The following is a 246,657-nucleotide window of genomic DNA, read 5'->3' on the forward strand; positions in this document are numbered from 1 at the left end:
GTCCTAAGAAGTCAAATTAAATTTTTAAAAAGACTACCAAAATGCTGAAAGAAAATCGAGATGTCTAGTTGGTGGCAGATCTGTGTGGAAGAATCCTTATGGCAACTTTAAAACACAGTATTTTGCAGGTATAACACTAATGAAATATATTGTAAGACAAACCACCTAAAAGTCATTCTAAATTTCTCTCTTTAGCTTTAATTATAGCATTAATATCTTTATTTTAAATATCTGCATATCAAAGATAAAATAATTGTGTTAATGCAGTAGGGTGGAGGTTTTCAATGTAACAAAGAGAGCATATATATGTATGTATACATGTGGTATTGTCTAAATTTTTGTATTTATCCATCTTATCTCCTTAGAATTATTTCTTAGAAGCAAAATTGCTAAATATAGCAATATTGAAGGCCTTGATAAAGTAGTCTGCAAACAAATTTAAATATCAATAGTGACTCATAGCGTGACATGATGGCACATGCTTATAATCCTAGCACACCAGAGGCTGAGGCAGGAGGACTGCTGTGAGTTTGAGGCCAGTCTGGGCTACGTAAGTGAATTCAAGGCCAACCTGCGCTCAATAAAATAAAATAAAATAAAAAATAGTGAGTTATAAAAGTAAACCCTTCCCATAGCTTTCTCAATACTGATAGCTATTTTTTTGTTACTCATTGCCAACATGATATTGAAAAAGTCATTCGTTACAATTTTAGTTGTATTTCTCAGATTGTTGGAGAAACAGAAAGATTTCTACATGCTTTTGATCAATTCAGTATCCTACGTGTATGTGAATTATTCAGGCTTCTGTCCCATTTTCTTCTATATGTTTTGATCTTTATATTTATGTTAACAGCTGTATTATGTACTTGGCCTTTACTGAAAATTCCCCCCCAAAAGCTTCTAAGAAACAGGGAATATATAAATAATAGATGACAGTAACAAATCATTGTGTTAAATAATAAAAAAAAAATTCTTATGCTCAAAGGACTATGACAGGACTTTGGATTCACAAAGATGATCTGATTGGGGTCAGGTCCTCAAGAAAACACTGGTCCTCAAGGGGAGATAGGGCATGAGTATACAAACCAAATCACACACACAAAAAAGAAAGGTCACAAGGAAACAATGACATAGTAAAAAGCTGTGTGAATTCACAGAAGGCAGAAGCTACTTTTCATTGGGAAGATAAAGCACTGGTCACTGTTAGTATGGGTTGTAGCGGACCAGTGAAATTCTGCTCTGTGGATAATGAGGGGAAAGATGTATAAGATGGCATTTATTCATGAATTGAAAAAGGCTCAAACCATAGTCTGTGATTAAATACAGTTTTCTATTTGGCTGCAGTAAAAATGGGGAAAGACAACTTTGGAAATGAAGACCGCAGTTTTCCACAGACCCTTGAAAGCTACTGCATGTGGAATCCGTTCTATACTAACAAATGAACATTGATTTTTTTCATTTTCATTTTTTAATGGGGGAGAACTCCAGCCAAAACTGTCTGCTGGAGGCATAGCATAGCAGCATGGCTAAGAGCTGAGGGTGGAGTACCTGGAGTAGATGGACCCTTCTGGAAAACTATTGAGAAAGCCAGGTGAGAGGGAATGAGGACCAGAACCAGGGTACCAAGGTACCAGTGTTGGATCAGAGATGAAATATACAGGACTCTACAAAAGAAATACAGTTCAGCAAATTCAGCAAAATTTCGTGCCATCAGGGAAAGGACATGTCAGTTTCTGAGGTATGTGGAAGTTAAGTGTTTGTAAAAACATAAAGAAAATGAAGGTGATAGAGGTTGGAGGAACTCAGGTGACCTCAGGTTTCCAGAAGGTGTTTTAGTAAGGTTGGAAGTGTGATATTCTTCTTCAGAAAATGCATCTGCCAGTAGGAGTCTGAGGAGAATGGAACTTGGTTGATGCATTTTCTGTGACCTATGAAACAAGCACTCTAAGAAGGATAATAATGTGTCCCAGCAGCTCTGAGGGTTACCTGAGAGCTAGTCCAGGAATGTGGATGGATAGCAACTGCATGGATGTAGACCTTTCTCAGCCTTGGCAGCAGCAGAGAAAGAACATGAAAATGGATTGATGGGGAAGTGGGATCAAACAGTGCATCCATCCATCACTAACAGTGCTTTAGGAAAGGCATGGGTGAATGCCAACACCATCCTACCAGTTGCATGTGCCAGGGTGACAATCCAGCAATGAATCAGATGGCAATGTTTTACACTCTCCCAGAGTTATGTCTATCAAGGAAGAAACAAGGAGGAAATGGAATCAAAATACCACAGAGAGGATATATAAGACAGGTTGAGTGAGGTACAATGATTGGACCAGCTAGCGAGATACCCAATGGATGGAGAAGAGGACAGCAAAACAGATCCAGCAGGAGCATCAGGACCCCAGCACCCCGTGTGCACTGCACACAGATGCTCAGCTAAGAGACAGAAAGCAAAATCCACTTTGTTCCTCTCCTTCAGCCTCTGAGCACACAGTTCAATCCATGTCCTGGATGCTTTAATAGAACCTCATGGACTGAGTGACTTAAGAATTGTAAGCATTTGTTCCTTCTGATTATGAGAAGTATGAGATCAGGGTGCTGGCAGGGTTGAGGGCTGGGGACGGCCTCACTTCTTGATTCACTGAACGTCATCTACTCACTAACTTTCCATGGTAGTAAGAAGGAACTAGTTATATAAGGCCACTACATCCATTGTGAGGGCGCCACCCTTAAGACTAATCACCCCACCTTCTAATATCTTCACTTTGGAGAGCAGGATTTAAACACATGAATTCAGGGGGACACAAACATTCAGCCCCAAATAATGTGGGCCCCTGATCTTACTGAGGAAGAGCTATTGTCCAATTCACCCATCCTCAAAAGGATACTATTTTTAATTTGTACAAAAGCACTCTGGTGGGCTTCAGGTTACAGTAAGAACCAAGGTAGCAGGGAAACAAACAAAAAGAAGGAATTGTGATGAGACAGTGTCAGCCTTCATGATCCAAGGACAGCATACAGAGTGGAAGTGGAGGGTATTTGAATGGTAAAACAAGGAAAAAAATAAAATGAGGAACAGAGGCATTAGAGGATTAATTAATACATTGGAGAAACTGAAGAAAGACGGAATGAGGGAAGATGGAAAAAGATCCATGAAATCAAGTGATGTTCTTACCCCTTTGGGTGACTATGGACGCTTTCTTTATCTTGTCACACTGAGGAATATTTCCTGACATCATGGATGGTGATTCCAGCACTGTTTATTCCCTCTCCTGAGGGCCCTGGCTCTGTTTTAACTACCTGAGATAAATTTGATTCAGCATTTGGCTCAGCTCACCCTAACAAGTAAAGCAAATAGCTTTCTTGTACTATTTCCATTTTATTTGTGTGTGTGATTAAGTTGAAACACACAATGTTGAAATAAAATATAATTGACAACTTAATGGGTTTAATTTAAACTCAAGTAATATTTCCATTAACCTAAAAGTTATCCCTTAAAAGTTTATAAAATTAATTTATTAAAAGAATTTCAATATAACTCTACTAGGAAACTTCCTCTGAATGATACTACTATGGATTTTCCAGCCTTTTTTTTTCCTGTTTTGATCAGTTTATAGTTTTTTCCTATAGATGTGTTGTCAAAGATGTGACCCTAATACAGGAGCTCTTAGAATATGTATTTCTAAACCCTTGACAGCCCACAGCACTGTCTGAAGAAAAATAGAAGCCAGAAATATCATGCAGAACATAAGATGTTCAATAGAAGAACATCCAAAAAGGAAAGGCATCATGCCTCACTAGCCATGGACTAGAGCCACCGGTACCCAACTGCATGGTACCAGAGGAAATCCATGTGCCTGGAGTGGACGAGGCTACAAAAAGTAACAAGTCACAGTCTTGCTCATTTGAACATTTATGAAGTCATCTTCTAGCCTAGGGCTACTGTCACAAAGTACTATAAATTTGGCTTCTCAAAATAACAGAAATTTATATTTTCATAGTTCTAGAGGCCAAAAAACCAAAATCAAGGTATTAGCAGGGACATGACCCCTCCGAAGGCTCTAAAGGAAAATCCTTCCTGGCATCATCCAGCTCCTGGTGGCTCGAGTGTGCCTTAGTTTGTGGCCACATCACTCCAACTGTACCTGCACCACCAGCTGGCCTCCTCTATTCTATCTTAGTTACTTCTCTTATTGCTAAAACAAAATGTCTGACCCCCAAAGTTAAAAGAGAAAGGTTTATTTAACTCACAGTTTGTAAGGGCTTCAGTCTATAGTCAGCTGGCTTCAAGGCAGAGTGGCATGGAGCAGGGCACCACAGAGAAGAAACAGCAGCATCAGCAGCCCACTTTTCCTCACTTCCTTTATATGTTGTCCAGGCTATAAACCTATGGATCAGTGCCATCCACACCCAGGGTGGGACTTCCATTATCCACACCCAGAACTATGCTAAACCATTTAGTTATTATTCATGGAATGCATAATCTGGATTGGATTCTGGCCTGGAAAAAGAAATATCTAAAAATACAATATCAGAATAATTGAAAATGGACTGCCGCCAAGATAATAAATATTTGTATCCATGTTCTATTCTTAGATTTTGATAATTATACTGTTGTTTGTAGGAGAATGTGATTAGTCTTAAGAAATACACTTTGAAGTTTTTAAGAATGAGGAGGATAAGGTCTGTAATTTACTCTTATTTATGGTTAAGAAAAAAATAGAGAAGGAGAGAAAGGGGACCACAGCAGGGGCAGGAGAGAGAAGGAGAAGCCATGGGTCCCATCTGCACTTCGAAGCAATACTTCTTCATCACAGTCCATCAGCACAATGGCACTGGTTTGGGGAGATGGGCTCTCTGGGAGCCCTCATATCACAAAATATCCTTTATTTAACCTGTCAGAGTCTCTGGACTTGTGGTCTCAGGATCAAGGTCATGAAGGAAGCACACCTAGAATCTCCAATCCTTCACCTCTCTCCAAACACATGTGAGATTGTGTTTGTATCATTCTATATAGTGTCTTAAAATAGGAAGTGTGTTCACAACAAGAAAAGCCCCCTCCTGAGCCCAAATCAAAAGTAAGTAGCGGTCACAGTTACACAGCTTTTGAGAAACCAGGAGTAAATTGAGGTTGACCCCATATGCCCAAAGAAAATGAAACCTAAACAGGTATACCAATCTCAAACCATATAACAATCCAAACAGAGTGTGAAAGAGATGTTTGCATGGGACATATCCATAAAACATGAGCTCCCAAATACAAGGTATAGATGGCATAAGTGAATCCAGTTGATAAACACAGTGGGAAACCAACTAAACAAATGGAACTGGTAATGCTAGGAGACAGTGGAATAACGCTCCTAGAGTGGTTGGAAACTTAGGATACTATGTCCGTCTAATTTATTACTCAAAAGTGAGGGAGCCAGACATACTGGTGCATACCTCTTATAGCAGCCCTCTCAAAGGCTAAGGCAAAAAGATCCTAAATTTGAGCCCTGCCTGGCCAACTGTTATTGCCTGTGTGTAGATATCCCCCCAGAGCCCTGTGTGATCATAGGTAGGATTTTTCATGAGGTGAATCTAAAGTGTGTGATTGATTCTACAATGATAGTATTAAGGGTGAGTGATTATTAAACCAGTCCACTGATTTGTTTGGTACCCACCCTAATCCCAGTAGCCTGCGTACAACATAAGCGACCGAAAGGCTTGTCTGGCACCTTGCTTGCTTTGCTACCTTCTGCCCACCATGAACTGTTTCTCTTCTGAGATTCCTGCCTGTCACACCACCCTATCTTTGAGCCAGTTGATTATGGACTGAAACCTATACATACTGTGAGTTAAGTACACTTTTCTTCTTTAACTTTAGAGGGCAGGTATTTTGTTTTAGCAATGAGAAAAGTAACTAATACAGTAACTTACTTAATGAGACCTTGTCTCAAAATAAAAAAAAAATTAAAAAGGAATGGAAATATAAGTCAATATAAAGACTCTGGTTTCAATCCTTTATAGCAAAAAAAAAAAGTAAAGATGAATTTAAGAAACTTTCAGGCATTCTGTAGACAAGAGAAATTATTCATAGGAACCTTTGCAGAAAGAAATGCTAAAGGATATACCTCAAGAAGAAAACAGCAAACTCAAACAGTGGGTAACAAAAATCAATAAATGTGGGTTAATCTAAGTAATGCTATAGTTAAGATATGACTTGTGCCCTATGGAACTTTTTAAAACTCAGCAGCTGTGGTGGTGGTGGTGTCAGGAGGTGAGACTTGAAGAGATCAGTAGAGAGTGGGCTTGTTATCACTACACCACATAGTTATAATGTGAGACTGCCTTTCATGCTGTGCCTCCTCCACACTCACCTGCTTGCTCATTAACTCTCCCACCATGTTCTGACACTGCATGAGGTCCTTGACAGGTGTGACCAACAGATCTTGGACAGCATCCAGAGTTGTAAGCCAAATAAACATCCTTTGTTTATAAAGTATCTAGTCATCACTTTCCGTTATAGTAACAGAAAACCAACTTAGACAACTGGGAGCTCAAATTTTTATGTGTATTTAAAAACATTTCTCTCTGCATCAATTTGAATCTAAAATTCTAGACCGGCATATGGAAGTGCATTTTAAAAAGGTGTTAAGGAGTATTAAAATTTCTCAGATATACATGCATGTACAAGAAGTAGTCAAATACAGTCAAATAGTAGTCAAAATAGTGAATTTTTAAATTTAAAAATATTTATTAGAGCAAAAGACACATTTCCATTAATCACCTAAAAATATTCTCCTTCCTGTCAAGTACACTTAACCCATTGTTCTTGCCACATTCTGAAGCAGTTCTGGAAGTCCTCTTCCATGTATTTATGAAGTATGATCAAAAATGCAGTGAATGCGGCTGCCCAGTGCCATTCAACAGAAAGGCAATGTTGTAAAAACAACGCTCTGTGTCTTTATCTCCCTTATTCAGTAGCTATGGCACAGTTCAAAATCTGCTTCTTCCCCAAAGTTAAAATAACCAGGAGAGATAAACATCTGGATCGAGTCAGGACCCTGAGGCCGCCATAACAGCACAACAAAAGATAGTCTAGAACTGCTTTGGGAAGCAGCTAGATGGTAAGTGTGTTGGAAGTTGGAATATTTTGATGGGAATTAATGACAATGTGTCTTTTACTGTAATTTTTTTTCTTTGTCTTTTGAAGCACTCATTGTATTTTTTCCTTTACACTTTATACGTATGTTTTCCTATATAGAAGTCCATAACTTCTTTTAGATTCTCAAAGGGGCCTATGACCTTCAGAGTTAAGAGCCATTGTCCTAGTGGCTCTCAGACCAGGTATAACACAGGACAGGCCTGGAATTCTCAGAGACCCCTAACTCCCAGAAGACACACACACACACATACACACACACACACACACATGTGCACACGCACACAACTACACTTTCCTCCCATATTCTGGGCTCAAGGCCATGAAACTGTGGACTAGAGGCCATAGGCCAAGCCACGTAGACAGAGAAAATCCTTACGAGGTCACACTGACATCCTGTACCTGTGACAAAGAAGAATAATGATCCTTTCAATCCATGTAACCACATCCTGAGCCTTAAAAGCAGCTAAAATGAAAAAAAACAGCCCAACACAATGATTTCATCTAATGCTTTTCAAACATGTGATATGGTTTTCTTTTTGGCTGATATCATAGACGTTTTTATCTGAAACATGTCTCAGCTTTTGTATCCTAGAGGCCAAACTGTGCACCTCAGCAATGGTAAAACTAGAGAAGGTAGGCGGAGAGTGAGAGGGCCCTTTGCAGAGTGTTCTGCCTGCTCAAGAATACATTCATTACTGTGCATTTCCATTTAGGAAATCTGTGTAGCAATGGCGTCACCTTGGAGTTAAATTCTTCCAGGAGAAAAACAACTATTAAATAAGATGAAGCTATGCTGAGTACTAGCTTAGTTTACTTTACAATTAGCTGATTGATTTTGTTTTGAATGGGACCACCTCCATTACTGCAGATCATACTTGGCCACGTTCTTCTATCTCTTTCCACAGAGAGGCCACAGAAGTCCTTTCACGTGAGCTGGGTCACCAGCCTCACTTTTCACAGAGAACATCATAGGGATGGCATAGCTGCAGCCTGCTATGTGCCTTGTGGCTGGGCCAGTCTGGAATCTGCATATCAGCCAATCAAAGAGAAGCCTCAAGGCTGCTGCCTTTGACATTCAACCAGCTTAGCCTCACTTCCACCTCACAGACCCCAGATGACATCCTTGCTACTAAGATTTGAGGAGCCTTCTTGTATCTCCTCTTCAAATCTGTCTGACACATGCACACGGCACGTCTTCTGCACATGAAGCAGATGACCCCCCGCCAAGATGCCTCTGCTTCTAAGGGGGCCACAGTGAAGCTGAGCCTACCATTTGGGCTATTTTAAGGGTTATTTCCCTTCAAAGAAACCAAAAGAGACTGTTCTCAGTCTGAAGACCAGACTCAATGTCTGAAAATAAATATTTACCAATAAACAAGTGTTATAGTTTGAGTCTGGATGTCCCTCCAAGGTCTTATGCAACCTAGGAGGTGGGCTTCTAGTGTTCGTGAATGACTCATGATCCAATGCTAGTTTTATGGGTGTGAGAGCCACACCCAGTTGAATGTGACCTGCACACAATATAAAAGACAGTGTCTTCTCTCTGTGCTCTTCCTCTTTGCTCTTGTTGCTTGTGCTGTTTTCCACCACTATGAACTATTTTCCTCCGCCATGTGCCACTCTGCCTTAGAGCCAGCTGATTATGGACTGAAACCTCCACAAACTGTGAACTAAATAAATATTTCCTTCTTTCATTTAAGGTATCAAGTATGTTGTTATATCTCTCAGCAATGAGAGAAAAGTTACAAACACAACAGAATACTTTCATAAATGATGAACACATATTTATAAGGGATGAAAGATGGGCTTGGGACTCCAAGTATAGAATATTCAAATTCTAAGGGGCCCATTCTGCTCACTGATTTTAAAGTTTAAGTTCTCTTCCAGGTGTTTAGAGTTGATGTGGAGGTTCAGTATATTATTCAAGATTTTAAAAATTAAAATATAAGATGCCTAGAATAAAAATTATACCTAATAAAGAATTCAATATTTAAAGTGTTTAGCCTGATTAGTTATTGTGCTCTGAAAACTTGCTTTGTGTGACAGTAGGGAATTGAAGGTATTTGCTTTTGAGAAGAAAATAGAACAGAAATAAAATATAGTGGATTTTCCTTTAATTTCAGCAAAGAGCCCTATCCAAGCCTCTTGCTAGAAAGAGCAGAGATACTCACCATTAGCCAAATTTCCCATTGCTGGACGTGCTACCCAACATCCACAGGTTAAAGAAGGAGAGGTTTATTTAGTCAGTGTTTTAAGGAGTTTTAATAATGGCTATCTGGTTGCAAGGCAGATCTCATGGGAGAAGGGCATGGCAGAGAAAAGATATTTAGTTCATGAGAGCTGGGAAGCAAAACAGGAAAACAGTGCCAGAGAGGAAGGAAGTAGCAATCATATTCTGTAAGAAAGTCAGTTCTCTACGACCCACCCAAGTACACCCAGAAATGTGGTTTATTAGTTCCCTGAGAATTTCTTAAATCAATCACGTTGACACAATCAAAATTAACTGTCACACCTAGGAAACAAGCTTTGTCAAGACTCCCATCTGTTTGGGGGACATGGAGGAGAACCACATGTCTATCAGCTTCACTCAGTCAGACTAGGCTCTGCAAGATGACTTGGGAAACAGTAGATGGTTTCCAGTGTCCGAGAGTGTTCCTGGCAGTGGCGTCTCTAAACCTCATGGGAGCAGGGGCTGGATGCCAATGAGACTTGGCACAGGGTATCTGTGCTAAGCACTTATGTTCTTTGTGTCGTGTAGATCATGGTCACCATCCTAGGATGTAGAAGCCAGTTCACTCCAACTTGAGTAGAGACCAGTCACCTAAAACCTCTGTGCTGGAGCTTTCTTAGCTACAAAGTGGCGATAATTCTGGCCATAAGTGTAAGTGTGGTTGTAAGGATTTATTCATCAGATTAGGGGTTCTCAAAATGTGGTCCCTAAGCCAGTGATACAAGTACTCTCAGGCCCTCCCCCAAAGCCACTGACACTTGAGTTGAACTGGGCAGTATTTGTTCTAGCCATCTCTCCAGATGTCGTGGTTTATGTCTGTGTCCCCCAGGCCTCATGAGTTTGAACTGTGCATTTGTTATTGGTTCATTGTCTAGTGGTTGGATTGATGGTATCAGTGCTCCACCCACATAGAGGTGGAGCCAGGATGTGATGTAGTGGCAGGAAGAATGTGTATCTTGCTCTTTGCCGGTTCCTGTTTGCTGTTGGCGGCCACCTTGAACTGCAGCCCAGACATGCCCGCCTGCCTTGGAGCCAACTGAAAATGGACTGAAACCTCCAAAAACTGTAAGAAATAAACCTTTCCTTTCCCAACTTTGGGCTTCAGGTATTTTGTCTCAGCGATGAGTAAAAAATAACTAAGACACCAGGTGACTGACACACTAACCTTCAGACCACTTGTCAACGAAGCACTGATTCGACTTGTATGAGTACAAACTTCAGGACGCTGAAAAATAGCAGTCTCTGTTTTGGCACTTCTTACCATGTGTGTTCTTATTAATATTATTCTACTTGTTTTTGTTATCACCATGATGATTGTTGTTCTCATACAGCATTGAGCTGGCCTGTATTGCACGGAGCGCAAACGGAGTTACTAAACTGCCCAAGCTGGGATTAAATTTGTGATCATCCAATCTCAGTCTCCAGAGTCCTGGGTTTTGCAGATCTGTACCACCATGCCTGCCTTGTTTCATTTTTATAAGTTTCCATGAAAGAGCCTCTTTCTTCTGATCTCCCGTCTCTCCAGACCCACAACTCCCCTGGGAAGGCTGTAACAAGCATGTCAGCTGGACAAGCATAGCAGAAGAGGACAAGGGTGGCCGTCTGAGAAGCCCACTGCCACATGCAGCAAGAAGGATCCTGCTAATCACCAGTGCTGAGCAGAGCAAGTGCACGAGCAGCATCCTGGGAAGGGAAAGCAAGGTGGTTGTTTACGTGCATAGTTGTTTATGTGGGCATTCTTGCATGACACTGTGTTGATTAAAGATTTTCAGGGCACAGTGTGAAATATGACCAGAGATGTCAATGTCCTACCTGATCACCTCTGCTGCCCAGGCAATGCCCTTTGGCAGAGATGGGGCTATATTTCTCAGATCCAAAATCCACTAGCACTTAGGCCTCCACACCTCTGTCTGTCCTGCCTGTGGCCCACTCCCATATGCATCCTATCTGCATTCAGCGTTTATGCATAACTGTGGCCCACACTCATCTGGGCTGCCTGTTTTCCTCGGGATGCCCCATGTGCAGGCTCAGGTGCAGGAAGTCAGGGGCATGTGTGCTGCCAAGAAACCAATTCTGTATCAGTACATTGCATCTGCATTAAATGTATACATATTTTGTAAAGCAAAGGGATCTTACAGGCAAAATTTGGGAGGAAAGGATTGTTTTTGCTCTGTTTGTCTTTTTTATAAGTGGAAATAACAGGAATGTAATTATAAGCCTCTAAACCAGGCTATATTCTCTCCTGGTGGTTGTTTAAAGTGGCAGAGGTTCTGATCTGAACAAACTTTCTGGGAAACCTGTGCAGACTGGGAGTATAAGGAAAAAACATGAAGAAAGATAGCCACTCTCCTGTATACATGCTGGGCAGCTGGTCTCACTGGAGCCCAAGCTCCCCTTCTGCACCCTCCAACTTCTGTCAGTGTTCACTGCAGACGCACTCTCAGAGAGGAAAAGCTATGTCATCAGAGTTGGGGCTCCTTAGATCAAGAAAAACAGCTCTAAAGGGCAACACATAGCGTATCACGCTAACAAGCACCCAAGTAAGAGGGTGCTGATGAGCCTTCATACAGGGCTAGCACACAGGGAGGATTCAGCCTGTGTAGTGTTTGCTTTCAGGCTTCTTTCCAATAATTTTGCTTTCTAGATTTATCAAAGGGCCAGACAAAGTTGAAGTTGGTAGCAAAAGGAGCATAATTTCTTTGACTCGTCCTAATATTAAGGCAGTGACTCTTACTCTTTTCTCTTTAGTCAAAAAAAATGTAGGTGTAATCATTTGAAGGCTCAAGAGAGCAGAAAAGGGGCTCGGATGAGGCTAACAGCAAGTTGGAAAGGTTCAGTTCTCTACCCTGCCCTACTGTCCTAACTGTGGAAACAATGAGGAGCAATGAAGGGGAGCGAGGAGATAGAAATAGAGAGAAACCTATAAAGATGAGTGAGCTTGTTAAAATAAGAGCTATTAATGGAATAATAGCACCAGCACAAAGTACAAATTGACAACATCTTTCTCAGGTTCCGATAGTTGCTAGAATGATAATTCCACTATCGATTATATTTAATTATTAACATCTTTCCTCCAAATGAAATGCAAACTAGTTTTCTGGATGACAGACTGTTATTAACTAATGCAGCTAAATAATCCTAATGACTACCATGCATGAAAATTGAGAAATTTCTGGCTTTTTATCCCAAAACAATACAAATGAGGCAAAAAAATGACAAAAAGAGAGTTTAAATAAACATGTTAAAATGTAAGATATGGTTTCAAAGTGAGGCTATTTTATGACTGAAGCTTCAAAGTGAAACATTTAACACCTGAGCACCTAAACAAAACCCTGTGGAAGGCAATCAGCTGAGGCTGTGAGGATGAGGCAAGACCCCAGGCTCCACTTCCCACTGTTTCCCTTCCTCAGTTTCTCTTGCCTTTACTTCCAAACTCTGCTCACAGGGGAGATGAATTACACTGTTTACAGGAAGAAGGAGAGTGATAAAGATTAAAATCTGACTTGTCCTGGGGGAATCTGCATTTTAATGGAAGACAAAAGACTTTTATCTTCACACAACTGTAGCATAGAACTAGAGAATTTCAGGAACCAGAAAAACAATGCAGGTGCTGATGGAATAAAAATTGGGGTGCAGAGAAGACCAAGAGAACACTGGGTAACAGTCACCCGGGAGGTCTACCTACCTGCAGCTCACTGTGGGAGTCATGGAGTCACTGTGTGCTCTGGCTCTAGCACAGGAATCCTCATCTTCATCTATACATGCAACTCATACGAGAACATTTGCCTGCACTGGCATTAATGCAACTTGACAGCAAAATGAACATGATGCTATCAAATACAAGCCTTGAAGTCTGAATTTAAAAAGAGAATGGAAAAAGCTGATTGTGATTTTATTATCTCCTGATATATTCTCAAAAATATATTTTAAAACTAATGGTATGTTTTGGTCCAGGACAGTCTCAGAACACTCACATAGGCTAACTAGAACTTTAATTTACAGGAAATTCCTCAAGTCATTTTCATCAAATTAAAGGTGTGATAAAAAGTACAGTGTGTCTCTAAATACAAGAAAAAACAAAATGTAGTACATTGCCACTAATTCCTCTGTGAGGAGCCACTTCGGATTACTTCAAAGCCTGGGGCATTCAGGACCCATAAGGACATAAACTCCACAGTTTAGCACATGCACACAATGAGATACACTCATATAAGGATGACTTAGTACAGACAACTATGCATGCACTACAGTATGACAGTACGCAAGAACGTAAGCTTGATGTCAATATACGTACACTCAACAATAAAGATGCTTGCTGTTGTTGTTGATGCTGGCTCCATGGGTCCTCCCACACACACACTTTGGGATTTTGCCTGTGGAAATAGCTTTCAGTCCCCTACCCCCAATAAGCGACATAATTGGCAGGATGAGATGGGTGTCTCCCTTTGCATCTGTAAAAATCGCAGGTGATGGTGACAGAAAGCCTCAGGGACTGCTTCTGTGCTTCCTCTGGCCTCACCCTGGTTACCTGGAGCCTCCTTTTTAGTGGTTTGGAAGGCCTCCAAAGGGCTGAGAAGCAGTCCATCTGACACCCAGATTGTTTAAAGTCTTAGAGTGATGGACATGCAAATCCCTTCCCCCCACTGTGAGTCAGTGATGTGTGTGGCTTGGCTATTTTTCACTCATTTCTGCCGCGTGGGCAAGAGGCAGAAGACCTCCTTCAGCAGGTAGGCCGCTTCAATGGATTGAGGAGGACCTGGAACAATGGCTGGCTTCCACAGGAGTCATGTTGCAGGGCACAGGAGTACCACTTCCTACTGAAGCTAAGTCCCCATCACTGGGAAAGTCCCCTAGTATTGCAAGTGAGGACTCTTATTTAACAGAAGTTGGAGGTGGAGGAGCTCCTGGCCCAAGGAGGGTGACCAGATAGACTTCCTACCTCTATCCATCATACAATGTATATGATTTACACACCACGGAGTTACAGAAGCTAGCAAAACAACTGAAACAAAAAGTGGGTGAAACCATGCTTTGCGGCTGCTATGGTTATGGGGTAACATTGCTAGTAACATGGAGTTAAGCCTACAAGAAATGTCCCAAACAGCTAGCACAGCCAGTACCCCTACTATAAGTGATGGATTCTACAGAATGTGCAAAGGACAGTCCTATTAACCAGTTACCTAGAATTTGTTAAACTAGTTAATAGCAGCAACCCACCTGAGTTTGACAAATTCCAGTTATTTGCCAGAGCAAGTCATGAAATGGAGAACTACCTAAATTTAATAACTGCTTCAAGAAATGGGCATTCAAAAATTGATGTTCGCCATGCAGTATCATAAACTGTTTATGGCATGCATGAAAGACTTGATCCTGGTATGCATGTCAGCAGGCATGTTCAGGACAGTGGTGATCCTCCTAGATCTCTTCACAGATCAGCTGATCCACAAAGCTGTGGATGCCTTAGCCTAGCTGGGGGATGTGGAAATAATGCAGCAAAGGAAAGGGAGACCTTGAAAGCCTGTACCACTCACTGAAGGAGAAAAAACAAGTGGCCTCCAGCCAAGTGAGGCCAACTCCTCGTGGATAAGATATGGGGCCAGTGAAGCTGGCACCAACTTTTTAAAAAAATTTTATTTAAAGAAGGACTAAAAAAAACAGAAAATGGGTAGAAATAATACATACATTCAGAGAAAAAATAAACAGTGAGAAATCACTAGTTAATGTTTACATACTGTCCTTTTACAAATAGTTGTTCAAGATACAAAAGTGGAACATATAAAGTGGAAATTCAAACAGCGAGACTGTAAACAGTTCTGTTTAACTATCCAACGAAAACTTAGTAATATGATTATCAATCCTATACACTTAAACATACATGCAGTTACCCATATCTTCATTTATGTTGAGATTAAATGAACTAAAGCAGGCTAAAGTCATTCTGAATAAAGAATAATAGTATTGCTGGATTTCACATCATAACACTCCAGGATCAGTGCTATAGTGTCTTTTTTTTTAATTAAAGAAAGACTAAACAAAACAGAAAACAAGTAGAAATAATACATACTTTCAAAGAAAAAAATAAAAAGTAAGAAATAACTGGTTGATGATTACAGATTGTCCTCTTACAAATAGTTATTCAAGATACTAAAGTGGAGCATATAAAGTGGGGATTCAAACAGTGAGACTGCAACCAGTTCTGTTCAACTGTCCAACAAAAACTTAGAAATATGGTTATCAATCATATACACTTAAACATACATGCAGTTATCCATATCTTCAATTATGTTGAGATTGAACAAACCCAAGCAGGCTAATATCACTCTGAACAAAGAATAACACTATTGCTGGGTTTCACATTATGACCCTCCAGGATCAGCACTGGATACTTTAGTGTCTCTTTTTCTTCAACGTATATGTCCATTTCATCATGGGTCATAAGATCAGTTCTCATAAACTGTTTATAGATTCTACACACACACGAGTCTTAACATGTATTTCTATCCTTTCTATATTAGAGGGAGAAACAAAACAAAGCAAAACAAAACATATTCCTATAGACACATGAAATGAAAAAGACATATAAGACCATTGTACAAGGAGTTCTACCATAGTTCCTGTGTTGTCTCTTGTTATCTTCAATAGAATTGTCTATATCATCAGACATAGTATAATTGAATGTATCAGTTCATAACAGTATTTTAAAAACATAACTTTGTATATCATATAAAAATTCAAAAACGGGCAGTTATCAAACCAGAATGTGTACCATAGAATCTTGTCATCTTCAGTGTAGTTGCCTATACTCTCAGACTTGATACTATCAATCACATCAGTTTTGAATAAAATCTGTCGATACCAAACAGCAACCAAACAAACCAGATTTAACTAAAATCAGTCATGATAAAACAGTATAAGTCACAAAGGGCTCCAGATTAAGATAATAGGAAATTAAAGATGATTACTGTGCTCTATCCTGATGTTTTTGGGATAGCTGTCTGTGCCCTCAAATCTAATGCAAGTAGACAAACTGGGACAAAATAAAATCTATCAAAAAGAAAAGAATAAAATCTATCTAAGCAGAGTGGTGCAAGTAATGTGGGTTTTAAATCCTGATACACTATTAACAATATTTTATGCCATCTTTTTTAAGTCTCTCCCTCCGCTTTCACTTCCCCAGGGTACACTGTGCATTTTTGAGTCTGACCAAGACTCTTGGTTTTAAATTGGGGAGGGGGCAACTTGCTATTTACCTAAGTGGTTCTGAACCTTCTCTCTCCTGGACTTGATTCTAATTGTATTCCTTTACCTATTAAAGCCTGTCTTTCCAACCTATTCACAAATACTGGTCTAGTTGCCCCTATTAATCTCTGGTTCTCTATCACATAGAGCATTGTTTTCTCATATTTGATTTTCAGTCCATATACTCTTTCTCATGTTAATTATATTTCCTATAAATAGCATCTCGGTGGACCCTGCCTCCTAATCTACTCCACGTGTTAATTTTTTTTAATTTAGTGTATTAAGGCCTCTATATTAGAGATTATAAGCAACCTTCTCTGCCTCATTTCTGTTACACTCTATTTTTGCCACCAGTTGTCTGCTTTTCTTCTTCATTCTGTTTTCTGCTCCATTCACTGAGGCCTCTCTGCCACTGTTCCTGGAATCCTAGTACTTTTCTCTCTCTCTAGAATGCCCTATAGTATTCTCTGTAGAGTTGGACTGGTGGTTGTGAATTTCCCAAGTTCCTCTTTGTCTTGGAAGCATCTTGTTTCTCCATTAATATCTAAAGACAGTTTTTCAGGGTATATCAATCTGGGTTGCAGGTTATTTTCTTTCAGGGCTTGGAATATTTCACTCCAGACTCTTCTTGATTTGATGGTTTGTGTCAAAAAAGTCTGCTGTTATTCTGATGGGTCTTCCTTTATAGGTTATCTGTTTCTGGTCTCTAACAGCTTTTAATATTCTGTTTTTATATTGAATTTCTGGGATCTTGATTATTATATGCCCGGATGTGGCTCTGTTTTGGTTGTAGGTGGCTGGAGTTCTGTATGCCTCATATCAGAATATCTTTTCCTTTTCCTATGTTTGGGAAGTTTTCCTTAATTATTTTTGTGAATAGCCTTTGTAGTTCCTTTGTTTGTACCCCTGCTTCTTCATTCACATTCTTTATTCTCAATTTATAGATCCTTTTGTTGTCTTCTAGCCTTTGTATTATAACTGCTTGTTTCCTTCTTATTTTTAAAAAGTTTTTCCTTTCATAATCCCACATTGCAAAACTGTCTTCCAGTTTGAATAATCTATCCTTAGTTTCTTTGAAGCAGATTTGCCATCTTTCCACAGAGTTTTTAATTTCCTGGTAATCTCCTTGAATCTGCTTCATGTATTCTATATTTTTTTTTATATTCTTCATCAAATGGTTTTCTCCTTTGTTTGAGTTCCTCCCTTCTTCTATCTGTGTCTGCTTGAGGCGTGCTTAGCATCTCTTTTATCGGTCTTCTTATATCTTGCTTTATTTGGCTCTAAATATTTCCCTTTTGAACTCGCTACAAAGTCCTGAAGATATCTCTTTATGTCCACTGGTGTTGTGTCTGATATTGCATGTTTGCTGTTCTCATTCTCCTTTGTATTTACCTGTCCTGGCTCAACGTTCTCAGGGTTGGGACTGGGGACTTTTTGTTGTTACTTCCTCTTCCCATCATTTTTGTTTCTTCCAGGAAGTCCCAGTTTCTTTCTTTGTTGCTTACAATTCTTCTTAAGCAGCTTCTTGGTTATAATTCTTCTTAAGCAGCTTCTTGGCTAGGTGACCCTTCTCACTGTAGTGCGCTAGTGAGTTGCAAACAGAGGAAGCACATGCTGGCCCCTCCCCTCTAGATCAGTCAAGCTGCTGAGGCCTGCACTGTATTACTGCGTACCGCCTCTCCTCCGGGTCAAGTCAAACTTCTGAGGCTTCAATGCATTAGTGTGCACCGCTGCTGTAGAGAATTGATTGTGGATAATCTATTGGGTCTCAGCTAGATCACATGACCCAGGCTTAGTTCACTGTACCAATCCTGTTCGGGAAGGGAGCAACTGACTGAAGTCACTGCTGTCCCTTGCACTTGCCAGTCCTGCCCAGTCCCAGAATGTCATCCGCCAGAGCCTCCCTTTCTGTGGAATGTCTCCACTCCCGTCACTCACCACAGGTCAATGCAGGCTCCCCGCCAGCTCAGCTCTCCTTTTGGCTGGCCGACCCCCGACCTCAGTGTAACTGCACCTCAGTGAGTCAAAGCAGCAGGACCTCAGATGGCTTGCCAAGACGTCCACTGCTACGGGAGCATTGAACCTTTAGCTGTTCCAATAATAGCACTGGGACTGTATGTTTGATTGGTTCTTCTCACCTTAGTTTCTTCTTGGGATGAGAGACTTTATCTCCCTTTGTTTGGGGCTTTCCATGCTATATTATGTTGAATTCTAAGTTGACTCTCTCAGGGAGCCTCTGTAGCCAGCTGTTATCTATCCTCCATCTTTGCTCTGCCCCACTGGCATCAACTTTACATGGACCTGCTGGCTTCAGGTTTAGCCACAGATACAAGATGAGCAGCCCTCAGACATTTGACTGACTCTGTGATGGCAGTTGTGTCCCAAACAGCAGTACTGGCTAATGGGCCAAAATATGAAAATAGCCCTGTGCAACACAAAGACATGATGTTGCATCCCTTTATCCCAATTAACAAGCAGGTTGTTAATACCAATTAACAACAGGAACCTGGGGAGACCAGAGGCTACACATAGAACTATTTACTGGTCCCCAAAGAACATATAGTGTGTACTACTATTGCTGGACACCAGGGCTGAAGCAACAGAAATACCTGACAGCCTGGACCATTTTACAGGATGTACTGCATGCACAGAAGAGTGTGGAGGTCACTATATTATGATCTGGAAAGCCCAGGTAATGTTGGGTATCAGGCTTTTGACTCCAGGCCCTTATGATGTCTACGTCTCCCCGTTGCTATATACATGCTGGGTGTAGATATACTGACTAGTATTTAGCTCCACACCATGTAGGGTGAGTTCCACTTGCAAATCTATATGGTAAAATCCATAGTATAAGAACATCACACCAAGCACAGCTATCTCTCTCTGTCTCTATCTCTTTCTGTCTCTGTCTCTGTTTCTCTCTGTGTGTCTCTGTCTCTGTCTCTCTCTCTATCTCTTTCTGTCTCTGTCTCTGTTTCTCTCTGTGTGTCTCTGTCTCTGTCTCTCTCTCTCTCTCTCTCTCTCTTTCTCTCTCTCAATGCAGGTTGTGTACATAAAGCAGTATCAACTACCTGGGGGCCATCAGAAAATAGGGAAAATCATTTTGAAAGGAAGAGGTAAGGTTGATATGCCCTGCACATAGCCCTTTCAACTCCCAGGTATGGCCTGTACAGAATCCAGGTGGAGAATGATGGTGGATTACTAGAAATTGCTCAAAGTAACCTCTCCATTGCACAAAGCAGTGCCTAATATTGTAGACTTGATGGATCATTTTACCCTGAAGCTGGGTTGATCCCATTATGTCGTGAATTTGGCCAATGCTTTTTTCTCCTTTGCTATCATGGCTGACAATCAGGACCAATTTGCCTTCTGGAAGGGCAAGCAATGGACCATCCAGGTGTTACCATAAGGTTTTTTGCATAGCTGACTTTGTGTCATGGCTGATGGCCCAGGAATTGGCCACCAGGACCAAGCCATGCTATGAGTTGCTATTCCATTCATATTGTTATATTGTTATGTTAATCTTTGATGGCCTTGCAGATTTGGAAGCTGCTGTACATAGTCTTAAGGAAATCTTGCTGGCCTGGGATGGGCTGTCAATAATGACAAAGTACAGGAACCTGGCTTATCTGTCAAAGTCCTGGGTATTACCTTGTCAGGTGAGACAAAAATAATTCCCAATCCCATTATTGATAAAAATCCAGGCATATCCCTATAACAGTATAGCATTGTAGGCATACATGGGTTAATTGGACTTTTGGTTGACATTCATACCATGCCTAGCTACCATGCTATACCATTTATACCGGATGATCCAAAAGGTTTCCCATGGGACTGGACAGATGCATCAGAGGCTGCCTTTCAGGACTCCAAGGGGGCAGTTGTGCAAGTGCAAGCCCTCTGAGTCATTGAACCTACCCTGCTACATACCCTAACAGTGAACATGTTGGGATTGACTAGGGCCTACAGCAAAAATAGGGGAATTAGAAGCACATTATTAGGTTTTAGTCACCATTGTAGCAATGAGCTGAAAGCCAGCATTCGCTTATTGAGAAACAACAGTGGTATATGTTGCTCTATCTGCCTGTAAGAGGATCACAGAGCAGCAGATGTGAAAATACAGAGCAAGTATCCAATAGAAGACTGGGTCTGTACATGGATATCCTGTCACAGGGGAGGAGTGGCCCAGGTGCCCACTGATGAACTAGAACCCACACAAAACCAAACGAGACACTCCACCATAAGAGAGAAGATTTATTGGGGAGGGGGGCTGCCTTGTGGACCAAGACAGCTGCCATTTGGCTTGGAGAAAGAGTTTTAAGGGTTGTTTGGGTAGGGGGTCCTATGGGTGAACCAGATGTGAGCAGCAGATTGTGACAGTTGTCATTGGGTACTCTCCTGGGCAGGGTTGACTTTTGTGGTTGGAATAGTTCTGGGAAGTTTCTTTTCTTTTAGCCCAAGCATGAACAGGCTCTGAGCGCAGGCTGATCCTTCACCCTCCCTCACATGTTGGGGGACATATTAGCAGCAGTGCCAGCCCATGGGCAGCTGAATTGGCAACAATGAAGTCAGAGACATATAAGGCACAGGACACCGTAAAGGATGATGGAAACAGGTTATGACGCCCAGTGTCCATGCAGAAGAGAAAGAAGGGCCTCTAGCTAACATCTGGTATACTGATGGGTCCAGCCATGGAAGACCCCAAAGGGATGGCTGTTGCTGTGCAGCCAGTATGGAAATTCTCTGATTTGAGACAGAACAGGCAGGCTGAGCCAATAGGTAGAGTTGTGGGCAGTGTGGCTACTTATAATGAAAAGAAGATCCTCTACATGTTTACACAGACAGTCAGGCAGTCTTTAGAGGGCTGACACTTTGGTTGCTGGCTTGGGTGGCCCAGGGTTGACAGATAGAGCACTGATCTTGTGGGGCACTGACCAATGTGAGACTTCTAAAAGCATGGCCAAACAACTAACCATGTTGTGCATCATGTTTCAGAACAGAAGCCTCTCCTCTCTCAGGGAAATGACTTAGCAGATGCCTCAATAAGGATAGCTGCCTTCTGCAGCTAATTTCTACAGTGGCATCTTGGCTCCATAAGAAATTAGGACAGATAGGACTCCACAACTTGAATCCTGCTGAGTCAACTGCTGTGGTAAAGGTGTACTCATAGTGCATCCATTTAGCCCCTTGGAATAGAAAGATGTCCGCACAGCTTGGCACCATATTACAAGCACCCCATGCTCCACAGCAATAGCAGATGGGTTATATGAATCCCTGCCTCTCTTGCAGGGATGTAGACATGCTCTGACTACTGTGGATACAGTCACAGATGGAGACATGGCCTACCCTGTTCCCTTTGCTGACCAAGCCCATACCATGAAGGAGTTACAATGGTTGACTATAACGTATGGAATGCCACTAGGGATAGTGTCTGACTGTGAAACCCATTTCACAGGGGCCAAGGTATGCTGCAATAGTCCAAATACAATGATGTCACATGGCATTTCCATATGATCAAGAGGTACAGTAGGCTCCTGAAAATCAAACTGGCCTATTTGGCCCCAAAGCACAGGCCTTACTTCAGGCAGTCCAACTACTCCATGACCACCCCTATATATAAGTGACAGCCCATTGGCTCACCTCTTGAAAACATAGCCAGCTGTCTGTGTATTTGACTCATAGAGAAAGGTCTTACAGTGATGAAAGGGGCCTTAATCATTCTGGTGTTGGAACCTATGCAACCGAACGGAAGTCCACTATCCTTGGGATTGGCCCACAGACTCCTTGATGAGAAATTGGCTATTCCTCTTGGAGCTCTGGGGGGAAGGACTAAAACATACCTTAGAAGTGTAGTGCCAGACTTGAACACGGCCCTTAAAGGGCATGGTGTGGTCTCCACCTGTAACTGGAGCCACAGTTCTGAAAGACAGAGACAACCACACATGCATGACATGGCTATGCCAGTATACAAGAACGTAAGCTTGATTATGGCCAATATATACAGGCCTACCAATAAAGATGTTTACTCTTGTTGCTGATGCTGGTTCCATGTGCTTTCTTTTCCTTGGGGGCCTTACCCATGAAAATATCCCTGCAGCACCCCCACCCCTGACACCCCCTCAAAATACTCCCTCTTGCTTTGAACACACTCATCATATCATTATTGCCACTCTCTGAAGCAGTTCTGGAAGACCTCTGCGTGTCTTTAGTTGTGCTATTGTGGCTTCCTTGATGTCCTGAATAGATTTAAAATGTTTACATTTCATGGCCATTTTGACTTTAAGGAAGAGCAGAAGTCACATGGTGCCAGATTCAGTGAAGAAAGTGAATGATAACACACTCTATTTTTTTAATCAGCCTGCCTTTCTGTTAGATAACACTGGGAAGTAGCAATCATTGTGTTTTTGCTCACATCTTACAGATACTCACAAAAGAAGACATCCAGAACTGCTTCAGAAAGTAGCAAGAACAATAAAGGAAGTGTGTTTAAAGAAAAGGCGGGTATTTTGTGGGAAATTAATAGCAATGTGTCCTTTACTGTAGTAAATTTTTATTTAAATATTTGCCATAATTTTCATTTGCTCTTTGTGTATGTATAATGACTCCCACAAGACCCCATAATCACTATGAACTTACGATGCCTGTTTCTCAGTTTGGTTCAGTTAACTTCATCAGTGTAAACTTGCTGTCACAGCAACAGTAAGACTGAAGTGAGAGTCAGGTACTGGGTATCAATGGACTACTTCGGGCCTTGATAGGCTACTTTTGCATGGGCACTTTGCAGAAGCAAGTCACTCTTCACGTGCTGACTCTACTCGCCATTAACGCTACTGCTCTAAGTAATGCTCCGTGGAGGGCTGGGTCAGGCCACACTCTCAGTGGACTAAGTCTCTGCGTAATAGATGACTGCCAGCCTTATATAGTGAAATTAGTGAGAAGCAGCATTTTGCTTCTGGCTCCTGCTCACGTAAGAACAAGAGAACTGAAGTGATCAGGGCATAGAAGGTCACTGCAGGAGACACCAGTCCACACACTTGGCCTGCCCTTGCAATCTAGAAGATAGCCCTATAACACCCCTCTGCCTAACACAGCTCCACAGAGCCAAAGCCCTCGCATAAATGTGGTGGTACCAGCCAGGTGAATCTAGTGGCATTGCCACAGGGCACATGCAATGCATGTGCTGCACACGGGAGGGGTAAAGCCACCTGAAGAACATCTCCTCTGGGAGCAGAGCTTTTCTTGCTCGTACTGTCTCGCAAGGAGTGTATGAGTGAGCAGGACGGTGTCATGAGTGATTTCCATGTGAGTGATTCAAACCCACAGCCTGGAAGACTTGCTATGCCCCTGTTCTTATTTGATCTTTTACCAAGAATGGCCAATAGGCAAATTCCTCAAAACACTAAAATTATAAATTCCATTTGACCCAGCTAACCCTATACTATGAGTTAAAGTCATCACATTACAGTGACACATGCCTACCCATGTTTATAGCAGCATAACTCAAAATAGTTAAATTAAAGAAACACCTAAATACCCACCAATAAATGAATGGATCAAGAAAATGGAGTATTACTCAACCATGAAGAATAAATTTGAGTCATCTGTACAATCACGGGTGAATCTTGAGACTACAATATTAAGTGAAATAAATCAGGCATAGAAAGCCACATATTGCATGATTCTCTCACAGAAGAACCTAGAATATAAATAATTTCAAGAACAGAATAAAGGAGAGATTAATAGGAAACAGACTTTTGGGAGATGGAAAAGGTAAGAGAGGGGAGGATAGGAAAGAAAAGTGGATCAAAAATTATCAAGATATGGGGCTGGGGATTTAGCTCAGCAGCATAAGCGCCTGCCTTGCAAGTAGGCAGTCATGAGTTTGATCCCTAGTACCGGTAAAAAGGAAAAAGATAAAAAAAATTATCAAGATAGACATATTTAGGTATTAATCCCCCAAGACAAATGTAATCATTATGCATCACATACACTAACTTAAAGGAGCGGTTTGGGTATATACACCTCCTCACAATTCTGCATCTTCTGAGTGCTAAACCAGGGAACTGTTAGGAGGCTGTCTCCCAGTGGGGAAGATATGTAATAGTAAACAGGATGACCTGGCCTAAAAACAGGTGCTCTGTATGGTGACACAGGCAAAGGAGACCCAAATGCCCTGAAGGCTACTTTGCACCCAGCATCTGGAAGAAGGACATGGTGGATCGAATCTGAAAAACATAAGAACAGGCATTCAACACTTTGACAGAATTTCCTGAGCCAGACTTTGTTTGAAAGGATTGCCTGTGGGAGAGAGCATGGCACAGTAGAGTTATTGCAGTGACCAGGAATGTGGGGCCACAGAGTGAGACACAGAGTGGCCCATTGACAGGGAGGTAGTAAAGGCCCGTCCTGTCCTCAGTATTCCACATGAACAGAGAAACCAGTAGAAGTTAGAAGGCAGGAAGCCTATTGTATTAATCAGCTTTCCCATGGCTGGCACACAATACCCAATACCTATCACTTATAGGAGAGATTTAATTTGGCTCACAGTTTCAGGGACCTCAGTCCACAGCTGACTGGCTTCAAGGGAGGAACATTACGATGGAAGGGTATGGTGGGGCAAAGGTGCTTAGTTCATGGCAACTAGGGAGTGCAGCAGAGGAAGGAGCCAAGGACCTGACCCACAGGCCGTATCTGCCTGAGCCACCCAAACACGCCCAGAAGAATGTCCCACTAATTTCCTGGGATGGCTCCCAAAGCTGATCAAGTTGACACAATCAAGATCAAACATCACATTTGCACACCTGTAACTCAAAACCAAGCACTTATATCTACAACTTCAAGACAGCATAGATGATTCTGATCTGATCCCTCAGAGACCCAGAGCACAGCAGACATCCAGGTGAGCAGGTGAGGAAGCAGACAAGATCACAGCAGTCAAGCTGCCCAGGGAAGAGAACAACAGCAAACGACAAGGACCTAGTTCCTCAGAATCCCTCCCACTCGTCTTGCCTCCTAATCTTGTCCTACCCTCTCACATCCCACTCAAATCCTTAAGGATCAGTAAACAGATGGAGAGCTCAGACTTGCCCACTGCAGCAAGCCCACTGCAGACTAACAAAAATGAAAGAGGAAAATATTCCACTTGTTCATCCCAAGTCCACAGTCACAGGATCCCCCAGACCCAGTCTTCTTAACTTTCATATGACTACCTGAAGCTAGTGTGTCTTCTATGCCCTGAGGAAAGGTTTTTCAGAAAAATGATGTGGGTACAGATAACAATGAATTGGGGAGGCCAGAGGAAGGGACATTCTTATTCTTATATTTCCATTTGAGACAAAGTAACTCCAAGGACAGCCACTCCCCTGACTTTGTGGGAATGTAGAATCAAGTTCCTGCATGCCATCCTGGGGGCTTCCATAGGGCTGCTGCCTAAGACTGACCAGCCAGCATTCACTAGGCTTAGTAGGCAGAGCCAGGGACACTTGACAATGCACACTGGACCGGAGATGGCTTGCACATTTCATTAGAGCAGCATATCCCAGGCTAGACTCAGAATGCATTTCCTGCTGTAGCTCTGTCTCTGGCAGCAGTTTCTTATCAGTGATGCCTTGCCCATCTCTGCATCAGTGACTTGGACAATGAACTGACATATTCCAAGCAGCCTTTGCTCCACCCTTGATTAGAAACTATCTTTAATTAAAACACCACATCAGAATTCTGAACCAATTTCATCTTGGCTCTCCTAAGTGCTTTGTACAAAACATTAACTCTGGAATCTCATTACACATTTGCAACCCCTGTGACAAACATAAATGATAATTCCACTCTAATGCTTTCTTGGGCAAGCCATGACTTTAAAGGCTCATGGATAATAGTAACTTACTGAGGGAAATATGTAAGTGTTGGCTTTATCAGTCTCTACTTTTAACCAAAGACTTGGAGCTGGTGTTGCCATGGGCCAAATAAATCACTTTAGTGAAGGGCTAGAATTCTAATTCTGTGCTGCTCCTGGAAGGTCCACATCTTTAGGTGCCAGCGAGATGTGGGCCAGTGACACCCAGTTGGGCAAGTGAAAAAGGATGAGATTCTGTACTTTGTGACTCATTTGTTCAGGGGAGCAGCCTCCAAATATTTCTATTATAATGCTGGAAAAGATCCCTAAGGGAGGAAATGTATGTGGTATGATTTTTAAAAGTAGTTTGTGCGAGCCCAGCCTGTTTAGCTGCCGCGCCTGGACATAGGTCTGCAGAAGAGGAGCTGGGCAGATCTGGGGTGCCCTCACCGGCCTCTCTGCGTGCCTGGAGGACTCTGGATATCTCCGCCCAGACTGCTGGAGTTCCCCCAGGCTTCCAGGTGCAGTAAAGGGGCGAGGTGGGTTTGAGGCTATCACATCAGCCTCCCCATTCCGGCTCCACTTGGAGACCTGCTGAGCTGCCGACGGATGGGCGGGCCCACACTATCAGCCTAGCCCAGCCTGTTTAGCTGCCGTGCCTGGACATAGGTCTGCAGAAGAGGAGCTGGGCAGATCTGGGGTGCCCTCACCGGCCTCTCTGCGTGCCTGGAGGACTCTGGATATCTCCGCCCAGACTGCTGGAGTTCCCCCAGGCTTCCAGGTGCAGCAAAGGGGCGAGGTGGGTTTGAGGCTATCACATCAGCCTCCCCATTCCGGCTCCACTTGGAGACCTGCTGAGCTGCCGACGGATGGGCGGGCCCACACTATCAGCGTAGCCCAGCCTGTTTAGCTGCCGCGCCTGGACATAGGTCTGCAGAAGAGGAGCTGGGCAGATCTGGGGTGCCCTCACCGGCCTCTCTGCGTGCCTGGAGGACTCTGGATATCTCCGCCCAGACTGCTGGAGTTCCCCCAGGCTTCCAGGTGCAGTAAAGGGGCGAGGTGGGTTTGAGGCTATCACATCAGCCTCCCCATTCCGGCTCCACTTGGAGACCTGCTGAGCTGCCGACGGATGGGCGGGCCCACACTATCAGCCTAGCCCAGCCTGTTTAGCTGCCGTGCCTGGACATAGGTCTGCAGAAGAGGAGCTGGGCAGATCTGGGGTGCCCTCACCGGCCTCTCTGCGTGCCTGGAGGACTCTGGATATCTCCGCCCAGACTGCTGGAGTTCCCCCAGGCTTCCAGGTGCAGCAAAGGGGCGAGGTGGGTTTGAGGCTATCACATCAGCCTCCCCATTCCGGCTCCACTTGGAGACCTGCTGAGCTGCCGACGGATGGGCGGGCCCACACTATCAGCGTAGCCCAGCCTGTTTAGCTGCCGCGCCTGGACATAGGTCTGCAGAAGAGGAGCTGGGCAGATCTGGGGTGCCCTCACAGGCCTCTCTGCGTGTCTGGAGGACTGTGGATATCTCTGCAACCAGGGAGGGTCCACAGGTTCCTGAAGCACTGCGGCCTGTGGTGAGTACCCTAACCCGGCTGCGATTGAAGAACTGTGGAGCTTCCAAGGGGCAGGTGGGCGCACAGTGTCCCTGAGGCCCAGCTTGTCTGGAACTGCGGAGTTCTGAGCAGGCAGAGGAGAGCCACTAGTTCTGTAGGCCCAAAGGCTTGGGGTAGCGTGGTGCCAGAGTCTCAGTAGCTCCAAACATAGAAGGGGATTTTCAACAGATCCTGAGGTAGCTTTCAAATAACACTTGAAACACAGAAATATAGGAAAATGACAAAACGAAAGACTAAATTACAACCTCAAACCTCCAGCCCATCTCAAGAAACCCTAGGAGCGATGTATATAGAAGAAAATATATCCCATCCACCTCATATATCGGACACAATAGCCACTGAAATTGACAAGCAACTCCAGGAAGCTTTAAAGAAATTCAAACTCGAAATAATCTCCCAGATAAAAGAAGAAATGATAAAAGAAATGAAAGAGATTCTAAATATATCTAAAGAAAACACAGATAAAAAATTGGAGGAACTAAACAAAAAGATAGAATCCCTAGATGAGCAATATAAGAAACAAACAGAATACATAATGCAGATGCACAGAGATATACAGGAAATAAAAAACTCCACTGAAAGTTGTAAAAACCGCCTTAATGAAAGTGAAGATAGAATTTCAGACCTTGAAGACAGGATTGCAGCTAGTGAACAGGAAAGGAAAGATCTTTTGAAAATAACAAGGAATCAGGAAACAACAATTCAACAACTGCAGGACGATGCAAAGAAGAATAACATAAGAATGATAGGGATTAATGAAAGAGAGGGAGACAACATGAAGGATGTCAGGAGGATATTTAGAGAAGTAATAGCTGAAAATTTCCCAAGCATGAGATCAGAAACTGACATCAGGATCAGCGAAGCATATAGAACTCCAAACAGTCATAACCAAAATAAAACTACACCCAGACATATAATAATCACCATCCCAGAAATCCAACACAAGAATAGATTATTAAAAGCTGTCAGAGAGAAAAAACAGATCACTTATAAAGGAAAACCTATCAGAATCACAGCAGACTTCTCAGCACAAACAATAAAGTCAAGAAGAGCATGGAGTGAAGTATTCCAGATCCTAAAGCAAAACGATTTCCAACCGAGACTGATATATCCTGCAAAACTATCATTCAAAATAGATGGTGCAATACGATACTTCCATGACAAAGAACAGCTGAAGAACTTCATGAACACCAAACCAATCCTGCAAAAAATATTGAAAGACAGTTTAGAAACACAAAGGAAAAACCCACTAAGCAAAGCAAATAATTAAACAGAACAGAAAGATAAAGATGCAACAGCAAAGAGATAACATTCCTACAATTAATCAGCATTTAACAGTAATAACCATTAATGTAAATGGTCTCAATGCACCAACTAAAAGAAACAGACTAGCAGAATGGATCAAGAAACAAAATCCAACCATATGCTGTTTACAGGAAACCCATCTAACCCAGAAGGATACTCACAGACTGAAAGTCAAAGGATGGAAAACAATTCTCCATGCAGCAGGAATCCAAAAAAAGGCAGGAGTAGCCATCCTGTTTGCAGACAACGTGAACTTTAAACCAACAATGACCATAAAGGACAAAGAAGGTCACTACATACTCGTAAGGGGAAAACTCCAAGAGGAAGAGATAACTATCTTAAATATATATGCACCAAACTCCAGAGCACCCAGTTATATAAAACAATTATTAACAGAAATGAAAACTCAAATTATCAGTAACACAATTGTAACAGGAGACCTTAATACACCACTGACACCAAGGGACAGATCAACCAGACAGAAAATGAGCAAAGAAATAACAGAACTGAATCACACCTGTGAACAAATGGGTTTGATAGACATATACAGAATGTTCCACCCAACAACATCAGAATACACATTCTTCTCAGCAGTACATGGATCATTTTCTAAAATAGACCATATATTAGCTCACAGAACATATTTAAGCAAATGCAAAAAAGTTGAAATCATCCCTTGCATATTATCAGATCATAGCGCTCTGAAATTAGAAATTAATGACAAAAGATACTGCAAAAATTCCACAAACACATGGAAACTAAATAACACACTCTTGAGTAATCAGTGGGTCACAGAAGAAATTAAAGAAGAAATTAAACAATACCTAAAAGAAAATGAAAATGCAGATACAACTTACCGGAATCTGTGGGATGCAATGAAAGCCGTTCTGAGAGGAAAATTTATTGCACTGAGTTCCCACATCAGGAAAACAGAACGAATACAAATAAATAACTTGATGCTACACCTCAAACAGCTAGAAAAAGAAGAGCAAGTCAAGCCCAAAGCCAAAAGAAGAGAGGAAATTATAAAAATCAGAGCAGAAATCAATGCAATAGAGACTAAGAAAACAATCCAAAGAATCAACGAATCAAAGAGTTGGTTCTTTGAAAGAATAAATAAAATTGATAAGCCCCTAGCCAACCTTATTAAAAAAAGGGAAGAAAAAGCTCAAATTCATGCAATAAGAAATGAAAAAGGAGAAATCACTACAGACCCAATAGAAATACAGAGGATCATCAACACCTATTTCGAAAACCTCTACTCTCAAAAGTTTGATAACACAGAAGAAATAGACAGATTCTTAGAAGCATATGAAGTACCAAAGCTAGATCAAGAGGATATAAAACTGTTGAATAACCCAATCTCTGCTAATGAACTTGAAAAAGTAATTAAGGCCTTACCCACCAAGAAAAGCCCAGGCCCAGATGGATTCACTGCAGAATTCTACAAGAAATATAAAGAAGACCTAATGCCGACACTCCTCAAACTATTCAATGAAATTGAAAGGGAAGCAATCCTTCCTAAGTCATTCCTGGAAGCAAATATTACTCTAGTACCAAAACCTGAGAAAGACCCAACTATAAAAGAGAACTATAGACCGATCTCCCTAATGAACACAGATGCAAAAATCCTCAATAAAATATTGGCAAATAGGATCCAGCAAATCATCAAGAAGATTATACACCATGACCAAGTGGGATTCATCCCAGGAATGCAAGGATGGTTCAACATACGCAAATCAATAAATGTAATCCACCATATCAATAAAGCCAAAAATAAGAATCACATGATCATCTCTATAGATGCAGAAAAAGCCTTCGATAAGGTCCAACACTTATTCATGATAAGAACTTTACAGAAAATTGGAATAAATGGTCTTTACCTCAATATAATAAAGGCCATTTATGACAAACCAACAGCCAGCATCATACTAAATGGCCAAAAATTGAAAGCCTTTACTTTAAAATCGGGCACAAGACAAGGATGTCCTTTATCACCACTCCTATTTAATATAGTACTGGAAGTACTAGCCAGAGCAATTAGGCAAGAAAGAGAAATAAAAGGGGTAAAGATAGGAAAAGAAGAAGTTAAATTATCATTGTTTGCAGATGACATGATACTCTACATAGAAGACCCCCTAAACTCCATTGAAATACTCTTAGATACAATAAATAAATTCAGTAATGTGGCTGGATACAAAATCAATACTCAGAAATCAATAGCATTCCTATACACGAACAACAAAATTACAGAGAGGGAAATAAGAGAAACTGGACTATTCACATTAGCAAGCAAAAAAATGAAATATTTAGGAATTACTCTTACGAAAGAAGTCAAAGACTTATACAGTGAAAATTACAATACACTGAAAAAGGAAATTGAAGATGATCTCAGAAAATGGAAAGACATCCCTTGCTCATGGATAGGAAGAACAAACATTGTGAAAATGGCCATTCTCCCAAAACTGTTATACAGATTCAATGCAATCCCAATAGAAATTCCATCAACATACCTTATAGATCTAGAGAAATCACTCCTAAATTTCATCTGGAACCAGAAGAGACCCAGAATCGCAAAGGCAATTCTAAGCAGCAAAGACAAAGCAGGAGGCATCACAATCCCTGACTTGAAGTTATACTACAAAGCAACAGTAGTAAAATCAACATGGTATTGGAATCAAAACAGAGCCGAAGATCAGTGGAATAGATTAGAAGATACAACCACAACTACGAACACACTCAACCACCTTATCTTTGATAAAGGAGCCAAGCAGGTTCACTGGAAGAACGACAGTCTCTTTAATAAATGGTGCTGGAAAAACTGGCTCTCCATTTGCCGAAAACTAAAGCTAGACCCATGTCTATCACCATGTACTAAATTAAAATCTAAATGGGTCAAAGATCTGAATATTAAAACAGAAACACTAAATCTATTGGAAGACAAATTAGGTAGAAACCTTGGAGACATAGGAGTAGGTAAAGAATTCATGAACAGGACTCAAACCGCACGGGAAATACTTCCCAGAATCAATAACTGGGACCACTTCTTATTAAAAAGTTTCTGCATGTCAAAAGAAATCTCCAGCATAGTGAAAAGAAAACCCACAAACTGGGAAAAGATTTTAGTGAACTCTCTCTCAGACAAGGGCCTCTTGTCTAAAACATATAAAGAATTAAAGAAACTCAGACCTCCAAAATTCAAAGATCCAATCCAAAAATGGGCATCTGAGATGAATACGCAATTCTCAGATGAAGAAATGCAAATGGCAAATAAATACATGAAAAAATGCTCATCATCATTGGTCATTAGAGAAATGCAAATTAAAACCACACTGAGATACCATCTCACTCCTGAAAGAATGGCCAGGATCAAGAAAACCGACAACAAATGCTGGAGAGGCTGTGGGGAAAAGGGAACTCTCCTGCACTGCTGGTGGGAGTGTAGACTGGTACAGCCTTTGTGGAGATCTGTCTGGAGATTTCTCAAAAAGTTGGGACTGGAAGTCCCATTTATTCCAGCTATTCCACTTCTAGGCATATTCCCAGAAGAACTGAAAGCATCATACCACAGTGATATATGTGCACCTATGTTTATAGCAGCACAATTTGTAATCGCCAGATCATGGAAACAACCCAAGTGTCCATCAACTGAGGAATGGATAAAAAAGTTGTGGTATTTCTATACAATGGAGTATTATTCAGCTATAAAGAAGGATCACATTGAGATATTTATCAATAAATGGGCGCAGCTTGAGACCATACTCATAAGTGAAATAAATCAATCTCGCATGTGTGAATACCGAATAGTTTCCCTAATGTAAGTAATGATTCAAATATATAAAAATATGTGGTAATCATGATTCCCCATTAGGTGGCCTTGGAGCCTTATAAAGTTTTCACTCATTAATTAGAAAGGCTTTATTCTGGGCTTCTTGATTTGAAAATATTTGAAGCTAGAGTATATGAAGTTTTATCCAAATATTTCAAGGAAAAAGACACTATGGTAACTACTATTAAGTCAGGTTATATGGTGGTGAAGTACTAGGTTGTTGAAACAGTCATGCTGTGACCTCTATTGTTATATTGTTATGTCCTGTTTTATCTCAATCTCCCCCTTATTGTTTTAAAAAAATTAGTCATTTCTTATGTTTGTCTTAATTAAAGAAAAAATTCAAATAATTAGGATATATAAATAATAACTCTTTTTGATTTCCTATTAACTTGTTTTGAAGTCCTGTAGTGCTCCCACGATCTTGTTTTGACTGATTAGACGATTAGACTCTGTTCCATTCTATATGGTAGTATCAAGTTTGAAGACATAGGCAACTACTTTGAAGACAATAAGATTCACTAAGATACCCATTCTGGTTTGACTATTGTCTTCTTTGGAAGTCCTGTAATGTTTACAATGCCTAAGTTGTATTGGTCTTGTTCTCTACTGTTTTGTCCAACTTTATAATATCTAATGAGATAGACAATTCTTTTTAAGGAAACAAGGGACAACGTTGATAACCATAGTTGATAAACTTGTACTGTGTTCTACAACATGTGCTATGTCTATCCTTGGTATTGACTGACAGCTTTGTTTTGCCATATTTGACTGTATTCTCCCCCCCTTCCCCAAAAGTAATAAGCACTAAGGAGTAATGAAATCCAAAGGGTGTGAATTTTGTAGTAAAAAAGAGAGGGGAAGAAAAAAAAAAGAGAGCTCTAACGGATATAACAGCAAGTGTGTTTAGGGGTGTTAAATAGCTGACTGTATCAATGTTTGTGGATCATTGAACACAGATGTTTGCAGTCTACCTGTTTGAATGTCCACCTTGTATTCTTTGATACTGTGATTTGAGGAACTATTTTCAAGATGATAATATGTAATATACTAACAGGTGATTTCTTACTGTTATGGTTTTTTTTTGTTTGTTTGTTTGCTTTGTTTTTGTTTTGCTTTGTTTTGTTTTGTTTATGTAGTTCTGTATTACGTGTACCCTTACACCGCTTTGGTTTGTTTTGTGTTTTTCTCTTTTTCCTCTTAAATAAAAAAAAAAAAAAAAAAAAAAAAAAAAAAAAAAAGTAGTTTGTGCTTAAATTTTTAAAAACTTATTACAGTAAAAGGTGCATTGTCATTAATCCCCTACAAAATGCTGTCCCTTGCTTTGAGCACTTATTTCAGCTTTCTCGCCACTTTCGGAAGCAGTTTTGCAAGTTTTCCTGAGTGTCTTGAGTTGCGCTGTCAGGGCTGCCTTGATATCCTGAATTGATTCTGTCATTGTTTTGAAGGTCGGGCTGATGAAAAGCAAAGATGTGTTGGGTGCTGTGTACAGCCACATCCCCACTTTGTCCACCTCAACTCAGGAACACCTCTCAGGGTGCAAATGTATCAGGAAATGGCTTCCCCAAAGCAATGCCTCCAGCCCTGCGCTGAACCACTCTGTGGCAGGCACTAGACGGTCTCCAGGGCTAAGACTTGCTCAGTGGTGTTATGCTTTCATGCAAATCAACCTCTAAACCTTAGTTTTCTCCATATGAAGATGAGTAAAATAAAGATCCCCTATTTGTTTGCATTAGTGGAAAATCAAAGGGAAATAACAAGAAGAATATGATTTATAAATTGCATAGTACCACAAAACATAAGGGATTTTTTAAATTATTGTAATCTCTTTCGTTGGTTCCCATTTGTTACATACACTCCTAACACTCAAAAGTCCAAGTTTCTAAAATTACAGAAAAAATGGTACTGCGTTAATACCATACCACTAAAGCATGTGACAGATGAGTGATTCCTATTTCCAGGAATGAAACATAGATCTTGTCACATTATAAGTAATCCACTCAGGTAGACATCAGCTTGCCTGTTATCTGGGTCATTTTTTGTTTTACAGTGCAAAATGTGTTGTTTGACCCTTTCCCTGGGGATGAGAAAAATACGACGATTACAAGCATTCGGAGAATATCTGTTAATGCGATCATGATGGGCAATAATTTCTATGTCTCACTGGAGGAGGGCTTGAACCACTGGTGGTGCATCTATGACTGTCCCATTGGATGACTTTTTATTGATCTTATTAGTAAAAAGGCTGATAAAAGTGATTTGATCCATTTGTACTGCCAGTGGTGAAGCTGCCTGAAGGGACAGTTATGCACATATCACTGGTGGTAAAATAAACAGTCAAATTTCAACAGGGTGTAATATAAACCTGAAGAACATTATTGCATCACTATTAGAAAAACACCAGCAGCTTATTATTTATAACACTGTTTTGCAGCTAAAATCAAATACTATGTGTGTTTTTGCTCCTTTTAAGTAGACCAAAGAAATATAGGGCTATATTCAATTGGCATCTACTGGAAAAAAGAAAACGCACTTGTGCAAACAAGGAAGTCTTATTAACCTGTGATTTTTTGAATGGGGATGAGCAGGTAAGCTGGCTGTGAGGAAGAGGCTGAGCCCCAGATATACAGATTTTCTTCAGTGTTGCATGGATACAGTTCCAATGCACTGGGGACAAAGAAATAGTGACTGAAGCAGTGAGTACTGAGCTGTCTTCCTGCAGGTAAGGACATCCATTCTCCAAGGGAGTAGCAACAACTGCTGATTGCTGGGGACTGGTTCATGGTGTCAAGGAGCTGATTAACAATAACTTACTTGTTTAATATTAACATTTTAAACTCCTTGCCTACATCAAATAACACTTCCTTTGGAAAAGTAGTCTACAGTGTGTTGAGGGTCACTGCTGCTCCAGCATGATTTTTTATTTTTACCAATCTCCAGAGAAATTAGAAGAACCAAGACAATACAATAAACTGTCATCAAACTTGATTCAATTCGAAGGATTATTCTTTATTCTGAGAATTTATCTTTTCCTCCTTCCCTATGGGTCCTGGAAATTGCCCTCAGGACCTTCGCAATGAGCAACATCCCCAACGCTTTTTAATTTAATTTAATTTTTTTTATGATCAGGTAGTTGCCTAGACTAAGCTTAAACTTGTGATCCTCCTGTATCAGTCTCCCAGAGTGCTGGGACTACAAATGTATGCCACCATACCCAGATGAGACTTTGTCTTAAAATTTCCTTTATTTCAGTGACATTTTTAAAATATAATTTGAAAAGCTATACAACAGTGAAACAACAGCAATAATATGTTGGTAGGATGGAATTTCAACTATGAGATCCAAGATTCCACGAGCTTTTTCTCTACTTCTGCCCTTCTCCAGAAAACACACAAGAACCCTTCCCTCCCTTCCACAGCCACACCCTCTCCTCCCATCTCATCTAGAACATCTGCCACACCAGTGCTGCATCTGGTTTGTGGACTCTTTGTCCCCTCTCCTTTGAGTTTCTAGCAGGCAGAGAGAGATGAGTGTTGTACCATCGCACCTAAGCAGGAAGAACAGCAAAAAGGGGCCACACCCCATGACAGAGTATGTAGAGATACCCCAGAATGCTGGTTCTAATAATTATTTTTCAAATTTCTCTGAACAAGTGTTATGAATAATTTAAGACGTTTTTTAGGAAGCAGTAAAATTCCTTTCCTGCTCTTTGTTGGTAAAACTTTAGTTCTGAAATATGCTAAATCTTCTAACCTTTTTCAAGTGTCACATGACAATTTCTTGTATTCAAATGTTAGGAATGCCTAAATTCCAAACCAAACTAAAACCTGAGCTATGACATTTGACTTTAAAAATTTCTACCTTTTGAATAATGGTGATGATGTGATGTTCTTATTTAGAAGAAATATGCATGATGCTTTATAAAATTGCTAATCTTCTAAGTCACCTCATTTTTCTAGTTGGTCAATTTTTTAATGTTGTTTCTTAGCCTTTATCTCCCTTTTAATGGGTCTAAATAAGAGCACTCACTTGAATGTAGTCTTCAACTTCCAAGCTTAGATTCAGTATCATTAGTATTATGATTCTTATATGACCTTCTTCATAAAAAAAAGGTAAGAGAAAAAAGGAAATAGGTTTGGCATGTCCTTAGAAGCCAGAATTGAGTGAGTATCGGATGGGATTATTAAGTAGTCTATTTTCCACAAGGCAAAACTTTATTACCACAGTCATTGTGTTCTTCCTCTCACTGGTAGTCTCTGATCCACATGCAACCCATTGCTCACCTCAATTTGATATCTTTCAGCAACTGGCAAATTTATATTTCTCAAAGCATTCCTTGCTTCTGATTTGTTTCTTTTCTACTCATTTTCCAATAACAAAATATCTGCAGTTAAATGCCTTGTAAATTGTATCACACAAATGGTTATTTTGGTAGTTTGTGTTGTGCCTTGATTGTCTTGACCACAACTGCTAAAAGTGAAATCATTACTCATTGAAATGTGATATTTTCATCAATCAAAAATATGACTAGTATATATTACCTGCCATGTAAAATGGGTTTATATCTATTACATATTACACACACACCCTGAGGATGGTTGGCTTGCTAATGAGATTAACAAGCCAAAAGGAAACTCTGTTTCTGGTTCCAATGAACAGATCCCAGGCCAATGGAAGAAGATGAAAAAGGCAGGTTTCAGTGCATATTGAAGAAAGTTTGATGTGTAATTAGTTCTGAAAATATACCAACCGTCGAAAAGGTCCACTCTGATTCACCAGGCAAGCTAAAGAAGAAAGGGAGTAGAGTGAATTGCATTAGATCCACGTGCTTCTTCACTTGCACATAGTGTGGGAGGCAGGGTGGAGATGACCTGTGTTCCAGGCAGCTACACTCCTTCTCTGATACCATCATTCATGCGTGGTACCAAGGGGTCAAGGCAGAGCCCAAGGGTATTTCACTCAGGAATTGTAGCTCTAGGTCTCTATTGACTACATCAGAAATTCTTGAATGGATCAAACCAAGAAGTGGTGAATTGGCAATTCCACCAGGGTAACAAAAGCTTAGCACCAATAACACCAATGTTTTGCACCCAACGGGACACACACACACACACACACTCTTTCACTAATTCTGTTTAGGATGCCAAACAGTAAAAAAAAAATATGAAAGAAAATAAATAACACTAGAGTTCTGACCAACACCTGAAACTCTGACCTAAGCAAGCATTGAAGCAGCTTCAAAACTGCACTTTGATGCCCTCAATCTCATCCTTTTCCCTTTCTTTCTTCCTAGTGCAGTCAGTCTGCAGCCCCCATCTCACACAGCCCTCAGTCTGGCAGTGCCTGCATTTGTCCATCTGCAACATGCCTCCTGCCATGTCCCTGCACCATGGCATTCTCCTATGGCAAGCCACCATCCTATAAAATGGGCACACACTGATCACTGGAGTGTCAGTATCATGGGTGCCTGACAGAATATTTTCATTCTCCAGTGTGAAAAACTTGTTATTCTTAAACTTCTTTATGAATTAAATAAAGAAAAACGTTCACATGGTACATTGCTTAGTTCCAGAAAATTTAAATTTCAAAAAGAGGATAAACATAGGAATTGTGGATTTAATTTTAGTTCATCTCTTTTCAAGGGTTTCTCTAAGAATTTTATTTTAAGTGTCATGTTTGCTCAATATCCTCCTCAAAGAACATACGCTTTCTTAAGGATTTTCCTGCCTCCTATCAGAAAGCAGGTGTCAGAAGAAGGCCAGCATGACTTCAAGCACATCAATTCAAAAGGGAAAAAAAATCATGTCTACAATGAATGGAGAGGAGGTTTTGCTCTCAAGATACATAATCTTGGCAACTTTTACAAAACAAAAATTCCCACCCAAGTGTTTATTTCTCTGTTCCAAACAAGACAACTAAAATTCAACCTATAAGAAAAGAAATATAAATTTGCAAAGCTTCTTGTGGAACATCTTTTCCTGTCCCAAGGGATGAATGGACATACCAGTTTAGGGTTTTCCTCAAAAGCACATCTCCACTTCTTTCTCTCCTCTTGTTCTGCCACCTTCTCTTCTTCCTCTTTACTTCAAGTTTCTTTCTTTGTAAACACTGCTTTTATATATACACACATGCAAAACTTTACATAAGGTACATATGCCTCCTCTCCCTTCTCTCCTTTTCTTTTCCTGTTCTGTGAAACACAGTATAACGTCACCCAAAAATGTCCACATTCTATTACTAGAACTTGGATTGCTACTTGTGGGACAAAATGGACTTTGCAGATGTGAGTAAATGAAGAATTTTGAGGTGGAAGATTATTTTGGATTGCCTGGACAACTCAATGTCACTACCAGGGTCTTAATAAGAAGGAAGGACGAAAGTCAGAATCAGAAAAATAGAGTGCGGGAGACAGAGGAGAGAATCCAAATGATGGCTTCTCCCCTAAAACCTCCAGGAGCGCAGCCCAGCAGGTCTGTTGTAGACTCCTGACCTCCAGAGCTCAAAATACAAGTTTATGTCACTTTACATCACAAAATTTAGAATAATTTGTGGCAACATCCTTAGAAAGGAATACATGCTCTCATAAATCACACCACCTTTCCCCAGTGAGCAATATTAACTGTTAAAGTCACAGCAGGTGTTGTGTCTAAAGCAGCCTATCTTAATCAACCTGGAAGTGCACACTTTTCATTACCAGTTCAGTGCAGATATCCAGGGTGGTTGTCTTCTACATGGATGTCCAGGGACCTGGTGATGGGGGCTCTGTTGCTGTCTACCTAATAACTCAGTATGTAGAAGTTTTACAGGCATGGTGGCACACACCTCAATCCTGTACTCTGGAAGACTGAGGCTAGAGGTTTACAAATTCAAGCCCAGCCTGGGCAAGCTAGTGACTCAATAAGATCCTGGCTCAAAATAGAAAATGTCAGGGGGAAAAAAAAAGGCTGGGGAAGTAGCATACCATGAAGGTCCTGGGTTCAGTACTCAGTACTGCAAAGAAAAAATAATCCAGATAGCAGTATATTTCTTGTTGATATAACTGCACAGGATCAATATGTTGTATTACTCCAGCTAATATGGAAATTGTTACTTTTCTCTCTGTACAAAAACTACAACATGTAGCATGTTTAATGAACAGGTTAAGATGATAAGGAAAACAGTGTAGCAAGTTCTGAGGATTGAGTGACAATAACTTACTTAAATTAGAATATATTTCTCCACGGTCATGTAATCATATTCAGCTGTACATATCACATGCACATACCCATATACATGTAATGAATGACTGTTTTATTAAAGAAAGATAATACAGTTTTCTGACACTTTTCAAATACAACAATACTTTATAAAAATCATTCCAAATCAGATGTGATGATGTATGTGTATAATATTAGCCCTCTGGGAGGCAAAATTTATTTAGCTCACAGTCTGTGGAGGTTTCAGCCCATAATTGGCTATCTCCAAGGCAGGTTTCAATCTGTAATTAGTATGGTACAGGGACAACAGTTCAAGGTGGTAGAGGACAACAAAAGCAGCAAGAGCAAAACAGGGAGGGGAGCAAGCTTCTTTTCCTCCATTATGTTGTAAGTAGGCTACCACCTCCTAGGGTGGATGTAACTCTCACATCATTTTTTTCCACGTTTTAATTAATTAATTATTTTTTTATTTTTATTTAAAGAAAGAAAAAACAAAACAAGAAAAGGGTAGAAATAATACATAATTTCAAAGAAAAACAGTAAGAAATTACCAGTTGATAATTACATATTGTCCTCTTACGAATAGTTGTTTAAATTACAAAAGTGAAGCATACTAAGCGGACATTCAAACAGCGAGACTGCAAACAGTTCTGTTCAACTATCCAACAAAAACTTAGTAACATGGTTATCGATTCTATACACTTAAACATACAAGCAGTTTCCATAACTTCATGTATGTTAAGTTTAAACAAAACAAAGCAGGCTAAAATCACTCTGGACAAAGAATAGTATTGCTGGATTTCACATGATGCTACAGGATCAGCACTGGGTACTGCAGTGTCTCTTTCTTTAAAGCAGTTGTTCATTTCATCATGCGTTGTAAGATCAACTATCATAAACTGTTTATAGGTTCTACGCATGCATGAGTTTCTATATGTATTTCTATCCTTTCTATATTAGAGGAAGAAACAAAACAAAGCAAGACAAAACAAAACATATTCCTATAAAAACATGAAATGAAAAAGTCATATAAAACCACAGTACAAGATGTTTTACAATGGTTACTGTGTCATCTCTTGTTATCTTGTTATAGAATTGTCTATATCATCAAATATAGTATAATTGAATATAGCAGTACATAACAATATTAATAAAAACAGAACATTGTACATACAAAAACAGGTAATAATCAAACCAGAATGGGTATCCTAGTGAATCTTGTTATCTTCAGTGTAGTTGCTTGAAATATCAATAATAACAGTTTTAAATAAAATCTGTCAATAACAAACAGCAATCTAACAAACCAGATTCAGCTACAGTCAATTATGGTAAAACAGTATAAGTTATACAGGGCTTCAGATTAAGTTAAGAGGAAATTAAGGATGATTACCTTAATACATCCTGCTATTTTTAGGATAGCTGTCTGTGCCCTCAGATCTAGTGCAAGTAGACAAACTAGGACAGAATATAACCTATCTAAACAGAGTGGTGTGAGTAATGCGGGATTTAAATTTTGATACACTATTAACAATACCTTCTGCCATATTTTTTTAGGCTATTCCTCCCCTTTCACTCCCACAGGGTGCACTGTGTGTTTATGGGTCCCAACAACTCCCTCAGTTTCTAGATTGGTGGGGTGGGGAGCAACCTGCTATTTACCTAAGTGGTTCTGAACCTTCTCACTCCTGGACTTGATCTCAAGTTGTATTCCTTTACCTGCAAAACCTGTCTTTCCAACCTATCTGCAGGTGCTGGTTGAGTTGCCCCTATTACTCTCTGGTTCCCTGTCACATAGAGCATTGTTTTCTCATATTTGATTTTCGGTCCATAAACCCTTTTTCAGGTTAATTATATTTCCTATATAGAACATCTCAGTGGACCCTACTTCCTGATCTACTCTGCCTGTTTCTTTTTTTTTTTTTTTTTAGTGTATCAAGGCCATCTACGTTAGAGATGGCCAACCTTCTCTGCCTCGTTTCTGCTGTGCTATTTTTCTGCCATTAGTTGTCTACTTTTCTCCTTCATTTCACTGTCTGCCCCATTCACTGAGGCTTCTCTGCCACTGTTCCTGAAATCCTGGTACTTTTTCTCTCACAAGAATGTCCTTCAGTATTCTCTCTAGGGTTGGGTTGGTGGTCGCGAATTGCTCCAGTTCCTCTTTGTCTTGGAAGCATCTTGTTTCTCCATTAATTTCTATAGACAGTTTTTCAGGGTACATCAATCTGGGATGGAGGTTATTTTCTTTCAGGGCTTGGAATACTTTGCTCCAAGCTCTTTTGATTTGATGGTCTGTGTCGAGAAGTTTGCCGTGATTTTGATGGGTTTTCATTTATAGGTGATTCTTTTCTCTGACAGCTTTTAATAGTCTGTTTTTACATTGAATTTCTGGGATCCTGATTATTATATGTCCGGGTATAGCTCTGTTTGGGTTGTAGGTGGCTGGAATTCTGTATGCTTCATACATATGAATATCATTTTTTTTTCTTGTGCTTGGGAAGTTTTCCTTTATTATTTCTGTGAATAGCCTTTATCTTCTAACCTTTGTATTGTTACTGCCTGTTCCCTTGTTATTAAGAAAATTTTCCTTTCATCATCACACATTGCAAACCTGCCTTCAAGTTTTGATAGTCTATCCTTAGTTTCTTTCAAGCAATTTTGTCAGCTTTCAACCGAGTTTTTTATTTCCTGGTATTTTCTTTGAACCTGCTTCATGTACTCTAGGTTTTCTTTATATTCTTCATTGAATGTTTCTCTCCTTTTTTTGTTTTCCTCTGTCCTTATCTGTGTCTTCTTGACAGGTGATTACCATTTCTTTTATTAATCTACTTATATCTTGCTTTACTTGATTAAATATTTCACTTTTGAGCTCATCTATGAGGTCCCTAAAATCTCTTTATGTCCACTGATACCGTGTCTGATATTGCATGTTTGTTGCCCTCAATCTCTTCTATTTACTTCTCCTGGATCAGTGTTCTCAGGGCTGGGGACTGGGGATTTTTTCTTGTTTGTCTTGTCATGTTTTTGGTTTCTTCCATACAGGTGTGTAGAGGTAGTCCCAGCCCCTTTCCTTGTTGGTTATGGTTCTTCTGAAGTGTGCTGTCTAGGGATTTCTGCCCTCTGCAGTTTTCTGTTGGTCACTGAGGTGCAAACAGGGTCAGTCAACCTGTAGGGGCCTTCACTGCATTAGTGTATGCCATGCATATGGAATTGCTTTGGGGCAACTTATTGGATCCTGAGGGGGGTGACTGAGGCCAAACATATCCCACCAGTCTGGTCTGGGAAGGGAACAACTGACTGAAGTCACTGCTGTTCCTTGTTCCTGCCAGTCCTGCCCGATTCCAACATGTTGTCCAGTTGGTCGCACCTTTCCCATGGGAGGGTCTTATCCCCAGCACTCGCCATGGGTCAATGCAGGTCCCTTGCTGGCTGGGTTCTCCATTGGGCTCACCAACCTCCAACTTCAGCGGGACTGCAGTTCCAGCCAGTCGCAGCTGCGGGAGTTCAGGCAGCTTGGAGGAAGCAGCAGGAGATTGGGCGTCTCAGTTGTAGCAGTGGGAATTCGGGTATTTGGCGAGTCACAGCTATGTGAGTTTGCGCACTCCAGCAAGAGCACCGTGGTCACTAATCTTAGCTGCTGCAAAAGTAGCCCTAGGACTGCATGTTTGACTCGTTCTTCTCCCTTTAGTTTCTTCCTGGGTTGAGAGGATCCATCTTTCTCTGTCTGGACCTCTCCACAATGTTTTATTCTGGCATCTGAGTTGTCTGTGTCAGGGAGCCTCTGTATTCTGCTGCTTATCTATCTGCCATCTTTAGCTCCTCCAACTCTCACATCATTTCTGCACCCTCCTCTTGAACAGGATAAAGATATTCAACATGAGGACCCTGGCCACCTGTTGAGTTGCTTCATTAAACTTCTAAACTTTCAAGTTGACACCAATCCACCCCTTGTCAGTTTGGTAAGTAGACACATTTCTTTAAACAAGTTACCAGATAGAAAGACATTCTTATTCATATCATTTCACAACTTGAACATTATAACACAGGTTTAACGATCCTTGAGAACCAATATTAAATATATCAACTCTGGACATTCAGTCTACATCAAGGCATATAATAATCAAGATTCCAGACATTTTGTCTGTTATTATGGAGTCCTCAAAGCTATGTTATTATGGAGTACCTGAAAACTAGGTACATTCCTAGTTTTGTCAATTTTAGGTAAAGCCTTCCCTATTATTTTTCTTGAACATTTTCAGGTGTACTTCCTTTTGCTATGAATATTTGGTTCATTTTATGATCAGTTATCAATTAAATTCTTCTGGAAAGTTTCCCTGAAATATAGTTTTAAAATCTTTTTTAGCTTTTCAGGGTTGTCAGTTACACAAATACTGGTCCTCCTTTTCTTGCATTTAATGTACACTTTCTTCCCTTTAATCTATTTTCCCCATTTTCTAGGTTGTCCATTGTGTGTACTCTGTCTCTTACTTATTTTATTGATTTCTATTTTTTCTTTTATACCTTGCAATATGAAATAATTTCAATTTTGTTAGGAATTTTTCCAGTTATCTCTTTTCTAAAATTTTAAAACTTGCTTTCTATGATTTTGTTTGTTTGATTGATCAATTGAGAAAAGGTTTCACTCTGTGAACCTTGAACTGGTCTTGAACTCATGGCAATTCTCCTGCCTCAGATTCTTGAGTTCTGAGATTTTCTGTTGTGCTATATTTTAAAAATTCACATTGTAATGTTTCAGGTTAATTATTCTCTGCTTTATAAATGTTTTTTGTGTTCATTTTTTTCCTTATCATAAGAATGCTCAAGTTTATTTTGTAGGATCTTTTCTTGTGGATGCAGAATGTTTGCATTTAAACGTCATACTTTTGTGAGTTGGATTTTACTTGGTCAGCTCTTAAAGGAAAATGTCAAATTAGCTATAGGGTTCTTTCTGTTAGTGTCTCAGTTAAAAAACTATTTCATCTGTTACTATAATGACATGAAAGTTTTTTAAATTCAGGGTCTTCTAACTCCATATGCTTCCCATAATTTTTCTTTCCTCTCCTTCAGAACTCTTGAATCAGCCCACAGAATTTACATTCAGGTGAGAGCCCTCTATTTCAGGAAGAAATATTCCCTGGTGTCTTCCTAGTTAAGTTTCCACTGATCCTCTGATAATACCTCTTTCCTGCCACACCATAATGGCTACCTATATTGATTATACAGATATATGGTGGCTTTTCCCCCCCCAAAAAAACTTACTATTTTGGAAATTTCACCTGTGTTCTTATTGTACTGAGAGTTGTCCACAATTAGAGTTTTTATATGTTTTTCTTGTTCTATTTGTGATTTTAGGAAAAGAAACATGAAGATGTGGCTTTCATACTTCTACCAGAACCTATTCTGTTCCGTGGCATTTTTTATCCTGGGACATAAATACTCAAAGTTATCACTTACACTCTATTTGTCTTATTGGCTGTATCGTATGTACTATGATATACATGATTTATGTTATCATTCAGTTCATAGTATGCTTTTCTTTTCATTATTATCCCTTATATAAACCATGACTTCCATGATGTTTCTGAATTTAAAAACACATGAGGGATTTCTAGTCATATTTTTACTACAGATTTCAGGCATAATTTTATTGTGGAGAGAGAATACATGCTATAATAAGATTTCCTTTGCTACAATATCAAGCTAACATAGTATATATTCAGTAGTTGTTGGATATAGTATCCTAAGAAGATACAATAAGTTGATATTTTTAATCATATTGCTAAAATATTCAACATTCTGTATACTTATTTTTGTAAATGTTTTATTGATTTGAACAGATATCCATGAAATTAAAAATGCCATGAAAAGTATATTAATCAATTGAACCAAAATGGGGCAGAATATCAGATTTAGAAGGAAAGGTTACAGTCTGCAATCATGAAACAAATGTCTTAAAAAAAGAAAGGGACATGGAAAAAGCAATCCAACAACTGCAAGATGCAGCTATGAAGAGCAACATAACACTGATCAGAGTCACTAAAAAAAAAAAACCACGAAAAAGTGAAAATGATACTTTTTTAAAAACCCAAAAACTTGTTTAAAGAAGTAATGCCAGAAAAATTCTCAAGCATGGAGAATTTGACATACAGATCCAGAGCCTATAGGACTCCAATTCATCCTTATCCAAATAAATTTACATCAAGGCATATAATAACCAAGATTCCAGAAATTCAGTACAAGAACAGAACGTTGAGAAAAAAATATTGCCTATAAGGGAAAACCCATCAGAATCATAGGAGACTTCTAAACACAAAACCTTAAGTCAAGGACAGCTTGTAGTGTAGTATTTCAAGTCCTAAAAGAAAACAATCTCCAACCTATATGTACCCTGAAAAAGTATCTTTCAAAGTAAATGGAGAAATAAATAAGATACTCTCAAGACAAAGAACAACTGAAGAAATTCATGATCACCAAAACAGCTCTTCAAATGTTCTGAAGAATATTTTAGGAAGGGATGAAGAAGACTACAATCTCAAAAACATCAGTAGAAAGAATCTACCAAGCAGAAAAGCAATTAAACAGAAGAGAAAGACAGGGAAACAACAATAGAGATACAGAATGGCAAGATAAGCCTCTATGTATCAGTTATAGCCATCAATATAAATTATCTCAATTCTCCAATGAAAAGAAACATACTGAAAGAATATAGCAAGAAACAAGACCCAACAATATGTTGCATACAAGAAACATATTAACTCAAAAAGAAATTCACAGACTGAAAATTAAAGGATGAAAAATAATATTTCATGCAACAGGAACCCAGAAAAAAAGCAGAGGAAGCTAGTCTATCTGCAGACAAAATGAACTTCAAGCCAACACTGATCAAAAGAGACAAAGAAGCTCACCATGTACTTGTTAAGGGAAAACTCCAAGAAGAAGAAATAACAATTATAAATATACATATGTATCAAATACTGGCTAACCCAACTATATAAAACAAACATAATGGACATGAAAAATCAAATAAGCCCTAACACAAATGTAATTAGGGACTTCCATATACCACTATCACAAATAGGTCAACTAAACAAAAAGCAACAAAGAAATATCAGAACTGAACCAATCCTGTGAACAAATGGACTTAGGAGATTTCTACAGAGCATTTCACCCCACAACATCAGGACACACATTTTTCTCAGCTGCACATTGATCGTTCCCCAAACTAGACCACATATTAGATTGCAGAACATGCATAAGTAAATGCAAAAGAATTTAAATTATACCATGTATATTATCAGACAATAATGCAATGAAATTGGAAACCAATGACCAAAGAAAGCACAAAAAAAAACTCCACAAATACATAGAAATTGAATGAAAACCTTCTGAACAACCAATGGGTCAAGGATGAAAATAAAGAAATAGACATTTTCTGTAATTAAATGATAATGTCAATACAACACAGTGGAGCTTATGGGACACGATGAAAGCCGTCCTGGGGGAAATTTATAGTGGTAAACTCTCACAGGAAGAAAACAGAACAAGCTAAAACATATAACCTAATGTTGCACCTCAAACTTCTAGAAAACTAAGAACAACTCAAGCCCAAATCTCATACAAGGAAGAAAATAACAAAGATTAGGATACAAATTAATGCAATTGAGACTAAGAAAACAACACAAAGAATCAATGAATCTAAGAATTAGTTCTTTAAAACTTTAAATAAAATTGATAAAACCTTAGCCAACCTTATCAAAGAAAAAAGACTCAAATTCATGCAATTATGTATGAAAAGGGTGAAATCACGATGGACCTTGCAGAAATCCAGAGGATCATCGATACCTACTTTGAGAACTGTTATTCTAATAAGAGGGAAAACACAGACATAATGGACAGAGTCCTAGGTACATATAAATTATCAAAGCAGAATCAAGAAGATATAAAAATTCCAACTAATCCAATATCAATCAATGAAATTGAAGATGTAATTAAAAACCAACAAAGAAAAGCCAACATCTTGACAGATTAACTGCTAAATTCCGTAAGACATTTAGAGATGTCTAATATCATTACCCCTCAAATTCTTTAGTGAAATTGAAAGAGAAGCAGTATTCTCACACTCATTCCTGGAAGCTTACCCTAATATCAGCACCAGAGAAATATCCAACAGAGAAAGAGAGAGAGAGAACGAGAACTACAGGCCAATCACTATAATGAACATCAATACAAAAATCTTCAATAAGACACTGGCACATAGAATGCACCAAATTATCAGATTATACGCCACGATCAAGTAGGAATCATTCTAGGGATGCAGGAATGGTCCCACATGCAAATCAATAAATGTAATATGCCATATCAACAAAATAAAGAACAAAAATGACATGATCATCTCAATAGATGCAGAAAAGCATATGACAAAGTCCAACACCCATTCATGATTTAAAAAAAAAAAACCTTACAGAAAATTAGAAAAGATGGTCTTTATGTCAATCTGATAAAAAACCATCTAAGACAAACCAACACCCACCATCATGATCAATGGTCAAAAACTGAAAGCTTTCACTCTAAAATCAGGAACAAGAAATTGATGTCCATTATCACCACTCCTATTCAAAATAGTTCTGGAAACATTAGCCAGAGCAAATAGACAAAAGAAAAAATAAAAGGAATAGAAATAGGAAAGGAAGAAATCAAATTATCATTATTTGCAGGTGTCATGATACGCTACATAGAAGACCACAAAGACTCCACCAAAAGACTTCTAGATTTAATAACCAAATTCAGGTACATAGCTACATACAAAGTCAACACTCAAAAATCACAGCATTGCTGTACACAAATAATAAACTGACTGAGAAAGAAATTATGAAAACTGTATCTTTCACAATAGCATTGAAAAAAACCCAAATACTTAGGAATCAATCTAACAAAGGAAGTAAAAGACATTTACATTGCAAACTACAGTACTCAAATAAAGACAAAGGTTTTTTTATACAGTGGAGTACTACTCAGCCATAAAGGATACATTTGAGACATTTCTAGGTAAATGGATGTACCTTGAGACCATACTCTTAAATGAAATAAAAGGGACCTACAAGTTTAAACACCACCTTGTCTTTCTGGAGGGAGGGACTGAAAGTGTAAATAAGGACCACAGTGTATAATAGATGTCATGAAACAGGAAAAAATTTGTTCAAATGGGGTCAGAACTGTGTGATAGGATGAAGGCAAAAGGCAAAAATAAGAATGAAAAATGGAAATGAAGCTTTTGTAAATAAGGAGGGTAAGAGGGGTTGAATGGAGAGGAGGGGAAGGGGAAAAATCAAGCTATATTATGTTCAGATATAAATTCCCAGTGATGAATGTGATCATGGTGTATACCAAAATTGTACTGATAAACTTAATTTAAAAAAACAAAACAAACAAAAGGACGAGGGGATAGCACATGGTCGGACATTTGCCTGGCATATTTAGTCCTCATTACTGAAAATGATAAATAATCATGTGGCTAGAACTCTTTAGAATTGAGTGTGAGAAATTTTTAAGAGGTGGTTTTTAGTCCTTTTATGTTTTTATGTACATTATATTTATATCTAACTTATATTTAATTTTTTGTGACCTTTCTTTTTATCTCCTATTTTGTCCTTCTTGGTTAACTGAATTATTTTGCCTAATCTATTTTTCTCTCCTTAAGTTGGAAGCTATATACTTTGTACATTCTATTACTGGTGAGATATCATGTTTCATATTTATAGAAACAAACATTGTCTCTATGAAGAAATTACATTACCAATTCCCTCCAAATATCAGAGTTTTTATTAGAACTGTTGATAGTTCAGTATTCTTTTTATTATTATGGAAGGGATTCCTTCCCTCACTGCTATGATTTGAATTTAGATATAGTAACACGACTTGCTTTGGCCAATAAGAGATGTTAAAAACTTCTCCTTTTGCCATTATGAATTTGGAAAGCTGTGCCAGGATGGCTGATCCATAACCTTGACTTTTTAGTCCTCATGATTAAATGAGCACTGCATCATTCTGCATGAGGACATGTAGGATAAGGGAAAAGGAAGGTTCCTTGTGTTCAGTGATGACATTTCAGGATTGCTAGGTACTGTAGGACCAACCAGACTACTCTGAATGATTCCAGTGATTTAACTCCACTCACGCCTTTCTAATGTATGTTATTGTTGAACATTTAATTTTCTAGTTTTTGATGGACTCCAGATATTACATATGATCAAAAATTATTTATATCTGTTGATAGCATGTATTTCTATCTGCATGTCAGATATTTCATTTGAGGACCACTTCTGCCTGATATACATCACTTATACTAGTAGTATATTACATTTAGTTTATCTGAAAAGGTATCTTGTACTTATTTATGAAATATTATTAAATTTAGAAAGTCTAAGCATGAATTTTTTACTCATAAATCTTCTTAAATCTATGATTTAGTACTTTTCATTAGTTTTGGAAACTTCTGTCATCTCTTATTTGCTTTGTTTAAGGATTCCTCTCTCTCCTCCAGAAACCCTCATTAGATGTATAATGAGTCACTCTATACTTACTTTTAAATTTCTCGTTCATTGTGTACCCATCTACTTGCGCTATGTCTAGGTAACTTCTTAATGCTCTCTTTAGTATCTAGTCCTGTCTCCATTGTAGTCATTGGGCTTTCCTTCAATTCTTACATTTTGATATTTTCCTTTTGATTCTTATAATTTTCAGTAGTAGATATTTTATCTATTTTTTGTACCTTTGGTCATTTAAAAATACTTTCTTGTTCTCTACATCTACTTTGAAGCTCTTCTTCCACTGAATTCATTAACTACTGTAACTCCAGAGTCTGTGTCTGATGTTTTCAAAACCAAAATCTTTGTGACTGGTTCTGCTGGATCTGGATGTCAGCAACTGTATCCTATATATGCCTATATTTATATCCACTTGTATGTTAGTCTCCACTCATGGTGCCTTATTTCCTTGTTTGTCTATGTGTTCATTTTTTAATTTATTCATTCATTTTTAGTGACATGCTTGATTTTATTAGTAGTCTGAGGCAAAGGAAACATTTTCCAGGAAGATTTTGTACTTGTTTTTAATGATGCTAGGAAAGCACATCTTTAAACTAAATTTTCAATTGGAGATTATTTTCAGTCAACAGGGTGGTCTGAATTCTAGCTGCACATTAAGTGAAAGTATCTGTATTAAGTCTCTCTGGGAAGACTTTGTCTTCTCCATCAGTCAAACTCAAGGCTGCCAATGGCACACTGCTGTGTAGCCTTTTGTGTGCCTATGTGAACAGGCAAGTCCTTTCTGATTTGCCCTTCCACTTTAGGAAAACCAGTAATATGAGGGTCCTATTAGTTGACATCTTCAGCTGAACTCAGTTCTTCCCTTCTGTACTTCAAGGAGTGACAAAAATTAAGGCTCAAATTACAAACTTGGAAATACTTCCTTAGCAAACACCAGTCTCAGGACTAGGTACCTCTCTATGTTCAAAGTTTCTTTACCTTCTTTGTTATTTTGTTGATACTTTAATAAAATCTACAATATACTTTATGCAAAGCTTTTTGCTATTTTTAGTGGGACTGTGCTTCTGAAAATGAAGTCTGCCATATTAGCAGAAGTCTCTCATTCACTTTCAGAGCAAAAATGTATTATCTTCTAAACATTAGAACTTGTTATAGGTGCTGAGATTTGAAGAAGAATATACATCATTCCCATCTCAAGAACATTATGACATGGTAGGGTAGACAAGTATGTAGATAACACGATACAAGAGAATGTGAAAAGAGCTACAAATATTAATGGCAGCCATGAAATACTTGAAGGGGGCAACTAACAAATTTGACAATTCAGACCAACTTTCCGGTTTATGTGCAGAGAAACATGTAATTAATTAGTCAGGCAAAAGTAGGAAGCAAATAGAGGTCTTCTGAGGGAACAGCAGGTGAAAAGCTTAACTCTCATTGGTGAGAGAGAGAGTATTTGCTTGGGTAACAACTGTTTAAGTAAGACTTGAGGCTTGAGTATGAGGAACAGAGTAGCTGCGGGAGATGACCGTGGGAAAGCATGCAAGAGTGGGTGAGTGGTGGCTAAGATTCTGCAATCAACTGTATAAGTGGTTGGCTTGAAACCGAGAGTATGTTTTGGGAAAAAGTAGGCATAATTTGTCTCCCCAGAGCACTTCTGTCTTGCAAAAGTGATTTAGAGAAGAATGTACTATTAAGGTGGATGTTTTGTGGAAAGGTGTTAGATTCCTGAAAGTGGAGAGACTGCGGTAGACAGGAAGAGGCCCACTGTATGTAGGTAGATGGGATACAACAGCTGCTGAAGACATACGAATTTGGTGGTAAACAGAGGAAATGTATTCAAGAAGTATTGCTGCTTTGAGGATAACATGACTTTGGTAAAAAGTTTGTTATGACGATAATATCCCCCAAAATAGTTTTTCTAGGCTGTAGACTCCAAAAGAGGAGATGGAGTGAAATAGCCCACCCATGAGTCCTCACTAGTTTGGAAGGGTGTCTGAGTGTGCAGAAGAGTAGCTAGAAGCAGTTGGATAGAGGCAGAGGTGCCACCAGGGTCACAGTGATGCATTATTCCAATCAGAGAGCATCAATATGGCAACAGGTGGTGGAGAGAAGACAGAATGACCACTTACAGGAGGATAATTGGTAGACGATGAGGTAGAAGTATCTGAGGGGGAGCAAGTCTAGATGGGAAGACAGGTACGGTATTGGAGGCTGGGTCTGTAGTGTCTTATTGTATTGATTTGGGGGTACACATTCCACAAGAAAGGGAAGTATATTGAATGTAAGTCTAGATAGTATCAGGAACTTACGAAAACAGTCTTTGGTGCAGGGCCCTGTGACTAATAGTTGTATTCTATTTTCCAGTTTTAAGTTCACACTCAGACTTCAGAACTACCATCCATCCATACCCCCTGAGATTTCTGACAAGATCAGGAGGAGGAAATACTCTTTGCACTTAAGAAAAACTTTTTAAATCCAGATGTCATACAAAAAATTTCCCAACATCCTGAGGAAAAAGTGAGACTCTCTGACATGATCACATAGTTATTTTTCAAATTTTTCTCAATTTATTTCCAACATGGTTTCACTAGTCAGTAGAACTATGGTATTTTTAGTAATTTCCATTAGTATTTTTTTAAAATGAGGTCTGCAACCCTAGCAATTCATTCATTTCAACAATTTCCCCTGCAGTGTCCTATTCATACCAGCATACTTGGGAGACTGAGCAGGAGGATCACTGCTAGTTCAAGGTTAGCATGGGCTAAATAGTGAGCCCCTGTCTCCTTAGACAGATAGATAGATGATAGATAGATAGACAGATAGATAGATAGATAGATAGATAGATGATAGATAGATAGATAGATAGATAGAAGAAAGAAAAAACAAAAAGAGAAAGGTGAGGAGGAAGGAGGGAGGGAGGAAAGGAAAAGTACCTACTAGTTCATACTTTTAGAATCTGGAGTCCAGAACTTTTGTACAATGACAATAAGGATCATGTTTTCTGAGAAACATTCTAACCTACTCAAAGGAAAAAAAAACAATTACCTTTTTATCTTCTGTCTACCTACCTACCTATCTCTCTTAACTATAGAAATGTGCTAGGTAAAACCCAAGGGGGTAAAACTCATCCCACACCTTCCTCCAGCTGCCCAATTCGGATGGTTAGCTTGGTTGGTCTTCTTGCATTTTCCTTCCCATCCCCAAGGACCTAGTCTCAATTCTATTGTCTTCTCCTCCCTCAACCCTTGCTTCTCTGAGTTTCTTAGCAGGAGGTCTGTGTACAATTTTGGCCAATGATATTCTTATTATATTTTCTATCACATTCTTCAAAGGGGCTAGATTCCCTGTCACTGGCAAGAGCTAAGGTCAACTGGGCCATAGCACTGCATCTTTGCCTCTCTAAACCAAGCTGCTAGAATTTTCTGTAGCCATCTTTTGTGTCTGCTCCATGCCCATTCAGATAGTGCAGCCAAGTCTGTACAACAATGAGAACGTAAAGATGAGGCACAGGGAGGTGGCGTGCAGGGGACACTTTCTGTCTTCTGCATTTCTCCAGTGCAAGGGGTGGCTGACCTAGGAAGCTTTCTTCAGTTGTAACATTTGTTTCTCAGGACAAGTTCCTCTGGGCTGCACACTATAATGTAGAAAGGAAGAGCAACGCCAGCTATTTCCTTAGAGAGCAATGACTGTGTTCTTCTGACCTGGGATTTTCTTTGGCCATTGCCTGACCCAGGGTCTTTGAGGGAGTGCAGGCACAGGGAGGGCCAAGAGAGCCTGTGTAAGTATTTGCTCATTCTGTTGCTTTGTTTTGCTAAATGTCTCTTTAACCTTCAGAATAAACTTTACAGTCACTGAAAAAGGCGTAGGATTCCTGGTCATGGCAAGTCAGGCCAGCAGCACTTTGACTACCAGGAGCCACAGATAAAGTCGAGAAAATGAAGACCATTTCTTTGAAAGTTTTTTGCTAATTGGTTGATCAAAGGTCATCAGTACAAGGCTGCCATCTGATGTGACTCCTACGGGTTACCGACTACCTTTTCAGCATGATATATCTCTTCTGAATATTCACACAAGTGCATAAATCGTGGACAAAAAGTGTCAAACAGTTTGATCTCCAGTACCAAAACAAAACAAACAAAACAAAAAATGTCCCAAACATCCTAACACACAGAAGAGGCCTAGGCACTCCTTAAGTTAAGAACAGTCATTTCTTAGGAAAGTATGTAAAATTCACTCAAGTCTGTAATTAAAGTAGGAAATGACTCTCACAGTTCAAAATGGATGTCCTTAACTCATTACCAGAAAATAAGAGAATAATGACAATCACAGACCAGATATGAGCTCTAGGCAATGTGCTAACTGGCTTACATCGCTCATTTAATCCTTTTAGGAATCCTGTGAGGCCAACACTGTACCCCATTTTGGAGATGAGAAATCTGAGGCTTGAAGTGACCTGTCCAATTAGAAAGTACCCATAAACACAGGTGACTTATCTTATGCTGATAAAATATTGTTCTCATGAGGAAAATATTTGTAGAAAACCTTAAGTGTATAGGTTTCTAGTGGGAAATTGCGACTGACAAAGTACATTCCTACTCTTTAAAAAAAAAAAAAACATTGTTTTCTTCTTTTCCAAGCTCACCTCTGTTCTGTTGGGTGGGAGAACTGAACAAAAGAGGAAATCCTCTTCTCTTTGTACATCTGTGTTTAAATAGTACTACACAGCAATTTTGACCTCCAGACAAAATTGTAGCTTACGCACAAAACTAGCCTGCACAGTTGGATAAAACCAGGGATCTTTGTCTATCCTCAGATGCCCTTGGGCAGGTCTGTGTCACAAACATGTTGGCAGCCAAGGTTCTGTTCACTGCTGCCATAGACAAGCCTTTGTTTAGCTGGAAATTCCTTTACAGCAATCATTACAAGAATATAGAAATGCCTCATTCCTTAAAAGCAGTCACCTTATGCCAACATTTGAAAACATTCAAATTGTCAAAAAGGGCATTACCAATGAGTGAAACCCAGGGGCAAAAATGTAGGCAGAGGGCAGGAAACTCAGGTACCTCTTCCATTCTTGTGTTCAAAGGGGAAAGCCAGCCATTACACAAAGCAGCCTAGTTTGTAAATCCTGTGACAACCCCCACCCAAGTAAGTGTGAGAAAAGGCTTTCCCTAAAGGCCTTGTTTGCCCATTTTCTAGTGTTTCTGAGGGCTGACAAAGGATACTTGCCACAAAACCACACACATCAGCTCCTCTCCCGGTACCATGTGTTGGCTGATACACTTTTAATCTGGGCTGCATGTCTGGATAAACTCTGTTAAAATTAGATCATTTCCGTTCAGAGTCCTAACTCTATATTTGCTAAGGCTTTATCAATGAAAGTAGATAAAAATCAATTCATTTTTGTTGTTGCTATTTCTCTGTTGTGAGAAACTGAAGTGTAAATAAGGATCAAAACATATTAGAGACACTGTGAAGTAGGAAGGGCAGAGGGCAGAAAGGGAGAAAGGGAAAAGGAGAAAGAGAAAAGAAGGAAACATGGAAACAAACGTGTTGTAAATCAGAAGGGGGAAAGGGTTGAAGGGAAGGGAAGGGAATGAGAAAAAAAGATGTATCATGTCCAGGTACAAATTCTCAATGATGAAAGTGATGATTATGCATATCTAAAATGTAACAATAAACTTAATTCATTAAACACAACACACATACACACAAAATGGTAGGACTCCCATTCAGGAGCCTTAGGTATTGTTTCAAAAGTAGCAAGATGATTTTTAAAATTTTGTCTTACAGAATAAAGTATTTGTATTCCTTAGTAATTAAATGGAACATAGTCATTTAAAAAAAAGCCTTTTAAATTATATATGCCAGAGATTTAGTGTGGGTCTCAAATTATGCTGTGCTGAGATGGCCAACTACTGGATTTTCAGCAGGCCTGATAGTACATATTTCCTCTGGAAATAAACTATTAGTCTACAAAACATTAAATACTGTGAAAAAGAGTTTTGCTGGTCTCTACACACAGGGTCACATAATCCACAAAGAACTAAATTCTTTGGGAAAGAGAATCAACTCAAACTGAAATTAAATGGTTAATCACAAAATTAAATGGTGAATCTATTTAGTGGAGGGAGAAACTCCCCTGCAAAAAAACCCATCCACAATCTAGTTATCATGAAATAGGTGAAAGCAAGTGGAAATCTTCACCTAAAATCTAAAAGGATTCTATGCTGTATTCTACCGCACACCTGGATTTAGGAATATTTCTGTCTTTCTCTGGGTAGCCAAATTCCTCACCTGTAATCAATAGGATGTTAGCCCTTAGGATCAATGAATTTGCTTTTTCTAATGGCCTTTAGTCAATTTTTGTTTCATACCCTTTAATATGACGCCCCTAAGACATTCATAGTAGCCAGAAATCAAATATTTGACAATAGTTCAAATTGCTGGTAACATGAACATTATCATTACAGGTGAAGAGGAGGTAAGGCTAGTTTTGGTATACTCAGAATTTCCTGTCTTAAGCATTTTAACTTCTTCATCGACACACAAAGTACATGATGTACAGATTTCCTTGAGGTCAACTCTTGTATTACTGCTCTTAGTTATATGAAAGTGAACAATAATTTGACTAGAATCTATGTATTGGACACAAGAAAGATAAATCATAATGTCCTACAGATAGAAATTAAATTTTTAATAAGAAAATCAGCTCCACTGTAGACCAGCAGTGTAATGGATTAACTGTCTTGACTACAGATCCGAACCCTCTATTACCAACAGAACGTGTGAATTTCAAATAGTGACACATAGGATGTTAGTCATATTGTTGTAAACAATGGGTAAGTTCACAATGGTATTTCAATTTCTGTCTGGCTCTGGTCTTCCTCCCTTTTGTGGAGGGCTGTTACACTGGAGAGTGTCTTTCCACAGTGGCATATTCTTCTCTATCCATTTCTCACCCCTGGTAGGGGAGGGAATGGACTACAATTATATCCAAAACCTTGCCCACTCAGCTGTAACCCTAGACACTGTCTCCAGCTATGAGTAACTTCAGTCATCCATTTGAATATCCACCCTTTTCAGTGTACCAGAACTGCAAACGCTTTGAGAATCCCTTGTGTAGGTAACCCATGAGTCCTAGTTTGGGTCGAGGGGTTAGACCTACAACACACTTTTCTAATTTTTGTGGGAAAAATAGGGATGACATTTAGGACAGATCATACAATGATGGGGAAAAATAGTGTCTGCCAGACAGTATGAAAATGAATGAAATGTTTTAAGAGGCAAGAAAAGGTGGTCAGTTGTGAGGAGGTGCAAGTCCAGTAGCCAAGTTCACTTTCCCAGCAGGAAGCACATATTTGAGAAAAAGGAGCACCTGGCGTGCCCAATGCTCATTCAACTCTTCAGGAATTAGACAATCCTGCACATTCCTCAAAACAGAGTGCTGAAGAAACACTCTGGAAACAGAGCCTACTGTTTGCTGGTCTAGTTTTCTTTGTCTGATTACTATGTGGCAGGGGGGTTGAAGGACAGTGGAGTTTGTCTTGATGAAGACACCACCTCAGGAGAAAACTGTTCCTGTTCCATTAGTCTCTTTGTAAGGGTTTGACTTAGGAAAGGATTCTATGCTGTATTCTATCGCACACCTGGATTTAGGAATATTTCTGTCTTTCTCTGGGTAGCCAAATTCCTCACCTGTAATCAATAGGATGTTAGCCCTTAGGATCAATGCTTTCTCTAATGGCCTTTAGTCAATTTTTGTTCCATATCCTTTAATATGACGCCTACAAAAAGATGGGGCAGCTGTCAAATATGGAAACTGGTTTAGTCACTTCAGTCTCTCCAAAAACAATACATGCTCATGCTTCAAATCAGTATTGCAACTGTCCTGAAGACTAATGCAGCTTAGAAGAGCTAATGACAATCCTGTCAGCTCTGTGGGACCTCAGTAGCAGACAAGTGGACCCCGATCTTGGACCCCTGATGCACAACCCCTGATCCTCCCTGAAGCTTCAAGTCTGCTGGCTTCCATGCCAATGCAGGACAAAGGCTATTACTTGAATGAATTTATAACTTTCCAAGGGTAACTTTGAGACAGGGTGTACAAAGGCATTTATTCACTCAACAATTTACTAAGAACTTACATTCCAATTATAATCAGAAGGTGACTGAGGTGAAGACAGTCAGCAACGGTAGCTCCCAGAGCTAGACTGTATTTCTACTCATGGCTGAGGCTGCACTTACAAAGAGAGCTAACAAAAGGATCAACACGATTAAGAAAATGTTGTTCTAAAAATACATAAAGAGTGCTAAGATTAAATGCAAGTCTGTCTTTTTCGGGCAAAATTCCTCATCAGACAATGACAACCAAAGAATTAAAAAACAGCTGTTGTTTTCAGTGCCAGAGTACTACCTTGAGAAAGCACAAAGCACTACTGGAAAGGCTGAGGTCAAGGACTTCTATGCCGAGGCTGGACAAGCAGGCAGAATGGTACCTTAACCCGGAAACCAACCCAGAGGCTTTCCACAGGTAGTACTGGTAAGGAATCAGTAAGGGATGACTTTAGCAAATGACGTCATTTCACATACGGCTATGCCAAGTAAACTTGCACCAAATTTTACTCATTTATCAGAAACAGATCATTCTAAGTTGAACACAGTGAAGACCCTAAGCTCCCTCCTTCACAAAGGGGAATTATACTCACCACTTGCACAAAATAGGGGTTGGGGCCTTGCTGTTTAATAAACAGAAAAATTTTCAGATTGATTTTGTTTTTATTCCTATTCCAGGGCATAGAGCTGTTTGGAGCAGGAACTGTCTTGACAGAGACCATTTGTAGAAATGAAATCATTTGCTTATTTCCCTTTCACTTATATTTGGAATCTTAACGAATCAGCATGCATTTATTGAAAGTACTTGAGTGACAGTCATTCTTAAATCCTCTTAAATTGTGATGTGAAATAATTTAGGTGAAACTCAATTTACTCACATCCAAAATGTGGGTTCACAGCAAAAAGTATTGGATTAATGAGACAATAAAAACGTGACCAGAACCACCAGTTTAAAGAAAAACTTCTAGGAGTTTGTGCTATGCTTTATGTGATGAAAAGAACCATGGACAAGTAACTGACCTGCGGAAAGCAGCATTAAAGGTATCAACATGTTCACAAAAGCACACATTTGTCTCCAATGTGGTATTTGAATGATGGTCAAACATATAGCCACCCACTGATAAATATACCTAAAATCTAGTCTACCAGTTTGCTTTGTGGTGCACTAAGTTTCCAAATATTAGGACACTTTTTACAGTCCAGAGGCACTGAAGCAAGCTTATTGCTCTAAAGCAAAGGATACACAGCATAAGCACGATCCCTTATTTCCAGATTTTAGCCTGTAGCCCTCACAAATACTTTATCTTTGAATTTCATCGGATAGCTGGGGACTGTAACTCAGGGTGGCACTAAAACACCTATACAGGAGGGAAGGGATGGAAAAGGGATTTTAAAAAAGGAAGAAAAATTTGTTATACACCCGTGGTAGCTTCATACAAGGAATATAACCACTAGGTACTACAAACATGTACTAATTTTAAAAAAAGAGGCTAAGATTTTTAGGAATCTTCGATTAAAATGCACTTTTCCTAGTCTACCCAGAAAACTTACCAATCACAGTAGTAACACCAGCAGAATCTCTCATAACAGCACATGGATAGTGTAGACAACTTTTGGGTTTCTGATGACTCTTTTATGACTTTACCATACTTAGTAACATAAACGATATAAAAAGATTTTAATGAATACTAATATACGGCAAAATGTTTTAATTGTAGGTTACTGTTTTTGGTAACATACGGATTACAGTACTTAACACCATCTATCTGGTATAACACTTGAAAAGAACTATGGGAAGTTATCTTAAATCATTTTAGAAACATCAAGTTCTATTAATGATGACTACTTATACATATATCAAATTTTGACGTTTCCTAATTTCTCTTTGAAATCAACTTTACTAGTAGGAGCAAAAAGCTGATGCCTGCCTACTAGTTCAGAGTGAGGTATTTGTGTATTTGATTTCCTAATTTTCTTCCCTGAGAAACCACTTAAATATTACTTTAAATATAGCCAAGGCACTTTTATTTGGTTCCAACCTTGACAGAAGTCTAAGTTAGATGATCTGTAATTATTTTTGTATTAACTCAAACTGCTCTGCAACATTTCCAAGTAGTTTTTATTCGTATTCATTTCTCCCGTAACTTTCAGTATTATCCAGCTAAATAATGAATGTATATAGAAGACCATAAATTAAGAAAACAAAGCTAATGGTAAATTTTCACCCCAAGAAATGTTCTGAAAAATTGGAACTGTTGTACAACACATAAACATAAGCACTATTGATAGGATGCATATGTATGCATATATATAAAATAGCACTTAATTAGAATATTCTCTGAATAGATGTGATCCCAAACTTAACAGACATGTTCTTTTAGATGTATTTATAGTTCAACTCTTTGAAGTGCCATTAGTTTTAATGCTAACAAGACCAGTTACTATTTGCAGCATTACAAAAAAAAAAAAAAAAAAAATTCAAATCTCTTCTAATTCCTTTAATACTTTGCCTTTATTAAAACATGAATTATAGTGATGGGTATTTACCATTAATTTATAAACAATATTCACCTTATTTTTCAAAAACCTATTTACATAATCCTCTTTGAAAAGATACTAGTGTCTACGATTCAAATCATTCTGGATCAGAAGAAACATAGATGTCAATAAGAACGAGCAAGGAGAAAACAGATTAAAGTAAGATAGTAGTACTAAAGCCATCAGCCCAACTGTGACACAAGGGACAGCAAGAGAGGTGAGATAATGACTAAACAAAGTGTACAGCACTTGATCCAAGAACAGCTAAATAATTCAGCATCGATCATACCAATATGAGAATGCATGTCTGTTTTCTATTTTTTAATCTTTTATGAAGAGCACTCTGTAATGAGTTTAATCTTTACTTTTCACGTTAAATAAAGACCACAGCACTGTATACGTCAGTGATGACCAAGTTATCCAGCACTTTTAATAACAGTCCACTGTGACTTGTATGCCATAGGTTTGCCATCACTGGTATAGGTCAAACCAAACACATACTATAGGTCACTTGTCTTTATTTGTTGGTATGGCTGCAAACTTTCTTAGCCCCTTTAGACATATATGAAAAGGACATCCTGAAGGCAAACCAAGGGACCACAGAATGAGGAAAAAAGCATTAAGGACCGAGAAGTAATGGTGCAAGAAGCCATAAACATTTGGGTGTCAAGACAAATCTTAGATATCTCAAGCTACTGGAAACAATTGTTTTACCAATTCTACCTTGTTTAATGCACTGGTGATATGAGAGCTTCCTACATGGAGATGAGATCATAATTTGGTCAGCACTGTTTGCTTATATTTAAAAGCACATAAAAACAGTATCACTTTCTTTACAATAATTAGAAAAGGCTAATACACAGATATACAGCTCAACTAAACAACACTAAAAATGCTGATTTCCTTTATACCACTGAAACGAAAACAAAGATTATATTTTACTTAAATGATGCTGGAACTCTAGATTGTCAAGTTGTTAAATGTTTAGTGTTAAAAGCTTCAATAGAAAGAAGGGCATTTCTGAGCCGAGCATATAGCACAGTGGCAAAGTGCCTGCCTGGCAAGCATGAGGTGGTGAGTTTGATCTCTCTCTCTCTCTCTCTCTCTCACACACACACACACACACACACACACAGACATGCATTTTTGTGGATAATACGCATGAATTTTTTGGGAGAAATAAGCAGTATTGTTGAGAGGATTACGCACATATATACTTTTTCCAGTTGGTTTATTGCACTTCGTGTACAGTCATTTGCAGTTCTCTGTTTACATGTGACCTGGGAACACCTATTCCAATATACATATACACAATGTCCACAATTTCTAAATGTTTTACACATAGCACTATCATACACCACAGAAGCTTTATTTGGTAATCAAAATTTCTCAATAGCACTGTTTAAAAGATATGTTAATTTTAACCCAGAGCCAAGATCTTCCCACAATGTGGTGATGTCTTGTAAAGAAAGGATAGCAAATAAGTAATGTGAAGTCAATATTGGGTAATGCTGCACCTCTTTCATTTCTACCTATCATGAATTAATGCCTTCTTCTCTCCCAAATCCTGGTAATTAGTGCAGCAGAAAACAGAGAAAGGAGAGTACTGTGTTTAGGTTAACCAGTTTGATTCAGCATTGAGTACCAACTGTGCATGTAATTTTGTTAAGGCTTTTCAAAATGTAACAATTTAGATAATTCTACATTAAAGCAACTACAGACAAAATTACATGTATCATGAGTATTTATAAAATAGTACTGTCCATTAAATGTTAAACTATTATCACTTTAAATAAAGATATTAAAGGATTTATGACAATATAGGAAGTTATTTGAGTCTAAGATGTTTTCTGACAGTAATTGTTGTTAAGCAATGGATTATAATTTGGCAATGTTTCATTCTACCAAAAAATGGGGAACAGTGTAACAAACATTGTTATCAAGGAACATGGAAAACCAAACCACCAACCAAACAAAAAACCCCTGAATCTTAAAAATGTCACACATGAGATGTCAGTGTTGGACTTGACTGAAATGATTCAATTTCGCAAAGAGTAATTTCGTTTAAACCTACCTCTTGCATTTTGTGCATTAAGAAATTAAATCTTTTACATTTATGTAGTACTTAGCCTTAACCAAATATCTATCTTGTGTATGAACACACAATCTTTGTTTTATGGACAGGGTGTTTCCCGTCCCCTCAAGTAGACTAATCATGCATTGAGCTAATGCACCAGGATGTGTGCAGATATTTACTTTTATGCTGTTTTACCCTGACATTTTGCCTAAAGGAAAAATACAAAAACAAAACAAAACACTTAACCAAGTACATTAATTTCACTAACTCTGGACTGAACGCTCAATTTTAAATCACTTTATCAAGTAATAGTATCAAACAATAAACTGATTCCAGAATTTTACCATTCCAGGAATTCAGTGGTTCTACATTTAATACTATCCAACCTGTATAAAAGTAAGGTCTATAATACTATTTCACCTTTTAAACTGTTCTGTACAACATTTCCAACATAAAAGGTGACAATATAATGTAATTATACATAAAGTACTTTTCACTAAAAATGAGATGAGACTGCATTCATAGGCTTTAGAAAACAGTAAACTGCATAGAAATTTTCCAATTTAAGTGACAGTACCATGACAATTTGTGTATTAGCAGTCTGACAGACATCTTTACACTTGCACGGAACACACAAACTTGCTATGGCAAAAGGAATTGTTACAGATAGTAGTATATCAAAGATTTGTCTACCTAACAATATTTACTGCCTGTTTCTATCACAGAAATGATTATATTTGCTTACATGGATCTAATAGGGACCAATGAGGATTAAACCAGTTATTGGTATTCTATGAATTTCATAAATGCACATTCATATATGAAATTGAGAATACTTTGATGGTTTGATTGGTTAGGAGCATATTAGTAGTTATGATTTTACTATATATAACTCCGTGCAGCCCAAACTTATAGAACTCTAAATAAATAAAATTTACAAAAATAAACAAATATTTACAAATGTAAAAATTCATCCTGAGAAATTTTTCCATATGCAGAAGTGTTTCACAAAAAGGCAATTATCAGATTGTGACATAAAAACACACACCAAGAGTTAAACTAATTAAGTCATAATTAGAGGTTCATTTGCAGCCAAGAAAAGCATGAGAATAAGAAATCTTAAAACTGATTTACATGCAAGAAATTAATCACATATAAACCCTTCAAATCTCAGCGTTCTTTTCTCCTAAACTTCTTTTATCAATGTTATAGTCTTGTTTGGGAAATGGGTGAGAGAGAAAAACCACCTGAGAAAAACTCCATAATGCACAGGAGGCTTGAGGAGGAAAGAGCTGGAGGATTGCACTGTGGTCATGCATCACTTACTTTGAAATGTCACGAAAAACGGACCCCGTCTGCCTCTGGCCTTACCTATGTTCAGTTTCTTTAGTAAGAGCGGCTGGCTAAACAAGGTGGACACTTCACAACAGGAAAATGTTAAGCTAAAACAGAAACCTAATACAGGTAAAATGTCACCCCATTTTTGCTTTACAACAGGACCATAAAAACACTTACTTACAGAAATAAACCAAATGGTTCAACAACGAATCAAACTGGTATCTCAGAGTACACATCACAATGAATCTCTTTACTCTATATTGCTGTGAGCAGACAGTGATTACTTTGGAGAAGGAAAAATAAAGTGTGCAATTAGTAAGGCAGATGCTGAAAGGCAAGTGGCATGACTAGAAGAGTGCTTTAAACAAATGCTACTTTGTTCCCATGTCTACTGGCACCTATCCCCCAAGGTAAAAGACTAGAATAACCAAAGCCATTTTAACAGTAGTGTGCAGAACTGTCAGCTGACAAACAACATAAAAACGAGTCACGCTATGTTATCTGTGGTCACGTTCTTCAGGGTTAGTCCAGTAACTCAAGACTTTACATTCTTTTGTCTTTGTTTGTTTATTTTAATTAAACATGTAAAGGTTAATAAACAGACATAGTCCAGAGTTAGTAGGTTGGTATTATAACATTTATTAAAATAATGCTATGGGTTAATAGAAACAGCAAAGAACCAAAGAATTAAAATGCAAGCTATGTAAAATCCCAACTAAAACCCAAAGTGTCTAATGTATTCATTCATTAGCTAACTAAAAGCCCAAAAAAGACAAGACACCCAGTATAATAAAGTACTGCAAAACAATTGGCAATTTTCAGTTATCAAAATTGTGAATTTTGCATTTTGTATCCTTTTCTCAATCAAGAAAAAAATTCTTTTTGAATGTTATATAACATACATATAAAACAAGATAGAAAAATACATTATAAACTTGTAACAATGGCTGTAAATACATTATCTTACATGTTTCTCATAGGCAATAGGTTGGTTATGGTACATACAAAGCATGAAACTACTAAGGTAATAAAGAATAGACAAAAAATACATGTCAGCAGTACAATAACATACAAGCGACACTCCCATCTACCCACACTAAAAAATTACATAATACTGTCAGAAAAAAGTCTTAAAAACTACATACTTTAATAAGAAATAAATTCAATAAAGAATGATAATACTGAGAACCAAGGCATTCAGAGATTTCAAAAGTCATGCTTTTTGTTTTGTTAATCCAAAAAATTGTCAACTAAGTTTTCAAAAGTTTGTTCTGAGCCAACATTACTTATAAATGTCACACACTTATTATTTCATACATTTGCTTTCTTTCCCATAAAAGACCTTTGATAAACATCTAAAATGTCCAGGTATTACACAGTTGAGATGAAACTGGATCAAATACTGGTATTATTTTTAACTATCACCTCAAGTGTTTGAGTGTCGCAAATTTATTCAACCAACCAAACACAATAAAATCAAAATGGCACAGCATATATTGTAAATAAATCAAAAACAATTGTATGTGTAACAGAAAGACAAAGCAGTGGCACATTAAACCAAAGCTAGCTGAGTACAAAAGAATGACTGTCTATTGCATAGTAAATAAACTGAAAACGGTTCCAAGTGAAAAACAAGATAATGGAGAGGTCACCATGAAGATGCAAACTGCGCTTCCTGCTGACCTTTACTGTGAAGCTGCGAAGGTATGGGAGAGGGAACGAGTTGATGAGCTGGAAGTTCACTGCCACTTGAGATTTGCCACGTCTGGTACTGAACAGTTAATGATTATTTCCTCAAGTGTTTAGATGTAGGTTTTGCACAAATATTGTTTCAACTACAAAACTGGCTGACCTTCATGAGAAACTGGAAGCTTAAACTGAAACGTAGTTGAGTGTTTACATACACAATGATGCTAGTTTTTCACATTCTTTTAAAGTTAAAAAAGGGGACAAAAAAGGTGTGTATGGAAGGAGGAACAGTTATTAAAGCCAGCAGAAAGATGAACCACACAGTAGGCTGGTATGATATAAAGAAATTTGATTAAATTTGGGTTACTACAAAATACTGTTTTCCAGAATGAAAATCACAAGCTTTATTTTGTGAAAAAGTCTGCTAGGTATACTATTATCTCCAAATTAAGAAAACAGTCAATGTATCCCCCTTCTCCAAATAGAATAAAGCTCTACTTTGTCTGTAATTTCTGATCTGATGTTCAGATCTTACATAATTTCTATCTCAGAATCCTTTGGGCTAACAATGAAGACTGTAATAACCCAAAGTACTCAATGATGATTTTTAAAAGAATGATGTTTTAAAACTAACTAGTCAGACATTAGAAAAGTTATCAAATTTTTTCACAGTATCAGATTTGGCAAATTTGCATCAAAATAATGTGGCACAAATCATAAAATTAAAACCATCAACTCATTTGGCTCCTCTCCTATCTTCATTCACATACTGGGCGACTGAATAACATGCATTAACTTTTATTCCAAGGGAGGAGCTGATCTTACAAGACACTTGACTAAATGACCATGAAGGAAAATAAGGCACTTTCTTTTCTTTAGACTTATTCCAATACTTAAAAAATAAAAAAGAAAGACAAAAAGGCTCTTTTGGTCTTTTGTTTCTTGACAACCACCAGAAAAAATCATTTAATGAAATAAAGGGTTTCTTTGTTCTTTTTCTTTTTTTATAACACTTGAAAGTATAAAATGCTACATTTCCAAAAATATATATTTTTTTTTCTGCACCAGCACCCTTGTATAGTAAAAGTATCTACTTTTTGTTCATTTGTTTCAATGCACTACACTTTATCTACAATTTCATTACATGTATACAGCAAATAGGCAAGCATGGCTTTTACATCCTTAATGATTTTTTTTTTTTCTATACAGGGAGGTTTAAAAAAAATATTTGAACAGTTTGCCCAGTAATGTGACACATAATGCATGTACCTTGTTCTCATATATTTTTTAAGGAGGTGTAAAATAAAGTTTAAGTAATTTTCACTCAGATATTCATCTTTTTAAAAATAGTGTTGCAGTTTTGTTCTTTGCATTACTTTTCAAAACTCCTTGTTAAGTTTTTCTCTCATGGCACACTTTTCTTCTAATACTTCAAATTTTGGCAGGCAATATAAAAAAGGCTGCAACTTTTGCCCTTTGAGGGCACTGTAGTGACTAAACAGCATATCAAATTTTGAATACTTTTTGAAATCACTTCACCATGACATCCCTGACCAAAGGTTCATGCATGATGCATCATCACACAGTACATTCAGAGAGCTTTGACTTCACTATAAGAAGAAAAAGATTCCTAGAAGTCTCTCACAGTAACTGCCTCTGTCATCAAGTAGTTGAGGGCTATGTCTCCCTTCTTAAAGAGAGGCCTTCTTACCGTTCGCTTAGGGTGGGATACTGAGAGATGATCAGTGCTGTGGGATGAGTTGGGCCTTATTGCTTTACTACTATTCAGTGCAGGTGCTAGAACCACTTTCACCCAAATGGGGGGGGGGGGCCGAGTTGGAGAACAACAATTTCTTTGTCTTTTGTTTGGTTAGATGGTAAGACGAACGGACAAGTGCCTCAGCTCGCTGCACTGACGACAGGCAAGCAAAGGCGATTACCAGTTAACTGATCAGCAGGCAGGCATGGTCAGGTCATCATTGGGTGAAGAGTTCAGAGGTCAGAAGGTCATAGGTTAGTTGCCGGTGGCGGCTGGGTGGTTAGAAACAAAAAACAAAACAAAAAAAAGAAAAGAAAAGATAGAGAAGAGATTAGTTTCAGCTAGTGACGGCTTAATGACAACATGAAAAACTAATCACAACTAATAAAAAAAGCATGTTTAATTCTGACAAACTGATTGACACCATCTACAGAATACAATTAAAATCATGACAATTTCATATCATGATTTGAACAAATGAAGAAGAGCCCACTCCCACAAAAAAATAAAAAAATAAAAAAAACTGGTTAACGGGGAAAAAAATAGAAATAAAATACAACTAACAACTAATAGTTAGTAGCAGTCAATGAAGGAAATTGGAAAACAATGAATAGATTTCATATACAGAATTTTGAACAGTCAGTGCAGTTATCAGTATCTGACTGCTATTAAGCATTAGTATTCTCTCAGATGCAAGCATTAAAGCAGCTATTAATGATGATGTGATTATTAATAACTGATGATTAACAGAAATGGAATCTAAAGAAATTTGAATTTCTATGAACAATTTGGTTTGACATAAACTCTGGGCCAAAGTTTCTTTTGTTCAATAAATGTTTATTGCTTTTTCAATTATTCTATTTACAAACAACACAGAGTTTCTTGGCCTCATGATACAAAGCAATACTGTAGTCTAGCAGTGTAGGCAACATCATGGGAACTAGAAAAAGGCCAGGGCTTTTTGCACTGACCAACACTTTCCAGTTGAAAATACTATTTTACACATATAGAACACTTATAAAATGTACTTGCATGTAAACACTGTAAAATCCTGCCATTTAAAATTCTATACCTCAAAAGAGCTCTAAGTACATCAAAAAATAGAAGAAATTTCTAATTGATACCAAAAGGCATTTTAAAACTACAAACAGCTTTCTTTATTCAATTTCAAAGCTAATACTCTGCAAATACAATATAATCTGACATTTCATATACATTCCTGCTTTATATTTTATAGTTTAAAAGAAGCCACCTGTAAAATACTATTTTCTTTTGCAAAATAACAAAAAAAAACTTTTAAAAATTACAGTAAAACATAAAGTAGTTCTCAAGTGGAAAAGTTATCATTTCCAACGTCCTTGACTTGTTCGTTCCTTAATCAACCCTTGTCACACTCTGCTTCACCAAACTTGGTCCACTTAACAGTAGTATAATTTTTAAGACTCATTCAACAGCTTTAATAATTTCTACTATATTCTGAGGTTTGATAGAATTTTCTGTACTGTTGCCATTGTGACTAAGGCAGAGGAGATGTGAATGAAAAGATATTCAGTGCAAAGTCAGATTCTGTGCCATTTCATAAGTCAAAACTCAGTAGGTGTAAAGTTCAGAGTTTAAATGATCTACCTGATGGCCTGATTTATTATCTTCATCTGATGAAAATGTTCTCTACAGTCTATTACTTAGGATAGTGTATAAATACCACAAATATACTGTATCTTCAATGTGCTCAAATCTTCCCTGAATTTCTTAAAACAAAGTAGAACTTTATTTAAATGAAAAATGCTGTTCCAAAAGGAGAAAATAAATATTTACCATGATATAGCCATACTACTTCTTCACAGGTGTTCCAAAATATGGGTTATTAAAGCATTTTTAATATTAAAATTTTGATTAAAATTGTTCAAGTCTCCTTGTACAAATTATCTGTCAGAGATTTTGTAAAATCATTAGCCCAAAAAATTATGTTTCATTGAGTGTGGAATATATAAACAAAACAAACTACCATTTATATATACCAGTATACCTAGAATATATCCTCTGCCAAGTCAAGGCCACCTACAGTACACACAGGTATGGCAACTGTGAAAAACCATTTGCAGTTCATTGCAACTATAGGGTCGATTGGCCTTTTATAAGCTTCAAATCCAGTTTCAAAATGTTTAGAGATGGGTTTAGGTAAAGAACTATGTATTTGTCAACCATGTAGTACTCTAAATGATCACATAGAATTACATGGTTATATGTCCAAGGGCTTTCTCCTTGCATCAACTGAATGTAATAATTTTTTCTTTAAAAGATCTTTAAAAATAAACAGAAACCTCAAAAATAGAGAAAACAGTAGTATTATAAAATAATTTAAATGAAAGGACTTAGACATCTCCCTTAGACCCAATGAGTGCATATGGTGATAGTAACAAGTATATGATTACTTAAAAAAAAAATTCGGTTTGCTGACATTGCACTATGAATAAAAACAGTGATAGAACTAATCCAAACACATGTAACTACAAAAATGCCATGCATGGAATGTACTGACATTTTCCAAATGCAATAAAATCTTCCTCTAATATTTTCAACTCTCTGAAGGCACTAGGGCATTAAGTAAGTCAATAATAACTGTTGAAATTATGAGAAATCTCCTGAAGAGGATGGATACAGGGAAAGGAAATTTATCAGAAACAAAACTACTTTCAAATATTTTTTAGACATTACAAGTATGAATAAACTTCAAATTATTCATGAGATTGTTCATGGGACCCCATTTCTGTAAACTCAAAGTGACTTCCCCCCAAAGTGACTACCCCCCTTCCCTGATCCAGGAAGGGAGGTACCTATGCTGGAGTATGGTACACCTGCAAGAACAACTATAATTACAGATAATCGCTGAGCTTGGGATTGATTCTGTTCATGCAATAGTCACTACAAATTATGTATGTAGCAGTTAAAAATCTGCAAGGCTCTTTTCTCAGGTAAGATGCTAGGTAAATCTTACTAATGCCTTTGAAAAGGCATTACATTTCTAAATGTGGACAACAGATGTGGTCAGGATTTATCAAGAGTATTCAAGGAACTATCTGAACCAGGTATGTCTCATAAATTCATAGAAAATGTAAAAATACAAAGTATATCACATTTTTCTGTACTAAAATTTAGTGTCTTTGGCAAATTTAATTACTAGGTAATAAATGTGCCATGATAGATTTTTAAAAATCCTTTGCTACCATGCTGGAGATCCCTGTGGTTTAAAAACTTAGAAAATAATTCAATGTCAATAAACTGAAAATACCTCCTCTTTAAAGTATAAATAATTTATAAAAGGGTCCAAGGGCATATACAGGACACAAATTACAAATATTGAAAAGGAGAAAAATGAAGACTTATTTTCCAGTCACAGGTTAGTCAAAAAGGATATCCAAAACAACTGGATCTCATATACCACAGAACTTCAGGAGATAATATACCTTCAAATAATGTATTTTAGCAGCAAATAATAAAACTCAAAGGGATTCATTTTGGCAAGATAATAAAAGAATAAGAGGGAGCTGATCTTCTAATTGATTTAAAAAAACCCACTACATGAATAATATCTTCACAGTCCTGACTTTGTTGATTTCAGCTAAGTACTTGACATATACACCCTCATGCTTATACAGTGGCTCAACTGTTTTATAATAAAGAAAAAAATGGAAACTAAATCTTCAATTTTCTCCGAAAAGTACACAGGAGGCATATATTCCTTTACTCCTCTCATTAAAGCACCGTCCATTCAATTCATTTTGCCATACCAACCAAAAATTTTAGAACAATAAAAGGAAAGTTTTAGCAAAAGTTATTACTAAAAAATAGTTAAGGCAACATAAAAAATTTAATAGCTCCCCAAAACAACTAGTTTATGTTTTAGTAGGAATAAATCATAGTACATAATAATAGAAAATTTAATAAGTTAAAATATGAAGGGAGGAAAAACCAAAACAACAAAACAAAACAAAACAAAACAAAACAAAACAAAAAACAATGACAAAAAACCCCCAACCCTTAAACCTGTCAATCATTACAAATGAGTTTAGAAAAGGAAAGGAAACAGTATGTAGGTAAGCAGTTACATTTTTGATCAGGTGTGGTGTTCTATGGACACCCAATGTATTTCTTATAAACAAGAACTGCAGAACTAAACTAACCTCGGTCTGCGGTCACAATCCTTTGGTAAGGATGGACACGCATATCGTGCCTTCGAACTTTAGTAGCCACCGCACCTAGTTAAATTGCAATTACCAAGACAAAGTTAGAAAACATACATAAGGAGGGGAAAACATTAACAGCAGGTTTATCAAAATGGATTTCAAATATTCATTTACTACAAAAGTTTAAGAAACATGTTAAGGCACAGTAGTTTTAAAATTAATTGTAATATGTCACATATATGCATCTATTAATATTGCATTCATTTCAAACACGTTGGCCTTAACCTATCTTATTCATTCATTTACAGTCCTCAAGTTACAGTATTTCATGAACTCTATTAGATGCAAACATATTTGAGCTTTACTAGTCACATATTCACTGAAGTGCCTTTCTTCCAGCAGAACTAAATAATGCCATATTTAATACTGACAATTATTTACTAACCTTAAGACCACTTCCAGAGTTGGTTACTTTAAAAAGGTTTGAAAGCAATTCTTAAAGCCTACAGACTGTGGTTTTAAACTCTGAGTCAATAAGTATGAACTGCAATGAATTAGGTGATTAGTAAAGCAAACAGTATAGTACACTTAGCAGTCAGTACACTACTATACACTCCTTTATAAATTACCATTACTTTGTGATATTACAGATGAAACCAAATTAATAACATGATTTTACTTTATATCTATGTGCAAAAAGTGCAAGTAAGCCACTGACTGCTAGGCTAAGCTTTTTCCCCGGAGGCTGCTGAGACTAAGCATTTGTTAAATTCAGATCTGATGAGAGTTCAGTTAAGACCGATCTTGAATTCTTAGCCTTTCGTTGGGAAAGCCATACCTAAAGATAAAAGGAAGGGAATTAAAAATTAGTCATCAATGAAGATCTGATGCTAATACCAATCTCCTCACTACCACCAACACACATGTCTGCATCTGTTTTGAAGGGCAATGCTTATTTTAAAATAATTTAATGTGAGACTTTATATATAGCATGCATGTTATCTGTGTGCAAATTTATTGTAATTCGGCAATTTTAAGTAATTTCCTCAGTTCTCCAAGGGGTAAATATCATGTTTTACTGCTTAGGTAGCAAAATAAAAAATAACATTCAACATAATAGATAATTCTTTTTCATTTAGGACTCATTATTAATCACCTTATGCATGTTAATTAGGTGTTTGTATATTTTGCTCTTAATTTTGCCAGTCTAATAATAATTAAGATTTCATAATTAAAAATTTCCCCAAACAAAAGACATGTTACTTCACAGTAAGAAATGAATTGCTTAGCAATGTTTCTCATTTTTTCTATGCAGTAAACTGGTCCATCACCCCTTTTTCATTTTAGATAACTAATTATACACAAGTCAAATTAACATGGCAAAACCAGGGAGATCTTGCACTGAAAGTCCTGGATGACAGCTGGTGGTTAAGAGCCCCAGCCCAGTAGGAAGTCAAAAGTCCTAACTCCTCGGGAACAGATGCTGTGGGTGCAGCAGAGAGGAGTTCTGGGGGAGAAGGGAAGAAGGAGCATGCATGGGCCATAGGACAGAGTATTAATAGAAAGGAAAACTTAAATAAGGTTATAGGTTACATGTTATTTTAAAAACGCTTCGAGAAATGTGCAACAGAGACAAGCCTCTCATCAACAGCTCTGTGGTACGGCTGACCTATATTACTATGTACAATGACTTAGACATAAAGCATATACAACAAAATGTATTTGTTCATAAAACAAAAGGCACCTGAGTGCATGCACACACACAGATAACATACAGAGTGCTGTGGCTTTAATTGAACAATGAATTTTCAAGTTTAAATCTTAAATTCAGTTCATTAAATATTTTCAACTTTTATAAATCAGTTATTAATGGCTAGGGAGGGAAAAAACTTTAAAAGATCCAAGTTCTAAAAGTCAACAGCATGCATGCAGCACCAAGGTCATATACAATTCAGGAAAAAAAGTATTCAATTCTGTCTGGTAAAACAAAGGGGTTGCACGGAAACAGTTTGTTCCACATTGACTGGTCGTGTTATAACAGCTGCTGTATTCTAGTCCTTCATCCAGCAAGTCAATGGGCTGAAATATCAGGCATGACTGGCATTTCAATCCACTCTATAAAAAAAAGGCATCAATAATGTCTTTTTCGAGCACACATTTTTTTGTTCATGTAAAACTAAGCGTTTATAGTATGAACTTAATTTCAGCTTTCAGTGTGACTCTGAAATCAGTAACTTAGTATTTACTTATCCATGCCACACTGTACTACTGGAATTAGAGAATTATTTCTCAAGTTTAATGATAACTAGAAATTCAAAAAACAAAAACTGAAAATCCTAAAGGATGTAACTATGAATCTGGCCCTATTTTAAGTGATCACAAACATTTAAAAACACAATTAATACACATTTTATAAAATTCTGAAAATATTTTCACACAGAAGTTAAAAAAATTTTAGCTGCCAAGTAAATGAGTGAGACAAAAATACAACTTTGGGAAGTGGAGCTTCCCAAAAGCAATAGGGCAGTGGGGTTGGGACCTAAAATAAAAGTCAACAACAACTTCAGTAATGTCAAACACTGAAAAGTATTTCCTTTTCAAAATTCACATAGAAACTATCACAACCAAGTGAATCTAAATAAAACTAAGGAGCAGTTATTTAACAAGGGAACTGTTAAACTGAAATAATCTTTTTAGTCTTTCCTAACGGAAATTTATTTTGCCTCCCTAAAATTGATAAAAATCATTTCAAGGCCTAAGGCAGCAAATTCATGAAGAATGTCATTAACCACTGAAGGAAAAGAACTTACCTAATACACCACTGGGTTCAATAGGGTACTCAAGAATCGATGTAGCTGGTGCCAACGTGTACGGGTATTCATAGGGTGTGTAGATTAACCCAGCCTCAGGCCCTGGAGGGACTATTGCAGCAGTGGGGTGAGGAGTTCCGTTTGGCATGACAGCGGTCTGTATTTGTCTGATCAAAGGCATTATGGTAGGACCAGCTGGCGTAGGAGTACGAAGGGCAGCTGGAGGAAGAACAGGCGCAGGCCCAGTAATGATCCTTGGAGCAGCTTGGGCTGTTGCTGCAAGAGAAAAGGCAAGGGCTGCTACAGTAAGCAAAGAAATTTAGAAAGAAGTACAGGGACAGCAGTATAAAATATGGGAAAATGAGAGAGGAATAGAAAAAAGAAAAGAAAAGCAAGAAAGAAGAAAAATAAAAGGAAATCATTAGTACATGCACTGATCACACAAAAATGTCAAAGCATACCAATCAAATGCAATCAGCTTTTCCCCCTTCCCAATGTGATTAAAATGTACAAAAATTCAAAAGCCATTGTAAAACAAACAAACAAACACACACACATACCCCCTCACTGAGACTGTTAAAATGTTGTATTTGTTTGTGTGTTTGGAATTTGTCTTTAAGGTTTCATGAGAAAAAGGTGCACACAGACACACAAGAATGACACTTGCATTAAAGGATGTTACCAAAAAAAATGCGTAACTGGAGTCCACAGAAACACAGTTTTGGTATATTTTCAAAGTGAAACTTCAGCTTCAAATTAAAGAGTAATTTTCATTATATTAAGTCAGGGAAGTAACCATTAGGTATATATATATGAATTACCCAAATCTTAAGAATACAGAGTCCTCTTTCTAAATTTATAACTCAAAATGATATACTCACATTCTGAACTACTTGTAAAGCAATTTCTTTCACCAACTGGGTTGTCTACATTTTGAAAGTTGGCTGAAATTTTAAAATTGTATTGTTTCTGAATTAGTAATTTAAATATGCTACCATGTTCATAACAATGGTGTGTGTAAACCTTAAGTTGTCTCAAAATATAAATTTCATATCACTGCAATAATATGAAAAATCATTTGTAATTTATAAAATCATTCCCATATCCCTAAAAAAAAAAAGATTGCAAATAGTTACTACCCACTGATCTCTGTGAACTCATGTATGAACTCAATAGAGAAAAATACTGGAAGGGAAACATGCAAGCAAAAAAAGAATTCAATAGAAGGATCATTTCATCCACGTATAAAACTTTTTTTAAAAAGCTTTCACAATTTTTTCTTTTGGATAAATATAACATCAGCTGGAAGCCTTAAATTCTTGAAATTCTTAGATCTGAAGGATAAAATTTCATCTGAAGCATAGGATCTTAACATTAATACCAAGAGAGTTGTAATTAATGAAAGCATCAAAAATAGGGCCATTGGTCCCATAGTAAATGACACATTTACTTCAACTCTTCATATCAGCTCTAATTATTCATATATTCTGATGCCAAAAGGAGAGAGGCTAGTTGACAAAAACAGCTTAGAGAGCACCACCCTCAGGTCAGTTCTCATTCTTACGTGATTTAATGTTGGCATCTCGGTAGGTGCCATTCAAAATTGCGAGCTCCATCAGCTGCATCTTCTTCAAGCTGTCTTCTCCTTCTGCCTACACATGGAAAACACAAAAGCATTATAAGCGTTTCAGATTGTTCATATATCTGAGAGTTAGATCTATATACAAACCTTAAATAAATACCATATGACTACAACCACCTGTTTCCTTCAGAAAAATACAAAAAGATGAGGAAAGATGATGACATACTGAAGTCTGTTTTTTCAGTGATGGTGTACCAGAATACAAAATATACTTTAAATGACCTCTGGTTATATTTCTATTTGATAAAAAGGTTTTAATATATGCTATACTAATTTAAAGTTCTCCTAAAAAAGTTTTGTACTTTTTTTGCTTAATATCCCCAAACTCAGATGTGTTCATTACGAGAAATACACATACGGCTTTTAAATATACAAGATTTTTATTGTGGTATTCAGCTAAAAGAATATTGCTAATTCTACAAAAGGAAACTTTAGATTAACTGCAATTTAAAAATTCTAAAATTATATATACTACTCTTTATGCCTCCATCTTTCACCTATCAATCTAATTAGGCAAGTGCTATTAATTCAATAAGGGACACCATATGATACACTATGCAAATCAAGAAACACAAGTGAAAAGGGGCACTAAGGGGCTGGGGATTTAGCTCAGCGGCATAAGTGCCTGCCTTGCAAGCAGGCAGTCGTGAGTTCGATCCCCAGTACCGGAAAAAACGAAAGACAAAAAAGGGAGGGGGGGCACTAATGATATCTATGTTACAAAGGAAGACAAGAGCTATAATCATCTCTGATTGTCAGAATGTCTGGTCACACCCATTTAGCTTGCATTACTCTAACCCTCTACCAGAGATCACGAACTTATTCTCATCACTAGATACAGTACCCAAACTACTGAACCATTATGTTAATGGTGACTATACATAATCTATGTACTCAATGTATATCTAAGGGTCAGATTTGCTATCTGTAACACAATTCTTACCTTAAGGTTTTCAAAATTCTCATGTCTTAAACCCTCTCAACATTGTTACTAAGAATATAAAATATCTAAACTACCTATCATCTGAGCCTAAACAATCACCTTAAATCAAACTAACTAATTTTTCACTATTTTGCATAAATTCCTACCCTTAAAAGTGAAGTAAAATTGTTGTTACTTTTCTCTGTGCATCTCACTTCTTCCACTGCCAATGCTCCTTTGCTGGTCAGTCAACCTACCCACTCCTCTTTCCAAATCCTACCTCTCCCACAAATTTCAAAATGTTACCTTTGTATAATTTCTTTCTTGAATTACAGTTTGTTGAATATCATCATTCCAAAAGTGAATTCCAAGAGGACAAAGCCTATCTCTTGCTTATCATTGCTTAACCCCCCTTAGCCCCTTCCCCAATTGTTTGTCAACAGTTACTTTTTATGTGATTGGCATGAGGCATCTTTAGCTTTGTTTCCAAATCCCAATGTCTCTATTCTATAGAATAAGGTTTGATTAGCCACAGCAAAAGGAAGCATCAGATGCAAGTGCATTTATGAAGTCAATCTGAAGATGGCTGCAGTGTTGGAACTAGTATTCCCACTTTTTAATGCATTACCCCGTCATCAAGATATAATATTTAAAAAGAAAAATGATCCAATGACAAACACACTGATATAATACCATTTCTCTGATTCAGAAAGAGGGCAGAACTAGAACAAGTGCAACTGTCACAGTGCAAAGATATTAGGCATCTTAGCAGTAAATGGTGTGCTATAATATGTAGTAAACAGAACTGTGAGGTGAACTTAATAAATCACAGAGAATTAAAGAAAAATAAGCAAAACCATTAAGATTAACATTCAATACACAACTAATGACTTTTAAAAAACCCTACTCTACAACAGAATACAGAAAAAAGACACAAGAATTGTTATGCGATTGCTATTCCTTGACTCTCATCAACTTGTACAAAGGTCGATTAAAAAAAACAAGATTTCTTTGAGAAACAAAGAAATTACTGTTTAAAAATAAGCAAATCATTACTGGGAAAGAATAATTCAAAATCCGTTTTGAAAAAACTTTTAAAACATGTTTAGTAAAACTATTAATATTAACAATTAAAATTAAATGGTTCAGAATTAAATACCAAAAGTATTACATATTATATACACTATATATTTTATAAAGGAAATAGGTATACCACTGTCAAGCTTGACAACGTCAGAAAAAAATTCATTGCAAACAGAAATAATGATGACAAGAAAAAAGTCTTTCATGGAGAAAATAGGCAACTGAAAACATGCTTGAATTGAGCTGTTTCTTCTGGATATCAAGCACTCATTAGGTGATGATACACTGTCAACCATGGAAGAAAACCAAACAGAAAGGTGATGGAAAAATGGATGTGTGCCTGCCAGTTTGTGCACATACACACATCATTTGCAGGATGTGGGATACTGAAAACAGAGCAGAGATTATCAAAAGAGGAGAAAATAAAAATCAGAGTAGCAAAGTCTTCCTTCAAAGTGCTAGAGCTACCCACCACAATGAAGTCATTGGCTGGAGCTAACAGTAGGTTATGTATGCTGGTCCTAGGCACATTACAATAAGGTAAATTAATGCCTCCCCAGAAAAGCAGAAGGTTTAGGTAGCAGCACTGAAATTTCAGCCCAGACAGTCTTGCTGCAGATGAGCTTCACCCGCTTCTACTTACCCACTTCTATTACACTTATTTATAGAGCATGATCCTGTGTGTCTCATGAAAAACGAAGTTCATTACAGAGTGATTTTCACATGGAAGAAATTATTTCAACTTGTTGTCTTTGGGTAGAAATTTGGGATAGGAACCTCCATATATTTTTCAAATTTAACCTTGCTAATAAAAATTCTTTGTCTCTTGTCCTTTTGAGTGTGTGGGGTACTTGAGATTGATCCCAGTATGTTTTATGTGTTAGGGTAAGCAGTGGGTAGTACTTGAGACTGAGCTCAGTACCTTGTAGATGCTAGGTAACTACTCTGCCACTAGGCTGTACACTTGGCCATTTATTTTGTATTTCAATTTTGGACAGTCTCATAAAGTTGCACAGTGTGGCCTCTAACTTTTTTCTATAATAAAGTGTCTATGGAGCTTTTGCTAGTCATTACAGACTGTGCTTTTGTTTTGTTGTGGAGGCAGGGTATTGCTATGTAGTTTAGGCTTGTCTTAAAACTCCTATGTATGTCTAGCCTTTCATCAAACTTGCTGCAATCCTCCTGCCTCAGTATCCCAAGTGCCAGGACTGTAAGCTTGGTAATTAGACTTCTTTCAAAGATAACAACTGATCAAATACGTCATTCTGAAGTTGCATGTCTTAATTCGAGGTATTTCACAAAGTATCTTTTAGAATCTTGATCAGAGACCAGAATAAGGCCATTAAAACTGTATTTTACAATGCTGAATTCAAGGGATTATCTGTAATTTCAGAAGTTCTCATTTCTTAAATATCTTTCCTGTTTTAAGTTCTTTAGAAAATCAAGGTATTAATTTCAATGCAGTGAAATCCCAAGATCTGAAGTGTAACATTTGATCAACTGATGAATGTACCTCAAGATAAAGAATATTTACTCCAAGTCAGTATGTGTTTGGAACACCAATCATCTGATTCTTGGCACACCAAATTCGATTACCTATTCTAGAATTTCATGGAATGGAATCATACATAATTTTTTTGTATCTAGTTACTTTTCCTCAGCACAGTATTGCCGACACTCATGCATGCTGTTGCATATATCAATAATTCTCTGTTTTAACAAATGGCTGAGTAGCAGTTTATCCATCCATTATTCTGCTGCAGACATTTGGTTGTTTCATTTTTGAATGTATTGAATACAGCGCAGCCACAGTAAAAATTCTCACATATGGCTTTTTGTGAATATTGTAGTTTCCACTTATCTTAAGAAATACTAGCGGTAGAGTTGCTAGGTCATACATAAGCAAACATATGAAATATTATGTAAAGGTTACTGAAACACTATGAAAAGTACCTTTACTTTTGACATGAAATTTAAGAATGTAGCAAACACTTCCAAATAGCTAAATCCTGTGATATCAGAAGTGTCCTGGAAGTCAAGAATTTTTCAGATTTGCAGAAAGATAATGAACCACAGGTTATAAGATGTCCCCAACAGGGTCCAGGGCAGTGGTGGCGGTGAACCTATGCTATGGCATGCATACCATAGCAGGCTATTTGTTGTCACTGAAAGCTCTAGTTCACCATCACTGATCTAGGGAAACAGCAGAGAGAATCTAATCTGTAGCAGACAGAAAAATACAGTAAGTGAGATAAAGACAAGTTGTAAGCATACCTTTCTTAATTCTAGGAATTTCTAGGTATGGATAAAAGATTTGTGGATGTACAGATATAATTATACTTAAATTTTCACATATAATATAGTAAGATATAGGTATGAAAACTATGTTTAAGAGCTACATTCAAGTTAAAGATAGGTCATGTTTAATAGGAGAGATGATGTGGGCAGCAGTTTTAAAACTTTAAAGTAGAATAATTTATAAGCTATTCTACTTTATTAGAACCAGACATTAGATCATCATTTAAGCATTTATGTTCCATAACAAAATTAATTTATTGATACTATATTATTCCTGAGACTTGGATAGCTAAGCTTATCCAAAGTTATACAACATCACACTGCAAAACTAGCTTCTACTAGGGGTAGGTGGTTCAAACTCCAGGTTTAAGCATTTTATTTTATCTTCTCCAAGGCTGTGATGCCATCAAGTGAAAGTATCTTTTGAATTCATCAAAAAGACTTCACGTTACAAATGAAGAAAACCACATTTACCTATTAATTTTAAATCTAGAAAGTAACACTAAAAGCCCTACAAAAATATAATTACTATAGAGCTGAAACAAATGGGTGAATTCTCCACATCATTAGAATTATATCAACTGAAAAAAATTGAATCATTGCCTATAAGAAAAATCCTGAACCTCCAGCTTAGCATTCAAGAAACTGAACATCTATATAAACAGCCATATTTACAACATTTTGTTCATGGCCCCTTAGCATAAACCTAATGGCTTTCTGCCTCCTCAAGAGACTGGCTCTTAACACCAAGTGTGTTCATTCAACAGCTGAATAACTGTATTTCCTTCCAAGGCTACACTTTTTTAGATGACTCTCATATATACTAGTATTATCTTCCATAAAGGTGTAATATTTGGGGGAAAATTATTACATACATTCATTTATCTCACCTTTTCTACATTTTGATCTTTATTTTTCTATGAATTTGAAATAACAGCTAAAGATTCTCTAAAAACAAAAATTTCATAACTAATTTGCTTGGGGAATAACCAAATTAGAGAAAACAAAAAGGGATAAAATTTTATCAAGATTTTAATATTGGGGCTGGGGATTTAGCTCAGCAGCATAAGCGCCTGCCTTGCAAGCAGGCAGTCATGAGTTCGATCCCTGGTACTGACAAAAACAATCAGTACCTATGGCTTGTCTTGCTGGCTTTGGAAGACAAAAGACTCTCAAGGAACTTCACTAACTTAAACACTTTTAGTGACATAATTGTCTTTAAAAGTTCATTCTGCTATTTGGAGGCCCTCATATGATTAATGATTCTGGGTATAAACTTTAGCACATGAAACAGAAAGATGATCAAGCGGAATGGGGTACTTAAAAACAAAAATGTAAAAATTATTTCACAAGGCTCACTAATCAGCTGGATGCATAGGGTAAGGATACAGAAAGTAATGACTAGTGTTTAGGATTTTGGATTACATAATAAAGCAAGTAATAGTTCTACCCAATAAGATGTTAAAAGTTGAAGGATATAGAATCAAATGTTTTCAAAGTTTAACTTTGAAACACCTATTTTAAACACTTAAAGGGAGATGTTACATACATGGCTGAATAATAGGAACTGCACTGACGTATTCCATCTTATCCTATAAAACTAGACATATACAGAATTACATATACTGTTTGTAGCACTTTCAGAAATTTTCTGAAATGATGTAGCAGTTATTAAGCTTCAAACTAATCTGCCATATACATGCTTTGAAACATTTGGTCTAGCATTTTATAATCATTGCTCCTTTGCCATCTGTTTTTTTGTGAGGTTCTCAGAACTGAGACACAGTGAAAGCTGATTTAAAAAAAAAAAAGCGAGCCATAAAAACCGGTTAAAGGGAGAATGGACAAACTCCCGTGTTTACTGTGTCTTGGCTCTGCTCTTGCCAGATGCAGTGTTTCTAATTCTACATTTCTTTCCTGGACTTTCTACAGCGCTAGCACCAGCCAAACAGCATCCACTCTGCTGAGTTCCTCAGGTTCCAACAGGGATGAGCAGCTCCACGTCAGAGGCCTAAAGTGTTCCAATTCCACACAGCACTTTCTCAAAGTGTCTGCAGTCTAATAATGGTACCAACCACTTCTATTTGATCTCCTTCAGGGCTAAAGCTATTTCCTGCTGTTTCTAAATTTGTATTACAGCTTGTCTTCTTTTCCTTTCCTCAGTTCTCAACACCTGTTTGACCAATTTCTTTATTAATTCTCTGTTGAAACACCTAGTATGATTTCTGTTTTCCTGGCTGGTGCAGAAGGTAAGTGGCTTTCCATTATTAATTCATACAATCTGAATTGGCATTTATGACCATTTCAGTATTTTCTCCTCTCATGTCACCCACCTCATTCTATGAGAAAAAGTCTATGTGAATGTTCAGTTTCAATTGTTCTTCCATTTTTTTTTTTCAAATAGCATTTCTTTTAGCTCGTTTAGGTTCCTTGACTCCACCCTTTTCCCACTCTTTTAGGTATTTCAGATAACAAGTCTCTATTATCACACAGACACTGTGCCAAGCCATGCACAAATGAGGGAGTTCAGAAACCCAGAACACCAGAGAAATTCTAAGCATCGTGACTGAAACCCAACAGTGATTCTGAGCAGAATCTGAACTTCTCTTTATCAGAGAGTCTCATTACCTCACATGGGCAATCAACTTGCTGATTTCTGCAAAGTGCCCTCAGCTTCAATGATAGGCCTAATGGCTACTGTTTTACCACAGATTCATGGATCAAAATGTTAAATACACAATAAGAGAAAAAGTCTCATTGTTTTTGTATTTCCTGCTACTTTATCTGATATACTCTCATTTAATACTAATACCAAATAATTCTCGCAAGTGAAGCAAAGGTAGAGATTGTGAAACATTTTTATTACCCAGAAAGACTCAAAACCTTACATATCCATAATGATATGTCCCATTACCTAAGAAAGATTTCACTTTCTGACAGAATGTTCTGCCTTTCTTCAAGGCATAAAGAGGTTCATTTCAAAGTAATAATGGTTTCAGAAAGAGAAAGTCATGTTCCAATATCACAGTTTGGATCTAAAATGTAGCCCTTAAAATGCTCACTGAGGTTCTGAGGTAGAGCTTTAGGAAGGTGAGTGAATCATGACAGCTATGACTTCATCAGTAGATTAATTCACAGATGGATTATCTGATGTTATTATAGGAAGTAATATAGCCTACGATTTGGACCCCAGTTGAAAGGAATGGATCACAGGAGTATAACCTTAAGAACTGTTGCTCCCTCTTTTCCATCTTTTTGTTTTCGGATTACTGCTTTATCTAAGGTGAACAACTTTCTTCTGTCAAGCCTGGAAACAGTGGAGTTGGCTAAACATGAACTGAGACCCCTGAAACAGTGAGCCCACTTAAATCTCTTTCCTGTTTGACTCAGTTGTTTTGTCAGAGTGATAGAAAGTTAAACACATCCAGTAATAAGCAGTTATTTCATCCAATGATGAATGTGATACAAACTTTGATTTAAACCTTTAAACTGAACAGGGATGACAAATTTCTTTCATTTTATTCCTTATTTATGATCTGCAATTCAGGCTACATACTAGCATTTCAGAGCCACCTCATTACTTTTGTAGACAAAAAAAACCTTTAAAGTTCATTGTACATTTTAGGTTGATACTATTAGATAATATAGCTGGGCTAGAAGGTAGGATATATAATACAAATTAGTAATTTAAGGCAGATCTATTTCATAACAGAAGATAAAAAGGAGATGAAGGACCACAAAATAATGTATTTGTTAAGAGAGGTAGAGAAGCGAAGCAAAAAACAACAATATGCAAAATGCAGGGAAGGAGGTGTATACATGGGTAGACCATCAAATTCAATGTCTGACAAACATTCTGACACTGAAACTCATTCTGAAAAACGCTGAAAGTGAAGGAGTGCTGAACTGATGGCATGGGAAAATAAATTAACTTACTTAATCATTCATTTTATCAACTACTGATTAAGTACTGAAGACTTATCCCTTACGTAGGGATAAAAAGATTTAGATATGGCCCTTATCTTTCAGATTTATCATCTATGAAGAAAAGACAGAATCCAAGAGCTAGCACAATGCACAGTAAAGGGGACTATGACAAGAGCTTGCAGAGGCGGTAGTGAAGACCAATGAAAAATCACAAGGAAAGGACCACAGAAGCTTTCAGACAGTAGCTACACACTCCTCGAGAAAATCTACATAGGAGTATAAAGGCAAAAATTTGCATACAATTTTAAGGGGTTAAATGTGAGTATTAAGCTCACGCATGAAGATCTGTGATAAAAACTGTTAATTCTTTCCAACTATTCTCCTAAGACTTCCAAGGTAATTCTACGGTACAATGTCTTTTTTTTTCATAGGGTTTTTTTTCCCCCAAAGTAACCAATCTTTATCCTAGGAGGTATTCAGAGATTTCTGAGCCATGAAGTATAACTGATAACCTCAAGAGTACAAAGAGACAGGCACTTGGCAATCAGTAAAAGTAAGTCATTACTATTTCTATATGTATCTCTGGTGACATCTGAGGCAATTAAGGTTGCTTCTCATCTTAGCTTTTTTCTTTGTTGATTTATAACTATCTAAAGGTATATATTCCATCAATACAACTAATACTGTGAAATTCAAAGTGAGGTCAAAACAGAAAACAGGGAAGGTGGGGGTAAACCTGAAAATTTTTTACATATCACCTGATGATACTTGACCTCCATGATACATGACAATGACAGTAAAGTCAGACATGAGGTGGTGTTCCACATTCTAACTGTTCTAGATGGCCAGGACTGTTTTCTTTGGTCACAAGAAAATAAATTAATTAAGGATGTCTTTTTTTTTTTTTTTTTAAGAGACACAAAGTTTATTACAGGTAGATAGAAGAAACACTCAACAAAATTAGTTGCTCAAAAAATGAGACGCCAAATATTTTATGGAATTTGAATCAAAATCATATTTTAAATTATTCACAGTTTTTAAAGAATTGCCTTTGTTTTAATCTTCTTAACAGGTAAGGTATATATCATTAGTACTATTTCTCACACTGATAATACTTTTCCAGTAAAACTGAAAGATAATTTGTATTACTATGTTTAAAAAGCACTTCAATGTGTACTTTGCTGAGACAGCCCCTCCATCCAAAACCTATGAAGTAGATTTGGTATGGTAAAGCAAGCAAGTATGGTAAAACCACACCTGGAGAATTAAGTAACAATAAATAAACTTAGAATGTAAGCAATTCCTCTATGGTTGTAAAACATTCATTTCTGAAGTAAATTACAAATATTTCCCAATTTCTTAAGGTGTAAACAAAATGTATTTCAAGTTAAAGAATTCATTTTAAAGTAAGCATAAAATAATTAGTGAAAAAAGTATTTATTTAAGAGTTGAATATTAGAAATAAGAGCATTTCTAGAATTAAAACTTGGAATTTTGCAAGATCAACTGTGAGCAAAACACTTGCACTTCTGGAGCACATCATATGGTACTTAACAGTGCAGCAGTGATGTAAGAAGATCCCATAGTTAAGAACTTAATGTGGGTTGGGGATTTAGCTCAGTGGCAGAAGCACCTGCCTTGTAAGCACATGGTTGTGAGTTCGATACCTGGTACCGATAAGAAATAAGAAAAAAAAAAAAAAAAAAACTTAATGCTACTAATAATTACCAAGGTCCTATGCAAGCTGATGAATGTGACTTCATTCTGGGACTTCATCCATAACTTTATTCACTGTGAATGCTATATCAGCATGTATTCTAAGATTTTATGAATATTAAAAACTGAAACATATTAAAATAACAAGCCTATGACCTTTTAATAACACAAATATCAGTAGAAGCAGAACTTAGGAAATGGTGAGAAAATAAATGCTGGGAAGCATTTTAAGAATTCAAATATTCTTTTATAAAAAAGCCAACAAAACTTGTAAGCCACAGATGATAACTTGGAGACCTCAAAAGTCTAGGTGAATATTTATGTTGTACAAAGTTCCACATGAGTACTGTGCAAGGCACAAGCTTTCTAAGGCTGCCAAGGAATTCTCTGTGAGAGCAGATGAAGTCATTAAGGAAGAGAATTCCCTGTCTCAGAGATTCTTCCACATACACCGAACTCATGTATTTTGACAAAAGTATTAATGATACACCATTCTGTGGGGTAGAAAATTGACAGTAACGAGCTCTTAAGGAAGGGTCATAGTTCTACTTAGAATATAACCAAGAACTGAAAGAAGAAAATCTGAGTCACTCTTGATTTTCACATGGATTCAAGAATCATCATTCCAAATCTATGACCTTCTATATCATATCTTAACTTACTATTGTATGAAAGTTTCATATTTTGTCAATATCAAGATTTTAATTATACGTGGGGATTCTTCTTTAATAGCTGTTTGCAATTATTTATTTATTTTTTATGAAATAAACTACCAAAAAATTTCATATTGTTGCCTTAAATTCTTAAGGAAGTCTATTTATTTTTTAAGTTCACTGAAACACTTAGCTGGATGTGATTTAAATAACAAACAGATAAAATCTGCCTCTTGGGAACTCACTGGAAAAGAGGGATGAAAAACAGATAATTAAGCAATTTAAGAAATCAAAACAAATGGCTGATAGGCACTTTCTAGGACCACACCACAAACATACCAGGACAAGTTTGGACCAGTGGTGAATAGGACATAACAGCTTTGCAATTATTGATAAATAACAGTGTATAATCTGAGACCCACCGGCCATGAAGAGCTAAGAAAGACTAGAGGATGGTAGTTCTAAGAAAAAAATTAAAATCATGGTAAAACAAAAACAAAAATCTAGAACCCACAATATGAGAGAATGAGGCTTATGAAGTAACAGTAATGTAAATGCTAGGCTCAAAGTATTCAGAAGTCACTCAAGTATCTTTAACTTGAGTGACTTCTCAATCAGGATTAGATTTGTATTTTAAAATTATGTTGTTACTTTAGCTCTACAATAAAGATTAAGAAATGTAAAATCACAAAGATGAAATGAACAAGCAGTGATATAGAATGATCCTGGCTGTATTATTACAGTGTGGACCAAGAGGTGTTAAGGGATATGACACAGAGCACAGGTGAAATCAACTGTATCTGTAGAGTGATGGCAAAATACTTTACTCATAAGACTGTAAGTCCAGATCATAATTAAATGGTTCTCTATTTACTTCAAACTAGGCTTCACCTGTTATCATACAGCAATCCTCCAACATACTTCTCAAGGTATCTGCACAACACCAATCAAACTGGCAATGTAGACTCCTCCGTTCTTACCTCTTCTAGAATAAGAAGAGGTTCTTCTACAGACTTTCCTTTGTACATTCTATCCCCAGAACCCATTTCCTATGCTGCAGTGTCTCAACCTTGGTCCTATTCTCTTCATTCTTTGCAGTCTCAAAGGCTACTAGCTCAACTTCTAGCCACAAATAACTGAAACCCAGACTTCCAGCTTAGACCTGCCCTCTAAGTAGCATCCTATATCCAAATGCCATCTCATCCTTGCTAATTTAAGGCAGAAATCATAATTTGTGCTATAAAAAAATCTAGTCACTAGTCATGTTCCCTTTCTCGGGGCTAGTAGCATTATCCGTCTATACAACTGAGAGTTCTGAAGTTATACACGATCTTTTCTTGTGAATCAACCTTCACCAATCTCCCATTTTATCTCTGAAATATCTGCCTATTGCATCCAGTTCTTTCTAACCCACTCTTAATTCTCAGGTCCTACTACCAATAGGCTCAAACAGCTATATAAAACAATTTTTTTTCCTTGCAAGCCCTCTGGTCCCTTCCCAACTTCACTGCCTCTTTACCCAGAATGATTGTGATCAAATAAAACAGAACTAGATCATCTCTCCTTACAACTGTTTAGCAGTGCCCACCCTACTAAAGGAAAGCTACTAAAGAAAAGATCAACGTACTTAAAAGTACCTGGCTAGATCTATTACGCTCTTGGAATCTCATCTCAATTTCTCCATAGATCTTTCAGTTCTTAAAAAAGTTATACTCTCATAGTTTTTTTAAAATACAGCTCTACTGACAGCTAATTTACATACCCAAGTTTAAGAATGTACAATTCAATGGTTTTGGGTACACTGTACTTACAAACATACTCAATCATTATCACACAACGAACTCCTTATGAATAAACTAATTTAGAACAGAGCAACCTAATAAGGTGAAGAAAAACTAACAGAAAGGTTAAGTGACTTGTGAAAGATTTTAAATTAATGTTTATTTAGGTTCTAAATTACTACAAAAAAAAGGAAGGAGTATTTTGTTAAATAGAATTTTCATTCATCAATTCAATCAACTGACAACTTAACATACATGTGTGTGAACCAGTGAGACAGGGTTTCATTTATATTACTAAAAGGTCTACTGTCAGAGCCAGAGGGATATATACAGACTAAAAATTCAGTTGCAATAAATAATAAATAGTATTATAATACTAGTATAGAACACATATCATGGGAATTTAGAAGTGATTGTATGTTAGAACTGTTTGGTAGATCTTACAGAGAAAATAATGCCTAATTGAAGAGGGAGTTAACAGTTCATTAAGAATATGCATTCCACTGGACATATCCATATGGACATTCCACAGGCACCCCAAATTTACATCTCCAGAACAATGTACAAAAATAGAAAAGGCTGTTTCTGGTAGAGGTCGCTATCACACACAAACAAGCAGCATTTCCAGAACTGTTATTATGTGACAGAATGTGAGTGTAAGTCTAAAGGAGAAATGATGTGAAAGAAAGCTAGAAAGATAAGCACTTCACAACAGAGACAGGCTACGAATACCACACATTTTTACCATGTGGTAACAGGGAGCCACTGAAAACCACATGGCAAAAACAAGTGTTACGTTTACATTAAAAAGATTCCTATAGCTGTAAGTATCAGAGGAATTAAATCTAATCCATGTATGACAACAGAAAAGATACAGACCAGTGTTCTATTGGTGGAAGAGTCAGAATTTGGTGATAAACTAGATAAAATAGGGACACAGAGAAACAGGTATAAGGAAGGTAGATGAGCTCTAGGCAAAGACAGCTATTCACACAGAAAATAAGGCAGGAATCACTGTGTAAGTGCAACAAACAATATGATTTAAGTTTTACAAATATATCTGAGATGCCTTCATGTTATCTAGATGAAAAGTTGAATGGACAGTTGGTCTGGAGCTGCACATTCAAAGTATGCTGCAGAATAATTACCACTGCAGTTGTGACAAAGGGTGTGGCCACAGATGAGATTCTCTAGGATGAAGTGAGAGAAGCATTTAGAAAGCACCTAACTTTAGCTAGGATGTGACACTTTGAAAAGCAAATATCAAATAAGAAATCAAGAAAATCAATAATCTTTATCATTTTTGATTTTTATTACTAAATCTAACTCTGTATATACTAATGTCTTGTTTTCTAGCCTGGTGGAGTAGGTTCTCAATAAAATTTGTGGAGTGAATTGTTCTTGCTTCTTTTACTTTTCACAAGTATGGTGTAATTCCACAAACGGTAATTGAGGAATCAGTATCTAAACTAAGCATATTATTACTTTTCAAATAGAAATCTCTCATAAAGCATTAATATAAGAAAGTATGCTAATTTTAAAAACATGTAACTTCCTCAGGTATTATACACTACGAAATAGGTCATAAAAATAACATGATGCTACATCAATTTAAAGACATAACTAAAAAGCAATTCAATATATTGTTTTATATTGACTTTATAAATTAAAGATTGGATTTTTCCCCCATAAAGATATTATAATACAAAAACAAAAGACATCTACTTACATAATTCGGCAATATGGTTTCAAAGTTAATTCCCATAAATGAGTCTTGTTACTAAGAAAGGTAATAAGTCAATTTTGAAATTTTCAAAATTTAGTTATCTAAATTACAGGAGAAAAATCAAGCAATAATGAGTTATCAAATAAGCATATTTGAAACAACCTAAAAATGTTTATCAAAATCATTAAAATATTAAAGTGTTACAATGTCTACTACCTAAATAATCTCAGTAAAAATTTAATATTAAAACATTTGAAATACCAATAAAAATTAAAAATAAGATAAAAATAAATTAAATATGGGACACTTGGCTTTCTTAGTATTTCTGCCAACTCAGTGTCAAATATCTTAATAAAGTGAATGGTATACGAAGGCTGTGCCTATATATAAGGAACATGATGCTACTTACCAACCATCAGAAGGGCATGCAAACAAATTAAAGGGATGTATGAAAACAATTGAACTAAAGAAGACACAGTGAGAAAATACTATTTTGTTTTATTAAATACATTTTACTTCATGAAATAAAATATTTTAAATTATTTGTATAGTATACCACACATTTCACAGGGCAGTACACATTTAGTAATACAAAATGTACTGTCCCCTCCAGTGAAAAGCTTACTTACTTGTGGGATATAAAAATCACTGTTTAAGAATTAACAGGTTCAACCAGTTACAAAATACTGTATCATAAATCCAAAATGTAATTTTTGAAGGATGTATAACATATATGATTAAAAACAGGATTTCCTATATAAACTTCAAAAGTATTTCTTAGAGAACACTGATCCATTGTTCTGTGTCCAGAATCCCTCACTTTATATTTTGAACATCTTAAACTGAGTTATGAACTCTCTAAACTGTTTATCAAAATGAACCAATTTGTGTTGAGAGGAGTTGTTCTTCAATCCTTAGAAGAATGAAATAGTGTGTCATTCCTGCAGAGTATTTTTGTAAAAGTCAAATAGGCAAGGCATATTATCATCATTAAGTAGCTACATCAAACTAAAACTCCAAGCATGCAGAACAGTCTTCTGTCATTTTTAAGAAGCCTGAACCACTGTCAGACACTATGGACAGAGTTCATACAACTGCTCAATACTGAAGACAATTATGTAGTGTACTGACAAGCATACAGTGTCACACTTAACTCTGTATGGATTGGTATCCCCCCCAAATGCTACTTAATTATTTGTAAAAATTCTAGTTGGAACAAACATTGTTGTGGTTCTAACATAGGCTCTTCTTTTTTTGTCTGTACATTTTAATTTCTGAAAGTGCTTTCTTCCCCATGCTTCCTAAAGTAGCACCCATCCATCAAGAGAACTTTACACATAAAATAATAAACCTTGTATTAATTTGATTTCAAAGACCTCTACACAAATTCAGCATAGAATGTAAGCACTTTTATATTGCTCTGTATTCTACACCTAAATGAGTTTTTAGGGTCTGTCATTAAGTTTTAGCAATAGTCCAACAACAATCTTAGAATTATAGGATTTTAATCAAATATCATATTCTCTACTAGTACTCCTTTATCTCCTTGTTAAGACATTTTTGAAAGATGTATCTATATTTTCAGGATACTTATGATAATAATCAATTATTATTTTCTTTATGAAACTGTAACCTAGTATCTTAAGATTTTTGTATGGTTAGGCTTTACTCTGAGTGTTCTTCCTTGAGGTCAGATATAAACCACCAAAGCAAGAACTATCACTACTACTGATACCTTAAGAACAGGTCAGGACATATAAGCCTAAGTGAAGTTTACCACCTTAGATATTTGGGAAAGTGACTAAAGTCACTGCAACAAAATCCAATTCTTTTGAGATACATGGTATAAAACATGTTCTCTAAGTATCTGCATGTATCCTGAGTAATCAATTCAGTTTAAAAACACTGAAGTACTGCATATTTTTTCCAAAAAATCATTTAAATGTCTATCTTACTTTTCAAGACAAGTATGATACATATAAAAATATATATTAATCACATGCACTGAACAAAATAAAATTGAAGTCAGTTTCAGGCTAATGTTTATTAAAATAAAACAAAATCATTTTAATAGTATTATCTACAAACACACTTAACTTAGGAAGAGAAATTTGTGTCTAGAGCTGTCATATTTTTCCCCCTCCAGAGAACTGGAACAAAATGTTTTTCCTTAAAATGTGCATATTGTACCCTGGTGAAAAAAAGAAAAAGCCTTAAGCTGAATGCCTAGATGGGAACAGGGATCAACTCATTCTCATTAAGAATTTAAGAAGCCATCAACCTTCTATATAGCTCTGCCTGTATGAGAGAAGCAAGGACTAGCTTCTTTCAAACCTGTAATTTATGAGTTTATTCAAACCTGCCAAATTGCTCTAAGTAAACGCCTCTCACATTTGAAAATTCCCATGGCAACTCATCTAGTTTGGCAGACAGGCAGACCCAAATTCAATCCTTTTATCCTGCAGCTAAACCATTACAATGGTAATTCTGCTCTGATACTCTGAAGAGACTGCTAATTACTGTACTCTGGGTCCCTGGACAGATTTCCCATTCAGATTAAAATGGCTGTGCTAGGGGCAAAGCAGCCAACATCTTTCTTTACATGCCCTCTCACATTATAGCTCCATCAGGGAGCAAGTGCATCAGTCAGATGTTTTCTAATACATCTTTTAATATACCTCACCTCTCTTGATAAAATCAAATGGAGACCAAAGCTACTCTCTCAATTATTACTATTTGGTAAATAGTAAAATTCATTAACAATCTAGTGGAAAAAACTTTAATTTCAAGATAAAATTCCTATCCTGAGTCAAGATATCTTACTATCTTATTCATTTAATCTTTAACTTACTTTTAGGTTTTTTTTTTTTTTTTTTTGGTCTTTTTCCTAAATTTTATCGGTACCAGGGATCAAATTCACAAATGCCTGCTTCCAAGGCAGGCGCTTATGCCACTGAGCTAAATCTCCAGCCCCTTACTTTTAGGTTTTAATTATAATATTTTAAATTACAACTATGAGCTAAAAGTATATGTTATTAGATAAAAGCAACTCTTTGTGAAACATGAAAAACAAACTTTAAAAAATATACAAAATATGTTTTGTGAAAGATCACTTCTTTACTATTCTGAACTTCAATGACATTGGCACGTGTAGTATTTCTTTAAAGGAAGTTAAAATTACTTTTATCTTCCTATTTTCAAATTCATAATATTCCTTGAAATCTCTAGCAACAATCTTTAAATTTCAAAATCCTCAGGAATTTGTTAGATCAATAATTTAATTTTATATTACTGATGTCTATATATGTAAATGCTTTCACAAAAGGATCAACTCTATTCTAAAAACTGATTCCACATTCAAATTCTCAAACACCTATTAAAAAATAAACATGTAGAGAAAACAGAAAGTGCAGGGTTGAAGAAGATTCTACCCACCATAAAGTAACTTTCCACAAACAGTTTCTATTTTCTGAGATTGTATCTGCTGTGTGAAAGTCTTAAATAATGAGATAATGTAAGCTACTCTTGCCTGAAATAATTTAATTTCTGTAATAAAGGTTAGTATTACTCAATTTCTTAGGTTTTCCAGTTTTGTATTCTTTCTTTCTCTCCTACAGAACTATCTTTTACCTGGATTCCCATAGGAAGTAAGAACCATTAATGAAAAAAGCATATTTAGGTGTATATCCCTCATCTCCATTTCTTTAGTCTTCAAATCGGGAACAAACAGTCCCTCCAGCCCATTGTCTTTGTGTTTTTTAGATCCCTTCCAAGAAGATGAGAAAAGATCAAAAGTTATGTGTCCATATAAAGTTCTTGCTAAGAAATAGTATTCATTAATATTTGCAACTAAATTGAGTGAGAATCAACTGAAGGAGTGACGGTATCTGGTAAATGAATTAAACTTATTTTTACACATGATGATAATGGTTAGCAACATTAATGAACAGCTTCATAAATTTCTTGCCTATTATTCCACTGTAAGCAAAACCCTATACTGAGGAAACAGTGGACTAGCATACCATAGGCTGGCAAGAAAACCACTTTTTTTAAGTCTAGTGTCTCATGTGATCAGTAAACATACTTAGAAATGATATGGGTCAATGCTGCAGTTGCATATGCACGCCATATAACATAAACAAAAGTGGAGCAAAGAGGGAACATGGACCTTTGTACTTCCACTAATACGTATTACCTTTGTAAAGATACATGTTACAAGTTCCTCTAAGGCTTGCATACTGCTTGGTACTATCACTGTAGAAAATGTGCTATATAAAATAACTATTATTTTATAAGACAATATAACTATTATTTTGTAAGACAATATAAAGACCTCAAAATTAAAACAAGGGGAAAACTGTTACAATATGAAACAAAATGTAAAACCTTTTAATAATGCCAAGCTCTGTTCATTTAGGACAGTGGTGGCAAACCTGTGGTACGTGCATTGTTTTCTTTTAGAAGATGTGAATGTATAAGCTTTTTTTTTCCCCCCCTAAACTAAAATCTCAGAATTCAAGTTAAACTGCAGTGTTGCTACTCTGCAGTATAAAAAAGTTGAGTTTTGGTTTGCAGTTTGGGCACTGCCTCTAAAAGACTCCCCATCACTGGACTGTGTAAATTACAAACACATATGTGTGCACATGTATTTCAAATTCATTTACCCTTTAAGTCCCATCAAGGAGAACACCACTGTGAATCAGCTTTACAAATCTATACTAGTGTTACAAATAGCTGAGTAAGAAATATAGGCAGTCAGACAGGGCTGAGCCCTCAAAGGAACCAGTCAGTGCAGAAGACCATATCCTTGGCAACTATGGAGGAGACAAATACCTCCTGCTGTGGGCAATATCTCAAGACAAAAGGCAAAACAAATACACCCACATTCTAAGGATAGTCTCACCCTGAGGAAGTCAGAAGTTACCATCCCAACACCCTACAGGAAGAGGCTGATGTTAATCATGTACACTTGCTATGTGACTCCCTTCCCCAATTGTTTCTGATTTAATCAATTTTACCTGAGCAATTAATCTTATCGGTTAACCATAGTTCTGTCCCATCTTATGCCCATCTTGCAAATTCCCAGGTTTTCCTACCTCAGACGGTCTCACCTTGTGGTTTTACTCTATAAAAGTCCCTAGAAAAGACAGAGCCCTTGGTAACCCGCTTGGGAACCTTTCTGTCTCTCAGAAAGCTTTCTTTTTCTGAATATATTCTGCTCCTAACCTCTGTTGTTCCTAAAATTCATTGTTTAATATTAGAGAACATGAACTTGTAATGGGACATCTAGTAGATTAGGTGTCTGGTTCTCCTTTATCACTATGACTGACAAAAACTAAGAAAGAATGTAACTGAAAAAAATTAGGAAAAAATAGGTAAGGACAGGAGAAGATCTAAACATTTATAACCATCTTCATGTAAATGACATTCATAGAATACACACTCTATACTACTGCAGAATACATATCCACATACATTTAAGTTTATATGGGATGGTTATCAAAACAGATCACAAACTGGACTACAACGAAATTAGGTCCAGGGGAGGGGGCGAAGCTCAATGGTACAGAGTTTCACTAAGTTCTAAGTTTACTCCTTACTGGGGGGGGGGGGCACGCACCCAGGGCAGGCTGTGCTTAGGTAGATTCAAACAGACTAAAATCATATACAATACATTCCCTGAGTATAACAGGAATTAGAAACGTTTAAGAGTAAGAAAAAAGACAAAGACTCAAATGCTTGAAAACATTTGGAAACACCTCATTGTCAAAAAAGAAGTCCAGTAAATCTGAAAATATCTTGAACTCAATAATGACAATAAAACATACCCAGTATTTGTGGAACACAAATACATTATTCAGAATCTACCAAAAAAAGGTCTCAAATTCTTCATCTACCTTTATAAAGCCCCCATATAAAACTAAACTCAAATGAAGTAGAAACATAAAAGCAAAAATCAGTGAAACAGAAAAAGAACAGGGAAATATCAGCAAAAGTACGCACTCAGAAAAGACTAAAAAAAAAAAAAAAATGACAAACTTCTCAAGATAAAGCAACAAATAAAAATCACTAATTACTGACGTCATGAATGAAAGGGCACTATTACATACCCTATAGATTTTATGAAGATTAAAAAAGGAATAGTATAAACTTCATCACAAAAATTTCATGAACTCAGACAAGAAAAATAAGGAAAATGAATAGTTCTATAGTAAACAAATTTCCTTTTTATTTAAAAACTTGCTCACACAAAAACATAAAAAAACCAAAAACAAAAAGCAAGCCATAAGTGGAAAAAAAGTATTTGCCTGACAAAAAATTTCTAAACTACATATTATGAAATTTTATACATTGAGTAAAAAGACAAGTCAATATAAAATTTAAACAGAGACACACAACTGTCTTATCAATGAAACAAATATCAGTAACAATTACAAGTATATCAATAAAATTACAAGTAGTTTTAACAAAAGCCTGTTACAAAAGTCAAAATAATTTGGAAGTTTACAACATACTACAATATCAATATAGCAAAAATAAATGAAAATGAAAACACCTAACAGAAAAATGTTAATGCACATGCTTTTTTAAATATATGCTGATTTGAAAAGCATTATGTAAAGATGAATTTATTTTTTCATTACTCACTGAATTTTGTGTTTCTACAAATAAATATATTACTACTAAGTCTACAAGAACTTTTACTCAAAAAGGCTAAAATATCAGTATATTTTAAAGGGCCTATGAAAGGGGTATGAGAATTATGATGTGAAAAAAAGCAAGAACCAAAAAATCTTTTGAAGTTTTGTAATTTAAAAAAGCCAAAAATAAGTTCAACACAAACATGTAAAGTGTTTTATTCTGCTTGTGTATAAAATTAATACCACTAATCTAATAACACAGAGAAATACCATTTGAATTTATATGGGTTGTATTACTGTATCAAAATTTGTAGAAAAGAAGCTAAAGGCACCATTTTGCAATAATGCCTACCAGCCAGCAAAAAAAAAAAAAAAAAAAAAAAAAAAAAAAAAAAAATCAAAATACAGTCCTTAGTATTTTGCAAGAACTTTCATGTTAAAAAAAAAAAAATCAAAAAATTTGTTTTTCTATTCAATTAACCTGCATAACAAGCCATTTAAGTAAAACCAGAAATCATAATCCTCAATAATCCCAGATAGTTAATTTTCTTATAGAATGTACTTTAAATAAGGGTAGTTCTATATCCAACTTTAACCTAATGTGTTATTTCTTCCAATGTATAATTTATTGCTCTATCTTTGAACTTCTACCACCTTGAAGGTTTCTTCATAATCAATTTAGTACTTGTACCTACTGTATTCTAGCCGCTCAAAATTCTTTCTCCAAGAGCTGAGGGTACAGTTGAGTGATAAGAACTTTTGCATATCATGCACAAGGCTGAGTTCCATCCTCAGTGCTGGAGGAAAACAAAAAAATTCTTTCTCTAATTCCAAGATCAATTTGAGGAAGAAAGATGTGTGTTAAGTATTACTTTATAGTTACACGAAACTACCAAAAAAAAAAAAAAATCACGGAACTGTTTCATCAACATTCTGTACTCCAACTTCTATTTATAATTAACAGAATCTTTTTTCACTACACAAAAAAGCTTAAAAGCAAATAGCTCATTCTTATCCCACTTTCAGGGGAGACAATGTGGTATCTGAAATGGCAAGTTACTAAGAGTCTTTAATTTGGCTTGCACTTAAATATCACTAGTTTATGGGAAGGTGAGCAGCAAGGAGTAAAATGAAAAAGAGGAAACTGTTTCAACTAAGGAAGTAGGGGAGTTACGCTAAATCTTTCAGAGCTTTCAATGACAAACAGTCTGCTATGTGTTTAAGATATAACTGGAGGTAAATCACAATGAGCAACTGGATTCCACTAAGGATTATCCTAGCTCCAAAAAGTTAACAAAACTGCGAAACTGTTGTGAGTCCTTTCTTTAAGTAAATATAACTTAAATTTTCACACAACATACCACTATAAATACAACAGTATGTCAAACACTTCAGGAATCTGGAGTAGGTTAAGTTTGGGTTTATGGAAATAAGATTTAAATAACTGGGTTGACTGCACTTATAAACGAAGAAAATAACTGTATATATTTGAAGGAAACAGAAACTTGTCCGATAAAAGCATTTACATATAACAAGTTAAATAACTCTGGTCTAGTAATTTGCATGGCTTATTTTGTGATTTGGGAAACAAAAGAGAACAAAGTAAATTGATTATCAAAATCAAAAGAACATGTGAAATAAAAATTTTTGAAGAATAAACAAGTCCTCTATAAATTAAATGCTGTATGAGCATCTCAAAACCCTTTTTATTTTACAAAGTGAAATTAGAATAAGGAACTGTTTTCTAAAAAAAAAAACAAACAAACAAACAAACAAAAAAATTTAAATTACTCCAATAATGCAGTTTGAATATTTGTTGGTAAAAAGGCGAAACTCAATTTTATAAGGTTCTTTGAAAACAAAATCTGAACTGATTTACTAGTTCTATGTTCATTTATGGAAATCATCATACACATAATCTAATCTTCAACATTAGAAAAATTAGAACATTACAAGAAGTGCACCCTTTCTCACTTTTATGAACCTTAAAAAAAAAAATCAGTAAAGAAATACAAAACTAGGTATTTATTCTATTTAACTATTTACAAGGTTTAATAAAGCAATCTACCCCTCCTCTTTTTATGCCTTATCACCATGCTTTTCAAGTCAGAACTGAATCTTTTAACAAGATGAGTACAAAAACTTTTTCCAAAACACTTTATTTCAATGGCAAGGCAAGAAACACTTACGGTAATTCTGGGCTTGCCCTGAAAATCCAATCTTTAAATGGTTAGAAAAAATAAGAAACCAAGGACTATCATCAGTTTCAAAAATAAAATTTTTGTACTACAAAAATATCACCAACTTCTTACTGTAAAACTGTTCTAAAATAACAAATAGCTATTTCAGTAAACGGCTTTTTTAAAAAAGCCATTATGACTATTAGAAAAGCAGACTAATGTTTCACAAAAGCAAAGACTTTATTTTATGTATGTATGTGTGTATGTATGTATGTATTTGTTTTGAAACAAGGTCTCGTTATGTAATTCGGGCTGGCCTTGAACTGAGAAATTCTCGTCTTAAGACTCTTCAGTGCTGGGATTATAGGCACACAGCGCCACACCTGGCTACAAAAGCAAATTTAAAAACTTAATACCCGTGGTCTGAGATTTCTGAGCTACAAGTATTTTCATAAAATACTGTATATTGACAGACATTTTCTGAAACACACCTTAGAAATTTTAATGCAAAAAGTATTAAAATTTAAAATGCACTTACCCTCTGATTTAATAATTTTACTTTGAGATTTATCCTAAGTATGCACACACAAGTTAATTAATTGTGTGGGCCAAATTCATACTGAATCATTTCACATATGAGAAATGTGTTCTGAGGGACACTGTGCTGTGGATGATTGAGGCTCTACTACAAGATAAAATTAGTGAAGGAGAAAAGGTGGAAAATACATAAAAATAAGGTTCAATAAGCACTTTTTATATAAATAATGATTGTTTTAGGCATGAAAAATACTAGTCCCTTTTTCTCTTTACCATTCTTTTTAGAGGCTGGGACAATTAAAATTAAGCTTGCTACTCTGTTAATTAAAAAAAAAAAAAAAAAAAAGACTATTCAAGTTTTGAAGAAGCAACCAAATCTAACAGTTGGCCTCCCGTTATCAATCTGTATGATAAATGAACAATCTTCAGCAACACAACTAAATCACTCCTCCCTGAACAGGTCTTTATTTCCAAAAGTACTCTTCATTTTCCTCTATTTCACGGTGGTTCTACATTGCCTTGCTTAGTTGAACTGCTAGATGGTGAAGCATTCTAGGCTCAGATCTCAGAGTTTTCTTTTTTATCAACAACCTCCATCCAACTTCTTTTTCTTCTTTTATCTTTTTAATTTTCCTGCAGTGCTGTAGATCAAAGCTAGGTAGGGCTCCTACATGGCAGATAAGCACTCAACACTGAAGTACACCTCCAGCTCCTATATTCAATTTCTTGATGATACATCCAAACTCAATGCTCTGAAAGCTTTTATTTGATGGCTCAAACTTTTCTCTTTTTTTTTCTTTCTTTATTTTCTTGTACTGGGGATTGAACTCATGACTGCGCCCTTGCAAGGCAGGTGCTTATGCTGCTGAGCTAAATTCCTGGTCCTCCATCTTTTCTATAGCTCCATGTTCCCACCTTAATTCCTGTTATAATCATATTTCCCTCAATATATGGTATCTCAAGTCTTCCATCTGTTGATTTTTCTCCCAAACATACATTCTCTGTAACAGTATAAATAAGACAACTTCAATTACTTGAAGTTATCACATATATCACACTCCAATCAAGAAAATTCCTGTTAGCCTCACCTCCAAAATAAGTCTGTAATCCAATTCTCTGAAACTACAACTCCAGTTAAAGTAACTTTCGTATCTAACTCAAACTATAAATGCTTTGCTCACTGGCACTCTGTTTTCACCACTGTCTTCAAAGCTAATTCTTAGTCCAGCAGCCAGAATGATCCTTTGAAAAGCAAGCTGGACTATGTCTTCAATCTCAGGCTAACATCAAGTCTTTTTATCATGGCTAAAGGTGTCTGCCATTTGACCTTCAGTCCTCCAGTCTGCTGGCTAAGCTCCTAGCTAGCTAGATCTCCTGGTATTCGTCAAACATTTCTCTGGCACAATGCACTTTCTATTCTGCTTAGAAAACTCCTCAAATAGCCAAATAATTGCATCAGAATTCACTTGTCTTTTTCTCACTGTCATATTCTCAGAGTTTTTTAAACTCATCATTTAATAAACTATTATTTCACCAGTCCATAATTCTCCATCCCCTTACTCAGTTTTATTTTTCTTTGCAGCATTTTATTACAACTCTGTATGGTTTACATCTGTGTATTTATTTACATTAGTGATCCAGCTCCAAAGATAAGCTTCATGATGGCTGGTAACCATTGGTCGGCTTTATCCTTCAAAAGCTTGCAGTAAATTTTGTTGAGTGAACTTTATTTAAAGGCCTATGAGTAAGAAGATGACTAAAGTTTTAAGATACTCAAATACACAATTTCTCAATCTATGGATATGGTGTGAAATGTGGGCACACGTAAGTGTGTGCTTCTAGGATCAGTGGGATATGAAAAATGAAGCCTGAAAAGTAAGCTATGGAAAATCTGGAAGGAGGCTGTAGGCCATCTTAAAGAGTTTTGTATTCTGAAGAGTCAGAAAGTCACTGACAGGTTTTTAAGTAGCTAAAGGAATTGGAAATGTAAGCATGAGTTTAGAGAACTCAAGACTAGAAAAAGAAATCTGAACCACGAACATCTAAGAAAAATGTGGCTGGTGCTACAATAAAGAAAATGAGTGAAAGAATTTTGAGTACCCATGAGAGATGTAGAAAGTAACTAGATTGAACTTTTCTTTTCTTTTTTTGTCCCAGGGATCTAACTCACGCTTTTCAGTGACCTTTGGATTTTTCTGAACCATGACTACTACTGAAACTTCACACTGCAGTTAAGAGAATACTGGAGAGATAAGAAAGGAGTAACTGACAATTCCAAATCCCGCAGATCCATAATTTGTATCAATCCCACATGTTCCTAAGTACCTACTATGGAAATGTTCACAAGAGCAAATTCTGAGCATTTTTAGTTAAACTTCATTGAGTTGGGGCTTTGGTTCTTCCCATAGTTCTCAATTCAATATAAAGACATTATAAATAATACATTTCAAAATAATTACTCGTCTCTGTATCAGTCTCATAGCAAGAAAAACAACAGAACTAGTCAAATTCATCTTGATAATTTCTATAGGAATATCAAGATTGTAATTCAAATATATTTGCTTTTGAAAATAAATATTTCAGTAATAATAAAAAATCTCATTTTTAACTGGCCCCTGCCAATTTACTAAACACAGTAAAATCATTAGCAACGAACTGCCATTTCCACATATTTTCTCCAATTTTGAATAAATACACTCAACTCCAGAAAGCTAGCTCTCAAAAACAATGTATTCTTCATCACAACCATTGTTACTGATTTGACTAAAAACCCATCACTTGATATTTCACAAAAATCAATTATCTGGATACATTTCAACAGTGGAGATAAAGCAAACTTTTATAGTTTGTATTTTTAATACTCTCAAAGCCCATGTGTTAAAGTCTTAGTTTCTGGGCTGTACTGAAAGGTGATACAGCCTTTCAGAGGTGGGATCTAGTTGGAGGTCTTTAGGTCATGGAGCAATGCCCTTAAAGGGTAACTCCACCCTCACCCACTGTCTTTTGTTTTTTGCCCATGCAGTCAGCTGTTTTGCTTTGCCATGAACTTCTGCAATTATGTGCCTCATGTACCACAGGCTGAAAAGCGCAACAGGCCAACCACTGAGGGACTAAGACCTCCATTAACTATGAACCTTAAAACAAACCTTTTCTCTTATTAGCTCAGGTACCTGTTACAGTGACAGCTAAGTAAGACAGAAAATTAATACTGAGAAGTGGAGTTATTGCAGTAACTTCATATGACTCACTATGTGGAAAAGTTTCAGACAGCAAACTAGAAAAAGCCTATAATTAAAATGGTATAAACAGATCTTAACAGGCAATTCTGATGAGGACTCAGAAGACCAGAACACTGATAGAAATGTGGACAGTAAAGGTGATGATGATGACAAGGTTTCAGCTAGAAATGAGGATTCTATTGGAAACCAGACTATTGGATTACCTGTATTACATTGGAGGTGGGGAAAAAGGGGGGATTATAGTTTTTCCATGCCTTGAGTCTCTGTGAAAGGCTTTGATTAAAAGTCACAGATGAGTGATGGTGAATTTTCAATGATAACAAACAGCAGGTTGCAGCATGCACGCCATAGGCTTGCTACAACTAGAGTAGTTTATCTGGTGGAGGAAAGAAACTTCAGGATGCCAAAGCATATAAGCTGCAGCATGAATGTTACTTCTGCTTTTGAGCAAACTTATAGTGTTCCATCGTGAGCAAAACAGAGCAGAGCAGAAGTACTTAAAAATTTGCACCTCGGTTAGGAAAGGATGACATATAACTCCCTAACAAGGAGGAGGTAAGAATGTTTTCCATTAGAATTAAGATTTACTTAAGAAACAAGGTGAAAATGGTTTAATATTTTCAGTCCAGGTCATTCTAATGATTCAGAAAATCTAAGAGTTTAAAATGGTTGCAACAACACACTCTAAAAAATTAAGCAGTGTAAAATAGGTGGGAAATATTAACAAAATTATGATTTCCAGTAGCTTTCTCCTTCCTTTTTCCTGGACAACCCTTTTTATGCATTAGTGTATATCTGTAATATATAATGAGTATTCAGTCTTGGGAAGCTGGTATATCTACATATCACATCTTAATTGTATCTCCCTTTCCCATCCCCAACCTTCATCTCTAGATCCCGGTCTGCAAAACATCTCATTGTTTCCTACTATCTTTTATTTTGCTCTTCAAGTTACTTGTATTTTTGGTTTATCATACAAAAGAAACCATTTTCTTTATCTATCATCTATTAATGACCACACAGGCCATTTCCAAGATGGAGCTATAATGAACTGTGCTGCTTTACCATGGGTATATATGTGCTACTGTCTTAACTCAAGAAGACATACAGAATAACTAGTTTGAAAAAATTTCTAATTAAATTTTGAAGACCTTCCATCCTGATTTCCATAGTAGCTACATTACATAGGAAACAAACAATTCCCCAATCATAATGATTTGATCTAACAAATATGTATATCATCTTCACACTCTCTTGCGTCATAGGAGACAGAATGGCTGTGCTCTGCACTGTCACTCAGGGACCCAGGCTGGGTGACTCTCTACTATTTTATTGCTTTACCAGCTGGAGTGGAAGTTTCTTCAGGTGCCAAGGTATAGAAAAAAATACCCGGAAGCCCCTGCATTGCTTACTAAGTGTTTTAGACTGGAAATAATACTATTAAACTGCAAGGAAATGGGGAAGGGTAATACCTCTACATGCCTGGCAAAAGGGTACAATTTTTAAATAAGCATGAAAAGTCTCTACCATATTAAATACACAAAATTTGAAACACAGTTTTTCTTAATTGCCAGGAAATGATTCACAACTTTCTCAATATACAGTCCTCAACTGCAAGCATTATTTGTTTTTCTTCATTGCGTGGGGTGATGGAGGGTTCCTGGAGCAGGAATCCTCAAATTGTACTACATAATTCCTTTGGCCCAAGAACTCAGAGAGATGGAGTCTTAGGAGTTCATAAAGGCCTCTGAAATTAAGGCAAACTGTAGATTTGTCTATTATTGTGGGTAAAGAGAGTTTTCATGACGCTTACGAAAGCCCACCCTAAAGCTGAGGATCACCGCTGTTGTTCTTTCATCATAAACATACTGTTTTCACCTTGATTCTTCTGTTTGTTAATGCTATTTTTTCTTCTCATACCCAATGCTTGAAATTCCAATTCATCACAAAAATCTTCTCCCTTTGGTTTCCACATCTAATCAGAAAAACTGGAAAGTTCTGAGAATCTCTTCCATTTCTTTTTTCACCCCACACTGCCATTCTCTTACCTCATAACTTTGCTCTCTAAACTAATTCTTTATTGCCAGTAAAAATTCTCTTAAATTATACTTTATTCTGCATCTTCTCCAAAAAGATTAAACTTTCACAGAAAAAAGTTCACTTTTGATGAACATGAAAAGCATTAATTCTGTCACAACATACATCCCATAAGATTTCTCATATTCATATAATCAAGAAAGCTCAATTGTGACTCTCTGAACACTCTATAATCAAACATTACTGTACCTTTCTTCCTAAACTTTTGAAACTTAATTCATCCTTTTCCACCATTTTAGGTAATATTTAAAGCAAAAAGTATTACCACATGACAGAACACTTGACCTATGTAATAAACATTTATAATTTTATTTACATAGCAATGTACACTTCCATTTGATTGTTTAAAGTTTTAAAAGAAACAGAAAATAACCATAGAGGTGAGGCAGAAGTGGTTTTCCATAAAAATAAGAGAACTCATCAAGGCCAATAATGCAGGTACAAACGAAAGGAGACAAGAAGGTAGTAGTAATCTGCCCAAATTTTAAAGAGAACAGAAAGTAAGAATCTGGGCTGTATAATACAGTGAATGCATTCATGGTTTCAGAAACACAGGGGAATTTATAAGAATATCATGACAACCTACAGACACTTTGAAATACTCAAAGTCTTGTCTTCTAGCTACTTTTAAATATATAATAAACTACTATTAACTATGGTCACTAGAACTTACTCCTTCACTCTAACTGTAATTCTGTATCTGCCCATCAATCTCTTTGTATCATACTTCCCTTCATGTTCTCATTCCCAGTATTTTAGTGGCCCTTATTTTACTTTCCGTATCTATGAGATTAAATCTTTTTTTTTTTTTTTTTTTTTTTTAAACTAGGGACTGAATTCAAGACCTTCCCACTGAGCCACATCTCCCAAGCCCTTTTTTCTTTTTAATTTGATACAGGATCTTGCTAAATCCCTAAATTGTTTAGGCTTGGCTCAATTTGAGAAAGCTTCTGCCTTAGCCTCTCTTAGTGCCAGGATTATAGGTCTATACTTCCAGGCTCCACTCATTTATTTTTAGCTTTTGGGTATGAGTAACTTTCATTTTTTAAGTATCAACAGTAACAGTTAGTATAATATGATTTAAATATTTCTGGATATACAGTAAAACCTTGGATTGTGAGTAGCTTGTTCTGGAAGTGTTCACAAGACAAGCAAACATTTCTAATATATTTTAATTCTCTAAGTGAATGATGTATGTAATATTAGTATGTGACACTAAAAATTCGTAAGATCAAAACTGAGCCAGTCAACTGTTCTTCCTACCCCTACTCCACCCCCAGGGATTGTGGGTGATCATCTCTCAGCAGCAAGAACTTATGGAGATCTCACCTGCAGAGGAAAAAAAAGAAAAAGGCAGTGCAATCTCTTACTTCAGATGAAATTAGGGAGATGTATAAAATGCGGGAAACCAAAATTTTGTAGACAAGCACCACCTGAATAAGGCTATATAGTAGTGTGATCAATCTGCAGTGTCATTTTCAGGAAATTCTCAAAAGGAAGTAAAACGAAGTATCACTGGATAGGTTCTTTGTTAAAGTTGTACAAAAAGAAAGATTTCATAGAGCTAATCAACAGCACTGATTCTGCTAGTGATGGTGAAAGCTAACCCTTCTTTCTGTTAGATCTCTCACATCAACCACAAAAATTTTCCAAGATTAAGGGGCTGATAATTTTTCTTTGTATTTTGTATTCCATATGAGTATTCTGGGGTTGTGGAATGAATCATCTGAGTTTCTATAATTTCTTATGGAAAACTTAGGCTTTAATATACAAATGCTTTGGATAATAAGCATGTCCCTGGAATGAATGATGTTCACAAACCAAGGTTTTGTTATATTTAGTAATATAAATCTACTGTTTACAAAATTTTCATCTTTTATAAAGGATTTAAGAATGTATCAAGAAAAAGGAATAAAACTACATGATGTACCACTGCACAAACACAGATTTCACTTTTACACTAGTCTGTGTATTTACACTCTTATATGACAGACATGAAATTCTTTTCTCCCAAGGAATTAGTTTTGTCAAGTTAACGGAATGTTTAAGATTTATAAAAGAGATTATTAGGAAAATAAAGAATAAACTGTCTGGGAAGTAAAACAGTAGAGGCTGTACTCATTTATGTAAATGCCAACACAATTTTATCCAACATAATACTAATAGTATCACTAGTTTTTCGATAACAAGCTAGAATCGATAGTTCTATATACTTTTATTAATATATGAAAGTATTTTAATAATGACAGAGAAAATCTAATAACTTTTTATTTTTCATTGAAAAATGTAACACTTGGGTAATAGTTCAGTTATCATTTCTACAGTTACGAAAGAGTTACCTAATAATAAGCAACAGACCCTAATGAGAATAAAAGAGAATGAAGGAGAATAAGAACATAAAACTATGAAGCTCAGTAATTTTTATTATCTTAGAGATAATATACTTTCTTTGGGAGATAAGGATATACACTAGAATACCTTACATCCAAAGGCAATAATGTACCTCTACTATTCAGCTCACCAAACACAAGCTTCAGATTTGTACAGATTTCTAAATAGTATTTAATTGCTCTTTCAAAAATAAATATGTCCATCAGCCTACTGATGCTATATCTATATTCTTCCACTAAATACAGTGATTTAAAAGCTGAGTTTATTATTTTTGAGCGGTCTATTAACTATATTTGCTCTCCTCCCACATTACTTTCTTCATAAAAATAGACTTCCTCAGTTAAGAATTTGTACAATGTGTTTGTCTTGAAATTTCAATAAAAAAAAAGATGACACCTAAATTTGAGATTTTGAAATTATTACTTACTGCAGGCACCAGTAATTTCTTCACTTCTTCAACTGCTCTTTTCAGTTTGATTTCTGCTCTGTTTTGAGCATCTTCCACAGTGATTAGTACATGTAAATCTTCATTCAGATGCTCCCAGTTGGGCTTGCCTCTATTCTGCTCCTCCTAAAATATTGACAAAGTATACTATCACAAACATTTTTAAAAGAGAATACATCTTCTTCAAAATATGCACCTGCTGTCAATTATTTAGGATTTTTTAAAAAAACATTATTTTTTTAGCAACATTACAAACCTTTTAGATTTTTTTTCCAGGCCAAAAACAAGGCCTGATGGTGGACCTCTGGGTTAAATGATAGCTAATCAATAAATATTTGTTGAATATATACTATGTACCAGGCAGGCAGCCAAATGCTAAGGACAATCACCTCTATAATGTTTTTATACACTTTATTAAGAAGCTTACATATGGCACCATTCTAAAGTACGAAAAGTACTTGGAGAAGCATGTTATTTCTGTACGAGTAAGAAAGTCATCAAATCTAAGCAAGCCACTTATCAATATCACAAAGCAAACAAGCTGTCAATTTAGAAGTTGAATCAAAGTTTTAATTTTCAAATTCAGTGATAGTACCACTTTAATAACATTAGTTTATAGTCAACATTAGGCAGCATTTGGCAAACAGACATTGTGCATAGGAAGTGCTATTTGTTTTAGATATATCAAGTATTATTTATGGAATCATTTCACTATAATCACAAGAATACATGCAAAACTAATTTTAAATGCATTTCCATGAGACTATACCTTAAAACTGAATTATAGGATCACAATTTCCTTCTATTAAGGCACAGTTATATGGAAAGTATCTGTATTCCATTTCCTTGATTTGTTTTGTTTTGTTTTGTTTTGTTTTTACTCACTATTTAGTTCAGGTTGACCCAGGACTGTGTAGCTCAGGCTGGCTCTGAACTCACAGTAATCCTCCTGCCTCAGCCTCTCCAGTGCTGGAATTACAGGCTTGCACGACCATGTCTGGCCATCTAATCATCTAGTAAGGAAGATCCTCATACTGGAAACCTTAGAAGGACAGATGGCCACATTGTCCTTTCACCTAAACCATAGTAATTTGTTGTTTTGTTGAGACGGGGTGCAGGCTGGCTTTAAGTTTATTATATACTCAGACCTGCCTTGAACTCACAGTGATCCTCTGAGATTCCAAGGACATGTGACCATGCCCAGCATAATTTCACAGTTGATTCTTCCTTTAAGTATTTGAGATAACATATATATATATATATATATATATATATATATATATATATATGTATATACATATACTTACTCATAATTTAATAATTTAAAAATACTGACACATAAGGAAAGTGTAAGTGGTTCAGCACAAAGTACCACAGATAAACAGTGATTAGCACCTGTTGCTGTTGAAATTCCAATCAAAGAAAATAAAACTGCAGCTTTCTACTACAGCTCGTATGACTGAGCTTAGCCAATGAAGACAGAGTTCTTGCTTTATTTTCAGTTGTTATCATTAGTAGGAAAATGTATCTGCATATTGGAGGGTTAGACATCCCTTGAACTTCACTAGTGAATTCAGATAGCATAATGGATAAACAGGGTTCCAGGGAGTATTTGAAAATTTCAGGGAGATAGTGACAGTGTTTACCCCACATGTAAACAACTCAAGGCATGTGTATTTCAATGTTAGATCACAGTAAATCCTTTTGATAATGATACATTTTTACAGAGCTAGATTTTTGGTGGCTGTAAAAATAACTTATGCAAAAATCAATGTAGTGGCTCACACCTATAATCTCAGCAAGGGGATGATGAGTCAAGAGGACTGCTGTGAGGTTCCAGGCTAGCCTGAACTACATAACAAGACTCTCTAAAAATAAGGAAAAAAAAAAAAAAATCAAACATGAAACAAGAAAACAGGCTATGTCACCTGATTCCAAAACTTGGAAATGTGAACATAATCCAAGAAAGTACAAAAGCTATTAATAATGTGGCTCTCAATTTCTTTCCTCGGTTTAAGGTATTTAAATACTAATTAAACTGCTTGGGAAATAAATACTTAACAACTACAACTAAAAGAAATTTCTTTTTGCTTAGGCAACATCATGAAAAACTAAACGAGAAACTAGAAGGAGTCAATCAAGGAAGTGGGAATGGTGGGGTTGTTAGCTGTACGGCAAACAATACAAAATGTGCAAAAACACTTTTATAGCCAAAAAAATCCATGTTTAAATATAGATTTTAATTTTTATGTTGAAGAATGCTATTTCCCCCACTACAATATGCGTTTGTAGTCATCTTTTTTTTTCCCCTCTTGGCAAACCTACGAAAGTTACTTGCATTATCTAGGGGACTTATAAACCATGCCTACTTGTCTAAATCCAGTCAAGATTAAGTAACAGGAACCAGATTCACTGCCCTACCTGACACCATCAAAACACATATAGCAGTAGTTTCAAGCCACTGGAAGTGGGCAACTGAGGGCAATGCTGGCAAAGAGACCAGAAAAAATGTGAGTCTGCAGCTAAACTGCCCAGGTTAATCATTTGAGAATTTGGGTCGAGCTGTCTCCTGGAGTGGAGGACCAAGTTAAAAGTCCATGGAAAATGAAGCAGCCAGAGTTCACTCTTACAAGTCCTGAACAAAGGAAATGAGAACTGCAGAGGCCAGGAAAAAACTGCCCTGCCCCTCAAGGTCATGAAAACTTCATGGTTCACAAGAACTACACGGAAAGGTCTTGCCTCACTAGGAGAAAGAGTTTTAAACCTAGCCTGTTCCAGTACTGCCTAAATAAATGTTAAAAGCAAGACCTAAGAGGACCAAATGATTTCCCAATGATCCCACTGTGTTTCAGAACAAATTGAAGGATTCTTATAGGAATTTAAAAATATCCAATTAATTGTGGCTGTGATACTAGGGGCAGAGGAGGAGATAGCAGAACAGATAAACACAAGGATAATAAAGGAACATTTATAATCTAAAATATTTCAGAAGAACTAAAGAAAGAAAACAAACTGTATCACAGAAACACACACACACACACACACACACACACACACACACATATATATATATATATATATATATATATATATATATATATGAAGAGATTTAGAAAGGAGAGTATTATCTGCATGATAGGAACACAGAACAAAACTCCAGTGTAAATTGCCAGTTTTACTGGAGGAATACATTTTTGAGTTGTAAAAACACTTTGGTCAGTGCCAGGTGTGGTAGTGTATACCTGTAATCTCAGCACTGCAGAGGCTGAGACAGGAGGATCCCTGCAAAGTTCAAGGCTAGTCTGAGCTACATAATGAACTCAAGGCCAATCTGAACTACATACCAAGGAACCCTCTATCTCAAAAAAACAAATAAAACACAATGTCATACTTTCAGCCAATGTGTACTCTCAAATTCGACAAATTAAATGCAATAAATAAATAAATAAGCAAAAGAAAGTTACAGCTATTGTTACTTTCCAAAACAAACACTTGTACTTATAGTTTGAAAAACAAAGAACAAATGCTTCCAAAGAAGGTGAAATTGATGAGACTGTATGTATTTTTACTTTTGTAACTTTAAAAGTAGCTACTACAATAAGAGCAAAATGTCAGTAAAGACCAAAGACATGAATAATTATATGTACAAAGAGTAAATTCAAAGCTTTAAGGTAAGCAGAAATGAGATGACGATTCCAGAAAGTGAAACTAATTTTATATATACACAATGAATTAATATTTAATAGCATAATAAGGAATTTTATAATGTTCTTCACACCTGACAGGCACACACAAAACTAATCATAGATGATTATGGTCTATATTCTTGATAAGCATATTATAAAGAAATAAATATCAAATACCTTACTCTCTAAAGTGACAAATTTAAAAACAAAAATGACAATCACAAGGCCAATTAAGCTTTTATTAAAATACTTACTGTTTGTCTGTCAGCTGTGATGCTAAACAATGTAAATACATAAGCTCATTCAATCCGAACTGAACTGCATGACTCTGGGACTACTGCTCTTACTAATGTGTTATCAAAGAGGCTGAGGCAGACATGGCTCGTCCAATGCATAGCAATATGCTGTTGAATGCAAGTAAGGCAACTTTACAGCCTGCAGTCCTACCAAAGAAATCAGCTATATGAGAATCCTAAAATTAGGTAAACTGCCCTAAATTAGCATCATGAATTAGTAAGAAACCAGAAGAAATAGAACAGAGTTAATCTTTTAAACTTTACTATTTTCAATTTCCTTTAGGTAGAATTCTAAGTCTTCTATTGAAAGAAATTTAAGGGACTTTGAATGTGGAAGTGGGGGAATCAAGAAATTTGATTTTTTTCCTTTCATAGAGGCATTTCTCCCAATTGTAAGCAAAGTCATTTTCCCATAAGAGAATTCCTGAGCAAGTCACAGGAGTAGTAGCAAGAATTAGAAGCAAAGCATCTGGTCAAGCAGATCTTTTGCCCCTATAAAAATGCTCTTTCCTTAAATGAGAAAATAATCTATCAAACTTCAATGAGACAAATATAGTATATGAAAAGAATAAACCGATAGCCATTTAATTTACTCAGATTTTCCTGTCTTTTAAGTTTATAAATGATGAAGTTACTAAAACTAAAATGTGATGTTAATACATATGCATATCTCCAATATTATCAACTCAGTGTTCAGTAACACTGCTTTCTAAAAATAAGATATAAAATTTAAAAAATAAATAAAAATAAAAGATCACCCACATCATTCCAGAAGCTGCCGTACACAGTGATGTAAAAATACAAAATAAAAACAAAATTCTCAACATATAAGAAATTACATGTGTTGTGGAACAAGTTTAATGAGTCACTGCCTGTGAAGTTTAAAATTATGCTCTAATTACAGTATGAAAAACAAATAATTTTGTAACATGAAGCATCAGAGTACACTGAGTATCCTGATCCTCTGTGAGATTCTTTTAATTATGTATCTGTAGACAAAAACTTCTGCTTCCACTGTGCTCCTAATGTGAATGTTCACATAAAACCACTTGGAAAGATATTCACAAGTGTTCTATATGGAAGCAGATTTCAGTAACACTGTTACTATATATACATACACACACATATATATAGATAGATATATACCTTCAAGTATTAAAGCTTATTCATCCAACTATCTTGTTATTTAACTAATGCAAAGTTAGTCTGAGGAATGTTTGATGAGAAACTGGACATAAAATCAATTCATACAGTCATATTCTTCACTGACTCCAGGCATAAAGGTTTACTTCGAAACAACTTTTAAACTTGAACCAATCATGTTTTCAAAACAAGTTATTTCATAATACACAAACCCTAGGATAATTTTACATTTAGCTTATTGAAATCATCACCTTAAAAAAGTTTTGTACCAGGCATTCAATAAATGCTTGGAATTAAATGTAACAGTTTGCTAATTTACAGTAAACTCTTTTTTCTATTATGGCAAATACTTTCCAACTTAAAAACAAAAGAACAACTAAAAATGCTTTCCCTTCAAGAAAACACTATCAATAAACATTACTATATAAGTCTTCCTCCTAATTTTCATGTATAAGTTCCACTAATTAATTACTGTATGGCCAAGTTAAACTATAACCCCAGTCCTGACCAAATAATGCTGGACTACATCAATCACTACCAAAGTAAGATTCTTTGTATCTGAGGAGCCTGCAGTATGCAGAAACAATTTTGAAAAGGACTATTTGCGAAGTCAAATAGGACCCTAATGATATCATAACTAAGACTAGAAAAGTGAAATAATAATGTGAACAGAACTTCCCATAAAAAGATTAAGAACAAGATGATATGCTTTTTAATTTCACTTTTGAGCAAGATTAAAGACCAACAGCTGGCTTATGTTTAACAAAAATAGTAAAGATGGAATAAAGGACTATGAAAAATTCTCTTGGTCTATGTTTCTGTTGCACATCAACTCCTAGATACTCAAGAGGGTAAGGCAAGAGGATCATAAATTACAGCCCAATCTAGGCAATTCAGTGAAACTCTATGGCAAAATTTTAAAAATAAAGAGGAAGAGGCTAGGAATGTAGCTCAGTGTTAAAAGAGTGTTTGCTTAATATGCAGGAGATCTTTGTACCACAGAATTTTAGTGCACATGGAAGTTCAAAATTCTTCCCCAAAGCATTAACTCAAGTTTCTAACTAATTCGCATGTGAAATTCTGTGTACAGTATTTTATTCTCTCCACCATTTACTGATACATAAAATGATTATTAAAGCTTTGGGAAAACCAATCATCTGTTTTAGTATTTAATGTATTAAAATATTCACTGAAATATCTGCTTCTAGTATACCAAAAAGAGAAGACAGTAAATAGAAGACCAGTAATTAGCAGTTGTATTTACCTACAACTGTGATGGTAAACCTTTAAGAGATGAGTGCCCAAACTGCAACCCATTTATTCATTGTAAAAGGACAACATTGCAACCTGAATACAGAGGGTTTAGTTCAGAATAATGACCTCATACATTCACACCTCTGTATTAAAAGAAAAGCAAATAACGTGAGTGCCATAGGTTTGCCACCACTGATCCACATTAGCTTCTTAAATCATCAAAATCTTCAATTTAAAAAGTTTTATCTTCTAGCAAAAATTATTAACAGATTCACCATTAGACTGGATGTTTCCTCTAATTTTTTCATTTGGCATTACCAGTCCAGTATATATTTAAAAGCCCTTATAGGTAGGGAAACAGGATTAGCTTCACAAACCTTACCACTAAACCCCTTAACTATTTAGTATTTAGAACAACAGAGCATTAAGATTCAAAAATAAAGTCAGAGTTATCAATATTATTTTTTAAAAAAAGAGCCCATAGTTTTATAATCAGCAGTTTATAAAACATTTTGGTTATTTTAACAATTTTAAAGATAGAAATGAATATAACCACCTATTTTTTTCCATTTAAAAATGAGATAAAGTAAAAGACCAAAACCTGATTCAATTCAATGCATATACTTGAACTGACTTCAGCAGAAACACTTTCGGTTTTGAAGACCTTACAACCACTACAGAAGTCAACAAGAAAGGTTAAATATGACATTTAATGAACAAACTAATCAAATCACCCTCACTTAATGGAAAATAGTAATGAGAAACGGGATTTTTTCTTAAAATATGCACATGGATATCAAGATTTATGTAATAAAAGTTTAAAGTTCAGAGTAAGAGTCACAGCACATGGTTTACTGTATAAGTTATTTTTCCTAAGGTAATTTTAATATTTAGACAAATGCAGTAGAACAATTATTTATTTCAGAATATGATTTTCACTTATATTTACTGACAAAATCGTGGAAAGTAGTTCATGAACTAAGGTACTACTATATGCCTTTCAGGAAAAAAAGAAGTTTAATAAAGCTAAACCTATGATCTCTATAGTTTTAGACTGGAGGAGAGCTCAGTTCATGTAGCGTTTGGACTTCAAATGACATTTGTAGGAGGATCAACAATTTCCTAAAAAGGAACAAACCATGGTCATAATTTTTCACAGGCTTCAAACAAAATAGACTGAAATAGTAGGAAAGGAAAAAAATTAATGGAACTGAAGAATGACTTTAAGTAATACTTTTATAATGTCTTCCCAAGTTCCGTCCACGCTGTCCGAATTTACTCTCCTCCTGCCTTGCTTTACTTTCCCAGCACTTTATCACTCTATCAGTATACTTAAGATTGTGATCCAGACAGGAAAGCTCTATAAAGACTGTTCTTTTCCAGTTCATATAAAATACATTTTTAAAGCCCATGCAAAAGCTCAATACCCAAATAATAGCTTTATATTTTCTTCTCTTCTGACATATGCAACCTTAACCTGTGATTCATTTATATTTTCATCAGCTTTCCTTGAATATTAATTTATGTACTTTTTAAATATAAATATACACATCACAGTTCTATATTCTATTAAAATGTCCCACACAAAATGTACTTCTAGTTTCTTAGCACACATTCATACCATCATAATTAACAATAATTTATAAGCATTACAGAATCCATAGCTTAACCATTACATATCTTCATTACTGAATATACACTACTATCCTTAAACTATCCAAGAAAATATTTTGCAGGTAATGAGTATTTTAAATACATCTGGTATATGTTAAAGAGCTATACTATAAAATGAAAATATCAAGTTATAAAATATATTGATTAATCACTAAGATTTTAAACCATATGTTTTCTCCATTTATACTGAGTCTTTTCTACTCAAGTTAGGGAAAGTATCTGATTTCAAGATCTATACAAATACTTATGGTTAGTACTACTTTTTCAGGCAATATTAATGAATGTTACCTGTCCTCTGTGAAATAAAACGCATACAGAAAATAAAAATGCTTAAGAGTACAAAATGAACTACAACCACAAGTAAAAAAAGAATTACCTTGAAAGACTCTGTCTTATATCCTTCAGAAAAAGACCACAGCGTAGTATATCTATTAGGATTTCCAACTCTAAAAGAACAATAACACATGGCCCACCATATTATAAAAAGGTGTTTTTAGAAGAAAAAGAACAGGCTAAGGATGTAGCCCAGTGTAAGAAAACTTGTCTAGCATGTACCAAGTCCCAGATTTCATCCCCATTACAACCAAGAAAAAAGAACAACTTCATTTGTAGTTGCTGTTTTGCAACATCCTCAGCAACTTAATGCACTGTGGATATTCACATCATTCATACTGCCCAAATATTAATTTACAACTTCCCTCAAATCATCTTCAGCCCATCAATACTAAACAGTATCAGTGGAATAATGATTTTGAGTTATGTCTGAAAATTTTGGGAAACATATCTATGTGTCCAAGAGAAAACTTGTCAGAAAAGAATTTTGGTAAGGAAGCAGGAATGCAATTTATAATTGTTTTGTAGTCCATGAGGCTTAGCAGTGCTAATAAGCATTAATAGAGACTTCATTTTCTCACTGATAACCATACCATTGTTTGCTCCAAACCTTGACTTATCATTTACTCACTCTAGAATAAAAAGCAAATATAAAGAATTGATGTAGGTAGAAGGGAAAACAGAAGGCTGTCTATTTGCTATATTAACTACGTCAAAAAAAAGGGGGGGGGGGACAAGGAGATTATAAAAATATAAATCTAATGGCAGCCAAATTTCAGCTACTTTTGTAATTTTGTGTAACTCATTATTTAAAGTTAACTATGTCTTAAAATCTTACTGTCTCACTTCTATAAATTACTGTTGCAAAAGTAAGAGAAAATGTTAAAGGCAATGACAAGCTCATAGTACCTCCACATTTTACTAGGTAACCCCTTTTTCCTTTTTTATTCTGTCTTTAAAAATGGCTTTCTAAGGCTGAGGCAGGAGGATCATTGCGAGTTTGAGACCAGCCTGGGCTACAAAGTGAACTCAAGGCCAGCCTGAACTGCTGCCTAGAGACTCTGTCTCAAAAAGAGCAAAAAAAAAAAAAAAAAAAAAAAAGGCTTTCTAGCTACGAAGATTTCCCAAAATTCTAATGCAAAACTTTGTTCTTGACATATATGAACACAACCAAGCACCAAGGATTTTCCAGTTCCTCAATTAGGAAGATACCAAATTAAAACCACTCTAAAAAATAAAATAGCAACCAATCACTGTTTACTCTGAATTAAAGACTGAAAGCATGTGGATACAGCTGACAGCACTAATAGTCCTGGCTAGTCAGGAGGCTGAGGCAAGAGGATGGGCTTCAGCCCAGGAGTTCAAAAGGCTAGCCTGGAAATGCAGACAGACCCTATTCCCAAATAAAAAGGTAAATACAAGGTTAATTATATAAATATATTCATCTAAAACATTTATAGCATTTACAATTATCTGAATGAGTAATTAGCTTTGATTTTAACTGATAATTACATCACGTCTTAGATTTTAAAAATTAGGATAATTTAAATTATTGAAAAGGCAACTGATAAGATTTACCTAGTGCACATTTCTCCTATACTTACACTATTTTATCACTGTAAATCCACAAAACTGAAAACTTCTAATCTTTTATTAACATTTAGCTAACGAGATAAAACTATAAAAATCAGTATCTTTCTTATAATCCTTCATAATCTAACAAAACATGATCATAAAATGATATGGTTAATACAGAATAATACCTTAAGTAATTCAGCTTTTCTTCTTCCTTGAAAGACAGAGTTATGCTTACTTCATTTTAGCACTTTTGAAATAGAACCTACATAAGAGTGAGACTGGTATGTACAGTAAAAGATGTCAGTAAGTTGAAAGCATTTTAAAAACTCATTCTCCAGTGGTGCTGTTGGATGTTCTGAGGCTTCACAGCAATCGACCATGAGGCACTGTGCAAGCAGCACCGCTGCAAAGGCTTGTACCTACAGCCCTGGAGTCACAGTCTCAGTAATCTCTTACCATTTCTATTTTGTAGAATTCTGATAAGCAGAAATAGCTATACACACATCTATTTTCGTGAATTATACTAATGTACGCAGTATTTATAATTTCCCAAAAAACTATTTTACAATTTCCAACAAACTGTTAACTAAAATCTAGTTACACTTATGGCTTTGTACTGCTAAAAACTGACACTTAAAATACTATATATTATCTAATGCATTAATGATTAATTCCTATTAAATGTTATGTTTTATTGTTGTTTTATACTTTAATATAGTGACTTCAGAATTATGCCAAGGAATAATCTGATCAGAATAAAAAGTTAAGTGGATCTGTTTTGTTTTCTTTATCAGATCACTTCAAGCATAGTTAAGCTTCAGAAACAAAAAATAAATGATCTTATTATCAAGTGACATTTTTATCACCGCTTAATCAAAGTTTATTTGTTTCACAATATAGATAAACATCTCTAAAATATTTCATCAGTGACCAAGGAAAGGGTGTGCTACCTGTCCTTCAGTAATTAAAGACATATCTTACCTAAGATGAAAATAAAGTCCAGTCTTTTATAATATCTTGCTCTGTTTTCTTTGGTTTTGTAATTAAAACACGAGTGCAGAAGAAAACATTTCCTGAGGTACAAAGCAAACTATAAAAATGCCATATAACTAAGAATAATATTTAAAACTGACCTATTTTTAAGTTACTATAGTTAATTTTAAGAGCAAAGCTTAATTTAAATAATAGTAATCCATTATTATTGGAGAAACCATCTTTTTGGAAAAGAATACACTTTTAAGGATCTGTCTATATTCTAAAACAGTAATTTTTTAAAAACACTGGAGCTATTTCCTATAATGTTGAGTAACTCAGCAGTCACAAACTTGAATGATAGATATTATTAACTTACTTCACAGCATGTGCCAAGGATGTTAGTGCATCCCTCTAACCAACCTCGGCACTTATGAAGCTAAGGCAGGAGGATCCTATCAAGTTCAAGGTCACCCTGAACTACACAGGCCAGCCTGAACTAGCCTGCAAGATTCTGTTTAAAGGGGCTGGGGATTTAGCTCAGCGGTATAAGCGCCTGCCTCGCAAGCAGGCAGTCGTGAGTTCGATCCCTGGTACCGATAAAAACGAAAGAGACAAAAAAAAAAAAAAAGATTCTGTTTAAAAACAAAACAAAACAAAACAACAAACAAAACCAACCAACCAATCAATCAATCCCTCAAATAAGAGGGCGAGTCACATGAAGTCACACCATCATTAGGTAAATGGCCTGAAACATGAACCCAATTCTAACTTGTAGACCACAACTCTACTGTGTCACATTGGGAGTATGAGCACACCATTGTTTTTAAGGTCCAGACAAAACCTGACCTTTCTATAATAGTCCTGCTAATGTGATTCTTATTATGATACATTTTTATAAAGTAACACTGTATCTCTATACATTAGTTCTTTGATCTCTATTATTAAGATAAGGATTTCTGTCTAATACTTCTTAAAATATACTGCACACTGAGATGTTTGTTTAATAGTGAGAAGAAAACAATCTGGCTAGGAAAAGGAAGAGAAAATACTATTTCCAACTCTAGACCTAGTTTAGTTCTCTGATTTCATCAACAGAACAAAGTATAAAGCAACACATCCTCATGCTGAACAGAAAGCTTAGTAACGATGTACTTTTATTTTATTCTATTCTGAGAAGGATAATTAGTAATAAATTCCTATGTCCACAAATAGATACAAAACTAAACACTTTGAGAAAGGTAGAAATGGCAAATTTGTTGGGGACTTTATCTCACAAGTGCTCTTTAAAAAGTAAAACTTGACATTCTATGAATAGAAATTTAAGGATTGAAAGGAACATTTGCTATAATTATTCCATGTAAAACAAGGTTACCCCAAATTATTACATATAAATGGGACCATAATCCCAAAACTTGCAGCCTGTGAAGTGAAAATAATTAATCTATATGTACAAAATAAAACTTTGACATTAACAGTTAACAATACCTCAACATGTGTCTCATTTATCAATGAAGCATTAAATCAGTGATGGTGAACCTACTGAAAGATCTAAATGGTTTGCATTCACTCTACTGTCCTTCAATATCAATAAAAATGGTTTTATTATAATCAAGTCAAGAAGTATGGCCTTACAAAGAATGTTCATATTGTTTACAATATTTTAGACTCATACCAAGGGAACCTGGATAACAAAAGAAGAGTGTACAGTTTCCTCTTAATTATAGTAGCCATTACTAGGGAAAAAGTACATATGACCAATTAAAAATTCCTTTATACATAAAACATACTGTTTTCCAATCTGCTTATATGTGCCCTTTATAACTAAAACGTATGCTCATCAATCTTGATTGGATCCTCAGCACTTAGCATACCACAAGGCAACTTTTCATATGTCTATGAATACAGATATTAAGAACTAACTCTTAAGCTGATGTAACTTGTAACTTATATTTCATGGAAAACAAGATTCCCCTAGCAGTTTCTAAATAGTGCCTGCTTCTGTTCGTTGTCTGCTTTGTTTTGGAGCTTTTCGGGGGTAGGTAGTGGTGACAACTGCAGATGGAACCCAGGATATTTATGGTAAGCTACATCCCCAGTTGTTTATTTTGAGAGAGGGTCTTGCTAAATCAGTAAATTTCCCATAGTGGGCTTGAACTTGTGATCTTTTTTCCTCAGCCTCTCAAACTGCTGTGGATACAGACCAGTGCCACTATGCCTGGCTTCCTCTAGACTATTTCTATACTTCCTTGCTATTTTTAAGATTGAAACATTTGAAGATTATATGAACTGCAGTAAGATAAAATCTTGCTTAAAACTTCTCAACTACGATTCTTTCACATTAAATATTAAAAGGAATCTGCATGTTTAATACATAAAATTGGTAGTAGGAAGAAAAATAAAAAACAAATGAGAATAAATAAGGGGTGGGGTTACAGGCATAGCTCAGCAGCATAATGTCCGCCTGGCAAGCACAAGGTCTTGAGTTTGATTCCCAGCACTAAAAATAAATAAATGAATGAATAAATAAATAAATAAATAAACAAACAAACAAACGAATGAACAATCCAATATGGTAAATCCATGTTAAGCATAGATTAAATATAAGTTAGAAAAGGACCGGGTGTCCTCTGACTGATTTTTAACTTTCTAGAAACAGTTATGGTATCTAATACCATCTAAACTTATATTGTACACGCATCAATAAAATTATCCTAGAGTACCAATAAACAAAATAAGAGGCTTTTGTGCTGTGTTAAATACACTAACCTATAGCTGCCAAGATGTCACTTCCATTACGTTTCTGATTAAGGTGATCCAAAATGGATATTCCTTCCTAAAAGTTGGAGGGCAGTGAGAAGAATTCACCTTCTCCGAGCTACTCTCTGAAACACTAATCTAGATGTTGCTGTGATAGGATTTTGTAGATATAATTATCAGATTATCTTAGATGGGACAGATTTAATCATCTGGAATTCTTTAAAAGGGGCTTGGGCGGTCTCTAAATTCAGATTTGGAAACCACTACCTGGGATTTACAAAAACCTATCCTCTTCTCCTTGATCTTCCCTCCCACTAACTGCTTTGGGGACTCAGGACTCACAAGCATGAACAAATATGTAAGCCAATTCTTGTAATAAATATGTATGTCTGCTGCTGCTTTTCTAGGTGGATATGGATACATTTTTCATTAGAGTTTCACCTTCAAATAAAATTTCAAAAGTAAAAATTTTAAAGATTCCATTTAAGCCACTAAAGCCAGTTACAGATTATGTGAAGCTAAAGTTAAATTTTACCAATACAATATGGACATGTTTCAAAACAACTATGTTTAGAAAATTTCTTTGTTTTTGTTTTGGCTCAATACTGAAGACCAGGATTTGAAGTCAGGGGTACTATACCTCAAAGCTATGACCTTAGCCCTTTCTCTTTTGAGATGAGATCTTGCTTAATTAATTGCCCAGGCTGATATCAAACTTGTAATGCTGAGCCTTGCTCCTGACTCAGTCTGCAGGTCAGATTTATAAGCATAGGCATACGGAACCTTATCTAGCTGTTTAGAAGTATTTTTCAGCCCAATCAGTTAAAAGTCTATTACAGAAAAAAAAAAAGAGTCTATTACGAGACATCAAATACTTAAAACCAAGTAAATATGTTTTAAAAATCATCAAGTATTCATTTTGGTGTGAAAAAGTAAATTTTAAAAGAAATATATTGGATTAATCTTTTTGCTCATTAAACACAATGGAAAGATAGGGAAACAATGGAAAACAAAGTCTTTCTGAAATAAGTCACAGGGCAATAAAGGTGTATTGAATGACTGACTGTAAATCTTCAAACTTAGATATGGGTAATTTAAGATGAATTTTTTCAAACTATGTTTCATCCAAAAATGTTGTTACTAAGCTAGCTATAAGGAACAGGGTAGAATGTATGAGTGTTGTACAGCAAATATACTTTTAACTTTCTACAAACTTAAAGAAAGACATTAATGAAGGACCCATAAAGATATTAAACTTACTTACTATCCCAGAATACACTACATTTAGTTTACTAGTCCATCAGAAGAAGACACTGTTTTTGAAAAGAATTCAGTAGGGTGACATATTTGACCCAGACAGGAGAAAAGTTAAAAGCCTTAATTTCTTGACAATTATCAATTACAATATTTAATTTATGTTTTAACTAAAAAACAGTAACCAATTGCCTAAGCCAGAAAAGGTATAGTATTCTATATTTAAAGTGCCTTTTGACAGATTCAAAAATTTCAAAATTTAGCCTATGAAAAATCTCTCCATAAAGGACGATTTAGGATCATATTATGTTTCCTTTTCAATTATTTTATGTATAAAAAAACATTAGATTTTAGTACAATAACAAGTAGACTAGTAGTATACTCTTTAAAAAATTTTCAATTCTGAGTATATGTTAAATCAAGTGTATTTAGCTAATTTATTCATTTTTCACTGATGCATAATACAGCAGTACCTCAGCTCATAAATTTAAGTCTTTCCATGATTCTGACTGCAAACTGAATCAGACAAGGACCCAATTCAATTCAATAGTCAGGTTCACTGTAGACAGTATGGTCATGCCACCTGTCTTAGTTACTCTGCTTGTTGCTGAGACAATACACCTGACACCTGAAGTTAAAAGTTTATTTCAGCTCACAGTCTGAGGAGGTTCCAGTTCATAGACAGCTGGCTCCCATGCAGCACAGAATGGTAGAGGAGCATAGCAGAGAACTTGTCCAAGGCATGGCAAGCGGATGGTAGGGCAGCAGCAGCAACCAGCCTATCCCTCTTATCCCTTCCAGGCTACCTGCATTTTGGGTGGTGCCACCCACACCCAAAATAGAGGCCTTCCCATTATCCACACTCAGAGCTATGCTTAACCAATCGGTGGACTAATTTAGTAATCACAAAACCTTAATTTCAGCATCACACACCCTAGACACAGTCACCTCCCAAACGCCCCATCCTGTGACCATATGAGGGTTTGACAGCTATCTAGATACAAGCAGGAACACTGTCCTAGGATATGCCTCTCTATCCCACTCCTCTCCACTCTATACTCAGACGTACAATTATGACTCTGAAATCAATTCATTCAGTTCCACTGAAAATGTTAAAAAACCTATTATATTTTATTGCTCTTAAGACTTATTCAGAAAACATTCTAAAGACTTTAAAATCACTTAACAGTATTTTTAATTTGTTCCTTAATTCCATTTTCTTACAGAGTTTTACCTATTCTAAGACATTTCTTAGAATATATCTGAACGTGGGAAAGCTGATGTGTCTTGATAGTGCTGTAAGAAAGGCAATGATAGGACACAGCTATCCTTGCCTAGCTGCTGTGGCTGGGACTCTGAGAGCCCTGGTATGTTTCCAGTGTGTCAAGAGTACAAGGCTTATCTGTTTCCTCGAACTGACCAGTTTCTATATTCACAAGCAACTAAGCAGGTCAAGGGAGAGACCAGACCATGGCAGTGTCTTGTCTCTTACTTGCTATCTAGGTGTTGAGACTGTGGCCCTAAGCTCCTGTTGTAAAATATAACCCACTCAGTACAAGTGTCATCCAATCTCTGCATGGCCTTCTGCACACCAGGCTCAGGGAATCACTTCAATTATGCTGACACTCTCTTCCTGCTGTTGCTCTGAATAATAGTCTTTCTAAATCAGAAGTCTCTGGTCTTTTAGACAAAAGCTCTACCACTGAACTATAACCTCAGCCCAAGATATCTAGTCATCTGCTGGTATCTGTGAAATCATGGCAGCAAGCTAACTTGCTAGCTTAGTAGGAAGACAAAAATCTCAGACCCTTCACAGTTTTTGACAGCAAAATATATTAAAACTTGGAAGAGCTTGGGAAAAAGTTCTGAGAGAATAGTGGATTACTCTCAAAACTGCTGCATCAACACTCCTGGCAGCAGACTGATATCTGGCACAGCAAACATAACGGAGTAAAATTTGATAAAGAGCATGTGAAGAATTCATTAATTTCACTTCTATTTTCCTTTTAATGTATACCACAGAATATGATGAAATTAGATTCAGTATAGAAAATTTAAAAATCATATATAAAATTTCTGTGTGAACTGCAAACTTTCTGTCATTTCACAGGTTGCTTGTTATTGATGGCACATACAAGAATGGTGCTGCAATTAATGATACCAACTTCAGTTTTGCATCTCACTTTTTTCAGTTTTATAAACACTCAGTAAATTCTTAAAGAAAATTCTTCACTTATCACTGTAATACTCTCTACACCCTTTTAGTCAAATTTTGTTCTTTGCTCTACTTTCTTTTACCATGGTTTATTTCCTTTACTATTTTTTCCAGATGGTTAAGTGAAAATATACTTTCTTTATAGGTAACACTTAGGTTTTAATTTTCAGATCAATTCTACTGTAATCGAGTAACACTATAATTTTAGACTTCTCTACTTTGCTGAGGTTTTCTTTACAGAACAGCACATGACGAATGTGACAAAATGTTTCCTTACGAATGGATAGGTGTTCGATTTTTTAATAATTAGATGAACATCTGGCTACTTGTACTGTTCAGATAATCTATATTATTACTATATTTCTTTTCTTGCTTTTCTATCAATTTTTAGAAATTGTATTAAAAGTACAACTATAAGACTTCATAGAGGATTTTGCACTTTCTTTCCTAAGGTTTGCTGAAACTGATAAAAGTGGCCATCTAGGTTTGACAGTTTCATGGGGATTTAGTTTCTTTAACGTAGGAATGTTCCAGTTTGTAATAATTTGAGAAAAGCAGAATAACAAGGGAGAAAGAGAAAGGGTCGAAAACCACAAGAGACATAGGAGAGACACACAAGAGGTGCAAAAGAGCAAGAGACAAGAGGGTCGAAGAAAAAAGGACAAAAGGAAGAAGAGACATGGAGAGGGAAAGAGCAAGCAAGTGAGCCAGAGAAACAGAACTAAACCAAAGGCTAAGCGTGTGTGTGCGTGTGTGCGTGTGTGTGTGTGTGTGTGTGCGTGCACGCACATGCGCATGCTGGAGAAGGAGAGGGGAGGCTGATATATGTATGAGTTAACAATAAATCTGGAAAGCAAGCTAAGGCACAAAAATAGAAGTTGCAAACAGACAGCCAGTAGTAAAACTGGTCGATGGAATCCTAGCCGTATCAAAAAATTTCAAGGTTTTTATTCAAATAAATGACAGTGTTCATTCTTTTACGTATCCTAATTTAGCAGTTTCACATTGTTCATATTTATTTCTTTAACAGCCACAAAGCTCTGTAAAACTGATATCCTCTGTTTTATTACAGATACTGCTAATTAGTATCTTTTGCCTTTCCTTCTGGTTCAGACTAATTAGATCTATATTTTACTGATCAAATAACATTTTAGTTTCATAATTGTTCTCTACCTACCCATTTTTTAATTTTTTGATAATCTCAGTTCTTGTATTTATTATTTCTTTCTTTTTAACTCATCTTGAGTTTAGTTTGCTAAGGTTTATTTAGCTTTTAAATGGGATAAAATTAGGTAACTAGTTCATGTTTTTTAATATAAACATTTATAAGTTCCCTCTGATCAAGCTTTATCTCACTCATTTTGCTGTACTGTATTATATTATTCAGTTCAAAATATCTGCTACTTTCCCTTGTGCTATCCTTGGACCAATATGTTAAAGAGATCTGTGTTGTTTGTGTCCCAAAAACATACTTCGTATTTTCATTCTTTTGGGTAAAAGAGATGCTCTTCATAATTGTAACCTTTTTACATTACGACTCAGTGTACATCTATTCTGGTGAATGTACAATGTGCATTTTTTTAAAAAATGTGAATCGTTCAGTTTTTAGGTATAATGTTTCATGAAAACCAGTAAGCTCAAAGTAGCTGATAATAAAATTCAGATCTAAATTATATTTCAATGCTGAACAATTTTTGTTAATTCCTGTTTAAAATTTTATTGTGATTGTGGAATTGACTATTTGTGCCCTTTTGGGGTAAATTTTTGCTTTTATGCATTAAGTCCCTTCAGATGGAGTATGACTGTCATATCTTCCTGATGAATTATTATAAAACATTTCCTTTACATGAAATTTTTCTGCTTTCCATCTATTTTATTTAATATTAACATAATATAACCCTTCTGTGTAATGCCTACTTGAAGTATAATTTTCCATCTATTTACTTTCAAATTCTCTGTGTCTATTTAGTAATTATTTTATGGACAAACTATTCCAAGACTTACTTTAAAAAAAAAAATCCATCCTGATGATCTTCTGGCTTTTTAATTGAAGTATTCACTTAACTGATAATTAATGACTTTTTTATGGCTAGGTTTGTAGCTTCTATTTTTACTACTGGCCTATTTATAGCCTCTTCTTTTTCTTTTGAGGAGGTCACTAAGCTTCCTCTTGTTAACTCATCTGTACATAGGAAAATTTACATTCTTTTCTCTTTCAGTACACTTTATAATTCCATTTTATGGTCTGCCCCCTTCTACCTCCTGCTCTTTGTAGTACTGCAAGCTTTTAACGTATCCTTGGTGACCTGGATGTGATGGCACACACCTATTATCCCACACACGGGATGGCTGACACAGAAAGATCACAAGTTTGAGATTAGCAAGGGCAATTTAGCAAGACTCTGTATCAAATTAGAAAAAATTTTCAAGGCCCTGGGGATATAATTCAGTGCAAAGCCCCTGGGTTCAATCACAAGTACCATCCCAAAACAAAACAAAATCCACAAAGTTATTCTGGTGACTTTACCTGTATTTCTTTCATTATTTTTCAGTTTCCTACAATGGAAAATTTTCTTGGTTGTTCTCAAGATTACCGTATAAATATTTTATTTTTCAAGGTCTACTTATAATCAGTAATGTACAATTTCACATAATATGTACAAACCCTGTACCAGGTAGAACAATATTTACACAAACATTAAAAATTCCAAAAGGCAGTATTATCTCATTAAACAAGCATACATTATTATGAAGAACTTATAATGTATTAAAAGGGAGTGGAGAGGGGCTGGGGATTTAGCTCAGCGGCATAAGCGCCTGCCTTGCAAGCAGGCAGTCGTGAGTTTGATCCCTGGTAGCGATAAAAACAAAAAAGACCAAAAAAAAAGGGAGGGGGGTGGAGAGAGTATTCTGTTTACCCACGTATTTTATCATTACTGCTGTTCGACTTTTCTTTCTAATAATCAATGTTCCACTTACTGTTATATCTCAAAATTATTGTTAACAATCATTTATTTTGTTATTGGTACATATTTGCAGTACACAATGATTACATTCAACTGTCACTTCTCTAAATCTTGTTTTAAAAAGTTGTTTTTACATTTCTTGATGTTATCTGCTGGTAATTAGTTCTCTTTTATTTATTTCACCAACATTTTAAACATATTTTTGCTGGTTACAAAAATAAGGGCTAGCATTTTTTTGTATTTAGGTTTTGAAAGACATTTTGCTCCTGTATGGGCTCTACTTTTTGTTTAAAAAAAAAAAATCAGTCATTATTGTTTTCTTGTTTTGAGAGGGCTCCTGCTTTCAAAATTTGGTGTTCAGTAATTTTGATACATCAGAGATGTACAAAGCACTGTGCATTTATTCTGCTTGTTTGTTGGGTATCTTGAACCTGCACATGTTTTTCATAAAATCTGTGATTCTCAGTCATAATTTGTTCAAGGGTTTTTTGGGGGGGGGGTCCTTTTTTGTGTTCTCTTCCTTTTCTTGGACTGCACATACACGCTACTTTAGGTGATATTAAATACTATTTCCAGTTTCTAAATTTTTCTCATATTTGTTTTTTACAATGGAAAATTATTACTTTATCTTGAAACATACTCTGTTCTTCGCTGTTAAGTATATCCAGTAAATTTATTTGAGATATGCTGTTTCTCTGCTTTAAAATGCGTATCTTGACTCCCTTTATTGTATTTCTCTGCTAGGACTGTGTCTTTGAATCTTATCGTTAAAACAGTTCATATAGAATCGTTAAATCTGAATCGTTAAAGAGTTGATATAGAAAAAATATCCCCTTAGTTCCCAAAAGTGAATACTTGTCTGTTCACTTTCTGTTAAGAATACAATTTATTTTCAGGGTTTAGTTTTTAACTACATGCTAAATCTGGATACTTAGTTTCGATTTAAAATTTTTTATCTGTTTAGTTTGCTCTTGGTTGTTTTTGCTTCTGGCAGACAATTATCTTGGTATATGAGAGATCTGTTTGCTTCTTTGGGGGCAACTCTGGTTTCAGTTCACATCTTTAGCCAAGATGCTTTAAATCCACTCTCCACATGTGTAAATTCAGTGGTCTATAGAATTAGACCCTCTTACTTTTCTGTCTCCCTTTCCACTTTCTGTAAAGGTATGGATTTTTCCAAATTTACACCCATGTCTGGTGCTAAACACCAGGCAAATAGGTAGTCACCATACTAACCTCTCTTTCAAGGACTAACTCAACTCAGATTCTGTTATACTCACTTTTCAGTACTTCATTATAGAAGAGTCAGTCTGACAGAAATTCACTCGCTACTGCAAGAAACAAAAGCCCTAAAATTCCTACTTTGACAACTCAAAGCTCTCTTTCACAGGACTCCAACTAGCTCAGTATTCAAAACTATCAGACAACTTAGCTTAGCCTCCATCTAGTTACAACACTCTCTCCCCTTCCTTCTGCCACAAGGAACATTTCCTAGGTGGCAGGCATATCTTTTAGTTTCTATTCAGAGGTGACACAGTTCATTTAAAAATACAGGTTATTCTTTTGAGACTAGCTTCAATATTCTTTATATACTCTAAGTCAATGCCCCAGCCATCCTGCCTAAAATCTTCCCAGATGTATTTTTCTTGTTTAGTCTTTGCTTATAGTAGTGTGTTTCTGGTTCATAAGTGTTATGTTTTGTGTCTGGATGTCCCCTCAAAGGCTGATACATAGTCACTAGAGGCAGGCCTCTAGAATTAGTGAAGGACTCATCATCAATAGTCCAATGCTGGGATTACAGTGCTATACTCCCACCCTAAGGTGGGTGTGGCTTACATACAGTATAAGGGACAGAAAGTCCACTCTTAGTACTCCTCCCTTTTCGTTTTCATTGTTTTTGCTCTTTTTCCACTGCCATAAACTGTTACTCTCTGCCACGCCACTCTGCCTTGGAGCCAGCCTAATTTGGACTGAAAGCTCCACAAACTGTAAGATACATAAATCTTTCTTTTCCTAATTTTGGGTATTAGGTTTTCTGTCTCAGCAACAAAAGTAACCAACACAGTAGGGTAGAAAAATACACACACATTAACCAAAAAGGTTTTTTTTGGGGGGAGAGGGGGCCAGGGATTGAACTTGACCTCACACTGGCCGAGCAGGCATTTGTGCCACTGAGCTATATCCCCAGCATTAACCAACATTGCTACTGACAGGTAGGGATGGGAAAGATGAAGGTAATGTAATGTGAAAACAGAGTACTGGATCAACTGTATGTATGTGTGAAAATAGTAAATTAATTCAACAGTATATATAAAACAATTCCAGTGACTAGCTCAAACATAGGAAACTAAGGGTCACAAAAATTCAGAATTTTCAAACACTGTGTCAGGCACTCCTTCATAATGTTAACAGATTTCAATGAAAGTTAAAATACTTACTGGCAAAACTGTAACTGACTATAGAAGAGTATATAAACGCCTGAATAAAGATGTCAGTTTGTTATGGGGTGATACAGCTACTTTGTCTGAAAATACTACCTAAATTTAAAAATGGTTTGAAAAATAAGATCCAGAAAATTGAATAGGTACTTGGAGACATTCTGAGATCACAAATCATGTGATACACAAGGATATTATTCCTAATTTGTACAATGAAATTCTCTGAAGCTATAGCTTGCCTATACAAAGCACAGGGATTTTCTCTAACCATACAAGTGCCACACACTCAGATTTCACTGGTTGATTCCTCAATTATATACAGGACTTTCAAAAAATAATGCTTTATTAAATACATTAATTATACAAGAGATCAACAAAAGAAACGTCAATTAGATTGTGAAAACTTTACAAGAATAACTTAACAGCTTTCTGATAAACTTTTAAAACTACTTACCAGTCCCATTATTTAAGTATTGCAATTTTTTGTTAGCTATTGTAAGATAAAACAGAAAATACAAAATAACATTTAATCAAATTTACTCAATACAAGAATCAAGTAGTTGAAATGACACCTGCACAAGTGACTGAGGTAAACTGTTAAATGGTTAATGGAAGTAGTTATCAAAATATAAAATTTTCTCCTCAAAATCTAGAAAATAGTTTTCAAAAGGTCAAGAACAATAAACAGTGTTTTTAAAATAAAGTTTAACAATATTAAGTCCTTGGTTTCAGAGAAAAATAATCTTTTAAAGAAAGAGGAAAAATAGTGAAATTATGTATAAAAATTAATTTTAAAATGGCAATTATAACATAAGTTTCAAATTCACCCCTCCATACAATAAACAAAAGTCACCTTAAACCACAATGAGCAAGTGCTCCTTTTCCAAACAGAAAATTTAGGAAAAGTAAACATTTCAGTTCTTAAATCATAAGTGCATGCTCCAACCATCAATTTTTTATCTTAACTTTGGACCTAAGATAAATCTATCCTTTCTTCAGATTAAGTAAGTAATTTAGAAGCACTTATTGAGTCAACATTAATAAGATTTTAAATCAGCTCTAAACTCGAGTTTAGAATCTATCTGTAAAAGCATAAAGGACTTATGGTAAACAGTGTTTTTTTCTTTCTATCCACAAAGGATTTACAAAAAACAAAGCTAACAACAAACAGCTGGAAAAAATAAAGTTAATTTTCTTCACCTTATGTTGTCTTCCCAAAAGATAACCAAACACATTATAGCTGTCTAATGTAAGTTTTAATTGAGTGCTGTCACTGGTGGGAAGAAAAGTCTGGAACCACTACTTTCCATATCAAATAAAGCAGGTAATTAACAGCCACTCTGGCACAATCCCTTATCACCAAAATACACAATGGATGCTAACTTCTCTCAAAGCCAATGCCCTGCTACAACAGCTACAATGGAGTTGCGCTTGTGCTTCTGGGTCACATTCACTTCTTTATTACACAAGCATAAATTTACTGCTCAGTCACACACACCTATAATTAAACACAAGAAGACTATAATGCTAATATTCAGGCTAGCTTGCATGTAAGGGATTACCCCCTCCTCCCTGTAAAGATGATTGCCTTTCATTTTAAAGTTTTAAGTAGCTGCAGTTCACTTAGTTTTGATTACACAGCAATTAGATATGCAAATATATGAGATGGGGGAAAAACAGTTTTTCAAACATCAAATTGTGAGCAATCAAGGCCCATTCTCTTTTCTTGTATATACAAGCAACTCATTAAACAACTATTGTCCAAAAAACTTCTCAGACTAAATGCTTCTTTTTTTTTAATGTTAAAACATTGAAAACACATCTGTGGACTCAATCTGTCTTAGCGACTTAGCAAGCATATGTATGTGGGGGAGGGGTAACTGGGTGGGGAGCAGAAGTGACTCAAAGCAAACAATCTGCTTTAATTAATACTATGGTCTAAATGCTTTAGAACCAGATTACACACACACACACACACACACACACAGCAACTTAAGAAACACTATTCCAATCTCTTGATTAAAAAGTGTTTTCATCTTACTTTATGGGTTTACATTATATAAAGCTACAATGAATAATACATATTTTAGAGAGAAGGTAAACCGATATTTCATGAAAATCAAAACCTGTCAATGATGAGTGTATGAGCGTGCGCGCACACGTGCACGTGTGTGTGTGTGTGTGTGAGAGAGAGAGAGAGAGAGAGAGAGAGAGAGAGAGAGAGAGAGAGAGAGGAAAAGACTAGAAAAACTATTACGGCAGAGTGTAGTAGCTTACGCCTGTAATCCCAGCACTGGGGAGACTAAGGTGGGAAGATCATTTTGAGTTGGAGACTAGCCTGGGCTACAAAGTGAGCTCGAGGCCAGCCTGATCTGCACAGCAAGACCCTCAAAAAAGACAAAAAAAAAAAAAAAAAACAAAAAAAAAACTACTACAGTCACCACTGATCTTTGCAAAACGCACACACATAATCTCTATTTGGCAGCTAGCTTTACCTTCATGTTTCAAATTTTCATTTTGCTTTTATTGCAACTCCTATTCAACTAACTTACAGAGTGCTTGCTTGCTTCCCTTTGTGTTTTGATCCTGGGGATCAAATCCAGGGCCTCACACATTTTAGTACTAGCCCTCTATTTCATAATTTAACTCATTCAGTTGTTTATATATACACCAAATTTTAAGTATTTATTCTGTACTGACACTGTACCTTCAGACAATAAGTGGTTAACTAAAATTCTGTACTAAGGACTTTTTTTTAAAAAGCAGGCATTGTTTATATCCACCATTTCACTGAAGAAATCAGAAATGTTAACTTGTGCTCTTGAAAGAGTACAACTTGGGTAAGAAACAAAAGCAAATATAATGATCAACAGTATTTTTATTATACTCTGTGTTAAAGAACATGTGCTTTGGAAATCCAGGAAAAGGAGATCAGCAAAACCTGAAGAAGTCTCACAGTATTGAAGTACAATGTACTACAAAATTTCTAGTCCAGGTAACTAACTCCTGTCCAATAATTCAAGCAACCTGCTAATAGATCAATTTCCTCCAAATCTCATCCATAATTTTTCTAAGAAAACTCCTCTTAAAAATAAGTACAAGATTATATAACATCACTCTTCTGCTTCAAACCCTCAACTGACTTCCTAGTGGTGTCCAAATAAAATGCAAACTCTTGGCCCTGCCAATAGTGAAGGATTTGGACAGTTTCTCAACACGGTTCTGCTTTCCACTTTTTTACTCCACACTGATTTTGCTATGTCTTATTTCAATTTTATGCACAGCTGAATATCACTACATCTGTTCTAACTTCACTCAAATACATTCAACCTTCAGATCTCTGCATGTTGACTGAGTCTGTCTTTACCTACCCAAGTTCAAAGCATTCACATCAACCACAGTTGTATTACCTAATTTTTTTTCATGGCATTTATCTATTCCTAAAATTGTCATATTAATTTACTTGCTCAATTTTTTTTTCTATCTAGGTTATGCTCCATACAGCAAAAATCTCTTAAGTTTTAAGTCTCACCCAAAGTAAAGAATCAAAAAAGTACTATATCATTTAATAAAATTTGCAAAGTAAAAATATATAGGTGGATGAAAGCATGTGTAAGGAAGAAGGAAGGCATGGTTCTTTAGAAAGTGAGGAGACAATGAACAACACACAGGGTACTGAAAAAGTATCAGACTTAGACATCTGTCATTTAAAGCAAAACTAAATGTAGACTATAGGTGATACAAATGAAACGAACATATTGAGCATGATAATGGTAACCCACTACTGCTGCCACTTTACAAACACTGGTACTGAACTTTCTTGACAACTTGATGAAGTATTGTCTTTTTCATCAAATCATTCATTCCGACAAAGGAGAGTTCCTCTAAAGTAGTAAGTTGATCAGTCTTCACATTTTTCTTAACAATATAACACATGTGTATCTATCTAAATTATATTTCATTTACCACAAGTCTATGTATTCTAAATTGATACTCCAGGTAAGTCACATATGAAATAAATTTGGGTAACAGTTAATAAATACGGTTAACAGCGCTATCACCACAATTCAAGGATTATTGTTTCCTACTCCTTATTATAGTAAATGTAAAGTGCTCTTCTGCCAGGAAAGCAAGGAGAAATACCAGAGGCAATGGAAGTTAAGACCTAAAGAACAAAATGAATGTCCTTAGAATCTGGTTTAAGTCTAATAGAAGATCAACATACAAACCAGTCAAACATCAGGTCTTAAGGTTTCTTCATAAAATGTTATTTTCCTAAAATAACTAACCTAACAATCTTCAAAACAATAAATCTAAAAGAAAATCAAAGGCTAGGGTATTACTTCAAATTAAGAGGGAGAGAGAGAGGGAGCTATAGAAAGAAGAGTAGTATAGGGAAAAAAATGAAGGGTGGCAAGAAACAGAAGTCAAAGTAGAAAGCACAAAATAAGAGTAAAATGCTGTATCTACTCAAGAATGAGGTGAAAGGTGTGGGGTAGTTCTTTACTTTTGTAAGTCTTCAAAATACCAAGTTAAAATCAGAAATTATACATCCCCTAACTTATTTCTTTAAATTTTCTATATAATTTTGCATTGACAAACCAGTACTATCCAATAAAATTTACTCTTAACAACAAGAATCATCTTTAACTCTGGTGTAAAAGCTATCAGCTATGGTCTGGGTATGTCCTCCCAAATTTATGTTTTGGAAACTTTATCTACAATATAGCATTTGTAACAAGTGGGTTCTTAATGAATTAATATTCTTTAAAAAATTCATACATGAATTAATGCCTTTATAAAAGGGCTTACTGGGTCTCTGTTTCACACCTTCCATCCTACTACCACATAAGAACACAGTATGCCTCTCCTTCAAAGGATGGTACAGCAGATGCTGGTGTCTTAATCTTGGGACATCCAACCTCCAGAACTGTGAAAAGTTCTGTTCATTTTAAATTATCTAAACTCACATATTATAACAGCACAAAGACAGCAGAGGTCCTGCTTTTCACTTGTACTAGTAATGCACAGATTAAGACTAGTTTATCATGTACTCACAAGTCTCAGAACTCTTTTTGATTAACGTATCTTTGGATGCAGGTTAAAAAATAAAGCAGTTTCTAACCTAACAAACCAATGGCTTAAGGTTTGAGTTGAGGTAAGGAAATTTCAGAATGGCAAGTCACTGAGATTCCTGTAAGGTATCCTTTATGACATGGAATAAAACATCATGCTAATGCATTTACACATACCTCCACCTCTACCCTGACTACAACAGAATGCTCCACTCTGAAACAGAGCAATATCAGCATTCTGATTAAGGTAATCATCAATGTTTATTTCCTGACATGGTGCAAAGTATATATAAGTTGTTAACTTAAAAACTGTTAGTTCTACACTTGTTCTACCTATAAGTTCTATACATATATAATGTATATGCATATATATATATATATGTAACAGCGTTATCACAATTCCAGGATTATTGTTTTTCATATATATATATATATATATATATATACACACGCACTGTTTTCTATAGTGAATTCATTATTTTTTATTGATAATTACAACTTCTCAAAATTTTTTTAAAGTTCAAAAAGCAGTTTATTGAGATGCTTCTAAATAGCTATGCATTCCTGCTTAAGTTTACAATTGGTAAAAAGAAAACTGCCTTATACACAAATGTATATACTATATTTGATTGAATTATTTTATAATACAATTTAAAATGTAAAGAAAAGCAAGTAATAGAAACAATTCATTAGGACCGGAGACATAGCTCAGCAGCACAGCACATGCCTGGCAAGTATGAGGTCCTAAGTTGGATTTCCAGTACCATCACACACTCAAGAAAAGAAATAGCTCATTAACTGCTTCAAACAGTAGAAACTGTATTTTATGTATTTGTACAAAGTGCTATAACCTTACACATGACCTAAACACACACATACACACAGAGATATGAGTAGTAACAACAACAACAAAAAACAACTTAAAAATAAATAGAAATTGTGCAGATTATTTTAGGGAATAATAACAATTACAAGACCACTGCAGTAATACAGCCAAAAATAACCACAGTGCCAGTTCAGCAGTGGAGAAGCAATAGTGCACACACTAAACCAGAGAACACTGAGCTGCCCAATTATGCAAATTTGTTAAATAATTGAGAGTATGATGGAAGTCAAATATGCTGTCCACATTTTTTTCTTACCATGTCTACTGGTAGTAACAAAACACTAAAGAACAGGAACAAAATCCTAAACAAACAGGCAATCAAGTACTTTAGGACAAAATAATCTCGACTTACTTATTTTTTCCACAATTTATTTTCTGTAAGTACAGCATCACACAAAATTTAATTTAAAACCAGAAAAATTCTGAAACAGATTCAAGACAATATTTTAATTTTATATCAAAAACTTCATAACACTCACAACATAATTATGTAATAAATCTCATGGTTTCTACAGGAAAATAGATTTAACACTGATGCTAGAGTTAAGTTAAAGTACACTGTATGAACACCAAAACAATGCTCAAATTTCAAGGTGCCCATGTCATTTATCATCAAAAGCAGGATGCTTTGAAAGTGAATAAAGATGGTATTATCATTCCACCTAACAATGGATATACTTAAAGTTGTCCTAGCTGTACCAAAGTTTAAATCAATAAAACTCTTCCATCAGAACTACACTGAAAAAGAAAAATTTAATATGCTACCAAAATGATGCAGTACGATTTCTACAGAAATATCAGTACAAATAATATGTACTCTTATCCCCCAAATCATTAAGTGATAAAAATATTGAATCTAGATAAAACAGAAACAAATTCTTATTTACAAAGTAAGAGTGATTCCTTTCAATACTAACTCACATATCAAAAAAATTTTTTTAAACTTTGTACAGTTAAAAAGAAAACATTACTATATTAAGAATTTTTTAAATGTGAATTTTCACACATTTAGAAGTATGAATTACATAATTAATCACAAAAGAATTTTATGACACTTTTTAACAATAAATAGAACGTAAGAATGGAAGGTAACAGTACAGAATTAAGAGTGGAATTTCTCATGCTATCCTGTAGAATAAAAGTCTCTAAAGAGATTTAACTGAATAGAGCCAGCATAGTGGCATATTCTTGTGATTCCAGTACTTGTACTCAGGAGGCTGGGAGGATCATAAGTTCAAGGCCTATAGGAACAACTTAGGGAGACTCTATCTTTAAAAAAAAAAAGTCTGAGTAAGTACAAAATGGCAAGTATATCAATTAATGGGCAAGGTATATACTTGCAATTATAACATTAACCACAAACATAACAAAAGTTTTCAATGGATAATTTCTTTATACAAAATTAAAGGACACATTATCCTTCCCTTTAACGCACATTTATTGAGCACCAATGATACAGAAAGCCTGTATAGTTCTACTACTGTAGGCAAAGCAATGAGCAAGAGACAACTCAGTCAATGGGTTCCCACCTCTGCCCTTAAAGCAGGGGCTAACAAATACTTATTGTGTAGAACATGACATGGCACTGGTGGATGAGATAAAAAATACAGGAGAAAGGCCAAAGAGTAGTGGAGGGGCTATTTCTGGGCCAAACGGTAATACAAAAAGTTTCTCTAAACAGTGAGCTTAATTAGGAATCGGAATTGTAGTAAAGGATAAAGTTACACAGTTATGGGGGAGTAGTCCAGGCATAGGGAATAATAAGACAAAAAGTCCTTCAAAGACTGTCCTTGTATTTGCTCAAGAAATCAAAAGGTAGAGAGCTCAAAACAGAGGCAAAGAGAAGACTGAGAAGGCAGCAAGCCACAAGACCACAACGTTCTCTGTTAGCTATAGTAAACACTTGAGAATTATTAGCAAAGAACTTCAAATACATTTGAAAGAATATTTTTAAAAGTCACTCTGGTTGCTGGGGGGAAGACAGGAACAGAAACAGAACACAAGAAGATCTCTGAGGAAAGGTACAAACAGGAAATTAAGGCACATAAGCTAGCCTGGGTGCCTAAACAACTTTTTACTCACTAGTCAGAGAAAGTTCTTTATTTTCCTATGTCTCCATTTCTCATTTATAAAATTATGGTTAACGACAGTAGCCACAGCATGGGTGTTTGAGGATTAAATGAGTTGATACACATGAAATGACAGCAGTGTCTAAATCTCAGTATTCTTCACATTATTTTTAAAAACATTTTCCATATGAAGTGATTAATCTTTTATACTCATAGTACACCACAGGTATTTTAATTTACAAAAAAAAAATTTTAACATAAAAACAAAATCACAAAATTTTTACAATATTCATCAAACTCTGACTAGGGGAGAAGGGAGGTATTTGAGGGTATAGCTCATTGATAAAGCATGTGTTTAGTGTGTAGAAAGTCCTGGACTCACTCTTCTGCATCAAAAATAACTAAGTACTAAAACTTAAATGGTTTTATAGTCAAAAGGGTCACTCATTACATTTTAACATCAAAATCACATTTTAAAATAAAGCAATTTAATAAGTCTTTCATAAATGAAAAAGTAAACTGAAAAACAAATCTAGCAAGATGGAACAGGTTGGTTCTCAAACTATGTTAATAAAAGTGACTAATAATTTGCTAGTAAAATGACTTTGAAAACTCTATCATCTAAAGTTGCTTGTTAAAGAGATTTTGAAAAAGAAAGTCAATTCCTAGAGCACAATGATACATACAAGCAAACATTCTACTCTCAACTCTATCAATACAAAACTAAATCCTCTAACAAAAAAGTTGACACATACAACAAAACTACAAGGTGCTTAAATATCCCTTAATTAAACCAACTACAATCTAATTAAGACCTAACTGTAAAAGGATCCTTGACAGCATCTAATGATAAAATGGACTCTCCCTTTTAACCTAAGGCTCATATCTCATTTCACTAGATATGGACTATTAACTCATCCTGTATTAGATGTATTGCAGTTAATTAGCTTAAGTTTTACAGGCTGCTTAAAGTATCCTTTTACTTTAATAAACAAAGGTTTATTCTCATCTGGTCTATCTTTTTACCCTTCAAAGACTATCTCACAAATTTTAAAAACTGTACTTTCTATGAAATTGAATTTTTTATTTCAAACCTCCCAATCTTTCTTAGCAATTAATGTTAAACAAAGCAGCAATTCTACTCTGTAAAGTGCCTTGAGATACTGCACAATTATTTTGAAACAAATTTTTATTGCACTGCTTAGTACTATTCTACTGAAAACAAAGCTAAGTCATTTGAGTTCAAAATTTAATGTTACTCAAAATGGTTCTAACACATAATCTAGTCAATTTCTAAAATGAATTTTATTTTTAAAATACAGAAGGTGAGAACAGATGCAGAGGAGAGTCCACGTGAAGGTACTCTATAGTCCTGAAATACCAACAAATCTTGCCACAAACTATTTAAATCAACCATAGTAGAAATGTAGCCTGCAAATACAGAAGACAAGCCTGTTTAAATCAGTATTCCAACTTGATACTTATGTCTGCTAACATACAAAAGTTAATCTCATTTAAAATTTATTTTCTCGGCTGGTCCGATGGCAGTGGGTTATCAGAACTTATTAACATTAGTGTCACTAAAGTTGGTATACCAGCCCTGCACTGCTGAATTTGACTGGCTTTAAAAAAAAAATGTATTTTCTCTGTTAACTAATTTTATTGTATTTTACAAAAAGATCACCTACAAGTAACTGGATGTTGTGGTTTGTTTAAATGTGTCTGCAAAGCCTCATGTGATCATGGGAGGTGGGCCTTTCTAGGGTGGCTGAGTCTAACATTTGTGATTGGTTTGCTGTCTAGCTCTGGGATTGGTGGTGTGAGTGCTGCTGCCCAGAGGTGGATAATAAGCATACACTATAAGGAAGGGAAGGAGGTGTGCTTTTCTCCTTTTTGCCCTGTTGGCTCTTGTTGCTTGTGGCTGCCATGAACCGCTGCCCCTTAACCAAGCCACCCTGCCTTGGAGCCAGCTAAGTATGGACTGAACCCTCCTAAAACTATAAGCTAAATAAACCTTTCCCTAATTTTGGATGTCAGGTATTTGTCTTAGTAACAAGAGAAAAGTAACTAAGACAATGGTTTTTTTTTTCAAGTATTCTTCTACCATTGATGTTCAAAGATTTAGCCTCTTCTTAGAAAGGCAGATCTTTCTTTTTAAAAACACATTCCATTTGACCAAAAGCAAAAAAAAAAAAAAAAAAAAAAAAGGAGGGCGGGTGAGGGGGCTGAAGTTACCAGGTAACTGGTTTTTGTTTTTTTGCAAAAGTAAAACATTGGAGATGTTTAAAATACAGTACAAGCATTGTCAAATAAATAAGTCAAAGGCGCTGAAGTTTAAAAGATTGTATTTGTTTTGAATCCAGAGTAGAATTAAAATCAGAGGATTGTTACGAAGGACAACTGAATATTCCCCAACACAAAGAGATGATACACGACTGATGTGATAAATGTACCAATTATCCTGATCATGTAAACATGTTTTCAACAGTACCCTGTAAGTATACATAATTCTTACGTGTCAATTAAAGACAAATTTTTAAAAAGAGCAGAGGAGTAACACTTCAAAGATACCAACTTTAGTTCATCATAAGGAAAAATCTCCTAAGCTAGAGTTGTCTGTGACATCATTTATGTGTGGGCCTCTGGCCACTTCCTTACAGCTGTGTATCTCTTCCATTTAGTGTCGTTATCTTTTTATAAAATCGTAATTTAGCCAGGTATGGTAGCACACACTTGTAATCCCAGCACTTAGAAGGTTAAGGCCAAAGGACTGCTGAGAGTTCAAGGTCATTTTGAACTGCATAGTGAAATTCTGCTTCACGCACCACACACACAAACAATTCAAAAATGTAAGAATGTCAGTACACTCCTTTCAAAATGAAAATAAAAAGCTTCTGATACAGCAATCAAGGTCCTTTATCCTCAGATGCCAACCTTGTCTCCAAGGTCAGTACCACACCACTTCTCCCCCTCTACATCTACATCAAAAGCATATACTTTGACAGGCTAAGTGTCTACACCACAACCATGCAGTTAGAATAACTACTTCTGATGTCTAGAATGCCACCTCATTGTCTGCCTGACAAACCTCTGTTCAATTCAATCTACAAAAGAACCCACTTTCCAGGATTTCCATAAAATCCTCAACCTACGAAAGAACCCACTTTTTCTTTTCTAGACTTCCAATAGCAAAATCCCCAGCCTCTGTTGTAGCCTTTACCACCCTGCCTTCCTTCACTATAAAGACTGGGATTTCTCGGATCTGAAAGTTCCTCTCGGTCATGGACCATTAGTATTCAAAACTGTAACTGCTGCCTTAGAAGGTACTATATTAAATTAACTATGGAAGGAGCTAATAAAAACTAGGAACATCATCTATAGCACTACAACCTGAAATTTCACTGAATTAAGTATTACAAAGATTATCAGCCTCCATGACTTAGTACCATGACTTAGTAAAGTTCATTCTAAAGCAGATTATACAATAGCATACATTCCACAGTCAGTTTTCTAAAGCAACTAACCTGTCTCCAGAAGTAAATACTATTACTATAACAGATGCTCAAAAGTAAGCAATTTACAAGATGACTAACACTGCAAGAGAAAACCTGTAATAATTCCTACTTTAAATTCATCTTGTGAAAAGGTGTAAGAAAGAAAAGTAGCAAGAAGAGTAATGTAATGGTATGGCTGGAATATAAACCACAGAGACAGAAACAATACTTCATAAGGTACACCTTTTCTCAATTAAGAATTCTCCAGTGTGTTTTAATATGGTACTCTTGATGTTACATTCTGTATAAAACTGTCCGGGTGCTTCAGACATGAAACACTAGCTAAGGTTTACAAGTAAACAACTACAACAAAAATTCCACAGCACATTTCCTCCTACAGGAATTTAAAAGTGACTTACAAAGAGTTATAACTATATTGCCCTATAGACTAATTAAAATGATACCACTTCAACTATATCTAAATGTTATTTATAAATGGGTTCAATGTGAAAATCAGAAAATAGTACCAACAACTAGCCAAGAAATTACAGGTAGTTATAATGCTTATTAATGGTACAACAATGAATTTTACCTATATAAAGACATATAAACATATTGTTTTCATGGTAGAATTCCTTGTATAGTGATTTTTTTTAAAGAGAAAAACAAAACTAAATGAAGCAAAACAGTAAAAGGCTACTACAGAATTTCAAGAGAAAAAATATACAGTAACAATTCACTAGTTAATAGATTACATATTGTCATCTCAGAAACAGTTATCCAGATTACAAAATTAAAGCATACAAAGTGGACATTAATACGTGAGATTGCAGACAGTTCTGTTCAATGATCTAACAAAAACTCAGTAATATGGTTTTATATCCTACAAATTTAAATATACTTGCAGTTATATCCTTTAGATCACTTTCTTTCCTTTTTTACGCTAACAATTATACATTTTGGTTTCCATTACTCCCACAGTTCTTATAACTTTTTCTTTGAAGAGGAAAAGAAAAAAGATTTAAAAAAAAACAAAAAAACAAAACAAAACAAAACAAGACAGACCAAAGAAAAACCCAATGTGACAAAGCAAAACAGAGTCAGTTAGAACAGGAGAATGGATATAATATATAATGCAAAAAAAAAAAAAAATACTAAGTGATCAACAATGGTTACCATTACGCCTCTTGTTATCCTAAAAAGAGTTGCCTATATCAGCTGGTATAAAAGAATTGAACAAAACAGTACAGAAGACCAATAAAACCCACATTGGAGACTTTACAGGACTTCCAAAGAAGATAATAGTTAAACCATAACGGGCATCATAAAATATCTGGCTGCTTTCCAAGTGGTTGCCCATACCCTCAAACTTGATACTATCAAGCAAAACAGAGTATCAGTCAGAACAAGATGTGAAGAACAATATAGGGGTTCAAATATAGGGGGTTCAGGTTAATAGGGAAACAAAAAAGGTACGATAATATATACTGCTATTTTTAATTTAGTTTTCCCTTAGTTAAAAGATACTAAGAAGTAAATTAATTTTTAAAAAAAAGAAAACAAGGGGGGAGATTAAGATAAAAAAAGAACATATCAATAGAACAACGGTCAGAACCAAAAAATTTAAGCATCATTGTGTTTCACCACCAGATAGCCTGACATTAATAGTAGTTAACATAGTGACTCTTTCCTTGAAATATTTGAGTGTAACTTCGTACACTATAGCATCAAACTTATCAAGACAGTGTGAAACCGTTCAAGAGAATGAAAGTATTACATGATATTTAGAACCAGCTAACAGAAACCGAACACTGGTTTCTATATTATCTCTTTGCCTATAAAAAAATTTGCTTATACTATTGCATACATTAAAATATAATAAGATACAACATGTTAAAACCAATGGAAACAGGTGAACAACAACTTGATGGGGCTTCAAAACAGGACATTAAATCAGCACTAGCTATTACGCTGTCTTATTTTCTTCAAAATAAGTTATTCATAGTATCACAGACAATAAAATAAAACAACTCAGATTAAAATCATTCCAATTAATGGGTGAAAACATTATATGGCTTGAAACCAGTGTGACTAGGAGTCATGATTACCACGTGCTTATATGTATTCTTATCGTTTCCTACACTAGGGAAACTATTCGGTATTTATACAGGTGAATTTGACTTATTTCACTTATGAGTATGGTCTCAAGCTGCATCCAATGTGATTGTTCTTTATAGCTGAGTAGTACTCCATTGTATAAAAATACCACAACTTTTTATCCATTCCTCAGTTGATGGACACTTAGGTTGTTTCCAAGATCTGGCTATTACAAATTGATATAAACATGGGTGCACATATATCACTATGGAATGATGCTTTCAGTTCTTCCAGGAATATGCCTAGAAGTAGAATAGCTGGGTCAAATGGTGCTTCCAGTCCCAGCTTTCTGAGAAATCTCCAGACTAACTTCTACAATGGTTGCACTAGTCTACACTCCTACCAACAGTATGGGAGAGTTCCTTTTTCCCCACAGCCTCTCCAGCATTTGTTGTTGGTGGTTTTCTTGATCTTGGCCATTCTTTCAGGAATGAGATGAAATCTCAGTGTGGTTTTAATTTGCATTTCTCTAATGACTAATGATGATGAACATTTTTTAATATATTTATTTGTCGTTTGTATTTCATCTGAAAATTGTTTATTCATCTCAGATGCCCATTTTTGGATAAGGTCTTTGAATTTTGGGGGCCTGATTTTTTTTAATTCTTTATATGTTTTAGACAGAAGTCCTTTGTCTGAGGGGCAGTTCACTAGGAATTATTCCCAGTTTGTGGGTTTTCTTTTCACTATGTTAGAGATTTCTTTCGCTGTGCAGAAACTTTTTAGTAAGATGTGATCCCAGTTATTGACTCTGGGTAGTATTTCCCACGCGGTTTGAGTCTTGTTCATGAATTCTCTAGCTACCCCTATGTCTTCAAGGTTTTTACCCAATTTGTCTTCCAATAGATTTAGTGTTTCTGTTTTAATATTTAGATCTTTGATCCATTTAGAATTTATTTTAGTATAAGGTGACAGGCATGGGTCTAGTTTTAGTTTTCGGCATATGGAGAACCAGTTTTTCCAACACCATTTATTAAAGAGACTGTCGTTCTTCCAGTGAACATGTTTGGCCCCTTTATCAAAGATAAGGTGGTTGAATGTGTTTGTAGTTGTGGTTGTATCTTCTAATCTATTCCATTGATCTTCGGCTCTGTTTTGATTCCAGTACCATGTTGATTTAACTATAGTTGCTTTGTAGTATAACTTCAAGTCAGGGATTGTGATGCCTCCTGCCTTGCCTTTGCTGCTTAGAACTGTCTTTGCTATTCTGGGTCTCTTCTCACTCCAGATGAATTTTAGGAGTGATTTCTCGAGATCTATGAGGTATGCTGATGGTATTTTTATCAGGATTGCATTGAATCTGTGTAACAGTTTTGGGAGAATGGCCATTTTCCCAATATTTATTCTTCCTATCCACGAGCAAGGGATGTCTTTCCATTTTCTGAGATCATCTTCAATTTCATTTTCAGTGTATTATAATTTTCCCTGTATAGGTCTTGCATTTCTTTCATGAGAATAATTCCTAAATATTTCATTTTTTTGGTTGCTAGTGTGAAGGGTGTGTTTTCTCTTATTTCTCTCTCTGTGATTTTGTTGTTGGTGTATAAGAATGCTATTGATTTTTGAGTATTGATTTTGTATCCAGCCACATTGCTGAATTTATTTATTATATCTAGGAGTCTTTCAATGGAGCTTTGGAGGTCTTCTATGTAGAGTATTATATCATCTGCAAATAGTGATAATTTAACTTCCTCTTTTCCTATCTTTTTGCCTTTTATTTTTCTTTCTTGCCTAATTGCTCTGGCTAGTATTTCCAGTACTATATTAAATAGGAGCAGTGACAGGGGACATCCTTGTCTTGTGCCTGATTTTAAAGTAAAGGCCTTCAATTTTTGGCCATTTAGTATGATACTGGCTGTTGGTTTGTAATAGATGGCCTTTATTATGTTAAAGCAAAGACCGTCTGTCTATTCCAATTTTCTGCAAAGTTTTTATCATAAATCAATGTTATACCTTATCAAAAGCTTTTTCTGCATCTATAGAAATGACTATGTGATTCTTACTTTTGACTCTATTGATATGGACATATAAACATTTTTGAAATAACTTCTTTTAAAATATCTTTCACAGATGCTCAATCTCCTGCACACACATAAAATTTTAACTTTACCAGTGAAGCTGTGGAGAAATTGGTACTTGTACACACTGCTAAGGATAATGAAAAGAACAAGTCTTAGATACAGAGATTTAGCACTAGCTACCAAATTATATATTGTCACACCAGCTCTACAATGCTATCCTACAGATGAACTAGGAATCTAAAGACACACATAAAGATATTCAGCACAACACCATTTTTACATGACAGCAGAGAACTTAAGGATGTGTAAGTGTTCACTAGTTCAGAGCTATTGTGAGCTATCCAGTAATATACTCACAGAATGGAATCTGATGAAATTTTTAAAGAAACAGTCTAAGTTTTCTCCTATTAAGTAAGAGAGGTTACATACTGTTAAGTAAAAACTAAAACATAATTTTAAAAAAAGAAAGAAATGAAAGAATAAACTAAAAACTGCCAATTCAAAAACCTACCCAATGCCAAAGGATAAAACATGTGAAGAGGCTAGAAGTAAAAGACAAACATTTCTGAAAATATCATACTCTGTAAAGATATGATTTTTGGAACATTTTAAAGTACAAAATGCAAGTGTAACACTTTAAAAGATAGTAAGTTTGTGTCCCTAATGGTATACATCCTAAAATAAAGACTTGAGCGTAAAACTGCTTTCATTAACTATCTTAGTAGTAGTATTTGTACTTTTATCCTAAACTCCTTAGAATGAAACATTATTTTGCATGATTAAGAACTATCCAGAATTATCAGTGGGAAAAATAAGGCACAGATACAAAATCTATTAAATAGTGGCACTATCATCCTGAATTTGAGAATGAAACTGCAAAAATACATTCCTGTGGATGTACACAGATGTGTGCTTTTTACACTCTGCACTGACAAAGTCTCCAGTAAGTACACTCAAGGCCAGATTGTAACATCTACACTATTTCTCCCTAAAACAAAAGGGATCCCTTTTAAAAAATAAGTCCAAGTTTCAAAAGGAAATCTTCAAGATGAGTCTGGAATATCATGTCATCAGAAATCAAAGTTACTATCACCAGTTGCTAGGACTGTTGTCAAAATAATTTAGAAATCGCTCTGTTGGTTTCCTAGTTAAAAATAACTGTGGTGAAATGCAACACATGGAAACTGCTTAAATGCACTCACAAAGCATTCAAAAGAAGAAGAAAAGGAAGAAGAAATTTTTAAAACTCAATTGCTGGGAACAAACGAATTCACTATTTAAAATCCAATGCATACAGAACTGAGCATTTATTCAGCCTTTTCAATAAAGATTATACCTAGCTAACACTGATACAGAAATAGGATACAGCTTTTCTGCAACTCCTATTGAAGTAAGGGACTTAGAAAGCGATTGTTAAAATCATGAAGAAAAGCAATCAGGTTTTCTGTACACCAGAACTTGTGAAATACTCCTGGCAAAAGAAAAAAACAGAAAAGAATGGAGGATGGAGACAGGAACTTTCTCACCACCAATGTACAAGAAATACAGCTGACAGAGATAAAAAAAAAATTTAGAGCTAAATTTTATGTCTGTAATATACTCCTCAAATAATTTGGCAGGCAACAGGATAAAGCAAGGATTGATGGGGAATGAACTAGAGTGCTCTTCAAAGAAGACAGGCAGTGCTGGTAATAGGCAACTGAGAGTCTAGGTCTTTCTACTGTATAATGTTTTTCCATGATGAAAAGGTGTTTGTTTGGGTTTTTTTCCAATCAACTATACCTATACAAAGGCTTTTCTGAACACAAAGTACTCAACAAGATCAATAAAACAAGCTGTGTGAATCTACACTTGTACAGTACTTGATGTCAGGCCGCTGGCTTTCAAAACCACTGTGGTATACTGTATCAACCACAACACTGAATTTTTCTCTTTCAAAGTATTGGGGTAGTAGTAATACATTTCATAAAAATAAAAAATTCTAAGTCCTTCTACCTTAAAAAAAAATCAAGGAAATTTACTTTTAAATATAATTTTCCTTTGAGATTTCCTATAAATATACTTTCCTAATCCCCAGCATAGTCTTATTAGACATAAAAGCTCAACCATTTGGTGAAGTCTCAAGTTGAGTGACAAAATACTGCCTAAAAAGCAGCCTGTATAACACCACATATTTTGTACAAAACTTAGGTAACCCCATAATGTAAAAAATATGCTGTCCAACCTTTTAACTTGCCTGGGCTACATAATACATCTAATCTATACAAATAAATTTTTTTGTTTTTATATCTTAAACTATTTGGCAAAATATACACGCCCAAGTTTAATAATTAAATAAGGAAGTCCCGTGCTGGCTAAGGAATAATAAACAACTATCTTCACAAGCATATACGCAAGTAGGTCTGAAATATTATTATTGGTAATCAATATGTTTTATTCCCCAAAGTTATACAAGGCATGCTATATCTCCCCAACACAGCTTTCTACTATTAATATACATGGTCTGCATTCCAGCACCATGCAATCAAGTCATGAAAAACAGCACTAAAAGGGGCTACAATACTCTCTGGAGTCACATAGCAGCCCATGGGCTCCAGGTTGGGCATGCCTATCTAGAAGACAATCTGGAACTATCAAACAAGGTAGTCTCTGGAATAATACTTCAGTTGCCCTTAATTTCTTCAGACATCTGGAACTTTCTAATTCTTCTAAAAGTATCACATATTGACAAGGTAATTAATATACTTTATGCATATAAAATGAGGCTAAGAAAATTCTGCTACAGGATAAAAATTGTATAATGAAGAGTAGCTTGAAAAACTAATATTATCTCTACAAAATGAACTACAAAATGACAGAATGCAAGATTCCACCTGACTGTCACTGCACAATATGCCTCCATAAAATGTGTCGTAAGTAATTTATAGATACACCTCTTAAAAAAATTAGACTATGGGCAAATGCGTATGAAAACCGAGTGTTAAGCCAAGTGTGGTGGCACACTGTGGAGGCTGAGGCAGGAGGATCATTACAAGTTTAATACCAGTTTGAGCTACAAAGTGAGCCCAAGGCCAACCTAAACCACATAGTATGACCCTGTCTCAAAATGACAAAATAAATAAATAAAGGAAGGAAAAAAGAAAGGTGAATGTTAAAATTTAAGAACAAAATTGAGATTTTTACCAACATGTATGATTTTAAATTTAAAAACGACATTCTAAAGAAAAGGACTTGTAGTTCAAGTAATCGAAAAGTCCAGTAAGATACCTAGGTTTCTATTTAGTTAGAAATACAAGACTGAAAAGATTATTGCATGCCTTTAAGTTTTCATTCCTGTGAGGACAATATAATCATCTCTCAAGGTTGTTGCATGGTCTGAATCAGGTTCTGCAGATGGTACAGGTGGTCAACCCCACCTTACCACTATTACAAGCAGTCCCAGAACGCATGTATGACCCCCAGTGTGCACATCTCTTTACTTGGAGCAACATGCTCTAACTAGAATTGCTAAGTCTGTGCAAAGTTCCAGAAAACACAATTGACTATCCTGGCTTTAATCATCTGTAGACATTTCATACATCAATACTTCTAATCAAAGAAGGTGAGAAAGAACCTATGACTTCGAACCTATGACTTTATCACACACAGCCTGCTTCTTGTGGTTTCTGAATGAAATTTCTGCCTTCACAAACTACCTATTCTCATTCCCCCGGGTATTTAGGTTAAAAAAAAAATAATACTAGTAAGGTCATGAGAATGTTGAACTCATACCAATCCAAGGGAATAAAACTTAAGGCAGCATATTAATTTACTTGTTTAAAGCAAGTAGTTTAAAATACAGTATTTTGGCCTTTCCAAAAGGATTAAAAGCACAGACGTTTACAATTTTCTCTATTTGCCAAAACTTAAAAGGGAGAGGGGTATATCTATGCTCCTTCCGTTCCATTCCAGAACTAAGGGATCATTCTTTTCACAGATATTTTCTCCTACTGTCAACTATACCACAAACAAGAAAGTGCCTTAGAAGACAGTCTATTCAGAGTTCAACCGTCTATCGGGGACCTGGTCTAGATCCCCCATCTCCCAAATGAGTGTACAATGAAGGCTTAAAATAAATTAGATAAGGGGTATGATTTTAGGGCTCCAGGAGGATTAAAACCCTCTACAGAGTTTTGGGACTCTGGTGGCTAAGACAGAGAATGCCCTCTGGGCAGCCTACATTTATTATTTTTTTTTCAAACAACACAGGAATCTAAACTTGGAAGTGGTTCAAGGACTTTGCAAGTAAGAAATTAAGTTAACAAGGAGAAGTATTTTAGGAGAAGATCTCCATGTTGCATTTCACTGTGGGTTGAAATGTCTGTAGCTACAGTCTTTTTTTTTTTGGTATCGGAGATCAAACTCACCATCTTGTGCTTGCCAGGCAGGTGCTTATGCCACTGAGCTAAATCCCCAGCCCTAAAGTCTTTTTATTTAGTTAACTGGAGTTGAAGCCATGATCTTATCTTGCGCCTTGGCCATGCAGCAGCCAATTGTGTGTTCAATTTCCAGTTTCAACCTCCCAACAACAGTCTAGTAAATAATTCAACCAGTAAACAATATTTCATCATAATATTTTTGTAAATTAAGAAACTAGTAAATTAAGGTTTATTTTTTAGCTTTCTTAGTTTTAACAAATACTAATAACTATGCAGAAATCTTATAGCCCAATGGCTTCCCTGTTTTCTCTTTAAACACATTTCAATCAGCCTTTTTAATATCAGTATTCATTTTTCTGTTAGTCATGTTCTTTATTAAAAATAGCCAAAATAAAATAAAATAAAATAAAAACAGCCAAGCAGTAATATAACTTGACCTTATTTTTACTATTCACAATTTTAAGAAAATATCAGAGTAACTGATATCACCATAAACCAAGAGGATATGATTTACAACTTACTGTGTGCCACACATTTTAATTAAGATTATAGAAGACATACTTTGTGTTATAAATCTATATATAAATTCTTCACAAAATTCACACAGGATAATATCAAACACAGAGAAGCCATTCAAGTTAGTGTCAGATGTCAGCACATGTTAAAGAGTTTTTTGATTATCGTAATGGGGACTGAGCTCAGGGCCTTTGCACTGAGTTGTATCTTTAGCCCTCTGTAAACTTTACTGTCTCACTTAATTGCCCAGGCTGGGCTCAAATTCACAATCCTTTTTGCTTCAGCCTCACAAGTGCTGGGATTACAGGTGTAGGTCATTATACTCAGAAATCTTTAGTATTTTAATAAAATTATACAGTACTGGAAAACTAAAGCTGATCTTCTAGTTCTTATTATTTTCTTGCATTACATATAATCTGTAATATGGTATTTCAGCAGACAATAATAGAAAATAAAATGTGTGAACTGTTTCCACTGTGTTAAGAACCAAGTCAAACACAGAACTTGGATGCACTAAGCACTGAGGAAACAAACACAAGATGCCACAACAAGATATTCAAATGTCAGAAAATGGGAAATTATTTACCATTTCAAAATCTAGGAAAGAAAAAAATGTAGCATTCCCTCATAGTACCACCACTTAAAACTATAAAAATACAATATACTACCTTACAGTTTAAGACAAACGATATCAAGAATCATCACAGTGACTATTATGCCTGTCTACTCTAATAAGGGCTTTAAAACAAACTCTCACAACAACTAAAAAAGATTATGTGACATTACCACTCCCATTTTACATAGCACTAAGAAATTCAAGTTATTCACCCAAGGTCAAAAAGCTGTTATATGACAAAATGAAGATTCAAACTTAAGCAATCTGGTGGCAGAGCTCCCTGTTATTCACCCTATTCTTCTGTCAAAGACAGAAGAAAATGTTCTTCTTTCAGTTAACAACACAATCCAAGCTCTAATCTTTGTGAGTGCTATGTGACAGAAATGAGCAGAAGGCCACTACTTCTCTATTAACAGGAGCTTGAGAGAGAGAAATAATATCTTCACTGATAGGATAACTTAACTAATGGACATATGCTAATATTCTAGTGAAAATTGATCTTCAGGAGCTGAAACTTCCACAAATGTCCTTGAGGCAATTACAGTGATGCTACTTAAAATGCCACTGCTATCAGTCCCAACACAGGAACCAAAATTTCATGGCAATATTCAATTGAGAGGAATGCTAACCAACTGATTTTGAATGTTCTTAAGATTCCTATATTTAAGAAGAATGTCTAAAAATGGTCAAGAAGAACTGAAAATATCTTTAAATTCAACTGAAAGAAAAACTATAAAAATGAAAGATAGCTAATGTAAGTAGGCGCTTTTTCTTTAAACTTCTTAATTGCCAAGTCATTTGTCCACAGGGAGTAATAAGAGTGAGCTAGCAAGTGAGCCAGTCAGCTCACTGAGAGAGTTCAGCTGAAGTTAGATGGCGTGCTCAGAAAACAACCACAAAGAATGAAGGTGGGATCCCTTGTTGGTTTGATGTTGTTTCCTAAGCACCTCAAAGTGATTGAATGCACTTGCTCTAACACAGCACAGATCTATCACTTGATAGACCTTATAATACATCTTTAAAAAATCATTCTTTTTAATAATTTTAACCCGTGGCAATGAAAATCTAGCTTTTTGGTTTTTAAATCAGTCATTTTTACCCAAATAAAAAACTAGGCAAATTTTATCTTTCTAATGACAACATATGATTTCATATAGCCATTCATTTGAATGATTTCATATATATCTTGTCAAAAGAAATATGTTAGATTTTCAAGCTTTCAGCTGCACATTTTTATTGATAATAATATGATAGTTTATTTCCAAGAGGCAGCTTTTTAAGTGTGAATACCAAAGTTAACAAGATGGAGTAACTGATACTTTGCAATTCTCAAATGAAAAATAGTCATTAACTTGCAGAAAAATCAGGACAACATTTTAAAAATGTTTCTAAGCTTATAATTTGGCCAGCTTCATGCCTAAAAGGTCTAGAATGCAGAAGGACACAAAAGCCTGAGTTAATTATTTACATGAAGACTAGTTTTATTTTCGAGGCTTACCTTCTTTTTATCCCTCATTGAGCCTTTACCTCGGACCATTATTTTACATCCAGTTTCTGCTTCAAGCTGTTTAGCAGTAAGTCCTCTCGGTCCAAGGATTCTCCCAACAAAATTAAACTGAGGAGGAAAAAGTCATAAATTATTCACTTGTTGCAATTTATAGCTCTTACAATGACTTTCAAGCAAACTGTATATACACTCAAATTAAACAATTTTTAAATGTAAAGTAGAAATAAATTCTTGCCAAGTTTGGGAATAACTTATTTAACTCAGTATACTGAAATATCCACCTATGTGTAACACAGACCAGCATACATAAGGATAAAATATTAAACACCATCTAAGAATGTAAATCCTTCCTACAAAATATTTGACTATCTCCTCCAAATCACAATGCTGAGGAAATTGTTAATTAGGATAAATAACGATTGTTCTCTTAGGAGAAATTCTCAGGAAGAAATTGTTTTATTTTTAACTAGGAAAGTTATAATTCTGAGTTGGTTATTAAAGCAAAAGTTAAAAACCTAGGTTCCACTTTATACTAAATGTTAAATCTTGGCTGTATGTATACATTTTTCATATTTCCTAAACAATTTTATATTTGCATTTTTATTTTTCTCTCACTGTTCCACTTCTATCTTTAACTCACACTTCTATTTTTGCACACATCCAAACTCTTTCTTTCCATGAGTAGGACTGATATATATAACAATGTAAATGAAAATCTACCATTCCTCAACAGAAACTTCGAGTATTCATATATAGTACAACTATTTTTAGAGGCCAACAGGAAGAATAGCCTAACTTCCAATACTAAGAAGTGTATTTTTCTGCATTCCCACATCATCTGCATAAAAAAACAAGGTATGAGGGCCTATCATCAGTCCCACAGAAATCCATGAGTGATTTTCACTTATTTATTTAACCAAATAAGTGTAATTCTTACCCTTAAAGCTTCCTACCTTTTCTTGTACTCAATTTACCTTACTGTTAGTGTATCATACTATGTAAAAATTAAAGGCTAGAAAGTCCACTTTTATGAAGACATAAACTAGGTACTTCCTTCAACCCCTGTACTCCAATGGCTCTGGCCCTGCCTCACAAAGTGGCACACCTACATTGTCACATATCAGAAATGTGATACTCATACGAAAAGGTGGGTGGTACACATTTATCCTTTGAGAAAAGGAGTCACTCCTCCACCCCTACCAGGAGATTTTCATGCAACTTTCTTTAATTCCAAGTTGAGATTCACAAAACAATGTATCACTGGTAAATAATAACACTTCTATTATTTTATGCAATTTTCTTTCTTTTGTTTTTTAATTTTATTTAAGGAGAAAAGAAAAAAAACAGTGAAAGGGTACAAGTTATACAGATTTACAGAAGAAAAAAAATGAACAGTAGGAAATCATTAGTTAATGGATTACATATTGCCATCTTAGAACTAATTGTTCAAGTCACAAAATTAAAGCTTGTAGAGTGGACATTCCAACAATGATACTGCAAACAGTTCTGTTCAATGATCCAATAAAACTCTGTGATATCATTTTCTATCTTATACACTTAAATATACATGCAGTTATGTAGTTTAGAGCACTTTGTTTTCCTCTCTTTTGTACAATGACTATTACACATTTTGGGTTTCATTGCTCCCACGGTTCTTATTGCTTTTTTGGAAGAGAGTAAAACCAAATGTGACATAACAGAACAAAATCGGTCAAGTCAAAAGGGTGGACATAATAGATAATGTAAAAACATAATACAAGGTGATCAACAATGGTTACCATAATGTCTCCCGCTATCTCTAATAGAATTGCCTATATCATTAGTTATAATACAATTGAACAAAACAGTAAAGAACAAAATCGACAAAACCAAACCATTGGAGACATTGTAGGTCTTCAAAAGTAGATAAAAGTCAACGAGAATGGGCGTTATAATGAATCTCATTATCTTCACAGCTGATGCCTAAACTTTCGAACCTGATACTATCCAGCAAAACAGAATAGGGGAACATCAGTCAAAAACAAGATGGTGAGAGTAATACAGGGCTTCAAATCGAGATAATAGAAAGTCAAAGTGGGTTACTATAATATATCCTACTATTTTTTCCCTTTAATTAAACGGATAAAAATAAAAAAGTAAATAATGGAGTGGAGATTGAGATAAAAGAGGGCATAACAGCGAAACAGCGCAGGTCAAAACATAACCATTTAAGCAGAATAGTGTTTCACCACCAGATAATTCCGACCCAAAAGTAGTTACCATATTGACTCTTTCCTTGAAGTCCTTGAGTACAACTTCGTATACTGTAGCATTAAGTATATCAAAACAATGTAAAACCATTTAAAAGAATGACAGCATTACAGAGTATTTAGAATCGACTAACAGAAAATGAACAATGGTTTCTGTATAATCTCCTTGTCTTTAAAAGGTTTTTGCTTATACTATCGTACAGAATAAAATCCAATAAGACAACCTATTAAGACCACTGGAGACAGAAGAACAAAAGCTAGATGAGATTTCAAAACAAGATGATACTAAATCAGTATTACCTATTAAGATGTCATTTTCTCTAAAATAGCTGTTCCTATCATCCAATCTTCTCTGTCTCATTTCTGTTGAGCTCTTTTTCTGTCAGTAGCTGTCAGTTTGTCTTCTTCATTTTGTTCTCTGCTCCATTCATTGTGGCTTCCCCGCCACCATTTCTGGGTTCTTTGTATTTTTCTTTTTTTAGAATATCCTGCAATACTTTCTGTAGGGTTGAATTGGTGGTTGCAAATTCCCCCAGTTCCTCTTTATCCTGAAAGCACCTTGTTTTTCCATCAATTTCCAGGGACAGTTGTGCAGGATATCTCAATCTTGGCTGGAGATTATTATCTTTCAAAGCTTGAATTATTTCCCCCCACGCTCTTCGTGATTTGATGGTTTGTGCAGAGAAATCTGCTGTAATTCTGATGGGTGTTCCCTTGTAAGTGGTCTGTTTCTTGTCTCTTACAGCTTTAATATTCTGTTCTTGTATTGAATTTCTGGAATTTTTATTATTATATGCCTGGGTGTTTCTCTGTTAGGGTTGTAGGTAGCTGGGGTCCTGTATGCCTCGTACATCTGAGTATCTTTACCTTTTGCTAAATTAGGAAAATTCTCCTGGATTATTTCTGTGAGTAGCTTTTGTAGTTCACTTGTTTGTGTCCCTACTTCTTCTTTTATGTTCTTAATCCTTAAGTTATGGCTCCTCTTATCATCTTCTTGTCTTTGTATTATTGCTGTTTGTTTCTTTGTTATTTTTAAGAAGTTTTTCATTTCATTCTCCCATATTACAAGTCTGCCCTCCAGCTCAGATAGTCTGTCCTTAGTTTCTTTCAAGCTGTTATGCCAATCTTGGATAGACTTCTTAATTTCTTGATAGTCCCTTTAAACCTGCTTCACGTACTCTATGCTTTCTCTGTTTTCTCCATCAAACAATTCTCCCCTCTTTTTCTGTTCTTCCATTCCACCATCTGTTTTTTCCTGGGTGGTGCTTAGCATTTCTCTAACTATTCTGCATACTTCTAGCTTCAGGTCGTTGATAACTTCATTCCTGAATTGGTCTATGAGGCTCTCTATATGGCGCTTTATGTCTATTGGTGCGGTGTCCGCTATTGCCTGTTTCTCAGAATTGGGGGCCAAGGAGCCTTTCTTGTTGCTGCCTTTTCCCATATTCTCTGTTCCTTATATATGCAAGCTTACATAGGAGGCCCAGCTTCCCTCCCTGTCAGCCACAGCCTGATCGAATTGCGCTGGCTAGGTGTTCCCGCCCACCGCAGCGCACCAGGGAGTTACGGATTAGGCAGCCTACACGGGAGTCGCCCCTCCGGGCCACCGTCAGGCTCTGGGATCTGGGTTGGCCAGCCTACCAGGTCCGCCAGCAGCATCACGCAGGCCAGGCACTTTTCACCAATCCCGTCCGAGAGGGGAGTGTGTTGCTGGAGTTGCCCCCGCGCCCTGCTCCCGCAGGACTGCTCGGGCCCAGAAAGTTCTCCGCTGGAGTCAAACTGTGGTAGAGTGTCAGTTTCTCTCACTCACCTCACCACAAGTCAGTGTACGCCTCCCTGCCCGTCCTGTTTTCGACTCCGTTCGCAGACTCCCGTTCTCAGAGCTTCTGCGCGTCTCTCTCCTTGCCGAGCCGCTGTAGAGGCAGTCACTGCGGGGCGGGAAACCAAAATCGCGCCTTCCAATGGCGCAGGGTCCAGCCTCCACACCAAGACTTTTCTGTTCCTGTTTTAGCACCAGGACTGCATTCCAAGTTGGTTTCTCTCAGCCCAGTTCGTTCCTGAGTCAGCAGAGCATATCTCTACCAGCTTATGTCTCCTTAGTCCGCACCATTCCTGACTTCTGAACCAAGCCTTTCAGAGAGCCTCCGTAGTATCTGCTATCTGTCCGCCATGTTCTCCCGGAAGTCTATTTTATGCAATTTTCATTTCTTCTTGTTATTCGTAACACTAGCCAGCATATCTTACAATCAAAACCACATAAAAAGGTATCATTTTAGGGTCAGAGATACAGCTCAGTGGCACAGAGCCTATAGGGCAAGTGGGAGATTATGAGTTCAATCCCTGTAACCAAAAAAAAAAAAAAAAAAAATCCCGCCATCTTTGATCTGTTCCACATTTTAAAAATACTTACAATAATTCATTGTGAACTATTTAGTAATCTGTAGGTATTTTTATATGGATGCCTTTTCTAGATTATAGTGACTTACAACTGTCAAATGTTAAAGCAACCTTTAATATATTACGGTATTCCAAATATAAATTTAACTTGTGAGGCATTATGCGCTTTGTAAATTGCTGAAGTTTCCCAGCATTTTGATTTTTTTTTTCTAAAAATGTACGTTGATTAGTAAAGCTGGCCTACAATTTCCCTCTCTCATAACACTATTCTCAACAAAGGTATTGTTTTCAAAACAGTATGTAGTCCCTCTTTTTCTACTCTTAAATGAGCTGGCATACAACTGGTTTTATTTATTAGTATTGAGTAAATGTGCTGGAATGCCATCCAGCCCCAGAGTTCCTGTGTGGAAAATTTTAAATATGGAATCAGTATAAGGCATAATTTTCTATTCCTTGGTATGATCAATTTTTTTTTTTTTTAAACTGGTACCAGGGATCAAACTCTTATGCCACTGAGCGAAATCCCCAGCCCTGGTATCGTCCATTTGATACACTGTGTCTACCTAGAAAAATGTCCATACCATCAAAATTTTCAAATTTTTTTACTTAGTTTGACTCCTTTTCTTTTTAGTATCTGTAAGATTTGTAGTGATGCCCATGTTTCACTCCTGATTAGTTGTCTGTCCTTACTTATACCATTCTCTTGAGCTTACATTCATTTGTATTGATTCATAGCTGCCTTTTATTCCTTTTACTTTCTTCAGGTTTAATCTGACTGTTTTTCCAACTTTTTTGAAGTGGATGGTTTACTGTATCCTTTTTAAAACACAATATACATTTAAAGACATAATACATATATCTGTACAATTTTTAGCTATACCCCACAAGTTTTGAAGGGCAGCATTTTCATTACAATTCAGGTAAAAATAATTAGATGCTACTGGGTATTTAAATTTATTTTTCTCACTTCAAGAATAAGAATGTTAATTTCAACTTCTATAAGAATATTAATTTCAACTTCTAGTTTTCTACACTGTAATCAGAAAATATAGTATCTAAAATATTAGTCCTTTAATACTTTTCAGATTAGCCCAAGATATAACCAATTTTCATAAATTTTCTGTGGGTACTTGAAAAGAATGCAAACTAACAATGATTAAGTCAGCTGTTTCTGCAATACTAGGGGCCCAACTAGTGTCTTCTTCATTTTAGACAAGCACTCTACAAGTATCATTTGTCCTTTCATTTCTATTTTTACTTTATATGTTTAGAGAGTTATGTTATTTTACATGTACAAATGAAAAATGTTATCTTTCTTCCATTATAAAATGGCCCTCTTTATTTTCAGTAATGACTTTTATCTTTATGTATTAAAATATTAATATGGAAATATAAATTTTTGATGTTTTATTGTATCTATTTGGTTACTTATTATTTTCTATTTTTTATCTATATATTTTAAAGCAACTAAATGAATTTCATTTTTTTATTCAACCTGTCAAACTTTGAAATTTGTATTAGTCCATTTATATTTCTATATGTCTTAATTCTTTTATGTTCTTTTACTTTCTTGACATCTTTTACATTCTTGACGTGTGTGTGTGTGTGTGTGTGTGTGTGTGTGTGTGTGTGTCTGTGTGTTTGTTGGGGGGGTTGACACACAAGTGTGTTTTCTTATCTCCTTTCTATTGTATCTTGAAAGTCACATTTGTTTACCCATAAGTTAAAACACGCTTTAAAACATTAATTTGTACTTTTACTCATTTTCTATAGACCTCATAACTCATTTATCCCCAATCTGATTTATATGTCCTTATTTTTCAAATGCTGCCTTATTTTTTACTCAATAGGATATTAACACTTCATACAAATAAAATGCATTTAAAGTAACCAACATATCTACCATTTCTATATCTTATTTGCATGCTCAATTTTCTAGGTAACTAGAAAATTTTTCTTCTACCAGAAAGATATTCTTTAGTGTTTCCTGATACGAAAATGTCGGATTTTCAGTGGCCAGGGAAATCTAGCTCAATGATCATTTTCCTGCACCACCTTAAAGATGCCATCTTCCAGATTCTACTATTACTTCTGAGAAGTGAGCTGTGAGTTTTACTACTGCTCCTAGAAAAGCAATCTTTTCTTGTTTCTGTTTGCTTTTAAGATTCCCTTTTCTTTGCTAGCTTTCAGTTTTTAAATACAATGTGCCCAGGTGTGATTTTCTTCAGTTACCAATACTAGGGTGCAGTTAATGACTTTGATGCTCTTAATTTTTAAATATCTCAACCACATACATCAAACTCCACTTCTGTCCTATTTTACCACTCTTTTTAGTGCTGTGAACATATTTGCATACCATATTTACTTTACTCTTTGTCTCTACTGGGTTTTCCATCCCTATGCCTCTTGACACTTAAGGATTTTTCTTATGAACTATATTCTAGTTCACTAATTTTCTTCAAATATTCTAAATCTGTCAAATCCAACTGTTGGAACTGATAATCTTTCTTATAATTTCCACACCTTTGCTGTCTTTTGTCTCCATAAAGTTACAAAATGTAAATATGATAATCCTAGTATCTATAGTTTCCATGGAGCTCTTTTTTATTTCTTCAGTCTTTGTAAATGTCATCCTGTGTCCCTGAACAGTTGTACTATAGTGTGTGCAAGACAATATAGTTAATAAATGACTTACAGAAATACATTAAGGGTTAAGATATTTTACCTTCCTCCAGAGAAGATATACGTTAGCTTCTGCCACACATCTATGGTTAGTTATTAGCAACCAAAGACAACCTCAATACTATTTCACTCATTAAGACAATTTTTGGTCAAGGCAGTTCTGTTAGGATTAGGGACATTCTGGGTAGAAAATTACTCCTGCAGTACATACACATCAGTGATCCTACTTAAATTTTGTAAAGCATGGAAAGAGGGGCAGTCTATAGATTATAGAGTACAATTTCTGTTGTCCAAAGCTTATGATCATCTAGCCTCTCGGGATTCAACAAACATATCAAAAAGGAAAAAGACATTCCAAAAATCAAGCTCACATCTTTGATTATCTAACTTCTCAAGAATCCTAAATTAGTTATCTGATACATTCTTGTGGGGTCTGGGTAACAGCATTATGTCCTATTTCACTAGATGTACTCAGTTGGCCCAAATTATTGTCCTAAATGACACAAAATTCACTGGCACTTTTTAAGAAGCTGTCTTTTAATCTAAACAGAGCATTAACACAGCTTCAGACTGCACATAGGTACTGGAAGGAAGGCCTGAAGGGAAGGCAAAAAAATCTCATTGTGCCTGGTCCCAAGCTCATCTTCAGTAACATCGCCAAGCTTTTCTAAAACTTCTTAATCTAGCTTGTTTATATAGTCTGGGGCTCTTTAAAACTTCTCTACCAGTTCCCCCAAATCAACCTGGAGACAGACAATCTCTGTATATTACTATGTATTTTGTTTAGCTTTCCTATCTTTCAGTGAAATGGAGAATGAATAGCCTTTCATTTTTAAATTCAACTCAAAACATTTATTCAAGGCTTGGTGGTAAGGAATGAAATACTTGTCAGGAATTTAAAACAAAAACTCTCCCTGGTCTTGAGAATATGTGAAAATGCTTCCCTTCTATTTGCTTGCCTGTATCTAACTATTTCTTAAGCAAGTCTACCAGATACTCTTCAATAATATTGATACTCTATACAAACTGCTTTCCAAATCAACTCATATGCTAGACATAACATCAAATATTTAAAATATGTTGCCTCCAAAAGGACCTGGAAAATGCACTGTAAAAGATACTTTAGTCACTGAATATATGCAACTGATTTTGACCCGCATCTATTGTCAAGTGCCACGCTAATCTCCAAAGCATTTAACAATGATCATGTCTAGTGCTACTCACTGCTGCTTGTGATAATATTTTTAACAGAAAGTGATAGTTTTCTCCCAAATTATAAAACCAGTTGGTTTACACTTTATGACCACTCAGAGGCCCTCTTTGGCACATCTTGCTCTTTTCACATATTAAACCTCTGCTGCTGAAATCACAGCATCAACATTACATGGAGACTACTTCTACCACAGCTAATTAATTCTTACAATTATTATTTATTAATTAAAAATGTTTTTAAAGTAGACAAAACCAAAATATGAAATTTTCTTAATCTTAAAAACCAACTGCTACTGCCCAAGAAACAACAAACAATTTAAGTATGCTAAAGTGCATACCACTGGATTCTAATGCAATCGGAAATGCCAAGGTCATCCTTCTCAAAATATAGTAAGGACAGAATAAAAAAACAATTAATCATAGCAGCTACTTTGTCTTCTGCAACCAATTTCCAAGTTAATATCCTTTGCCTTGCATTAAAATTCATTCTATGTTGATTCATCATGCCAGTTCTGCAGCTTTATTCAATTAAAACAATGTCACAACACTTTCAAAGAAAATCATTTCAAACAGCCAGAGCTAAGTGCAATTTTAAAAGCCAAAAGAAGAAAAAGGAAGAAAGAAAGAAAGGAAGGACAGAAAAAAGACATTCATTAACCCCTCCTATTTAAGTCCAGACCTTTCTGCAGCTCACCAATTATATTTCTGCCAAGTGGCATGTTAATTTCCAAAGGGTTTAACAGCAATCATGTCTAGTATTACTCACTGCTGCCTATGACATTTTTAATAGAAGTGATAGCTTTCTCCAGTGGTAAAACGTAATTTATGAAAAATAAATCTTTCCATTAACCTTTCAAGAATTCTACAATTAAAGATTAAACCTCCTGTGACACAGTATCAAAATCAAGAATAAAAAGTGGACTTCCAAATGCACCTCAGTAAGACACTTATAAACTGAATACTCTCTGCTTAAAATTTTGGAATTAAAAAAATTATTAAGGAATATGCACTTTTTTGGAATGATCTTTAAATGAGACTGATGATCTACTTTTAAACTTAGTCTATTATTTCTAGCTTGATTTTAGTTACATATTTTACAAAGTTTATGTCACATAAATATTACAGTATATATTAAACACACCGAAGTGTGTGTTTAATGAAGCCTTTCACTTAGTACGTGACCCAAAAAAACGGACAACCTTTAATCTAGTCAATACAAGTGACTATTTGTGTTTATTTCCTTCAGAAATAACAACTTCATGTTGCACAGTTACTACAGGATCCCATTTCAAAAAATCTTTTGTATTTAGCCCTTTTAAAACATTTGGGGTTTTGGTACATAAATTGTAAGTGCTATATAAGAAAAAGTTTCTCACAAAACTATGTAAGTAAAGGTAAGTAAAGGCAGGAACACTATTTGCAACAAAGAAATTAGCATGGGGCTGGGGATTTAGCTCAGTGGTTTATGCTCTTGCCTGGCAAACATGAGGTTGTAAATTTTATCCCTGGTACCAAAAAAAAAAAAAAAAAATTGCATGGAGTTATAAACAAAACCTAAAATTGTGCCACGTGAATAAGGTATCCTAAATTATATCAAGTTTTCTTTTAGTAAAGATATTAAATATGGGGGCTGAGGATTTAGCTCAGTGGCATAAGCTCCTGCCTTGCAAGCAGGCAGTCGTGAGTTCGATCCCCAGTATCGAAAAAGAAAAAGACAAAATAAATAAATAAATAAATAAAACGATATTAAATATGGGGCTGGGGATTTAGCTCAATGGCATAAGGGCCTGCCTTGCAAGCAGGCAGTCATGAGTTCGATCCCGGGTACCGATAAAAAGACCCAAAAAAAAAAAAAAAAAAAGATATTAAATACGTAACAGGTTGATACCACTCAAAACGAACTCGGTTGAGTAAGACAGATAATTATATTTGTCGACACTAAATAAAAACTGGGAAAAAAATTATTTAACCAAGTTTAAAAAAAACATGAATGTCAACAGTTTTGTAACATAAGAAGATAACAATATCTGTGGTAGTATATGGCTGAAAACCTTTTTACATAAAGACTTTTGAAAAATCCCAAAGCACTTTCCAACTATACTTTTCTTATCATAATACCCCTTTGTCAAGCCATTATAAAACTCACTAGGGTGGTATTTTGGTTCATGAACTTAGTTCATTCCATGATTCTGAAAAAGAACCAAATCAAATTAAATAGGTTCAAAGTTGTCCTTATAAAGAAATCTGATTTGGTTCTTGTCCAATTAGGTTTGCAATCAATATCGTGGAAAGAATTAAGCTCAGGAACTGAGATACTACTGTATTCTATAAAAATAGCAGGTATTTTTAATTCTTTTTCCAGAAACATATTTTCTCCTTTCCACCAAACAAGACAAAATCCTCATCCCACAATATGAGTCCCAAGTATTCCTTCTGCAATTTCCTTGTGTGTTTAGTTTAATTCCTAGAGGCACATTTCCCCTCTTCATCAAAGAAATTATGGAGTATTTTCCACTCCTCTCTCACATGCTTTACAATGATCTACATGGCTCTTGAAAGTTATTTTCCTGAAGGCATGAACCAGTCCTGATTTTTGTTTTAATTCCACAGTGCTTCATACAACATACAACACAAGGAGATTCCAATACATTAACTATCTGCATAGTAGTCACACACAGACTAAGCATCCCTAGCAAAAAAACAAATTCCAACATGACATTCAAAAATTTTTAGATTTTACAACACATCTGATTAGGAAACAGCAACCAATAAAGTCTATGCAAATATTCCACTCCACTCAACTCCCATACTATTCAATGCAATCCATAAATTCAACGTAATCTCAATTCAAAATTTCAACGACATTTTTCACATAAACAGAAAAGCAAAATATCCTAGCTAAAACAATCTTAAGAAAAAAGAAAAACTAAAGGCACCACAGTGAATGATTTCAAACTACACCACAAAAATGCAGTAACAAAAACAATATGGCTGGTATTAAAACATATACATAGACCAAGTGAGTACAACAGAAACCCAAAAATAAACACAGGCATGCATACATGATCAACAAATTCTGTCAGGGGCATCAAGAGTAAATACCTAACTTTATTGGTGTAGTGGTATCTAATCAGAAACTCACAATCCCCACCTTAGAATACTGGATTTAAGAATAACACTGGTTAATTAAAATTTAAGTCAATCCAGATTAAAGACTTCAAATGTATGACCTGAAACCATGTAACTTTTAGTTAGATAGAAAAGAGTTTCAAAAGCTGTTTGACATTGGTCTTGACAATGAATTTTTAAATAAACAAAACACAGGCAATAAAGCAGAAATACACAAGTGGTCTGCATCACACTACAAAGGAAACAATCAACAAAATGAAGTGCAACCCACAAACTACAAGAAAATCTTTGCAGCCTATAACTGATTAAAGAGTTGATATCCAGAATGTATCATGACATGAACTCAACTCAAAACAAATCAGCAGCAAAATTTTTAACTTTTTTTAAAAAATTAAAAGAACAAGACATTTTTTCCAAAGAATGTAAATTTCCAACAGTGTATCAAAAAATGATTAACCATCACAAAACACTGAAAAAACTCAAATCAAAACTATAATTCAGATACCACTTCAAACCTTCAAGGACAACTACTATCAAAAACAAAATAATGTTGCCAAGGATATGGAAAGGAGGAACCCTTCACTACAGTTGGGAATGGCAATCATTTCACAAATTATCATGTTATATCTTTAACATACACAATTTTATCTCAGTACTACCTCAATAAAGTTGGGGAACTTAATAAATCATACACAGCACAGAAACTCATAAAATCAGTAATTTCTCAATAAACTTGGCTGATCCTTATTCTATTTCAAAGAACAAAGTTAAAATTAGAAACAAGATTATTATTATTATTTTCATTCTCCATTTCAATATTAAACAATCATCAGTGTAAGCACTGTGTCATTCAACATATCTCAGATTATAAGTATTCAAACATGAGTCAATTTCTATGCTGGGCACATTATATGCACTAGGTCACTGAATTCTACTGTGTGTTATTGCTGTCACTTATTTTTAATAGACTAGAGATTACACACCAACCCAAATCCCAGGACACCTCAGCCAAACTAGAGTTCAGACATTTAATACAATGTCTATGTTGGAAATAGCTTACACATATACCCTGATGAATTCTACAAATTCGTATTTAGTGATCTCATTAATAATCATCCAAAATGTTCATATTAATTTATAAAAACCCTCTTCAGATTAAAGTTTACTTTCAAAATGAGTCAAACTATGTCATCACAATTTCTTGCCCACATACATCACAATCATATAACTTTACCACTTTAGACAACTACATCTTCTCCTTTCTGTATTTCCATGTCTTACTGAGTCATTGAATCACTGGTTTAACCATCATACGGTTTTTCTTACTTTACTTTTAAAGTACTTCTTACTTTAACTACATAAATACGTGATGCTATGTGATGTTCTCTCAGCAAACTTCAATGACAAATACATACAACACCAAAAAAGAAAGAGGATGCAATTATTTGTGAATAAAGACTAAGCTTGTGTCACCTCTGACCCTAAAGATGAGTATAACAGATGAAATGAGTATTTCTAATCATAGATCAAAAAGGCACTTATGGCTGACATCTTAAGTATTGCTACAGAAATACTATCACTTTCCAATAATGTTCCAAAAGTATTTACGCAACTCTAAGAATGAGGTTTTTATGAGAGGCACTATTTTAGTCCTAAACTTCTCTGTTCATTGTTGCATAATGTTATGAACAACTCACCTTAAGAGTTTCTTTTACTTATTAAATCCTATTAACAAAGTAAGTTTATCAGCTCTTTTTTCCTTCTTCTCATATTCCTTGTTTATTTAATAAAACAAAATCCTCTATTATAAAACAAAGACCTTCCCTCATTTTTTGCTTTCACATGTACTAGACAAAAAAAAAATCTTACGACTTTTACTATACAATCTGCTCTATTCACTTCAACTGCTACTGCCCTATTTCAGGTCCTCAGTGTAACATATATGGGCTATGGCTCATCCCACCAAGAGCAAAGACTATGTCTTTCCACATACCCTGCCATTACCCTTGGTAAAGAACACATACATTTATAAAATAAAATAACATTAGACTCTTGTTCCCTCCCGCCATCTTCCTTCTCTCTCCTCCTCCCCTCATTCCCTCCATTCCTTCCTTTCTTTTTTATTGCTAGGGATTGAGAGCTTAGGGACTTGTTATCCTTTAATCCAAACAGTACAGCATGAATTTTAAACTCAACAAATTCTTTACCAAAAATTGTGTCAACATGAAATAAAGAAATGTTTACACTTCACAACAGGCAGGTTATTTACTGATCATACTGCTTCTGAATCTTGGGAATCAATATTCTATGGTAATCAAAACTAGATTTTAGAAAGTTCTTGATCCATTTATCAGCTACTTTGTTGTAAGTGCCTGGGCTAATTGAGATAAAATATGTTTTCCAAAATTGACCACATTTAGTTGCAAAAGTAGTTTCTGAAAAGTTCAATTTCAGTGTCTCTAATGAACCATAAAGGCAGGTGTTTTGTTTTTAACTGAGGAAGATTTCTGCAGAAACTGGCATCAAAGGAATGTACAAATGACTTTATTTCCTTGGAAAACAAATTTAGGTTATCTTCTACAGGTTAAGCATCCTGTAAATTGAAAAGGCCAGAAGGGTTCAAAATCCCCAAATTTTTGTGCCTAGGGAAAAACTCCACACCTGATCTATTTAGATAGACTGCACTCAAAAGGCCCACTAAATTCAGACTGAGTATGTCGTGTGTACCTGAAACAAATGAATTTCATGTTCACACATGGGTCTTACTGCAAGATATTAGGTATATGTAAATATTCAAAAATATGGGAAAAAACTTAAAATCTTAATTATGTCTGATTCCAAGCATATCAGATTTAAAAACTCAACATGGGTGGTAGAGACAAATGGAATAACCTTTGACTGTTTCAAAGTCCTTTATACTTGCTAATTTTAGGGAAGAAAGAGTTAGGATAAGGAAGATTCTGTTTACAAACTGCTTGTGGCAAGTTCAACAAGTTCAAGAGACATAATTCTCCCCAGATAATCACACAGCAGACCAACAGCTTTCCTTTCCTTGATATCCACCAGACCCAGCTTACTAGGAACTGAGAAGCAACCATTAGGGTCTTCTCAATTTTTACATTACAATGCCTTTGTCAGTGAGATTGTAGAGACACGAAGTGAGATACTCAGTAAGTGCTCTGTAGCAATACTTTAAACATAGTAGACATAAAAAAAGAAAACTTTTAGGAGAAAATGAATCACAGACAAATTTTGTAGCTCAAATGAAACAAACTGCTTTTAGAAGTAACTGTTCCCCCAAAATAACTTCATCATTTTATTGTTCTTCTGAATAGCAGTCCTCTTTAAATATTATAGTACATTATATTAAAAGAAAGTGCCTGTAGCTTTAAGACTTTTTTGAAAAAGCTCATTTTGAAGCTCATGAAACTTTGGAAAAACACAATCCAACGAAACTGTACCAGTTTCAGACTACCTTGAAACTTTCTGGAATATCTACTGTCATTCTAAGAAATTCTGTATATCTCAAGCCAAAGTCTTAAACATATTCCTAATAGGCCTTCAACATAATCCCATACAGCGAAATAATGTGTAATAGTCATTGTACAAAAGACAGGAAAAGAAAGTGCTCTAAACTATATAACTGCATGTATATTTAAGTGTATAAGATAGAAAATGATATCACAGAGTTTTATTGGATCATTGAACAGAACTGTTTGCAGTATCATTGTTGGAATGTCCACTCTACAAGCTTTAATTTTGTGACTTGAACAATTATTTCTAAGATGGCAATATGTAATCCATTAACTAGTGATTTCCTACTGTTCATTTTTTTCTTCTGTAAATCTGTATAACTTGTACCCTTTCACTTTTTTTTTCTTTTCTCCTTAAATAAAAAAAAAAAAAAAGAGAGAGAGAGAAAAAAAAAAAAAAAAAAAAAAAAAAGCTATTGCCAGGAGTGGTAGTGCACACCTGCAATCCCGGCAATCCCGGCAATCCCAGGCGAGAGTATCACTCACTGCAAGTTCAAGGTTACCCAGTGCTGCATATAGTGAGTAGAAAAGGCCAGCCTAAACTTAAAAAGAAAAAACAAACAAGTCGTGAAACTGACCTTTATTAAACTTACCTGACTCAAATTCTTAGTAATAGCCTCTACACTTAAAACATAAAACATGTTCTATATTACCAAATCACACTGCTACATTAAAAGCTAACTGTTTACTACATAATCTGAAACACTTTACAACTCTACTCACTAAAAAATATGTGCTAACTTCAGTAGAAAACTATTAACTTTCTGTACAATTAAGCCACAGATCTTGTTTTAAAAAGACTAATTTTTCACTGGTAATCAGTATCATCTCCTGACAAAGATCACCCTAGGTATTAAGAAATGAGATTTTGCAGATCACTAAATTTTGATTTCATGTCCACGTATTATTGAGAAAAACAAAGATGACAATTTTTCTCAAGACTCCTGAAGGCCTTTGGTGAATCCTTTAACACACTAAGACACAAGAGTCAAAGAAACAAAGACAATTAACCATACTGCCCCTCCCTCTGCTTATAATCCCTCCAAAACAAATACCATTTCCTGAGCCCACTTGCAGATGACAATCATAAAAAATAGAAGGAAACTATCCAAAAACTCCATGCAAACTCAAGAAGCTATGAAGAGTCAAATTTTATAGGCAAATACAGGAAAATAGAGAATTTACTATTCACACTCCACAATTCAAATAGATTGCTACAGGCTTACTATCCTTACTTGAAATGCGTAAGAACAGACAACCACAAAGTTCAGAGTTTAAACTTTTGAATTTTGAAACATTTATACAAACTGTACCAGCCGAACATCTTAATTTGAAAATAATCTCATAAAATTTTAAATTTAGGAGCATCTAGGATCGTCCCATTAGGAATATTTAACCTTATTATAAACAAGGCTACAGAGAATATTATGAATAATATTATAAACCTGTACTACTAATTTTAGTATACTCCAAGCCATAAGGGATCCTATAAATTGAAGGAAAATAACTGAAAAGATATCTATCTCATAAACCTCTGAGAGTGGGTTATTACAATGCCCCAGACCCAAGAGATGCCTTTCAAAAATATTATTCAAAATTAAACCTATTTTAGCTGAGTGTGAAGGTGCCTACCTATAATCCCAGCACTCTTAAGAGACTGAGCCAAGAGGATCATTTTGAAATTCAAAACCAGCCTGGGTTACTTAACAAATTCAAGGCCAGTCTGAACTACACAGCAAGACCCAGTCTCAAAAAACAACACAAAACAAATTAAAACTCACTTTAAAAATATCATAAAATCATAATCACATAAAACCTTTAGAGAAAGTCCCAATACATTTTAATCATCCAAATATGTACCAACCAACCAGTTTAGCAATCTACTCTGTTCAAGTATATACAGGATAACTAATTACAGGTACACCATGCCAATTGTTGGACCTTATCTGCCTGATCCTAAAGAACAGTTCTAACGACTCAAAGATGATACCTAGGCAAATTTCAGACAAAACTATTACTGATTCATTTGATTCAAAACACTTTTCACTTGCATCAGAGTTAACTATACATACCTTTAAAGATCTCCATGAATTCAAACAAGCCCTTAAAAACTTAACCAAATTATTAGTTTGATGATCTAAACACAACTTCAATCTTCATGCATGGGTCATTACAGCACTGTAAAATAGACCATGGTTTATTACAGTGTCTTTTGTCTTTCATGTAAAACTGTGAGCTCCTTTAAGAACAGATTTTTTTCCCTTAGTCATAATCACAAAAATCATACTGAGTCTTTTCGATCAAATGCCATCCATTTGTTCATTATCTCTCTCCAGATAATTTTGCGATGAATCAAAACCTGACACATACTTAAAATCAGCTGATAATTTCAGTTATTTTGCAGTAAATCTTTTATTATGGTCCCCTTCCCATTATGGATGGAGTATCTTAACATAGCTAAAGTGGGGTTTCTCGAACTCAACACCATTGATATATTGGACCAGGTAAGTCTGCACTGTGATAAACTGACCTTTGCACTTTTAGAATGTTTAGCTAAATCCTTGCACCACCTACCAGTAATGCATACTCCTCTCTCAGACTTTGTCAGCAAAGAATATCTTTAAATATTGTCACTGTCGCATGAGGCAAAAAAGCTCCCAGTTGATAACTATTAGGCTAATGCATAGAGCAGAAGCCTTACCTAATTTTATGCAATTTGGCTTGGCTTTGGCATTCTGGTGATCTGTTATGAAAGATATGTGTAAAGCCACTGCTTCTTCAGCTTGCACCCAGAAGGAACAAATGGAAAAATATTTAAGCTAATTAAGGACTAGCCCAGATCAACCCAAGCTTATTCTCTACCAATAGAAGGTCAATAAATATGACTACAGAAATAAGCTGTGATTATTTTAAGCTACTAAGCTATAAGGTGTTTTACTAAAGGCATTACTATAGCAATTGATGACAAGTTCAGACAGTATACAAAATCTAGACCTGTATGACTGAAAAATCCACCATCTGTATGTTGACTATATAGTTTTGTTTTAGGCAACTGATTCATGTTCTCACTCCCAGAATGTGGTTGATGAACAGAAAAATGCAATAAAAACCTGTTTTCTTAATATAAATATTAGTAAATATGAATTCTGTAAGTTATTAGTACATTTTTAGAGGCTTCTCCTATGTGTTTTACAATATTAAGCCAACAATCCAAAAACACTGCAAAGTAATAGAGTATAGTCTGTTTCTTCAGACTGAATTCATGGCTTTCTTTCAATCCCAGAGTCCTACACAGACAAGTCTAAAGCACATCTCCATCTTAGTGGTGCAGTACTTGCTTAGCAGGTGCAACGCTCTGGCTTGGATCCCCATCCTCACAAAAAAGAAACACAATAGTTTTAAAACAAAAATTTAAATTTACATTCAACTTCTGTAAGTGGCCAAGTACAAATGCAAAATACAACTTTTTAAAAAAGTTTAGCAATATTTAAAAGAAAGGGTTGCATATAATACACTAACAGCAAATATCTACTGTACATTTATTGTTTAAAAGATGTTGTTCTAAACCCTAGGAATATGGCACTGAAAAAGAGAGACAGATTTCTCTTCTTGCAGATCTTACATGCCACAGCACTTAATACAGCATCAAGACTTTGTTTTGTTTGTTTTGTACTAGAGATCGAAATCACAACCTCATGCAGGCAATTTGTGCTGCTGAGCTAAATCCCTGACCAAGACATTTTTTTCAAGTGTTTTACATATATTAATTGATTTGGTCTTCATAACTCTGTAAGACACTTGGTATCACCAGGGATTTAGCTAAGCAGCATAAGCCCCTGCCTGGTCGTGAGTTCAATCCCTGGGACCAAAAAATAAAAAGAAACTTACATCTCCATTACAGAGATGAGGAAATTGAAAACCAGCAACAAAATATAATTGGCCAAAAGTCAAAAAAAGTCACACACACACACACACACACACACACACACACACACACAAACCAGAGCTAGCCAGTCTGGGTCTAAGTTCATATTTTTGACCATTATGCTGCATTTCCCACCTGAAACTTCAGAAGAACTCACAAAATTACGCTTTCATACAAACAGAAAGGAAAGGAAGCACACAGAATAAGCATTAAGACAAGTGATGAAAAGATCACTAAGAAGAGTACATTTCACATCATGTAGTTGAAATTTTTCATAATTCTAAAATGAAACTTTTTCCACAGTGCCAAACTCTGAGAGTCCCTAGGTTTTATTTTATTTTTAAAAGATAAAACTTCGCTCATATATTTCACAAAATTTCCACTTAGTTTGCATTAACAGCCTCAAAGAACCAGTTAGTAACTGTGCAAATTTCAGTTTTGCTAAACTTAAACTTTTGTCAAAGGAACTTAGTTTAAAAAAAAAAAAAACCTTATCCAAAAGATTACATACAATTGTTTGGTATCTACTCTTATGAGTTACAAATATAAATGTCTAATTTAAAACATTTTGGTGACACAGACATGGAATGTCAAAAAGGGTTATCCCAAACTCAAGGGTCCACCTGCCTGCCTGTCATCCACCTGGATGTCTGTCTGCCTTTCAGCGCCATATTTTCCAAGTCGGAACTACTGAGCCTCTCTCTCCCATACTGGCTTCTCTCTCTATCTTTTCTATTTTGGAAAATGGCAATTTCATTGCTTTTACTGATCAAAATTTTAGTCACTTTTGACATAACACCCCACATTCATTAGCAAATTCTCAGCTCTAATTTAAAAATCTATGAAAAAATCAAACTTTGTATCCCCCCACCACCCTGTACTGGAGACTAAACCAGAAACTGCACTGAGTTATATTTTTTCCTCACCCTTTTGAAAAAGCCCAAAGGCTAGGCTTGAACTGTGATCTTCTTGCCTCAGCTTTTCAGAATTCTAGAGTAATAGCTTTGTGTCACTTCATGTAGCTAGATCTAGGTATTTTTTAATTTCTCTAGTCTCCCTACTTCCTCAGAATCCTAGGCCTCTCCATACAACAGCCAGAATAAATCCATCAAAATTCCAATGAGTTTGCATTATTCTTAGGCTCAAAAAACATTTGAATGGCTTCTCCTTTCATTCAGAATATGGAGAATTTCTACTGGGCCCACAGGCACTACAGATAAGGCCCCTCTGCTAACTCTTTAATCTCACATCTTACCACATACTTTCCTTGAATGCTCACATCTGTGGGGCCACATTTACTTTTCACTTTGCCTAGAACACTTTTTCCCACAGATAATTTTCATGCCATTCTCTATTTTCACCATTTTATAAGAGATTCCTTTCCTGATAACCCTTAAAACTGAACAATCCCCCCCCCTCCAGTGTCTAGTATATCTGTTTTAACCACTTTGTTTCTCCACAGTATTGATAACTGAAAGTATAGATTTATTTGTTTACTGTCTGCAACAGCAGGGGCATTTATTTAGGTCACCATTCTATACACCTCCTGAAACAAATGCCTAGCAAAGCAGTAATTTATATGATCACCTTGATCCATGATGGTAAAACTTTTTTAAAGAATGCCCAAATTGTAACTCAAATCTCCACTTACCTACCACAAAATACCAACACTGCAATTAAACCTGAACACTGAGGTTCTAGTTTAGGAAAAACTTATGAGTCAACATACTTTCTCCTAAAAGAACACATGTGCCATAGATTTGCCACTCCTGACCTAGATGTTAGCCTAGTTCATTTTGATAATAAAAGCAAAATTACAGAAGCAATTCTCAAACTTCAGCATATATCAAAATCACCTACAATGATATAAATGGGCAGATTAGGGCTAAGTGTATAATTCAGTGATAAGAACACTTGCCTAGCAAGTGCAAGCTCCTAGGTTCAATCCCTAGCACCAAAGGAGTGGGTGGGTCAGATTGATGGAATTTCAGCCCCCCCACCCCCGTCTCTGACTTAGCTAGCGTCAAGGCAGATTTGAACATTTACACATTAACACTGAAAATAATCTTTCACTCCAACACTTACCAAGACAAAAAAACTTACCAAGCAATAAATCAGAACTAGTAAAGAAGGAATAGGATGGAAGGATATGCTATGGATTCACTGATTTAGAAGACTATAAAATATTTTCTTAAATAATATAAATACATTGCATGAGTGGGATTTTCCCTTTAAGAAGCAGAACCACACAGACCTGCAGGTATATTCTATTATAAGGTTTCATAATCTTGCACAGCTCATGTTAATGACTACTGCTTATAAGCAGATGGGTAGAAGACACTGAAAAAACCAGTACAGATTCCAACTGGTACAGCTGCTCCAATCACAATTTCCTATCTCTATAAATAATTCCAAGAACAAGGGTGAGGCTATTGTGGGCCCTTATCGATTATAACAGGTAACCACAACTGCCTCCATAGTCATAACATAATAGCCCAAAACATATTTTCTTCAAGAATCTGAAAATTTAAAGTCTCGGAGGCATTGATTAATACCAAAGTATGTAAATATTGGGTCTATGACAATGGCCACAAAATCTTGCTGACTAAATTCTTAGACAGGCCAAGAACCAATCAGTGCTCATCTTTCACATGAGGTACTTTAAAACTTCATGTTTACATTGCCCAATCATCTTCCAACGAACTCTCATTTTGCCTATAGTACTCAGAAGTGATTCTATATTTGCAACCAAAAATATGTATAGAAATATAAAAAAGGTACAAGCTTTAAAGACAACTGTACTGGAAAGAGAAAACATGAAATATCAAAAGCTTTCTTTCCCATTAATTCAATTTAATATATGTAATCCTATCTGCAGATTAGTTTATATAAGTAATGTTTTTCTTTTTTTTTTTTTTTTGGAGACATGGTCTTTTATGTAATTTTAGGCTGGCTTTGAATGTAGCCTAGGCTATCTTAAACTTGCAGCAAGCCTCTAACTTCAACCTGGCATGTTATTTTTAGCATACCAATCACTTCTTTCATTTAAAATCAGAAAACTCCAAAACCTGACAAAAAGCCGTTTTTACTGTATATATTCAACAGGTCCTGGAAGTCTACCTTGTGTCAGTATTAAGAGGGTTTTAACATTGAATAATAAAGACAAGGTTCTTATTTTATGTATGTTAGGTTCTCCTGGGGACATACAGAAAATTAGACAGGAAAAGCACTAGATAATAAGTGCTATCACAGAGGGGGAAAAAAGAAACCTGACATTTATGCTCAATTCTTATTGACAACAAGTCAGGAAAGATCAGGGTACAGCTAACACAAAAGGTTTTAAGGCTAGGAATACACTTTACTTTTGCCAAAAGCCAAAAGAAGGTCAATGTGCCTATCACGTACCACAATAAAGAAGAGGGACAATTACTTAAGATGATGTCATGGACCACCATACCATGAAGGATTTTGTAACAAAAAAGCAAAGAGTTCAGATTTATTTAGAAATCAGCTGGCATAGGAAAGGAGAGTATTGATAATAGAGAATAGTTGAGCAATGAAATAAGATGGGGGGATTAGACTAGAAGTAAGTGCTTTTATGGAAATTTTAGAGTTGAAAGGAACTTTTAAAAGTCCAAAATCCTCATTTTACAGAAAGGATGATGTGGCCAAACTGTGACTTCTCTGAAGTCAGATTAAAGGTAAGCAGAGTCAAAAGTTGTGTTCTTTAACATCCATGCCAAAGTTCTTTCCACAATTTCAGGACTCATTTTGAAATCCAACAGTTTTTACCATGAACATTTTCAAAGTGATAAAACAGCATCAAATGGAAACACACTAAGAAAAACAACTATCCAGTATCAAATTATTCACATTTCTAGTTTCTTATATGAAATTTTTATTGCAGGTAATACCACTTAAAAATTTACCACCAAATTTATTCACACAGTATGTGAAGCAGGAAAACACAGTTGAATAAACAACAAAATATACTTACATCTGGGTATTCTTTTACAGGCACATAAAGTTTCTCTTGTAACTGAACAATAGGTCCCACAGCATCAGGCAATTCTGCACTCCTTTTCTCTGTACTGCCATTTAATGTGTCATTGTACATGTCTTTCCGTACTCTGCTAATTTCTGTTAAAAGTAAAAATTTTAAATGTGTTAGACAAAAAATGTATTCTTGCCAGTCCAGGAAAACTTTTTTTAAAAAGCAGGAAAACGTCATCAATGAAGTGTTAAAACTAGAGTGAATGTTAGAACTCCAGGGAAGAATTATTGACCTCTTCAGTGGATTGTTCACATTTAACAGAGTGACAGCCTTAATTTCTATCAATCACATTTATACCAACCAAGTAACATATCTTAATGAAATTAACTTCAGAGCTGAACTCTTAAAACAGTATAATATGGACTTAGTTTATCTAATTTTTCCATGCTTAAAAAGGACAGTCATTCCAAGCAATGGCTTTATAGCCAACTATTGTAAGAACACCTATTAAAATGTACACTAAAGGCTCTTTTATACTTCAAAAATAATCTATCTGTATGACATTTAAAAGGGACCACTGTTAGATCTTCGAGTTATCTTCATAATATTAAGAAACATCCAACAGTTTAAGAGAAATCTAAGTTTGAAAAATAAATTTTGTGGTAAACACAGAAGAGAGGTCTTAGAGAAGTTAAATAAAGAAGGAAGAGCTGAGAGAATTCTAAGAAAAAACAACATTCAAAAGGTAAGAAAAGTAAGCACTTATTATCTAGTGCTTTTCCTGTCTAATTTTCTGTATTTCCCCAGGAGAACCTAACATACAAAATGTAAGAAAAGTTCAAGAAATGGAGATAGATGGAACTAGAGAAGTCATAGAAGCTAAGGTGATCAACAGTGTCAAGTATTACAGAAATATGGTAAGTTAAAGAGCTAAAGATGAGACTTTGGATTTGATCACTAAATTTATTGGTAATCGAAGAAGATTCAAGAGAAAGGTAGTAATGGAAATCAAATTACACTATGTTAATACAAGAAAGTGCAGATACCTAAAATCAATGACCTTAAATATACTTCTTTTTAAAAGAAACATTTTAAAGCACCAAGTTCCTATAAAGAAAATGAATTAAGGATTCAAGAACTACTAAGCTTCTCCTATGTACCAGAGGATGGACCGCCACTGGAACATACTATCTAGTAAGAGGTACCATTACGGTATTAAGATTAGCTGTTGCCCACCTAATTTATCTTCACTCTACAGGTTTGCCTTTCTTGGGGAAAAGGCTTGCATCCACATACTTTAAAAATTTTTTTAAAAATTCTTTCTAAAGTGTATTTCATATGCCTTTCAAAGGAATTTGAAGTTGTGGATATTAAAGAACTATCAAATATGAGTATACACTTTTAATTTTCCTAACTGCTTATTTAAATCAATTTCAGTTAAGTAACATCCAACATCAAAAAAGGCTTGATCAAAGGTGTTCTTAAACAAGTATAAAATCTTAATCACTTAAAACCTGTTCATTTTCTGCTTTACTGACAGCAATGCTCATTTTATTGTATTTTATTTGTTCATTTTACATTTTGTTTCTTAAATAACTTGCTCATCAAGGGCCTACCAAATGATGTGTTTAAACAGCCAATAAAATGAATTAAAACCAAAATTGAACACTTTGCATTTAACTGTAAGGACAAGATTTTATTCTTGTTATTCTTCTTTATTCATTTTATTCTTCTAACTTTATTATGAAATCTTCCCGAATAATCCCCATATCAAACGAATCTTTAGGTTAACCAAAGGACATTAGAAAAATACAATTAAAATTACACATACATCTTTTAGTTCAAGTCAAGCATTTTTGGTATTATTGCTTAAATTTCTTAAGAAACTGTCCGATTCTTGTTATGTAGTTAACCTGGCAATAATATAAAGACATCGGAATAATGGTTTATAAAGATCACAGGCAGTAATATAAAGACCTAAGAATAATGGTTTATAAAGATCACAGATTAAATTTATTTATAAACATACGTAGAAAATAAATAGAATCTACAGGCATATTAAGGGAAAAATGCATTAAGGCATTTACACCAAAAACTGAAAGAATAATGTAATACTTAACAATTTATTAGGACTAAGGATACAGCTCAGTGGCACAGCAGCTCCCTGACAAGCCCAAGGTCCAGAGTTTGATTGCTGGTACAAAAAAAAACTATTACTATAATAAATTACATTGTTACGTTAAACAGATCAAGGTGGTAATAGGATCTTCCAAATAAACAAATTTGCCCAACTTAGAAAAATAAAATGAATTATAAATAATTCACGTGACATTTAAAACATACATAAATACATAAAACTAGTAATTTCATACACACACACACACACACACACACACACACACATATCCATCCATCCAGTTAATTGATACAATGCAACTACTGCTTAATTTGTTAACATTTGTTTTTTCGTTTTCATTTTTATCGGTACCAGGGATCGAACTCACGACTGCCTGCTTGCAAGGCAGGCGCTTATGCCGCTGAGCTAAATCCCCAGCCCCTAATTCATTAACATTTGTGTGTTCCTTTTATAACTCCAAGTTTTATGGGCTTCTGTAATCCATGTTGTCTACAGTTTCTTTAATAGTTTTTGGAACACAGTAAGTTTTAAGTTATTTGGTGGGCTGAACAGATTGCAAGTTAAAGGAAAAGAGAAATTGACTAGATTGTGGAGTATTGGTGCTATATAAATCACAGTAATATGCGAGATTCAAAAAGTGTTTCTATGTCAGTCTCTCAGATATATCATACAACTTAGTAACAGGTCACAAATTACTTATGAGATAGTACTGATGGTAATGGAAAGATGACACAGTAGCAATCCTCTAGAAATTTACAATTTAGTTCATATTGCGTCTAACCAGCTGAGTACTACAACCTTTATGAACAACATAGTTTTCAAGCAAAGAAATCACTCACAATTTCTGGAATGCTACAACATCATTCAGAGGTCTCATTCCATTTCTATCAGTAGCTCTGTGATTCTAAACAAGTCTGTTATTTAATCTGTACCTCATAATTAAAACTCACTTATTGAATGACTCAAATTCAGTGCTTTCTAATCTTAGTATGCAAGAACTTCACTTATGAATTTCTCCCATAACCTTAGGTTCAAGCTTTATATGACCTTAAGTCCTAGCAATCAGCTTCTGTTAATATTATCCTACCATACTGATATAATTACAGCACAACTACTAGAGAAACACAATATGTTTGGGACACAATATGTATGCACTCATCCTCTTGAAAGTTTTGGATTCGCTGCACTCTTATCAAAGAAAAGAGTGTTCCTTTATTATACTGTAAATATTTTTGCTATATCACATATTACACCTCTATATAGCCTTTATCAACCTGCAGCAGTGGTTGAGAGAAGTGTGTATCACCCGTATAGAACTTTTCATACTGTAACCCCAAACTGGGTATATTAATTGGACACATTATCTTCCATCTAAATATTATCCCCATTATCAAGACAACTGTTTTAAAGTTTCTGACGTTCTTAAATATTACATATTCATTTTACTGATTCATAATCTGCAATACTAAAATTTCATCCACTGGCTCCATGCAACAGCCTCACATGTGCTTGGAAAGTTTTATTATATAACTTAAGCATCCTTTAAACTATGCATACATATTTTTATATCTTCTGACACTCCAGTTTGCCACATAACATTCCATGACAGTGGGTGAAAATGTGGACTAACCCTGTCTGCTTCCACCTTCTGTGCAGTGTAGTAATATCTTTACTTTCTTGGCAAGCACAATACACTTCTACTATTTTGCTACCAGTATTAAAAAGAAGTCCTTGTCTCCACAACTTTTCATTTTTACTCCAGAAGATGATGTACAATGTTTTTTTGGTTGTCCCCCCCCTCCGCATAGAACCCTTTAGACTGATGTTAACCAGCTGAGAATTCTTTAAAGTTGACTATTTTGTGAGTCGAGAATCTAACTCTCTAGCTGCAACTTCATACAGCAAAATTTCACTAGCCTAAATAAGAAAACATTGGCATACAATTACTAAACACATCATGCAATCCTAGGAGATTGATCTTTATATTATTTAAGTTTTTCCTATTTTCCATGTTTTCTTGAATATTCATTGATCACATTTTTTTTTAAATTTCAGTACATAGAAAAATACTTGTATCACTTTCTATCTCTTTACCTTTTTAAACTTAAATTATCTTGATTTTTTTTTTCTTTTCCCCAACTAAAGCTCAACTGTCAGTTTACTCTGCTCCTGGGAAAAAAGGGTATATATAGACACCATTCCATTTTTGTTCTTTGTGACTTCTTCCTCCCTCACAATTTATCCAACTATGGATTGAACTAACAGTTTAAAATCACTCTTTTCATAAACAGAGTTTTCCCTTTGGCTTTTCCATTACGGTCACTATTTCATTGTATCTGAACTACTGATATGCAAACTCTTCCTCTGCTCCTCTACAATTTACATAATTAATACATTAACTACCAGACCAATTACCCCATGTTAAACTACATTATTAGAATTAAAGACAGCATCTGAATAGAAAAACAGAGGTAGGGACACATAAATTACAAAACCAAGAAATTCTTTCCAAAAATAACTAGATAGCTAAGGTGATATAAAAATTTAATACTGCAATGTTGGAAGACAAGATAAAGAAATATATTACTATTTTACTTTGATATATTTTTTAACAAATTTAAAGCAAGAAAACAAAATATGAAAACTATTTACCAACACAATCAAAAACAAAGTCATGATACGAAACAAAATAACTAAAGATTAATTTCAGAAGTTGTAGCAATTCAAATTAAAAGAAAACTTTTAAAACACTGGAAAAATTCAGATGAACACATCTTATACTCTATGCTGTGTAGTCAATTTCACCTGTTTCACTGGTCATACTAATGTTACAGAACAGAAATTCTCGGGCATCCATTTATGTTTACTATGTGCATAACAGTGAAATCCATAAAAGAATGACATTATCTTTGTAATGCAGTTGTATATCAAAATACAAAATGGAATGAAAAAGTTGTAATTTTGTTTGTTTTGTGATGGGTCTCTTTTTAAAATTTAACATTTGACATTAACTGAGTCAGGAAAAAAAGCTACTTATTTATAAACCCACATATTCTTTCTTGTGCACAGTACATACTTTATGAGGGAAGTTAAAATGATAGCTTTCATTATTCTGAAGTAAGTTTAAATGGATGCTACTTCAATATTTGAATTCGACTCTTGCTAGACATAAAAGTAACACACTAACACAAGAAAATAAAGGTAGAGCTACATATTCAGGTCTTCACAAATTGTTTCTGTTTATATGACATGTATTATGTTAAAAAAAAAAAAAAAGGACATGAGAAACCTATCAATACCTAACAGGTGCTGAGAGGCTGTTACGTGTCCTCATGCACTTAGGTTCACAGCTATCACTTCTATGAAAAGAAACCTTTAATTCAAGCTTACTAGGGAAAAGTTAAATATTTTCTGTACTACTATGTAAAGAAAAACCAATGGAATATCACATCACTGTGCTTACTTTAAAAAAGCTATATCCAACAAAGCATGTAGACACAAAACAACTTACTACAGAATGTACTCTTATTTAGTAGAATATGTTCTGTTTATCCTAAGAACTAAATCTAATTTAATTTAAAGGCAATTACTTTCACAATGGCAAGAAAGGAAAATCATCAGTCATCCTCTAAATGAGTTCTAATCTGCGGAGTTAAATTGTACTCTACTCTCAAATTTTAAGTATACAAACAAAAACTACAAAATTAAATTAACATTTCAACCCTACCTTAAACTGCCAAAGTTAACAACTGGGCAATACTGTGGATAAATTTCATACATAAAAAAATGAATTAACAAAGACCCTATAACAATGCTAATTCTATTTCCCTGACAGGAAATTCTCAGCAGTAGTTCTATATGATGTAAGATATCAACAGGAGTTACACATTCCCAGAAAAGCTCTTTCACAGGCTACAAAACAGAATGTCTATGATCCAAATTATACTTATATATGAATATGTAGAAGTCAAAAAAAACAGTAATTAGTAATCATTTCAGGGAATGGATTTATAGAAAATACTGTTTTCACTTGTTTTGCATTACTTATCAGAAAATAATTATATTAGAAGAGGTCATAATGCTCCATGAAACACTGGATTCCCTACATAAAAACAGTAACATTTATGTTATTATATAAATAATGATTAAGGTGTTAACTTCCAACTCTAGATATAAACCAAAGGCTTATCTAAAACTTGGAAACTGGCTTACAGTCACAGCTAGCTCAACTAACACTTTAGCTCTGTGTGTGGGTGTGTGTGTGTGTGTGTGGGTGTGTGTGTATAGTTTTTTTGGCGTGTGGGGAGGTACTGAATATTGAGTCCAGGGGCCCTCTACCAACGAACCTCATGCCCGATTTAAACTCCTCATTCCACTACCTCCTGAAAAGCTGGGATCAGATAGGCATTGACTAACTCACCTGGATCCATCCAGTTTTACAGACTTTTCTGAAATAAGCTCTTAAAATCCATCCTAAGAAACGATAACTTAGAGATAAGAAAATGGAATGAACCAACCTTTGATTTATGGCTGGCCATACGGTTACACTTGTTGTACAACATAAACACAATTTGAATAGCAACTACAACAAAACTCTTTGTAGCCCCTCCCACTCTCCTTCATGCCATTCTAACAGAACACAATTTTAACTCCAGATCTAGGATCTTAAAAGCGACAATACTAAGTGAATAAATAATACTGGTATACACAGAAAGTAAAATAGTGCATTAGAACAGAACAAAGACGGGAAATGATTTTTCTAAAATGAACAAAAATCAATTGTTTCATTGGTATAGGCAGGTTTCCTTATTTGAACTGAATTTTGTTTCACTTTAACAAGTTTGATACTTTTAGACATGGTTAGTTTTATACATGCCAAGTGTCAAATATTAATTTAATAAAAATGTTGCCTTCTGGTCACTTACTTCCTTCAAATACTCAAGGGAAACCAGTCCTTATCTCTGTGTAATATCCACTTTATTAAGACTTAAAATAATTGAGAAGCTAGTAAAAACATTTGGCAATGAATTAACACTAAACCGATAAGTATCATCAGAATCCAGATTAACAAGTAACACTTGAGAACCTTGCAATTTGTATTAACCACTACTCTACTGTAAACTCAGTGCAATGGAAATTAGCACCCAAGACATAGAGATGTATTCTTATGTCTTTAATTTTTTTATATATTTTTAATTTTATACATACTTTTATATATTAAGGTATAAATTTTTCAAAAACAAATATTTTCAGTTTTAACTCATAACTGAATAACAGCTTATAATCCATGAAAAGACATCTTCCTTATGAAATTTTAATTAATAAATGTAGGAGATGAACTCAGAAAGTCACAATAAATACTGCAGGCAAAAACTCAACAGATGCTAAAATCTATCACCAAAACTAAGAGATACAGAATATACATATGTTTTCAGCACAAATCTTCCTAAAATACTAATTACATAGGGGGGAAACAGAAGTTATATAGTAGAGAAATCTGGCAAACAACACCTTCACCATATGATCAAGTTAAAACACACTGCTTGGTTTGATGCCCTACAATGTGCATGGCAGTTTTCCTATAATCGTCACACCAAAAATGCATAACCTCAATCCATTCATGAGAAATCATCTGATAAACTCAAATTGAAGAATTTTTTCAAAATAACTAGTACTTTTCAAAATTGTCAAAACCACCAAAGATTACAGTCACACATTAAAGGAAATTAAGATCACAGTTACACACAATATGGAATTCTGAGTGAGATCCTGGATCAAATAAAAGTGCATGAGTAGGAAAACTGGTAAAATTTAAATAAGACTTGCAGATTAGTTAATAGTACTATACCAATGGTAATTTTCTGGTTCCCGTAACTATTATGGTTATATGAGTTAATATCAATCTCTGTATTTTTTAACCTTTCAATAAATCTATAATAACTTTAAACATTTTCCTTTGGCCTCTAACCTTATTTCAATGTGGGGAGAGAGGAATATCTGTGAGGAAGAATTAAAGCTATGAAAATGTCTTATTTCTCTGGTCTCTTAAAAAAACAAACAAAAGAAAATGCTTGTTTTCCAAGAAAACCACAATCATTCAAAGTGATCAGTTTTATAATTTAAATAATATCAAGTTAAATTTTAATTATATATATTCTTAGTTTTTAAAAATAAGCATTTTATAGTAGTTACCCAAAGTAAGTTTTTTCCCTTAAATGTGAGTGCATAATAAATCAATTTCGATTCTCTAAAACTAGAAAATATCCAAGGATGCAATGGTATTCTCAACTAGAAATAACTTTCCTTACAAAAACTTTACAGATATATAAACTTGAATTAGATTTTCTTTAATAGATGCTGTTAGAAAACACATACTCCTTAAAACTGCCTGAAAGAATATGGACAAAAGTTACAATCCGTGCAATTACCTTTCTATGAAAAGTGAATCTTTTGTCAGTGATAAAGCAAAGGCCTTAAGTCTTACACAACCAATCTTGCTACCCTTCCTACACAACTATTGGTGCACCTTCAAAATTAATCTTCTGGATCTCAGTCTCCTCACATGTAAAATAAGCAGGTTAAACCAGAACACATTAAAGGTTTCCATGTGGTCTAAAGCATTATCAATTAGTCTGTGTATTTTCTGTCCCTTTATAGAGAATTCCATTTATTCTGAACTCATTCTGAACTGGTAACTACAGGCAAAGGCTGTAAAATTCAATCACCTCAGAGAATCACAGAAGATTCCCCTTACTCCTTTCAGAATTATGCACCTAAGTGTCCTCAAGTGCTAGACACTAAGCTTTACTTTAAATGATGTACTTGTAAAACACTAAATCCTCATATAAGCAGGTTGTATTTAGGTTACTCCCACTGTATTTTATCTTCTTGAAATTCCAAGTCTCTTACAGCTTTGAAAGGAATTTGGGGTCACAAGTAGGGGCACAGGCCTAAAATCCCAGCACTCTGAAAGGCTGATGCAGGGGGATTTCAAAATGTTAAGCCCATCACGGGAAAAAAACTCAGTCTCAAATTTTAAAAAGGAGCTGGGAATGTACCACATAAGACATTGGCTTCAATCTCTCAGGGAGGAGTAGATCACAGAAAAAATGAAACTGGCCTCTAAAAACTGTTCGGTTATGTCTCTACAAGAAAGAAAAGGTCTGATTGTCTATATAAAAATTTAGTATTTTAATTATCTTGTTCAATTATATTCCAAATTCCATCTAAACTGAATGAAGAAAAGCTTAAAACATAAATAAAAAAAATATATTTTGTAGTATAGAGAAGCTAAGGAGGATTTTTTAAGCTGTAATAAGCAACTATATGCAGTACAAAATAAAAGATCTTTTTCTCCTAACATCAAGACTGAACCAGAAAGGAAAATAAAACTTCAACAAAAATATCGTAGAGTTCCATTTTTGTAATAAGAGCAACGTATCACACAGTCCCCTCAAATGTCAAAGTAATTGAAACATAAAACATTATTTTCACATGTTAAACAATATAACCTTTCCTAGTTGGTTTATTTTATGAAAAATTAGATTCAGAAAAAACTAATGCTATGCTACCAGGAAACATACACTTACTATTATTTTTACTGCCTCCAAAGGTGTACATTCTACACTCGTACAACATTTTTGAAAGCAATTTTGATATAAGATTTAAAATGACAAATACAGCACTCTTTTTTAAGACATACAAATTTATTAAAATGGGGCCAAATGCTATGAAAATTCACCGAAGCCATCTAACAAGAACTCTAGTATAGGACATTTCAATCCAACATTTTACCCTCAGCTCCAAACAAATATTAACTTTTTTCTCATTCGGCTCCACAACACTTATATCCAACTACTTTCTCAACAAATCAAGCTACATTTGAAACTAAACTTTTCTCACGACTTGTTCCTCTAATCTCAGAATATGCAACTTCATTTTCACACCTCACATTCCATCCAAATGCTACTGCAATCAACTTTCACAATATGACCAGAATTGCACTTATCATCTCCACCACTACCATCTAAGCTCTAGCCACAATTATTTCTTGTCTACTAACCTACTCAAGATAACCCACCTGTTCTCTCTCTTCCCACCACTGCTCCTGTAAATCTGTTCTCCATTTTTTTCTGGAGTCAGCCTACTGAAATCCAGATGAGTTACTCCTCTGTTCAAAAGCCTGTAACACAGCTGTTTCCAAACATTTTGGTCTCAGGACTCCACTTCTAAGTTTTATTTTGAGGATTCCTAAGAATCTGTGCTCTTGAGAACAGTATTGACACTTCACATACCATAAATTAAAATTTAAAAGTGCTCTTAAGAAGCACATACACACAAGTGATGAAAGTGTTTTTCAATAAAATAGAAAAAGGGGCATTGTTCTGTATTTCTTCAAATTCTTTTAATGTCCATCTTAATGGTGACAGCTAGATTCTTACATCATCTTCTTACGCTAATCTATTGCAATATAACAACACACAGCCTATATAAACATAAACGCATTGTACATTCATGTTATAATAATGATAGTGAAAAAAGGCAGACAGGATATTCTCATCTTGAATGATCAAATTCTGTAAAAGGATGACCAGAACTACTTTAGTCACTGCTAAAATGACTTTTTCTCTACTCAGTCACAATGAAAGCTCAGATCCTGATAAACATAATCTATAAGAGGCAGCAACAAACACACAGGCTCTCCCCTCTTACCTTTGTTATCTATTGTCCTAATCTAACTCTCATGCCGCACTCACAGCTAAAACACACACAAAAAACTGGTACCCTTTAAGTTTCACACTGATTCTTTTCTTACCTTGAAAAGTTCTTACCAAGGAACAGTATGGCTCAAATCATCACTTGTTTCAAATCTCTGCTTCCGTTTCAATTTCTCAAGGAAACTCACTCTGGCCTATTTAAAAAACTGTAACTTGCCCAATTCCATTGGAATACTCCAGAGCTTTTTCATCCTGTTCAATTTATTCCCATAACTAATACTGTCTAATATACTACATACTTCCTTACTGTTTAATGTTTTCCACCTTAAAACATAAGCTCTGGGAGAGCCAAGAGCTTTGGTTTTATATTTTGTCACATTTCCAACATCTGTATCTACGGTGAACACACCTTTTTTTAAAAAATGCTATTAAAGCCATTAGCACAAAAACATACAAAAGTTATAAAACAATATTCTAACTTCACTCAACCATCAATAGGTCTTTTTCTGCTTGACACCTCTATTAGCTTACTCTTGCCTTCCTTCTAAGGTAACATAAATGCACTATGCATTTATGAAAATGAATTGAAAAGGAATTGATCATTTTATTCTAGATTTCTGAGATTTAGAACATTCTGCTAGTAACATAAGCTCTTTGTATCAGTGCTAAATTCTTCTGGTATATCTCAGGTCAAATGAAAAGAAAAACTGCAGATAGCAAAGATTAGTCTTAGTTATAAAAAACAATCCTAATCGATAAGGAAAAGGCTGTCCCTTATCAATACTGAGGATATATTGTCCCTTATCAATACAGAGGATATAATGATTTTTTTTTTTTCATCAGAATCCCTACCTATAAATCCTGCAAAGTCAGGGTCAACCCTACACTATTTAGTTAAGCATGTTAAGGACATAATATTTTTAACTTCCTAAAAGTAGAAACAATAAAATAGAAGTGGCCTGAACAAAGTGGTTTTTTTCCGATGTCTTGAAAATCAATGATATAACACGCATTTAACAAATATGTATTGTGTATTGACAACATAACTGACACTGACAAAGCCTTAGGGATAGAACACTACACAACTGCAGACATGGTACCCATTTTCCACAATCCCTATTTCTGCATGAGAAGGAAGCAAAAATAAAAGAGTTGAAACAGAGCACCCTGCAATGGCCTAAGTGCTGCAACATATTTCATAATGTGAAGTAGTAATTATATCCTTTACTAAATTTCTACTCATATCATCCTAAAAGACAATCTAAATATTCAATACTAAAGGTATTATATTAGATTCCATAGTCATGGGGTTCACATGGGTTAAGAGATGGACACTGATAGAATAAAGAACTAAAATGAAAGAGAAAAATAAGGGAAAGTGAACATGCACAGTAGTAACAGGGTAAAGAAAAAAACATAACGGAATTCAAATTAAACCTAGAATGAAAAATGAGAGAATCTCATCTAAGCTCAGTCAGTAACTATGTATCCTTCAATGAGTTATCTGAGTGTTTCACAGTCCACATTTACTTCTCTAGGAACATCAGAGACTATTTTAGAGTCTGAATTTCTGAACTGGGTAGAGTAAGTTCTTTTCAACCAATGTATGTAGTATCTAGAAACAAAACAGATGCTCAAGAATCTGTTATTACTGACAAATCCTATGTTTTTATTGTATTCTGGGGAAACACTGCTAAGCAATATATGGCCTCTGCCATAACAGTTCTTCCAGAGATACAAACCAGCTTCTACATAAATAAATCAGAGGGATAAACAGGATAAGTGTGGCTTAATGTTCCGGGACATAAACATGCAGACTTGAGCACCAGACAAAGAATCTCTAAAAGGAGTCAGCCAGAGGTCTATGACTTCATTTGGTTGCTACATTAAGAAAAACCAAAACTATAACTTAAAACTCTCACTTTTCGCTGCCTCTTTTCAAGCCTCAGGTTCTGTTTGGTTTTATTTTTTATGCTTTTTTGTTTTGTTCTGGTTTTGGTACACAGAATCAAACTCACAATCTCACACTTGCCAGGCAGGTGCTTTGCCATTGAGCTACACCACCAGCCACGCCTTAGTTTTCCGATTCCTGATCTCATCTTTGCACTGGACTAGTATTGTAAGTAATGGGTATGATTATTTAGGTAAGCATGTCTATTTTTCTTGTACAAGACAATATGGTATTTATTCATAAACATCTCAAAGATAGAAGGACAATAAAAAACTGTATATTTTAGAATATAGCTTAGCAAGTTGCAAAGTTATTTGTTCTTTGAAACCAATATGAATTTTTTACAGTATGGAGCTCAAAATGAATAGAATTCCTAAGAACAAAACTCTGTTGTCACCGACTCTTTGTACAAGCAAATGGAAAATTACTAGTATGAAACAAAATCTTCTTTAAAAATTTATTTTGAACAATATACTATCACCATCACAATGAAACTGCAAAAATCAGTTAAATCCAGTCAAATATCTGATATGAGTTAAAGAAAATTCTCTTACTAATAACAATTTTATGCCAAGCATTCTCCCTAAAAACTAGTAGAACACAAACACAAACAAGCTCTACCATATTTAGTTGCATAGTTTCATAGATCACAAAGGGAAAGAATGACACTGCCAAATCAAGCAATCTATTTATAGTCAACAGGCTTCCTTAAAGCTGTAATTACAATAAAGATAACTTAATGTACTATACATAGCAGAAAGGACAAGAAAGTGAAATATAATTAGACTATCAATTCACAAGTTAGGTACGATTTTACTTTTAAAAAATTTACAAAGCAAATGGCATATACGTAGGTATATATATATGTATACAAATATATATAAACTATACATATCCAAAATAATATTGCTCATCAGTATCATTATATATGATGCAAGATTATATATTCTGGAAATTACTATATTCTGACAGCTCCAAAAGTGAAGGTAAAATACTCCCTACTGAATACACCAGGAAGCAGAAGTAATTCAGATTTTGACTGTCTTTCAGATGGTGGAATATTTGCATAAACACAAATTATATAAATTATACAAATTATACAAAGATGGAACCCAAGTTTAAAGATGAAATTAATTTGTTTTACATGTACCTTATATACATAGCCTGAAAATAATTTCATGTGAGTTTTTAGTGTTTGTATTTTGACTGTGATCCATCGTATGGAATTTCTTCAATTATGGCCTCTTACCAGCCCTAAAAGTTTTGGATTTAATATTTCCTCTCTTAAGTCTGAAATAAGTCTTTTCCCAGAGTCTAGGAATAAAAAAACACCTAGAAAACATACTTAAACAAAATGCTCTTTGTAAAAAGTGATCATAAGGTGAAAGTAAAATGTAACAAAAACACAAATACAAATTTTTCCAACTCATTTTTACTAAGCTACTTCTCAAATATTTCTATAGTCCACAAAATCCTTCAAACTACTAGACTAGAAACCTCACAACACATAGAGCTTATTAAAAATGACTCAACACAGGGCAAGTAGTCTCTATACCACTTTTCCTGCAACATACTTTCTTTCTTTCTTTTTGGTACTGGAAATCAAATTCATAACCTTATGCTCAATAGGCAGACAGGTGTTTGTGCCCCTGAACTATAACTATATCCCTGGCCCAACATATTCTTTTTTCGTTTTTGCTTTTGTTTTTTGCCTTTTTGAGACAAGAGTCTCACTATGCTGTTCAGGTGAGCCTTGAGCTCACTTTTTTTAGACCAGGGTGATCTCAAACTTACAACGATCCGCCTGCCTCAGTCTCTTGAGTGCTGGGATAACAGGTGTGTGCCAACATACTCTTTTTTTTTTTTTTTTTAAAGGTCAGAGTTTCTTTAACCAGTTTTCTGCAAGGTAAAACATTTTAACCTCAAATGAATTTGGGGAGAGCAGGGCTAGCACAGAACATTCTATCTTATAATGCATATTTCATAATTTTATAATGCATATTTGTATAACTTAGTAGGCTTAATTGCAAAACAGTAATTTGAAACCTTAAAAGTTATCTAACAAAAGCAAACAGCAACTACCAAAAAGCTTCTCCTCTTCACACTGTCAATTTGAATGTGCATCACTGTGATCACCCTCCTCACCTTATAGCACCCTAACAATACTGTAATCTTAAGGTAACTGGGTAATAAGACTATCCAAACAAATGATTCACTACAACTCACGATTTAAATACACGAGATGTTTCACATTCTGACACAAAGAATCATAAACTAAATTATGGCTAGATTTACCACATAACAGTTGTGTTCTGGATTGGATATGGCATATCACAATGAAAACTTTTTCAAACAATAAACTGCCATCACCAACACATACAGAAAATGAATTTAGCATCAGCTTCTATACAAGTTATTACACTACTCAGGCAATTACACTTTAATAATCAATACGCTAAATTTACAGCCAGCTACAAAGAGTAAATATTTAGTAGTACTACTATATCTACACACAAAACTTACATCATTAAAATTATACACAAATGTGTGCAAATTATATACCTCACTACAGCTTCACTTTAGTTAAACTCCATAAATTTTTATTTAAAACATAAAAGTTTCCACATATTGATTCCCTGGAACAGGAGTATTACTAGCATTAATGTATTTCTCTCGCAAAGGCTTAGCATAAAGTAGGCTCTCTCTTAAGTTTTAAATCTGCCTAGCTTACTTATTAAGCCAAATGAAATTGCTAACCAAGTATCTGTATCGCTGACAATGGAATAAAGGTGTGTTGGCTCATTTTACAGCTTACTTTCAATGCAAGTGTTTGATTCTAACAAATATTCAAACATACCTTCAACGTAACAAGTTAAGGTCTCTTCTCATACAGATGTAATAACAAGTCTACCACTTAATTTAAGTGAAACTACTTTAAGTGAAAAAATCCAATTATTGGTTTTTAGTTTAATCAAAAACTAAAAAAGGTAATACTCCTTATTTCTCCTTGATTTTCATATCGTTAGTCTCAAGTCCACAGCCTCAGTAAACTGCTTTCTGTATCTACAAAATTTGTAAAACCTTACCTTTCCTTCTTTTTGGTCTTGCTTTCTCAGTCATCAAATTATCAAACCATATTTCCCACATTTGCTTTAAAACTAAACTCTTCTGCAAATCTAAACTTAAAAGAGAATAGAAATTTATACAGACACACTCATTACATACTGTGCTGTGCTATTCAGTGAATATGATCAAGTAAATATGGGTTATGTATTCAAGCAAAATCCAACAGACTTCCAGAAGTAATCTTTATTTCTCTTTGGAACCCATAATCTTGGTAGGGGCAGTTTTGAGAGAGGGTTGAGATAGGATCTTGCTAATTATTTTAGGCTGGCCTTAAACTCGCAACAATCCTCCTGCCTTAGCCTCCCAAGTGCTGGAACCCAGAGTCTTAATAATAAAAATATTCTTTTAGGTTTCACATTAGCACATTTACATTTGAAAATTACCATACATGGATAGGTCTCACTTTCCATTAGGCAAAAGTAATTCTCTTAACCTGGAGTTGGCTACTCTATGACTATAAATAGCAATGGCAGGGTTGGGGGGGGGGTCTCTCAAATTTTTGTACATGTTATGATATACCTGGATGCAGTATTAAACACTCCGAATACTGCATGGTGGATCAATGTTAAAAAATATTAAGTGCTACCCACTTATTATTATTTTAAAAAATGAGAGTCTAGATTTCCCATAATATAAACTACAATATCATGTGTTTAAAATTACAATATAAATCATTTAAACATAAAACACTAAACACTGATAGCATTATAACAATGGATTGTTAAGACAGAATTCTTGGCTTATAATTATTTCTTCTCATATATAGTGCAAAAACAAGAAATACACAGCAAACTTCTCAAAATAATGAATTAATTCAGTAGATGTACTATGTACTGATACGTCAACACAGCAATATTAAATATTTGATAAAACATAAAAATGTATATGCTAAAGTTTTATGTATCAAGTTTAAGCAACTTTAAACAAACTACCTTTAGCTTTTAAATAGAACATTCAAGTGTCATTCATCTGAACTAAGCAAGCCAAGCAAAATATCCTATGATTCCTATCCTTTCTCAATGTTGAAATGGGTGGACAAATTTAAAGCCTGTTCTTCCAAGAGTTGCTTTATAGGCAATTTTCTCCCAGTATCAAGGTCGGCAATTTCCATTTGGCTGCCAGTTTGCGATTAAATTCATCACCTTTATTATAAAAATGTGCTTCACTCCATGGCCTGCTGCACAAGAACTACAAGGAAGATATTCCTCACTGCTAACAGCAAACATCACTATAAGGCAACCACCACATGCACTCACGCATTAGCTTCTTCAGCCTGATGTAGTAGTCTATCACTCACACAAAAACCTGTAACAATTATGTAATCTGTGGAAACTAAATTCTACAGTAATACCATGTTTTCCTTTTATGGTTCTTAAATAATACACAGTTTTTTTCTTTTTTAGTGATCAAACCCAGGACCTCTAACATAACAGGTAAGCACTTTACTACTAATCTATACCCCCAATTAAGACTTTTTTGGATTCAGTGTCATTCTGAGTAAATTAATCAGATCAAAAATCAGTATACAAAATATTTCCAAACTGCAATAAAAATAAAAATCACTTTAAGTGGCAATTTCTACTCATCTTTTTATTTAAGAAGCATGTTAACGTGGGGGCTGGGGATTTAGCTCAGCGGCATAAGCACCTTCCTTACAAGCAAGGGGTCCTGAGTTCAATCCCCAGTACCGATAAAAATGAAAAAAAAGCCAAAAAAAAAGCATGTTAACGTAATGTTTCTACCTGATTTTACCTTTCTTAACACGTTAGAGAAAAACAGCTTAAAGAGAAAGAAATATTTCCCAGATAATGACATTAACCTACTACTATGGTATATTTTAAAACGTAGTATTATTTATTTATGACATTTAATTTTTAAAATTTGTATTTATATTTTTAAAAACTTTTGGCAAGTAAACCAAAAATTCATAAATTCATATGCGACTTAGCAGTGTTCATTTTTTATGTATTATTTAACATATGAACCAAAAAGAAATTTTCATCTCCCTGCTCTAAAATAATGTGATACTTTCTATCTTAAACTAGACATGCCTCTGTTACAGAAGTTAAGCACGTCAGTGTCTTAGTCCTTCTCTCCATGAAGCTACTGTATGGCTTCTTGAGGACTAGATTATGTCTTACTTATCTTTGTATCTCAGCATCTAGTGAAATGCTACATTTAAAAGGATTACAGTTCACTGAAAACCAAATTATACCAAGAGTTTAATTAACATCATTTATGCTACAAGTGCACAGGTCACAACCCATTAAGTCAATATAATTTGTTATAATCCTAACTAGCATTTTTAAAAAATAAAATAGAATAAAAAAATACTATGTTGTATTGCGGGTAGTACATTTTTTAGTAGAACATTCAGTTTAGTTATACAAATATATTGCAGTACATATACTCTATCTTATCAAAGTATATATGTTTATATCATTTTTTAAATTTTAGATAAATATTACCCTGTGTATGCATATTTTTATCAGGATACAGACACAATCATACCTTGGTACCCAACTGTTTTGAAACACAGAATTTGGTACTTGAAACATCTGAGCATAAAACTTCTGTCCCAGTACTTAGTACTCATTATCTGGCACTCTTCATATTTTTTTACTCAATTTATAAAAGATCAGTTTTTAGTACCTCTCAACTAATCATTCCTCAAATGTTAAGAAGGCTTTTCATAGCCTGTAAAACCATACAGAACATGAACATAAACATTTCTAAGTATTGGTCTAGCTATGGTAGAGAATCCAAAGTGAAGTTTTCAGAAGATACTAAGTGGGGCTTTCTCACTTTATCTTCAGCTTAGACTCTTTTTTTTCACATTATCTAAGAGCAAATAGACCTACAGATCTATAAAGAAATGGGGAAAATTAACCACCCTTATAACAAGATTTTAAATTACTGATACTGTGTAAAACAAGAACACTGAAAACTTTTATGCAAATATACACTGAATTGTTCCTAGACCTAGATGCAGCCTGCTGAAAAATGCTAATGGAGACTACCATGAACCTAGGAGTATCTAATGTCTTTGGTTTAAATTTATTCTCACTTGGAAGAAAAATTAAGAATACCTTAAGGTTGACATTTCAGGCAACAAAATAATTAAATAATTAAATCTACTCACATCAGAAGGTAACCAGCCAGATTAGACAAATTGTCAGAGATGACAGAATTCTCCTTGGAGAGTGTCAGGCCCAAAAGTATCCTTACTTGTACCATATAGATACACTTCTGTACAAGAGCCAACTTATGTACCACTCCTGAAACCGTCAATTTCTAACCTGTACCTCTATATTCACCATAAATGAACTTCTAAAAGACAGATGGTAAATTTTAAGATCTTTTCTAGCTTTAAAATGTCAGGATTTCTTTGGACTCTTAATGTTTAGTTGTTTTTGGTTTGGTTTTGGTGCCCAAAAATCTTGTACTTGTTAAGCCAACTGCTCTATCATTAACTTAGCCCATAAACATCTTTACAAAAATCCTCTGGGCTTTGTAAGTGCTAGTCCATTCATCCCTTTTTAAAAAACTGCTATAAACTGTAAAGATGGTCAAAACTTTATGATACAGTTAACTGCCTTAAGGAGAAAAAGATTAACACAGATGAAGCTTTTGCACAGGAAAAAAATGCAATTGGTTACTGATTACACCTCACAAAATGCAGGCATCACTGCTTGAATTTGCATCATTGTTTAAATCACTTAACAAAGATATTTTTCATGTAATCTGGTAATTCCTGTTTCTCCATCTTACAATTAAATAGTCTCCCAATGTAAAATTTTAGACTTACACCAGGGACATGTTACAACATGTGCCTAATTAAAAGCAAATCTCATTCATTGTGATGTTTAAATTGGCAGAATTCTGTATTTTCCTCTACTTAGATACTTACATTTTAGGTTTTCTCATTTAAATAAATACATGAGAACTAAACAAAATTCAATAGTAAAACTGTTTGGCTGGACTGATATTTAACGAAAACCAGAAAGAACATTTTTCTGGCTTTCTGAAGCTGAATTTGAAGCCCAAACTAAATGAAATTTAACTGTTTTTCAAAGGGCACTTTTAAACTGACTTGAACTAACATTCTCTTTCAAAGATTAATTAAGTCAGCCATGGCAACATACATTTGTAATTCCAACTACAGTACTTTCAAAGGCTGAGGAAAAAGGATCCCAGTAGGTCATCCTGGGCTACTTGACAGATCCTGTCTCAAAAGTGAAATGGCTAGGGATGCAGTTTGGTGGTAAGCACAGAGTTCAAGTTCAATACCAAAGAGAGACACACAGACAGAGAGAGACACATAAGATGGGGTGAGGAGTATGGGTCCAAAATCAAAGCAATTATTATTTAAAACTGCCATCCTTAGATTTCACAGGTCTTTGTAAGATTTCTCATAATACACCCTCAGAACATTGGTTCCAAGAAGAAATGACAAAAGGTATTACCTTACAAAGTATTTCAGAAAATACTCAAGTCTCTCAACAATGCAACAGCAAATGGGAAGGAAGGAGAAAGGAAAGCACATTGGCAAAGATCCCTCCATAACAACCAGACCACAATATGCTAACCACTCATTTATCACTCTAGAACACAGACTCACTAGTCCAAACCACCTCTTCTACCATACACCTGGCTATATTCCTAGACTCAACATAATCACCAACATGCATATACAAAAGAGAACCAAAATAAATGCCATTATAATAAACAAGCAAAATCCACATGCACAAGGGAAAAAGGAATTAAAAGCCACACTACACATTCATAGTACAGCCTCCCAAAAAAGAGGCAAGAAAAAGAGACAGCCAAAGAGAGAAGGGAAAAAAAAAAAACTGAAAACAAAGGAAAGGTAGTTAATGCCTAAAAAAACTGCAGTCAAGAAAATCTAGGGAGACCAAACAGAAATGGGGGTGGGATTTAGGGGTCGCTGGCCTTCTAAGCACAACATTAAAAAAAAAAAAAAAAGAAGAAGAAGAAGAAGAATAAAAGAAAAGCTTTAAATGCATCATCCATTATCTCCAGGACAGAATATACATAGATAACATACTACTTCTCTATTCAGAATGTTTCCCCATTCAAGGACAGTGCTCTCTGTGCGGTACCTGGAACACCACCACATCATTATCTTTGCTCCACTTAAATTCCACCCATCCTATCAGAGCCAGCCTCCCCAAGAAACCACTTTAGCACCTGGCTTTAGTCCCCTTGTTAGGTTTACGTTGCTTTATATGGTATTGCTTTTTAGATTAGTTACCCAACTATGCCAACAAACTGAAAGAACAACTCTAAAATTTCTCACGTACCCTTCATATTCTAAATCGTATAGGATCAAATACCAGTAAATAAAAAGTCAAATAGGTTGAATCATCAAACAGGTTGAATCATAGTGTGAAACATACAACTGTGATTTATTTCAGAATTACATATTGCATCACAATAATCATTTCGTACTGCAATGCAGAAAAAAATGAAATTTTCAGATGAAACACATTGTAAAAAAAAAAAAAACCTTTGAAATTCACTGGGCCAAGTTATACTAGTATCTTATGTAACTTTTACAAGTGACTAATGAGATCATTTGATGCTATTACAACTTCCTGAAAACTAAGTGACATGCCCAATACAGAAAAGTTAAATAACTCTCATACAGTTCAGTAACACAAATGTTAGAAAAAAAAAAAAAGATTTCAAGATAGAAATGGCATGAGAAAATGCTTATTATGTAATTCATTTAAAAAAAGGATAGTATTAATACTCAATTTTGTTTCGAATTCATTAATATAGGGGTAAAAAGACAAGAAGGAAAATCACCATGTTAATAAGTGATTCTCACTGAGTTAGGTATGGGTAATGTCCACTGTTAATTGATAATTTAGGGTTTTTCCCATAAAATGAACATTACTTGTTATAATAGTAAAATAAATACATCTAATTATGTCTAATTATTTTAACAATTTTTAATGATTACAACAAAAAAACTTTGAGCTTCTTATAAGCTCACTAACTGTAAGGTATGACCTTAAAAAATACAATCTATAATATATACACAAAACTGATCATTCCTAACTTTTCCTGAAGAGTAATAATGTCCATTATTAAAGTCTGAAGTCAGTGTGCTAATGAAATCGCTCTGCCTTTGTTAATATTTCTTCTCAGGATCAAAAAAGGCAATAGCCACACTTCTGCCAAAAAATGAATTGAAAACATTCACATATTCAATTCTCTACGTTGTAAGAGTAACAGAAAAAGAGAAGAGTCCAGTGGGGAAAAATGTAAAACACAAGTTTACAAGTTTTTATCAGTTCTACAAAGGAACCAGTAACTCACTCCATGGCATTCCACATTAAAAAAAAAAAAAAAAAAAGATATATTCCTTCTTCATTTTTGTTTAATTTCAAATGACTAAAAGAAAAAAATGCTATTTTACAATTACCCTCACAGTTTAAAATAAAGGTTGGTAAAACTAAACAAGAAAAATGTAATTTAAATGTATTAACCATTAATAAAGACACACTTCCAAATCGTATCTGAGGAAGAACATAAATGGGCAGTATTTCTTTAACAGCTGTAAAGCATATTTTACAGCAAGATATATAGTATTTACCTAACTAAAAGCTGATAAGGAATGCCATAATGCTATAAACTAAAAAAAGGATAAGGAAAGCTATAATGCTATAAACTATAACAAAGTAAGATAAGATTATCTTTTTACTGCTGATAACTTTTTATTACTACAATAAACTATGATCCCCAAAAGAACTTTCTCTTCACATAACATTTGTATCAGTAAACTGTGACACATGATTTTTTCTAATTTACATTTAATAAACCAATTGCCTGATTGGAGATTTTAGAATTGCACTGGGCATCCTGACAAAAGCATGAAATCTCAGCAGTCTGGAAGACTGAGGCAGGATTTTGGGCCCAGCTTAGGAAACTTAGTAACTTACGAAGAAACTATCTCAAAATTAAAAAGGATTGGAGGTGTACCCTTTCAAACAAACCTTAATAAATGTAACTTAGTTCCTCATCAAAACAATCTTTCCTATAAAAGCAGAAACATTCAGAAAACAGCTGTGGTCAATCGGAAATCCTAAACCAGTTATATTTAATATGTCAATATATCAACATACAGTCTCTTAAAAAAACAAGTTCTTTAAACAGTACAACTTATTCACTTGTCACCCCAAATATTAAATCCAGTCACTGTTATTTGAAATATTCCTGAGCAACTCCTGCTTTACAATTTAAAGAATAAAAATGTTCTATTCTGGCAATACTTATTTCTCAACACATTTTAATCACTAAATGCTCTCTTTTGTGTACGAATATCCCCATCTGCTGGAATATAAGTTCCTTAGGATTAAAGATTCTTAAAAACATACATTAGAGGGCCAGGGGTTTTGCTCAGAGGCCTAAGTGCCTGCCAAGCAAGTGCAAGGTGGGGGGGAGGGGGCCGCACATACAGTATAGAGATTTGCAACTATTTTTAAAATACAATTTTAAAATTTAATTGCTACTGAGGAGCTTCTCTACTTCATGAATTATAAAAGCTTAATAAGAGATTTATGTATATCCTTTTACTGAAATTGTTGAGAAGAATTCACTAAAATAAAACATTTGTCCTATTATTTTTCTCTTTGGTTCTTGCCCTTCATGGTTAAGATACAAAACACTAGTCTAAAAAAAACAATTATCTCCTGTCAACCATCTTTCCGGATCACACCACTGTGACACACAAGCACGTGCACACACTTCATTTTTAAATATATGTAGGGGCTGTGCATGAGGTACAAGCTAATAAAAATAGTCTGAACAATAACAAAATACATTAGGTAAGTGACTATATCAGAAAATCAAAAACAAGATTTACTAAGAAAACAACGTACACAGACTAAAAAAATTTTTTAATAAATGAGAAAAATGGGTCACTAGCTGTACCCACAATTTGTATCATGTCTAAAATGCACTAAACGATTTTAAACATATTCAGTAATTACTATTATTAGTAATATTATGATTTGGAAGACATTATATTGTAGAATAATGCAAATAAGTAATCATATTACCTTCAAGAACAGTATTATTTCGGGGATGACAAAAAAGTGTAGTTATAAAATTAACAATAATGCTAAAATTAAACTGAAAATACACAAACTCATGAACTTTAAAATCAGTACCGTCTAAATCTGTCTATAGAAAATGACCTGCAAGGGGCTGGGGATTTAGTTCAGCGGCATAAGTGCCTGCCTTGCAAGCAGATAGTCATGAGTTCAATCCCTGGTACCAATAAAAAATGAAAAAGATCAAAAAAAAAAAAAAGAAAGAAAAAAAGAAAATGACCTGCAAATATTCTAATCCCAACAATGAACACACATTTAACACGTTAATCCAAGTCTCTAAAGCCACGCCTAGTGAGGGGGGAAAAACACAAAAATCAGCCTTGGAGAAATGGCTAATTCTAGCTATCAGGCAGGGAAGGCACAAGAGGAAGCTGGGCATTTTATTATACCAGAAAGCAAGGAAGATTTCAAAAGACACTTTGATTATCACTAGCCAAAGTTGTATGTTAGTATCAATATTTATTGGTTGATATAAATACATTCAGCCTGTAAGGTCCATGAGTTCATTATGATATTATGAAAGAAAAAGAAAAAATGCTATTAGTCATCATCTGAGGCAACTAATTAGCAACCCAATGTTTTACTTTGGGAGGCATGAATAATTAAGAATAATTATCTACCTACTTTTTTCCACTAGGAAATTATTTCAATCTACTCACTGTTGGTGAGACAAAGGCTCTAATATCTAAAACAGTAATTGTTAAAAAATAAAGTCATCATGGTATAGTTCTATTGTAATTGATTCAAGTAAAGATTATCAACTGCTTAAAACAATAGTGTAAATGGTTGATGTGACATTCTAACGTTACAGAGTTTTATGTACTTCTAGTCCAATAAGAGGGGAAAAAAATCTAACTCTATAGAAAGGTCAATCCACCATAACTCTAACGTAGGTAACAATCTCAGCTTCACCATGGTGGAACCAGTCACTCTGCCTCCTGATGTGATGATGCAACATAAAACATACAGACGCACCAATGATGTACTCCAGCAAAAGACAAAACACTTCATCTTATCTTTTAAATGTAACTTACAATGTACTATTAGGTACTCAGGGAATAAACGAACGATTTCTAGACAAGCAAGGTAAAACACTCATTTAAAAAGAAAAAAGATGGCTCCAGATTATAAAATTTAAAATCAATCAAGTTCGGTGAGTCATACTGAAAAGATTCTAATTTGGACATTTAGTTATGACAAACATTTTGGCACTCCGGAGGCTGAGGTAGTAAGATCACAAATTTGAAACAACCCTGGGCAACCTAAGGGAACTTGAATCAAAGCTTAAAAAAAAAAAAATAGTAAAGGATCAGATTTAGGAAGTGTTGTGGATATAAATCAGAGCAAAGGTCCTGGGTTCAACTCCCCAGACGAAAAAACAAAAAAATTTCTGGACATGATAAAGAAATGTGATTATGGACTGGTTATTATGTGTAGAATTTGTAGGATTATTTTGTTCAGTGTGATGTCACTATATAAAAATGTTCATTTTTCAACATACAAAGATATTCAGGAATGGCCAGGTATGATGACACACACCTGTAATCCCAGCAATTGGGAGGCTGAGGCATGAGGATCACTGTGAGTTTGAGGCCGGCCTGGGTTACAAAGTGAGTTGTTCAAAGTCAGCCTTAACTACATTGTGAAGCCTGTCTCAAAAAGACAAAAAAAAAAAAAAAATTATGATGGAATGTTAAGGTATCTACATTACATAACACAAAAATATAGTCAAGTAAAAGTGAAATGGATACTGACTATAATAAAAGCTCTCAGAAAGTCTTCACTGTATTTGGTAGCACATAGATTTAATACATCAGTGAGATTAAGTCAAACTTTTCTCCAAGATAAACCAGTTCAATGATTCCTAACAGTGCCATACCTCAATTTCTCTTTTGACTCTCATAGAAAGGAAAGTGCAGCTTTTTTTAAGTAACCAAAAACCTCACCCTGACAGCTAAACAAATGAGCTTCACCATGTTCCAGATATTTCAAGATAAATATACTAAGTTTTAAAGAGGGGAGGGAAAAAAACTTGTTTGTTCTACTTGAAATATAAAAACTTGCATTATTATTGTGAGAAAGCATTCCACTGTTAGCGTGCTAGCCCATATGGGAGGCCTGGGTTCTACTCCTAGTACCGCAAAAAAAAAAAATTTCCCTAATGAATTAACCACATACAACAGCTTCACATTGCGCCCAATTTCTACCTCCTTAAGTTCATACATTCAATTCACTTGTTACTAGTCTATCCAGGAAGAGTTGATTACTACATCTCCAGACAATTTAATATTGTATACTTCATTAATTCCCCCACAACCTTCAAAATAAAACTCAATTCTACTACTAATTCTAGTATTTACCCTATCACACTCTAGTCTTAATCTAGACTTTTCACTCTAATCTTAACCCCACTACTTTTTTCTACGTTTTTGGCATTCTAAGTAACTTTATCTACACATGTCCTGAAAAATTTGAAGAGTCTACCATCACCACTATTCTAACACTGCCACTTCCCTTCTTTTGGAAGACTCTCCACCTTTCCATTCACCATCAAACACCACCAAATGTTAATATCAACAAATTTCCACTTCTCAAGAAAACCCTACTAGACACTTCAGCTCAATACAATTTCTATTATTACCTGAGCACTATGAGTTAGTGGCTCTCAGACTCATAAAAACTAGCCCTTGAGCTGGGCTGTGGCAGGAGGATCACGTGAGTCCAAGGCCAGCTTGGATTACATAAGCAAATTCAAAGCCAGCCCACACTACATAGTAAGACCTGTATCCAAAAAAAAAAAAGCCCATATTCACATGAACAAATTACCTTTCTCTCCTTTTTCTTTCTCATTCTCCACAAGCTGCCTTTACTTATATGATGGTTCACTGCAATACAAGAACACATCTTAAGAGTACTGGCAGTTTTTTGAATGTTATACCCATCAGTCTCAGAATATTTGGATTTGAGGTTGGTAGATGAAGCAGCTCAGTTCAAAGAAATTTAATGTTGTAACCTCGATCATCAAAATAATTATCCTCAGTCATGAGTAAAACCCACACTTAGTCAAAAACACTTTTACAGTTCACCTTACGGTCTCAGTAGCATGTGACACCAACACAAAGTCTCTTCTATCTTTAGTCACACATGTCACGTGCAGAGTTACTACGTCACAATGATGGTATCACTGAAACAGTAGTCATAGCATCAGAGGAGCAGGTACCTTAATTTCAGAGTAATTTGTATCTGTCCTGGGTTTCAATTTTTTTTGAAAAATCAGCCATGTAACAAGCATATCAAAGTGTATACAGGTATATGACAAGTATATACAAAAAACTATGGCTTATATATGTATACAATTGAAAAGAGCAACCATCCTCCAGATGTTGACACTAGTAATGGTATGTAGCAGTCACCAAGTAAGGATTCATTTCTACTTAGCTCACAACAAATTATCTCCCTGATAAAATCACTGGGCTACTCACTCTGAGGTGATCTAAACTGATACAAGTCTAGGCTCCTGATTGAAATCACTTATCAATGCTCTATTAGCCTCTCAATTACCAAAGTTTGTGTTTTGATCATTTTAAAAAGTATTCTCATAGTCTAGCTCAAAAAAATAATAATAATAATAAAGGACCAGTTGTGGGGGTTTTTGTTTTTTGTCTATTTATTTTGTTTTGTTTTTGTACTGGGAATCAAACTGAGGACCTCACACTTGCCAGATTATTTATATCCAATAAACCACAGAACTAGCAAAAATCTATTTGCTTTTTATGTTTACAACCAGAGGCAGAAGCAGTTTAGCATACGTAAATATTCTGTGTGCCTCCCGAGTTGGTACATTATAAACACATCATAAGGTAGAACTGTGACTCTCCCTCTAATTCTGCAGCAGCCCTGCCTCTCCGCGTGACTAACTCTCCAGACCTGGGTCTGAACACATACTCAATGAAGATACCCGACAACTCTCAGGTTTCCACAATCCTGAAATAATTTGTTTTGTTTTTGTTTGTTTGTTTTGGAGACAGCGTTTCACTATGTAGTTCAGGCTCTGAACACAATTTGTAGCCCAGGCTGGTCTGGAACTCACAGCAATCCCTCTACCTCCGCCTCCCTGAGTGCTAGAATTTTAAGTATGTACCACCACGCCCAGTCTGATATTATTTTTAATATCTTCTACAGTCAGATATTCCTAAAGAAATGTTTCTCTTCTATTTTTTTCCTTATCATATCAAGTACTACTTAGAGGACAATTCTGAGACTCCATAAATTATGACCTTGAGAGTTTATGAAAAAGTTTCAATTTAAAAGTGCTAGTTTGTTTTCTATCATGCATTTTCCTAGTGCTACTCTTAAACTGTAATACATTTTTATTTTGGGTTTTTTTTTTTTCATAAAATTAACTTAAATGGAAGGGCTCCCCCAAAACTGCTACTAACCAGGTGTTTATACCCAGGCTTTAAAATTTATCCTATACTAAAGCCAAAAGCAAGATTTTTACTAAATACCTGCTTAACTTGCAATTCTTGGGTCAAACAGACACTATTTCAGAAACCAGCCTACCCTCAGCATCAACTCTCAAAATATTTCAAGGCCAGCTGATATTCATTACAGAGCTCCCTTTATAGATATACATACTAAAACACATATACACACATGCCCCTCCTTGTAGCATGGTCTTAATATGCAAGCATGTGCATTTAACTGTATTTTGTGTTGCTTCTGACACTCTGAAAATGATTCAAAACAGCCCAACCTGAAAATTCTACTTATATATAACATGACAGAAATGTTACAGCTAATATATATTTCACCTGCCTCAAGTTCAATAAAGCACACAGGTTAGAAAGAATCAATATATGAAACAACTTCATATCAAGATTTTGTTGGTTTTGTGTAGACTTGATAGGATTGCTCTTTGCAAAGTTGTGCTTCTGCACAATGGTGAAAACACCTGCTTCCTAATACTAATAATCCTACACATCTTATGCAAGCTGCATTATTTTTTTAAAAAATCAACTGCAAAATTTTAATTTAAACTTTTTCCTATAAAGGAAAAATTCCTACATAGGAATTTTTAATCATTGTCATTGCTAAAGCCGAGTAGATCCTTTTTAGTAACAAGGATTGCAGTTAACTAAAATTTGAATTAATCTGTCTTCTAAGTAATAATATTGTTTCAAAATTAAAGATACACATTTAAAAAATTGTTGTCTGTTCTAAATGACAATCTCCTGCATATAATTATTATACTAGGCTTTCTTCTAAATTAAGAATATACAAATGGTCCTTATTTAAGTGAATACACCAAAGCAGCACTTGGGGATAAGGACTTTTTCCCTATTTACTATGTTTCATACATAGATTTATATATTGACTTCTACAAGTAAATGATTAAGAAAAAATTTTAATTCTATAAATGCCAAAACTTTCAAGAGGTGAAATGAACACTGATAGTTTTTCTGTATTTTATCAACAGATGTATTTCAGCATAAAGACTGGTTAAGAACTGTTCCGCTTAAGTAAATTAATTTTATCTAATTCCCACTCATCAAGAGTAGTAAAGTAAAAGATTAAGTATCTTGAGGCAAGTACCACAAATACTATTAAAATTTCTTTAAAACGTTATTTGTAAAAAGCTCTATGTACCTTTTTCTCTAATGGTTGCTACTTTATTGCTTAATTTCTTCAAAGTATTATTAAGTGTTTCTAAAGTCACCTCCAAATTTTCACATAAAAAAAATCATAAGCATCTCATTTTTAGGGAAATTTGAAGTAAAAAAAGGTATTACTCTTTTGTTTATTAATTCAAGAAATATCTCACAGCGTCCACATGCCAAAGTTCTGAGGTAGACATCTTCAAGGAAGGAATTCTAACAGGGCAGTCAAAAACAAAGCACATAATATTAAGCATTCCAATATTAAGTGTGGTAATAACTACATAGAAAGTAGCACCTAACCCAGATGTTGTACTTTTAGGTTATTTCTTAACAGTCATAGTAATAAACTGTTGACCATTATAAATTAGGTGCATTCCCTAAGAGCTCCCATTAAGAAAAAAATAATGCAATTTTGGAGCCAAATAATTAAAATTGGCTTATAATTCTAAGTATGATCTAGCATGGGCCTGACTACTATTCTCCATCTGTCCTCAAATTAGATTTTTAGGCATTTTCACAACAATTGACATTCCAACAGCAGAAATTTGCTGCTTTTTATCAACAAACAAACCTTACTATGTCACAGCATTTTCTGAGAAACGCAATTTTTGCTTTAAAATGCATCAAACACATAAAACAAATTCTTGTTAGCTACTCTGAATTTCTCGTGAAAATTATACAATAGTTCCAGTCAGTTTATAAAAATCTACTTCTAACAACCACTTCTAAGATAACAATATGTAATATATCAATTAGAGATGATTTCTTAATGTTATTCTTTTTTAAATTCTCTATCATTTCTACCTTTTTTGGTTTTGCTTTTAAATAAAAATCTACTTCTATGATCACAGTAATGTAACTGATTCTTTCAATATCAACAACAAAAAATTAAGAAAAAACATGTCTTAGTATATTACTCTCAAAAAAGGAGCAACTGAATGCTTCAGCAAGGCCAGGTTAAAGCAAAAGGGTTCACTATACTTCATTTCCTTTGTCACAGCAATCTAATTCCCTTAAAAAGGAAAACAAAATCACTTGTTCCAGCTATACGACAATGAAAACCATGCAATAACAAAAGCTAAAAAGTCAAATATGGGCTGATGATACAGCTCAGTGACAGTATTTGCCTAGCACTGAGGCTCCCAGTTTAATATCCAGCTCTGCAAAAAAAAGGTAAACAAAAGTCAAACAAGCTCCTATTAGCTTAATATTCACAGTACTAAGGTAGTCATATCAAACACACTGGCAAATGAAGTTGATAAAGATACCTGTTTCTCTTAACTCAATTGTGTTCATACCCTTGCAAGTATTTCTTCTATAAAACATGTTAACTGGATAAAGTTAAAAAAGCAATCATTTTCCATGTATAGAGCAGTATAAAGTTCAAAAGCAAAGAATGAGTGCTACATAATCTATAACATGATATAAACGACCTTTCCCATTATTAATATAGCTGGTGACATCTCCAGAGGAAGAAGCAAGGATAACAGAAAGAAATGGAGAAAAATAGCCTATCACTATAACTAATGCAAAAGCTTAGGTACAAAAGCATAATCTTAGCTCCTAAAGTACAGATTACCTCACCTTAAGTAAAATCTATTTGTTACACATACTGATTACTGTCAACAATGATGCCATCTTCTGATAAAAAATTAAATTTTTAAACAACTGCACAGCCAAAAATCTTCTGAAGTCATGTACTTTTTAAACAAAACCTTTGGTAGACAAATAAGGTGGCTCAAAAAAAAAGAAAGAAAGAAACAAAACTGTAAAAGCAAATAAGGTATACCACACTCAATAATGAATGCATAATTGCAGAACTTGGGAGGCTGAAGCATAAGGATTCCATGAGGTCAATCTAAACTTGGGCTACATAATGATTTTAAGAACAGCCTGAACTACATAGCAAAACCCTGTCTAAAACAAAAGGCATGAGCAAGAATGTATGCATACAAAATAAACATTAACATGTTAAATCATTAATAAAGTTTTAATTTGAAATAGTTTTGCTCACATGTTTAATGGCGACAAAATTTATTGCCAAAAACAGATAATCAGAACATGTTTTCAAATCATTTATACAATCTGATCTAAGCCCTGCACTAATTTTTCTGAAATCCACAATAAAAAGATTTATACATATTGTCCTTCCTCACATTTTCTATTTTCATGTCATCTTTAACCTCCCCTCTACCAAAAAGAAAGAGAGACAGAGGGAGAAAATTTTAAATCTATTGTACTTCATTCTCTATTTGGGATTTTTATGTCAAACTGATATTCTTTACATTCTCTCACTGTAAAACTTTGTAAAAACACAATCTGCACTCAACTACTGTTGTTTACATTTCATTTTCACGACAAAGAAAGGCCTTTAAAAAAGCACTATGGCAGTAACTCTCTGTAGCTTTCAGATGGTTCCAGAGCTCAGTTAAAAACTTGCTGAAGAAAAGAGGGTACTTAAAATGCAAGTTTTATCCATAATCCAGTAACCAACTCTAACGTCAATGAAAGGTAACATTTTCAACTTAAGTGACATTCTTTAATAACTGGCCGAACCTAAAATGTACTCCTGACTTCAAAAACAAGCATGTTGAAGATACCTGGGAGAAACGACAGGTCCTTCGGACAAAAATTTAACAGAAAGCCTGGGTATGAAAAATATGAACTGAAGTTAACTTTAACGTCATGAAATTAAAATGTACTTACTAAAGCATTCAAATTGTAATCAAAGGAAAACCAAGCGAGCTTAATTCCTAAATCTGTAAAGTAGCGGAAAAATTCTCAAACTGATAGAATTCTTCAAAAGATTATTTGTAGTTTCTTAAAATGAAATTCTTAAAAGTTTCGCTCAAAATCCCTAATTATGACGAACATGACTAAATATTTTCATTAAACTAATCACTAACCTAAAACTCGGTTTCGTCTGTATTTAGAAGTAATTTTTACACCAAGTGTAACAGACAAAGGAAAACGTAATTTCTATTCACAAACAGAAACCAGCATTAATTTGTTTTGGACAATGACAGGCCAAAAAGGTTTGGTAAAGCACAAATTTCACAATTAAATCATCCAGAAAAAAAAAAAAAAAGAAAGAGAGACAGACAGAGAGATGCACAAAACAAAACAGTATTTTTCTTAAGTCAAATTACATTTATTAAAAGGCTAACAATTACAGGAAGCAGCTTACTCCCCACCAACAGCCCCTTTTCCTGCATGTTTGTACTGGTATGATTAAAAAAAAAAAAAAAATCAAGCTTCCTAGTCATTCCATTTTAAACAAACTAGCTACCAAACTCAAGCAACTTTTACACTAGGGAGGCTAAAAAGGCTGAAACACAGACTAAAATGAGAGAGTGAGCAAACTGCTTTAAAAAGATCATTATTTAGAACATATCCTAGTAAAAACTAGTGATCTTCTACATCTGCAACTCAAAGAATCTTTTTCCAAAAAGACACAAATAAACCTTTGCTAGAAATAACGACATATGTAATTGGAATTTCTATATTGGAACAATTAGAAATTACTAAAGCCGAAGGCTAGACACTTAACGGGAATAAACTCCAAATTTAGATTTCAAGTTAAGTTTTATAAAAGCACAAGAAGCTATTTAAAAGCTAGTAAGAGAACTCAAAAATTTTTAAATTTTTATCCAATCTATACTATTTGTTAGAATTTAACATTTTGAAAACTTAATTTTGGTTAATTTTACGTATTTCCACGGTCTGTTTTCATTTCAAAGAACATAAAAGACTTCTAAACTGTACTTGGAAAAAATCTCTCATTAAAGTATCATTACTAAAAGTCAACTAAGATATTGCAAGAAGAAAACAATAGTTTATAAAGTGTTTGCAACACTTAGACACATAGTGACAGATGAAGTGATCTATAACTTGTTTTAGCTAAAATAGGTCAGATCGTTGAAAATGTTACACATTTTGTCTCAAACATTTCCATGGTTAAGAATAATAACTGGCGCCCCCTAGCGGTCACATTTGGAAATACTCAATTTAAGAGTTCCAGCTTTTTTTTTTTTTGACATTCCAGAAAGTTTTCTGCCTCCACAATCTTTCAAATGCCAACACAAATAGGAAAAGCAGAACCCCTTAAAGAGACAGCTCAAGTTTTTCTCTGCAGCAATTTGAGATTAACGGATATGCTAATCCGACAGTGTAAAATGCCTGCTTCGATTTAGATTACTGCTGCATGCTGAATATACGTAAGCAAAACAACATAGAAGCAGTAATACCTGTTTCCTACTTTAAAACTACCCTTTTGACTTTTAAGACGACAAAAACTACTGGGATTCTTTAACCATCTTTATCACGGAGATATTTCCGGTCTTTTGTTCTTTCCTAACATTACAACTCCCTAAGCTTCACTCCTTTTCCCCAGCTTCATTTGAAAACCCTCAGAATTCTGGAAAAAAAAAAACCTAAAATCTATTGTTTATCTTTATAGCAGTTTTCGGTTTCCCTTTAACAGGCCTCCGGAGGGGGAGGAGGGGAGAGACTCCCTTCAGCTCGATTTCCAAAATAGATTCTTTTGTTGGTCCCGTCTTTCCCACCCTGGGCATCCACAGAAACCTACAGCTACCAGAAATTAGTACTCCAGGTCGCTGTTGCAAGAACTTCTTAAAAGAAATTCCAGAGTGGACCAACATTAATCTTCTTGTCATTCTTCGCTCCCCACAGCGCTCCACCAGCTAAGCTTTCACAAACTTTTGTTGGATTTTATTTTCGCCTTCTTGAACTCCTAGATCCCCACCCCGCGAGCCCAGGCGGCAGCGCCCAGGACGAATCCTCCACCCAGGATCCCTACAAACAGGGATCGCGCTCGGGTCTGTCATCGCGGTATTTCCTGCAAACACTCTCCCACTCCCCAAAAGTGAAGTTAAACTCCTCAACACTTCTCGCTTCCCCAAACAAAGGACCTAAAAGTGCTTTCTGCTGTCATTCAGAGCTTGCCTCCAGCACAGTTTCTCAGGCCGGACGAGCCCCGCGCCGCCTTCAGCCTTAGTGTGAGCAGCCGCCCCGCCTCGAGCGTCGTCGGGCTCTAGTGGCGAAAACACGCGCCCCAGGCCCGCGCAGGGTTGCTCCGGGGACCCCGGTGGCGCCGGCCCCGCCCCGCGTCGGCTCGAGGTCCCGGGTGCCCGATCAGCGGGCCGACTGTGCCCGCTGCCAGTCCGCCCGCGACCTCCTTGCGCCCGCCCGGCCTCCCGTCCTCGTCCCCGGGGCGCGCGTCCCGCCGACCGTGACCTTCCTGCCGCCCCGCCATCCCGAGCGTGCCGGGCCCGGGTCTACTCACCTTCGTCCAGCAGCCGCTCGAGGTGGTTGAAGATCCCGCAGAAGTTAGGCAGGCTGCTCATGAGCTTCTTGTCGTTCATCAGCTGCATCAGGTAATCCGGAGTGGGCTTCGGCTTCTCCTTCGTTTCCATTTCCCCGACCATATTCCAGGCTCCGCCGCTCACTCCGCCCGCCGCCGCCGCCGCCGCCGCCGCCGCGGGAGAGGAGGGAGGGGCGCGGGCGAGCCCCGGACGCCGGCCGCTCCGGACGCCGCGTCCCGCTGTGCGCCGGATCCTGCTCCGGCTCCCGCGCCGAGCCCCGGGGCGGCCGGCCCCGCGCGCCCGCCCGCCCCGCGCAGGCACTTTCCGCGGCCCCGCGCTCCGCGCCGCTCCCGGCGCCCGGCCGGGTCCTTCGGAGGCAGGCGGCGCGGGCGGGTCTCGGCCGTGCGGGTGCGGTAAGGGTGCGGGCCGCCGCGCCGCGCGAGAGCCGGGCCGCCGCTGGGGACTGTCGCGCCGCCGCCGCCTGCGCAGCGCTCGGGTCTCTCTGTCGTGCCCGCCGCGGCGCTCTGCCGCTCCGCCGCGCGCCGACTGCGCTCCTCCTCTTCCTCCTCCTCCTCTCCTCCTCCTCACTCACTTGGCGGCGGAGTTCGCCTCAGTTCAGGCGGTGCAGCCAGCGGCGGGGGGGAGGGAAGGCGGGAGGCCGGGGGCGGGCGGCGGGCGGGGCCGCGCAGGGCAGCCGTTAAGGGCCCGGCCGGCTGGCGCGCTCCCGCTCCGCGCCCCTCCCGCGCCCCCAGCACGGCCGCAGGCGCCGTGCTCCCCCTGCGTGCTCCCGCCGGCCGACCCGCCGGGGCGGTACGGGGTCGGGACACCCTCTGCGCTCTTGTCGCCCCGGGCCGCGGGCGCGGTCGGCCGGCGCGTTCAGCGAGAGAAATTCCGAGAGAAATTCCGTCGGGACGCACCGCGACGCGCCGGTATTGCGCTTGCCACCGCCCGGGCGTCGCGTCCCCGCCCGTTACTATAGTTTTATTTTTTTTTCCAAAAAAAATAATCCCCAGTCTACCCTCTGCGATACCCCCAACGAGAGATGATTTTTTTTTTTTTTTTTAACGTCCTGTTGCTTCACGGGGGACTCTCGGGGTGGGAGTCACGTGGCCCGACACGTAGCCTTGGGTCCCGAGAGCGCGTGCGCGCGTCGAGGCCGGTGGCTACGCCCCTTCCGAGGGTCGCCCCGCCCCCGGGGGGCCGCGAGCGTGCGGTGGGGGAGGGGAGGGCCCGGAGCGCGCCTGCGTGGGGCGAGGCCGGGGTGGGGGTGGTGGCCCCGCTCGCCTCGACCGTCGGACCCGCTGTGGCGCCGAAGAGGGCGAGTCCGAGAGGGGCGCGGGGGGACTGAACAGCCTGTCCAGGCGCCGCAGTGTTCTCGAGACCTCGGCGGGCACGCGGGCCCCGCCTTTCACCGGTGAATCCAAGCATATGAGTCCTCCAGTCGTCAGCTCGGCAAGCCGCGGCGCCGCGCGTCGCAGGGGCTGGAAAGCGGCTGGAGGGCCAGCAGGGCGCAGCGGGCGGCGAGCGCGGTTCACGGCGGGACGGCACCCGGGAGGGGCTAGCTGCAGCGGTGGCCCGTTATTCCGCGAGCAAATCACAAAAGTGAGCCCAGCCGCGCACAGAGTAACAAGAGCAGCTTGCACGGCGCTGCCTTCCTGATTGCCTCGGTGTCGCCTTGACAGGCTCAAGTCCCAAGAGCAAATAAAGAAGCTGTAACAATTGGAAAAGCCAAATTCATTGTTTAATTTTATGAACTTGAAAAAAATCGTACAGTGAGCCAGAGGTTTTTCCATACTATGTGATGGGTTTCAAATACTTTGGGAAACAATTTTCTGAAGTGTATCCTTGAACTCTTCTTTGATAGATGGAGGCTGTCAGTCCCTAAATCTGCATATTGGTCTTATTTTGGGTTCTTTAAAACGTGTTCAAGTAATGCCCACAATCATTTAATACCAACCATTTTGAGAATTAGCCATGGCTGAAATGTTCTGTTCATCGTCTTTTAACTGTTTCAACTAACGTGGATTTTATTGCTAAACTTGGCTTTACACAAATTCTTAAGATACTAAAGGAATTTGAAAGGAATCAAGTGCCAGTAGCTCTGGGTTTTTTATTTAATGGTCGCTGAGATTTTTTTTTAAGTTATTTTGTTGGAGGAAATGGAAATGTCTTAGTAGACAAAATTCAAAACATGTAACTCTTCAAATATATTACATTTCTCAATGGCCATAGCTCCTCATAGAGCCATAGATGTTTTCATTATGCTTAAAGGAGGAAATGTGTAAAAACAGGGAATAGTAATTTGATCAAAAAGTGGATATCTCCTTAAGTACTTTAAGCTGTGTTTTTTCAATATGTCAGGTAAAGTAGCTTTAAAATATTTTGATGCTGAATTAATTCATTTTCTTTGCTTATGTAAAAGATGCAACTCCTGTTCTTTAGTTGGTTCGCTCATTTCTTAAGCTTCCAGGCCTTGTACTGTATATCTATGTGTTTGAGTCTATCATTAGTACAGCTTGTGGCTTTTTTTCCATGAGAAACCCAAAGAGTAAAAGGGTAACTTGCCCAAGACTAGCTAATGAGTCTTGACTCTAATTCAAATTCAATTGTATTTTATTCTAAAGCTCATATTCTTTGCCTTTTGACCAACTCTATCCTGTAAATCCATTGAACCTTATGGAGTTATACCATTTTGTACTCGAAGTAACTGCATTTTTATAAAATCCAACTGCTTTTTATAATCAAATTGACTTAAAGAGCAATGAGAAGCATTTCCCATATATTGTGTTAGTCCCTTAGGGTTACAGCATTTTACTATAGTAATAACTATTAGGTGTTACCTTCTCAAGTTTATGTAGATTGTTTCTCCGCTTACAGTTTTTAGTGGTTTCTCCTTTCAGGAAAAAATAATCTAAAGAGTTTATCAAAGCCTGTGAGACTCCACGGGGATTTGGGTCTCTGCCCGCTGTTGACCTTCCCCAGCTCCCTGACTCTTGCCCTCTGTCATGCTGTCCTGCTCCACCACTCACCTGGTGTTTCCTCTGAAAGCTTGCCTCCACATATGTGTAGGGCCTGCACCCACACTCTCTCAAGCTTCCCTCAACTCCAGTAGTGCATGCCTGCACACACAAATCTCTTCCATTATTTAATTACTACCTTTTTAATTCCTTTCATAGCACTTATTTCCATTTACTACCTCTTATCAGGGGTCAATTTGCTACCACACTGAGTTCCATTCAGATCAAGGGCTATACTTTCTTGTGGGAATTCCCAGCACACAGATTAAGAGCACATGATTAAGTATAAAACTAGTTACCCATATGTTCAAAAAATAAATACTACATACCTCTTATGTATGAAAAAAGGCCACAAAACTTACCTGTCTTACAACTTTTAATCAGCACAGATATTTAAGGTAGGCAGGGATAGTCACATTTCAGAGATGAAATAGCTGATTGCTTAGGAGCAGTCAGTAGCTGTTGTAAGCAGAATGGGATCACACTGGATACCACTGTCTCCCTTGAAGGTCCTTGTAGAATTTTTTCACTGTTAAAGAGTATGCCATCTATGCTGAACTTAAAAATGGTTCCACGTTTTAAGTAATTAACCAGCAAAGGAAATATGTTTTCTGTTGTCTGAAATTTCATTGGTTCCATTTGCTTATTGATGTTCTTGACATGTAAAATAGAAAATTACAGTATTCCAAAACCTTTTGTCTTCATCATAAATTTCTTGCAGGAACTAAAGTGTTCTTGGACCTAATATTTAGTTTGATAACTTTTTGTCCCAGTGTTCTTTTTAAAATCCTTAACTTTTCCTAAAAGGAAACGGCATTCTCAATATCTAACAATTGTTTCCTTACAGTTGATTTGAGTATCCTTTTTTAAATTGTGAGATGATTTATCACTATTCAAAAGATTAAATATGATACGAGTATGACTGTCTTAGTCTACTATTTTGAGTACCAGTTATACGTGTATACATTCACTAATCCTAGGTCCCTACAGACTAAGCTTGGAGCTAACAGCATGCATATTTGAAACATTAACATATCACGGCCAAAGAAAGACTAAGGACAAATGCTGTAAGGATATCTGTGAGTGCTACCATTCCCTGCCTGGAAGCCACAAGACTGCCCTGGGAAAGGTGTTTGATCTGGTGGTTGAAGGAAGTACTAAGGGAAGCCAATGACAAAAACTTGGAAAGTTTAAAAGTACCAGGCTATAGGGTAAAGTCTTTCTTGATGCCAAATTCTGGTTGACCTCAAATAAGCCACAGAGTAGATGAAAGCCTTGGGATTTTTTTTTTAATGCAAGGAAATGAATCAAATAGCAACATGGCATATTTACATTTGTTAGTATAAATATAGCATTTGTAAAATGAAAGATTTTTCCCTATTGAGGTACTCTAGTGTTAATCGTGCTGCTTTTTTTAAACCACTAACATAATACTTCCAGATGTAGTACTAGCATTTAGCCTAAACCACCGCACAGCAGTTAAATGTTAACTGAGGGTGTAAAGTTTCTACTCATTAACCCTAAATGAAACTTTAGAGGTAAAAACTCGCTCAGCCAGGGTGTAGGCCCTTGTGCTATGTAATCAGACCTTCATTCCAGTCTCCATTAAACAGTCTCCAACCAAAAAGTAACTGTAGGATTATGAGAGTGAATTAAAAATGCATTTTGTTTTGATCAACTTTCAGACTTGAGGTTTTATGATTGCAAAACAGTTTCAGTAGTGTTCCCCTGGATTAAGTTAATTTGTGGTTTACTTCTTTCAGGATCTAGATCCTTCAGGGTGAGTCTGTATATATTTTAACATATTAAGCAGATATCATTTTGATTCATAGCCTGTGAGTTAGTTTTAAATAACTGATGTGGGAAACATTTTATGAACAAAGGAAATAACTATTCATGTGCCAGACATTTAGTCAAATGTCACTATCCTTTACTAAAATTTAATTTAGAGACTGAGTAAATTTTTCCAGTGATTTCCCTATGAATGTGCTTTCTAAACTTGAATTTCTGGTGGGACCATGGAGAGACTGAGAAGGGAGGACACAAAGTTGCAGAGTCCCATGAAAAGCCAGACACTTTGGTTATTGACTGCCGGATAGCACTGATTTAATAATTATCCTCATTTTACTGCTTTAAAAGCTAAGGCACAAAGAGTTAACTTAATATGACTGTCATCCAACAGCCATTTAAAATGCTAGTGACAAGATTCTGCACCTTAAGTCTTTAGTGACTCCAAGTATACTGCTTGCCCTTTTTGTAAGTTAAATTCAGATGGCCAGGAGCTATTGTCTCTTAATGACTGAAGTAGCTGTCATCTTTTGAGTCTTTTTTGTTGTTGTCATCATCCAGTATTCTTGATATTGGATCCTCTTAAACATTAAGCTCTTGTATCTAATTGAAATGCTGCTGGTGTTGTATAACAAAAGATAGGGGAATAGGATTTGCTCACACCTGTAATCCCAGTACTCTGGGAGGCTGAGGCAAAAGGCTGAAAATCTGAATCCAGTCTGGGCAATTTAGCCACCTACCAAGACTGTCTAAAAATAAAATTGTTTAAAGATTGGAGATGTAGCTCAGTGCCAAGACCGTGGTTCAATTTCTAGTACTGGGTATATATAATTCTAAAAATCCTCCTTGGTTGTCTTCTGACAAGCTGTGAAAAACTATACAAGTAACTCCATCTATCTAGATGTTAAACTGATTGATCCTGGAAAATCCTAAAATTGTGATTCTGAGTAAAATATCTTCATTGACATTAACAGTTGACTTTGTGATAGTTCCATTTCTGTGCACAGGAGTGTATATAGATGGGTAAGTGATCAGGTAATGCTAATAAAGTCTTTAGATGTTCAGATTTGCACTCCTTATTGAAAATTTAAAGAATCATTTAAAAGATTTTGTTTCCCTTAGGGAATAACATACACTTGGTCAAAAGCCTTAAATTTTCGTATTTCCAAGGGTTAAACCAATTCTAGTTGGGGAGATATGATTAACACATTAGGATTTAAAAGTGGTATAGTGGTACACACCTGTAATCCCAGTACTCAGAAAGCTGAGGCCGGAGGATCACCATGAGTTTGCAGTCAACCTGGAGCTACATAAGCAACTTCAAAGCCAGCCAATGCAAGACTTTGTCTCAAAATTAAAATTAAAAAAAAGTGGGACACTAAAACCCTTCATTTGGCCAGGCAAGGTGGCACACACCCTATAATACATCTCACAGTTAAGGCAGGAAGATCACAGGTTTGAAGCCACCCTAAACAATTTCATTAGTCCATGTTTCAAAATAAAATGTAGAAAAGCTGGAGCTTGAGGTATGTAACTGGGTATGTAACAGGCACTAGAATCACGATCCCCAGTTTTGGGGTGAAGGCATCATCTGGAACACAGTGAAGGAATTTACAAGTAGAATATAAAGCTTTCTTGAAGGTTAGAATCCACTTTCTGTTCTTAAAATGTTTTCTTAATAAGTAGTCCACTTTTCATAGTTATTTGTTTGAATAAATAAAAGAAAAAATATAGTAACAGACATGGTTGGAATCCTAGGGTGGCAAGAAGCTGTGTAAGCTGCTAAGAGTTCCTTTCCCTTCAGTGACCATGGAAGATTTGAGAAGCTGGCAAAAAGTTCAGTGATGCCCTGTATTCAGTTTTTGCAAAATGATTCAGTGATTCATAAACATTTTGTAGTGTGAGCGACATTACTCTCAGCAGGAAGCATACCATCTGAGAGGACTGGAGCAGAGTATCCATAGTCTCCTGAATCTATTACAGGTCAGAAGTGAATACCTCTCTGTTTATCTACAGAATCGGAGATTGAACCAGGACTATCACAGTGAGTTACATTCCTACTCCTTTTTTCTATTTTTTATTTTGAGACAAGAACTTGCCAAGTTACTAAATTGCCCAGGCTGGGCTTGAACTTGTGATACTCTTGCCTCAGCCACCCAGAGTGCCAAGATTATAGGCATGTGCCACCATCACCAGCTGTACCTCTTACTTTACCATTAAAGAGACTGGAGACATTTTCTCCAGATCACTTTCACTTTATTACTTATTTGGATGTTGGATTAAAAGCAACTAATCACAGAGCTGATACACAACACCTTTATCAGGTTTTACATTTTGAAATATTTTCACACCACTGAGTGAGTGGTCACTAGACTTTGCCAAACTCCTCAGGCCTCTATCGGAGCTCCAGGATAGAACTGCTATCGGAGGTCCAGGGACTCTCCCCAGAATCCACGGGTATGAAGCCTGGCACCTTGCCCCCTCCAGGGCTAGCAGGTATTTAGGTCATCCCACTTGTTAGAGGTTGTTTTAGTCTCTACATACTTAAAACTTTTATTTTGTATTTTCATGTGCCAAAAACCTGCATTTACTAGTTTTTACTAACTGTGATGAAAATAGGTAATATTTTATCTAAAATATGGCATTCAGGTTCTTTGGACATTATCCAATTTTAGAATAAAGATTAATGAATGTCATGTTTATCCTTTTACAAGGAAACACCAAAACTCTCAGTATTACTTTCTGTTTTCTCCCAAATAATGTTTTAAGGAACAAATCTTTGCCAGAACTGAGAAATGATAAACTATCCTTGTGATAAACTCTACATTTCACACCAAAACGGTATCTCTCTTCTTTTACCTGTCCTGTGTAACCATTCTTATTCCTCTGCTGAGCTGTACAAGGAACAGCGGTAACAGCAGCATTTACTATTTCCTAATTACTCTAAGTCAATCTGTAAAAATGCATTACAGTTACATTTTATGGATTTGCCTGGACCACCAGCTTGATTAATTGGCATTAACTACCTTGTATTTTTCTGAATATCCACTGGTAGTAAGTAAGCATTGTTTTTAGATGGAAAAAAATAAAATATAGTGGGGTAAAATGAGTAACACTTTTTGCCTAACAAGTTCTAAAATATGCACCTTATTTTTATACTGTGAGCCTGGAATTAAGTAGTTGTGAGAAACTGCAAAGCTAAAACTGTGACAGGCCGTGGATGGGGCTTTGCCAATGGTGGTTGTAGCCTTTCTCTGTCCAGGTAAAGCTGTCAGAGGAGCAGAAAGACTGAGGAAGGAATTAGGAAAGGGAAAAAGGACTTGGATTGAGGACTTTAAAGACCAGCTGGTAACTCTCCCATCAGCTGACATGCCAGCACTAAGCCTCAGCCTCCTCCAGTTCCTCGAGGGGTGGCCAGGCTGCTGGTGGCAGAAGCAGCAAGCTTTCTCAGTGGCAGGTCCCTGAACTGTGAGGACCTACAGCCACACTGGACTTTCTCCTCTCTTTCTCAGCTGACAGGATTTCAACATTTCAGCTAGTCCCATGGCTGATTTCATGAAGGCACACTGGACCAGGCCACCCAGCCAGGCATTGTCACTCTGAACCAGAGTAGGGAGCAGACATGACGTGTAGAGTAAGAGGCGGACTGGGCCCGAGCAGTCAGACCGCTGAGGGAAGGAGGCCTTTCATGTTTGGACTTGGATAACTGGTTTGGGCCCTTTTCATAAGTGCTTCCCTCTGCATTGTGAAAATCGGAGATAATAATACCTTAGCCAACAACATAGCCATCTGCCAAGGCGGTAGAACTTCTCCCAGATGATGTGGGCAGATTGTCCTTAAACCCTGAGCAATGAAGGAAAGTTCTCCTAAGAGTCTGCATCCTGGTAACAGTCCACAGAAACAGCTAAATCCTGCTAATTTACAAGAAGTACATAAACTGTCTCTGCCTCTGTCTTTTCATCTGTGAAATGGGATGCTGTGACATAAGCATGTTAGAATTATATGAGGCCATGAATGTGTGAGCACAGCAAGATCTCCAGGACACACACACACATGCAGTAAGTGTCCAAGAATAGCATCATTTTAAAAAGTGAGAAGAGTTTACTGAATAGTACTCAGATTTATCAACGCACATACATTTTGGAATGTGGGTAAGTATCTGTATGCATCTTGCAATCTCATCCACAAAAGGTATTCAGTCGTGGGTTTTCTGCTGCTTCCTATTGCACAAACTGTTTCCTGTTCCCAAGACTGCTGACACTAGGAAGTAAAAGGACAAACAGACTGATGAAAACGACTGTCTCAAGCTGCTGTCTTGTCAGCAGCAACAACAAGTTTCTCTGAAGCTGGCCTCTGGCCTCCACACTCTCCAACACCTGGTTTTTCAGCTGCAAGCAGGAGAAGTAGCTTCTTAGAAAAGATGAAAGAGGCCTTCTTCCCACCCTACCCTAGAAGCAGCTGACCTGTCAATGAAGGGGCTTACCAGATCACATCTTCTGGCAAGTTCAGGAGCTAAGTGCATAGATGCTGACCCCCAAGACCTGCTGTGTTCACTTTGATGCCCAGGTGAACTCCTTTGTGACGGTCCAGCACTGAGGGCTACAGTGAGCCAGCTCAAGGCCCCTGCCCCAGGCATTACAGCCACAAGGGCACGCTAGGAGGGAGCACTAAGGGTGTCTGCTTTACCTGCCCACTCAGCAAAACCATGCTTCCTTCCAATCTCACCAGACATTCAGTAAGCAGTAGCACCCAAGCACACTTTAAAAAAAAAAAAAAAAGAAAGATACCATGGGGGGGGGGCGATAGCTCTTGTTTTGAGGAACTTAAAAGTCTGTGAGTGGGGTCAGAGGAGACAGAAATGTACATAGTCACAGGTGACTTCTACAAGTTCATTTTATTAGATCGCACACAAAGTAACTGCCAATAGGACTTCTAGATTCCCAGGCCTTCCTTAAAGTGAACTTCATCTCCCCAGGTAATTGCCCTGAAGTCTCAGGGACTGAGACTGTAACTTCCACTGCTTTTTGTCTAAACCACTGCTTAACACCAAGGCCACACAAAACATTTTACCAAGGGACACAAGTGAAGGCCTGGACGTACACAATTAAGTCAAGGTAGCCAAACAGAAGAGAAGGAAGAGGAACAGTAGCAGCAGCTTTCAAATACAGTAAATAGTTTCAAGATAAATTCTGAATCTTCCCTCAGAGGCAACCACATACCTCATTATAATACTAATACTGAACAGAATTTGTACTTGCATCTTGTTTTCCTGCTCACCAAAAATGTCATGTAATCAGTAGGTACCTGGGGACATGATTCCCACAGCAATGGCTCACTAACCTCGTCAAGGCCCCCCACATGCACAGTAGCATCCAGAAGGAGAGAGGGACAAAGCCAGGGAGAGAGACAGTTAGGGCTCAGTGAGAATGACAGGAAAGAAGGAGGTGATGGGAACCTGACTCCCTCCAGATACCGGCCTGAAGCCATGGTGAAAGAGCTCCTCCATCTCCAAGTGACAGCTCTGCCCAAATGCCTGTTTTTATATCAGATTTCTCCAAGGTAAAATCTTCCTAATATCACTGAACTGTAATAGCAGTCACAAATGTGAGTTTTGAGTGTACATCCCCCCACCCCCAGCCTCAAAAGTGAGCAGATACCTCTGGACTTTTCCCATTCTCAGTCATCATGGGGGTCTGAGAGTTAGTTCCCGTCAGCCCCTTGAACTCAGGAGTCTCAGGAAGGCCATGAGTTAATTGTGAAACATGCTAGTATGATAGACAGTGGTAGGATTTCTTGCTTACGATGTATACATACTAGCACCATGGCATGTACACCCTGTAATGTTTCTCTTACTGTCCATCATTGAATTTCCTTTGCCACCATCTTAGTCTTTTAGAACTAGCAAATACAAGACTGATAATTACCCTTCACTTGACATTGTATTCTGAAGTATCAATTTTGTCTTTGCAGTATTCATTCATAAGGTCATTCTAATAAGAAAACAAAGGGAGGTTGCATTTTTAAAAAAAAAAAAAAGAGCAAAAGGAAAGAATTTGACAAAGGCAAATTGTCTTTCAGCAAATCTGTTTTGCTAAGAAGTGAACCTAAAAGCAGTTTTGTTTTTCCCTAGTTTTAAACACAAGGATGCTACTCCTTACTTGCTATCTCAATGTTTAGCTTCTTCTTCTTTCAACCCCAGAGCATTTATGTAGCTGTAGTGTTTGTCTGTGTCCTTCAGGTTGGCTTGGGGAAACCTTAAGATTCTGTGTTCCATTTAAAATCATATGCAAGATTCATATTGTTGAAGACATATCCTAGTTTCTGAGTAATGTTAACAATTGGAACACGTTCAATCTAAGACAATCCTTAGATCTGTTGTTTTTAATTGCAATTGAATCAAATTACTGGTCAACTTCAAAAAATACAAAAAAAATCTTGTTTATTATATCTTTTCCTTCTTAAGAAGCAAAAGGAAGCCTCCAATCTAGGGAGGATATCTTTGTGCTATTAAACCTAATCTGTACAGCAACTAGCAGCTTCCATGAACCACAATTCTATACACATAGCTAAGGAACCAACGTTCACCCTTGGCAGTAAACAGCTTCCAGTGATTGCCATCAAGTGTCTGTGATCTCAAATTCTTACAAGAGAGATTTGCAAAGTGTGTAGTCTTTCCTTCCTAATTTAATTTAAACTTACTTGTGATAAAGAGGTAAACAAAAGCCCATGGGTTCTCCTGAATGCAAACATGAATCTCTGTATGAAACATCATTGTAGTGGCTGAAATATCCTTCCCCTACATCCAGATATTCTTCCGCCAGCTGCCATCCACCCAGTCCTCTTCCCATCTGTTTACTTCCTCTTGGGTGATCCCCTACCATTGAGGGACCCATTTCTCCCTTCAAGCCACTCCAGGGTCTCCCTACTGGACCTCTTCTCCCAGTACCAACAGTTGCAGAGAGTGACACAGCTTCCCCAACCTCTGCTCATCCCTGCTGTTTCCAAAATAAACAAATTAGAAAAAAGACAAAGAAGTTTCAGTTATAGAAAGGTCAAAGAGTTTCAAAAATTACCAACATTAGGAAAATTTACAAGGTTTGCCTAAGAATCTCAAAAACTACCAGCACTGGGTCCCAGAAGCTAACCTTATTTACATTTCCATGGAGACCTGGATCAACTACCTGGAATAGTTCCGCAACTTTCTTATTAATCTTGTGTAGTTGGAGGGTACTGGCACCTTTTCTGTTACAGGGTTGTGTGAGAGACCAGGCCCAGTCCTCAGTCTACAACAGAGAGATGCTGTTCTACCAGCCTTTCAAAGGCTTTTGCTTAGCATCCTGTCCCTACCTTCACCTGGCTCCTTTGTCCTTCAGGGATCATCTCTAGTTGAAGTCTTGGGTACGTCCTTACTATACTTTTCCCCAGGGACTCTTCTGGATCTTGAAAGTACCTTCCGGATCTCTCCTAATGTCTCTCAGCTCTCTGACATGGAGCAAGATGAGGCCCTCTTCCTCACTGAATTTAAGTTGGCCTAGTGAAGCAATATGCCATAACAACAGAAAGTTGTCTCTGTTGTGTGACCTCAGACAGAGAGCTTTATGTCAGCAGGCCTCAGTTTTCTCAGCTGCAAAGCAGGGTCACCAGTAATATCCACTTTATCATGTTAATAAATAGTGAGAAGAAAATCCTCCAAGACTTACAAAGTCCTTTGCATATGACTGGAATATACTGATTTCTCATTACATATTGGCTATTACTATAATCCATAAAACTATTCAGGTAAGGGGCTGGAGATTTAGCTGGAGCTGGGGACTTAGCACAGTAAAAAGTGCCCGCCGGGCAAGCATGAGATCGTGAGTTTGATCCCCGGTACAAAAAAAAAAAAAAGAGAGAAAGAAAAAAAATTCAGTTAACACCCTTAGATCTTATAGACTCACTGTGAGGTATGGGGATACAAATGAGAGTAAATATGCCTTCAGGAAGTTTCCAGGGTTTTAAAGGGGCAAGTATCAAATTATAGAACAATGCATTAGGTTATTTTTTTAATGAGAATATGCTTGGAATCTTTCAGGAACACTGAACATAAGCAACTAACTCTACCTGAGGACAAGAACAAGGAAGGTTATGCAGAGAAAGCTGCTGAGGAGCGAACTTGAATTGGACAAGACCAGACTAGAAGAGCGTGGCTGCAGGTAAATGTAGAAAGGCTGTCCTGCTAGGAAGATGAGCCGGGGAGTCTACAGTGAAGGCTAGTCCTGCCCTTGGGTGGCACTTGGCTGGACTGCCAGTTGATATCAGGTAGTAAATGGAACCAGGCTCCTTAAGCCATTAAGAAGAAAAGAAAAGGGCATTCTGGAGTCTACCTGTGTGACATCCATCTCTCAGGTTCAAAGCCCCACCTCCACATATTGTGTTTGAGATGAGGAGCATGCTAATGGTATGACTCCCACTGAATCTTTTGGTAGAGGGTGCAATGTTGAACACTAAAGCCAGGACCTAATGTGTCTACACAACTGCTCTCCCACTGAAATACATCATTAGCTCTTGAATGAATCTTTTTTTTTTGCACGTGGCACTACCTAGGCCTTTACAAACATCTTATTTCCTATTTCCAAGAATTATGTGATCATCTCATGTCAAATCCTGGCCCCAACAATTTCTAATTTTGTAAGCTGAGGTAAATAAGAAACCTCTCTGTGCCTGTGTCCTTTTCCAGTGGGGATGCTTGTCATACTTCACAAGCTGATGATAGTGTACTATCAACCAATATGTATGAACAGTCAGTGAGACTCAATAGCTGCTACAACTATGAAGCTACTAGCGCCCCTGGTTTTCTACCCACTTGCACAGTAATGCTGAATGATGAGGAAAAGATTGGTAGCACCTCACCAAAATGTTTTTCCACTTCTTCCTGCATACGTAACCCACATTTCCTTCTTCCTTCAAGTTAGGTGAGGCCATGTGCTTGAGTTCCAGCCAGTAAAATATGAACTGAGGTAATAAGTACCTCTTCCAGACCTGGTCCATAAATTGCTACCCCGTCCTTTGCCATCACCTTTTCAAACAAGCTAGCTGACATAGAGAAATATGAGTCTCACATTGTGTGAAAAAGCCCATCCTTCAGATGTTTCTTTGCATGATGTATTGTCTAGATAAGAAAGAAACTTACACCATATGTGAACTAGCATGCATTTGGCTAGCAGCCTGTCCCACCCTTACTAATACAACAGATATACACTGAGCTTTATGAAGGATAAACCTTGTAGTAGAGTATGAGAGAGTTACTATCTACCTAGCATGCTCTCTTCCTCTTCTTCCTCCTCCCCTTCCCCCTCTCCCTCCTCTTTTCCTTCTTCTTTCTTCCCTTGGTATGAAAACAAACCTCTCTTGTCTCATTGGAAATCTCAGCATCATTTTGATAGTTTAATGTCTCTACCATTAAATTGAGAGACATTTCCCAATGGCCCAGATCCTGTGCCCTTGGCCACAGTGATGGGTTCAAGGGTAGCTACCTGACTAAGGCAGTCTAATCACTCATTGCCACAAGCCTTGTTGCAGCTGTCAGGAGAAAAAGGGCCTTTATACTGCATTATATCCCCAGTCTCTCTCTCTCCCTTTTATGTTTCAATTTGAGACAGGATCTTGCTAAATTGCCCAGTCTGGAATTTGCAATCCATCTGCCACAACCTCTCAGAGCGCTGGATTACAAATATGTGCCACTATGCCTGACTTTAATAAAGTGATGAATTTGGAAGTTTGAAAGTTTTTGCAAATTTCCACTATATTTCTTTCTAATACAATTTTTTTGGTACCAGAGATCGGACTCATGACCTCGTGCTTGCCAGACAGGTTCTTAGGCTGCTGAGCTAACCCTCCAGCCTTTTTTGTTGTTATTACTGAGAATCGAACTCACAACCTCACGCTTGCCAGGTAGGCACAATGTGCCACTGAGCTATATACTTAGCCCCTTCTAATAGAATTTGATGAATGATATTTCTGTGTTTTTCATTAAAACAAAATATTTACAACCCCAGAGATGTTCAAAATGTGGGGAAAAAAACAATGTAAATAAATTTTTACAATTAATTATGTAGATTCTCTCCCCAGCCTTCACATGAGTCTTTTGAAGATGTGTAATCCATTTGCTGGGTCTCCAATGCCTATATTACCAGGCTTTATTTTTTAATTTTATTTTGAAATTTGTATGTGTAAACCATTCCCTTTTTCATTATGGAAAATTTTGAAAGCCATTTAATTCATTATTGTTGTTTTTTTTTTCATTCTAGTGAAAATCAGCCTGACCATTTGATGTCCCTCATATTCATTTCCAAGCTTTGAGTTCACCATCTCAGCAAAACCAGCCTTTGGAAAGAAAGACTTTTCTAGAGTCATCTTGTCTCTTGAACTTTACCTTCCTCCTGTCACTCTTGCTCTGCACACTCAGTCCTTCCAAAACCAGGGGCCAAGAATCCTAACTCCAAGAAGAGTCTAGGAATAGATTTTTAACAGCCTGTTCCTTCTGGGGGAGGGGAGAATCAGGAGTTATCCTTTATGCCTGGGCTTTCCTTTAAAGTCTTAGGCTCTGCTAAAAGATAGTTGGCGATGGTTACACAACACTGGAAATGTAGTTAAGGTCACTGAGCCTGTACAGAGCCAAAATGGTAATTCTCATGAAAATTTCCTCACAATAAAAACAAATCTTACGTACGTTGTATAAATTTCTAAATCTAAATCCTTCACACTCAGAGATGGCAACAAACAAGAAAACTGAAGACAAACAGGAAGAGTAATTTTGTGCCTTAGAAAAGTGCCGGACAAAACAAAGCACATATGTGCTTTGCCAACTGTCATTGGAAAAAACGGCTCTGTCACCCCTGCGCAGAGAAAAATTTTTAAAACAAAACAAAACGAAACAAAAAACAAAATAAAAACAAAACAAAAAATCAGCGGGGCCCTGGATTGTGTGGGCAGGAACAGGATGAATGGCGCCCCGGACCGCGGATTTATGTTCGAGTGTCCACTAACTTTCATCCTTTGTCTTCCTGCTCGATTCACATGCAGATTAACCCAGACCAAATCCTCACTAAATACTCTTTTTTTTCCACTCTCGTTCGGAAGAGAGAGGAGCATCTAAATATTTATGAGGCTCTTCCCGGAGTTTCTGGAAGAAGCGCTTTTCCGACTCTGTGCCTGCACCCAGCAGTTGCAGCGGCTGAGGATAGCGCGAGTAGTGCAGTGGCGCGCTCACAGCGCAGCCGCGGTGAGGGGCGAGGCCGTGGACACGCCAGAGAAAGGAGAAAGTTTCCTCTTTGCTATCGGGGTTGCAAGTGTAATGTTGTTTCAACTCGAGTAAGGCTGTGCGGAATGCTGGTCCTTGGGAGCACGACGGGGTCTTTCCATGGGTGCAGGAAAATGAAGCACGGGGTTTCAACCCTGGAGATAGTTTTATCAGAAAAGAAAGGATCTATGAATAGTTTTGGGATTTGTTTTGTTTTTAAAGCTGCACTTTATTACATGTTGCTTTATTATGGATTAAGTGTGGACCCCTAAAAGAATTCGTTAGGGCTTTTATTGCATTGTCTTTGTTCAATACCTTTTTCTTCCTCTTTGTCATTTAGATTCTGTTTTCATAGGCTAGCTACATTCCACTTTAAAATGAATTCACCCTAAATGTGTTTGCATGAAATTATACCTAGTTATGGCTTAGGATGTAGATCATTTTTAATTATATGGAATCTTTATGCTATTTTAATAGAATAATATATTAGCCCACTGGAACTGAAATGCAGACATCTTAATGGCCCTAATATCACCAGAAACAGCTCTCCAACCTTTAATCATCTTCCTCGCCTTCCCTTTGCAGTCCACCAAGGCTGGCCCAGGAAGAGACCCCAGGGTCTGTCCAGATGCTTCCCTTTTGCACACTGGGACAGGACATTCATAAGTATTAGTAGTACCGCTGGTTTGATACTTATTCTCATTTGTAGACATTAATATACAAGAAGATTAAGGTTTTATTTGACATTTTCAAAAATTTGTTCTAAATTCAAGAAATCTTTGGCATGACTTCCTTCATCTATCCTCATAGCTTAAAAGGATTAAAAAAGAAAAAATAGTTGGGAAATGTACCTCAGACCCCACCAGCACCCAGACTGCCTCTACCTGCAGGTGGCAAAGCGGAAAAGGAACTTCCGGCTGACCAAGGGAAGCAGGCAGCTCCCATGAAGGCTCTCCTGGGTATTTTTGTGACAAACCAAAATTTAGTCCTTGATTGTTGATACGGTTTTCCTTTCATGTTGAAGTAAAATACAGAACATGCCATCCTAATTTTCCAGCATCCTCCTTCCCCCTAAATCAGGTTACTGGACTCTTAGTTATTTGAAATCCAGATAACTGAGTTTAGTCTATGTAACATTTATTATAATCTAAGCACTACATGTTCTTAGCTTATAACCACAATGTCTTTAAATCAGCATTATCAATAAGAACTAAGACAAAAGTTCACACAGATATTTTTATAACTGTAATTGGATCTACTGAAAAAGAATTATATTAACTCAGCATTATTTCATAGTCATTTATTACTTGCTTGTCCAAATGAACAGATACTTGATTATATCTAAGTTTAAAAAATACTGTAGCTAGGTTTTTTTTTTTTTTTTTTAAGAGAGAGTTGGGCTGGGGATTTAGCTCAGCGGCATAAGCGCCTGCCTGGCAAGCATGAGGTCATGAGTTCAATCCCTGGTACCAAAAAAAAAAGAAAGAGTTAATGAAAGTGTTCAAAGTAAATCTTCCACATTCTGTCTAGGGGGAAAAAAATCTGTTCCTTGGCTAGGGCATTTTATAGAAAGCTCTGCAAAATAGTAGACATGTTTCATCTAAATATTTTAAATGAATGTTGTGAGGCCTTGATCAAATAAATGCATGAATAAGCTTAGTTGTTTTATGCATAAATAAATATATATACATTAACATAACTACTGCCTATTAATGGTATATTACCAAGCCTCAATTTGTCTTCCACACTTGCCCCTGCTAGAGGCCATGCTAGAGGATGGCAGCACAGTGTACCTGATGTGAAGGAGCTCCCCATAGCCATCCGGGGTCAAGATGGAGCCTAGCATCTCACAGGCTGACACCCAACAAGAAACTGTAGAGCTGGTCTTCTGACTGGCCACAGTAGGAAACTTCACTCTCCATAAATTAAGTCAGAGTTCCCCAGAAAAGATTTCTCTCGACTAAGAAATATTCCTCACTAATGAACTCTGCTTCTTAAAATTTCTACTACTTATAAGCCTTTAATATGTTTATTTTGAGGGAGAATATCATTATCAATTATTAATCTATGCCTGAAATAAGTGTATTAGAATAGCCTGAACAGGAGGATTAGAAAAGCTACATTTTAATTTAAAACAGGATATAGAAAGGGAAGAAAAGATCAGTTCTTTGCAAAAGTGTCCTGTATTGGAACATAAAACATACTAGAATGGAGTGCCCCAAAAGTCATGGTAACAGTTTTGGGGAACCTGGGGAGCTGCACACAAGAAAGAGATCTTGGGAAGGCAGAAGGAGCTGAGAATGAACCCTGTACAGAAGTTTGTTGAGAAAAAAAAAATGAATCAAACATTAAAATTGTATTGTTACCTATAAAATTAGAACCTATATTATATTATCCACATTAATAAGATAAGAGAACAGACATTCTCATGCTGATGATAACACTATAAAGTAATAGATTTCTTCAAGACAGTTTAAATTCTAAAATATTTAGAATTATGTGTGCCTTTGGGCTATAGTTTCACTACTGGGCATTTATTCTGGATAAATTATCATGACTGAGCAAGGGTAGAGTAATATTTCAAATGGGAAAATTAGAAGATATTTTTGTGTTTTATTATTTATTTTAGCTTAGCTGTAATTTCTATAATAAACATGAATTAATTGTAGGATAAGCAATCAGCAGCAAGGCCTGTTAAAAAAAAACAAAAAAATTCGTCCAGTCTGTGAACTCCTTTGTTGTCTGTTGATTGAGAGTATTCCTTTTGGAACCTTCATGAAAATTTCTCCAGTGTCACAGAATGCTTAGGACCAATAATACCAGGAGGAAAAAAAAAAACCTGTGTGCAAATACTCTTGAGACAGTGTCTTTCCCAACAACCAAACAAAACCATGAAAATTTTCAGGAAAATTATCCTTATTGGAATAATGTACATAAAATTTCAGTTTAATAAATTCAAATTTAATTCCTGGAAATAGTATATAAATACTTTCCGGTTTGATTTTTTAAAATACAACCACAGACAAAGTATAAGTAACATTTAATGTTTCCACTTCTAAAGTTAGAGACCTCCTTGTCAGTGTAACCTCTTTTTTTCTAGTGCAGCTGTGTTACCATGGCGTTTCATGCAAACAGAAAAGCATTGCAGAACATGGTCCATTCTCACACCAGAACCGAGCCAAACTTATATTAAAGTAGCTGAAACAAATGAAAATTTCTGTAAGTCTTCACTCAGAGCTGTAATATTATAACATAATATTCCTTTTTGCACTATTTTCTCTCAAATCTTTATCTCATGCCATGATTTTTGTCTCTTAAATATCTTTAAATAGTTGATCCTTGAAATCTCCGATCAACTCATTTCAAAGTTTAAATGCACTGCCTCCTAGAATGTTTGTACAACAGTCTCAAACATGATAGGAATGGGCAGCCCAGCTCCACCCCGCTGTAGATTCCATGGAGGCATTGGGAGTGGCTGCCACACATTGTGATATTTCTCCAACCTGAAACTCTTACTACCCTAGACCAAGACCCATGTTTCACAGCTAAGCTTAAATCCACATTAACTATAAAAGCCCTCTGGCTAAATGCCAGATTCCAAACTACCTTGACCTATCTATCTCTGTTTTCTGATGGTGTGTACATGTACAAACTCTCTGAAAAGAGTTGGTTGTGTACAGGAGAGAAACTTTCAAAAAAATATTCCCACAAAGAAATAATCACTTTATTTTGTCCATACAATCACTTAATTTGGTGGAATTTTTTTTAAAAAAGCAAGTATTTTTAAACTTTTTGATGAATCCTCTTAATTGAATGGTTTGTTTATATTGGTTAATTACTGAGTTATCTGCCTAGCTGAATCTTAAATATGAGTTCTCATAATCTAGGGGAGAATTGCCATTGAGTCACATTTTAAATCGCAGTCATTTTCCTGTGACCAATATTTAAGCTTAAGGTTAAACTAGCTGATTTTTAGTACTTAATACTTCAAGTGGAAAAGCCTGGTGGGGTTTGTCTTTGCCAATGGCTATTATTGGGCCCTGGCTTCTCTATCCTTCCCAGGAGCCCTATTATCTGAGCCTGCCCATTTTTGTCAGTTTTCCATGTTTGCTTTCTAAAGCAGACACAAGAATGCAGCATGAAAATTGATGATCCAGTCTAGATTTTCACTCAGTTCACCTCTGTATAGTATTGTACAGACATGAAAACTAGAGAGAGGAGGTCAAAGTTGGAGCCTAACAACCTTGGCTACTTGCCTTCATGACATAGTTACGTCTTTTAAAGTTACTATTTCACAGCCTCCTTTTCAATTTTTTTTTATTTTAAAGAGAATAAAACCAAACAAAACAGAATAAAGTCAATCAAAACAAAACAATGTAAGTGATACAAGATTTCAAAACACGATAACAGGGAATCAAAATGGCTACCATAATGCCTCCTGTATAGCCTTCACCATTTTGCTGCCTACTATCAGTTTTTACAGTGAAGAGTTCAGTGCCAGTTCTTTACTTTTCCTGATTGCTAAAACCAATTGATATAAGGGACTATAATGAGAAGACTTATATAACACTTAATTTTAAGCAGGATTCATTTATGAAATCATTGTTTTTCTAAGCTATGTGAATGGAATTTGTTTGCATAAATATAATTCCACCAAAGCCTCCTAAACTGTGAACTAATTATATGAGCTAATTTTGGAGCTTTCTCAAAGTTGTCACTGAATTAGTTATCTTTTACTTCTCTTTTATGTGTCATCTTGCTTTCCCATGTTTCATTAAGAATTAAAAGCCAAGTGAGACAAAGTATAGGCTATTTATATTTTATCAAGCCTCAAGATAATGGAAAATATTTTATCCCTGTTAGAACTACAGAAGAGTTAGGTGATTCTTAAACCAATATTTTGGCAGGACATAAAGGAACAAATAATTATGAGCAGAAATGTTTTAAAACATTTTTTAAAATAATCCTAGGGAGGACAGTTATTGTACTTATTTCAATTTTCCTTTGTAATTAACCTCTCTGTGCCCACATGTCTACGTATGTTTATACATACATACATTTGTTTAATGTATGGTTCTGAGGAGTGCTGGTTGCTGTGTCACAAGGTATAGATTGTCTTAGTCCTTCATGTGCTGATTGACTACATACAGAAAGTCACCTTGTATCTCTGGACTTCAGTCTTGTCTAAAATTAGAGCTAACAGTGCTTGTTCAATCTGAATCAAGGGCTTATATAAAAAACAAAGGAGATGATATGCGTAAAATTTTAGTCAGTTACATATACCGAGTCCTAATAACACATAATTGTGAATACAATAGTTATGCAAACAACTCAGTGTAGGATTTGGGGCAATATATTTAACTCCACTGAGCCTATATTTTTTTTTATATATGAAAATGTTATTACTGAAGTAATAGAAGTAGTAACTAGTATAATCTTGAGCCTGAACATATTATTTACAACTCTTTTTATTTAGTATAAAATGGAGGAAAGTAAAAATCGTGGAAGGAAGGAAAGAAGGAATGATGTAAGGGAGAGAGGAAGGAAAGAGAAAAGGAAGAAAAAAAGAAAGGAAAGAAAAAAAATGAAAAGAACCAATATTTATAAAAGTCTTAAGTAACCCTGGAAAGGCCAAGAAAGCAAAAGGAGATAAGGAAGGAGGGAAGGGAGGGAGGGAGGGAGGAAAAGGGATGGAAGGAGGAATGAAGAAAGGAAATCAGTATTTATAAAGGTGTCAAATAATCCTGGAAAGGGCAAGGAAGCAACTGTCTTGAAAACTGCTAGAGCCAAAAATCTGAATACTAATGAGACTTCATCGTTTCTCTTCTTATTGCATATTTTTCCTATTTTCTCAGACAAACATCTTGTGCAAAGGCATCTAGCCACCAGTAATCCCTGCTCCTCATCTCTCACCATTGTGCTATAAGAAAAAACAAACAACAACAAAAATACCTTAGCTAAATTTCCCATCTCTTCCCCCAAACCTGAGGCCAGCTGAAAAGTCCAAGAAAAAATCTGCAGTGCCTTAGCTCGGGATGGGACTCCCGGCTAGGAACATACCATTAATAGCTACTTTGAATCAGATGGTCAAGTGAGAGAGAAGCACTGCAGCACATTTCTCAAGAGAGGTAACATCCTCGGAAAAGCCAAGGGGCAGCGGCACCCAGGAGCAGTAACACAGATCAGCTGAGGGTCGACCCAAGTCTGGCCTTCTTTGGTGTCTCTCTGTTGAGTGTGTCATTAGCTCTTTGGCAAATAGGTGAAACAAACCTTCCCCTACCTGTGTGGTCAAGGCAGATATGAGAAGGAAATCGCTAAGTAGACTCACGGGTGTCACAAAGTTTAAAGTGTTCTACCACTGAATTATAAGCTAAATTACCCTAATTCTCTGTGTTTGGTACTGCCTATGACCCAAATCATTCTACTTCATACTATAATTTCATGGAGTACAGAAGCAGGATTAATACCACTTTCCTACTTCTATTTTGTTAAAAAGAAGAACTATTTAGAAATTTTTGTCATTGATGAAATTTTATTTACTATCTGTTAAATGACACATGTAATTTTTTTGTGGCTGATCCCTGAGTATTTCAATTACAAATACATAATAAAGTTTTCCACCCTTGAACAGTTCTCTCTGGGGTGATCCTTTCCTCCTGTGGGACTGTGTGTGTTTGGCAACAGCTATCCCTAATACATGAAATTGCTTGTGGTCCTAAGAGAGAGACTTACGTGCTGAAATTCAGTTACTTTGGCTTGTTGACAAGCCCCATGTGCCCTGCATTGGCTTGTGTGGGTGCCATCCACTGGAATGTGTCTCCATCCATCTCTTCCTTCCCAGCCAGGCCCATCATATCCTTCAGGACTTCTTAAACCCACTGTCCTAGGTGTCTGTCACATAAAGCTCTTCTTTATTTTGTGTGAACATATGCTCTCAGCACAGCCATTGGCACTCCTCTGGCATGGCTTTGTGCATCATTTCAAGTTGTTACATGGGCATATTTTATTTCTCTCAAAAATTAAAATCTGAGTAAGTGTCATGTTTCTTTGCAAGAGCAAGCAGTGACCTTGGGTGCTGCCAGAAGAAAAGCATTTGTCATGTCATTGTAAAAGCTGGACTTAGAGCAAACAAACTTTGCCAGCTTCAAGTATTTTTCCCCATTCATTCCCTTATGGGAATGACCTGATGGAGAATTGGGGACAGGGAATCTGGAATGTTTGTTTGTCTTTGTCTCTCTGGGACTGAAGTGTAGGATTGTGATACGATAGACACCTCCTGTCCATGGTTGCAATAGGAGAGCTAGAGGATGAAGGCTGAAAATAATATCCCGGGGTGAGGGCCAAGGTCATGGCCAGCAAATGAGTCCAAATCGTGTCATAAATTAAAGTAACTTGGAAGGCTGGGAGCTAAGGTACACAGTCAGAATGAGTGGTGCTGAGCCACAGAGAAAGCCAAGAGTGAAATGAGGGAGGTAATGACAGGCCATGCTGCTGAAGGTCATCTGGGGCTTTCCACTGTGGTGTGCAGATAGGCTGAGCTCACTCATGCAGAGGGAACCAAACCCTTCCGACAGTCGCCAGAACTTTGCTAGCTCATTTGCTAGACCATTCCATAGGCTCCCAAGGATTCCCCAAGTTAACTCTGGTCTCTCATTTAAAACTCATCACAGCTGGGCAGGAAATTCAACACTAGTTATTCTAAGCCCAAACAAGCCATGAAACCCATAAAGCCAATTCCAGGTTTAACCATGTTACTTTTATCCAAAAAGAAATCAACCCCCATTTTTGTGATGCAGAGTACAGTAACCCCCCCAAAAAAGAAGCTCCTGAAGCTAAAGAAGCTAAGACAGTATAGTAAAAATGAATTTAGGATGCCTTGCTGGCACTGTGTGTGTGTGGAGGGGGAAGGGATGTGACAGTTCCATGCTTTATCTAACCTTCCATACACTTCCTCCTCTTCCCTCCTCTTCCTGTTGGGACATTTTTGTCCACATCAAATGCCATAAGATCCCAAAGGAAATATGACTACTTTGATTGTCTAAATCAGAGGCTTGGCCCACTGTTACAGATTCACTTATAGTATAACAACTCACCGTATGCCTTGAGAAATTAAACATTTCCAAACTCAGGTGTAATTCAAATAGCTTGTGCATTCCCACTGATCTGTAACTACCTACTTGGCTCACACAAGGGCAAAGTTATATTGGTGTCTACTACTCATAAACTAAATTCTTTGAAAATGTTCCTCATGAAAAGAAGTCAAGCACATAGCTACCCAAAGTTTGCACACACATTAATTTCTTTTTTCTTTTCTTTTTTTTTTTTTTTTTTTGTCTTTTTCCTTTTCATCGGTACCAGGGATCGAACTCACGACTGCCTGCTTGCAAGGCAGGCACTTTTGCCGCTGAGCTAAATCTCCAGCCCTTCACATACTAATTTCAATTGATTGGTGATTACTCTTCCTGTATTGCTTGACTCTAAAATTCCACAAGTGCAAGTGGAGGGGGGGATCTGTCTCCCTATTCTGTCCTTCCTCTGTCCTCCCTCCCACTGGTAAAGGAGAAGAAAAGCAGAGGGAAAGAGCCTGGCATCCCTCATCAGCCTGAACTGTGTAATTGCATGGAGACCCACCCTGGTGACAGGAGATGAAAAGATCCAGGTGGCCCATGAATAATCCAATGTCAACTGTAATTTTCATTCTCTGTGCTTTCTATGGGAATCTAAAATAAAATTTTGGACCCTGAAGGACAAGAAAACAAGAAAAAGTTCTTTACTAAAATAGAAGCTTCTTTATTCACAGCCTCATTGCTTGTAAAGTAAAATTTATCACTTTTATGAAACTTTATTTCCTGTTAGGAAAGTTCAAACTTGTTTCAGGGTTATGTTCCCTGTTTACTCAAGGATTTACATATAAGATTTCTCTTAACATTTATTCTCTTTGTATCAAAATTTGAGGGTATCACTGAAAATGGTGACAACACTAGTCTTTTCTATCTAGTGACCAGAACAAAGAGACAACTCTGGACATATCCTTTGAAATGGTACCACACACTCACAATAAAAAACAAACACAAAAGGAAAAAAAATTCTTCTAGCCTTTAGATTTGGGGAGAGAAAATTTGAAATATAGAGAGATAACAATGTATACAACTCAAATAAAGAAAGGAGCCTGGCATGGTGTTGCAAGCCTGTAATCCCAGCACTCAGGGAGACCGAGGCAGGAAGATTGAGAGTTTAAGACCAGCTCCAGCAACCTAGCAACTTAGTGATATATTGTCTCAAAATAAAAACAGAGGGATGTAGCTTGGTGTGAAATATCTGGGTTAAATTCTCCATACTGCAGTAAAATAATGTAAAATAAGGTTAGGTAAATGGTCCCTGGCTACCATGGCTGTCTGGGAGCATGACAAACAGTAACCCAGGAATCCAGAGTACTCTCTGGTTTGAATGCTGTGTTAGTTTGAATGCACACTCCCTTTGATGTCCAAAGGTGCGAAACACCTATTCTCCTTATGAACAAATAAGAGTTTATGGCAGTTTTTCTTTTGGGGAATTTAGCGGTTGCTACAGAGCAGGAGAGCAGGAAATGTGTTGAAATGCTCAGAACACTGAGTGAAAAGGCTGAGATCTAGTCCTTGTTTTGCAACTGGCTTTCCATACAACTTTGAGAAAATTAGTCCCTCTCCCTCCATGAGTTTTATTTTCCTTAATTTTATAATAATTTTTTCTTCAGATCTATATTCTCTCTGACAGCTTTTCAGGTCCAAGTTTCTATAATTATTGCAACTAATACCAGCAAAAATATTGAGATTATCACTCGAGCAATTAATTCCCAGATATGAATCAGAGAATGGATTCCTATGGCATCTGAAACATAACTTCAGTATTATTTTATCAAATCACTTCTAGGAATATCCTGAGATAGAGCCTTAATAACATACTAATAAATTCTAGATAGCAGGGAAATATCACATTATTTGAATAAACTAGCAATTAAAAGAACTGATTTTTATCTTAATAAGGAGAACAGTAATTTATTGTACACCTACTGTGCTAGGCATTGTATTAAACCATTTTACATCCATTTCCTCATTAAATCTTGCAACAATCCTTGCAACTAATAGCCTGCAAGGCTATTAGTAAACTCATCTGGGTTTGAATGTGGTTTGAGTGTGCTTGGTCCCCAGGGGAGAGGGTTAAAAGATGATAGAATGTTTAAATGATGGGGCCCAATGGGAGGCAGTTATATCATTCAGAGGTACTGCCTTTGAATGAAGTAATATAGTAGTTCTTGGGAGATAGTCAGTACTCAAAAAGTGAGCCTGACCCTTCTGTCACTCTGTCTTCCTGCCATGTGACCTCTTGCTCTTGCATATACTACTGCCATGAGTCCTTCACTAGAATCAAGTACCTCGGACCATGTTACGTGAACTTTCACCCTGTAAATCTGTGAGCTAAGTGAACCTCTTTGTAAGTTGCCCAGATTCAGGTATTCCATTATAGTAATGGGAAATGAACTAATACATCATTTTGCAGGAGACAAAAGTAAATGTCAGAGACAGCAAAAATTTTCCAAAGTCATCCAGCTCAGATTCAATCTATTGCTCTGACTCCATACTAATATTCTTCAGCAATGTATTATATTTCCTCATTTGTTAGGAAATTAAAAATAAAAACTATAACATTGACAACAACACTTCCTTAAGATTAGGAACTTTGAGTTGATCACAAGTCATCTCTTGTGCTTAGAACAGTGTCTGCACATGGTTGGATCCCATTCAAAGTTTGTAAAATGAAAACTAATAACCTGTTTACTGGCAGGTGCTCTCTCCTTGATATCTAGATGTAGAAACATGTTGTCTAACAGAATTTTCTGCCGTGGAAAGTACTCTTTATCTTCATAGCGCAGCTGAGAACCACTAACTACGTGTGGCTGTTGAGCACTTGAAATGTGGTTAGTGTTGCTGAAGAATGAAGCACTGAAACCCCCGCTAAGGATATCAGGCTAATCCACCCAGCAACAGGGCACATGGGCATGAAAGAAAGACAGAAAGTGTCTGCAGCTGAGGAGCTCTGGGATAATAGAACAAAAGGCATCTTCTCCAAAAGCTCTTGGCTTTTATTAGGATCATTCAGAAGGTGGGTGGGGGTCCAGGCAGAGTGCATAGGGAAAAGAAACTTCATAGCAGTACCAGTCACTGAGGCCTCCAATTAGCAATGCACAGAAAAGTTCCCTGTATGCAAAGCTGGCACCTTTAATGCCAGGAAAGTATACTTTTTCTCTGAATCCAGTGGCCTCAGCTGTGATGTTATCCCGTATCTTAGCACTGGAACCTCAGAGGTTCCAACATGGGGCCTACTCTCACCCACATGTTGCCACTTTGCTATTAAGGAGACCAACGGTGCCTCCACCGGGACTTGATAACGGTTCTTTTAGCCATTAAAGGACATTTGTTTCAATATACCCAGCTCTGCATATCTCAGTGAATAGGGTAAAGAAGAGGTCAGGGACAGGTCACAGCCAAGCTTCCTTTCTCAGGAGAGAGCAGCATGGGGTTCTCTCTCAATGAAGTTTTACATTTTACTTAAGTTTGATAAACTTAAATAGTTACATATGATTAGTGGCAACAATGTCAGACACTGTGGGTTAAATATGTATTAAACGATTGACCTGCAGTAGGAATTTGGGCTTACCAGTGAGAAAACAGACTTCAAGATTAACTGCATGGACTAAGGACTAGAAGGATTAGAAACATGATTCACTCCTGATTTTTTTCAATATGAAGCAAACTTACATGTTCTCCACCACTTTTCTTACCATATTACAGGAAGACTTTTCAAAAACCTAAAGAAGTCTCCAGGCATAAATGGAAGAACCAACTGATCACTTCCTCAATTGGAAAAGGCTCCACAGGTGGAATAGAGCATCCTTTAGGATAGAATCCATTGTCTGTTAACAGAAGTGCACCAGATACGAAATGTAGCACAGCCAAAGGAGATTGTCAGTTTAAAACAGATGGTCAGGTTCTGCTAGAAAACACAGCTCACAATCCCTCCACATCCAGCTTGGCTAAGTTGTAAGAATGCAGCTAATAGTAAGAAATTCAGGATGATGACCCACTAAGTAGCCCAAGGACAAGGAGCAATCTGGGGCGTGAGGGAGAACACATGGCTAAACTGCTCAAGAATATGATTTCTTATATTCCCTCCTGTCTGGATGACTGTGAAAATCATGTGGAGCAATGAATATTTAGTAAGACATTGTGGAATGCAAGGGATGACCTCTAAATGTTAGCTAGCATCAAGGAAAAGGGGAAGAAAGTAAGCTTGGAGGGTAAAGACATTAAAAAGTTTAAGAAATTACATATATATCCAATTCATCAATTCAGTGAAATTAAGGTAACTTATGTATTGCAAATTAAATTTTAAAAAGTTAAAAAGTTTTAAAAAGCTAAAAAAATAAATTTTAACTAGCTTATTATTCTTATTAACACAGAAATATTCTGGCTCACCATGTTGAATTCTTTAACTTTCAGGGAAACATTATAGTGTCTAGGTACAGCTATTTCCTTCAGGTGAAGGTTCTTAAGAAATCACAGCTCAAAAAGACGTGGGGTGTCCTCTTCATCCAACCCAAGTCAATCCTCCAAACACTTATTAGGGCCCTTCAGAGCTGATTAGATGGAAATCACAGGCAGCATTTGCCTAATATAAAATATGCACAGTAACACTATCTTAATTAGATGTACATGTCTCTGAAGATATAAATAAATGCTTCCTTTTTGATATGTCTGATTTAATAGCCTAATAGCAGGGGAATGTTGCTGAAATATAATTCAGAGGGTGAGAGAGAAATTAATAAACTCAAATATTTAAAGCTCAACAGCAATTAACAACCCATTTAAAGCAAATTTCTGAATTTTAATTTTACTTATCCTTATCCAACCAGCACTAAGCCTGGGGTTCATCATTATTCATTTTCACACCTAACAGGGTGCTTTGCCCTTTGCTTGGGAGGCACTTTCCAATTCCATTATACAGCAGCAGCCAACCGTGGCACAGCAGTGGCAGAGAGTAGAAATCCAAAGGTCCCACCTGAGTTGACACAGGCACAACGCTTCACATTTCCCCACTAACTGTTCTGCTTCTTTCACTTCCTTGGAAACTCGGGTTTTAAATTTTGTGCTGCATGTTTAACCACACAACATATGTTTACAAAACAAAAACACCTTATGTTCTTTGGAGTTCCCAGTATACACTGAGGAAGTTCATGGCGTTGATCTCTGATGAGTGAGGACCACGGTGCGACCCCTAACTTCCATCATGCTCATACCAGGAGGATTGGGAGGAACATGGATGTAGGCATGTGTGCTTAGACACCTGCCTAGATTGAGACCCCTTGTTCTTTATATCTGTATCTAAACAATTTATCAAATTATAGTTTAATAATAAAAATGCCTCTACAGACAGAAATTACATGTGTATTTATAAATCAGTCTTCATTTATTTTGCCTCTCCCCATTCCTCCTGGTAGCTTTGTAGAAATCTATGTTTTTGAGTTCATAACTTCATTTTGCTTACCTTATGGTCAAACTCTGGGAAACAAAACTGTGCTCATTCAAGATTTTAACCTTGCGTTTGTCTCTTCCTCTTGAGAATGAAGAACTGGGATATGGAGGGGTATACTATACAGCATTGCTTGGTATTCCCCCCATTTGCTCCTGTGTCCAACAGAAGAGTGGAAAGGGACGCAGAGGACAGAGAGCATGCTTATGTGCAAACATGCTTCAGTGGAAGATCAAGGAAAACATCAGGAACCCAATAAGGAATGCCAAAAGGTGTAGCGTTGGAAAAAGAAGGACACATAAGGTCAGGGTGGTTTCCCTAACACAAGGTCTTACATGTGTGAGACTAGAAGGGAGTACTTCAAAGGAAAGGGAGGCAGAAGAGTGACAACACTGTGTGGGGTCAAAGAAAGACTGTTGGAGGCTGGTGTTCTGTGTTGTGTTAATCATTACTGTGTTCCTTCAGTGAAATACAGTGTCTGGCAGAATATCTGTATGGAAAAAGGTTATTCAGTCCACATTTTTGAAGATAAAAGAGCATGGTGCTTGCACTGGCTCAGTTCTGTGGCAGATGGCAGATGGTTGAGTGCTTGCAGAGTAAGTGGTCAGTCACAGCAATATGAGCAGAGACTGGAGCCCCCTAATCCCCTCTGGATCACATCCCTAGTGACCTAAGGACCTCCTGCTAGGTCCCACCTCCCAGAGGTTTTACCATCTTTCAGAAGTACTATCCTGGGCATTAAATCTTCTATCATAAGGGACCATTGTGGGGGTATACTGTGGTGCTTCAGTTCATGAACTTAATTCTTTCCATGATTCTGGTCGCAAACTGAGTGGGACAAGAACCAAGTCAAATTCAATGCTTAAGTTCAATGTGGACCTTATGGGGACATTTGAATCAATTCTTATTGAATTCATTTTGTAACCAGAATCATGGAAAGAATTAAGTTCATGAACCAAGGTAGCTCTGTACACCATATTGAATGCATGACATTTGTGCAGAGATTCAAGCCAGGGAAGCCTGTGATGTTCGCCTGTGACACCATCATCGTGCTGTCCCTCTGTGGTTGTGATGCATAACTGGCCCACAGACCCCTCCTCAGAGGGCAACCCATGCCCCCAGTGTTGGGCCCCATCTGCCACATATGCATTACATGTTTTATCTTTTTGGTCTCATCTAGGAAGTCCCCGATTAGATTTTGTCTAAAACTTTGGAGTTGAGGATTTTAAGGTCCTCTTTTCTGATTGCTTAAACTGAGCCAGAATTGGCAAGTAAAAACTGATGATAATTGTACCAAAAACAAAAACAAGTTTGAAATAGCAACACTGACCAAGATCTGTGGGCATCACTGGGCGATTCTAGAATGTTGGAGAATTCAGGGGCCAAAGAGGACTTGGATTCATCACAGAAGATTCCCACAAAGGAGAGTTGTTTCCTTCAGGAAACTATGAGAAAGTTTAGGAAGAGTATGTTCCTGTGCCGAGTAAGAGTGAGTTTGATAATGAACAGCCAGGACCACTAGGAACACAGCAGGGCACTTTGTGGGCAACTCTTAAAAGCAGAGGGCTACTAGCAGGTGGAAGGCCCTGAAACCATCAGGATAGCTATCTGAGCTGTTGCATGTGCTTCCTAGGGCTGCCATGACAAATGACCGTAGCCTGGAGCCTCTCTCAGTTCTAGAGGGGAGGAGTCCAAAATCCAAGGTCCCCAGGGCTGCGCTGCCTCTAGAGTTCTGATGGAGACTTATTTTTTACCTCATCTGCTGGCTGCAGTACTCCTTGGCCTGTCGCCTCACAGCTCTAATCTCTGCTTCCATTGTCACATGACTTCTTCTCTCTGTCTCCTCTCTTATAAGAAGGTCACTCCATCATTGAATTTGGGGCCCACCTGGGTAATCTAGGATGAACTCATCACATTCCCAAGTTTCTGCAGTTAGGAAATTATATCCTTTTGAGAGTTACCATCCAGCACCCCATCCCAGCTGCAAACAGCAGACAGGGAACCCTCAAGCTGGAGCACACAACTCTTGTACCTTTCTTGTTGAATTATAGTGTGTGTTTGTCAGTTTTATTTTATTTCATTTGAACTTTTTCTTTCTGTGTTACAGCAGTTTCTAGAAGATTTTGTGGTAGTCAGTTGTGAGAGAGGAACACAGAATTCTTATGGAAATTTAACCCAAAAGAATAAAATATTGTGAAGGAAACCAACCATTGGACCCTATCTCACTTCTTAAGTGTGGCAGAAGATGTGAGTGAAGCAAGGCACAGATCACTATGGCTGCTAAGGCAGGTTTGGGACATGGAGCCAGTACCCAATGATAAAGACATGTGGCAGATTCAGGTGCAAACTGGTGGTTTGTTGATTGATAGGGCCCAGTGGTAAATTAGTAGATTATCATAAGCAGATAGAATGGCGGATCCAGAGAACTTATGTTAAATTTTTCTTGTTAGTTAAGCTTCTTTTTTTTCTCATACAACTTTAAGTGATGAAAGGGTATATGACAGCTACTGGAGTAGCTCAGAGAACTTCAGAAAAACTGAGCCAGCCACCTCAAGAGCCAACACAGAATCCAGAGCAGATTCAGTCATTGAACTCTGCCCTTTCTACACCGGAGTCCTTAACATGCTCCACTTTGGTACTGTCAGTCTGATTCCTGAGCAAGCTTCAGGTTTCCCAGGGAAGATGTGATTGGCAGTTCAGGCTTTGGATTCCTCTGGGAACTAATGTTATTGACTCAGATCAAGTAAGTGCTAAACCAGCCAGGGCACAGACACAGCCACTGAAGATATATTTGGGAGTTGGAGAAGACACACCAGCTGAGGTCTAAAGACAATGCTCTGGACAGTTAAATGGGCTGGAAATGGCCAAAAGGTACAGGGCTCCAGCAACTGGACTGGGACTGGGAACAGGACTCCAGGTTCTAGAGTCTAAAAAGCAAGCCTAAGTGGCCATAGGAACCAAAGCAGAAGTAGATTTGGAGGTGGGATAGTTCAGTACTTGAACATTTTTATATAACAACCTCATTGCTCTTTTAAAAGTTAAGAGGATCTCAGAGAGTTGTCTTGTGTCTATCAGTATGAACATTATTATGAATTAAGCCTGAAACATTTTTTAAGGCACCAAAACACATTAGCACACATTTTGTTAGTTGTCAAAGTGATGGTATTTCCACTCCAGGGAACCTTGGATAGACATCACTATATACTTCTGAGAGAAAGAAAGTTAAAACAAGTGACATCTTACTGTCATTCAGAAGGAGTTTTGCCCTTGGAGACCATTATGGTTTGTGTTTGGATGTCTCCCCAAGGCTTCATGTGGTCATGGGGGGATGGGTTTTTGCAGCTGAATCTAAGTTTGTGATTGATTCATGATTCAATGCTGGGATTAAAAGTGTGAGTGCTATGCCAAACCTAGGGGGAGGTAGCCTGTATATGATATAAGGGACACAAAGAGGTTTGTCTTTCTCCTCTCTTGTTGCTTTTGGTATCTTCTGCCACCCTGAAATGTTGCCCCTCTGCCATGTGACCTTCTGCCTTGAAATCAACTGATTATGGACTAAAACCTCTATGAACTGTGAGCTAAATAAATATTTTCCCCTTTAACTTTGAGTGTTGAGTATTTTGTTTTAGTAACAAGAGAAAAGTAAATATGACAGACACTCTCTGAGAGGATCCTGCCCAGGGTCCCAGACACAGACACACTAGAGAGCTATTGACACTGTCATTCAGACTCTGGCCACTAGATCCAGACTGCCTTGGTTTGAATCTGGGCAGGCATGGCAGGTGAAGATGAGGCCGTAAAGGTGATTTCATCATTGATCTGTGCAGAGGAACAGAGTGAATCCACAGAAGAGTAGTTAGAGCTACACCCAGTGTATCATACGTAGTCAGCATATTTTGACTGTGATTAAGCATAGTCCCACATGGTTGCCAAAAAAAGGAACTTAGAGGTAGGCCTGGGCCATCAGAGGAGGCTAACATCTGGCCCAGGATACTAGGCAAGATAAGCTTCATGAGTAGGGTGCCCCCAACCTTTGTTCTGATGTGATGGTCCTTGAAAATGACATGCAGTCTGGTACCTCAGCAAAAAAAGATTATCAAAAAAAACCTTTTTAATGATATGTGTGGTTTGTATTGCTGAAATACATCTTTCCTTGTAGCAATCAATAAAATGTGAAATAGAGCAAATTTATGAATATTTTATATATAACAAGTATAAGTTTTTAATGCTGAATACAATCAAAAGTCTATCAATATGATTCCAGTCTCAAGTCCAAGAATTCAGAATCTGCAGGGTATGGGTTTGCCACCTCAGGTCTGGCTTATCCAAAGATGTTTGAATTCAGGGTCCTTCTGGTCTTGGAGGATGCAAGACAATCCCATCAGCTGATCCAAGCAGGAGATGTTGTTGGTAGAGCTCATATACACAGAGAGATTACTAGAGCCACCTACTCAGAGAATAGGAGTATTTGTAAACACTGCCCTGATGTGATTGAGTTTCTTACTTAAAGAATAACTACAGCAAATATCAGGATGAAAAGAGAAAATTGTCTTTTACAAAGCAATTCCATGGGGAAAAAATGATCATATATACAAAGGGTAGTTCCTGTGTCAGTTGAATAGGCATAGGATTTACTCTCTAAACGTCCAGAAAATACCAGTAAGGCTCACATTCTCTCTACTTGGCTTTCTTCTATTTTCTCCTTATGAAGACTCTACCCATTTCCACCCAGGGATCTCAAGATTCTTCTCTTTTTCCTTCCTCTTTATCACCTTCCAATG

General features: G+C 36.1%; 1 protein-coding gene and 1 long non-coding RNA gene across 7 annotated transcripts; both read right to left on the reverse strand.

Moving 5' to 3' along the window:
• Window positions 1-62,798: 62,798 nt before the first annotated feature.
• Qki (QKI, KH domain containing RNA binding) lies at window positions 62,799-212,646 on the reverse strand. 6 transcript variants are annotated; one of them, XR_010041974.1, is made up of 8 exons: window positions 212,209-212,483; window positions 177,172-177,314; window positions 154,039-154,155; window positions 108,702-108,845; window positions 77,006-77,093; window positions 75,442-75,741; window positions 72,629-73,469; window positions 62,799-68,719 (listed from the first exon to the last, which is right to left on the reverse strand). XR_010041974.1 is itself a non-coding variant. In XM_063233091.1 (8 exons), exons 1-8 carry the CDS (start codon window positions 212,348-212,350, stop codon window positions 68,703-68,705), a joined length of 1,026 nt encoding a protein of 341 aa, XP_063089161.1. In that variant the 5' UTR covers window positions 212,351-212,646; the 3' UTR covers window positions 62,799-68,702. The 6 variants fall into 6 exon arrangements, 5 of the variants coding, with proteins under 5 accessions (XP_063089161.1, XP_063089159.1, XP_063089163.1 ...); XM_063233091.1 differs by having other exon boundaries at window positions 72,629-72,703; window positions 212,209-212,646; XM_063233089.1 differs by having other exon boundaries at window positions 72,629-72,703; window positions 75,442-75,717; window positions 212,209-212,485.
• On the reverse strand, window positions 158,910-177,165 carry LOC134472112 (uncharacterized). The gene is made up of 2 exons (XR_010041975.1): window positions 171,322-177,165; window positions 158,910-169,791 (listed from the first exon to the last, which is right to left on the reverse strand). It is a non-coding gene; the product is annotated as an uncharacterized LOC134472112 (long non-coding RNA).
• Window positions 212,647-246,657: the final 34,011 nt, after the last annotated feature.

The sequence above is a fragment of the Cavia porcellus genome, unplaced genomic scaffold (assembly GCF_034190915.1).
Source record: "Cavia porcellus strain 051 isolate PalLab524CR breed Dunkin Hartley unplaced genomic scaffold, mCavPor4.1 scaffold_22, whole genome shotgun sequence".
Taxonomy (NCBI): domain Eukaryota; kingdom Metazoa; phylum Chordata; class Mammalia; order Rodentia; family Caviidae; genus Cavia; species Cavia porcellus.

Excerpts from the sequence above, each read along its gene's own strand:
- Qki (XM_063233091.1), bottom strand. The coding sequence starts at position 212,350 with ATGGTCGGGGAAATGGAAACGAAGGAGAAGCCGAAGCCCACTCCGGAT. Across the intron at positions 108,846-154,038 it reads CAATGAGGGATAAAAAGAAG|GAGGAGCAGAATAGAGGCAA; the intron begins GTAAGCCTCGAA and ends TCAATATTTTAG. Across the intron at positions 77,094-108,701 it reads AGAAATTACTGGTGCCTGCA|GCAGAAGGAGAAGACAGCTT; the intron begins GTAAGTAATAAT and ends TTCCATGTGTAG.